This window comes from Prionailurus bengalensis, chromosome F2 (genome assembly GCF_016509475.1).
Source record: "Prionailurus bengalensis isolate Pbe53 chromosome F2, Fcat_Pben_1.1_paternal_pri, whole genome shotgun sequence".
Classification (NCBI taxonomy): domain Eukaryota; kingdom Metazoa; phylum Chordata; class Mammalia; order Carnivora; family Felidae; genus Prionailurus; species Prionailurus bengalensis.
In genome coordinates, this window is record NC_057353.1 from 6,312,325 (window position 1) to 6,600,682 (window position 288,358).

Genomic DNA, 288,358 nt, shown 5'->3' on the forward strand with positions numbered 1-288,358 from the left:
ACTTTTTCAATCTGAATAATGTACATGGATATTCCTTGTGTTTGTTCTTCTTACTTGAAATTTTCTTTTAATAAATTTGATGCTATAGATTGAGTCCGTTTATATGCGAGCTTCTAGCCGAAATTAATCAAAGACTTGCTTACTAAGAAAATTGTGGAATTGGAATCAAAGAAAGATTGCAGATACTAACCACAATAATAGCTTGGTAAAAAATTTCGTTGGTAACAAAGCTGTAAGTCCCAAAACTATTTCTTTATAATATTTTTTTTTTACTTTTTAAAATTTTTTATTTAAATTTTAGTTAACATGCAGCGAAATATTGGTCTCAGGAGTACAAGTCGGTGATTCATCACTTACCTACAACATTAATTATAATATTTTAAATTTGATACATGTTTCAGAGCTTCTGAGAGTGGAGAAAGGAACCCCCTCAGGGGTCTTTGAAACTCTGTGGGACTTTTGGGCTTACTGCAATGATTAGGGATGGAGTTCTTCTGGCATTTGATGCCCAGGGACTACGGATGATGAATGTTGGGGAGGGACACCAGCACGGTACCACACACAAGGCATTTTCTAGCCAAAAATGTCAGTGGTGCTCCTATGGAGAAAGCAGAAGAATGCCTATCTGTATCTGATTGATCTGTCGTTCCAAATATGAAGGCACATTCTAGGCTGTGGCGGGAATACATGGCCTTACCATTACAGAAGGACGTCATTGTGGCGCATTTGAACACCAAGAGGCCCTGCCAGAAAGAATAGCGTAAGTATCTACTCCAGTGTTACGGGTGCACACCCCATAAGCAAGCCATCAAACTTCTGGGAACGTCTGCTGCATGAGCGTGCAAAGATAAATGTGCAAGGATTTTTCGTGCAATATTTTTTTAAATAGCAAAGAAAAAAAGAAAACTCTGTCGGCTAACGTTGCCAAAATGAAATACAACAGACCAAGTGGCTTAAACGACAGGGCTTTATTTCTCACAGTTCTGGAGGCTGGAAGTCCAAGAACACGTGCTGACCATTCAGTTAGTGGTGAGGTGTCTCCTTCTGGCTTGAAGGTACCCACCTTCTCACTGTGTCCACACACGGTGCAGGGAGAGAGAGAATGTGCACACTTAAAATTTACAAGGTATTGGTTATTTTTTATTAAACGCCAGAACTGGTGGATTTTACTTACTTGGGTGCCAGGGTATTTTTTTATTTCTATCATTATTCTTGAGTTTGGTTCCAGAACATACTTACATTACCCACAGTTTAATCCTTTTGGGCCTTGCTTTTAAGCACACCTGAAACTAATATAACCCTGTATGTTCCCTATAGTGGAATTTAAGATTAGATAGAAAAATTTTTTTTAACGTCTATTCATTTTTGAGAGACAGACTGAACATGAGGGGAGGAGGGGCAGAGAGAGAGGGAGACACAGAATCGGAAGCAGGCTCCAGGCTTTGAGCTGTCAGCACAGAGCCCGACATGGGGCTCGAACCCACAAGCCGTGAGATCGTGACCTGAGTTGAAGTCAGATGTTTAACCAACTGAGCCACCCAGGCGCCCCTTAACTTCTCTTGCATATCTCAAGGAGCTAATATCCGGACTATAACCTCCCTAAAATTTCATAAGGATGACTTCTCACTACCATCAATTGAATGTATTCATTCACTGGGCAGGTTTCAAAGTAAACCAAGTGGAGAAATCAAGAAATTTTTCACTTTATTCATGCAGAATTATTTGTTTCTGAGGCACTCAGATAAACAGGGCTTTCACCGACCCACATCAACACACATCTCATTATCCTATTAGGTCTGATAGTGAAAAGGGGTCCAGGGCTTCATTTTCAAGATAGTTTTTAAATATCATACTTTAAGATATCTAAAAAATGAATGCTTAATGTCATTCCACAGACAGGAATTGAATGTCATTGGTAGATCTAGAAATTATTCAAACTGCAGCATATACTGTACGTATATTTTTGGTCGGACTAGAGAAAATCATAAACCAGAACAGGTGACAATTCCATGGGTAATTTTCATACGTCAATGAATTAACCAAAAATTAAACTCGATCAAAATCAAGGAATTCAATGTAGGTTATTTTCATTATAATAAAATATCTTTGATTAACACGTATGAACAAAGGATACATTAAGCTGACGTTTTTACAAATAGTTGAAAACACTAATTTTATTAATTTATTTAACTTATTTATTATTGTATTATTTTGTTATGTAATAACAATATTACATATATAAAATATATATTTTGTTATGTAATGATTTATGTATTAATGTATTAACATTAATTTCATTAATTATTAATTGTAAAGCTTAGAGGAGAGAGTAAGAAATTTTATTCTATCATCAGTTTCTTGTATGTTGAGTCTGAAAATATCTAAGTTTCATATCAATGTGTCAAGAGTACAGATAGAGGAAGAAAATCAAAAGATTAAAAGATTGAATTTGTATTTATTCCTGGGGGAAATACATTGAAAACGCAGATGTAAGAAGTTAAACCACTGCCATAAAATTGATTTATGTTACTATTGCTCTGGGCCAAATTGTGTCTTTCCCCCCAAAATTCGGATGACGAAGTGCCAATCCCCAGTACCTCAGAATGTGACTGTATTTGGAGGTAGGGTCTTTAAAGAGGTGATTAAGTTAAAATGAGGTCCTTAGGGTGGGCCCTAATCCAATATAACTGGTGTCCTTATAAAAAGAAGAGATTAGGACATAAACATTGATGAAGAGTATGTACTGCCTCCCTATTGCCCGTGTAACAAAATCCAGACTTCCTGGTCTAGCATTCAATGCTCCCTGCAATGTGGACCCAACACCATTACTTCCCTTGGGAAGTCCAACTGTTATCACAAGCCTAAGAGACCTGATAGGTTTCGTGTCCTCTCCTTCGCGCCACCTCTCTCCTTATACCAGGAGTGCCCTCTTGGCTCTCCTCCGCTAGTCACCCCAACTATCAATCAAGCCCCAGTCCAGAACCTACCTATAACACTATCTATATCATTCAGTCACTGTTTAATCCAAACTTAAACATTTCTCTATATTCTTCTATTTACACTGCTATCAAAGTTTGCCTGAAATATGATGTTCATTTTAATAACTATTATTCTCAGGAAACTTTTGGAAGTTGACCAAGAGGTCACGAACTGACTTTTTAATAGCTTTTTCTCCAAATATACCTTTTTTAAAACAAAAGATTAGTCGTGGTTAGGTGTCCAACTCTTGACTTCAGCTCAGGTCTTGATCTCATGGGGTTCGTGGGATTGAGCCCCCCACTGGCTCCATGCTGTCAACGTGGGGCGTGCTTGGGATTCTCTCTCTCTTTCTCTGCTCCTCCCCGACTTGTGTGCACAGGTTCTCTCTCTCTCTCTCTCTCTCTCTCTCTCTCTCTCTCTCTCTCAAAATGAATAAGGAAGAAAAAAAAGATTAGCCGGCCTAAATTTCCACTGATTTCTGTCTACAGTGTCAACGCTTCCCTCCCCAGTAATTTTCTCCTTTTTAGTCATTTCCTGTATTTTTAGACTTTGTACTTTCAATGGAAACTGGGGACATAATATTGTCTTCAAGGTAGCAAAATGGTCCTTGAGGTTGAGAAAAAACATGGACATTCCAATGGTCTGAGACCCATAATGACTCAACCCTGTCTACCAAAATTTTCTCAGTATTTAACTTCTTTTGTTAGGGAGAAACTAAATTCACTTTAAATTGTAGCTTCATTTTTGTTCTCTCTTGGATGGGGCAAAAATGAAGGAAAAAGGTGAGAAACACGGCTTCGGACTGAGAAAAGGACTTCTGACGGTATTCGTTTCCTCGGGCCACTGTACCAAATTGTCACAAATTTGGAGGGCAAAAAAAACGCCAGAAGTTCCAGAAGTGTACTCTTTCTCCGTTCTGGAGGCCAGAAGCCTCAAATCAAGGTGTCAGCAGGACTATGCTCCCTCCCGAGGCTCCGGGGGGGACAATCCAGTCCCTGCCTCTTCCAGCTTCTGGTGGCTGCAGTGTTCCAATCTCGACCTCCCTGGTCACACTGCTGCTTCCACCTCTGTGCCTTGTGGGGACCCTGTCATCGGATTTAGGGCCCACCTGAAGATGATCTCCTCATCTCAAGAGCCTTCGCCTAATTACTTATCTGCCAAAGACCCTTTTCTGAACAAGGAAACATCCACAGATTCCCCGGATTTGAGGTGGGCCTGTCTTCCAGGGACCACCATTGAGTCGCTACCCTTAGAAATACAGATCCTAATTAGAAGGAGGCAAAGGGTAGGAAACAGAGCATGGCCAAGCGTTGCCTGGACTGCTGCCTGACTCCTCGATTTATTTCGAGGGCACGTCAGCCGGTTGGTCCTCCACAGTTTGTAACCTTAATACGCCATTGTTGAAGGAGGCCATTAGGCCCAGATGCCTATCATGTGTCGGTAGCCTACGTGAGCAAACTGAAACCTAAGCCAGAGTCAATTCCCATAAATGCACTTGTATCCTTCCAGGCAACAAAATTTGAGAGCAAGGAATCAAAACAGCCAACTAGGTTTTCTTAAATGAGGCCACGGCTTAAGCCGTGGCCAAGCAAATAATTCCCTTGCTTCGCCTCTGCCTCCGCTCTATGAAAGCCTTTCCCCCAACCCCTGTTCCCGGGCACCCCTAACCACGTTTGGTTTGGCACTCCCTGATTCGAATCCACATCTACTCAGATAAACTCCTCAAAATGTTAGTATGCCTCCGTTTGTCTTTTTAGAGTTCCGGTGTCAGAAACAGGACCCAAAGGAGACCTTTGGCGGCCCTCGGGGAGCAATCAGGCACGGATACCTGCAGAGTCTACCGCGACCACTTCTTCCCTTGAGGGTGCAGAAAGTTCCTCCCAGATCTGAGCTCTGCCGCTTTTGCACTGTGAGCTCTCCAGCTTTATTTGAGCATTCCTCTTTCCAGACTCGGTCCACAGGTAAAACAAAATGGGTCCCTCCAAGCCCAAAGAGTCTGGGGCTCCTCCCTCTAGAACTCTGGCTGAGAACGTGTAGAAAAATTAGGATCCCAGAACATACGTTTGTCTGAACGAGTGGGTGAACCTTACCAAAGATAATCTTGAATTACAGTGGCCACAGTAGGGAACTTTTAACCTAGATAAACTTATCCATTTGCAAGGTGCCCTAGAGAAAAAGGACGCTTCCCCAAAATAATGGGATACATCTTTTGATTGGTATGCAGAAGCTTCTAAGAGACTAAATGAATTAAAAATTGCCTCTTCAAAAGTTATTTACAAAAAGCAACTGGAAGTATCATAAATCCTCTCTACAAACACTAGTAAGAAGTTTTAGTCACCAGAGCAAGTAATCTTGATTTACTCCAACTGCCAGAAACACAATTTGGATCCAACAATTCCTTTGGAAACTAGCGAGTTTTGTGTTATTAGACTTGTCTCATAGCTAAAATTTAAAAAGTGTCTGCTATATGTTTATGTCTCTCTATGTGTGTGTGTGCATGTGTGTGTGTTATATGTGTGATTTTTCTACTCCAGATGGTATTGGCAAAATTAATTTGTAAAGACACTCTATTTAATTGGCTTAAAGAAAAACAAATTAAGTATTTACATAAAAATTAAGTATCGTCTCAGAAATATAGACACTAACCCAAATGTTTCTCAAGTTCACATGATCTGGGATCATCTCTGGTATATAAAAGCTAGTCTAAGTTTGGTTGGTTTCATGAAAACATTCATGTCTTCAGAGTTATCAACATTAAATATAAGGCAAACATAGAACTTTAGTTCTACCTAGGTTTACTAGTTGGGTATAGAGATTACTTAAAAATAAATATAAAAGAAATCTTTAAAAAAAATGAACAAATGGGGCACCTGGGTGGCTCAGTTGGTTGAGCTTCCAACTTCGGCTCAGGTCATGATCTCATGGTCCATGCGTTTGAGCCCCACGTCTGGCTGTGTGCTGACAGCTCGGAGCCTGGAGCCTGCTTCGGATTCTGTGTCTCCCTCTCTCTCTGACCCTCCCCCATTCATGCTCTGTGTCTCTCTTGGTCTCAAAAATAAATAAACATTAAAAAAAATTTTTTTTAAATGAACAAATGCATTGGATAGCTGTAAGTAAAAGTTGATACATGGACTTTTCAACAATAATCATGTTTATGTTAGGTCTGCTTAAAAGTAGTATCTCTCAGGGGCGCCTGGATAGCTCAGTCGATTGAGCGTCCGACTTCGGCTCAGGTCATGATCTCATGGTTCATGAGTTCGAGCCCCGAGTCGGACTCTGTGCAGCTCAGCACCTGGAGCCTGCTCCAGATTCTGTGTCTCCCTCTTTCTCTGTCCCTCCCCAGCTTGCACTCTGTCTTTCCCTCTCTCAAAAATAAATAAACATTTTTTAAAAATTTTTAAAAAGAATAAACACTAAAAAAAATTTTTTTTTAAGTAGTATCTCTCAAAAGCCTTAAACACATGCTTGTAGCCATCAGATGGTCTCACTGAGCTGGGAGGACAGAAACGAGATGAACAAGGAAATGAATAGCAAAAATTTCCATAAAACTGTCATGATAACCTAGGAGTTTCACAGCGAAAACCTCAACCCTGACAGTGACCGGGGAGGGGGTCCTTAATAGAAAACTTTTTTTTTTTAATTTTTTTTTTAATGTTTATTTATTTTGGGGACAGAGAGAGACAGAGCATGAACGGGGGAGGGGCAGAGAGAGAGGGAGACACAGAATCGGAAACAGGCTCCAGGCTCTGAGTCATCAGCCCAGAGCCCAATGCGGGGCTCGAACTCACGGACCGCGAGATCGTGACCTGGCTGAAGTCGGACGCTTAATCGACTGCGCCACCCAGGCGCCCCGAAAACTTTTTTATCAATCCATCACGTACGAGAAGATGGCCAAAAGGGGGAATTGTGAAAGTAATTAATTAACCAAGGAGGCCATTAGACTAAGCTGCCTCTAATGCCTTGGTAGCCTGTGTAACCCAGGGTGAATTTCTATAAATGCACTCGTACCATAGACAATGACGCTAAACAATCACAAATAGCCAACAAGGTTTCCCAAATTAGTCACCTGCCTAAGCTGTAGCCAATCACATGATTTCCTTGCTCTGCTGCCACATCTGTTCTATAAAAGCCTTTTCCCCCAGCTCTTGTCAAGCACTTTCAAAATTTTTAAAAATTTTTAAAAATTTTTTAATTTTTTTAAACGTATTTACTCATTCTTAGAGCACCTGGGTGACTCAGTTGGTTGAATGTCTGACTCTTGATTTCAGCTCAGGACATAATCTCAGTCGTGAGATTGAGCCCCGTGCTGGGCTCTACGCCGACAGCACAGTGCCTGCTTGGGATTCTCTCACTCTCCCTCTCTTCTGCTCATGTGTGCCTATGCCCTCTCTGTCTCTCTCTCTCTTTGAGATACATAGGTGAGGGGGAAAGAGAGAGAGAGAGAGAGAGAGAGAATGTATTCACTCATTCTAAAGGAACAACCCACAATCTTTTCTAGTTATTGCATCTGGCTGAAAGTCAAGGGTCATTTAGTGATTTGCACACCTTTCCATCTGGATCACGTGTGGGTCCTTAAGGCTATCGATCCACGGTTAAGTGGGTCCTCTACCACTCTTCTAACGCTTTTAACACACAGTAATGGAGGAAAAACAAGGTCACCGTTTGGATCCATGACATACAGCAAAGACTGCAATCCTCCTACCAGTAGAGCAAATGCTGGGATCCACAACCTGAGCTATGACCACTCGGGCAGTCTTGGAAGGTTCCCTGTCTGGGTCTTCCAGGACTGTCTGGAATTGGAGATGGACCCCAGTAAGGATTTCCTTCCCCGGACCCGCCTATCATCAGTCTCATTTGCATGAGGGAAGAGTGTTGGCTGGGCTCCTCCAGGCTTAGGGTTTATCTGTTCATCTCCATTAACATTTACTCAATCGGCTGTCAATCCACCAGCTTTCTGCCTCTTTCAAGAGCTAACGACCAAGTTGGAGTCGTATAGATTAATGGTCCACTAATCTCCCTCCTCTCGCCACTCTCTCAGCTGTTTATGCTTCCTAGACACAGGTCTCTCGGTTACATTGACCCTTTAGGAGATGCCCTTTTTCTTGAAGTAATGGAAAATAAAGATATATTTGCCAACAAGTACTTTACTCAACTTGGACAGATTGTAAAATTCTTTCTTCATGCAAATTCCTCTCGCTACAATCTCTAGCAAACTGGGTTTACATAGAATGCCAGGGAAGGCAAATCGGTGCTACTGTGCCCCTATACACACACCCCTTCCTTGAATATGAAACAATAATGTTTACGAGGATCTCTCAAGAACGGAGTGTGAGGCGTTTTATTCGCAGACCTAGGTAATATTATTAACAAATACGATTTAAGATGAAATAATTTTCATACAAATGGCTATTAACTAGAAAGAAGTTTCCAAAAACGAGGATTTTTACAAGCGTGGGGAAAATGCTAAGGAGAATGTCATGAACGTTAGAAAGAAATGCTTCCTCCAAGGTTTGACACCAAAAATCGAGTGTGCAAAAATGAAAGAGCAAGAGAAAAATCCTGGTGGACCAAAAAGACAGCATTAAAGAAAAAGAGAAACGTGAATGATTCGGTTTGCAGAGTGGCTCGGGACTACGTGTTCTGGCCCTAGGATGTGAAGACAGGGAGGCTGGTCCCAACTGCAGGACTACATGGATGGAGCCCCTGAACATACCACTGAAAATCTCAGGTAGGTTTCCCCAGGCACAAAATGCACAAAGACAACATGGGCAGGAGGACAAAATAACCTTCCAGCTCCAAAAACGGCACAGGTCAATTTGAGATAACTAATACCACCTATCCTATTTTCATTCTGAGTCCAGAATCAGGTCCTGGAACCCCCCCCCACCCCCGACCAGTGATATGGTTCAACCATATCTTCATTCAACTGACCCCAGGGAACAGACCCACTTACGTACCGCACTTGCGCTGAAACATCTGGTCGCTTGAAGCAGTTGCCTCTGTTTTCATAAAAAGTTCAACAGCATCATTGAGATCGAATTCACACACCATTAATTCACCCGTTTAATGTATACAAACGTAATGGTTTTTAGGGTATTCACGGGGTTCTGAAACGATCACTGAAATCAGTTTTATGACATTCTTGTCACGCTGAAAAGAAACCTCTGAATCATTGGTAATCTCGTCACACTAAAAAGAAACCTCTGATTCATTGGTAGTCACTCCCCATTTCTCCCCCAAACCCTCCTGCCCCAGGCAGCCATTAATCTACATTCTAGATGTGCCTACTCCAGACATTTTCTTATAAATGGAATCACACGCGATGTGGTCTTTTGTGACTGGCTTTTCTATGCATGTTTTTGATGTTTATCCATGTTACAACCTGTGTCAGAACTTTATTCCTTTCTGTTGCTGAGTCATATTCCATTGTACAGATTTACTTCACTTGGTTCATCAGTTGATGGGCATGTGGGTTGATTCCAGTTATTGGACATTTCTATGCAGGCCTTTATGTGAACACACGTATCACTTCTCTGGCTTCAGTAGACACGTAGGAGGAAATTGCTGGGTCTCAGGGTAATTACGTCGAACGTTTTGAGGAAGTGCCAAACTGTTTACCAAAGTGGTTGCAACATTTTATGTTTCCGCTGGCAATGCATGAGAGTCCCATTTTCTCCACATACTCGCTAACATTTGTCCTTGTCTGTCTTTTTGATTAAAGCCAACCTGTTACATGTAAAAATCATTGTGATTTCGACTTGCTTTTCCCTACTGGCTAATGATGTTGAGCATCTTTTCATGGGCTTATTGGCCATTTGTATACCTTCTCTGGAGAGACGTCTATTTAGACACATCACCCATTTTTAGTTAACTTTTGGGGTTTTTTAAATTTTTTTAATTTTTATTTTGGAGAGAGAGAGAGAGTGTGTGAGCAGGAGAGGAGCCGAGAGAGAGGAAGACAGAGAATCCGAAGCAGGCTCTGCACGACAGCAGCGAGCCTTGTGCTGGGCTCAAACTCACAAACCACAAGATCATGACCTGAGCCGAATTTGGACACTCAACCAACTGAGCCACCCAGGTGTCCCTTTGATTTTTAGTTGGAAGACCTCTTTATATTTTCTGGATAAAATTCTTTTATTATGTATATGTGGTTTTCTATATTGTCTCCTAGTGGGTTTTTTACTTTCTTGATGATGTTCTTAGAAAATCAAAGTTTTCCATTTTGATGAAGTCCAGTTTACCGGTCTTTTTCTTTTGTGCCTTGAGTTTTGATATTGTACTTATGCAAGCTTTGCCTAATCCAAGGCCACGAAGATTTACCCCTACATTTTCCTCTAAGAAAATGAGTTTTATAGCTTCAGCTCTTACATGTAGGTCTAGGATTCATTTTGAGTTAATGTTTTATGCGGTGTGAGGTAGAACTTCAACTTAAACTTCCACCTGGAGCTGTCCAGGGGTTCCACACCATTTGTTGGAAAGACAATTCTCTCCTCCATTGAATTATTTTGGCACTTTGTCAAAGCCCAACTGACCGTAGGCATATGGATTTACCTATAGACTCAATTCTATTCTGTTGATCTGTTGTGGCTTTATAGTGAGTTTTAAAATTGAGAAATGTGTGGGGTGCCTGGGTGGCTCAGTCGGTGGAGCGTCCGACTTCAGCTCAGGTCATGATCTCGTGGTCTGTGAGTTCGAGCCCCGCGTAGGGCTCCGTGCTGACAGCTCAGAGCCCGGAGCCTGCTTCGGATTCTGTGTCTTCCTCTCTCTCTTGCCCTCCCCCGTTCATGCTGTCTCTCTCTGTCTCAAAAATAAATAAACGTTTAAAAAAAAATTGAGAAATGTGAATCCTCCAACTCTGCTCTTCTTTTTATGAGATTGTTTTGGATATTCTAAGTCCCTTACAACTGCATGTGAAGTTTAGAATCAATTCATCAATTTCTGCAAAAAGAAAAAAAAAAGGAAGCCAAGATGTTTATAGGGATTGTGTCTGTTTCATATACCAATTCTGGGGCCCCGGGGTCATTTTACACACTTTACACACTTTACAAATGTGCAGTATGATGTTAGAAGCCAACTCTTGGCTTAATCATTAGATGACTAGTTACCTCATAAGAAAAATCACTTTCATCCTACATGACACCAATCAAGAAGTGTAATAATCCTTGGGCTTCAGTTTGGGTATGAGTTGAGCATACATTTCTAGCCACAAAACTGACTCCTGCTAAAATGACCTTTTAAGAAACCTACATAGATTAAGGCAGACCACCTGTCTCTCGACTGCATAGCCCAAGATTATCAGGCCCTAGTCTGTGTCTCACACAACTAATGCAGAATATGGCGAAGCAATCTATTTTATCATTATATCCTAAGCGATAGATCGCTTAAATCATTTCTTTCAATTTTAGGATTAAATTTGAATTAGTAGTATATTTCTGCCAGTAGGGGGCAGTCATAACATACCTAGACATTCAAAATAGGAGGCTCTACCTGGAATAGAACACTAAAGAACCGTGGATAAACTGCTGATCCACCAAACAGATAAGCCTTTTGCTTCAAATAGTGTAACTTTCCACAGAGGTTCCCCGGCTGACTGACGGATGGCCCAGCATTGGCCAAACGAAGAGAAATAGAGTGGACCCTGGGCTCGTGTTGTTAAAATCAGGCTGCAGGACTCATTTGGAGCTTTACTGTAAAAACATGCCCAGTCCTTTCCAAGACAACCAAGAGTGCCTCCAGAAACATTTCTCCAGGCCATCTATGTGGAAGCAATTTCTGCCCCTGCCTAGGGCTGAGGGATATAATGCAAATATTCACCAGACCATGGAAAATGAAGGAAGCCCCGAGGCTGTGCGTGACGTCAAGGTAAGATGATCTCCACCGTCCATGATGCTTTCTTGACAAGGAAAAGGTTTATCTGGAAAGATTATAAAACCATAAGCAAGCTTTGGCTCAGTGAGCTATTACTCTATCTTACTGACAATTTATCAAAATGTTTTCAAGCCGACCGCAAGAGAAAAACTAGAACCTTGATAATTAATTAACTTCTCTGTCCAGTTTTCTCCAACCTATGCAGCTTCCCTTTACTAAGACAAGTGCTTACCTATTTATTATTTGTTTGTTTCAGGAGGTAATGTTTTCAAAGGCAGGAAAGTCAGCCATAGTTTCTTTTGACTATTGATGTTTTGTGGCTATTGTGGCTTAGATGTTTTTCTCCGAAATAAAAATTATATCGCGTGTAGTAATGAAAGAAAAATTATCGACCACTTTCTACAGAAATTGCTTGAGAAAAAACTGATAAAATAATGCAGGAACGTAAGAACATTAAGAAGCTAAGGGATGTTGGGGCGCCTGGGTGGCGCAGTCGGTCAAGCGTCCGACTTCAGCCAGGTCACGATCTCGCGGTCCGTGGGTTCGAGCCCCGCGTCGGGCTCTGGGCTGATGGCTCAGAGCCTGGAGCCTGCTTCCGATTCTGTGTCTCCCTCTCTCTCTGCCCCTCCCCCGTTCATGCTCTGTCTCTCTCTGTCCCAAAAATAAATAAACGTTGAAAAAAAAAATTAAAAAAAAAAAAAAAGAAGCTAAGGGATGTTTTTCCTAAATTCACAGTTTCTTAAGGGTGAATTTTCGAAGCGTGGATGTCTATCAATAGATACCATCATTTCCCCAAACAGTGACAATTTCCCTGCTCAGTGTTGTGTGTATCCTTGCAGTTTAAGCCTGTAAATCCTCTTAACTATTAATAGAATCATCTCGTAAAAGATTATTCAGAGTGGAGGGGGATGAGTATGTGTTACTGTCCTCCCATAATCAGAGCTCAGAATTAAATGCTGCAATCGTACTACTGCAAACCTATCCAAATACTTTAACACCAAAAAATGTATCTATCCTTTTACGATGGCTCATATCCTGATCATAATCGTGATTTCTCGTCAGTCACGTTATTTTAACCAACTGGCACAAGACGAAGGAAAGTGCTGTGTGTTTTTGTTTGCTTGTTCGTTTTTATAAATGTTTATTTTTGAGAGAGAGAGAAAACACAAGCGGGGGAGCGGCAAAGAGAGAGAGGGAGACACGGAATCCGAAGCAGGCTCCAGGCTCCGAGCTGTCGGCACAGAGCCCGACGCGGGGCTCGAACTCACGAACCGCGAGATCATGACCTGAGCCGAAGTCGGACACTCCACCGACTGAGACACCCAGGTGCCCCAAGTGTGGTGTTTTTTACTCAGTCATTAAAAAGATTTTTCTGTAGAAATGTACTGACCTTCATTTTTGAGCTTTCAGACAGATGTTGTGAAACTTCAAGCCCCTGTTATCACCTGAGCACTAGGTCTTTAGGAAACTAAAATGAAATGGATATACCGCCCAGAAGCCCTTCATTGATGGGCATCTAAGCCTAAATGCAAAAGAGATTTCTGAAAGGTAGACCTTGGAGGCTACTCTGGGGAACAGCAATGTATGTTTTGTGTGTGCACGTGATATACACATAGGTGCGCACACACATGTAATTGCAAAGTTCTCATTGTATGGAGGGGTACGCTTTAAGCAGAATCCTAGACAAATGAGTTGGAAAAGCATTTGTGAGTCAGCAGCCTCTTCCCACAGCATCCTGGAATCAAATCCGGGACGCTGCTGCTCTCTCCAATCAGTTCTGCCTCTTCAAAACATCTTTTTTGGTCGCATCTGAATAGAGACAGTCACATGGGTGAACACGTCCCTCGTCCAGCATATACAAGGAGGGTAGAACTCATCTCCTTTTAATTCTACAAATATGACTGTATCCACATGATCTGCAAAACCTGGGCCAGGTTTTGAGAAAGATGTGCTCCTTCCTCTCAACAGACTTCCAATATAGTGGGAAAGACAAACGTATCAGCATATGATCATATTATCGGCGTGACTTAGGTCAACGGTAGAGGATAGCCACGTAATTACAATCTTTCAATCATTAAGGAAGTACGAAGTTAGGATGGTGTATGAGCAACTGAAAATGGCCTAATGAAGGAGTGAAAGAGATGGAATGTGAAATAATGTCTAGAAATGTAGAAAAGTAGGCAGGTTGGGGCGCCTGGGTGGCGCAGTCGGTTGAGCGTCCGACTTCGGCCAGGTCACGATCTCGCGGTCCGGGAGTTCGAGCCCCGCGTCGGGCTCTGGGCTGATGGCTCAGAGCCTGGAGCCTGTTTCCGATTCTGTGTCTCCCTCTCTCTCTGCCCCTCCCCCGTTCATGCCCTGTCTCTCTCTGTCCCAAAAATAAATAAACGTTGAAAAAAAATTAAAAAAAAAAAAAAAAAAAAAGAAAAGTAGGCAGGGAGAGATCGGGCTAGAATGTGTCTAGATGTCTAGAGGCCATTGATAAAAACATTAAAAAAATCTGAAACCTAAGCCTCACACCTTAAACAGCAATTAGTTCAAAGTGCATCACGGACTTGAAAAGTACAACCGTAAGGAAAACTATAAAACTTCTTGGAAAAACAATTTTTGTAAAGCTTTGTGACCTAAGGCTAAGCAGAGTTCTTAGACATCAGAAGTATAGTCCAGAGGGGTACCTGGGTGGCTCAGTTGGTTAAGTGTTCAACTTCGGCTCAGGTCATGATCTCGTGGTTCGTGAGTTTGAGCCCCGCGTCGGGCTCTGTGCTGACAGCTCGGAGCCTGGAGCCTGCTTCGGATTCTGTGTCTCCCCCTTTCTCTGCCCCTCCCCCGCTTATGCTCTGTTTCTCTCTGTCTCTCAAAAATAAATAAATGTTTTAAAAAAAATTTTTTTTTAAGTATAGTCCGTAAAGGAAAAATTAATAAGTCGAACCTCAAAATATCAAAAATAGACTTTTGCTCTGCCAAAACGCCTATTAAGAGGATAAATAGACAAGGTACAGACTTTGAGAAAATATATGCAAACCGTATACCTGACAAAGGCCTTGTGTTTAGACTATGTAAAGAACTCTCAGAACTCTGGGATAAAATAACAAACAATCCAACTAGAATATTAGCATTTTATTGCAGAGCATATACAGATGGCAAGTAAACCCGCGAAAAGATAGTTAACATCATAGCCCCAAGGGAAACACAAACTAAAAACACAATCAAATATCATTTCCGACCGATCAGGATGACTAAAATGAAAAACTGAAGAAAAACAAGAGCTGGCAAGGATGTAGAGAAACTAGATCACCCATATATTCCTGGTAAGAATGCACAGCGGTACAGCCGGTCTGGAAAACAATTTGGCAGTTTCTTTCAAACCCAAACACGCAACCGTCATATGGCCCACCTATTTCGCTATTGGCCCTTTATCCCAGAGAAATGAAAACTCATGTTTACACAAAATCTTGTATGCTAACGCTCACAGCAGCTTCATTCAGAACAGCCAAACACTAGAAACATCCCCAAAGTCCTTCAAAAGTTGAATGAAGGACTGTGGTACATCCACGCTATGGAATACTAAGGAAACCCCTGCACCAACAACAACCAAAAGAATCAACTGTTGATACACAAAAGGAATGAACTATTGATATATGTCCCTTAGATAATCTCAAAGGAATGATGCAGAGTGAAAAAAAAATAATGATCCCAGAAAGCCGAGTAAAGTATGATTCCATTTATGTAACATTCTTGAAATGAAATTATAGAGTTCGAGAATGAATTCGTGGCTACCAAAGATTGGGGGAACTTTGGGGTGGGACAGTTCTTTCTCCTGATTTTAGTGGTGGGGACAGAAACGTACAGATGTGATAAGATTCTTTGGAAGTAGTGCACACACACGCGCGCGCTCATGCACACACACACAAGTGAGTGCTTATAAAACTGGCGAAATCTGAGTAAGTTCTATGAATGGTACCAATGTGGGTTTCCTGGCTTTGATGTTATACAACAGTCATGCAGTTTCCATTGGGGAAGCTAAGTGAAAAGTGCCTGGGACCACTTTGCACGTTCTCTTTTGGAACTTACTATGAATCTATAATGATTTCAAAATAGAAAGTTAAGAGAAAACAAACCTCCAAAGGCCGGTAGACTGATGATACCCACAGAGCACTGCCTGCGTGTTTCGTCGTGGTTTTTCTGGTTGTTCTTTTCATTTCGAACCAATTTCACTGGGTCAGTAGCACTGATGTCATTAGACCTGTTTTAGAGATGAGAACCCAAGTTCAGAAACACTGGTTGGTTACGTTGTATGAAGTCAGCTGAGTGGTGATTTGAACCTAGGTTTTTTTGGTACTGATTTCTTTACTAATTCAGTGGCTTCTGACAGTGATTTACAAAGCAGACCATAATTTCATGGGCCTGAAGCCAGATTTCTTAATAGGTTTTTCTTTGTGCATTCAGCCTAAAGTACTCCAACATGCACCACTAACTTACTACAGAATAAATTCATACCCCCGCATCTATAATCACGCACCTGTCTTCATCATCATATTTTGCTCCATCAGGATTTTTGCTTCCTTTCTTTCATTCAGGACAAGGAGTGCTAGTGGAAGGTAGGGTGTCCCCTGGGCTAATCGCTTCCTAAGTGACAGACACGAGAAAGAGAGAAAGTAAAAAGCCACACTGGCAAGAAGTCAAATCCATCTATCGATACAGATTTATGTGTGTATATGTGTAGGCATCCCTCTTCAGTAATGAAAATGGTCGGAGCTTAGACAAGAAAGTTCCTTCCACAAAATTATTTTTTTTTTTAACCTGGAGATCAAGAGTCGCATGCTTTACAGACTGAGCCAGCCTGGCACCCCTCCACGAAATTATTTTTCATATCATTCCAACATCAATGCGCCTCTAAGAGCACAGGCTTCTAAGTGCCCTCCTGTTCCAGACGTGTGATCCCCTGAGCAGCTGATCAAAGCACTTGTTTCGAGACGTTATACACTGAAAGGAGAAAAATAAATGTCAAGGCCCCAAAGGGTAGCTACAAAGACAATGGTGCTTTGTGTGATGAAAAGGATACAGAAAAGAAGAGAAAAAAAAATCTTAGTAAAAAGGAATTATGCTTCTAGTATCCAATACCTCAACATGAATGTACTCAGAAGACAAAATTATTTTGTCCTGCCTCCATTTGTGAAAGAGTAAGTTCAGTAGGGATAAAATTAGTTCTTTTTTTTTTTTTTTTTTTGACAGCCCTCTGAAAAGACTCCTGTAGTAATTAGTTTAACACTTAAGATGTTCACAAACCTCTTGAGAAAAAGGTTCATTTGGAAGCATGTTGTTGTGATTATATCTTCTATAGTTCGCATGCAAATGTTAATTGGCAATCCTCCAGAACCTATGATAGGGGGTCTCTAGATGAGTATAGCAAAGTATTATTATTATTGTTATTATTATTATTATTATTATTGAAATATAGTTGAAGTACAATGTTATATTAGTTTCAGGTGTACCGCATACTGATTTGACAATTTTTTTTTAATTTTTTTTTTCAACGTTTATTTATTTTTGGGACAGAGAGAGACAGAGCATGAACGGGGGTGGGGCAGAGAGAGAGGGAGACACAGAATCGGAAACAGGCTCCAGGCTCTGAGCCGTCAGCCCAGAGCCTGACGCGGGGCTCAAAGTCACGGACCGCGAGATCGTGACCTGGCTGAAGTCGGACGCTTAACCGACTGCGCCACCCAGGCGCCCCCTGATTTGACAATTTTATACATCATGCTATGCTCACCACGAGCATGACTGTCTTTAACTCAAAGGCGGGATGGCTCACCAGACTCCAGGTTCAGGGCTTTCCATGAGCCATCTGTGTATTGCCTTCCTTTGAGGAGGACCTTAAGGAAGCCCATGGGTGTAGTCTTCGGAAAGGTGAAAAAGTTCCTCAATTACTAGCTCACAGAACCCAGGGCAATCGTGTCACATTAAGAGCCAAACAAAAATAAAGTCAAATAACATTTCAGCTTATCATAAAGCGTATGGTTATCATCCCAGAGTTTTGCTTATGTGGCTCATTTGGACTTTCTCTTACCTTGATGAAGATCTAAGAGACCACCAGCTCATGCCTTCCAAAGTAAGAAGTGAAACAGTGATCGATTCCAAAGTGAATGGCAAAAAGTAACGGCTAAAATCCCTCATGTAATTTTCATAAAATTTAAGAAATGTTTTCACAAATAAATGTTTCCACTTGGCTGACAAAAACACCAGACATGAAGTATTAGATTTTTAAAAAATTGTTTTTAACGTTTATTCATTTTTGAGAGACAGAGACAGAGCGTGAGCAGGGGAGGGGCAGAGAGAGAGGGAGACACAGAATGTGAAGCAGGCTCCAGGCTCCAAGCTGTCGGCACAGAGCCCGACGCGGGGCTCAAACCCACAAACCGCGAGATCATGACCTGAGCCGAAGTCGGACGCTTAACCGACTGAGCCGCCCAGGCATCCCACGAAATATTAGATCTTTAGTGCAAACAGCCCAACTCAGACAACTCAGTCTGTATTAGTCAGGTAGGCCAGTTCATGCTGCAGTAACAAACACACCCCTCAAATCTCAGTGACTTAACAATAAAAGCATATTTTTCAGTCATGCCACAGTTTGGGGTAGGTCAGACTCTACCCGGTGACCCCGGACTCACACTGCTTCCATCTCGGTGGCTCTGTCACGTAGTGGATCCAAAGTCACTCTCCAGGCATACTTGGGAAAGGGAGAGTGGGAAAGGAAGCTTAACTCCCTCTGAGGGAGGTGAATGTCATTACTTCCATTCACGTTCACCCTGATCAGAGCTGGGCACGTGGCCAATGTGATCGCAAAGGAGGTTCACATTACATCACAGAGATGACCCCGGTACTGAGAGGCCTCACCATTCCCACCACACCTCCCACTTGGCCCCACTTGTAAGAGAAAACTCGGATGACTACAAAAGGAGTACGGCATTCCTTATACTTCAGAAAAGCATGTATATTTTTTAAAAATATGTACATATGCATACATACAGGAAAGAATGTATAATATGTATCTGTGCTTTTCAATTGATTTCAAAAAGCCAATCCTCTGAAGTTCAAAACCAGCCATTAATTACTTGTCATGAATTATCATAAAGGAGGCTTCTGAGAAAATGCAACTCTTCCCTCCAGTGGGAATATCTACAAACCAAGTGCTTGCTTACTAACACCCGACGTTTTATTTTCCACACTGGAACTAAAGATTTTTCGAAATTTTTTTCTAATATTTATTTATTTTTGAGAGAGAGAGAGACAGAGCGTGAGCAAGGGAGGGGCAGAGAGAGAGAGGGAGACACAGAATCCGAAGCGGGCTCCAGGCTCTGAGCTGTCGGCACAGAGTCTGGCGTGGGGCTCAAAACCACCGACTGTGAGATAGAACATGACCTGAGCTGAAGTCGGATGCCTAACTGACTGAGCCACCCAGGTGCCCCAAAACCAAAGATTCTTCTATTCTGAAAATAACAATGTACCAGAAAAATCCACATGAGTTCTATTCCTCAAAGTTTCAGATTAAAATTTTAAATACAAGTTTTGGTCATGTTTGCCATTTACTTAGACATTTAAATAATTATCTTTGAGGGTTTTACATTAAAAATTAGGTTTTTGGGGGTGCCTGGGTGGCTCAGTTGGTTGAGCGTCCGACTTCAGCTCAGGTCATGATCTCACAGTTTGTGGGTTCAAGCCCCGCCTGGGGCTCTGTGCTGATGGCTCAGAGCCTGCTTCACATTCTGTGTCTCCCTCTCTCTCTGCCCCTCCCCCACTTGTGGTCTGTTTCTCTGTCTCTCAAAAATAAATAAATGTAAAAAAATTTTTTTTTTAATTAGGTTTTTGCCATTGGATTCTATTTTCAGAGGCCAACATCTCCGCTGGTGCTGCAAAGTGATTTGTTTTGGCAAAGATCAATAGTACTTTAAGGTATTTCTTTGCTCTTTAGAAGTTTTTCTGAATGAGAATGGGTTAAAGGATATCTGGCATTAGGTAGTTTTCTCATGTGGCCCAAGTTTGCTTTTGTTCTTGAGAAAGGAAACCTAGAGTTCCTGAAAACACAAATGGACAGGGCGGTGATTCTAAAACTGATGCCTCTGGGTGGCTTCCTGGGCATTATGATTCACACAACACTCAGCGCCGGGGACGACATACAGTAGTAAGTCCCTGTTCCTTGGAGGTGTCCCGGAATTCCCCAATGCTTCTTTTCTAAGTTTTTGTTTAAATTCCAGTTAGTTAACATACAGTGTAATATTAGCGTCAGGTGCACAATATAGCGATTCGCCACTTCCGGACCACAGCCGGTGCTCATCCCAAGTGCCCTCCTTAATCCCCATCACCTGTTTCCCCCAGCAACCCCCACCACCTCCCCTCTGGGAACCAGTTTGTTCTCTATAGTTAAGAGTCTGTTTCTTGGTTTGCCTCTCTCTCTCTCTTTCTCTTTGCTTATTTGTTTCTCTTAAATTCCAGATATGAATGAAATCATACGGTATCTTTATTTCTCTCACTTATTTCACTTGGCAGGAAACGTCTTAACTTCCAGGGTACTGTGGCACCACCACAGAGTCCTAATCGAGCACTAACAGTGCTCCTCTTCTTGGAAATCTTATAGATCTTATAAATCTCTGAAGCACTAAATAACTGAAGACAAACTGATTTACAGCAGGAGAGCTTTGAAGAAAAAAAACTTTATGTCCCAAGCCAGTGTCATTCCTGCCCTTGCTCGCTCGCTCGAGAGAGAGAGAGAGACATTTTAAGAGAGGCAAGTGCATGGGTTCTGACACAGCCACACTTCCTGCACAAATCACGTGGAAATATGTTTCAGGGCAAAATAAGAATTCAAATATGGGGCAGTCCCGGTTGGGAAGGATTGATGGTAATTTTTTTTTTTTCAACGTTTATTTTATTTTTGGGACAGAGAGAGACAGAGCATGAACGGGGGAGGGGCAGAGAGAGAGGGAGACACAGAATCGGAAACAGGCTCCAGGCTCTGAGCCACCAGCCCAGAGCCTGACGCGGGGCTCGAACTCACGGACCGTGAGATCGTGACCTGGCTGGAGTCGGACGCTTAACCGACTGCGCCACCCAGGCGCCCCTGATGGTAATTATTGAAACGGTCCCTCAGATGGAGGTATTCGATGTAAAAAGTGACTGCAAAAGGTGGTTATTGTTTAAAAGTTTGGTTATATTATAAAAAGGAGACACAAATGGGGGAAGGGGCTTACAATTCCATTTGGATTCACAGACACAACAAGAGGAAGGGAGATCGGAAACATGGGTCCTACTCCTCACGTCCAGTAAAAGGAAGTCAGAAGAGACTGTGGTTATGCTTAAAAAAAAAAAAAAATCCTTTAAGAGGCAAGCGGAAATGGTTTCAGAAGAAAGACATGTGACCTTCAACTTCCTTCAAAATGACAGGGGAAGTGGGGAGTCAGGGGGAACGATGAAGCAGAATTGGCAATAATGCTAATACTGAGTGATACATACGAGAGTTCACGAGTATATTCACTCCGGGTTTTATTTGAAAATACACATAATAAAAAGATTTCATCTCAAAGCCTGGAGGTTAGAATTTACCCTTTGAAATTAAGCAACAAATAGACTCATAAATACACAAATACAACTTTCCATATATCTATTTATACCACAGTGGGAGCTGTTAGCACACGGTTCAGACATCCACTGGATAGCACAACTGATCCTGACCTTTCAGGAAAATCTTTAAAAATGGCAAAAGATCCTGTCTGGAAGTCTAAAAAAACATACTGCCCTGGTTGGCCTCATACTGTTTGGGCTTCCCCCCTCCCCCCCCCCAAATCTCATAAATGCTCAGATTTTAAATTAATGGTTAGGAAAAAAAGATATCTAAGCCTCATTTTCCCTATTCAAAAGATCTCATAAAATCATGTTGTTGGCTTTCCTGTCAAAACCAAGCCAGCCTTGGGGCGCCTGGCTGGCTCAGAAGAGCACATGACTCTTGACCTAAGGGTTGTGAGTTCAACCCCCACATTGGGTGTAGTAAACAAATAAAAGAAAATCAAGCCAGCCTTCACAAAACCATAAAATCACTGCAAATATCTTAGGAAATTTACATTAAAGTTTTGCCTTCTTGCAAGGTAGAGATGTAGGTGAACTTTACTGGGAACGTTTGATTGTAAACTTGTTGTTATAGGTTCTGTCTGAACCATGTATCTCTATTCTGTGGGTAAAAGCAATTCAGATCAGGTTTGTGTCATCTGGCTATTTATTTTAGAAACTTTGGTAGACTGGTTTCACAGTTACTGCATTTAAAAAGACCGAGAAAAGGAATTTTTAAATGAAGCAAATATGCTGACAGACAATATTCAGTTTAAGCCACGCAGTGACTGTTGGAATAGATTTCAAATATTCAATAACGAAACCCAAATTGCAGAGTACATAAGTAATTGAATCTGACATCAATGATGTAACCAAATATGTTTTTCCATATGAATATATATTTTGCTTATAGAATTTTGAATTCTCAGCACTAAAAATTGTAAGGCTTCATTTTCAACGGATAGACCATTCCAAGGGCTTTTATTTGAAATAAGACCTAAACGTGAACTAAAATATCATAAGCATAGTCTCAACGCATTTTGGTAACGAACTTTGAATTCAGACTGTGTGTGACCAGAAGATAAAAAGAGACAGCAAGAAGGCAGAAGCCCGGCCGCTCAGGAACCTGAGCCTAGGAGTCTGTGGAAGGTGCTAGAAAGACAGTTCAGCACCACACATCTCCTCTGTTTATCCCCTATTTAGCAAAGATCTGTGGGTGGGCTCCCCCAGCGACTGGAGCCTAGTCCCAGACAAACCCTTTCCCCCACCAGACATGGTGGACGGTGAGGTCTGATGTGACCTTCTGTGCTCCCTTGAGTCAGGCCAGATTGATCCAGTTCAGGTCCAGTGTGTCTAATAGCCCAGACACACTGCTACGTGAATAATTTTACCTGCAAATTATCATTAAAGGCTGCTCGAGGTTATGTAAGAATGGTTAAGCAGAAAGGACCAAATGGAATGAATAAAACATTACTAGAAAGAAATGATCAAAGCATTTGATATTACCAATTTCACACCACATTTCTCCATTCTGTGATGAATCTGCTCTCTCTGCTTCTGCAAGTTGGACCGAGCCCCATTTATTTAAGACTTTCATCTGTGACCATTTGCCCAGAATGTCACATGTTCTGAAGGGTATATTGTTTTAAGTTTTCAGTCAAGGAGAGAGCTTTGTTACCATCAGCAGCATCCAAGGAGGACCTGCACTTAATTGTGTAGACACGTTCGTTACAGAGAAAGGTGGCCGGATTGAACAATAAGCATACGCGGTTAGCAAATAAAAGCCAGGCACTCTTGCTTCCTTCTTTCTGTGTTTGTCTTTTCTTTAAAATAGCGGCAAACCGACTATTTCCAACAACTTACTGGTGTCATTAAGGTCGGCAAGCTTCCCCTGTCCCAGAGTTGCAATTTTGGAAAAGAAAGCCAGCATTTTCCACCTTGTGGTGGCCCCTGAGGGAGTCCAGGCTTTGGGGGAACCAATCATTGCCTTTTGTGCATTCTTTACAGCACTTGAGATGGGCAAGGTGAAGAGGCGGAGGGTGTGGGAGACAGGAAGCAAAAGGTCTTCCAGGCACAGACTGGGAGATCACGGAAGTTTGCCATTCTCACTCTCCCCTCTCCCCTTCCCTCACATTTCCAGGCATACCTGAGGCAACTCATTTTCTCAGTCTGGCCTGGTTTTTCTCACTAGAAAAAAAAAAAAAATTAAAGTTCAAATTCATTTGCACTTAGATGTAAATATATTTAATAGATCGTTCCTTCTCACCAAATCTGTAAGGCATTCTAAGGTTAGGGCCACAGGAAGACCTTGCAGGGGTGTAACCTGAGGCATCTAAAAGCTGAGCAGAAGAGAAGCCTTGGTGTTTGGGGCTATTTCTGGCCCCTTCTCAGAAGCCACACTCCAGGCTGGGCCAAATCCCAGCTGCATCTGGCACTGGCTGCTGCTGCTGATTACAGAGACGCCGCGGCATTCCCGGCGTCCTCTTGGCACTTCGAGAGCCTCCTCTCTCTCTGTGCAGCCTTGGCCAAAGGCCAGGTTAGAAGTCTCCTTGGCTCATCCATCAGAAATGAGCTGGTTTTCGGGCGCCTGGGTGGCTCAGTCACTTGAGCCTCTGACTCTTTGATTTCAGCTCAGGTCATGATCCCAGGGTCATGGGATCAAGCCCCGTATCGGACCCCGCACTGCCTGCTTGAGATTCTCCCTCCCCAACTCGCACAGCATGCGCTCTCACTCTCTCTCTCAAAATAAATAAACATCTTTAAAAAAAAAAAAAAGAAAAGAAATGAGCTGGTTTTTAGAAACATGAAATCACAAAAGAGAGGAGAAAAAAAATGAAGGCTCGTGACAGTTTCAAATGCCTTCTCACGGAGTCAAGACTCGGCGCTCGGCTGCACCCTCTCGGCACACAGCTCCCCACCTCGCGCCCAGATGCAACAGCAATTTTGGGGAGCCCAAGAGCAAGACAGGCTCTTGAGCCCTAAAACTTTGTAAACGCCAAGACCGGAGGGAGTCAAAGAATGGTAAATGCTGACATCTGCTGGACGTTACGGCATTGCAGGATTGCCATCCAGGAAAACCTAACACTGCGTTGGAAATAAAGGAAGTCTGAGTGCTTGAAGGCATCCTTTATCCCAACTGCAAAAGTTCAGCTAGGTGCATCTTTTTGGTACGCAGGTACAAACCGGGCAGTATGATGACATAAGAGCAATGTCTTTGTCATGGCGAGAACTGGTTTTCGAATTCGGGTCCACGTCAGGTTTAATTCTCTGAGTCTTAGTTTTCATCTATAAAATCAAGACAATGATACCTCTCATACGTAATTTTATTAGTTTTTTTTTTTAATCAATACTTTGAATTTTAAAACACAATCTGCACCCACGGGTCCGGGCTTCCCATTGGTCCCGCGCTGCTGTCCTGAGGAACCCCTGGGACCTGCATGTTTGATTTGCACTCAGTTTCCCCCACAACAGTTGTTAACTTCATTATTCCCATCCACGGGCAGAGCCTCACACGTACTGAGCACATGGTAAGAGCCCAGTCAATGCTGATTTGTTGATTGATTAGTAGATAGAAATGTGTTATTTCCCTACTCTGTTCCCACCACATGGGTGAAACACTGAGTTTTCTCTACCTCTTTAAGACCATCGTTAGGGGGCGCCTGGGTGGCTCAGTCAGTTGAGCGGCCGACTTCGGTTCAGGTCACGATCTCGCGGTCCGTGAGTTCGAGCCCCGCGTCGGGCTCTGTGCTGACAGCTTGGAGCCTGGAGCCTGTTTCCGATTCTGTGTCTTCCTCTCTCCGACCCTCCCCCGTTCATGCTCTGTCTCTCTCTGTCTCAAAAATAAATAAACGTTAAAAAAAAATTAAAAAAAAAAAAAAAGACCATCGTTAGAATCTCAGGTGCTGTGAAGGACATTAATGATAGTTATGGATCCTGAATGGTCTCCAACTCTGTAATTTCAAGTCCGTGCCAACTTCCAGCCTCAAGAAAAACACCACTTTTAAAATGCAGAGCAAAGCAATCCAATTCAGTGGAGTCCAACTCAAAGAAATCAATGATGGCTAACAAGTTCTCCCAGCAGCCAGGCCAGGCAGCCGGGCCAGCAGAGAGAGAGCGAGCCTTGGGACGGGGCCCTGTGCAGCCTCAGTGAGACTCACACAAAGCCTGGTTTATTAGAAACCACTGGAAGGGCTACAAGGCCCAGGCAGACTTCCTGGGCCCTGTCACAAATTTCCACTTTGAGGCGAACAGTGTCTTCCTTTGTTCTTGCCATCTTGGTTGTTGGTTTTTGCGCTCCGTCAGCGTGAAATCGGTGGGTCTGGCCTGGGACCGTGGGGACACACGGAGGCCAGGCTCCTTAAGAAAGACCTGCCCGTGTTCCCTTTTGCATCACGCCTTCTCTGAACACCCATTTTAATAAGCCCCGTGCCCTGGAGGCTTGCGCATGGAACTGTGGCCGCTTCTATCCTGCTATTTCTCGTCTATTGCGGTTTACGAAGATTTGAGATAGGTTGTTTAGATCGTGTCATTTCTTAAGTTCATTCGTTCAACAAATATTGATTGAATACCCATTATGTCTCAGAACGGCTTTAGGTTTTTTTGAGACACAGGTTTGAACAAGGCAAAGTCCTGACCCTCACAGACTATCACAATTCAGTGCAGGAAATGCTGTGACAAGAGCAAGCATACGGGCAGCTAACCCAACCTGGGAGAGCTTCCTGGAGGAAATGGCACCTAAGCTGAGATTTGAAGGCAAAGTAGGAGACTGCCCTGGGAGAGAAGATGAGGAGCAGATTAGGAATGGGTAAGGCTCTTGCACTGTTGGTGGGAATGCAAACTGGTGCAGCCGCTCTGGAAAACAGTGTGGAGGTTCCTCAGAAAATTCAAAATAGATCTACCCTATGACCCAGCAATAGCACTGCTCGGAATTTACCCAAGGGATCCAGGAGTGCTGATGAGTAGGGGCACTTGTACCCCAATGTTTATAGCAGCACTTTCAACAATAGCCAAATTATGGAAAGAGCCTAAATGTCCATCAACTGATGAATGGATAAAGAAATTGTGGTTTATATACACAATGGAATACTACGTGGCAATGAGAAAGAATGAAACATGGCCTTTTGTAGCAACGTGGATGGAACTGGAGAGTGTGATGCTAAGTGAAATAAGTCATACAGAGAAAGACAGATACCATATGTTTTCACTCTTATGTGGCGCCTGAGAAACTTACCAGAAGAGCATGGGGGAGGAGGAAAAAAAAAGAAGAAGAAAGGTTAGAGAGGGAGAGAGCCAAAACATAAGAGACTCTTAAAAACTGAGAACAAACTGAGGGTTGATGGGGGGTGGGAAGGAGGGGTGGGTGGGTGATGGGTACTGAGGAGGGCACCTGTTGGGATGAGCACTGGGTGTTGTATGGAAACCAATTTGACAATAAATTTCATATTAAAAAGAAAAAAGAAAAAAAAGAATGGGTAAGGATTCAGCAGAAGGAGAATTTATACCTGGAATGAGAATGAACAAGGGGATTTTAGGAACTGGGGAACTTTAACATGATTGGAGCTTTGAGTACAAAGTAACAGTGAGAAAGAAAAGTGAGTAAGTAAACAGAGTATGGATCAAATCACAAAAGGTCTACATGCCATATTAGGACCTATAGAGAAATGAGGAGCCAGTGAATGGTTAGAGGGAGGGGAGTAACATGACTGTATTTGCCTCTTAGAAAGATCAGTGTTTCTGCGGGGGGGGGGGGGGGGGGGGCAGCAGATCAGAGTGGACTCAGGCGCTGTGCAGACTCCAAGGCAGAAACTGTTTGGGAGGATGCTGTAATTTAATTAAGCGAGCTGGGGGAGTCACAGTGGGGATGTTGAAAAGCGTTCGCCTGGGGAGGCATGCTGGCTCCAGAACTCCCTCTGGATTCTGCTCTGCTTCTCTGCTCTAAGGTACACGGTTGTGTGTGTGTGTGTGTGTGTGTGTGTGTGTGTGTGTGTGTACACGTTTACGTGTGTTGGGAAGGGAGTCCCAAGAGAGGACAATGGAAAGTGATTATGTGTCAGAAAAGGGCACGCACACTGAACCCAGAAATCAGCTGTTACAAGCCTTAGAGACCATCTTCACTAAACCTCTCTGTACAGAAAAAGAAAGTACAGCCCAGATGAGCACAGACTTATTCAAAGTCACAAGGGAAAGGGCTGGTAGAACCTCCCTCTCCTGACTGCCACCCCTTCCTCCAACTACGGCCTTTCCCCTGCTCTGTGCTTTCACCTCTCTTCTCCCTTCTTTCCACTAAGCACCTTAGTGGAGCAACCGAGCCCAGGGGAAATGTTAGGATTCAAAGGATGGCAGTGTTGGAAACTTTTATATACAGACAACTCAAGAAAAACAAGACTTTGGTGGCACGTGGGTGGCTCAGTCTATTAAGCATCCAACTTTGGCTCAGGTCATGACCTCACAGTTCGTGGGTTCAAGCCCCGCATCGGGCTCTGTGCTGACGGCCCGGAGCCTGGAGCCTGTTTCAGATTGTCTCTCCCTTTCCCTCTGCCCCTCCCCTGCTTGCACTCTGTCTCTCTCCGTCTAAGAAAAAAAATTAATTAAAAAGAAAAAGAAGACTTTTAATTATATGAGCAGCCCTGTCCCCTGCAGTTCTCACGCTTGCGTTTTCCAAGCTTGTTTGCTTCTACCAACTCATAGGATTTTGATGAAAGTGTTTTTCATTTCTCATAGTTACTGACATCAATCCTTGAAAAGCCTTAGGACGAACTATTACAATATGAACCTTGTTAACCTGTTCTATATCCTCTGAAGAGAAACTGCATATGAAGTGAAATTAATAAATGTATGATTTACAAGTTTATTAGACTTGGTCAATCATTGTGGAAAGCCTGGCTGCGTGAAGATTACAAGCTTCCTTGAAAAAAATTAATAATTAAAGAGAAACTTTATAAATTATACAGGGTTTCGACTGTACTGTATTTCATTCCAGAATAACAATATTCTGTACTCCATGGATTTAACTTAGGAAAGGTGTCTGACACTACGTGAGGCACATTCTCCTAAAGCCTTCACTTGATGTGTTATTCTTTACTGTCTAAAATGTTAGGGCTTCTCTGTTAGGAATCAAAGTACTGTTCTGAAGTTTTAGGTAAATCAGGCTATTACAAAAGCTGTATTGTCCTTTTAGGACCTCAGCAAACTAACTGTATTACTAAGGAAAGTAGAGAATCAGCAGCCATGTGATTAACTGAGCCAGTGCCTAGAGACGTCAGTAATTCGATATCCAATGGCAGCTTGGAAGCCTAAAGGTCATGGAATTCTCATTACTTGCTGGGTGTGACAAGGAGGGGAAATTGGAATTTTGGTCTAAGAGAAATCATGTGGTCAAAGGTATTTAACTACAATTAGCAACTATCAGGGGCATTCAGGGATATGGATCAACAGTATCACTGTCTTCAATTACTGTCTTTGTCAATCATCATGACTGACATCAGTAAATAATGACCATGTCTCCTGGATGTGGGTCAAGAAGTATGGCAGTCGGGGGCATTGGTCGGTGGCCCAGTTCTGCTCCCCACCAGTCCTAACAAATCATCTGAGCTCACTGGTCTGTAGTTTCCTCATCAAACAGCTGTAAGGACGGGGCGTGGTGAGTAGTGAGACGCATGTATGAGAACATTTTGTGTTTGTACATTGGGGTAAAACATGGCAATTATTTTATGATAAAAATAAGTATGCAAAATATAATTGGGCTTTTCTTAGAGTACTGCTTACTATTCCCTAGGAATAGCTGCTTGGATATGTGTGTGTGTGTGTGTGTGTGCGCGCGCATACACACATATACACAAATGTATATGTATATACATACCAACATACACACATATATGTTTTTTTAATTGTAAGCACCCATTATTTTTTAAAATAGAGTAAATTGGACAAATGAAATTTTTATAGAGCTAGAGAGCCCATAAAACATCACTAAAGCTTCAAAAATTCATTTGGAATTTTTCTTTTCAATTTTCTGATATTTTACGTAATAATAATCCCCTTCCTGATCTCCAGAGATATGGAGGAGTATGGAAGGAAGAGCACAGGTTTTAGTTTAGTTTAGTTTTTTTTTTCTTTTCCAGTTTTTTTAATGAGCTAACAAGAAAGATGGTGGAAAAGGCCCACATAAATCTTAAAATCTTAGGACTTTGGTACATGGACCTTTTTTATTCCCACCATTTAAAAATGTTTTAGTTAGGGGCGCCTGGGTGGCACAGTCGGTTAAGCGTCTGACTTCAGCCAGGTCACGATCTCGAGGTCCGTGAGTTCGAGCCCCGCGTCAGGCTCTGGGCTGATGGCTCAGAGCCTGGAGCCTGTTTCCGATTCTTTGTCTCCCTCTCTCTCTGCCCCTCCCCCGTTCATGCTCTGTCTCTCTCTGTCCCAAAAATAAATAAACGTTGAAAAAATAAATAAATAAAATAAAAATGTTTTAGTTAAAAAATAAATAAAAATAAAACAATAAAATAAGAAAATAAAAACATTTTAGTTAATTTATATTTTTGAACTAGACAATTCAGAATTAGACTAGTCCAGCCTTACAGCTGTGAACTAATACAATTGTTGTGGTCACCTCTACATAGGCAGAATGGGCCCTCCCCCCAACACACACCCCAAATTTGGTTCAGACGTCCAGACCAATGAGGCCACACGAACACCAAGAGAGCGTAGAAAGGTTTATTATTCACATAATGAGGCCCTCTGAGGAGAGCAGGGCAGGATGCTAACAGGTCCAAATGGCTTAAGAGAGCAGAAGGAGAGTGGCTTGGGATTTCACGGTAAGGTGGGAATTGAGGGTTCTGCTCTGCAAGAGCCAGGACTTGCATCGCGTGAAGGTCCTGCAGGTGCCAAAGGAGGAAGCATCTAGGTTGTCCCATCAGGTTGCCCAGATGTGGGGCAAAAGGGAAGAAGAGTAGTGGGGACTGAAAGCTGTCAGCCATCAATCAAGCATGAAAAAAGGGGGTGGAGCCAAACTCTTTAGTACAGACTCTATGACAATAATACAGAGCATAAAAGTGTATACAATATAGTACATCCGTCTGGCCCGTGGCCAACCGCCACTCCCTGATCCACCCGAGGCAACCACTCTTCAGTCTTACCAGCGGCTTTGGAACCTCCCAGAGACAGGCTATGCATATACAAATATACGTATGCGCGAGCATGCACACACACAATTCACTCCTTTTGCTAAAGATCAAAGGGTAGTTAGTCACTGGATACTCCAAGGTTTTGTTTAAATTCCTTCAAACTTCTGTTGTTTTCTAGCTAAGTGTCTTGGGCCAAGTTATTTCACCTGAGTCCCAATATAGTGTTTTGTAAAAGGGAGATGAGGCCAACACCTGCTTGTGGGGTCCACAGAAAGAAATAGCCAGCGTCTGGAATGTAACAGCGAATGTCCCTTTTGCCTTGTTTCCTTCTACTTCCGTGGCTGCCCTCTTTCGGCCTCTTTTGCAAACTCCTCTCCCTTTACTGACTGAAATATTGGAAGTTCCCTAGGTTTCCATCCTTGGCCCTTTTCTTTTCTCACTGGGCTCATCATCCCTGGCTAATCTGAGCAGTGTCAAAGGCTCTGAGGCAGCTTATGGACTGATGAGTCCATTCAGCTCAGTCTCCTACAGCTCACACATGAATTTACAAAAGTCTACTGACCGTCTAGATTTACGTGTCTAGTAAGTTCTTCAAAATTAACAATATGTCTTTACCCTTCCCCAAGCTCTTCGTCTCCTAAGTTCTCGATCTCAGTAAAATGGCACCTTATCCATCTGGTTTTGAACTGAAATTTGGGAGGCATAGCCTTGCCCTTGCTCTCATTCCCACCTCTAATCAATCCCCAGGTTTTGTTCACACTATTCAAAAGTATCTCTTGATCTGTTCATCTAGTTATCTCCATCCCACTGAATGCTTTTCTAGATCATTTCCCAAAAAAATTATTGCAACAGCATCTTTCCTGATCCCTCTTTCCAATCATGCCTGCCTCTAAGTAACACCAGAGGACAGAGAGACCCTTCTACAATACAAACCTGATCCTGTGAACTCCCTGATTAAGTTTTGTCAATGACTCCCCATTTCCATCTGGACATGGTTCAAATTCCTTAAACTGACTCAATCTTGTTCTATCTTTTCATCTCTTTCTAGAAATCCTACCCAATTCCAACAGTTTTAAATACCATATTATGCCAATAACTCCTAAATTTACATCTCCTAGACTCCCACCCAGACCTCTACCCTGAGCCCAAGTCTCTTTTACAGTAGCCTGCTTAACATCTCCATTAGATGCCATCATAGGCATCTAAGAAATGTGTTTACCAGGATTCTTGATTTCCCTCCCCATCTTCCTCAATTCAGCAAGCCACCCAACTGCTCAACTCAGAAAACCTGGGTATTATCTTTAATTCCCTTTTTCTCAGCCTGCACTTCAACCCACCTGAAATGCAATTAATTCTCTCTAAAATATTTCAGTCTATCCGTTTCTCTGTATTTTATTCCCATTACTGTCTAAGTCATCATCTTCTCTCACTTGGACCATCGCCACGCCTCCTGTTTCACGATGCCCGTGTGTGTCCCCTTCCAATTCACTCCAACACAAAGCACCAAAGGAGTCTTCTAAAAATATAAATCAGTGCATGTCACTCTCTTGCTTAAAACCTTTCAGTGACTTAACACTGCTTTTAAAATAAAATCCAAAATCCTTGCCGTGACTTACTCGCCCTCCATGGGGCAAGTCTACACGGATCCTTACTAACCCCTCATTCACCACACTCTAACAGCAGGTCATTTTCTTCCTGACTCACTTTGACTGCAGAGCGTCTAGGACAGTGCCTGGTACTTGAGACACATGTGACAAATGCTGAAAAGATGAATAAATGAGTGGCTTACAAGACTTTTCTTGGACCCTGCTTCAGCTATTCTCTTTCTACTTCTACATATTACAGTCTAAGCCCCACTACATTGTAGAATAGAATGAGAGTTGGCAATGCCTGCCTTGAAACACTTTTAGCCGGTGGCAGCAGAAATCAAAACGAGAGAAGCCCAAGAGATGGGTGAAAACTCTGGCAGAATCAGGACTGATTCACTTCGCCATTTTTCCCCACTGGGTGGACGTTCTCGGGCTCCTCTGAGCTCACATCTTGAAGAGTTTTTAATGTTTTCTTTTCAACTGTGGTAAAATATAAATAACAAAATAATTTACCATTGTAACCATCGTGAAGTGTGTGATTCAGTGACATTAAATACATTCACAAGGTTGTAGACCCAACGCCGCTGTCTATTGCCAGAACTCTTCTATCAACGCAGACACTCTGCATCCATTATAGTGACTCTCCATTCTCCTCTCCTCCCAGCCCCTGGTAACCACTATGCTACTTTCTAGCTGCATGAATTTGCCTATTTTTAGTACCTCATATAAGTGGAATCACATAATATTTGTCCTTTTGTGTCCAGCTTCTTTCAATTGGCATAACGTTTTCAAGGTTCATCCATGTGGTAGCGTGTGTCAGACTTGCACCCCTTTCTATGAGTGATTAATATTTATGTTTGTTTTTTTCATTCATTTGTCCAACAAATATTTACTGAGCACTTTGTTAAGGTCCAAGCAGTGCTCTAGACCCTATTCATACAGCAATGAACAAAAAACAAAAAGTTACTGCGTTCGTCACACAAATAGAGAAGTAAACATATAGTATGTCAAACAGTAAGAAGTGCTATGGAAAACCAATATTGCAAGACTAGCTGTATAGGAAGAGGAAACCTTTGTGGTAGGATGCGACTGTTCATGTCGTGCCTTGAGGGCTAGTGTAAGGTCTTTGGGTTTTACTCTGAAATAAGAAGCCAATACGAAGTTTGGAGTTACAGAGTGACCTAACCTGACCTACATTTTAAAGAAAAATCCTGGCTTCAGCATTAAGGGAATATGAGGCAAAATGAGGCAAAATGAGGCAAAGGGGAAATAGAAATACCAGCTAGGAGGATAACCCAATAGTCCAGATGAATGATGGTTAAGACCTGTACCAGAGAGTACTAGTCAAGGTTCTCCGGAGAACCAGAAACTATAGGATATATAGGTGATAGGTAGATTATGAGACAGGGAGAAGGGGGGAGGGGAGGGAGGAGAAAGGGAGAAGGAGGAGGAGGAGAGGGAGAGGGAGAGGGAGATTTATCTTAAGGAATTGACTCATTCAGTTGTGTTGGCTGGCAAGTCTGAAATCCGCAGAGCAGGCCAACAGGCTGGAAACTGAGGAAGGGTTTCTGTGTTTCAGTCTTGTGGCCAGATTTCTTCTGAGAGAGAATCTGTTCCATGCCTCTTCCTCGTTTCTGATGGTTTGCTGGCAATCTTTGGCATTCCTTGGCTTGTAGATGCATCACCCTGATCTCTACTTTCGTTTTCACGTGGAATTCTCCCTGTGTGTGTGTGTGTCTCTGTCCAAATTTCTGCCTTTTATTTTACACCAGTCATACTGGGTTAGGGGCCTACGCCATTCTAACATGCCTCATCTTAACTAATTATATCTGCTACCACCCTATTTTTAAACAAGGTCATACTCTGGGGTACTGGGTTCAGAACTTCAACATATGATTTTGGGAGGAGACCCAATTCAGCCTACAACACAGAGTGATAGCTGCGAATATAAGAAGCAGTTGGGAGTTTGCTGAAGTGTATGAAAGAGAGAGAGAAGTCAGGGATACTCCAATGTTTTTGACCTAAACGAAAATGATCAAGTTGCCATTCACGGAGATGGAGAAGAAAGTTTGGAGGGGAAAATCAAGAGTTCAGCTTTGCATATAATGCCAATATATATATGGATACACTGTATATTCAAATAAAGACCCACCTCCTATCCTAAGCTCCTCCTGTGGTTGACACCATCAGCGGGAGGCAGAGGGCCCAGGTGTCTCTGAAGGAACTGAGCAGACAGAACCTGCAGTGAGTCCCTTCCCCAGACATCCATGTCACCTAAGTAGTCCTCATTTCTGGTCCCCTCCACTTCTGTTCCTAGCCCCGCCTTCGTCACTATCAATGTTCCATTATATGACACTTACTTATAACACCTCCATAGAAGCCCTAAGCATAGATCCACTTAAAAAGTTATTAAAAGAATGTATGGAGTCAGAGCTAATTATGAGATACAGGGATATTCTTTTTAACAGTTGTACTTTCACTAGGAACACTGAGATTTGAAGTGAACCCCAATAGAAACATGTTATTAACAGTTTGGTTGGCCTCAAATTCATATTGACCTGTGACTTTAATGTCCATGATCTGTCTATCTTATATCTTGCCATTTTCCAATCTGCATGGTTTGTAGTCAGCACAAGCAAAGACTTGCCATTATAGCTTTAAATCACTGTCAATTAGATTCTTGGATCCAAGTGGAGGAACTGTCTCTCCAAATAGCGTAAAATAAAAATATATAATATGGTCAAACCACACCAAAACAGAATTTTGAAGAGAAAAAAAAGAATCCAGGGGAAAAAAATAGATCATCTTATAAAATTAAATCAATTTTAAATTCCATTCTAACTGTGATTTTTATTCTAAAGCCTCTCAGAAATTTTTCGTTAAAAGTAGTTTAATCTTGCCATGGGTGTTTCTTTTATGAAATGATGCTATTTAGGGGTGAATAAAAATTTTCAATTTGCCTTCTAAAGGGATGACACTTTGCATATATTGATTTGGATGTGGTGATGTTTTCCTCGACATGGTTCAATAGCCAATATGATTAATTAGGGAAATGGACATTCGATCTTCATAAAGTATTCCCTAAGTCTTTTGGATCCCTAAGGAGCAGTGCTTCCAAGAATACAGATTCCAAGATGATTCCATTTTGCGGCTAATATTAGTGAAATCGTCTGACTGTCATCTAGAATCTGGCCTAATAGGAAGACAGGGATCTCTAGAGTACTGCGGGCAGGTGAAGGTCTTTCCTCAGATAACTTGTCTCAGATCGAATTTTGTGGCTACACTAATACTCCCAGAGCTCTGTCCTTGCCAGGAGGGCCAGAGGAAGTCAGATTTCAGCACCCTACACCTATCATGCTTCACATCCCTGCTTGTTAGAGAAGCCAGCGGTCCCTCCCCAGACTCCCTGTGACTCCAGACACCAGCCAGCATTGGAGGGCAGGCTGCTGATCCTGAGAGAAAAGACCAGTGCAGGGAAGGGTAAAAGCTGAATGTCTCCAAAGGAGCAGTGGAGCCGGGCTTTGTGTTTCTGGGGCTGAGTTTCAGACTTTTATTCTGCCTGAACATTTCCACTATTTTCCCTCACAAGCGTCTCTGTCTTGAAGCAAAGGACCGAAGCAAAATGCCTAATGAAGCGAACTTGGGGGGGGGGGGGGTTGCAAACGACCCAAGAAGAAGGACTTGGAAGGGGAGAAGAGGGAAGGGTCAGGTTACAGGTTCAGACATTCTCACAAGACCATTTGAAAATATGAACTTGAGACACAAATTCTGGGACCCATGGATGTCCCAAGAGGCTTCCTTCAGGCCCCTAGGAGTGGGGCATGCATCGCAGAAGCGTGCCTGCTGCTCATTTTCAGCAGCTTAAACTTAGTTCAAGCCCTCAAGTGAAGGTTGGTCGGGAAAGGTCGTGGGTGGGCTTACTCAAGCTCTGGGTAACCAGGGACTGACCCGGTTCTTTCTTGACTTCCTTTGCACCGGGTCCTTCAGGACCCTGTGCCCTCCTCCGGTTAGGTTTCTGCTGCCATCCAGCTGAGCGCTGGAGGCATACACTGCCTCGGCCGGCCACTGGCCAGCCGTAACTGGCAGGTGCGCGCGAAGTTAGCTGAGACCCGCCCAGGTCCAGCTGGCGGCGGCGTCTGAGCTCACTTGGCGCCGACTGAGCCCCCACCCCAACCCCAGACCAAGGGGTTCGTCCTCTGCCCTCCTCCCATGAATGACGAATGCTGGGCGCCAAGGCAAGGCCGGCGGCTCTGAGCGTTTTCCAAATCTCTCATTTCCCCCTGCCTCGCGTGAGCTGTTGGCGCTGCTCCAGAAGCCTCCGGGGCTCTCAGCTCCAACCCCTAAAATAAACGCACGATGCCAGAAAGCGGGGGAGGGGAGAGCAGAAACGAACGGGGACAATGAGAATACTAGGAGAAAGACCCCATTCTCCAGGAAAAGGTAATAAGGGAAGCGACACAGTGTGAACTTACTCGGAAATGCAAACCAAGCTTCACTCTCTCCCCGAGCGCATACAAACGACCGAAAGACAAATCAGCCAACAAGCTCGGCGGCTTCCAAGAAAGGGTCTCATGAATGAGAATAGGTTGCTAGGTTTCCCTCCTCCCTCCCGACAATCGCTTCCCACAAGACTTCCACCGCCCAAAGAAAACAGGCCGGGCCTGGCAACTACAAAGCGGGGGTGGGGGTGGGGGGGATCCTCGCCGAGCCCACGAGGCCGCCCGCGGCCGCTCCCGCCTTCAGGACCCTGGAGAGCGGCCGCCGCGCCCGTGGGACTCCCTCCCTTCCCGCCCACTAGCCTAGTCCCCTCCCGCGCCTCGCCACCCAGTCACTTTTATTCGCTGCCTCTCGCCTCCATCTTCACTTTTCTTGGCAACCACCACTCTTGTTTTTCACAAACAGATTAAACTGTCTTTTTGTTTTGCTTGAGGGGGCTGTTTGGATTGGCTGAGTTAGGTTCTGGACCGCAACTTCACTCAATGTTAGTGGACCAAGAAGCTCTAAGAGCTCAAAAATGAGAGTCTGACTAGGCAGGTGACCTTAAAAAACCACTGACGTCAATCCCTTTACTTCACAAGTGAAGTAGAAAAATTCAAAGAATAAAGAGACTTTCCCAAGGTTAGCCGTGCTGTTAGTTGCAAGGCTGAGTCTAGAACCCTGGGCTTCTGACTTCTAAATGAATGCTTCCCTCTACTTTCAAAGAAAATAATAACAATAATTTTACCTTCACACTGGCCTTGTAGATATCCTAAGCAAGAAGTGGAAGGTGGAAAGGCCTGCGTTCCTGAGAATAAGATGGATACATAGGGTGCAGAAAGGGGCCCTGCATACTGTGCCCTCATGAGCCCCCAAAACAGTCCTGGTATCCCACTCTCACCAGCATGACCAAAGTCAAATGAGCCAGCCCTGTCTTCCACTCGGCCAGGGTCTGGGATCCCTCAGTCTTCTGCCACTACCCAGTTCTCCCCAGACACTTCTCTAGACACTTGGTTAGTAGTAACCAAGTCCAACTTCTGTCCTCCAGCAGGAAGAGCTCCAGGCACCTTGGGAGGTGGGAAAGGTGAGAGGGAAAGAGAGGGGAGCAAGAGTTGCGAAAGTGAACTAGGAGTGGGGCGCCTGGGTGGCTCAGTCAGTTAAGCCTCCGACTTTGGCTCAAGTCATGATCTCACAGTTGGTGAGTTTGAGCCCCACGTCGGGCTCTGTGCCCACAGCTCAGAGCCTGGAGCCTGCTTCGGATTCTGTCTTGCTCTCTCTCTCTCTGCCCCTCCCCGGCTCATGTTCTGTCTCAAAAATAAATAAAACATTAAAAAAAAAATTTTAAGTGAACTAGGAGAATTGCATTCGTAGGAGATTCTAAAGAACCAAGAGATAGGAACACAGAGGCATCTCATACTTAAGGTGCACACGAAACTCCTGGGAATGTTAACATTCAGATTCTGATGCAATATTCAGGACAGGGTCCCAGATTCTGTATTTCCAACAAGCTCCAGGTTGTTATTGAAGCTGGTCCAAGAACGACAATGGGGAGCCAAGTTAGAAAGGGCAAGGGGAGAGGAAGAAGAAAGGGGGGGAAGGAGAGAAAGGGGAAGGACAATCTAACCAAAGGCCTTTCCTTTTGCTCTCGCCGACCTTCTCTTGCACCCCAATGTACAGCCTCTAAATGCTGTAGAAATGGCACTAAAAGCACATTTTCAGTCTGTAGCTGGACCCAACACTAATGGCGTGTTGGTTTTGTTTCTCTCCCCCTACTTTCTGCTCTTCCTGCCGCCGGCCCTGCACAGCTCTCAGACGCGCCCGCTGCCCCGAAGCTGCTCAACCTGCTTTTTAGCACGCTCTCTGGCCTCGCGCGATTCTTCTCTCACCTTCTCCAGCGACCCCCTTCTGGGGCTCCCCAGCGGCACCCGGACTTCTCCCTCCTGCTTCCCGCTTGCGCCCTGCCGGCGGCTGGGCTCTCGCGGGGGCACGGCGAGCGGCCAGGCCGCCTCTCGCTCCTGCTCCGGGCAGCTCTGACACTGCCTAGGCCCCCAGGGGGACGCCTGCCCAAGGAAGAGGATGCCTGCGCGGGGCAGAGCTCGCCCGTGCCCGTGAGTACCATTGTCTCCACCCACGCCCCACCCCCGGCCTCACCGGGACGCCAGCATCCCCAGCTCCTTCCAACCCCCACTGACCCACTCCAAGCCCGGCCAGCAGGGACTCTGGCCAGCAAGGGGCAGGGGGGCGCGGGACAGAGAGTTTGGGTGGTAAGGTCGAGAGGCCTGAGCACGTTCAAGGAAAAGGCGCCGGCGCCTCGCCTGACACCCCCTTTCCGTAGTAGACCCTCGAAGCTACTTTTCCCTGGACCATTTCCTTCCAGTGTCAATGCAAGCGGGAGGGAGCCCTCGCCCTTCCTGAGCCTGCTTCTCAAACTCTCGCTCTCAGCGCGTCGCTCAACCCCCTTCCTCCAAGCCTACCCCCGACGCGCCTCCGCCCCCACCTCGCGCTCCCACTCCCCTGCCCTCAGCGTCTGCAAGCTCTGGAGGCCGGGGAGGAAATGACGTGATGTTATTTTTGTGTCAGGTCAGCTTCCAGCTTCAGTTTAGCCCTCCGAGCTCCGGCGCAGGGCTCCGGCCTCCGCCTGCGCCCCGCTCCCGAGGGCACGCGGCGGGGTGTATAGGGACACTCGATGCTCTGTGCCCGCAGAGCTGGGCGGCAGCGTTCCCCACCACCCCCCCTTCTAGGGCTCTCCCTACCCCCAGACTTCGGAGCCCCCGGGGACGGAAGGCAGCAGCCTGGGGTCTCAGCGGGATCCGGAATCCGGAGCCAGCCAGCCCCCACCTCCCCACCCCCACCCCGGTGGGGCGTCCGGCAACGGCGGCAGGAAGAGGGCGTGGAACCCCTTTCCAGAGAGGGACCAGCAGAGGCTGAAGCTGCACGGGGGTGGGACGAAGCTGCACGGGGGGAAGGGGGAGGGCAGAGCTAGGAGAAGCCCGGGGAAAGAGAGAAGGTAGGGGGCTGCCCTCCAGAGGCGGGGGAGTCCACGGCGTGAGCACCCCCTCCGCTCGGGGCGCACCCCCCGCACACTCACACTCGCACCTCCCTCCGCCCTCCTTCATTCACAAGGTCTGAGCAAGCATTCCGGCACAGCGGAGTCTCGCTCGGCCCCCGCGCGCCGAAGCGGAGGGAGCGCAGAGGGGGTTTTGCAGACGACCTCCGCGCTCGCCCGGCTCCGCGCCCACACCCTCGATTCTGCCTAATCCCGGGCCGGAGGAGGGGGCTACAGTCCCGCCGCGGATTGGGTCCGGCTTGGAGCCTGGGGCGACCCCCGGACCCCCGCCGCAGTGGAGCGCGCCGCCGCCAGAGGGAGGCGAGACCGGGATAGCCCGGCCCGGGAGGAGGGAGTGAGGGGGCGGGGAGGAGGCAGAGCGGAGGGAGCTTGAGGGAGGAAGAAGGCGGCGAGAGGAAAGACCGAGCCGGAGGAAGAGGAAAACCGGGGAGAGCGACCGCGGGCGTAGTAAAGCCACCAGTTGGTATTGTGATAAGAAATAAGGCACACGCGGGACGCATGCGCACGGCCGACGGAGGCGAGCTGGCCGGAGCTTCCCCTCCGGCTGGCCGCGCGGACGGTGGAAGCGTGAGTACCCCGCATCCCCAGCCCCCCTGCCCCCTCTCGGACTCACCCTAAGGCCTCGGGGTGGGAAGTGGCCGGGGCGGAGCGGGGCGCGCACGCAGGGCCCGGAGCCCTCGTTGTCGCCGCGGTGGCGGGAGCGGAGCGGTCGCCTCATCCGCGGGTCCAGCCGCGTAGGTTGGTCAGTGCGTACTGTGGGGGTGTATGGACTGAGGGTGTGCCTGGGTCCCCAGGGGGGCGTCCAGCCCCCAGGCTCAGTTTCTGCCGGGTCCACCCGGCCGTCCGCACGACTCAGCCTCCGTGGCCTGAGGTCAGTGAGTGGGTAGAGGACGCGGGAGGGTGGCCTTTGAAGCGTGAAATGCGTACTGAGCCCCGAAGTAGCTGTGGGGAACTCCAGGCGGTGGAAACGTCGGCGTTCTCACCGGTAGGGAGAAGGGCGAGGAAGCGGCCGGGCGCTGGAGGCGGGCAGCTGGAGCGCAGGTGGGAAGGAAGAGGAGACACTCCCTGACTCGCAGAGCCTCCCTTTAGGAAAAGCGCAACTCAGGCGGGGGACCCGGCAGGTGGGCGCGGGAAGCCGGACCCTGGAGGGTCTGCGCTTAAGCTCTTGAAAACAGAATGGACTGAACTGTGCCCCAGCCTTGGCCACGGCGGTTAAGGTGCGGGCACCGCGGGTGTTTTTCTGGAGCAAACCCTGGCGGTTGGGTCTTCCGCACTCTCGGAGCTGCGCTCGGTAAGTTGGAGCGAGTCGGGGCGCCCCGGCTGCGGGGACTGGAAGGGGGCGTGCGCGCGCCGGGGACCGAGGAGGGGCCTCGCGCCGGCAGGAGGGCACCGGGAGACGTGGGGCGGGGTGGGGGTGGGGGGTCTGTGTGCTTGGCGACTCCCCTCCCCCAGCTGTGGGAGTGGGCGGGGGAGGAGCCTCGGAGGGGGCTGCGAGCCGCGAGCGGGTGGGCGTTTTCGGGCGGGGTCTGCGTGCGCGGCGTCCGGGGAGTGGGCGGGAAACGGTGCGCCCCGGGGGGTTTGCGCGCGGCGACCCGCCCACCCCGCGTGGGGGTGAGTGGGCGGGGAAGGGCCCCGGTGGAGGCGGCGCTCGGAGACGGGAGTGGGTTTTCCGGACTCGCGAGTTTCAGAGGAAGATCCCGGCGGGCGGCCAGGCCCTGCGCGCGACCCGAGCAGCGGGCGGGACGCGGCGGTGGATGGTGCTCGAAGCCGGAGCGGGGGCGCGGGCTGGGAATCCGGCGTGCTGCTGCTGCTGCAGCTGCTGCGCCCGCGGCCGCCAGGTTAGAGGAGTGAACGTGAATGGTTTCCGTCCCGGAGAAGGAGCGCGCTCGAGGGGAACTCTCGCCTGCCTTCCTTTGCTTCTCCGAATCCGGCGGAGGCCCGTCGCGCCTTTGGACCCCGGCTGTCCCAACCGGGCGGACTGGCTGGAGTTGGCTGGGCGTCCCAACCGCGCCCGGCGCCTTGTATGCGGGCTGGACTCCTGTCGTCCACAGCCTGGCAGAAGCAGTCACCCGCCCTCTTGGCTCCGTATTGCCCCTGGAGTATGGGGAGAGCCTGAGCTCCTGCACCAGTCTCCATTCACCCCACTTGGGTCTGTCTCCCTCCTCCGGGGCCCAGGGCCCTTGCGTGGCTTGGCTTCAGTTTACTTCTAGTGGTTCCGGATTATGGAATTGACTAAACAAGGGTCCTGAGTTCAAGAAATGAACTGACTTCCTCCCCAGACTTGGCAAGGACGTTTGTAATGACATGACTCTCTGGAAATTCTTGGTTTTGCTCCTAACCTAATTTTCGTTCATAACCTCTGCTGTGCCTCATCCTGTCTTCTCAGTAGGTGGCATCTTTTGTATCTCGTATCAGTAATGCGTATGAGAGGCCCTATTGCCCGATAGGTCAGAGTCCTGAGCTCTGAAACTCGAATTCAAATCCCAGCCTCGGTGTGTGACCTCAGGCAAGTTACTTAACGTTTAGTGCCTTTGTTTTATCGTCTGCAGTATGAGAATAAGAAAAAAAGCGCTACCTGATAGGGCAGCTGCCAACATTCTGTAAATTAATACATTAGAGCTCTGCCACATGCCAAACAAAAACTGTTATTACTGTTACTGTATTTATGCTAAATTGGCTAAGTCGCCTTCAAAACAGTATAGAAAAAGATCAGGAACAAAATGCATTTTTTGGTATGCTATAATAAAGTAGGGGCGCCTGGGTGGCGCAGTCGGTTAAGCCTCCGACTTCAGCCAGGTCACGATCTCGCGGTCCGTGAGTTCGAGCCCCGCGTCAGGCTCTGGGCTGATGGCTCAGAGCCTGGAGCCTGTTTCCGATTCTGTGTCTCCCTCTCTCTCTGCCCCTCCCCCGTTCATGCTCTGTCTCTCTCTGTCCCAAAAATAAATAAACATTGAAAAAAAATTAAAAAAAAAAATAAAGTAGAAGATATCCATCACCAAAATTAGAAAAACAGTAAATATTTTCTATGTTGATATGTAAATGTTAGATACAATGCATTTCTACATCATCTCGACTCTATGTCAAATAATTATGAAATATTTGCATACACATTTCAAACAGCATTTTAAGAAAGTTATCTCTAACCTTCAAAATACTTCACTTTGTAAAACAGGTAGGTATAAAAAATACACGTTAGGTCATAGTATATACAGAAAATCCAATGTCTGCCTTAAAATATTGCACCAGGTCAATTGTATATAAGAGCATCAGGAAACTTACTTTGGGAGCTAGAAATGCTGACTCCTCTAAGATGAGATTATAAACATTTTAGCCAAAAAGAATATAGAAAGATAGGGGCATCTGGCGGGTTCAGTCCCTAGAGCATGCAACTCTTGATCTCTGGGTTGTGAGTTTGAGCCCCAGATTGGTCACAGAGATCACTTTAAGAGGAAAGAAAGAAAAAATACCTAGAATGATAAAAGTCAGATTCCTTCACTTTACAGCTGAGGAAACATTCAGAGAGGGTAGAGTTCCTTACTGAAGATCTCCAGTTAAATAGGGCCCCAAATATGATTAGAATTCGGTCTCCTGACCCACTCCTTAGGGCTCCTACATAACCAGGCTGATGTTTTCCTGTTTGCTACAGATTCATGAACCTTTAACAAATAGGAAACTAGAAGCCATGTGTTATATACAACACAAGAAAGACCAGGCAGTAATTTGGCTATTCTGGTCCCACAGCTTGATTATGGTCTCTCCCAGCGGAAGGTAGACCCTCATAACTTACCTAAGGTAGACTGAGATCACAGATCAAGCTAGAGGGAGAGCCAGCATTGGAATTCAGGGTCCCACCGAAGTCTGCATTTGGTTGTATGTTCTATTAATCCCTTGGAGCAGTTTTACCTTAGAAATCACTTTTGAGCTTTTTGTAAATTCTTAAAATCTCCCCTCCTGCTGACTTAAGAGAGCTTTTTAGGAAAGGCCTTCAAAATTACATAGCAAGGAGATTTTATTGTTCCAGACTTTGTGGACAAGCAAGAATGAAAGAGAAAAAAAGCTTTCTGATTTTAATGCAGTCACTGTTAAATGACTTCCATTCCAGGCACCTGACTATCAATCCCAAAATCCTACAGTTCTTTCATTTCTGCATGTGGCAGTCTAATGACTAATGACATTCACCTTCCATGGACAGATGCAGCTGGTGGCCTCAAGGTCCAGCCCTCACAGAACAGTTTAGGAATTCTATGGCAGAACCTTTCAAGGAAGCATCTGGCCTTGCAGAGTCATTTAAGACTATAAGAACGATGTGTCTTCCGAAGAAGGCCCTTCTGGGAACTGTGCTTGCATCCTCGAAGAGGGAGACCATGGTTCTTTCCAGTGTGCGAACTGGGTATTTTACCCTTGACTTTGCACCTCTGTACACCTCCCCTACCGTGTATTCTTAGACAGAAATACAGGGCATTAAGTAGGGAGTGACCTTGTAGCAGTCTCCCAAGCCAGTTCAGCAGAACTGAGTTTTGAAATCACAGGTGTTAAGTCAAGTCCCGATCTGATTATAATGTGAATCACTATCCAATTGGGAATATTTCAAGTTGGTTTTGGTGCACCACCAGGTGACTCACGATGTGACCTTCTTCTATTCAACTACGTATGGTGTCAGTCAGCAACTAACAGGGTTCACTCTGAGTCAGAGCTTAGCCTTTAGTATAATAAGTGTGAGTCATTGACTACCCGGTGCTATCGAGATGGTCCCTGAATTTTACCTTGAGCAGCTCGAGAGTTTAGACAACCCTGCATGGGTGAGTCAGTTCGTAGTACAATTGAATAAGCTTTTGCAGCAGCCATTCACACGAGAGTGTGATATGAGTGAAAGCATGAAGTGATAGTATATGTTACGGAGTCATAGAAGAAATCACCCTGATTCTAATCCGGCTGATTAGATTCTAGCTGTTTGCATGGGGAATCATTTGTGAAATAGGCATCATCAGCCCTGTTGCCCAGCAGTGATGTTTTACTTCGATTATTTCACTGATTTTTTTTTTTAAGCCAGTTAGTTGTTCTGGTTTGGAAGTGCTCAATTTCTAATTATTTAACTCTACGCTAAACTGTAGAACCCTTTTGAAATACAGTTAGCATTTGGATTTTAGACAATGGCATCTCATGCGGTTACTTAGCAGTTTGACTCCCTGAGGTCCTGGGTTACAACCCAGCAGCGGGTTGTTAGTCGCCCAGCAGTGAAGTAGAGGAGTATCCTTTGTTGTCTGGTTTATCTCCGTTAGGTGCCCATCGCCTCTAACGCTACCTGAGCAGTATCTGCTCAAGAGCTAGAACACAGGTTTGTGGTGCAGTTCTGAGGCTGGCAACACCTAGCACTTGTCACCCTTCTAGGGCTGGCTGGCTAGATCAACATAAACTAACAGAGCTGTTGCATTTATGGCAAGACAGCGGAAAGCATGAGGCAACATATGCCTTACCCACCTTTGCAAATGAATTATACATCTCAGGGCGGAGTAAGAATGAAACTTAAGGTACCAGTACATTTCTTAATTTCTTGGTAATCAGTGATAAGTTATTACCTTTGGAAACCAAGCTTAGACTACTGCTTAAAAGTACACGTTTGTTTTTCTGCTATCTTCTGACGGCTCCAAGAAAATCCCAAAAGCGTGGACTTTATACCATATACAGTAAAACCTTGGCTTGCGAGCATGATTCATTCCGGAAACATGCTTGTAATCCAAAGCACTTGTGTATCAAAGAGGATTTCTCCATAAGAAATAATGGAAACTCACATGATTCATTCCACAACCCCAAAATAATCATATAAAAGTGATTACAGGGGCGCCTGGGTGGCTCAGTCGGTTAAGCACCCCACTTCGCCTCAGGTCATGATCTCGCAGTTCATGAGTTTGAGTCCCCTGTCAGGCTGTATGCTCTCAGCTCAGAGTCTGGAGCCTGCTTCGGATTCTGTGTTTCCCTCTGTCTGCCCCTGCCCCGCATGCTCGTGCGCTCTCTCACTCTCTCTCTCTCTCAAGATTAAATACTAAAAATTTTTAAAAAATGATTACGATATCGTAATATAATACAAATAATAAAGAAAATACAAAATATAAAGAAAAGCAAATTAACCTCCACTTACCTTTGAAGACCCTTGTGACTGATATGAGGGAGACAAGAGAGAGGATCATTACCGTGTAGGACAACTTCCACTATCATAATGGAATCACTGCTATCTATTGGCTCAATGGAATCTTTCTTGTTTTATGCAATTTTAACAAGGAACCGGTCCAATGACACTTGCTTTTGCCTCCTTTTGAGGATTTTGTGGAAATGTGGCATTGCATTGATGATCACGCACAAGCCTGCAGTGAGAGGGAGGGAGGGAGGGAGGGAGGGAGAGAAGAACCATTGGTTCACTTGTGATCACGTGGCATTCAGCATCACATACTACTCGTATTGCAAGACGTCTCTCGTTTATCAACTTAAAATTTATTAGAAATGTTTGCTCGTCTTGCAGAACACTCACAGAACAGGTGACTCCCAATCCAAGATTTTAACTGGACCTTTATTATGTGTCTACAGATATCCATTCCTAGCAATAACCCAGATACTAATTCATATGTCTTCTCCTATATAGGAGTGTATAGATGCTTCTGGGTATTTAATGGGAACGGTACAAAAAGAGTTCTGACTTAATGTAATTCCTGGCAAATGCAGGTCATTAGGACGCTATTGAGTTAGACTGTTTATAACACTGAAACAAAGTTTCTACAGAAGTTTGCTAAATTTCAGTGAGGAGCTAAACATACTTTTGTGACATTTGTTATTGCTTTTACCTTTGTTTATTTGAGTCATAAGTTACAGTAAAGTGTGCACATCTTAAATGTACAACTTAATAAACCTTATGTGAGCATACTGCCATGTAACTATCTAGACCAGCCTTTCTCCACCTTAGCATCACTGACATTTTGGATTGACTACCTCCCTGTTTGGGAGACTGTCCTGTGCATTGTAGGGTGTTGAGCAGTATCCCTGCCCTCTACCCCTAGATGCCAATAGCACCCTTCCCTAGATGGGACAATGACAAATGTCTCTAGACATTGCTAAATGTTTTCTGGGGGCAAGATCACTCCCCACTGCTTTAGATCAAGGTACAGGATAATTTTAGCTATCCATAAGGCCCCCTCTTGCTGCCTCCCAGTCTTTACTCCCACAGGTAACCAACGGCTCTTTTAAGTTCTCAAACCATATACAGCTGACCCCTGAACAATGGGTTTGAACTGCTTAGGTCAACTTGCACATGGATTTTTTTTTTTTTTTTTGATACAGGATAGTACTCTAAAAGTATTTTCTCTTATGGTTTTCTTTTTTTTTTTTTTAATTTTTTTTTTACACTTATTTATTCTTTAGAGACAGAGCCAGAGCACTGGTTGGGGAGGGATAGAGAGACAGGGAGACAGAATCAGAAGCAGGCTCCAGGCTCTGAGCCGTCAGCACAGAGCCTGACACGGGGCTCGAACTCACAGACTGTGAGATGATGACCTGAGCCGAAGTCAGACACTTAACCGACTGAGCCACCCAGGCGCCCCTCTTATGATTTTCTTAGTAATGTTTTCTTTTCTCTAGCTTACTCTATTGTAAGAATACAGTATATAGTGTGTATAACATACAAAATATGTGTTAAGAGACTGTTTATGCTGTTGGTGAGGCAGCCAGTCAACAGGACACTGTGAAGTTTGGGGAGAGTCAAAAATTATATGCAGATTTTCAACCGTATGGGGGCGGTCAGCACCCCAACCCGCATGTTGTTTAAGGGTCAGCTGTATTAGCTGAGCTTTTTTTTTTTTTTTTTGAACTTCATATGGAATTACATAGTACGTAATCTTTGCATCTGGTTCTTTAACTCAGCATTTTTTTTTTTTTTTTGAGATTCGCTCGTTGTTGCATATTGTGACTCGTGATTTTTCAGTGCTGCCCAGTGTTCCTTTGTGTTAACACAACACAGTTCGTTTAACTGTTTCACTTTTGAAGGACATTTGAGTTGTTTTCTAGTGTGGGGCTATTGAGAATAATGCTAATATTAATATTCTTATTCATGTCTTTTGACAAACATAAGCCCTATTTCCATTGGATGCCCAGGAGTGAGACCGCCACATAATGGATCCAGTATATGTTTAGATACTAGATACTATCAGTTTTTCAAACTGTTTTACACCCCAAGCCAATTTACACCCCATCCTCACCAGCACTTAGTGTCTTCCACCCCTGTAATTCGGTCATCCTGGTGGCAGTGTAGTGGTAATTCACTGTGGTTGTAGTTCGTATTCCCCCGATTACTAATGATGTTGACCATCTTTTTGTTGGCCGTTCATATGTCATCTATTGTAAACTGCCTCTACAAGCCTTTGACCCGTTCTTCCATTGTGTTGTCTGTCTTCTTTTTGATCCATAAGAGTTCTTTTTTTTTTTTAATTTTTTTTTCAACGTTTATTTATTTTTGGGGGGACAGAGAGAGACAGAGCATGAACGGGGGAGGGGCAGAGAGAGAGGGAGACACAGAATCTGAAACAGGCTCCAGGCTCCGAGCCATCAGCCCAGAGCCTGACGCGGGGCTCGAACTCACGGACCGCGAGATCGTGACCTGGCTGAAGTCGGACGCTTAACCGACTGCGCCATCCAGGCGCCCCCATAAGAGTTCTTTATACATTCTGGGGCACCTGGGTGGCTTAGTCGGTTAAGCATCTGACTCTTGATCTCAGCTCAGGTCTTGGTCTCAGGGTCTTGATCTCAGGGTCGTGAGTTCAAGCCCTGTGTTGGGCTCCACCCTGGGCATGAAAACTACTTAAAAAAAAAAAGAGAGATCTTTATATATTCTGGATATAAGTCAAAAATGTGCGTGTGTCTACGTGTATGTCACATCCCAGGCTGTGCCTTGCCTTTACGATCTCCCACCATTATCTGTTGTCTTCTATAGTTTTTGTTGTAAGGTCCTGCTTCTCCGAAAGTAACATGACTTTTTCCCCTGGCTGACTTACAGTTTTTCTCTTTGGTTTTGGCTTGCCACAGTTAGAATAAAGGTGGTGTGGTTTTATATTTATCCTGCATTCAACTCCCTCATTTTCTTATATCTGTAGATTGATATCTTCCATGAATTTTGGAACTTTTTCACTCAACATCTTTCAGATTTTGCTTCTTACCTGTTTCCTTCTCTCCTGCTTCTGGGACTCAAACCATACGTGTTAGATTTTCCCTTTCTTCCCTTGTGTTTCTTATTTGATGCTCTGTTGCATCCATTTTCCTTCCTTCTTTCTTTTCTTTTTTTTTTTTTTTTTTTTGGTCTGTCTTTCTCTCCTTCAATTTGAGTATTTTCTTTTGACCTTGTTTTAGTTTACTGAGCCTGTCTTCTGCTGTGCCCAGTCTTTTGTCAAACCATTTGGGAGTTGTTAATTTCAGAAAGTGTTTTGCTCTCAAAGCAGTATGTCCAATTGATTCTTTTCAATACACTTAAATTCTCCAATGAAATCCCCCATCAGTTCTGTCCATCTGATTCTTGGCTACTCAATCCAATATTGATAGCGTTTGTGAGCCTGTATCTGTTATTTGCTTCTTCTGTCACATTTGTCTGTCTCTTCACATTCCCCCCAGTTTTTATTGTAGGTGCACATTGCATATTAAGAGACTGTGTAGGTTGAGTCATAGCATCCACCAGCCAGGAATCTCCCTTGGAGGGATTTCCTCTGGGAGGATGAGGGGCTTCACCACTTGACTACTAACAGGTATTGAGATAAGTTGGGGACAGATGCAATTTCAATAAGATGTAGGTAACCTCTGGCTTTCCCCCATTCCTCGGGTATTTCCTCCTGGGCTCCAGAGTCAGAGCCTAGTGGGTTTCTATGTGCTGGGTCTTGAAAGACTGAGACATCCATTGCCCCCTCCAGAGGTTTTGAGCTGGCTTTCTGCCCCCACCTTCCCCGGCTGACTTGCACATTGGGTAGATGTCTTGAGAAGGCCAGCCGTGTGTTTGAGGAGACCTTGTTACAGACGGACACTGGGTCTTCCACTTGACCTTACGGTGTCCCATTATAGTCTCATCCCACGCCTCCAGGGGGCAAGTGCCCTCAGGGGGGGAAAACACCTGGTGACAGACTGCTCACTTTTCCAAGAGCTCTCCCTCTCAGAAACCTTAGCTCATTCAATCTTTTTGCTTCCACGGCTCTCTGATGTCTTTAGAAAAATGTGATTCTTGGGGCGCCTGGGTGGCGCAGTCGGTTAAGCGTCCGACTTCAGCCAGGTCACGATCTCGCGGTCCGTGAGTTCGAGCCCCGCGTCGGGCTCTGGGCTGATGGCTCAGAGCCTGGAGCCTGTTTCCGATTCTGTGTCTCCCTCTCTCTCTGCCCCTTCCCCGTTCATGCTCTGTCTCTCTCTGTCCCCCCAAAAATAAATAAACGTTGAAAAAAAAATTAAAAAAGAAAAAAAGAAAAATGTGATTCTAGTTACTTACCTGACTTTTTTCGTTGGTGCAGAGGAACAGCGGTCTGCCCTGACCTGTTGCCTTTTTTCTTGAAAATGTTTTTCCCCGATTAAGTTTCTTTTCCTTTTTTCTTTTTTTCTTTTCTTTTCTTTCTTTTTCATTTCTTTCTTTTTCTTCTTTTTACTTTTGGATCACATTTGTATCTTTCTATTACATTTGTTTCCAATGTAATTCAGAAAGTGAACGTTAAAAATCTTGCCATTCACAACTATAAAGTGTCCTATATGCTTCATGAGCTTAAAAATGTTAGAAGGAAAAGAAATATGCTAGAATCCTTGCAACTCTTCATGTTTCATATTGCAGTCATGTGATATAAAACGCATGAGCATTGGGATGAAAGAAAGCTCAGTTTGAATCTTGACTTTACTCACTTAGTTTTCTGAACCTCTAATTCTGAATATATATAGCATGGATAATTACACTTACTTTCTGGTAAGAAATGTACATCAAGAAATGGAGCATTTGAGAGAGTATCCAGTAAATGGAACCTGTTATCAGTATTCCTATAATATTTATCCATCATTATTTTAGGCCCCTGAACATGGATAATTTGATTTTATTTATTTTTCTAAATGTTTATTTTTGAGAGAGAGAGAGAGAGGGAGTGAAAGTGGGAGGGAAGGGCAGAGAGAGAGGGAGACAGAGGATCTGAAGTGGGCTCTGTGCTGACAGCAGAGAGCCCAGTGTGGGGCTCGAACTCATGAACCATGAGATCATGACCTGAGCCGAAGTCAGCTGAGCCACCAACCGACTGAGTCACCCAGGTACTCCTGAATAATTTGATTTTAAACACTCATATTTTGATAATATTTATATCTGGTACAGATTCTAAGATTTCTACCATTTAAACAAGGTTCTGAAAGGTTTTTTAATATAAAAGGCCTATGCTTATGTCTTAATATCTGTGAAAATATAACTAAATAAGCGTATGAATTCATATTTTGCCAAAACTTTTATCTTTTGTAGACCACAAAATAAATAAAATTTAGTAACAGAGAATTATAATCCAAAGTAAAATCTCTCCTTAAAATCCACATCTGACTACTTGGTGTCATATCCAGTAGGGTTTATTACAAGATGTTGCCAATAAGAAAACAATATTAAGAATACTTTAAGAAGTCTGCCAGTATTCTCTGGAAAGGACAGCTGGTTTATTTTTGCAGAGGAGAGTCTGTGTGGGGGCTAGGAGTAATTTTAACATTATCCTCATGAATGATTTAAATACAATTAATCTTCATATTAAATTTTCTGTTACCGAGCTGCACTTTTATTTTGACTTATGCATCTGTTTCTTTTAAAAAAGACTGTACTAGTACATGAAAAACAATTAGATTCTGCCCTAAAGAGAAGATAAGGGGCGCCTGGGTGGCTCACTCGGTTGGGCGTCCGACTTCAGCTCAGGTCATGATCTCACGGTCCGTGGGTTCAAGCCCCAGGTCAGGCTCTGTGCTGACAGCTCAGAGCCTGGGTGGAGCCTGCTTCAGATCATGTGTCTCCCTGTCTCTCTGTCCCTCCCCCACTTGCGCACACATGGGTTCTCTCTCTCTCAAAAAACTAAATAAACATGGACAGAATTATTTCTTAATCTTTAAATAGGAGATGAAAATAGTATTCCTGGAGGCAGATGGGTGCTTCTGGGATACACAGGGCTCCCCTGACCGGAGCAAGCAGGATGGCACCTCGGGTCTGTGTCCCTGAGGCCGCAGGCCTGTCTCAGTCTTTAACTCCCTTAGTGCCGTGAGAGTGGTCTGGCCTCCACGTTCCGAGGAGACTGCTCTCCTTCCGGTGTGAGGGCAGTGTCAGTCAAGGCACAAGAAGTGTAGGATCTGGTCATGCAGCAAACTGGAATTTATCTGATTCCTACCAGAGCGGAGGCTTTGCTAACCAAGTTGAGTCATGGGGCCCCTGGGTGGCTCAGCTGGTTGAGCGGCCAACTTTGGATCAGGTCATGATCTCCCAGTTCGTGGGTTCAAGCCCCACATAGCGCTTTGCGCGTGGAGCCTGCTTTGGATTCTCTGTCTCCCTCTCTCTCTGCCCCTTCCCCACGAATGTGTGTGTGTCCGTGCACGCTCTCTTGCTCTCTCTCTCTCTCTCAAAAATAAATAAACATTTTAAAAAATTATTTAAAAAGAAGGTAAGTCGCTTCTGGCCCTTTAGGTGACTTGTTAGACTGTGCTATTATTCTTTGGTGAAATGAAGGACTGAGTAACAAAAACATCTGAATATCCTGACCAGAACTTGGTGAATAAATTCAGGTTAAAGGAGGGTGGATGAAAGGGTACAAAGAGGCAAAAAGGTAAAATTCTGCAAAATCTAATAAAGTGAAGAACTCACCTGGGCACGTTAAACAAACGTCATAAACGAAACAAAAGACTTTATTTCTTTTCTGTATCTTTCAGTCACATGTTCCAAATCATGAAGGTATTAAAACTATAAATACTAATTTACATAGAGCATATATTTGTTTAAAATATATGTATTCTGTGGATAAAGAAGATGTAGTATATATATATATACAATGGAGTATTACTCGACAATCAAAAAGAATGAAATCTTGTCATTTGCAACTACGTGGTTGGAACTGGAGGGTGTTATGTTAAGCGAAATTAGTCAGAGGAAGACAAATATCATATGACTTCACTCATAGGAGGACTTTCAGAGACAAAACAGATGAACATAAGGGAAGGAAAGCTAAAATAATATAAAAACAGGGACAGGAACAAAACATAAGAGACTCTTAAATATAGAAAACAAACAGAGTGTTGCTGGAGGGGTTGTGGGAGGGGGGATGGGCTAAATGGGTAAGGGGCATTAAGAAATCTACTCCTGAAATCATTGTGGCACTATATGCTAATTTGGATGTCTCTTAAAAAATAAATTAAGAAAAAAAAGTTCCACCCGTGAAAAAAATATGTATGTATATATTATATACACATATTATACATGTATATATTATATACATATATTTGTGTGTGTGTGTGTGTGTGTGTGTGTGTGTATTATGATGCAGTGCCTGGGTAGCTCAGTTGGTTTAGTGTCCGACTCCGGCTCAGGTCATGATCTCACGGTTGGTGAGTTTGAGCCCTTCGTCGGGGTCTGTGCTGGCAGCTCGGAGCCTGGAGACTGCTTCGAATTCTGTGTCTCCCTCTCTCTCTATTCCTCCCTGGCACGCACTCTCTCTCGCTCTCTCAAAAATAAAGAATTAAAAAATTTTAAAAATAATAAACATTTAAAAATTTTTTTAAAAATAAAATTATTCTGAGAATCAGGAGATGCAAATAGATTATATTTCCATAATGGAAACTGGTCTTCTCTGAGTCTTTGTATGCGTCCCTTAGGATGGGGGTTTCATTTCTGGATCTCTGTATCTAACTGCCTATTTGTCTCACAAAAAGATTATCAAATTAGCTATGGTGCTCTACAGATAGGCCAAAATGCATAACTATTAAATATTTTGGTTCTTGGCAATTTTCTCGGTTGTAGATGTTTGTTCAATATATCTAGCTATTTAACACTTCCTGCCAAGGGGGGATGGGAACCTAACATTCAGTAGCTATTTTGGCACACACTGTAGAAAAACAGAACCTTGAGGAACAGAGATTCTCCCCCACACACCCCAGGAACAGCAGACAAAAACGTTCCGTCAGCTCAGCCCCCGGAGACTGTCCTGGGGACACTGAGGGAGTACGGGCCCAAGGGAGTACACTGGAGTTTCCATTCCAACCTGAAGCAGCCCTGCTGAGAAGAAGGACTCCAGAGGCATTTACTCCAAAAATAACCCGAATCCGTCTAGCTGTGGCCCAGGCCCAGGTGTGGTGTGAAGACTAAGGCGCTGTGGGGTGGGTGGATCTGAGCCTCCAGCCGAATGATCTAGACCCCAGTCTCTTTATGATCTAGACCCCAGTCTCTCTATGATATAGACCCCAGTCTCTTCATGATCTAGACCCCAGTCTCTTCATGATCTAGACCCCAGTCTCTTCATGATCTAGACCCCAGTCTCTTCATGATCTAGACCCCAGTCTCTTCATGATCTAGACCCCAGTCTCTTCATGATCTACACCTCAGTCTCTTCATGATCTACACCCCAGTCCCTTCATGATCTACACCCCAGTCTCTTCATGATCTACGCCCCAGTCTCTTCATGATCTACACCCCAGTCTCTTCATGATCTACACCCCAGTCTCTTCATGATCTAGATCCCAGTCTCTTTGGGGGCTGACTTGGGAAGTTGGGCACATCACAGAAGCTCTCTGAGTCTGACTTTCCCCCTTGATAAAATGGGATCTGGAAATCTCCATGGAATCAATTCACAAATTACACATAAGGTGTGATGACTACTCCGTTTGCTCATGTAGACAACGGGGAAACTCTGGATTCGTTGGAAGCCATAAGTGGAAAAAGTAGGCTCTGATAAGGAGTTTAGATTTTCTTCTAGTGTCATAGATTGCCACTGAAGACCACAGGAGGGGACTCACAAAATTGTGGATTCTGTTGTAATCAGTAGATATTTTAGACATTGTGGGCCATATGGTCTCTACTGCAACTACTCAGCTCTTGCCACTGTAATGGAAAATCTGGAGGGATGGGGGGGGGTAAAGTAGAAGGGGGTGGATTGGGGGTCATTGTAGTGTCCCACACAAAATATGATGCCCACCTGGGCCAGGTGGGCAGTGGAATTGGAGAAAGGTGAGTAGACCCAATGTCTACTCTGGAGATCTGGCAACCTGGCCAATGAGTAAGCAGCAGAGAGAGGAATCAAGGTGGTTCCTCGGATATGGGTGAATAGGGGCACCATGTATGGACTTGGAGAAGGTGGGAGAGGAAACAGAGGGGGCAGGAGAGGAGACACAAGAGTCCATTTTAGATCCTAAAGCCTGAGATGTCTACAGAGGTCCAACTGTGGCGGCAAGTAGGCGGTTGGATTAATGTGTTTTGAAATGAAAGGATTGGCCTGGGCCAGAGGCAGAAATGTAAATTTGGTAGGCTCTTCGTGATACATAGCTTGCTTTGCTTACAGCATACTAAATTCTCATTAGGCTATGGTGGGAAATTCTTCCGCATAATCAATGGGATGTCACTGCCCTAGAATCGGTCTGGACTTTTCTTTTCTAAAACTGTAAACAATCTACGAAGAGTTTCTATATATTTACCACACAGGTCAGCAAACTAAGGCACACGGGCCAGATCTAGACTGCTGCCTGTTTTTGTATGGCCTGCACACTAAATACGGTTTGTTTGTTTGTTTGTTTTAATTTTTTTTTTTAACATTTATTTATTTTTGAGACAGAGAGAGACAGAGCATGAACAGGGGAGGGTCAGAGAGAGGGAGACACAGAATCTGAAACAGGCTCCAGGCTCTGAGCCGTCAGCACAGAGCCCGACGCGGGGCTCAAACTCACGGACTGTGAGATCATGACCTGAGCCGAAGTCGGACGCCCAACCGAGTGAGCCACCCAGGCGCCCCTAAATATGGTTTTTAAGTTTAAAAAAATCATTTATTCATCCTGGGGCACCTGGGTGGCTGTTAGGTGAGTGTCTGACTCTTGATCTCAGTTCAGGTCATGATCTCATGGTTCATGGGTTTGAGCCCCGCGTCGGGCTCTGCACTGACAGTGGGGAACCTGCTTGGGATTCTCTCTCTTTCTGTCTCTGCCCCTCCCCCCATCTCTGTCTGCCCCTCCCCTGCTCTCTCGCTCTCTCTCAAAAATAAACATTTAAAAAATAAATTAAAATGCAATATTTTTATTTTCCATATATATATTCCATATATATCCATATATCCATATATATATATATATATGGAGAGAGAGGGAGAGGGACTTATTTTGGGGAAATGGCTCACACGATGGTGGAAACTTGGCACATCCAGACTCTTGCAGAGCTAGGCTGGCAGGCTGGGGACTCAGGAAGTTACAGTTCAAATCCAAGGCAGTCTGCTAGTAGCATTCCTTCTTGCTCAGCGGAGGTCAGTAAGTCAGCAACAGCCAAGTGCAAGAGATGTGGAGGGCAAGGCATGGGGGAGGGGCATGGGGCCTCCACACCCTCTGTGGGGACACCACCCTCCCAGCAGCTAGATGTGTTCACTGGCCCAGAGGCTCAATGTTCACACTTTTTAACTGTTGGAGGGAAAAAATCGGAAGAAGAATAATGTGTCGTGACACGTGAAAGTATTCTGAAATTTGAATTTTAACGTCCGTGAAGTTTTATGGGAACTCGGCCGTACTCGTTCAGTTATGTGATGTCCGTGACCGCTTTTGTGCTAATGGAAGCAGAGCTGAGCGGTTGCTTTAGAGACGAAATGGCGGGCAAAGGCTACAATATTCACCCTCCAGTCCTTTCTGGAAAATGTTTGCCTACCTCTCATCTACAACCTAAATGTAAGTGTGAATGAAGTATGACTGCGTCTTTGTAGGAAACAGTTTATATGAAAGTTTCTATGTGACGTTCAACCTCTAGCAATGTTATTTCTTAGAAGAAGTGTGCACCCTTTTTAAAAAAATTTTTTTAATGTTTATTTATTTTTGAGAGCGAGAGAGACAGAGAGTGGAGGGGTGGGGGCAGGGAGAGAAGGAGACACAGAATCCAAAGGAGGCTCCAGGCTCTGAGCTGTCAGCACAGGGCCCGACGTGGGGCTCGAACTCACGAACTGCGAGATCGTGACCTGAGCCGAAGTCAGACGCTCAACCGACTGAGCCACCCAGGCGCCCCCAAAATTGTGCACTCTTAAGAAAAAAACGTTAGAAAGACAGACCAAAACTTCCATTAAAGACAATCTCCTATAGGAAATGAAGTCAGAGGATCTAACTTAAGTTTCCTTAAGGTTCCTTAATGGTATCCACCATTTCTACGTTTTGCATTTTCGCATTAGGAGGAAAACTTAGGGACGTTGAACAAGCTTCAAAAGTGCTAATGAACAAGGGCCAGAGGGAAACAAAAGCCTGTGTGTATAACTTCAATGGTAGCAGCTTTTGGAGACTCAAACTGCCTACAACCTAAAAGCTTTTTTTTTTTCTTTTCAACTTTTTTTTTTTTTTTTTTAAATTTTTGTGACAGAGAGAGACAGAGCATGAACGGGGGAGGGGCAGAGAGAGAGGGAGACACAGAATGGGAAACAGGCTCCAGGCTCTGAGCCATCAGCCCAGAGCCCAACGTGGGGCTCGAACTCACGGACCGCGAGATCGTGACCTGGCTGAAGTCGGACGCTTAACCGACTGCGCCACCCAGGCGCCCCCCTAAAAGCTTTAAATAGGATGGGAGCTTGCTGTCATTGTCACAGGATGAAAAAGTCTTAACTGACCACGCATGGAAGTCAAAGTTTGAGGACCCAGTGCTACTATCCACTAAAGGATCGTGGAGAATTTTCTATGTAGGAAAGTAGAATTTGTGAAAAAGAAGAGGAAAAAATTGCCCAGATAGTCCTGGAAGGAGTAGAGAAGAGTGGTTAGCTACTTACGAGCACAGGTTTTGTGCACTTTGGTTATCCTTAATTTTCACGTCCATCCGCACATTTCACAATCCATCTGCTGTGACTGGCGGAAAATTCGTTCTTCAGCTAGCAAATCTGATGTCCGTAAGATTTGTGGCCAGCATAAACCATGCATTAGGAGAGCCCCAGCTGACTGGACCCGAGTGGTGGAGGCTTCCACGGCCCTGGGTGAGGTCTTACTCTCACTTGTGATTAAAAAAAAGGATGCCCTGTCCTTAGTGTTTAGCATTTCCATAGTTTCAGCGAATCATTTTTGGGGGGGGGTCGGGGGGGACATGATCGGAAGCTTCGTTACAAATGTTATTCATTGAAGACACTTAAAATAAAAATGAACGTCACTTTAGGAAACCTAATAACCTTTACTAAGCACATTTGAGAATAACTTTTCTGTATATATACCTTTTCGGTATAATACCGAACCCACCAAAATTAACCCTGTTGTAACATCCTTTAACATCTACTTAACATTTAACATCTGCATCATTTAACATTTGCTAGGGCTGCCGTAACAAAATACCACCGCAACAGAAGTTTCTTTTCTCACAGTTTGAAGGCCAGAAGTTCAAGGTGTGGGCAGGTTTCGTTTCTCCCGAGGCCCCTGTCCCTGGCGTGGCTCGCAGCTCTCTTCGGTGCCCTCCCGTGTTATTCCTTCTGTGCGTGCTCATCCTCCTTGTCTTTGTCCAAATTTCTGCTTCTTACAAGGACGCCGGTCAGATTGTATCGTGACCCCACTCTGATGGTCTTATTTTAACTTACTCACCTCTTTTAAACACCCTGTGTCCAAATGCAGTCACGTTCTAAAGTAGTGGGGATTAGGACTTCAACATAAAACTGGGGAGACTGGGGCGCCCTGGGTGGCTCAGTCAGTTGAGCGCCCGACTTCAGCTCAGGTCATGATCTCATGGTTCGTGTGCTCAAAGCCCCGCGTCAGGCTCTGTGACTAGAGCTCAGAGCCTGGAGCCTGTTTTGGATTCTGTGTCTCCCCCTCTCCCCTGCCCCATGTTCTGTCTGTCTGTCTCTCTCTCTCTCTCTCTCTCTCTCGCTCGCTCTCTGTCAAAAATAAACATTAATTTTTTTTAATTGGGGGACACATGGGGTGCCTGGGTGGCTCAGTCAATTAGGCGGCCGACGACAGCTCAGGTCATGGTCTTGCGGTCTGTGACTTTGAGCCCCGCGTCTGGCTCTGTCCTGAGCGCTCAGAGCCTGCAGCCTGCTTCCGATTCTGTGTCTCCCTCTCTCTCTGCCCCTTCCCTGCTTGCTCTCTGTCTCTCTCTCTCTCTCTCAAAAATAATAAACAATAAAAAAAAATTTTTAATTGGGGGACACAATTTAGTCCCTAACACTGACCATATCACGTTGGTTCTCCTTCGTCTCTGCCCGACTGCCTTCTCCACCCTTCATCTTTTTCACGTACTAACTTTGGAAAAAACTGGACCCGTTGCCCCATGGATTGTCCTACATCACGAATGTATTTGCTTCTTCCTCATGATGCTTAACTTGTTCCTCTGCTCCCTAAATTTCTGCAAACTAGATGTTAGATCCAAAGGCTGGACTCGACTTAGGTGGGTGCAGGGACTTAACTAGACCACTTCATGGATGGTGCTTGAACTTCTACTTCCTCGCATCGGAAGGGCACCGAGTCTGGATGACCAACCCCTGTTAGTGATGCTAAGGATGTTATTTCCTAAGGGCCTTTGTGGGGTTTTTTTTAAGTTTATTTTTTTTTTTCAATGTTTTTTTTTGGTGGGGGGACAGAGAGAGACAGAGCATGAACGGGGGAGGAGCAGAGAGAGAGGGAGACACAGAATCGGAAACAGGCTCCAGGCTCCGAGCCATCAGCCCAGAGCCTGATGCGGGGCTCGAACCCACAGACCGTGAGATCGTGACCTGAGCCAAAGCCTGACCCTGACCCTGACCGACCGAGCCACCCAGGCGCCCCTCCTAAGGGCCTTTTGGATGCTTGGTAGGTCAGCTCACCATTGACAGAGCGGCTAACAGGCACAAGGTGTGTCTGCATACATTTGGCAGGTATAACGGGAGCCTTCTGGCCACCAAAAGACCTTGACAGTATGAGCTCCAGGCCCGCCCTCTGATGCCCTGTCCCTCTGGAGGGAATGCCTCCTTGATCGGCAGCCCCCTAGCCCCCTCACCCTCGCCCCTGCACGGCCTTTTCCCAGCTTCAGCGTCCCTGGCTGGCTTCGACAAGGAAGGTTGCACTCCCCCTCTGCGTGGTTAATCAGGACAAGTCTTCTGAGTGGAGGAAACTGTGGCACCTCCAGAAATGTTTCTGAGGAGACCAGATGTTCCCAGACCCTTGTCCTAGTATTGAAGGGAATCCGAGTGTGGCGAGGAATGGGGCAGGGGTGGCAATTAGGGGAGCAGAGAGGGGCTTTGTCCTTTTTCTTGTTGGGAGGATATGTTCCTTGTATCCCCTCAGGACCACAGAAGAAACTGGCTTCGTTCTTAACAGCCCATGCTTCGGACGCTTTCGAGAGTGAGTGCGTAGAGGACTTAAATCCACATCGAATTTCGATTCACATTCTTAGGGTTACGTGGAGGCACGTACGATACAATACACGATACCCTCTGGGCTCTAGACTTAGTCAGCCTTCAAAACCAGAGAGGGGGGGTGGTAGGCAGAAGACGGAACAGCGAGGGCCGATGTGGCACGAATTGCACCTCCGCACTGTCTTCTCTGTTAAATAAAATCCGAAATGTAACCCGTGGAGCTTTATGCCTTTCTGTTTCTCCACGTGCGCTCTGGGAACCACGCCTCCACTGTTGCATGTAGGAAAGACCGTGAACGTAATAGTCAAGAGCACTTGTGCTTTCAACCAAGGAAACAGCTTGCATTCCTGATCTCTGTAGCAACCCCCCTCCGTGTAAAAGCGAGCCCTGAAATGCTGCCACAGAATGTGACTGGCACGTTCTTTTGAATTTCCCACTGTAACATGATGTTTGGGGAAGTATTTTCATGGCACCTTCTTCTCTTTTTTTTTTTTTTTTCCTCAAATACAGACTTTAACAAATTCCAAGTGTGTGAAGCGTCTGACTTTGGCTCAGGTCAAGATCTCACAGTTCGTGAGTTCAAGCCCCCTGCCCCCCCCCTCCCCCCATGAGGTTCGCTGCTGTCAGAAGAGCCTGCTTCGGATCCTCTGTTCCCCTGTCTCTCTCTGCCCTTCCCTCCCACCCCCCGCCAAAGATAGAAAATAAACATTAAAATAAGACCTCTAAATATTAGCAACCGCACACAGCTCTGGGCTATGGATGTAGCATTTCCTTCCAGAACCGGGCTGCCAGTCCCCACGCCGACCCCACCCAGTGCTGTGTGATGCCCTGTATCCCTCTCCCCCTGGCCACTTCAGAGCCCGCGTTCTTCGTGTGTACCTGGTTCCCCTGCCCCCGCACACGGCAGCTGCTGTTCCCCACCAGGGTTCTCCCTCCTATTTTTCTCCCCTGGGTATTTTTCTTTCCTTTTCTGATGTGTCTGGGCTCTAAGCCAGGGAATTGCTTTGTCACACCTAACCAGATTAACAGCTGGGATTAAATACCAGGCCCGGGGCAAGTTACCTCTGTCAAACAGCAGGTGGGACTGGCCAGCGGGCAAATGACTTGGGTCAGCTCACGACCTTAGAGCCAGGAGGTCAGGATCGAACTCACAGCCAGTGCTCTTGTTCTTTTGGATGCCTGCAGTCCCACAGACTGCCTTTAAAGTCAGTTAAAGTAACAGCATTTTAGGGGGGCACCTGGGTGGCTCCGTCGGTTAAGCGCCCAACTTCGGCGCAGGTCACGATCTCATGGTTCGGAGGTTCGAGCCTCGGGTCGGGCTCTGTGCTGACGGCTCAGAGCCTGCAGCCTGCTTCGGAGTCTGTGTCTCCCTCTCTGTGCCCCACCCCCACTTACACATTTTTTCTCTCTCAAAAATAAATAAGCTTTAAAGTATATATAAAGAGGGGCGCCTGGGTGGCTCAGTCGGTTAAGCGTCTGACTTCGGCTCAGGTCATGATCTCTCGGTCTGTGAGTTCGAGCCCCGCGTCGGGCTCTGTGCTGACAGCTCGGAGCCTGGAGCCTGCTTCGGATTCTGTGTCTCCCTCTCTCTCTGCCCCTCCCCCCCCTCTCAAAAATAAAATAAAAACAAAAACAAAGTTGGATGCTCAACCAGCTGAGCCCCCCAGGTGCCCCCAACAACTATTCTTTAAGTACCAGCCCAAGATTTGCAGGCCTTCCCCAAATAAACCTGGAATGCTCACTGGGTGTCTGATCCCGGTCCCCACCGAGGTGGTCGCCTTGTGGTCTGGCTTCAGCGGAGCTGCTGTGCTCTCTGGAGCTCACTGTGCCATCGGCAGAACGTCCCAGCTTTTCACAAGTGTCTCAACGGCCCTTGTCTCCCTTCTCCCCCTGAAATCTGGCTCCTTCCTCGGACAGCACGTCTCCCGCCCTGGCCCCGGTAATCGCAGCCGTTTTTCTGCAGTGCGCAGTGGGGGAGGGGCAGCGAGAAGGAGACACAGAATCCGAAGCAGGCTGCAGGCTCGGAGCCATCAGCACAGAGCCCGAGGCAGGGCTCGAACCTACGCACCACGAGATCATGACCTGAGCCCCAGTCGGGTGTTTAACCGACTGAGCCACCCAGGCACCCCTGAAATTGTACCCATTACCTCCATCCTTAGAAGTAAGACAGGGGTCTGTGGCCACTTCCAAAACATTCTTCCCTCAAAACCCTACCTCTTAAGTTCCGGCACGTGCTTCAACATGGCTGAACCTCGAAGACCCGAGGCTGACTGAAACAAGCCAGACACCAAAGCACAGATCCTGGATGATCCCACTTATTGGAGGAACTTTCGAGACAGAGAGTGGCGTGGTGGTTGCCAGGGGCCGGGGGTGGGTGGGGACGGGGAGTCAGTGTTCAACGAATTCAGAGTTTCAGCTGGAGAGGAGAAAGTTCTGGAGACAGATGGTTGGACAATAGTGTGAATGTACTTAGTGCCACTGAACTCTACACTTAAAAATGGTGAAAATGATAAATTTTATGTAAATTTACCACAATTTTAAAAAACATAGACTTCTTTTGAAAGCGTATCCTTGGAGCCTGCTTCTGCCCCCTTTCAGCCATCTGTGCAGCCTCTGGTCCCTGCTCTGGAGTAGAAGACTCCAGCATCTGGGTGCCATTTCCTCTCCAACACTGGCCCTGTCATCACTCCTGATCTCTTCAACTTGCCTGTAAATGACCCGTGCCACCCTCTGGCCTCTCAGCTCCTTAATTTCTCGGTTCCAGAAGTCTCTTCCTCTCCCACACCTCAGCCCTCACTTATGTGACCATCCGTCCCCCGCTGCTCCGCCTCCGAAACCCCATCCCGAAACCCACGCCCATGGCCCATTGGCTCACTCTGGCACTTCTCCATCAGTCCTCTTGGAGAAATCCGAGGTCCCTGGTCTCTGAGCTCCTTATCCCCCTGGCTCACGTGTGCTCAACGCCTTCCACCTTTCATCATTCACCACCCTTCCTGCGTGTTCCAGGAACGTGCCAGCGTCATTCGTATTTGCAATTCCTTCTTAGAAGCACCCCCAGCATTTCTGTGTGCCTACCTCCAAATCGTTGGTCTCATCTCAGGTCCCCCTCTCAGAGACCTTCCCTGGCCACTCCCCTCATCATGCTACAGGGGGGTGTCAACCCTTTTAGCATCCTTTAGCACATCTCGTGCCCGAAGTTTTCTTACCTGTTCGCTGTCATGGTTTTTGTCTGCTTCTTTGACTAGAACATGCCCCCGTGGCAGAGACGGTCAGGCTCACCCCGCGGCCCCCCACCCCCACCCCCACCCCCGGACCGCTTCACTGGGGAGCTCAATAAAAGTGTGACCAGCTCAGCAGGAAAACCCTTTGAAAACAAACAACGTGGTCATATTTTTAACCTTTTGACCCTTTCTTTGCCTGATCCCCCGGATAAGTCGTCAAACAAAGACTCGACATATTTTCCACCTTTGAGAAACCGTGAAACGAAGCAGCCAGGAAGGATGTCAACCATTTCTCACAATGTCTTGTTGACAATGCCCCAGGATGCTGCGGCACACACAAAAATCGCGAGCAAGGCCGCGATCGCGCTCATTGGACTCCAGATTTCTGCCAAGAACTTTGGAGGGCTGCCGAGTGAAATGGACAGCATCTCAGGCACTCTTACACGCTTTAAAACACGCCTCCTCCATGACGCTCTCTGCTTCTTCGACATCAGGGTCAAAAACATTGAAAGCATGGGGCAGACCCCTGGCAGCGAGAGTGGATCGCAGAGGAACACGTGCGGAGGCGAGCGGAGGCGAGCCAGCACCTGCAGGCCCATGTGCACGCTCTTAGCGCTGGGAAGATTTCCCGCGAGCGCTCCCCTGCTTGGAGCCTCCTGGGCGCGGGAAGTCAGGACGCCCTGGCAGGTGGCAGACACCCGGGATAATTATAAACCTCTGTTCCACCCTCCTTCCATTCCCGTGTCTTCTCGGCTTTCCTGTTTTCGTGCTCGCTTTCTTTAAAACCATGCCAGACAGAGAGAAAAGCACGCCTATGGTTTGACACATGTACCCCCTGCACACACCCCTGTAACCGGCATCCAGATTGTGGCGACCGCGCGCCACAAGTTCCCAGAAACGTCCTCACCAAGGCGAAGCCCTGCTCTGACCCCTGACCGCACAGGACAGTTTCGCCAGGGTTCGTATTTTCTTGCAATAGCACCACGCAGGGCACCGTCTTTTTCCGTCTGGCTCCTCTTACTCCACGATGTTGGTGAGATTCTTTTTTTTTTTTTTTTAATGTTTTTATTTATTTTTGAGACAGAGAGAGACAGAGCATGGGCAGGGGAGGGGGAGAGAGAGAGGGAGACACAGAATCCGAAGCAGGCTCCAGGCTCTGAGAGGTCAGCACAGAGCCCGACGCGGGGCTCAAACTCACAGACCGTGAGATCATGACCTGAGCCGAAACTCAACCGACTGAGTCGCCCAGGTGCCCCTGTTGGTGAGATTCTTGCGTGTGTCGACGTAATTGTAGATCGATCATGCTCAGTGCCGAATAATACTCCATTGGATGCACACACCGCAATCTAGCCATCCCGCCATTGATGGACATTTGAGTAGTTTGAGGCTACTGTGTATAGTGCATCCAAGAGTAGCCTAGTAACGCATGCTTTTGCTGCACCCTTTCCGGGGAATGTGTACTAAAGCGCTGCAGCGGCTGGGATGGAGGGTGCGCATGCGGTCAGCTTTTGTGGATTCTGGGAGTGTTCCAAGGTGGTCGGACCAGTTTGCACTCCCGTCGGCAGTGTGACCGCCATCACTTGGTATTTCCTCCTTATTTCAGCTGTTCCGGGCTGTGTCTGCAATGGTATCGTTACACTGACTATTACATTAGGGACCTTGCTGTGAAAATGAAGAAAAAGCTAAACTTTCAAATGTCAAAACAAAAATGACTGGTTTTTTAAAGTTTATTTATTTTGAGTGAGAGCGAGAGAGCAAGTAGCGGAAGGGGCAGAGAGAGAGGGGGAGAAAGAGAATCCTGAGCAGACTCCACGCTGTCAGCACAGAGCCCGACTCGGGGCTTGAACTCACAAACCGTGAGATCATGACCTGAGCCGAAACAAGAGTCGGAGGCTTAACCAAGCGATCCACCCGGGCACCCCCAGAAATGACTGATTTTTATGGTTTTTAAATGTTTTTATTTTTATTTTGGGGGGGGAGGGAAAGGGCCAGAGAGGCAGGGGGACAGAGGATCCAAAGCAGGCTCTGTTCTCAGAGCAGAGAGCCCAATGCGGGGCTTGAACTCACGAACCATGAGACCATGACCTGAGCCATGGTCGGTTGCTTTAACTGACTGAGCCACCGAAGAGCCCCTGATTTTTATATTTTTGACAGAGGGATCAGGTGGAATCTGTTCATACATTGGGAATTAATTTCCTCTAAATGAAAATGGGCAGGTTAATCTATGGAGCCGTTGTGCTATCAATATTGTGCATGTGTGTGTGTGCACGTGCATGTATGTATGTTCATATAGGTATGTCCATATATCTTGCATCTATTATTTCTAGTGCCTCCTATATGCTAGGCACTCCTATTCCACCATCATGGAAAAAAACACTATATTGATGTTTTGATGTAGGTTTCTTTTTAAAATGTTTGGGTATGGTGAACAGATGAGACACCCAACAATTGTTACAGGAAAAGAAATACCAGTTTAGAAAAGTGTGTCAAATTTGACTAACTGGAATGCTAGCTAACATAGCCCCAGAATTCATATTAACTGTATCTTGACTACATCAGCTCTCCAGCCAGCCACCTTCCACAGCAGTTAGGTCCCTGGGACATAACAGACAAGAAACTATGAGAAGCAGACCACAGTCCTGCCCAGTTTCTGCCCATGGTCTTTGTCAGGTTTCTAACCCTGATGACCTAGCACTGTCCATGCTGCTTCCCTTAAACCTGTTCTTGGGGCACCTGAGTGGCTCAGTCAGTTCAGCGTCCAACATCAGCTCAGGTCATGATCTTGTGGTTCATAGGTTCGAGCCACGCATCGGGCTCTGCGCTGACAGCTCAGAGCCTGGTCCCTTCTTCAGATTCTGTGCTTCCCTCTCTCTCTGCTCCTCCTTCTTTCCGCTCTCGCTCTCTCTCAAAAATAAATAAACATTAAAAAAGAGAAAAAAATAAAACCTATTCTTTTCTTTTTTTTAAGTAATCTCTATGCCCAACATGGAGCTCAAACTCACGACCCTGAGATCAAGAGTTCACACACTCTTCTGACAGCCAGCCAGGTGCCCCCGATAACCTCTGCTTCTCTGCTCCCCCAGCCTCACCTTCCCAGCTATCCAAAATGAAAATGTATCTCCCAAGCAAAAGCACACTCATCGCAAAGTCAACTCCTTCCCTACCAAGTACCACCTAAAATGGTGTCTCAGAAGGAGTAAAAAAGAAAGACCATAGAGGGAGGAAGGGCAATGACGACTCTCTCATAGCTCCTTCCAGAATTTTACCCTTTTTCTGGTGAGCCAAGGCCAGAATGGAGGGCAGAGACTTCCTTCATAATCCAAGGCTGGAGACGTTACCTAAGGCACGCGGAGAAGTAGTGGGGGGTGGAGGTGAAAGGCATCCTGGGGACAGACTTCATTTGGCTTTGCCAGGAGTTGTGACTGGGAGCGGCAGAGGGTGGCTTCAAGCTTTCGTAGACAACTGGAGAGACAACAGCGTTGCTATCGAGACAGGAAGAGGGAGACCATGGGTAGGTTTGTCCGTTGAAGTAAGTTCGAATGTAGGCATTAATTTTTCCATGTTGCAAATATGTTGTCCTTTTTTTTTCCCTGCAATTTGCAGTGATTGCTCATAAATTCTTGTTAGAGGGCCTCTTCCTTGCTGAGAAACACTAAAAAGCCGGCAGAAGTTCTCATGTGCACCATTAATGACTGACTGACACATTCTTTAATGATTTGAAGATTCCCCAAAGCAGGCCCACAAGCATTTCAGTTCACATTCAGTACTTTGAGAGGTGCCTCTGGGCTAAGTTATCATGGGGAATGCACCCATCTACAATCTCCTTGAGAAATTCCCATGGTCTCCTGGGATAAGGAAAGCCCAGGATGAAGATTTCAATCAGTACTCGCAAGATGTTCTTGAACTGTTGGTTGGCATTAAGAAAGAACAACTTAAAACATGCATAATTGATTAATTTCCTTCAGATCATCCTCTTACTACTTCTAATATTTCCCAAAAGCCATCATAAAAGTTGAGTTACACAATATGTTCACTTAGTAACAACAGAAAAGAAGCGAAAGACATGACTATTGTAGTCTTAAACTTGGCCGCAGCTATTTAAACAGAAGAGTAAAGATTTCCATTCAAAGTCACTGCAAAACAGATGGTAACATACTTAAGTACTTTTTTTAAGAGGTGAGGACATGTGTAAGCATCCATCTGGAAGTAATTGTAATTCTAAAATGTCTATTGTTATTAGTACGCTTTCAGTTGACTTCCCCTTCTAGAACAATGAGCCGGTTTTGTCTTAAAATAGCCCCCAAATCATTCAGACAATAAAACCAAGACAGAAATTTTTTTTTTAATTTTTTTTTCAACGTTTTTATTTATTTTTGGGACAGAGAGAGACAGAGCATGAACGGGGGAGGGGCAGAGAGAGAGGGAGACACAGAATCGGAAACAGGCTCCAGGCTCTGAGCCATCAGCCCAGAGCCCGACGTGGGGCTCGAACTCACGGACGGCGAGATCGTGACCTGGCTGAAGTCGGACGCTTAACCGACTGCGCCACCCAGGCGCCCCCAAGACAGAAATTTTTGAAAGCTCATAGTTTTACACAGAGGAAGAGTTCAGATCTCCCACCAAAACCCATGAGCTACTAGAAACCGTTAGCTCTCTGGGTCATATAAAATAGAAGACACAGCTCTGGTTGGAGTTTTGGTCCATTTGACCATGTCGAAGTCAGTGCAAGTAGCTTCCAGCTCTTCGTTAATCTTTCATGAGCTAGAATGAGTTGGACTTCTTTGTGGTGATGACTGTACCACAGGGCAATGTGCCGCCATTCCCTCAGACTTGAAATTGGTTTATCTCAGGATCCAGCTAAAGAAAACAGAAACATCACCGTTGACCTGGGTTCAGCTTCTTTCCCAGTAGCTAGTAATAACGGGTGGAAGCCTTCGACGGGCAGTGGGCCTGGTTGTGACTTACTTAGCATCAGGTGATCCGGTGTTACCGCTTAGACCGTGTGACTCAGAGAAAGCCACGTTCTCCTGTTGCTGTTTTCGGACTAAGCAGCTAAGCTAGCCCCAGGGAGAGCTGAGTAGTAAAATGGACCCTGCTGATTTCAGTTGGTCTGTTTTTCGAACTTCATGGGGTAGATTCTTTGGGGTTTATTTAAGTTTATTTATGTACCTTGAGGGAGAGACAGAGCATGAGCAGGGGAGAAGCAGAGAGAGAGGGAGACAGAGTCCCAAGCAGGCTCCACGCTGTTAGCCCGAGGCGGGGCTTGAAATTCACAAATCGTGAGATCATGACCTGAGGTGAAGTCAAGAGTCTGAGCCACCCAGGCGCCCCCCAGACGCCCCCCAGACGCCCCCATGGTACAGATTCTTGAATGAAAGAGACATCCCATGGGGTTTAACCCCACTCAAAGCCAAACACCTTCAGAAATAGCCCCTTTCAGGTCCCAGAAGCCCGGAGCCCATCACACCAGAGTTGCATCTCCCTCCAACGCGTGTAAGGACTTTTACCAGTTCCCTCTCCCCAGCCCCTTCACTTGAATCCTTCTAGTTCTTCAGGAGTTAGGCACCGTCTGAGAGGGTCCTGGGTCCTAGCTCCCTCCACTGCCCCCACCCTGCGGTGAGCACCCAACCTGAAGAACACACATTTGCAGAACCTGCGGGAGGCTGACACTCAGCCCTGCGCCTCGTATCGAGCGCGCCCTGGGTGTGCTTGCCCCGCATGTCAGGATCGAGGTGTAGACTATACGAGTAAAGGTGGTACCTGTGAAAACCCATCCTGCATCCAGGGCAAAATAATGTTAGAAAAAAGCTTTTCCAGACTGCGGAAACTTAAAAGGCAGGAAGACCAAAAGAAGGGTAAAAATCAGGAGCAAATTCTGCCAAGTACTCAGAAACGTTACTGCAGAGAACAAGGAAACAAGAGTCTCTCTTAAGGCTGCAGCACAGAGAATATTCCTGGAGTATCACCACTGTTCTTTTCGTGCATCTCAGCGCCACTGTCAGTGGGAGCTCAGCCAGCAGTGGAAGTTAAATGACCAGAAGTGGCTCCTGAGGAAGGGAGCTTTGTTCCAGTCGCTTGAACAGGCTCGAAAAAAATATCGGGGAAGGCAGGTATAGGGCATGACAGGAAAGAAGGCACAATTGGTGAGTGTGCCGATGTGGTTAGTGCAAAAGGGGTCTCACGCTTGTTTGTAGTCCAAACCCATGACCTAGTAGGGTTGGTGTACTTGGAATTCCTAAAGCGATAAAATACCGGAAATAGTTCTCTGCCTTCTCCTCCCACCCCGTTTTGACTTCATTAGTAGCTTCTTCAGTGTGAAGGCAGAGAAAAGGCAAAACTCAAATCGGTTACTTCTGCAACATAGGATAACAAAAGCGTCGCGGGAATGATGGAGTTGTTAGTCGCGAGGACGAGTGTCCTGTGCTGGGCCCGCCCCATGCCCGCTGTGGCGCAAGTGCCCAGGCTAATAGGTTCTTGCATCCATTGACATTATGATCCCGGAAAACGAATGGAAAATTCTAGAGGTGGCTACACACTGTATCATTTCGTTTATATGATATTCTGAAAAATGCAAAACTGTAAGTAAAGCTACCTCTTTAAACTTCGAAGAAGATTACCCCAAAATCTCAATATATTCAGAAGTCGTAAAGTCAGGCTACATTTTCTAATCAGTGCAAAAAATATACAGACGCTAGTGACAGGCTAGTCAAGAAACTAAAAATAAACTTGTTAAATGTTTTTAATGTTTATTTTTGAGAGAGAGACAGAGTGGGACACATGTGAGCAGGGGAGGGGCAGAGAAAGAGGGAGACAGAATCCCAGGCAGGCTCCAAGCCCTGAGCTGTCAGCACAGAGCCCAACACAGGGCTTGATGCAGGGCTCGATGCAGGGCTCGAACTCACCACAAGATCATGACCTGAGCCAATGTCAGATGCGTAACCGACTGAGCCACCCAGGCGCCCCTCAGAAGTTTATTTTTAAGGGGGACCTGGGTGGCTCAGTCGGTTACGCGTCTGACTTCGGCTCGGGTCGTGATCTGACAGTTTGTGAGTTCGAGCCCCGCATCGGGCTCTGTGCTGATGGCTCAGAGCCTGGAACCTGCTTCAGATTCTGTGTCTCCCTCTCTCTCTGCCCCTCCCCCACTGGTACTGTCTCTCTCTCTCTCTCAAAAATAAACATTTAAAAAAAATTTTTTACATAAACTTCTAAAAACCTTGGATAAAAAAAAATCTGAGCTGAAATTAGATTTGAGCTCTTTAGAATTCAACAGTAGTGCCACACATCAAAACTCATGGCTATGATCAAAGCAGTAATTGGATAAAAATGTGTAGCCCAAAATGCATTAATTAGAAAACAGCAATGACTGAAAATAAACGAACTACGAATTTAGTGCCAGAGGTGAGGAGAAAACTGACAAAATAGTTTTCAAGCAAGTAGATAAATAAAGAATAGTAGAAATGAAAACAGAAATTAAGGACATTTACCGTGAGAAAAGTAAAAGTTCTTTTACCAGCAAAAAACAGGTTTATTCGAGAATAGCAGAAAATTGCAATGCAGGACAGGCAAGCCACTGCAAAAAACCATAGGCTAGTCCAACAAAGGGGAATAATGTTATTTTATGGAGAAGGAGGAAGTTGGGGGAGGGGTTGTTTTGAAAATACACACATTTGAGAAAAGCAAGAGTTCATGGTGATGATGGTTTCCCATTGGCTGAGTTGCTGGGGTCGTCAGTTTCTTGTAGGAGATGCCATGTGTCTCTTTTCCTGTTAGGGGTCTGTAATTGACGGTTCTTGCTTTAATTGACACTGAGCCATAAGGGGTGAGAGCTCCCCCTTCTGGATCCCTGACTCGATTTTAGTGAGGTTTCCCTTCAGTAATTTTCACGTGTGATCTACAGAGGGGTACTTGCCCAGAGGAAACATACTTCAAGAGCCAAGGTTTGTGATAGAAAAAGGAACTCAGAGGCTGTGTAGATGGATTTGGGATTGGGGTTGCCTTCATGGGACTTAGTCCTCTCAAGTTTCCTTGTATATTGGTTTAACTCTTTAAGGGCCTGAACTGTCCCCTGATGGTAGGATCATTTTCTACGAATTGCTCAGGATGGTTTTGAATTTATGTCCCTTAAGGTGCTTGGTTCTCCTTCACTGGGATCTTTTCTATGAATCTGTATCCTTGCCCATGATTCTTTTTTTTTTTTATGTTTATTTTTGAGGGAGGGAGAGAGAGAGAGAGAGAGAGAGACAGGGTATGAGCAGGGGAGGGTCAGAGAGAGGGAGACCCAGAATCCGAAGCAGGCTCCAGGCTCTGAGCTGTCAGCACAGAGCCCAACGTGGGGCTCGAACCCACAAGCAGAGAGATCATGACCTGAGCCAAAGTCAGATGCTCAACCGACTGAGCCACCCAGGCACCCCAACCGTTGTCCATGATTCTAACAGGAGCTCGGGTCTTAGGCCTTAGAGATAAGATTGTTTTCATATAATACTTGATGTGTCATCATATTCCCAACATGCAGTTCAAGAAATGGCTGTTCTCAGAGGTTGGAAACTATAATGGAAATAAGCAGCTATTAATGGAATCCAACCACCAGGCTTAAGTTTACCAGAAAATAAGAAATAACCTTCCTGAGCTAATTATGGGTAGGTTAAAATTTTTTTCTAAGATACGTCTTTTTATCCCAAATTACTGAAAGACTGTGGTCAACATTAAGAGTTTGCCTTGGCTTTTACTTGAACTTTGAAGGAATTCTCTTCAATGCCAGGTTCCTGGGAATTTGGAAAAGCCATGTTTGAGTAGGATTATCCTTTGGTTAAGATCTAAATATTTAATAAATTGCCAACCCGTGTTATTCCCATTTCCTCAGGGTGAGGAAATGCCATAAATGATAGAATAAAGCATCTGAGGCCACTGACATTGGTCTTGCACTCACAGAACTCCTCAGGCAAAGGCAGCCAGCTACTGGGGCATTATGCCTGTGCTATGCTTGAGTCTTCCAAACAGACACTGAGGTGATGCCCAGCAGTCTATACCAGGCACCTACCAAAAGAAGAAGACAGTAGCCGTGATGAAGAAGCGCTGACTCCATGTTAGCTGGGAAGAACAAATGGAAACGAAATGTGTACAGAGTTCTGCCACAGATACGATGAAGGCAAAGGAAAAAAAGATCCATGAAGCTAGTTTGGCCGATCAGACCATATGTCATCATATGAAAGACTGGCTGAGCTAATTCATACCCATGGTTTATTCTAAAAATCTTGTAAATAGGTCGAATCCATTTAATTCATGTGTTTGATGCTCAAAGAAAGAAGCTGAAGAAGAACAGAAGTCAGAGAAGAAATTGCAAACATAATCTACCAGCCACTCTTAGAAGATTCCAGTAATTTTACAGGCAAACTGCAAATCGTCAGGACGAAAATAATTTCCTAAAATAGATAGATAGATAGATAGATAGACAGATTTTTTTAAATCCCTTATAAAATATTAACCTAATCCATTTCAGCAATATAAGAGTAACCATCTTTTAGACCCAAGAAGAGTTTACCTAGTAAGGGAAGGGTGATTCAAAATTAAGAAATTCATTAATTTAATTTACTTCATCAACTATTCAGAGGAGGAAATTCATATTCTTAATAGATTCATATTCTCAATAGATTTGTAACTGTGATAGAATTCAACATTTTAAATTTGAAGAATAAATTATTAAAGAAAATTTTCAAGCCTACTGAAATGTAGAGAGGAAGGTACAACACAGTCCACGTGTTAATGACACAACTTCAACAATTATCAACATGTTGCTGATCCTTAATATTCAGATTTTATTAGCATTGTTTGCTTTTTCTCACACTCTCCTGTTCCACCACGGCTCAGCAGGGCATAAATCGTCAAGGCTAACTGCTGCCTCCACCCAACACTCCAGCATCTAGTAATCGAGTGAAAACCATTCATCTAGGATTTCATCATTCATCATCAACTATTCATCTAGAAATTTTGGAGCTAAGAGGGGATAGGTCATTTGTAGATTTTATAGGAATAACCCATATATTTCTTGTTTATCCAAAGCTTTAAGTGATTCAAGATGTCAAAATTACTGAACCACATGTAAGGTTTCCAAGAAACCATACAAGAGATTCTAACGTTAAATGGAGGAAAAATTAAATAGATTATGAGACCAAGTTGAAGCTACAAAGATGAATTGAAATGTGGAACACTGAGAAAAGAAAGGAATTATAAGTTAGGAAAATGGTTAACAACCATGACTAGTCCAATAGAAATACTAAAAGAACATAATCATCAAGTATTATTCAATGTGGAAGAACAAACTAGAAACATGTTCCAACTGAACCCCATGCTGTAAATTTTAATATCATCTCAGCAACATACACTTCTCATCTTGTCTGATGAAAGACTTCCATGTTCAAAAGAAGACAATGTCTTGGGGCACCTGGGTGGCTCCATCGGGTAACGTCCAACTTCGGCTCAGGTCATGATCTCACAGCTCGTGAGTTCAAGCCCCATGTCAGGCTCTGTGCTAACAGCTCAGAGCCTCGAGTCTGCCTCTGATCTGTGTCTCCCTCTCTCTGCCCCACCCCCGCTCACACTCTGTCTCTCTCTCTCTCTCAAAAACAAAATAATAAACATTAAAAAAAATTTTTTAAAAGAAGACAATGTCATATATATATATATATATATATATATATATATATATATATGGCACAAATCCAGCAGTAGGTACATGGATAAGCAAATTGTGTACCTCTAGACAATGGAATACTGCTCAGAAATTTTTACAAAAGGAATGAATGATTGATACACATAACCCATCGCAGAATAGTTATGCTGATTGAAAGAAGCTGGACAAAAAATATTCCATTTGTATAAAATTGTTTGAAAATGCAAATTGGCATATGGTGGGAGAAAGGTGAGTGATGGTCAAGAGCAGGAGAGAGGGGCCAGAGGGAGGGACGCCCACAGGGTGTGAGGAAGGTTGCAGTTGATAATGTGGTCTGGATTGTGGCGGCGGTTTCACAGGCACGTACATGCTAAAACTTACAATTCTATCCCTTAAGCATGTGCAGACTGTATGTCTGTTACACCTCAATAAAGCTGTTTTCAAAAACGTGTAACAGACATCGATGACATTTGCCTTTGATTTCTAAAGACTGTGTTTAGCCATGAGCAACCAGATGATGTTCTCTCAGCGTTTGCTCACTAAATCGTTAAAAGTCTTCCCGAGATTTAACAAATGAGGCATGTACAAACAAATGAAACATGTTAACTAATAAGATAGGCAGGCACAACTTATGTTGTACTATGTAAATGATAGAAGGAAGTTTGCTTCAATCCTTGAAGTTACCTTCTCCCGGAACCCCCCAGCACACATGACACATGTGGGCAAAGGGCTGTCATTAAAGAAGACAAAGGTGGGGTGCCTGGATGGCTCAGTCGGTTCAGCGTCCGACTTTGGCTCAGGTCATGATCTCACGGTTCCTGGGTTCGAGCCCCGCATCGGGCTCTTGCTGACAGCTCAGAGCCTGCAGCCTGCTTTGGACTCTGTGTCTCCCGGCTCATGCTCTGTCTCTCGTGCTCTCTCTCTCTCTCTCTCTCTCTCTCTCTCTCTCAAAAATAAATAATAAAACATTTTTAAAAATTAAAGAAGACAAAGTTACCTAATAATACTGCTACTTTCAATATTTATGGAACCTCCTGGCCAGTGAAATAAGACCAAGGAGAGGAAAGATGCTTGTACTCGGAAAGGTACAGAAAGTAAACAGGCAAGTGTGACTATTTATAGACAGTATAATCATCCAACTAGGAAACCCAAGAGAATCAGTAGAAAGAATTCATAAGAATACTAGAATCCATAAGAGAATTCAGCAGGAAGGCAGGTATAGAACACTTAGCCTTCCTATGCACCAAAATAACTATTTAGAAGCTTGCTGTTTACAACAGCAGCAAAAACTAATCTATAACATACTCAAAATAAACCTGTCAAAAATATGCATGACTTATCGGAGGAAAGCCTTTAAAATATACAGAAGACGGGCTCTAAATGAACAAATATTTCAGGTACTGATTGGGGAGACCCAGTGTTGGCAAAGATGTTGGAAACATAGTCCCTTGAAACCTACTGACATTACCACCTCATAATCCTTTCTTCTTCTGGGAAGCTATTGGGAATTTTTTTTTTTTTTTTTAATGAGGCAAGTTGCATCAGTATCTCTTAGAAAATAACAATTACCACGGCGCCTGGGTGGCTCAGTCGGTGGACCGACCAACCCTGCAGATGCCAGGATAGGTCGGAGCAGGCCACAGGCCACAGCCCTCCCTTGCTTCCTGGGAATAGTTGCCCAACGCTCACTGGCAGGCAGAGGCCGAGGGCTTTGCGCATACCCAAGGCGGGTAGCTTCTTCAAGGTTTCGCAGCTAGTTAAGACTTGACTGTCTTGTCAGTGGGGTCTCGGGACTTGTGGCCTCCCTCTTGGGACAATTCCTCCTCCTGCCTGGGTAGCATGCCTGACATCTCGGCCTGGCTTCCTCGCACGTCCGTGTTCTGGCCTCGTGGGCATCCGGAGCTCAGCTGTCGGCTGTGGCTGCGCCCCTGTGGTTCAGCCCGGAGGGACCACCCAGGCTGAGAAACGCCCTCCTCGTAGACCCCGCCGCCACGTGGTCACGTAGGTGCTGTGAGTGTTCGTCTGACGCCCCCCACTGACCCGGGGGCGTTAGGGCGGGGACCCACCACTCATCAGTCTCTTCACAGAGCTTGGCAGGTGCTAGACATGCGTGAATGCTGGCGATACTCACGGATTAAAAGCAGCGGGTTTGGCCCGAATTGGCGGAGATGACGTGGGGAGAGACACAGTGCATCTTCTCAGCGGTCCACACAGCGGACTCCCTGGCCTTGTGTGGCGGTAACCGCCCCCTCCCCTTCTCCTTGCGCTGTTGCAGCCCGTGGGATCCGAGCGGACGGAGGTGCGGAAACGGCAGATGCCCGCGGCCCAGGAGACCACCGGCCCCGCGCCGGGCCAGCACGGAGCGGGGAGCCGCGGCTCCAACGCCTGCTGCTTCTGCTGGTGCTGCTGCTGTAGCTGTTCCTGGTAAGCCCTGGGCCGCTGTCGTCACTACGCCGACCGGGAGGGGGCGCCCCTGAGTAGTGCCAGCTTGCCATTCCTTCCAGACAGCACTGCGTGCCTGCCGCTGATACGGGATCTCTGAAGGACGACAGACACACACGCCCAGACGCACACACAGAGACACAGACACACAGGGACACAGACACACACACACACAGACACACAGGGACACAGACACACACACAGAGAGACACAGACACACAGGGACACACACACACACACAGGGACACAGAGACACACACACATATACACACAGGGACACAAACACACACACAGAGAGACACAGACACACACATATACACACAGGGACACAGACACACACACACAGAGACACAGACACACACATATATACACAGAGACACATATATACACACAGGGACACATACACACACACAGACGCACATACGCACAGAGACACAGACACACACACAGACACACAGGGACACAGACACACACACACACAGAGACACAGACACACACACAGAGAGACACAGAGACACACAGAGACACACACACAGAGACAGACACACACACACACACACACACACACAGGGACGCAGACACACACACACAGAGACACACATATACACACAGAGACACGCACATATATACACATACACACAGGGACATACATGCATATACATACACACACAGAGATACATACATATATACACATACACACACATAGACACATACACACATATATATTCAGAGACACAGACACACACATATATACACACAGGGACACATACACACACGCACAGACACACACACAGGGACACAGACACACACACAGAGACACAGACACACACAAAGACACACACATATATACACACAGGGACACAGACGCACACACAGAGACACAGACACATACACAGACATACAGGGACACAGACACACACACACAGAGACACAGACACACACATATACACACAGAGACGCACACATATATACACATACACACACATATATACACACAGGGACACATACACACAGAGACACAGACACACACACAGACACACAGGGATACAGACACACAGACACACAGGGATACAGACACACACATGGACACAGACACACACAGAGAAACAGACACACACACATATACACACAGGGACACAGACACACACACACAGAGACACAGACACACACATATACACACAGAGACACACACGTATACACACATACACATATATACACACAGGGACACATACACACACACGGACGCACACACGCACACACAGAGACAGAGACACAGACAGACACACAGGGACACAGACACACACACATACACATACATACACACAGAGATACATAGACACATTCACACATGCACATACACGTACACATATGCACACACAGAGACACGTACACACCCCTGTACACATATAGACACATACACACAGAGACACATACATACACACAGAGATACATACATATACACACACACACACACATAGACATAGACACATGTGCACACACATGCACACACATATACACATACACACATATATACATATACATACACAGAGAGACACAGACACACACACAGACACACAGGGACACAAACACACGCACACAGAGGCACAGACACACACATATATACATACAGGGACACATACACACACACAGATGCACAGATGCACACACAGAGACACAGACACACACACAGGGACACAGACACACACATAGACACATATGCACACACACACACACACATAGACACAGACACATATATATACACATACACACAGAGAGACACCTAGACACACACATACACTCATATACACACATACACAGACACATACACACACATATATACACATACACAGAGACATATGCACACACACAGAGACACATATATACATATGTACACACATACACATATATATACACACAGAGACACATACACACACTCATAGAGACACACACATATGCATACACATACACACAGAGATACACATACAGACACATATACACATACACATATGCACATACATACATACACAGACATATATACACAGAGACACACACACACATATATACACGTACACAGAGACACATGCACACTCACACATACACAGAGACACATAAACACATGCGCATATGCACATGCATGCATACATGTATGCACATACATGTATACACACAGACACATATATACACAGAGACACATATACACATGCACATACATATACACATACATGTATACACATACACAGAGAGACACATACGCGGAGACATGCACATATTACACATATGCATACATGTACACACATACATGCACATGCATACAGGCGTGCACACACAGAGACATGTACACACATACATGCATATAAACACACACGCACATACACAGAGACAGACACATCCACACACAGAGCCACACACACATACACACATACGCACATATACACATACATACACACATGCACACATATGCATACACACACACACACACAAAGGGGCCACGTATCCTAGCTTTTGAGGGACTTTCTATTCAAATCCCTGAAATCAGTTTAGTGTGTTAAACAACTAAAGAATAATCTAAGGCGGTTGGTGATAAAATATTACTTTGGGGGCAAAAACAGTAACTAGATGGTTAGAAAGGAATGAACTCAGGCACTCTACTTGGTAATAAAGCCTTGATAGAAGTGTTTGAAGTCACGGTGGGTCTAAAAGGTTAAGTAGAGAGAGCATGGATTTTTATCTTCTGCCTCTCTTTTATCAACTTCAATTTTTAATAAAGAGAAATGTCAAAATCTATGCTTAACAGAGAGAAAAACGTAAAAACACAAGATAACTTACTGGTACAGGAAGATACACAGCGTTTGCTTAAAAAGAGAGAGACACAACTTGAATATAAAATATCCTTGACCATTTGAGTCCCTGTTAAAGTTCTGGAGAAGTGTATACAATTTACACCTAGAAATCGTAGGAACTTTAGGTGGCATTTCTGAAATCGTGACTATGAAAAGTGCTTATTGCCCACCAAATGTGTGCCTGACTTTAGGCAATTAAAATTATTGGAAATTAAGTTATTGTAAATTTATGTTGAGCCAAGACCTCACTCCCCAGTGGAGAAGACGACCAGGTGACAGTGTAACTGATCGAGAACAGTGACAGGACCGTTATAATTGGGGTAAAGCCAGTGGAGGCTGAAATTAAATGTCCAGGAGAGTTTGATCTCTTGCTTGATTTGGGCCGGCGTTAACTTCCAGGAAGTTCCGATCTGGTAGATGGGAGCCGGCAACACGACGCTCCAAGGACCGATGGAACCATGGTGGTGGGTGGTTGGTCTATACAGCAGGTGGGAATATGGGGGAGGTGGGGCTGGCAGGAGCCAAGCTGTCTGGCTTGGTCAAGGCAAGGCTTCAGCCCCGAGGGGCGTCTAAAGGACTGGGCTGGAAACCGGAGGAGAAGCACGTGTGGCACACCCTCCACACGTGGGTATCCAGGGAGGATACCCGCCAATGGTGAAGGGACTCCGTTTAGGCCCCACCTTCCAGCCTTCACTCCGCTAATCAGTTTCAGTGAGCTAATTAAAGCTGATTATGCGAGAGATGTGCAGGGATATCCTGGTGTGGCCGAGACCCCCATTTACCCCGTCGCCCCTCCCTTCTCTGCTGCTTTAGAGGGACACGGAAGGCTGAGACCATGGCCTGAACAATGTATGGGACTGATGGAGTAGACACAGCGGGTGGCCACAGGTCCCAGAGTAGGCTTCTACCGGCACCGGCCACGGCAAATAAATCCTAAAGCCGTACGTAGGCATCATCGCCCTAGCCAACACTTCCGTGGCACATATTGTGTGTGCATTTAACAGACAATGGAGCAATGAGAAACAGTGTTGAATTGTTCAGTTGTGCACCCGAAACTGATACAACACTGTATGTTAATTATAACTTTGACTAAAATAATATAAGAGAGCAGTGTCTTCAAAGAATGGAAGAAAAGTAATGAAAAAGTCAGTCAAACTATGATTCAAGAGTGTGGATAACATAAGACATTTTCAGACATACAAAGACCTAGAGAGCCAACTACCTTCAGACCTTCCCTAAAAAAGAAATAAGGAAGGATATACTTCAGGAAGAAAAAGTGAACCCAGAGGGTAGTCATGGGAAACAAGTAACAATGATGGACACCAGACTGATCAGATAGAGCTATAAAATGTCATATTTAATTGTGTGTTAAAAAGTGTCAATACAGGGGCACCTGGGTGGCTCAGTCGGCTAAGTGTCTGACTCTTGATTTCAGTTCAAGTCATGATCTTGCAGTTCGTGAGTTCGAGCCCCACGCTGGGTTCTGCACTGACGGTGCAGAGCCTGCCTGGGATTCTCTCTCTTTCTCTTTTCTCCGTCCCTGCCCTGCTCGCACTCTCTCTCCCCCAAAATAAATGAACAAACATTAAAAAGTATAAATCCAGAGTCATAAACAAATAATCTCATGTGCATGGTAGACACACCAAGTAACTTAGACCAAAGTTACATTTTCTTCCCAAATTAATGGTATTCTTCATTAGTCAGAAGTACAACATATATAGTTTCCACACCAATGGAAGACGACAAAAGAAATACAGAAAACTATAAACATAGGACAAAAGTGGTTTTGAAAAAAGAGAGAATAAACTATTCAGCAAACCCCAAGATACTTGGTATTAGGGTGACCAGCTCAACCCAGTTGCCTGAGATGTCTCGGTTTTAGCGGTGAAAAGCCCTACGTCCCAGAAAACCCACGAGTCCAGGCAAACCAGGAAAGTTGGTCACCCTACCTGGTATCCAAATCCACAAAAATAGACTCATATTCCTATATTGCATCACATACAAAATCAGTCTCTTCCTACCCCCCCCCAAAAAAAAAACCACAAAAAACAAAAAAAAAACAAAAACCAAGATCAACTCATCCAGATGGTTACAGGCCTAAAGGTGAGAGGCCGAGAGTAAGATATAGGATAATATCTTTGTGATCTTGGCACTGGGAAGAATTACTTTTTAAAAGATCCATTAAGTTGGCCACATTAAAAGGTTAAAATGTGCCTAACAAGAGAAATAAAAAATCTATTTCCCACAAAGACTTGTACACGAATATTTATAGCCGTGTGATTAATACTAGCCCCAAACCGGAAGCAACCTAAATGTCCGTCAACTAACGAATGGATAAACAAAGCGTGGTGTATATCCATACAGTGGAATGGGATTTGACCGTCAAAGGAATAAAGTATGAAAACTGCTAAAACATGGATAAACCTTGAAAAGATGATGCTAGGTGAAAGGAGCCAGAAACAAAAGTCCACTTACTGTATGATTCCATTTACGTGAAATGTCCAGAATAGAGACAGAAGATAGATTAGCAGTTGCCTAGGACTAGGGGAGATGGGAGGTAGTGCTGATGTATACAGAGCTTCATTTAATAGTGATGATGAACTGTTCTAAAACCATGGTGATGGCTGCACAATTGTATTAAGAAACTAAAACCACTGACTGGTACCGCTGAAATTGGGAGTTGTATGGTGTATGAATTGTATTTGGATAAAACAGTTCTTAAAATGTGTTTAACAAAATATATCAGAAATAAAATGAGCAGATAGAACATCCTGGGAGAAGATAATGACAGTGGATTTAACAAAGAAGGAAATTAAACCTAGAGCATATAGAGAAAGAACTTCAGGAGACAAATAAGAACATAATGACCAAAAGGAAAATAAGCAAATGAAATAAAACAGGAAACATAATCCACTTGTGCTCCTACAAACAAGGATCAGATATATGAAAGTTAAACACATAGCCTTCTGGGGCGCCTGGGTGACGCAGTCGGTTAAGCGTCCGACTTCAGCCAGGTCACGATCTCACGGTCCTTGAGTTCGAGCCCCGCGTCGGGCTCTGGGCTGATGGCTCAGAGCCTGGAGCCTGTTTCCGATTCTGTGTCTCCCTCTCTCTCTGCCCCTCCCCAATTCGTGCTCTGTCTCTCTCTGTCCCCCAAAAAATAAATAAATAAACATTGAAAAAAAATTTTTTTTAAATAAAATAAAAAAAAATAAAAACACATAGACTTCTAATTGTTTTTTTATGTTTATTTACTTTTGAGAGAGAGCAAGCAGGGGAGGGGCAGAGAGAAAGGGAGAGACAGAGAATCTGAAGCAGGCTCCAGGCTCTGAGCTGTCGACACAGAGCCCGACGCGGGGCTCGAACCCACAAACCGTGAGCTCATGACCTGAGCCAAAGTCGGACAGTCAATCGACTGAGCCACCCAGGCACCCCTAAATACATAGCCTTCTAAGTGGAACACTCTACCCTAAAAAAAAAAACTCTTGCACACGTGGAAAAGGAGACACGTATGAGACGATTCATGGAAGCATGAATCTGTTTGACAAAAACTGAAGATGTCTGTGAGGTTCATGAACAGGAAAATGGGTAAATATTTTGCAGTGCATTTAAATTCATGTGCTGGAGGAAAAATTAAAAATAGAAAACAGATTGTAAAGCAGTGCATATCGTATAATACCTTTGCAAAATTTGAAATATGTTTTTGTATTTATATATATTTATATTTATATACATAGAGTAGCATAGCTATGAATGGAGTGAGAACAGATTCAGGATGGTATTCTCTCTGGAGTAGACGGGTGAAATGGGACGGAAGAAAGTACACAGCAAACTTCAACTGTCTCAATATTTAATCTCCTTGATTTTTTTTTTCCCCCAACATGCCCTTGCGATTTATCCCTGTTGCTAATACATAGTAGAGTCGATTTTTAAGAAGAGTAAATGTCAGTATGTTTTGTAAGCCCTTGTTATTCTCTCAGAGTTCTGCTTCATGGCCTTACGGCATTTCGTTTTATGAAAGGAGCCATTCAGATGCTTGATCCCTAAAACATAAACTTTTTCTTTCCCCTTCTAGAAGACTGAAGAATGTCTTCCTCTTCAGAACTAAAAAATTTACCAAAATGTATCTAACCATGGGACTTGTTTCACTGAATAGTTCTTCCACGTGGCGAGGAACTATTTTAACCGCCCGCAACGTTTTCTTGGCTTGTTCTACTGTGACAGTTAACAAGAAACTCAGGTTTAAAAACTGACGCAAAATATACCTCTCACTTTTTTAGGAACACGTTATCTCATTAAGAAATATTCCTACTTCTTGGGGCGCCTGGGTGGCTCGGTCGGTTGAGCGTCTGACTTCGGCTCAGGTCACGAGCTCACGGTCCTGAGTTCGAGCCCCGCGTCAGGCTCTGGGCTGATGGCTCAGAGCCTGGAGCCTGTTTCCGATTCTGAGTCTCCCTCTCTCTCTGCCCCTCCCCGACTCATGCTCTGTCTCTCTCTGTCTCAAAAATAAATAAACGTTAAAAAAAAAAAAAAAAAAAAATATATATATATATATATATATATATATATATATATATATATATTCCTACTTCTAAAAACAATGAGACGTGGAAAAAATGTCAAAGCTTAAATGAAGACTGTGTCATTCAATTCACAATATAACTTCCGGGCCTCTTAGAAGCCTTGTGTCAAATTCATCCTTTCTGCTCCTCCTGGATTTTTCGTACCCATTGTGTAGTGATGTTTTCTGCGTAACAAAAGAAGCGTTAAGTCAAGCAGTACTAACGCCCTTGCAGCCAGCACACCCTCCAGATGCCTCCTAAGTTTGTTTTTGTTTTCAGAAACCGGTATTTACTGAAACTGGCGTCTCGGAAGCAACAAGGCGGGAGCGTCCCGCGCGTCTGATGACTTTGCATTAAAGAAAAACAGACGCCATTACTGAAAATCCATAAAGCAGATGTGCTGAAAATAGGCTGAACTGCTTCTATAAAATGGTAGAAAGAGTGGAAAGGAAAGATATTTAATAAGGAGGACAGAAAAGATAGCACAGTGGCAATAGTCGGATAAAGCAAACTGAAATAACGGTAATAATCCATTTTGAAAAAACGTTTTAAAGATTTTATTTTTAAGTAATCCCTACCCCCAACGTGGGGCTTGAACTCAACAGCCCTGAGATCAAGAGTCACATGCCCCTGAGCCGGCCAAGCGCCCCCGTTTTGAAATTAATAGGGAACTGAAAGCATTCCTGCCCAAAAGCAAGAACCAGGCGAGGACGTCTGTTCTCCCCTGCTGTTTTAACGTTGGATTTTAAGTATCAGTTGATGCAGCTGGGCAAGAGAAAACAACCTGAGGCCTAAGAACCAGAAGAGAAGTGATAAGGCTCTCCATCTGCAGAAGATACGAGAGTACGCTCGGAAATGCCAAGAGAATGACTGCTCAGCTGATGCAAACACAAAAGAATTCAAATCGTAGAAAGATACAGAATTAGTGTAAAAAAGAATAGCCTTCAGAATGTAAAGAACGCTTTCAACAATTCCAAAATAAAAAAAAAACAAACCAATTTATATTTTTAAGTTTATTTATTTTGAGAGAGAGAGAGAGACACAGTAGGGAGAGGCAGAGAGGGAGGAGGGGGACAGAAGATCTGAAGCAGACTCTGCTGACAGCACAGAGCCTGGTGCGGGGCTCGAACTCACGAACCGCAAGATCATGACCTGAGCCGAAGTCGGACCTTAACCGACTGAGCCACCCAGGCGCCCCTAAAAAACAAACCAAGTTAAAGGCAGGCACAAGATCTGAGTACACAGGTCTCCAAAGAAGACGTACAAATAACTAATAGATGCATGAAAAAATACTCAATGTCATTAGCCATTTAGCAAAATGCAAAGCAAAACCGCAATGAGATACCGCTTCATACCCCCTGAACTGGCGAGAATAAAAAGGACAGACAGTAACAAGTGTTGGCAAGGATGTGGAGAAACGGGGTCCCTCCAACATTGCCGGTAGGAATGCAAAATGGTGCTGCTACTTTGGAAAAGAGTTTGGGACCTCTTCAAAATGTTAAAAACGGAGTTGCCATATGAGAGCATCTCCATCCTTAAGCATCTAACCCAAGAGAGAAAAACAAACATCCACAGAATGTGTGCAGTGGCATTATTTATAATGGCCAAAAAGGGCAAGCAAATAACCTAGATACTCATCAACTGATTGATGGATAGCAAACTTCGTATGACCATACAGCGGAAGGTGGTTAAGCTGCAAAAAGGCATGAAGCACTCATACCCGTTACAACATGAAGGAACCGTGAAAACATGCCAGGTGAAAAGAAGGCAGTCACCAAAGACAACATGCTGTATCATTCAAAAGAGTGTATCTAGAGAGACAGGACATAGGGTAGCACATGTCCAGGGCCGGAGGACGTGGGATGTGGGGGGTAATGAGGAGGGGTTGCTACATGGGGCTTCCTTCTGGAGTGATGGTTGCACAACCTTCTGATTATCCCGCAAACAACTGAGTTGTGCACTTTAAACAAGTAACTTCATGATGTGTCAACGATGGTTCAATAAAGCTATTAAGAAAGTAAGAGCCTTGGCGTGCCTGGGTGGCTCAGGCAGTGAAGCGTCCGACTGTTGACTTCGGCTCAGGTCATGATCTCGCTGTTCATGGGTCTGAGCCACACGCGGGGCTCTCTACCAATAGCTCGGAGCCTGCTTGGAATTCTCTCTCCCCCTCTCTCTCTCTCTCTGCCTCTCTCCCACTTGTGCGTTCTCTCTTGCGCACGCTCTCTCGCTCAAAATAAATAAACACTTAAAAAAAAGAAAGTTGATATGTACAAACAGTAACCAGTTAGGAGATTAGGTGGAATTGAGCATTGCATTTGCAGTAACAACAAAAATAACTGGAAAAAATTTACAAAAAAAAAATGTATAGGCTATAAGGAAATTTAAAATCTCGTGGAAGGTAATAAACTTTGATTGTATGCTTTCCTGGTTTTCTCCAACACTTTTGTATTTGTGCCTATGAAGATCTAAAACCTCCATTTTGACTGGAGAACATACACTTTTTTTCAAGGCACAAAAATGAAATGAAAACCCCAAACGTCCTGATAACCTGACCTTTTTTATTACTTTCTAATGGACATGTTTTTATGAAAATAACTATGCTAAACATAAACTCTCCCTCAATTAGTGTAGACCACAATATGATCATTGATTTTGCTAATACTTTAGCATCATACTTTTGGTTTTCTTAAGAAAACCAATCTGGGTCAGTCTTTTTCAAGAAAAGAAAGAAATTCTACTTGGTAACCTGGAGTTCTTTAAAATATTCATGGGGCGCCTGGGTGGCTCAGTCAGTTAAACGTCCGACTTCAGCTCAGGTCATGATTTCACGGTTCGTGAGTTCGAGCCCCGTGTCAGGCTCTGTGCTGACAGCTCAGAGCCTGGAGCCTGCTTCGGATTCTGTCTCTCCCTCTCTCTCTGACCCTACCCCACTTGTGCTCTCTCTCTCTCTCCCTCCCTCCTTCAAAAACAAATAGTAAACATTAAAAAAAAATTTAATAATATGTGTTTTGAGGGGGTGTCTGTGTAGCTCAGTCAGTTAAGGGTCCAACTTGAGCTCAGGTCATGATCTCACGGTTCGTGAGTTCGAGCCCCACGTAGGGATCTGTGCTGACAGCTCAGAGCCTGGAGCCTGCTTCACATTCTGTGTCTCCTTCTCTTTCTGCCCCTCCCCCACTCTCACTCTGTCTCTGTCTCTCTCTCTCTCTCAAAAATAACTAGACATTAAAAAAATTTTTTTTAAATATACTCTTTGATATGTCTGACTGGCTCAGTCAATAGAGCATACAACTCTTAATCTTGGGAGTTGTGGGTTCAAGCCCCACGGCTGTAGAGATTACTTAAAAATAAAACCTTTATCATATTCCTTGATACAGAATGATCTCAAGTGACATTTAAATGTCCTGTTTCATGCAGTCTTACTGTTAGAAACCAAGAAGAACAGAGACCCAGGAGGGCCTCCCATGAACTCAGACGAGAAGACCTTCCAACCTGTGAAGAAAGGTAAAGTCTCGTTATTGTTTAGCTTGCCAAATTGACAGAATGCTAGCCTTATCATTTTGATTTTTTTGCACTGTAACACACAGTTCCTCTAACTGCAACTTAATAACATCAAATCATAATGTGGCACCACATTTTCTCTCTGCAGAATTCATTATGTGACAGGGAGAAAAATTAGTTCCGTTATTAATCTCATCCCTGCTAATCACAAATATAAATCGATGCTTCTTGACTAAACATGACGTTATCCTATTTTCATAAAGTAGACTTTTAAAAAGACCATAGTGAGGGGCGCCTGGGTGGCTCAGTCAGTTAAGCGTCCGATTTCGGCTCAGGTCACGATCTCGCGGTTCGTGGGTTCGAGCCCCGTGTCAGGCTCTGGGCTGACGGCTCAGAGCCTGGAGCCTGTTTCGGATTCTGTGTCTCCCTCTCTCTCTGCCCCTTCCCCACGTGTGCTTTGTGTGTGTGTCTCTCTCTCAAAAAAATGAATAAACATTTTTTTTAAAAATGTAAAAAGACCATAGTGAAACACACACGTTTGGTTTTCAGGAAAGTTCTAAAGGTCTGTTTTTTTCTTAACTATAAATTTATACTTCAGCTAATGTATTACTGTTTTAATTTAAGTATTCTGGGGGGGAAAAGTCGGGAAGAAAACACATAAATTCCTTTCCATGTCAGATTTTTAAATTCTCTTCTTTTTAAGTTTATTGAGAGAGAAAGCAGGAGAGGGGCAGAGAGAGACGGAAAGAGAGAATCCCAAGCAGGTTTTGCCCTGCCAGCGTGGAGCCTGACCTGGGGCTCAAACTCATGACCACGCGGTCATGACCCGAGCCAAAATCAAGAGCTGGATGCTTAAGTGACCAAGCCACCCAGGCACCCCAAATTACCTCTTCTTGTTCCTGTACTGACTTACTTTCACTTCCCTATTCTAATACTTTTTCTTGGTATTATGCCTCTATAATTACAGATACTAGACAAATACCCTAAAAGTTGTGTTCAAATAGGTCTTGTATTACATTGCTTATTTTTGAAGGGAAAACAAAACAAGTAGCCTAAAAGGTTACTTAAGTGTGTGGGTTTTTTTTCCCCCATTCTTTATCTTCTTTATCCTTACCCAGATTTCTCAAAGTCTGGGAAGCATATTAAAATATTCCACAATTTGGGGCACCTGGCATGCTCAGCTGGAGGCGTGTGAGGCTCTTGACCTCAGGGTCATGAGTTTGAACCCCACACTGGATGTGAGATTACTAAAAAAAATAAATAAAAACTTTTTTTTAAATCTGGCAAAATTTATGAGTTTGCTTAAAAATAGCCTTTATCTTGAGGGCGCCTGGCTGGCTCAGTTGGAAAAGCGTGTGACTCTTGACCTGGAGGTTGTGAGTTCAAGCCCCATGTTGGGTGTAGAGATTACTAAAACAAACAAACTTTAAAAAAATGACTTTTATCTTACGTATTCTAGTATGTTGTATTCTGTACCAAAGCTTTAAGGCTCTTCTGTCTGGAACCAGAATGCCCACATCTAGGCCTGGATGTACCCATCCTGCCAGTGTGAACTCGGGCACTTAGCCACACTCTGCCTCAGTTTCCTTCTGTGGGGAATGGGGATAATACTAGTTTATCGTGGCTGTTGTCGTGAGCCTGGGAGCACGCAATATTTGCTGGCCATTACTTGCTCTCGATTAAATTCAATAACGTGAAATGACTCTTTTTAACTTAATGCCTTGTGTTTCCCATTCTCCTTAGACATTATTATTTGCATTTGCCTCGTATGTCTTTGCCTGTCTATTTGTTCTTAATTTTTTAAATAATTAGTAAGCTTCCTGAAAATAGCATTAGGCTGGATTTTGGCCCAGGGTCGGTCTGTCTCTAAATGGGGAATTAGAATCCAGTTACAGTGGGTCAGTTGTTTTGATGATGATTGGTAAGTTTAATCTTCCAGCATATTCTTTGAATCCTGGTAAGACCTCCTAATTATTTCCTTAATTTCTGCTTGTTTCGTTTGGGTTTTGGCTTTTGCTACATGAACTGTGCCTTCTTTGCTTTTAGGGTCTTCAGTACTACGGGAAGTATATGCTCCCTCTTATTTTAAATATTTTTATTATTTTTATTATATTTTTATTTTTGTAAGTAGGCTCCACCCCCAATGTGGGGCTCCAACTAAACGATCCTGAGATCGAGAGTTGTACGCTCTACAAACTGAGCTGGCCTGGTGCCCCTGCTCTCTCCTATTTTAAAAATAAATAAGTAAATAATAAGTAAATAAACGTCTACTACCGATTGCCTTTAAGTTTTTCAAAGTCATTCTTTAATAAATATTTCTTAAATTGAAGGAGTAAAAAGCTATCTTTTGAATCCTCCTATTTAGGGGACATAAGGTAGCACACTTTAGTCAGCCACACCAGTTTAACCTTTCTGAAAAGACTCCAAGATTTTTATGCAGATCACTCTAAATTATTATGCTTGAAATCATCTTTTCAACATCTTTTAAAACATTTTCTTTCAAAACAAATTTCCCTAGGGACGCCTGGGTGGCTCAGTTGGTTAAGCATCTGATTTGGGCTGAGCTCATGAACTCATGGTCCTTGGGTTCGAGCCCCGCATCGGGCTCTGTGCTGACAGGCTCAGAGCCTGGAGCCTGCTTCGGGTTCTGTGTCTCCCTCTCTCTCTGCCCACCCCCCCTCCCCCCACCTTGCACTCTGTCTCTCTCTCTCCCTCCCTCTCAAAAATAAACAGTAAAAATTTTCAAAAAAACGCATTTTCCTAGTTATGACAGCTACTTTAGGTTTTCATACACAATACTTTTTTTTTCCATGATGAAAAATCTACCCAATATGGAAACAAAACCCCAACACTACAGAAGTTTTGCGGTAAAAACCCAGTCTTCCTTTTTTTGTAGGCCTTGCCCCGATCTCCGGATGTAACTGCCATCAGTGGTTTCTCTGTAGATCCTCAAAGGAATTTTCGATGCATTTATACACAGTTGTGTTGAAATGGGATCCTTCTATACACAGTGAATCTAATTTAGAAACTAAACTCGCAAGTATGGTTTGAACATCTATGTTCTTTTTTGTTTGCTGACTACTTTCTATAACCCATTTCCTCCGGTCTTGAGCTTTTATGCATGCTTCACTGCTGGGTCATTATAATCCATGTTCAAGATACAATTTCAAGAAAGGGACATAGAATTTGCACCACGAACCTCTGTATATGTGAGTGTGTGTTTTCTATGAATAACTAGGGCAAGTAGTTACATATCCGATTTTTGGGTACCCAGCCCGCACCCCTCAAAACTGAACACAGAACTTTCGGCAACATGGCGGACTAGTAGATCATCGGAGGGCCCCCCCCACCCCCAGCCCCGGTGCAGAACAACAGATTTTGCATGATTCTCAAGTTTTTGCATCGCTGGACTCCCTAGACAGTAAGGAAAACAACAAAGTGCCTGAAAAACAAAACCAAATGAAAAATAAGCACAACCCTGAGTGGTGACAGCTAAGCACCGGGCAGGAGGGTTTTCTCTGAGAACAAGTACAGAGCAGGGTGGGGACAGGGCGTTGAAAGGGACATCGCAGCTTAAGCCCTGACCTATGAAAGGAGCCCTGGTGGTCCTGGGTCAGTGACACCTCCTAGATGTATTTCCAAAGAAGCAGGTACCCACCCTCTCTAGAGGAAAGAAAATCTCCCCAATTTTCACTCTCCATTTTCTAAAGGCGAAGACCAACCAGAAACTAAACTAAAACTAAAAGGACACAGCCCCCAAATGACAGGCAGTAGAAACAATACTTGGATTCAGAGCCTGAAGGACTTCAGGTATGAGAATTATCTGTAACACAATGTAAAATAATCGTCTCTGAAATGTTTAAACCGATTAAAGGTGGAATCACAAAAGTAAGTGAGCAGAATTCAACTATCAAAGATGTCCAGGAGGACTGTGGAGTACTGTAGTTTTGCAAGATGTCACCTCGGGGAAAGTGGGCACATGGTACATGGGATCCCTCTGTATTAATTTTTTCCTTTATGTTTTCTTAAAATTTCCTTAACGTTTATTTATTTTTGAGATAGAGCATGAGTGGGGGAGGGGCAGACAGAGAGGGAGACACTGAATCCGAAGCAGGTTCCAGGCTCTGAGCTGTCAGCACAGAGCCCGTCATGGGGCTTGAACTCACAGAGTGTGAGATCGTGACCTGAGCCAAAGTCGGCCGCTCAACCGACTGAGCCCCCCAGGCTCTCCCCCCCCCCCCCCCCCCGGTCTCTTTCCAGTGTTAAAAACCACGAAGGAGACCGTCCCGTTGCTGTTCTGGAAGGCAGTGTGCTGAGGTCTGCCTAGTCCTGTCGCGGGGGACTGGAGAGTGGTCAGCTGCTTCCAGGATTTTTCTTCACTGTTCACAATTTTAAAGCTTTCCCGGGACTCCTCTAGGTGCAAACGCACGCGTTCTCAGCAGCGATCCTAGCGACTGGTTTCCCGGCAGTTCGGCAGTGGCCATGCCCTCCAGCGAGAACAATTTCGCACGCACGCGTTTTTGCCAGAGGCTTCAGGAAATGGGAGCAGCTCGCTGCTCTCTTCCTAGGCGCCCATTTCCATTCTCGGTGGGGGAAAAGGTGCGTTTCTGGTGATGAATTGCGAAGACCAGTAACCGCGGTCCCCCTGGCCCTTCTCTTTCTGTCTCCACCAAAGCCCAAGCCCCACTCTGGAAGAAGTCAGCGCCTGGGCCCAGTCGTTCGACAAGGTGATGCTTACCCCGGCGGGAAGGAATGCCTTCCGGGAGTTCCTCCGGACAGAATTCAGTGAAGAAAATATGCTCTTCTGGATGGCGTGTGAGGAGCTGAAAAAGGAAGCTAATAAGACCGTTATCGAAGAGAAAGCAAGGACAATCTACGAAGACTACATTTCCATTCTTTCTCCGAAAGAGGTACGTACCCTACTCCAGAGGTTTCCTCCCAGGAGGCCGTTGGTCAGATGAACCCCCTCAGGGTCTGGTCACCTGACACAGTTAGTTACTCCAGAATAGAGAACACACTGCACCCAGACTCGTGGCATTCGGGTGCCTTTGACTGTGGTCTCACAAGCGGGCTCTGGGTGCCCCCTAAACTCTGTGAAAGATTTTGTGCCTTTTTCTGGGAAAAAAGCATTCATGGCCTTCCTCAGATTCTCCAGGAGGGGGAGTCTGTGCATTTTATTGTAAACACCGCTTGAAACTATTCTACCCTGTAAGCATTTCTTTGAAGAAAAGTATCCCCTTATTCTGAGCAAAATCTTTTTACAGGTATTTTTATTTTAATAGAAATAGCATCACTGATAGGACACGGAGGCCGCGTAGGTTTTCCCTAGGGGGTCCTTTCCTTATAGCAGAGAAATTATCAGATGAGTGAAATCAATCAAGTTTCCATCCCCAGTTTTTGTTCCTCCAAAGCTAAAATCTAGGGGGTCAGGTTGATCTCAAAACCTAGCATCTTGTAGCTCTAATTGTAAAATCACCCGTTCTTTCCTCCTGCGTGCCCCTAAGAATATCAAGTCAATAAACCAGGGCCTCTCCTGTCAAGGAGCTCGGTCAAGGGGGCAGACAGACATGGAGTCCCTGGTGTGCCACATGGGCTGGCGGAGTGAGCCACCAACGGGGGGGTGGGCCAGGAATGAGGCACAGGAACTAGGAGATGCCATGGACGAACTAAGGATGTGAAAAGGAAATGACCAGAAACACAACGGGATGAAGACATCCCAGAGGACGGGCCTCGATGTGCCAAGGGTAAAAGCACGCAGTCCCGTGAACTGTGAGAACGTCGGTAGTTTGGCACACTGACCGTGACACGTCTCCCAAACCACTAGGGCTGCTGGTAGACAGCAGGAAGAGAGTTCAGGAAAGGGGGCGGTCTAAGAGCATCGAAGCGTTTGGGGGCCATGCTGAGGTTTTCTGATGGTCATCTTGGGAAGCCCTCGGATGTTAGCCTGGCAACATCGTCGAATTTGGATTTTCAAAAGACCAGCGTAGCTGCACAGTGGATTAGGAGGAGACGAGAGGTGGGGGAAGCTACCAGACTGATTACTGCAGACAGGACACGATGAGCCATAGTGGGGTCAGCTGGAGGGAAACCAGAGAGGTGGGGTTTCATTTGAGGTGAATCCCAGCGTCTGGACGATTCCCACATGTCTGGGCGGGCTGGACGGTGGCATAGTTCATGGAAACTGGGCAGACAGGACGGGGATCATGCCTGGGAGAAAGACAGCGGGGCTCCACTTTGCTTAAGTTTGTGTTTTTAAGTTGGAGCTACTCCGCTGACAGACGTATGAATGTAGAGTTCAGAAAAGTCATTTCCAGTTTGGGTTAACAAAAGCAAGAGAATTTTCGTCCTTCAATATATGGCTTCTACACATTCTTATTTAGTCATGATTTTGCTTCCTTTTTTTGAGATGCAATTTGTCATCACTGACTTTTAAAGCATCAAAGAATCGAAACACTTGTTAGCAAACGTGTGAAGCAAAAAAGGATATGAAAAGATGACCCTTTCTTCCCCAAAGTAGGCATCTATTACTTGAAATATAACAGCATCGACATTTTTAAGAGCTTAGATTTTGGGGTCAGATGCACTTGGGTTTGAACCCTGGTTCTCTCGTTTAGTGGCTCCGTAACCTTTGGTATATTTCCGCACCTCTCTGGGCATCTGTTTCCTCATCTGTACAAAGGGGACATCACCATGTCCCTGTTCGTTTGGGAGGATTACAAGGGAGGACAGGTGCAGAGCCCCAACACAGCACCTGGCAGAGTCGTCACACCCTGGGTGGCCCCTTCACGAAGCAACCGTCTGTGTCCGTTCCGTCATCCCGAGCTGACGCTCCCAGAGACCTTCTTCGTGCGGAGGCCGCAGAGAACGAAGTAATTCCGTGTGCCGCATCGGTGTGTGAGCTAGAATGTCCCCAGTGGTTTCTGTAGTACTTCGGTTTAATTCTCCAACAAGAGCAGATGATTTCTTCTTCCTTCCAGCCAATGATATGTATCAAGCCCCTCCTTCGGCAGGAGCCGTGCCCCTGGGCCCCCGGGCCTGACACTCGGGAAGCTTCTACGAGAGGACTGCCTCGTGCTGAGGGCCGCCGCAGGCATAGGCTTGGGGGCCAGGGGCCAGTAAAGGTTCTTCACGCAGCAGGGAAGATGTGTGAGTTCAGTTCTGCAGCCTGGGAAAGTCTGAGCCCAGCGGCTTGCTCTGGTCTAGGAGACAGCCTTCTCTAGGACGAGGCAGACATCAGAGAAGGAGCCGACATCTAAGGACTTCCTGAAATCCACGCACTTTAAATAAATTCTCATTAAATCCCCCACCCCCCAGCTACCGTCATCATCATCCCCTTTGTGGAGGAGTTCGCTAGGGCACGGTTTACTTTGCCTAAGTCCCCAAACGAAGCGGTGGCATAGCTGGGATTTAAACACAGGCCCTGTGTGCTTTTAACCCTCACACAGGGATCTGAGTAGCTTCCATACGGCAGCCGGCCGGACAATCCTGGAAATCTGTGACTGTGTTCTCAGCTGGCTACAGCCTGGAACCTCCAGGTTTTAGCCCTAATGGTATTAAGAAATTAGCAAGGGATAAGTTTGTGCATGCTTTTTTCTTCCAAGGGCATTGTACATTTTAAAGAAGGAAAGCGGGGGCATCTGGATGGCGCAGTTGGTTGAACATCTGACTCTTGATCTCATAGTGTGTGGGTTCGAGCCCCACATGGGGCTCTGTGCTGATGGCACAGCCTTCTTGGATTCTGTCTTTCCTTCTCTTCCCCTCCCCAGCTTATGCATGTGCTCTCTCTCTCTCTCCTTCAAAATAAATGAACTCAAAATAATTTAATAAATAATAAATAAATAAGGAAGACAAGGTTGGGGTTTTCTGAAGCATCACGATCCCCACTAGCATTACTTGTGAGAAATACACATCGTCACGCCTTCCCCACACCTACCGAATCAGACACTCTGCAGGTGGGGCCCCGCAATCTGTTTAACAAGTGGCTTCTGATGCCGCTGAAGTTAGAGAACCCCTGTTCACTGTGTGTTCCGTTTCTCTTTCAGCAATTTAGATTTTCGGATAACTTCGTTTGGTTTGGGATTTAAAAAAAAAAAAAAGCCACGGGAGTTTGGGATGGGTCTCCAGGGAGAAACAGATCTAACACAACTCTTACTTGTTTCGATTGGCAGGTCAGCTTGGACTCCCGCGTAAGAGAAGTCATCAACAGGAACATGGGAGAGCCCTCCCAACACATATTCGATGACGCCCAACTTCAGATCTACACCTTAATGCACAGAGACTCGTATCCCCGGTTCATGAACTCTGCCCTCTATAAAGATTTGCTTCAGTCCTTATCTGAGAAATCAGTGGAAGCATAGGATGTTATCAAATGTATTTATTATTAATAAAATAATAAAAGAACTCATGGACTATGTCTAGTACAGGGAACTTAGAGACAGTAGTATCTCCTTGCTAGAGTCATCCGCGGGCTATTTTAATAACAGATGCTTCCTTCCACAGAAGGCTGTGTATTCATAATGTCAGTTGCAGCCACCGTTAGTGACACTTTTGGAAAACGACGGGTACGGCCGCCTTAGAAAAAGATAGTATGTTTACATTCACAGTAACAGTCGCATGTCGCGAATGGCGAAGGATATACTAGAAGACTATCCTGCCAGGGGCATGTACGTCCACTGGAGCAAACAGGACTGCTTTCGTTTTGTCTGAGTTCAGTATCTGATGACTTTCCTCCCAAAGAAAAGGCATTCAAGTGTTTCTTAGCTACTCCTTCCTTCCGTCGGGCTGTCTTGAATGTTTTGCTTATCAGTGCCATTACCGGACCCCAGTTCCCATCTGACCAAGATGTGTCACCACTACTCCTAAGGACGGTATTGCGCTCTCAGAAGACGTGTATGCAGATACATACAGGTGCATGTGTATCTACACCAGATAATGTAAGAACTGTGCTCTTAGGTGGGTCAGTCTCCTGTTCCGTAAGGCAAGTAGTGTTTAGAAAATTCTTTTGTTGACAAGTCACTGTTTTATCATCATTGCAATCTGCCAGCCTAAAGAATGGACTTTTAACTCACAGCTTAGTCGTGTTCGTAACAAAACTTTCAAATAAGCATATTTCCGTTTTTATTATTCGAAGAAATATGGGCATTTTCACTCTAAAAAAATAAAGCACAAGAGTTTTATCTCTTTTTTTTTTCACATGTCAATATTTGGGAACGTCCGATTAAATAAGAAGGGTTACATGCGAGGTTTAGGCTCTGGCTTACTACTTTCCTTACTAATCTGTAGGGGTCCCCTGGTTCTTCTACCCCCTTCTCATTGTTTCAATTACTGCCAACATGCTCATGGCTCCCAAATTAGGACCCGGTATAGATTTCCTCCAGCACGTCACAATCAGCTGCCGGCTGGACACCTCCCCTCGTATATCCCAGAGGAGTGAAACTCATCCAGATTCTGACTTCTCATCCCACTGGCCCCCCACCTCCAAGCCCCTCCCCAATCGCCCAGCCAGCCACCTACGCTCCTATCCAGGTGCTAACTTTTCCCTGCTTTCTCCTCGCAAACACAATCGCCAAGCCCGGCTCATCTTTACACCTCAGTATTTCTCAGGTCTCTTCTTCCTTCTTCCCATCCCCTTGACCTCACACCTGCCATCATCATTGCCAAGAGCCCCCTCACTGGTCTCCCTGCCCCGATCTCAGCCTTTCAAATCCACCTTCCGAAATGCCACACCTTTCTTACACGCAAATCTGCCCAACACCCTCCCTCTACTCCTTAGAATCTTTAGTAACTCCGGATTGCCCAGAGTACAAATACCGAATTCTCCTTACAGCGTACAAGCAAGGGCCTCTGTAGTCGGGCTACGGCTCCCTAGCCAACCCCACACAGGTTTAGATCCTAGAATATATGCTTATAGACAAGGCACTTCTTACCTTCATAACCACTCATACCGTTCATACTCTCCGCTACCTGTACCCTCTCTACAACGCCACCCTTCAGTCAGCTAACTCCAGCCATTCCTTTAAGATTTACCCACACACGACTGCCTCCAAGAAGCCTTACCTGACCTCCTGATTCATACTTCCATTGTGCTGGGTGCCATTCTTTAGGATTCCAGGATTTTCCTATACAGATACTTACCTGAGTTTACAAATTATGATTACCAATCTGTCCCATTAGACCGTAAGCTCCAGTGGCACTGGAAATAAACCTTATCGCTCATTATATATATAATCTAGGAACAGTATTTGATAAATGTTTGTAGAACTGGAGTTATACCATGAAAGCAGAATTTTCCATAATTAAAAACAACAAACATTCCATTCCAAATTTGTTTCACAATGTGTCACATCTCAGAAAGAGATCATCACAGCCCATGTGGCTATGGAACTCACGACTACTACCTACTAATCCAGTGAGTAAATGGGTAGTGACATCTATGTATACGAAAGAATCCGGAAGCCACTCCAAAAGTATCCTTCAAATTCAATGCAATTCCAAGGTTTTTGAATATTCTTAAGTAAACTTTGAAGAGTTTGTTGGGGTGGATGGCGCTCCATTTGGAAAAAAAACTGATATATAAATAAAAATTCCGGGACGGCTTAAAGATAAGAGCTTTTAAAAAAAAGAACATTATAGGGGCGCCTGGGTGGCTCAAGTCGGTTAAGCGTCCGACTTCGGCTCAGGTCGTGAGCTCACGGTTTGTGAGTTCAAGCCCCGCGTCGGGCTCTGTGCTGACAGCTCGGAGCCCAGAGCCTGCTTCGGGTTCTGTGTCTCCCTCTCTCTCTGCCCCTCCCCTGCTCACGCTCTGTCTCTATCAATAATAAATAAACGTTAAAAAATTATTTAAAAAGATTAAAAACGATGGTCATAAAGACAAAAAGATTAAACCGAATTCAAATTCAAATTCAAATGAGAGGATAGTGGTTACTATTTCCCCTCTAGATTTGCCAAAACCAAAGGTTTGCTAGGATCCACTATTAGCAAACGTGTCAGGAAATGGGCTTTTCTATCCTGTTGACAGGTAGGTAAATTAGTTTGACTTTTTGGAAAGCAATCTGGAAATATCTATCATTCTGAATATACATATCCATTAGCTGAGAAGTTAAACTTTAAACCTGTGAGATCATGACCTGAGCCGAGATCAAGGGTCAGACACTTAACCCACTGAGCCACCCAGGCGCCCAAAAAACTTTTGTTCGGTTGCTTGTTAGAGAAACGCAGACCAAACTGGCCAAAACACAAAGGAAATTGAATGGCTTTCCTGAGGAGAAGTCCAGGGTAGTTCCTGCTTCCCCGGGATTGGATCCAGACACACAACGTTATCCACACCATCTCTCCATCTCAACTCCCCTCGGTTTCATCACACAGAGGCCCTGTGCGGATCGTAGGCAAAATGGCAGAGCGAAGCCCTAGACGCAGTTCCTGCTCGTTTAGCTATCCCAGTAGAAACAGTGTTTCTCTCATCTTTCAGACAGCAGGCTCAGGGAAGGAGTGTGGAGTGGAGGGGAACACTGCGGCCGACCCCCAGGGTCACACGGAAGGAAGAAGGCTAAGTGGCTCAGACAAGATGTTGGGGCACTAGTGCCAAAAAGACGACAGGGGTAGCTAGGGCACTCCATTCCAGGCCTCTCACGGTTCCTGCTTTTTTATTTTACATCAGCTATACCTTCAAATGGCATTATTATAAAAATGATTTGGATATATGCTGTAAACCACGTTTAAGGGTTTAAAAAAAAAAAAGAAATCTTTTTATTTCAAAGTAGCTCAGTTCTCCAATTTTGGAAACGCTTGGGCTAATTTAACTGACCATACGGCAGATCACATATCAAATGTTGCTATCTTTGTAGCCAAGGCCATTAAGGGAAAAAATAATAATACTAATTGGCTGTCTTTTTATAGCACCCAGGGAGAGGAATCAGAGCAAGTCATTTGAGGCAGTCACCTGTGCTTTCATTTTCCATCCACCAGTTGGGTAAACAAGTACAGAGTACACAAGTCAATTTGAAAAAAGCTTGTTTCCATTAATGATAAAACTGTTGCATCACTTTGCAGAATTAAGGTACCAAAAGAGAACTCCCAAGACTCTGACTCATTACATTTCTTCCTTTAAAGTTGGGAGTCTAGGGGTGCCTGGGTGGCTGTCGGTTGAGCATCTGACTTCGGTTCAGGTCATGATCTTACAGCACAGCTCGTGAGTTCGACCCCCGCGTCGGGCTCTGTGCTGACAGCCTGGAGCCTGGAGCCTGCTTCAGATTCTGCGTCTCCCTCTCTCTGCCTCTAACCCACTCGCATTCTGTGTCTGTCTCTCTCAAAACTAAACATTAAAAAAAAAAAAAAAAAAAATTAAAGCTGGGAGTCTAGGGGTGCCTGGGTGGCTCAGTCGGTTAAGCATCTGACTTCAGCTCAGGTCATGATCTTGCGGTTCACCGTCAGGCTCACTGCCTTAGCAGAGCCGGCTTCAGATCCTCAGTCTCCCTCTCTCTGCCCCTCGCCCACTTGCTCTCGCAATCCATCAGTCAGTCGGTCGGGAGTCCAAAACACTGTCAACCGGTGGTTATCTAACCAGCTTCCACGGGTCCTCAACGTGTGGAACATACCTTACATCTCAGCTCCTATGTGGTCAAGAACAAATGGAATACACAAATATAACCAAGAAAAACTATCACATGAGCATCTACTATGTGACAAGTATTCTAGGTGTTAAAGATACAGCAGGGAACAAGTGTCTCATAGAAACTTTCCGCCTCCATCTTCGGAAGTCACAGCTGTTGGTTATCTAGGAGAGCCACGTGAGATTTTTCCAATACACAGCTCTTACTACTTTTGACTGACTTCAACTGACTTCACCTTTCTCCAACATAATGTTTCCATTATTACCTAGGGACTTGTCAACCAGTAACTGTGTTCTTTTTTTTTTAATGTTTACTTATTTATTTTTGACAGAGAAGGCAAAGGGCAGGGACAGAAAGGAGACCCGGATTTTGAAGCAGGCTCCAGGCTCCGAGCTGTTGGCACAGAGCCCGACTATTCACTGTGAAGCAGCCTCTTTGATGTTGGTACTTTTCTTAGTTTTGAAACTGACAAAAATATGTGGATTTTTATGCCAGTGATTATTCACATCACAGTTCTCAGTGGGATATCTCTTCTTAAAGGGTTAATTTTCTACAGCTAAATGAGTGTGTGTGGGGAGGGGGGGATGGTATGGAAGGAGGAGAGTTCAGATTAAGACTCTTTAAAGCCCAACATTTTTAACTGTAGTTTTTATTTTGAGAAGTAAATCCAAACCCTCAATTTAAACTTTGACCTCTAAGGACGATCACTGTGCACCTATAAGAATTCAAAGTATAGTCTGTTATTTCTTTTGCTATCTTAGTACTTTAAACTTATTTTCCCATTTTTAAGATATAAACAGATTTCGATGTTTGGGTGTACATAAATGTTTCAGAACTTTTGCCATGGCTTAGCAATACTGGGTAACCAATGCTTATAATCACCTCTGAGCAAGAAAACCAAGGTGGTTATTTTCTGCCTTCCTAGGATGGTTCTTCATTAATTCCTACCACATAGGTCTAATTTAATTCTTATGTGTATTCATTTAACACAATTACTTTGTCCTGGAAATAAATATTATTGAGTATTACCTGTGACAACATTTCCTTCCTATGGCTTTACAACTGGCTAGTATTTTTCACTAGTCTCGGTCTCTCCGATCACGCCAAGTGCACACACGGCCTATGCTTGCGGGCTCTACTTGGAACCGCTCCTGCCTCCCTCCCCAGGAGTCCAGGAAAAGAGAAGAGAAAAGCATGCTCTGTACTACAGCTCAACACCAGTTTTCACTTAAAACTGGGCAGGCATCACTTAATTAAAACCATCCTTTGAAAACACTTTAGGAATCGGGAGAGAAATTTTGAAACCAAAGGTAGAGCAAGTGTCCGTGTCTAAGTAAAATGACAAAATGTGATACATGTTTAATAACAAGAAACTTTATTGGATTACAAATTTAAAAATGGATCACTTAATTTAAAAGTGGTACTATTTTAGTTTTATTCTTCCAAAAATGCACTTTATTTTTCAAGTGATAAAGGTTAATCTGAGAACTGACAAAGTAGAGTTAGGGCAGTACCAGTGGGTCAATGCTCACACATGGGGCCCCAACATGGACCTTTAATGTTGTCTTCTGTGTCACATCAAATTGATTTGCATTTAAAAAGTGGGAAAAGGGAGCAAAGGGGAGTGCAAAGCATATACTGAAGTCTTTCTACAGGAGTCTGATAGAATATCGATTTAGCATGATAAAAACTGGGGCTTTGTAAAAGTGGCCTCTCAGATGTGCTAGAGCAAGTGTACCCTACGGAATCTACGTGGAAATCATTTTTGCTTATTCCTAACAAAACAAATGGTACGCACTTAAAGAAAATTTAATTCTAAGATCTGCACTGTAAAACCAGTTGCATTACAGCCCATATATTCAGTTTGTCGAACAACCTCATTCATTGTGTGACAGAAAAAGAGTCGAGAAATTGGACTCAGGACAAAAGTATTTTCTATCAACCTCCATATGGAAAGACCACAGCTTTAATGATTTATATATATAGTCCTTAAACTTAATCCTTGGTCAGTAAAGATTTCCAAATCAAAATCAAGTCATAAACTGTTTACAGTAACTATACTGCACTAAAACACTAACATTTTCTTCCCGGGCATGTCTTCCTATGAGGGGAAAATGGTCAGAAGATTTCATTCTTTGCCTTTGCTGGGATTTTTGAAAAACCTACTCAACTACAACAGTGTTCCGCAAAACCAAAATACACTACAAAGTCAAACAGGTAAATAAACAACAAAACCAAACTGATTTCAACAAAGTCAAGTCATGTTTCCAAAAGTAAAATCTATTAAGAACAAGTCATAAACATGTACAAGAAATTACAAGAAATGATTATCACGGTTAGTTACAAATGCAAAATAATATCTAATTATCCCAGACTTGTGAACATAATAATTAAGTTCAATCTCATAGGCTAGTTCAAATATTATGTACAATTTAGATAAGCTGGTCAAGTATTATCTGAATACACACACATCTGATAAACTTATATTACCTCTTCTTCTCCTTTGCTATTTGCAGGTATGTGCCAATATGGGGAAAAAACGCAATTTCCATTTATGTATTAACTGAGAAGAATAACATTTCTACAGTGTATGTTTTGGACTGTAAAAAAGTTAAGGTACGTTTTCCTTTTAAAAGGAAAAAAAAAAGGTAAAAATAAACTGCCAAAAGTTTAATATCAACTTACTACAAAAATGAAAAAAAAAAATGTTTTGAAACAGATACCATATAATTATTATGTGGTCTCCCTAATGATCTGATACTACAGAAGGCATTTAAGGAAGGAATGCTATGTCAAAAACCAAGACTAACCCAAGGGATGTATGTTACTTTAAAAATCTGATTTGCAGGAAAACTAGATGGCCTAGTTTTAAAGCTAATTAGAAAATCCATTTAATGGTCCAGGCATTTTGCCATTTCTTCCAACTCAACAGAACTGCCAAAAAAAAAAAAGAGAAGTATTTCATGAGACCTTTAAATACAGACAATGGAGTGTATACCCCACCCCTATTTAACACAGTATACACCTTACACTGCTGAAGAAAGAGGCATTTTTGAAAATGCTATATTTCTCAGACATGAATAGTCACCTATCCTATGTGTTTGACTTTTCCAACTTAGAATCAGTAGGAATATATAACTGAAGAAATAGTATAAAATATTTTTTATTAAGTGCCCTTAATGTTTTGTTAAAAAAAATAATTCCAAAACAAAAACTCATTTCAAACTTACACTTCTAGAGTAAGCCACCCTATCTATGCATCACCGTCCTACACTAAAATCCAGCAGGTACTATGTCACAGCTATGTTGCACGCAGCCTGTATTCAAAACAAACTGCAATGTGCACAGTAATAGTAACCATCATCATCATCATCATCCATTATGCAAAGTAAACCAAAGAGCTATCTGGAAAAGCCAGACTTGCTCAACAGGACTGAAAATAATGAATGTCCCTCTCTTCAACCAATGTGAAAACTTCAACCCCTAAAAAAATGTCTAGGGCCCAAATCCTATACCGTATTTGTGGAGAATACTCCCACCTGTCTACTTTTAATTCACCTCTGATTTTCAGGAAATGCTTTAACTTACGTGAATAATTTAAGCATTAGAGCAAAAGGTCTAAAGCTAAGTATAGCTTTAAAAAAAAAAAAGCATCAAACAAGCTTTCTCAAAAACTAATAAATACAACCAGCATTTCTGGAATACCAACAATTATCAGGCACTTTAAATATATTATCTGTACTCTTCACCACAGCCTATGATGTAGATATTACTTACACTTAACAGGACGTAAAATTGCAATACACTAAAAAGATAAGCAACAAAGGAGTTCAAAACCTGTTTAGCTCCAAAGACTATACTCCTACCAGGTGAGCTCTCCAACCAAACAAACTGAACTATTTAGTCTCAGAAGTGATGTGTAAATCTTCTCTCACGTTTAAATTACATTTCTGTGGCTCACAAAAATCACTCAAGAAGGGATCACTTAAACATAAGCTTGCCTATGTGGGGCTAACTCAGGAGGATGTAGGTGATAAGAAGGCTCAGTGAAAAGCCTACCAAAACCATGGCAGTGCTCATCTGCTAATTCTTAAAAGAAACACTAAAACCATCGGGCAAATGATTTCAACAAGGTAAAGTAATCTTCCCAGAATCACAAATCCATGAGGACAGGTAATACTCATGTACAGATTTTCTGGAAGTACAACAGTGGAAGCAACTGAATGAATATAGTATACACAGGACTATGACACAGTAATTGCACATTTAAGATTCAATCCTGTTATTCCTGCACCAAAACAATATGCAGGCAGGAAAATTAACATTCTTAATTTCTAAGAGTATAGTATAGTATATTCCTTTACAAATAGTTCGTCATTGACTTGCAGAACACTGAACAGTATGAGCGTGTGTATGTATATATATATATAGATAGATAGATAGATAGATAGGTAGGTAGTCTAATAAAACGATGTGAAGAAATCTATTCTAAATGGGTAAAATATGAATATAAGAATAATGCCATACCTTCCATCGATTTCCACATTCATTGCAGACAACAAATGTTGTCATTGGTTCATCAGCACTACGAGTTTGTACCTACAGCAAAATCAAGCGAAAAATAATTACTTTTTACAATACTGTAAGAAGTCCAATCTCAATAAGAACATTCTATATTAGGAGATACAATAGCCACAATAGTACCACAATAAAATGTTTAAGAGCCTGAAACAAGTTCAGGTAAGCGAAATAAATGCCAAAGGGACACATATTTCAAAACTTCCATTTTTCTAAATCATTCCGTATTTGTCTTTTCATGTTTAATTTCTCCCAGATAAGTAGAAATCATCTAAGTCACACATTATATTTTTCATAAATGCTAATATAGAAAAATTTCATCATCACTTAAAAGATACATCAGTTTTCTCTTATAAATTAGCAGAGATGTAAAAATTATAATTTCATTCTAAAAAATATAAAGTGTCACCACCTTTGTAAAAGTGAGGCAGCAACAAGGTAAGAGCCTCAAATATCCACTCTCTATGACCTAAGAACTTGGTATCTGACCTAAGATAGTAACTAGAAACACAAATAAAGACCTGTGTACAAATCAACATCACTAAATCATTAAGGAAATACAAATTAAAACCACAAGGATACACCACTTTATGTCACTTCAGCCATTTAGAATGGCTAATATCAAAAAGACTGGGGTGCCTGGGTGGCTCACTCAGTTGAGCATCTGACTTCGGCTCAGGTCATGATCTCATCAGTTGAGGAGTTCGAGCCCCGCGTCTGGCTCTGTGCTGACAGCTCAGAGCCTGGAGCCTGCTTCGGATTCTGTGTCTCCCTCTCTCTCTGCCCCTCCCCTGCTCATGCTCTGTCTCTGTCTCAAAAATAAACAAACATTTAAAAAACAAAAAAAAGACTACGGATGTGGAGAAAAGGGATCCCTGTTGGTAGAAATGTAAACTGGTACAACCATTACGGAAAACAGGATGGCAGTTCCTCAAAATATTAAAACTTCAACTACTGTAGGAGTGTCTGGCTGGCTCAGTTGGTAGAGCATGCAACTCTTGATCTCAGGGTTGTGAGATCAAGCCCTACATTAGGGGTAGACTTGACTTTAAAAAAAAGAAAAGAGAAAAGAAACCCTACCACATGATCCAGCAATCCCATTCTATGTATATATCCAAAGGAAAGGAAATGTGTATCTCAAAGAGATATCTACACACCCACGTTCACTGCAGTATTATTTACAATAGCCAAGCTATGAAAACAACCTAAATGTCCTTCAATGGAAGAATGGATAAAGAAAGGTGGCATATATATACACAATGGAATATTATTCAGCCATTACATTAAAAAGGAAATCCTGCCATTTGAGACAACACAGATGGACCTGGAAGGCATGCTAAATAAAATACACCAGACAGAGAAAGAGAAATACTGTATGGTATCACTTATATGCAGCATCTTAAAAAAGAAAAAATGATTTCATAGGAACGGAGAATAGAAGGTGGTTGCCAAGAGCTGGGAGAAGAGGGAAATGGAGCGATATAGGGCAAGGGGTATAAATTTCAGTTATAAAACGTAAGTTTCCGAGGATCTAATGTACAGCACGGTGACTATAGTTAGAGTAGATCTTAAGCATTCTCATTGGAAGGAAGGAAGGAAGGAAGGAAGGAAGGAAGGAAGGAAGGAAGGAAGGAAGGAAGGAAGGAAGGAAAGAAGGGAAGGAGGGAGGGAGGGAAGGAGGGAGGAGGGAAGGAAGAGTGAACTAGGTAATGAATATGTTAATTATCTTGATCTTGGTCATAATTCCACAATGCATATGTGTATAAGATCACATTGTACACTTTAAATACACAAAATTATATGCCAATTCCTCATAAAGTTGGGGGGTTGGAAATCTGCATTCAGGAATGTTTGAAGAGTGTAAAATTACAACAGCACAAACACTAGAAACACGTTAAATATCCAACAGGGAAATAATAAGAGCACACCTATCTGATGGAACATTATATAGCTATTAAGATGTTTACCCAGGTTTTGTATTTTTTTTTCAAATAATTAAAGGAAAAGGCTTACGTTTTATAGTAGCTAAGTGAAAAGAAGTACATTCCTCCCTTAAACAATGTGGGGGTTAAGACTGCCGACTCCTCATGCAGTTGAACATCCACATCTGACTCCCCCCAAAACGTAACTGCTAATAACCTACTAGTGACCAGAAGCCTTACTTACCAATAACAGAAACTATCAATTAACACATACTTTGTGTGTTGTACATACTATATACTAAATTCTTTTTTTTTTTTTTAATGTTTATTTACTTTGAGAGAGTGCGAGCACATGTGTGTTCACGTGCAGGGGAGGGAAAGAGAGAGCAGGAGAGAGAATCCCAAGCAGCCTCCACGCTGTCAGCCCAGAGCCCACATGGGGCTTTATCGTACGAACCGTGAGATCATGACCTGGGCCGAGAGATCAAGAGTCAGACAAAACTGAGGCACCCAAGCACCCCCTATATACTAAATTCTTAAAGCAAACTACAGAAAAGAAAATGTGACTAAGAAAATCATAAAGAAAATACATTTTCAACACTGGATATAGATTTACTGAAAAAACTTTGTGTAGAAGGGAACTCACGCAGTTCAAACCTGTGTTGCTCGAGGGTCAACTGTATCTAAAATGATTGGCTGCAACTAGGTAAGAAAAAATTCACAACAAAATACTACAGGTACCAAAATACTGACCACTGTTCTCCCTGAGAGCACAGATTAATGGGTGATTTTAAATTTCTTGTTCATATTTTCCTGTGTTTTCCGATTTTTCTATGAATAGGTACTTTACATTGCTTTAAAAGGCTAATATGACCACATAATCCAGAAATCTCACTCCTAACACACTCAAAAGAATGGGAAGCAGGGTGTCAAAGAGGTATTGTACAACAGAAGTCCATAGCAGCATTATTCACAATATAGCCTAAAAGGTGGAAGCAGATGTCCACCAGCAGATGAGTGGATAAACAAAATGTGATATATACATTCCATGATTACTATCCAGCTTTTAAAAGGAAGGAAATTCTGATAGATGCTATAATATGGATGACCATTTATGAATACTATATGGTTTTAATTTGCATTTCCCTGATGATTAGTGATGTTGCTCTGCACACAGACCTTTATTTGTGTTTCTAATTACTATCTTAGAATAGATATCAGAAATAAGCCAGAGACAGAAAAGAACAAATACTGTATTATTCCATTTATCCTTCTGACTACCTAGAGTAGCCAAATTTGGAGACTGGTGGTTGCCACGAGTTAGGGAAATGTACAGTTACTCTTTAATGGGTATTGAGTTTCAGTTTTACAAAAGAAAAAGAATCCTGGAGATTGGCACAATATTATGAATGCACTACTATTCAACTGTATACTTAAAAATGGTTAAGAGGCTCAATTTTAGGTTATGTGTATTTTACCACCACTAAAAATTTTTAATTAAAAAGAGAACTCAGGGAAAAAAAATAATAAGCTAATATGATTTTTAAAAATTTTAGCAACATAACAGACTTCTGAAGTTTTCCACTTAAGAGAATTCCTGAAACCAAGGTTCCAAAGACAGAAGATTATCTCTTTCAAGTGAGCATTCCTGAATGAAGCTGACAATACATTATTAAAGTTAGAAGTTATTCTTAGGTGGGGTGCCTGGGTGGCTCAGTCGGTTAAGCGTCCGACCTCGGCACAGGTCATGATCTCGCGGTTCATGAGTTTGAGCCCTGTGTATGGCTCTGTGCTGCTTCAGATTCTGTGTCTCTGTCTTTTTCTGCCCCTCCCCCACTCAAGATCTGGCTCTCTCTCAAAAATGAATGAACATTAAAAAAAAAAAAAAGTTAGGGGCGCCTGGGAGGCTCAGTCGGTTAAGCAGCCAACTTCGGCTCAGGTCATGATCTCGCAGTCCGTGAGTTCGAGCCCTGCGTCAGGCTCTGTGCTGACAGCTCAGAGCCTGGAGCCTGTTTCAGATTCTGTGTCTCCCTCTCTCTGACGCTCCCCCATTCATGCTCTCTCTGTCTCAAAAATAAAATAAACGTTAAAAAAAAATTTTTTTAAGTTATTCTTAGGTTTAAGTATAGGGGAGATAAGGAAAATGGATGAAGGCAAGAACCTAAATACTGTATTCTGAATAACATATATTTAAATTGAATGTGGGATGATGAAATCCAGTATGTTACCACTTCAAAGATGAGCAGCTCACAATACCTGTAAACTATCAACATGATTTTTAACTCAAAAGCCCAAAGGAAGATAAAGAAGAGGCATTCTCAAAAGAATAGCATTCTGTTTACTTAAGGCTTTAAGATAAAAAAAATGCCTTGAAAAATCCTTCTGAAGTATTCTCATGTATTTATATCTAAATACTTCCTAAACTGGGGCCCTAAAAGTATGAGGAACTTCTTGCTCTCTGGAAAAAATCTGGTCTCCTGGTAGATACATGTTAACCCAAGAGTCAAACTTAAGTCTTTCATATCTGTTACTCTGACAACTTGGGAAGTTTTAGATCTACTGACAGAATTTTTTTATTCTATTTTAAATACCTTTCTATTTACACTTAATACTTCCTACTATGCAGCATTTTCAGGATAGAATTTTCATTGCTGAGATTTTTCTACATGATTAAAAGAAAACACAGCAATCCAAACTCAGATATTTCTGAAGCCATTTTCATTTGTTAATGTATTTTAGTGACTATCAGTAGTAATACTTTCACAGAATAAAATACTGAAATATCAGATATATAACTATGATTAAATGAAAGACTTCAAAAAGGTAGAGGACTTTAGATTGGTTAAGCAGAGCATATCTGAACATGCAGTGCTAAAAAACTAAGAGACAGAAGTTTATGTAGTGTGCTACCACATTTCTACGAAATGGGAAAACAGGGACACCTGAATGGCCCAGTCGGAAGAGCATATGACTCAATCTCAAGGTCGTGAGCTACAGCCCTGTGTTGGGTGTAGAGATTACAAAATAAACCAACAAACCAACCAAAACACACACACACACACACACACACACACACACACACACACACATAAAATAAAATGGAAAACAAAAATATATTCATATTTGTATATGCACGCATAAAACACATAGAAAGCCACACAACTAACGAGTAATCCTGGTTTACCTCCAGGGAGGTGGGACCAAGTAGCTGCAGGCGAAAGTGGGAAGGGAACTTTCTACGCATAATCTTTTGTACCTTTTGAATTTTTAACCTTGAGAACAGAATATCCTCTAAAAGTTAAAGAACAAACTACCTAAAGGATCTTTTCTGTAACTTACCGAGTTTAGTAATACTACTTTCTTAACAGCTTAATTTTCTGTCAATCAGAAAATTCAATTCCCTAAATCTATTACCCTGAAACATTAACTGTAAGTTATTCTCTAACGGGAAAACTTTGAATTTAGTAGATTACAGACACAGCACAAAAATACCTTGACAAATGAAATTAATGATAGTTTGATAAACCATTTTCACACACATATACAACAAAACTAATCATTATGTGGCTCTTTTCACAGCTCTTTTGTTCAAGAACAAAAAGGGTTAGTCACATTCTATTTGAAGATAAAAGTCATCAATATGCGGCAGAAAAGGAATCGGTGTCTGGAAAGCAGTTAAGCTAAAAGTAGCCATGCTCCAAGTGAGGAAGAATAAAGAACTTTCCTTAAATTGTATGATCCTGACAAATAAAAAGAATTATAACCTGATTATATGCCCACCAATAATCAACTGCTCGACTCTTAGAAAAAGAATATGGGCATTTTATTAAATCCTATAATGTGTTTTATTAATTTTCTTTAATTCATATAGCGTTCACGGTAACAATTTCCATGAAAGTATAAATATATCAGCTTATTTTCAATTAAGTGAAATCTGTTAGTATTCAGAAAGCATTTCTGGGGCGCTTGGGTGGCTTAGGTGGTTGAGCGTCTGACTCTTGATTTCAGCTCAGGTCATGATCTCACAGTCATGAGATCCAGCCCCGTCAGGCTCCACAGAGCATGCAGCCTGCTTGCGATTCTCTGTCTGTCCCTCTCTCTCTCTCTGCCTCTCCCTGCTGCTTGTGCACGTGCATGCTCTCTCAAAATAAACATTTTTTTAAAAGAGCATTCTTACACTGAAAAGACCACATCTCCTCTTGAGAAATATCAAAGTACTGGTAATTATCTTTACTACTTGCTTTGAAACAAGAGTTGCAAGCATTCCATTTAGTTATTTTTAATTGAACTATAACTGACATACAATTTTGTGATTAGTTTCAGGTGTACAAGTGATTAGACATTTTTATACATTATAAAAAGATCTGAATAGGTCTAGTTACCCTCCGTCACTATACAAAGTTAGTACATTACTGACTGTATTCTTCATGCTGTATGTTACCACATCCTTGTGACTTATTTTATACCTAGAGGTTTGTACCTCTTCATCCGCTTCACCTATTTCATGCACCCCTCCACCCCTCTTCTCCAACAATCACCAGTTTGCTCTCTGTATCTGAGTGTCTCAAACATTTTTGGTTTATCCATTTCCTTTGTTTTTTAGATTCTGCATATAAGTGACTCATACAGTATTTGTCTTTCTGTCTTACCTGACTTAGCATAATACCCTCAAGCATTCTCAATATGAAAATAAGAATCTATAAACAATCACAAACCTGTGTGTAAGTACAATTCTTCTTTTTACATTTGCCACATGTAAATAAGTCAGTCTGGGTTCCACCCGTCTTGGCCATCTGATGCTCTCTGATGGCTTCTTTGGTCAAGTTTTTCCGCATCTCTTTGAGTTCATCACTAGCCATTTCCTGTCAAGGAGGTGGCAATACCACTCAGTTATAGGCACCTTCTATATATATCCTGACTGCTTTTTATGTTCAATTAGCTTAATAATAATAATAGAACAAAAATCAACTTCTGAAGTTCTAAAAGTGAAAAATTAGTATTTTTTCCTCATAGAACTTGTAAATTTGCTTCCTTTTAAAATTTCTCCAAATACTTATAAGTTTGTATGTGAAAATGAGATTTACTGTTTAAAGGTTTATAAACAACGTAACAATCAGGTAGCAATGAGCACCTCTAGTATCCAGATTTATGGTCTGTACCATCGCCCTCCCCAAAAAGGAACCAGGGACCTTTGGAGGAATCTTTGGTTCCCATTTTGAGTCAAGAAATGCACAGGATAAGCTAGGGTCATCTTTTTGTGCCAGAGAAGCACGGAAGCCTCCAAAGACTCTTGCAGTCGACTCAAACGGACAGAGGGGCTAAGATGAAGGAGCTCCCATTAGCCAAGGATAGGACAGTTTCTTCAGCCATCAAAATAAATTACTGTACAGAAGCAATCCCCACTGGGTAAATAAAAATGTCACAAATCCATGATGATACTGAAAAAGGAGAGCACAAGGATGCAAAAACAGAAACAAAAGCCCACAGTGGCCATTACTACGGCACCAACTCCTCATTCTGATCAACTGCTAACTAAAGGGCAACAGTTCCACATTTACCTGCCTTTCCTATCCAACCCAAAAGAGTAACTAAGTGCCTGAGCTTATAAGGGAAAGTGCTTCTTTGTCAAAGAAATCTAGCTAAAGATGTGAAGGGAGTGACAGAACTTTAGAAGTCACTATTTTGCAACTCCTAATAAAATAACCAATTCGGGCAAGGAGCATCACGAGACGAACATGAGACGAAAGGTCAAAGGAGACTTTACACCGGGAGTATCGGACTGTCCGCATCCAAACCCACTGACCCATCTCAGCGTGCTAACAGTCCAAAGCAGTAAGACGCTGTGCATCTCCTGATGTGGTGCAACATGGAGCAAAAATCACCAGTTACCAAGTCTTTGTGGGGAAAACAGCGGAATTTGTGTGTAATCAAGCCTAGAGAGCTAGTTTCCAGTTTACAGAAAACTTAAATAACATCATGAGGGAGAAAAAGAAAATTCATACCGTGGGATACAGAAGAAATAAACTGGTTTCTTCAACAGGTCAGTGTCATGAAGGAAAAAAGGGGGCAGGGGTAAGAGAAGAGACTGCTATGGATTTAAATGCATATATACAGAATCTTTAGAAACCAAACTAAAGGCAATATGTTGATGTGGATCCTGACAGAAAGTAATGTACAATCAGGAAAATATGAATATAAATTAGGAATTATTGTTAGCTTTGTTGGATGTAGTGATGACAATGTAGAAAGTTATATTTTTAAAGGTTATCTCTCGCAGGTTTATAAACTAAAAAGATACAATGTCTCAAGGGAAAAAAAGCAAAAAAAAAAAAAAAGGGATAGGTGAAAAGGGTGACAAACTCTTGAAAATATCAGAAGCGTGGGTGATGGATATACAGACGATCATTACACTCTGGTCTCTAATTTAAAGTTTCAAGTTATTTTAATGAGGTTTTTTAAAAAATAAATTTTAAAAATATAACAATTTTTATTAGCTATAGAGACAAATTCATTCTCTTGGATGCATAATAAAATAATGAGACTGCAGAATATGAACAGCTATGTCTATAAATAGCAAGCTCTGAATTGTTTTTCCATCATTCCCTAAAGTTTAGGAATAGTCGATATGATGGACCAGTTTTATGGGGTTTAACCATGAAAAGAACTCAGAAGTTACAAAGTCTGCTTGCAACTAGATACTCAAATCTTCAATTTCGTGTCAATCCAAAGTAAGTAAAAAACACTTTTGCTTTTTGACAATGATTTAAGGCAATCAACCAAACATCATGGGACAGTTGTGTAAGCAACGAAGTACTGATACCAACTGATTCAATCACCTTACGTATTTGTCTAGTACGTTACACACATAAATATCAGAATAGCTAATAAGGATTTATTATAAATGTAGTATTTATATAGGACTTCATCATTCAGACAGACTTTACTTGGCATCATGTAGTCACATCATGGAAACATTATTTTCACATATACTCACCTCTGCTGTCATCCTAGCAAATAAGTCAGGAGGAATATTTCCACACAGTACGTTTTTCCTTAAATTTGGATTCTTAGCATCTTTAAGATTTGATATCCTACTTCGTACTCTATTTTTGTATTTCATGTCTGTATTCCTTATTTCTTGATATATAGGTACTAGGCCGTTAAGGAAAAAAGGTTAAATTATAGAAGTAAGGTATTTTTTCCCCTAGTTCAGCAAAATAAGAACACCTGAAATTTCTAAGCAGTTCTCCACAAGTTCCCAACATTAGATTAAGCTAACAAGGCACTGCTTCTACCTCGTTGCTTGATCTGAAACTGGCAAGTAATAGTGATCCTACTTTTATATCAAGAATGAGCAATACTTTCTTCATAATGTTTAATGCCAGCAGCACACAAATTAGAAATGTTTCAAAAAGTAACTTAAGTACTCAGTCTGAGAAAACTTGTAAAAAGAAGCCTGAATTTATATAAACTTTTGCTTGCCCAAATCTGAATTCTACAAAGGATCCTAAAAGTCTTGATGACACAGCTCCTTTGGGACCCACTGGGAAGAAACCCATTCACGGTGGCCCCAAAGGATCGCTTCTTGCCCCAGCTCAGCAAGAAGCTAGTTTAGCAGGTTCTTTTCCTCTCAACAGAAAGCACAGCATGCCATCTAACAAGGCCATGGATAGTTCCAGGGTCACACTGTCACCTAGACATGCAAGTCCCCTCTCCCAAAGCCCTTTCAATGGTGCTCAGCACAAACACACTTCCCTCCTGATGATGAAGTCAGGGGACCTCATATGCTTTGCTGAGTTCCCTCAAACATGAGACCCTACTTCACACGTGGTGTGTATGTTTTCCGCACCCTTTTGCACGACTTCAACTGGGGTGTTATATTCTCAAGTTGCAAGGCAGAGAAGTAAAAATACTATCAACACATATGTTTTCCTTTTGATTAACAAGAAAACAACAATAAAATGACATGCCCTATTGTTTCCCAGCAAAACGATACAATCAAGATAGAAACTGAAAAATGAAACTCTGAATTCTATACAGGAAGAAAAAAAGTTAATCTATACCAGATTATTTAAAACAATCATGAATATACACAGAAAGGATATCTTCCTCAATTTGAGATCCTAATTCTTCTTCATCGGCTCCAATAGCGACGTAGTCATCTAAACACAGGCACAAAGAATTATCAAGAATAAGTGATTATGACATATTAAAAGAAAATTTCAATAGAGAGTAAATTAAACTGCATTCCTATTTCTTCAACCCCATTGCCTTAATAAAGAGTCCTTTTTGTTTAGTTTCATTTGAATCTGGTCTCTTTACTACCCACTAGACTCTTCTGGATTCACCTAATGTCCACAGTGCTCCTGCAATGATGACTCCTTATCCCTCAGGAGTGGGGAAGTAATTGATCTAGCAGGCAATTCCTCATTTCACAACTCCATAAATTCTGGTTGCTCCAGCAGAGAGTAGAGAAAGTTATAGAAAGAACTGTCTTGTCTCCTGTGACTCAGGCTTCAATGCAAAGAAACCATTCATTTCATCTGCCAATCACATATATGGACACACTCAGAAGACTCCTATGCAAATATTCAAACAGATAGAAGGAAATAAAAAGAAACTAGGAAGAAAAAAGAAAAAATATATAAAGAAACAGGGAATCAAAATAGAAAAGGCAGAGTAAGGAGAAAAACAGGTCACACTAACTATGGATCAAGTATAATAGAAAAGAAAAAGAATGAACTTGTATAAGATGGTAAGTATTTCTATATGTAAAACTTAAAAGTTAAAATTTTACATAAGAATGGATAACTTCAAATTAAATTAAGGCTCGCATATATATAAATCAAGATCTCTTTTTCACTTAAAAAATGGTAGAAAATGAATTACAAATATAAAACTTAAATACCATATTTCATACTAACATTTAACGACAGGACCCAAATACAGTATCATTAACGCTCAATCTGGGGAGCAGAGTAATTATAGTTGTCCCTCAAACACCACAGCAGTCAGGGACGCCAACACCCCATGCAGTAGAAAATCCTCATATAACCTCTGACTCCCCAAAAACTTAGTAATAGCCTACTGTTGACCAAAAGCCTTACCAATAACATAAACAACACATACCTTACATGTTATATGTATTATATACTGTATTCTTATAATAAAGTAAGCTAAAGAAAAGAAAATACCATTAAGAAAATCGCGAGAGAGAAAAATACATTTATAGGACTGTACTGTTTGTGTTGAAAACACATCTGCATTATAAGTGAACCTGCGCAGTTCAAACCCAGTGTTCAAAGGCCAACTATACCTTGCAGGTTACAAGTGGAGGGGAAAGATTTGCGAAAACCCTTTAAGTTACTGTAAACAAAGGAAACATCCATAGACGAGAAGGAATCTCTTCCCTGGAACTACACAGCAGGCCCCACGATGCCCGTACCTCTCTGCCAGCAGTAAGCCCTGTTTGCCACAACGTCCTCCTGCACTGAGCAGCGCAAGTAGCTAGCACGGGGCTGCTGCCGGGGAGGCAGACACACGGGGGTGGCCGCGGCAGAGGTGGCGCAAACAAAGGACTCGGCGATGGAACAGGGCACACTAAACTTACCTCCCGTTCGGAGAGCGGCTGCAAGCATCTCCCTACACTTCAACCGCACAGAATCAGAAGTGCTCGGTGCCCGAGGGAAAGACGAAACATAAGTATCTCGGGCATTTGCCTCCTCCTTTCTGCTGCTTATGTTGCCACTGGAACTACTAAAATACACACACACGCATACACGCCAAAAAGAGGTCAGGAAAAAGGCTCTTAAAATAACAGCATTACTATCCAAAAACAAAATTTCTTGACCTCAACAAATGACACAGTATTCAGTGACATGAAAACAAAAATGGTGTTGCATACACGTTTCTAAAAAGTTAAAATCTTCTTAAATCTGAGACTCATTTCGTGTTTTTTTAACCAACTAAACATTTGATCTTTTTAAACATTAAACAATATTTTTAATATTTAAGAAAATACACATTACAGCTCAATACAATAAATAAAAAGCAAGGATTTTGGTTATACAAGGGGAGGAGGGGATGACACCAAAGAATACAACAGCTCTCAACCAAAACTAGAGGGAAAAACAAGGTTAAAAAAAACCTTATTCCAATTAGACAACCAAAGAGGTTTATATTTAAAACACTCCCTTCAGGATAAAAAACATGTATAGTGACAAATGAATTGTAAGAATATAAAAATGTCTCTTTAATTTCTCCATAGAAACATCAACTCAATCAAGGACAGTTTAATAGTTTTTGAGTCAACCCGATCATTTCAACTGCTGCTGATTAACTTCTCAGAGTCTCACTAAAATTACTTTCTGCGGGGTTTCAATTAACTTTTTTTAAAAACATTTCTTAAGCGTATTCGTTTGTTTTTGGGAAAGAGTTTACATGCAAGTGAGGGAGGAAGGGGGGGGGGGCGGTTGAGAGAGAGAATCCCAAGCAGGCTCCACGCTGCCAGCACAGAGCCTGATGCAGGGCTGGTCATGATCCCAGGGTCGTGGGATTGAGCCCCATCATGTCGGGCTCCCCGCTGAGCGTAGAGCCTGCTTGGGATTCTCTCACTCCCCCTCTGCCCCTCTCCCCTGCTCTAAAATTAAAAATTAAAAATAAATAAATAAATAAATAAATAATGGGGCACCTGGGTGACTCAGTTGGTTACGCGTCTGACCTTGACTCAGACTCAACTGACTTTGATCTCACAGTTCTTGGGTTCGAGCCCCACATCAGGCTTGCTACTGCCAGCCTGTCAGTGTTGAGCCTGGAGCCTGCTTCAGACTCTGTCTCCCTCTCTCCCTCTGCCCTCCCCCTGCTCATGCTCTGTCTCTTCTCTCTCAAAAATAAATGTTAAAAAAAATTGTTTTTTAATAAAAAATAAAAACTGCATAAACAGATACAGTGGACAGAACAGTCCTTCTGTATCCTTCTACATTTAATCATCTCCTAGAAACTTTGTCTTCTTCAAAGTGTGTGTGAGAGTGTGTGCGTGTGTGTGTGTGCGCGCGCGCGCGTGGACAGATACCAACCATTTTGTCAGACTTCATATTGATAATACTATGCTTTTGTCAACAGGCTCTATCCCTAAACTTCAATTACATTAAACAGATAAAAATACACTACGAACTTATTCCTACTTCAATATCTATTTAAAATTATCTGCCTATACTTTTATATTTTATATTCAAGGCATTAAGTCAAATGACTTTGAATGTAACACAATTGAAAGCATTTGTTAAAAACTTCATAAATTATGGCCTATACTTTCCAAAAATATTAAGGTCATGAAACACAGTGACAGACTGAAAAATTACTCCAGATTAAAGGAAGCCAGAGATGATAGCTAATGCAGTATGTGATCTTAGATGATACTTTGGAAAATCTTTTTCCTCTGGAATAAGGGGAAGACCGCTAAAATACGAGTAAGTCCTACAGATTAGAAAAAAGTATCGTATTAATCCTAACTTCCAGATTATTAAGATCTACATTGTGGTTAGATGTAAGAAAATGTCCTGTTCTTACGAAATATGCACTGAGGTATTTAGGGATATAAAGGACTCTTATTTAGGGGCACCTGGGTGGCTCAGTCAGTTGAGCGTCTGACTTCGGCTCAGGTCATGATCTCAAGGTTCGTGAGTTCAAGCCCCGCGTCCCCACGTCGGGCTCTGTGCGGGCAGCTTGGAGCCTGGAGCCTGCTTTGGATTCTGTGTCTCCCTCTCTCTCTCTGCCCCTCCCCAGCTTATACTGTCTCTTCCTCTCTCAAAAATTAATAAACATTAAAAAAAAAAAATTAAAAAAAAAAGGACTATTATTTGGTTCAAAATAAAATTATTCACGTGTCTTAAGTATGTACACAAACATAAATGTATGTGTATACACATACACTGGCAATTGGGGATTCTCTTTACTATTCTTACGATTTTTTAAAAGTCTAAAACTATCTCAAAGAGTTAGAAAACACTGAATAAATTTTATTAACACCTGATGTTTAAACCCTGTCTTTAGCTTACTTCCTTTAGCATCTAGACGAAGTTTAGTTAGTCTAATGCGTAAAATAACAGTGTATGGGACATAGGTCACTGTTATTGAACAAAGGAGGGGTATATTATCACTTTGGGGAAAAATACTAAGAAATAAATGAAGTTAAAATAAGTAGCCTAAAACTTGAGTGCAGCAGAATCATGTGAATAGCTTGTTAAAAACATATTTCTGGGCCCCATCACCAAAATTCCTGATTCAGTAGTTTCAGGGTAAAGCCCCAGATTTTGCTTTGCTAACAAGTTGCCAGGTTCCCCACCCTTCCAGGGACCACACTTTGAGAACTACTGCTCTAAATCAAAGTCAAATGTTAAAACACAAGCTTCCCAAGAAGAGAGGAACAAAGGCCTCACAAGAGGTAAGGAAAAATTTGAACCCTTTTTCAGTTCTTATGACAGCTAAATTGGGAAGGAAAAAAGCATAAAGAGAATTAGATCCAGGTCACCCCCCCAAAAAAAATCTAAAAATGGAATGTGGTAAATAAAGGAAGTAACCACTTGAATCCTGTTTTTTGTTTTGTTTTTCTTTAAAGTAGGCGCCACATCTAACGTGGAGCCCAACAAGGGACCTGAACTCACAACCCTGAGATCAAGGCCTGAGCTAATATCAAGAGTCAGATGTTTAACCGAATGAGCTACCTAGTTGCCCCCCAACCACCCGAAAACTTAATCAGTGCCTTCATTATCAACTCTATTAATGCTATCCCAAAGATTCCATTCAATTAAGCTTGTTGAATACAGTGTAAATAATTTCTCCTTATTTATGTAATGTCAGAATTCTAAGTCTCTTTTAAATTTCCAGGAAAATCCTATGAGAAACCTTAGAATATTCTATTTGGCTAGAAACACTTACTAATTCCATTTCATTACAAAACAGAAAGAGAAGTACACATAAGTGACCATAAATAAAACCAAAATACAACCATGGAGTAAGTGATGGTCAAGTAGAACTATGACTTCCAACAGAAAATGAATTTCCAAAAAGTGACATACCTTTCTTCTCTTGCTTCAGGGCTATTCTGTGATGTAACTGCAGTATCTTTTTTCTTTTCTTCAGGGTCTTTATCTGTTGATGGTCCATCTAAAAATTATGAAATCCCTCAGTTGTTAGCATTAGTTTAAAAAAAAATTACAGGGGCACCTGGGTAACTCAGTCGGTTAAGCATCCAACTTCGGCTCAGGTCACAATCTCACAGTGTGTGGGTTCGAGCCCCACGTCAGGCCCCAGTCTGAGCTGTCAGAGCCTGGAACCCGCTTCGGATTCTGTGTCTCCCTCTCTCTCTGCCCCTCCCCCACCTACACTCTTTGTCTCAAAAATGAATAAACGTTAAAAAAAATTTTTTTTTAATTACAAAATGGAACTACTGCACGTTATCAGGTTATTTATGTAACAACAAAAAAACACAAAAATCCTAAATTTTCAACAGTAAATAAAGTTTATGTAAGCTATTCTATTAACATATGTACTTGGGTATTTTTCACAATGCATGCTTAGTCAGCATTCCCCCCAAAAAACCTCCCTCTTTTGGTGGGAAGCACAATTCATATGCCAGTGGGAACCTAAAATAGAGAAAAATATACTTAAAAATACAGTCTTAAAAAAATATATATTCATTAATTAGTAAAATGGAGAAAAACATATAGAACAAAGGAAAGGAAAGAATATGGAAATAACATCAGCACTGTCATTTTATTTATTCTTTTTAATTTTTTTTTTAACATTTATTTTTGAGACAGAGAGAGACAGAGCATGAACAGGGGAGGAGCAGAGAGAGAGGGAGACACAGAATCCGAAACAGGCTCCAGGCTCTGAGCTGTCAGCACAGAGCCCGACGCAGGGCTCGAACTCACGGACCGCGAGATCATGACCCGAGCCGAAGTCGGACGCTTAACCGACCGACCGACGGAGCCACCCAGGCGCCCCTGCACTGTCATTTTTAAAATGACATTTTTAAAATGACAGTGCAGGGGCGCCTGGGTGGCTCGGTCGGTTAAGCTTCCAACTCTTGATTTTGGCTCAGGTCATCTCACGGTTTATGAGTTTGAGCCCGTGTAGGACTCCACACTGAAAGTGCGTGGAACCTGCTTGGGATTCCCTCTCTCTGCCCCTTCTCCACACTCGCTCTCTCTCATTCCTTATCTCTCTCAAAATAACATTTAAAAGTTTTAAAAATTAAAGTGCAAAGCATATATAGCAATCTTAACAATTTTTCACGAAGTCAAAAAAATTATTTCAGGGACAGTAGATAAAGAACATTTTCATAAAAAAGACTTCAGGATTAGTATGGCCTAACACTTCCTCTATCTTAAAAAATCTGCAAAGTAATACCAAGTACACAAGCTTTAAGAGGTAAGAAGGTGTTTAAAAAAAAAAAAAAAGGTAAGGGGTGTAAAACAGGTTGGACCAGTGCAATCCTTTAACAATGAAAAGAACCATTCGCGTTTAAATCAGCCAGAAGGGCCTTCTGAAACTGGGTTCAGAAACTGTTTGGATCTACTGCATAAATTATCCCACTCATCTATCTACATTTTGATCCCTACATAATAAGAGCTACATAAATACTTCACTTCCCCATCTTCCTCTGCACAGGATATAAAAGAACATATATTCAACTGATCACCAGGACCACCTAGATGACTTTTAAAGCATATCCTTATGCTCAAACTCCTATCTTGGAGCTTCAATCCAAATTTCTGCCAGTAAGGCCTGAGCATCAAAATCTCTAAAACTTCCTCAGATGACTTTAATATGCTAATCTAGATGAGGCTAACTGATAAGAAAATGGTACAAATCACAATTCTAGAACTTATCTTGTAAACATTAGGGTTACCAAATCTGAAATATAATTCAGGCCCCCTGTGATACAGTGTTAGTTTTCAGATACTAATTTTATTGCCCTCCTTTATTTTTTTATCTGAGAGAGAGAGAGAGAGAGAGAGAGAGAGAGAGAGAGAGAGAGAGAATCTTAAGCAGGCTCCAAGCTCAGTGCAGGGCCCAATGCAGGGCTGAATCCCACAGCCCTGGGATCATGACCTGAGCCAAATCAAGAGTCGGACACTCAAATGACTGAGCCCCCCTGGCGCCCCATTATTACCCCTCTTTTTTCTCTACAGTTCACGTGAAAGGCCCCAAAACCTAAAGATGGTATAGCACTGTGAGGTAGGAAACAAAAATTAATAAAGACGTTAAAAAGTATAACAAGGACTAAGAAATATTTCAAAACTGAGGGAGTAGAAAGCATCTGAAAGGTGGCACAACAATGCAGTATACTATCTAACGAAGATCCAGCGCGGTCACACGGATCCCGCACACTGCTCTAGGAGAACTGGTGCAATCCTTTGAGGAAGCAGAGCAGTAAGGGCATTCCTGCTTCCTAAATACAGCGTCGTGGGCAATAAAACAGACCCAGGGAGAAGTGCTCCAGTTCTGGACTGGGACTGACTGCAGACCACACCTCACTACCAATCCAACCGTGCACAGAATGCTTAATCTCAATCTCTCAATGCACACGTTCCTCATCAGAAAATGGGAAATATAATGGCACCTAGTACACTGGGTTCCTGGGAGGATTAAATGCATTCATAAAGGTTGATGCTTGGCATATGCACGTATTCAAAACTGTGCTACCATGTAGCAGCAGTCATAAATCTTCTAGAAATCTAGTTAATAATCTAAAGAAAAAGCTTTAGGCAGAAAGATACTCATCAAGACATTATTTATAATAGCTATAAAGCTAAAAAAAACACATATCTAACAGGTAAGAAATTAAAGCACAATCACCCAGTGGATTATTCTGAAGCCAATAAAATGGAATTAATGATGATATAAAGACACAAATGTTTTTCATTAAAAAAGGCAATATAGGGGCGCCTGGGTGGTGCAGTCGGTTAAGCGTCCGACTTCAGCCAGGTCACGATCTCGCGGTCCGTGAGTTCGAGCCCCGCGTCGGGCTCTGTGCTGACAGCTCAGAGCCTGGAGCCTGTTTCAGATTCTGTGTCTCCCTCTCTCTGACCCTCCCCCGTTCATCTCTGTCTCTCTCTGTCTCAAAAATAAATAAACGTTAAAAAAAAAAAAATTAAAAAAAAAAAAAGGCAATATAAGTATACATACAGCATAAAAAAAAATATATAGCTGAAGCAAAAGCTATACACCAGGAGAAAAAAAGATAAGAAATGCAACAAGACATTAACTGATGGTTGTATTTAGAGACAGACTTAAGGATGATTTCTTTTCCTCCTCCAACTCTCCAAATTTTATCTAATGAACATGGAAATCTTTTAACATAAAAAAAAAAAAAGATTTTAAAAGAGAACCTGTAATGAGATCTGATATCTCCAAAAAGTATAAAAGAGTAAAACTTCTTTAAATTAAGATTAAATAGAACTACAATGTCCCACAAAATGTAAACCATCTTTCTAGAAATAAAAACACATGTATATCGTTCTCAGTCAGTGTGTATGGCAAATTTTCATTACTTTAGAATATGGAATTCGACTTAAAATTTAAATTAATTATAAACACACAAAGTTTCAGTTGGTCTTTAAAGACTAGATTATTTTAAAAAGCTTTTGATTTTGAAATAATCTAAAGCTTGCACAAATGTTTTAAGAATGGTACAAGAAACTTTACTCAAGATTCCCCAAATGTTAACGTTTGCTACACTTGCTTCCTCATTCACTCACTGCCCCCTACAGATACGCATGCATGTGTCGTATATATTCACACATGCACATCATTGTGCACACAGGCATAGTTCTTTTGAACTATTTGAAAGTAAGTAGCAGATATCATGCTCCTTAATCCCAAAATACCTCATTATGTATTCCCTAAGAAAAAAAAATTCGGTTGAATAACCACAGTAAATAAATTTAAGAATCACACAATACTGTTTACTTACCTACAGACATTACAAAAATTATGTCATTGATCCCAATTTACAATTTTTAGTCCCTAGTTTCCAAGATCTCAGAAGTAATAAGGTTTTTTGTTCTTGCTCTTGTTGTCTTTGAAATTGTAAAAGGTTCAACTTTTTCTATTTTTCTCTTCCACATAACGCTAATAACTGCTTAGAGAAATGGCTGATTCGAGGGCTGGGGCAGGGAAGACAGATGAGCCCAACACATTTTCTGGCTCCAGAATATAAAAAAGAGATCAAGAAAACTGAAGGGGGGCGGGGGATGTCAAAAGGACACAAGAGCCAGTTTGAATGGGTGCCCACTGGTCAAACCTGGGAAAATGGAAATATCAAAAAAAATATGAACAGTAATGGATAAAATAGGACTCCATGTGTCCCCACTAATAGAAAAACAACTGGAAAGTAAAAGGAGGGTTCTTTCTCATAGTAGAATGCGGACTTAGCAATATTGAAGAAAATTACAATTTTGCAACTATCACTATAAAATGTGGTCTGGGCAAAAATCAGTGAATACTAAACAGGGGATGAGAGGAGGTCTGATGAGAAGCAAGATAGTTTCAGGGTCTTAAAGTATCTCTCACAGAATACCTATTAGGCGCAACAGAAAAAACGATAAACTACATGGTGTACACCTTGACTGGGTTATATCAAAATGAACGTCATCATCATCAATGCCTCTGGAGGTGACATCCGAGAAGGATATAACACACTTACATAGTATTCCAACTATGTGTGCTCAACCTGATCTAATCATGAGAAAATAACAAATAAAGCCCAAATCAGGAACATGCTATTAAAAATAAAGTGCGGGTAGGGGCGCCTGGGTGGCGCAGTCGGTTAAGCGTCCGACTTCAGCCAGGTCACGATCTCGCGGTCCGGGAGTTCGAGCCCCGCGTCAGGCTCTGGGCTGATGGCTCAGAGCCTGGAGCCTGTTTCTGATTCTGTGTCTCCCTCTCTCTCTGCCCCTCCCCCGTTCATGCTCTGTCTCTCTCTGTCCCAAAAATAAATAAACGTTGAAAAAAAAAAAATTTTTTTTTTAATTAAAAAAATAAAATAAAATAAAAAAATAAAGTGCGGGGGGCGCCTGGGTGGCGCAGTCAGTTAAGCGTCCGACTTCAGCCAGGTCACGATCTCGCGGTCTGTGGGTTCGAGCCCCGCGTCAGGCTCTGGGCTGATGGCTCAGAGCCTGGAGCCTGTTTCCGATTCTGTGTCTCCCTCTCTCTCTGCCCCTCCCCCGTTCATGCTCTGTCTCTCTCTGTCCCAAAAATAAAATAAAACGTTGAAAAAATAAATAAAAATTAAAAAAAATAAAGGGTAAAGCATGATAGATGCAACCTATTCTCAAACAGTTCAGAAAAAATGTGCACGTGTATGAATATGCGCATACGGAGAAAGAGAAGACAAGTAATGACAAAACAAGCATGGCAAATATTAAAAATTAATGGGTCTAGAAAAAGTATACACGTGAGTTATTTTTATTATTCTTGTAAACCTTCTGTAAGTTAGAAAATTATTTCAAAAATGTTTTTAAAATGTATGACAACTTTCCCCATGGGGAAAATTCTTCTTCTTAAAGAGGCATCCAGTTGTAAGTTTTAGAAAACAAAAAAGGCTAAATTTGACTAGTTTAAAAAGCAAAACCCTCAAGGAGGTCAAACTAACACCCTTCCCATTTCATATAAGGCACTGATTTCAATACATCTATATTTATAAACAGGAAAATATGCAAACACCAAATGTTTGAATAAACCAGATCACGAATACACATAAGGGAAGATCAATTATACCTAATAACTTTTTCCAGGATTTGATGAGAGACTTTGCTAAAGATGTAACTTCTTCATCTGTACTCTGCTTGCGAATAGCATTCACTGACATTCCAATTCTCGTGGACTGCAAGGGAATACAAAAAATTTGTGTAAGCTGTCTTTACTTCAGACAATTTAGTGCTTCATTCTGTTCTTTCTCATTTTCCTGCTTCCATGGTAGACCAGAAGAAAACCTGAGTTATTTGAATTCTTGTAATAGTATACTATAGAATTAAGATACATGCATCTTCAGATCAACACTGGACTCAAGGTTATTAGCACAGAGATCTGCAGACAGATAAGCTGAGCTGCTATTGTAATAAGGTTGGCTAACTGTAAAATGAAATCAGTCCTTCCATATCCCTTAAGGTAAGAATAAACTATAAAATATTTGTATTATACAGAAGGCATGAAGCAACCATGACTAACATACGCACTTCTTTGCTTCTATATATTCTTCTATGTAGATTACTTTGTGGATCATCTGCTGCAACTTTAATGAGGATACTCAAATATTACCATCTACAGAGGTTTAAGAACATTTTTTTTTTTGCCCCACATCAGCATACAATTACAGATACTAAAACGGACTTCACAGAGGGGCCCCAGGGTGGCTCAGTCGGTTAAGGCATCAGACTCCTGATACCGGCTCACGTCATGATCTCACGGTTCATGGGATTGAGCCCCGCATCAGACTCTGAACTGACAGTGCAGAGCCTGCTTGGGATTCTGTCTCTCCCTCTCTCTCTGCCCTTCCCCCCTTTCTCTCCCTCTATCAAAATAAATAAACATTTGTTAAAAAAAGGACTTCACAGAATACAGTAATATATCATGTGGTAATACTATGTACCCACAAATATGCTGGGAGCATCCATATTCACTAATCTTCCTAACCACCATTTATTTTTTTTAATTTAATTTATTTAAGTGGACTTCATGCCCAATGTGGGGCTTGCCCTTACAACCCTGAGATCAACAGTCACCTGCTCCACTGACTGAGCCAGCCAGGCACCCCTTCCTAACAACCTTTAAGCTTGATATCATTATCCCTACTCATCCAGCAATACACCATACCTAATTGGCAAAACTGGGATTTAAATGCACCTCCAAAGTCCAGCTCTTTCCAGGACATCAATGGTTTTCAAATTGTGCTCAAAGAACACAAAAGCTGTGACAGGCCAATTAAGGATGATAAATAAAAAAACAAATGGTAAATTATTTAGTTAGTTCAAATTGTTAGTAGACGATCTTTCAAGACATATGGTCAATGGAAGAAAAAAACAACAAAAGGAATTGTTAGTGGTTAAAAAAAGCAGGAATCCCTGCTGTAAACTTTAAGGTAGAGTAATAAATGGGTACTTACAGTTTTCCTGCTAAATTATTCAAACTCCTCAACAAAGAGATTCAGGACAGAAATTCTGCTCAAGAATTTAGAATATGTGTTTGGCCAGAATGGCCTAAGCTGTATCTATGGAAAGAAAGCTGTGCAAGGCAGATAAGGTTCCACAGCAGAAAGATAAAGGGGATTCCACAATTCTAAAATCCTAAAATGGTTTGGGATTAATGTTTGGGGAGCGTTTCCCCCCAAAGAAAGTGGTCTACTGCTTTAATAAAATGCTCTTGGAACTTTTTTAATGAAGAAAATACTTTAGAACTTTTTAGAACTCTTCTAAAACACTTCAATATAGAAAATTGTCCACAAGCAAGTTCCTGGGCCAGATGGCATAGCCTACAACTGTGTGGGCCCAGAGCTGTCCTACTGGATACAGCTCACTGCTTAGAAGCCAGGCCTGCGATTACAACCAAGTACTGAGTGTCAGGTCTGACTTCCTTATCCTGATGCCTTTGGCACTCCTCCTCCAGCACCCATTCACAGCTCTTCCTTACTACCACCCCAAAACCCACCCCACCCACCCACCCAGAAGAAAATCTATTTTTGGAACGAGTGGAAGAAATCATTTGAGCTACTAATACAGGTCTGAAGCTTGGGGCTGACACAGATTGGCAAAGAAAATGGAGCTTTAAGAGGTAGTCAGAGGCAAGCAAAGATACAGGAAGAGCATGAACAAATCATGTACTTTGGGTGACTGCTTTTTAACTGTCACAGGATGTTTTCATCACTAAAGAGTCAATAATTTCCTACTTAAAACCTACGAAAATCCATCCGGAGAATGCAGGAATCCGTAACAAACATACTTCTCTAAGGAAGAGACTATCCAGTCAAGAATAGTAAGAAACAAGGCTGCTGAGGTAGAGTGAAAAACAAAGATCTGGGTAGGTTTTTTTCCTCCTTTTGAAGAGAGTATTTGGGGAACAGCAGATGAAACTAGAGAGAAGAAAGGATTATGAAGCCATTTTACTTGGATAACCAAGTCTAAACGTACCTCTAAGAATTCTCTAGACTCTGGACTTTTCCTAAAACCAGCAGACTTTAATTTATAGGATATAAGAAGTGCCCTACAAAAAAGTACTGTGTGCTCAAATAACATTAAGGACTGTAGATTTAAACAGGCTTCTTGTTTGCAGGACTAATGAAGGTTTTTGAGATCAACTATATACTGTGAAATTCTAGACACGGAAAATGTATGCCTTTGCCCATGGCTGGCCATCTGGTTTCTATAGAACACCAGCTATGCAATTATAAAGACACTACCCTGGAAAGATGGAGAGGCCACTAAGCTGACTTAGGGAATCAAATGCACACTGCTGGTAAAGCAGAGAGGAATGAGTAGTGAGATCAAGAGATGCTGTCAGCATCACAGGAAATAAGCAGATTGGTATACTCTAGAAGAAAAATCACCTTTATGATCACTCATGAGTTTCCACCAAGAAGATTTAAGATACCCCCTAAATCTTAAAGTAAAAACATAGAGCTACTATAAAACATTGAGAAAAATTAAAGACTTAAATACATGTAAAGGCATCCCATATACATGGATCATAAGACTTAAATGTTAAGATTGCAATGCTAAGAAAATCAGACTAAAATAAAATCCCTATTAAAATCCCAGCTGCCTTTTGTGTAGAAATTGATAAGCTTATCATAAAGTTCATATGGAAATACAAGGGACCCAAAATAGCCAAAACAATCTTGAAAAAATTGAAGGACGCATAATTCCCAAATTCAAAACTTACTACAAAACCTCAATGATCAAGGCAATGTAGTCCTATATAAGGAGAGACATGATTAACAGATTTAAGAATCCAGAAATAAATCCCAACATTTTTCTGTCACTGATTTTCATTAAGGATCTCAAGATAATTCATTAGAGAGAAGAATATTTTAAAAAGGTGAGAGGTGCCTGGGTGGCTCAGTCGGTTAAGCGTCTGACTTGGCCTCAAGTCATCTCACAGTTCGTGAGTTCAAGCCCCCGCATCAGGATCTGTGCTGCCAGCTCGAATTCTGGGGGGGTGGGGGAGGTTGTGTGTGTTGTGTGTGTCTGTGTCTCTCTCTGCCCCTCCCCTGCTCACGTTCTCTCTCTCTCTCTCTCAAAAATAAATAAATAGGGGCGCCTGGGTGGCGCAGTTGGTTAAGCGTCCGGCTTCAGCCAGGTCACGATCTCGCGGTCCGTGAGTTCGAGCCCCGCGTCGGGCTCTGGGCTGATGGCTCGGAGCCTGGAGCCTGTTTCCGATTCTGTGTCTCCCTCTCTCTCTGCCCCTCCCCCGTTCATGCTCTGTCTCTCTCTGTCCCAAAAATAAATAAACGTTGAAAATAAATAAATAACATTTTTTTTAAAAAGCTGAACTAGATATCCATGCATAAAAGAATGAAATTGGACTTCTTTATACCACACATGAAAATTAACTCAAAATGAATCACAGAACTAAATGAAAGAGCTAAAAAACAAAAGAATAAATTTGTGTAGCCCTGAATTAGGCAACTAAAGCACAAGCAACCAAAGAAAACAACAAATCAGACTACAACAAAATTTTAAGCTTTTGTGCTTCAAAGAACACCACTAAGAAAGTAAAGCCCAAGGGGAGGTAACACTTGAAAATCCTGTATCTCATAATGGACTTGTATCTAGAACATATAAAGAACTATTACAACTTAAAAATAAAAAGACAGGGGCACCTGGGTGGCTCAGTCGGTTAAGCATCCGACTTCGGCTCAGGTCACGATCTCACTGTTCGTGAGTTCGAGCCCCGTGTCAGGCTCTGTGCTTACTGCTCAGAGCCTGGAGCCTGTTTCAGATTCTGTGTCTCCCTCTCTCTCTGACCCTCCCCCGTTCATGCTCTGTCTCTCCCTGTCTCAAAAATAAATAAAAAAACGTTAAAAAAAAAAAAATAAAAAAAAAAGATTTAAAAAAAATAAAAAATAAAAAATAAAAAAAATAAAAAATAAAATAAAAAGACAAATTATCCAATTTCAAAACAGGAAAAGGATCTGAAAAAACAGTTCTCCAAAGAAAATATATGACTGATTAAGAAGCGTATGAAAAAGATGTTCAACATTAGTCATTTGGGAAATGGAAATAAACACCACAATGAAATATCACTTCACGCCCAGTAAGATGGCTATAATCAAAGACAAATAATAAGTGTTGGCAAGAATGTGGATAAACTGGAACCTTCGTTTACTTGCTCCTGAGAATGTAAAATGGTACGGTCACGTGGGAAAACAGTCTGGCAGGTCCTCAAAATATTCAACATAAAGTTACCATACAACTCATCATTTCGACTCTTTCAGATCTCTACCAGAGAGAACCAAAAACACACAAACCTGTACATGAATGTGCACAGCAAGCAGCATGAGTCTTAACAACCAAAAAAGTAGAAATAACCCAAATATCCATCAAATGACAAATGGATAAACAAAATGTGGTATAACCATACAGTGGACTATTATTCAGCCATAAAAGGGAACGAGGGACTGACACATGCTACAACATGGATGAACCCTGAAAAGATTATGCTGAGTAAAGGCCAAAGGGGCACCTGGCTGACTCTGCTGGGAGAACATGCGACTCTTGATCTTCAGGTCACGAGTTTGAGCCCCACGTTGAGGGGTAGATCATAATTAAAATAAAGAAATTTTTTAATCTTCAAAGGAAAAAAAACAAGGCAGGCAGACACAAAAGGTCATATATTATATGATTTCATTTATATGAAATTTCCAGAATAGGTAAATCTGTAGAGACAAAAATGTGGCTCGATTAGTGGTTCCTAGGGCAGAAGGGGGAGAAATGAGGAACGGCTGCTAAAAAAGGCACCCCAGAGGCTGGTGTCCTGATGGCAGCTGCTGTCACTGACAAAGAAAGTGAGGTTTTGGGAAATCAAATCGGGGCCAAGAGTCCAACTTCCTTTCCTTTCACGGTGAGATTACAAACTTGGAAGATTTAGATTTTATTCTTCTTGAGAAGGCAACTTTTTCTATAATGATAACTTAGATTATTGATTTATGTTACCATCTTTTAAAAAAAAACAAGAGTTAATAATGATTTACACCATAACAGGACAATACAAAAAACTTATTGGTAGTAAAAATGTTTTGGCATTTTAGGACAATTACCTATCCAAATCATGACACATTTTAGCACATACCTGTAATAATTCCAGGGTCATGGGAATATTCTTAAGCTCCTTCAGCAAATCCAATGCTCCAGCCTATAAAATAAAATAAAATAAAATAATTGCAGATGCAATTTCCCAGATGGTAAAACAAGGACTAACTAGAGATTTAAATTTACGTTTTCCCATCCACAACTCACTATGGCTCACTTATTCATATTAGTGTGTGTGTGTGTGTGTGTGTGTGTGTATGTATACATATATATACACATATATATGTGCATACCAGGATGATATATATACACATATATATGTATATATATACACACATATATGTATACATACATATATATACACACATACATATATACATACATACATACACACACACACACACACACACACACACACACACATACATAAAGGGGGGCAGGGAAAGAGGGGTAGTGTTTTCCAAATAATGATTGCAACTCATTAAAGGAACATAAAATCCATTTACTGGACTATGACCAGCACTTGTTTGTTAAAGTTCATTTTAAATAATATTTGTTTATATGTGTCCAAATTTGAAATGTAAAATGTGTTTCTTACCCTGGTGGCATAACACACCCCACATTTCCATGAAGAACACCTATTTGATTAAGGAGCCAACCCTGAAAAAGCAGGAATGAGGGTCAGAAGATACTATAGCACCTCTAGCATTCACACACAGTGAGAGTGGGAAAGGGCCTGTCTTTACTAGAATTCTCTTGAGGTCTCCTGTTTCTTACTCATCTGTCACAAAAGCACTGCTGTTGGGGTGCCTGGATGGCTCATTCGGTTAAGCGACCGACTTCAGCTCGGGTCATGATCTCACGGTTGGTGCGTTCAAGCCCCACGTCGGGCTCTGTGCTTACAGCTCAGAGCCTGGAGCCTGCTTCCGATTCTGTGTCTCCCTCTCTCTCTGGCCCTCCCCCACTCACACTCTGTCTCTCTCTCTCTCTCTCAAAAACAAATAAAACATTAAAAAAATTTGGGGCGCCTGGATGGCTCAGTCAGTTAAGCGTCTGACTTCAGCTCAGGTCATGATCTCACGGTTCATGAGTTCGAGCCCCATGTTGGGCTCTGTGCTGACAGCTCAGGGCCTGGAGCCTGCTTCAGATTCTGTGTCTCTCCTCCTCTCTGCCCCTTCCCTATTCACACTCTCTCTCTTCTCAAAAATAAAAAAAAACATTAAAAAAAAAATTTTAATTAAAAAAAAAAACCACAGAAACAATACTGTCTACCTAATTCCTACAAAGTAGTAAAAAGCAGATTCTGAGAGAAAATTCAGAATTAAGATGTATGTTAAGCTCACAGGCCTGTCCACTGCCATCTAGAATCAAAGACTCCCATATAGATGATGAAGACAGAACAAAATAAGACTCCTAAAAGAATTACATAAAGCACCTAAAATTAAAAAAGGAATGAAATGAGAAGCAACAGCACCACCTTATACCTTGTGGCCAAATATTCCAATTTGATATTCATTTGTGTATCATATTTAATCTAATACCCTCACTTAATCATATTTTACTTAGTTTAATATTCACTTAATGTACTATATTTGTACACATTATTCTATATGCCACTAATAAAAAAACGATTAAACTATCATAGTATTTTCTTATCACTTCTTCACACTTTTATAATTCTTGTAAACCTGAAGTTTTGATCATGTGCCACCTTTTACATACATAAAAGAAAAACATAAGCAAAATAAATTAGCTAAGGTGCTTCTAAAACTACTTCACATTCAGAATCCAATGATTATGAATCACTTATTGACTCAGATTCAATTATATCTGTTTTTATCCACAAAAAAGTTGTAGAGAAAACAGTAGTAATGCAGCATTTCATAAAAGAAGCCATCAAAGGGGCGCCTGGGAGGCTCAGTCGGTTGAGTGTCCGACCTCGGCTCAGGGCCATGATCGCATGGCCCATGGGTTCCAGGCCCACACCGGGCTCTGTGCCGACAGCTCAGAGCCTGGAACCTGCTTCAGATTCTGTGTCTCACTCTCTCTCTGCCCCTCCCCTGCTCACGCTGTCTCTCTCTGTCTCAAAAATAAATAAAACATTTAAAAAAAGAAGAAGAAGAAGAAGAAGAAGAAGAAGCCATCAAAGAGCTAAAAGCCTTTAGCTCTTACCTGGCTTTGTAGTGTGTAGAGAGCTAGTTGTTTTCACCCCCACTGCTCTTCAACCATTTGGTTCCCTAAGGTTCAAAGAGCACTCCACTAATGTCTTTAAGAGTTTCTTCCAAGCCACTGACACCCACTCTGCAAACGTTGATGCTGGGTTTGATGTTCTGCCTGTGAAAGTACATCCCAATAGCCATCTGGTCGACAATACATGTGTAACTCATTCTGCTTTCTGAAATGGTAAAATACAAAAACTAGGCACCCTACGAATCAATGAAACACAGCATACCCCAGGGAACTAGAAAGCCCCAGAGCATGTCCCTCAACATGTACCCCCAAGGAAGAAACAAGCACGGAACCCTCATGGCATTATCATATTTCTTAAATATAAAATTGAGTCAAGGCTTCCAGTCATGTAATTTTTCCATTTAAACTTGACAGGAGCGCCCGGGTGGCTCAGTTATGCATCTGACTCTTGATTTCTGCTCAGGTCATGACTCCAGGTCGTGAGATCAAGCCCCACAGCGCAGTCTGATTGGGATTCTCTCTCTGCACCTCCCCTGGGTATGCGCTCTGTCTCTCAAAATAAACTTAAAAAAAAAAAACCAACAAACAACTGACACTTAAAAAATAAGTAAAATAAAATAAACTTGACATCAGGGTGCCTGGCTGGCTTAGTGGGTAAAGCAGGCAACTCTTGATCTCAGAGGTCATGAGTCATGTTGGATGCAGAGATTTCATTAATTAATTAATTAAAAAAAAATAAAGTTGACAGACAACAGACTCAGCTGTGGAGAATAAAAAAACATTAACTTTCCTTCTGGCAACAGGTATGTTATTTTAATTTAAAACTTAAGTTCAAAAACAATTATGAGACAGGTTACTATGAACGATTTTTTTTAAGTTTTTTTTTTTTTTTTTTTAGAGAGAGTGTGAGCAGGGGAGAAGGGCAGAGGGGACGAGAGAGAGAGGCGGGGAAAGAGAGAATCCTAAGCAGGCTCCACACTCAGCACAGAGTCTGACACAGGGCTCAATCTCACAAACCATGAGATCATGACCCTGAGCCAAAAACAAGAGTTGAACAGTCAACCGACTGGGCCACCCAGGCACCTGTTTTGTTTTTTTATTATGAAGGATTTTAGCGATTTACTTCTTAAAGATCCCTTCTGATCTTAAAATTCTACAAATTATTTTTAGAGGTAACTAAAAACAGTGAAACACTGCAGGTGTTAGAGAAGAAAACCAACACTGACTTTAAATTTACTGTTAATCAGAAATTCTACAGAAATGACATCTTGTGAGCAAATGGGTTCTTCAATCCCACATCTATAAATCCCCAAAAACCTTTGAAAAGCAAGATTTCTCACAGATTTTCAACAAACTCATTTGCCAACAACACCTAATCTCAACATACGTAAAGCCATTTATGTTCTATATATCCCACTTCATGTGACAGTACTACATTTCACTATAAAAATGTTAATGTCTGATTACTAGGAACTGCCCAGATCCTGTTGAAGATATATAATGTATGTACCATATTATCTTAATAAAACGTGAGGTGCTCAGCAATCAAAAAGAATGAAATCTTGCCATCTGCAATCACATGGATGGAACTAGAGGGTATCATGCTAAGCGAAATTAGTCAGAGAAAGACAAATATCATATGACTTCACTCATTATGAGGACTTTAAGATACAAAACAGATGAGCATAAGGGAAAGGAAGCAAAAATAATATAAAAACAGGGAGGGGGAAAAAAACATAAGAGACTCTTAAATATGGAGAACAAACAGAGGGTTACTGGAGGGGTTGTGGGAGGGGGGATGGGCTAAATGGGGAAGGGGCATTAAGGAATCTACTCCTGAAATCATGTTGCACTATATGCTAACTAACTTGGATGTAAATTAAAAATAAATAAATAAACATGGTTAAAATAAACAAATTAAAAATATGGATTTTTTTTTTTTTTTAATTTTTAAAAACCTGAGGGGCATCCGGGTGGCTCAGTTGGTTAGGCATCCGACTTCAGCTAGGTAATGACCTCACAGCTCATGAGTTCGAGCCCCACGTTGGGCTCTGTGTTAACAGCTTGGAGCTGGAGCCTATTTCAGATTCTGTGTGTCCCTTGGTCTCTGCCCCTCCATGGCTCACACTCTGTGTCTCTCAAAAATAAACAAACATTAAAAAAAATTTTTTTTTAAACGTGACAATTTCGGAATTCTCAAATATATCAGACTCTAAAAGTTCTGATTAAGAGATTGTGGACTTGTATCCTATAACTACCAAAGACATTTTTCTTCTACCTATGCCTCCATGGACTTTCCAATCCATTTCTGACCTAGGATCAATCAGAGAGGAAGATAAAGAACCACACTTCTAGGAGTCCTTGAAAATGCAGCATCTCCTTAGACTTACATAATGCTGTCTGCCACATATAAAGTTGATTCTTCTAACACATCAGCAATGTGGCATAAGGTTTAAGTTGCTTTCCAAGCAATAGATAAGATTTGCATTAATTTCATCACACTCTCCCTTTACACTCAGATCTCTTTGGTGAGACTGAAATTAGAGATACAAGCTATGGAAGGAAGAAAAAGCAAAATAACATTAATTGGATGACGCTATGACCTTTCTCATAATCACACTGTGTTCTGGCCAAATAAGATGAATATGTCAATCACGGTTCTTTAAGAAATAAACAACTATGATAATCTAAATGAACAAAAAGGCAAAAAACAGATGATCATATATATTAATTCAGTGACAAAAGCTTCTTTGAATATTACTATGTGCCAAGCATCATGGTAAGCCCTTTATATATGTGTGTATATATATGTGCATATGTATGTATACACACATATATATACATGCAATTCCATCTTGACAATAAACCCTATAGAAAAAGGTAATCTTTTTCTCTCCATTTTACAGAAGAGGAATTGAAAATCCAGACAATTTAGGAAACCTGCACAGTCATATGATCATTACTAACTAAAAAAGGTGAAATCTACTCACTTCTGTCAAATTATACTTATGCCTCCCAACAAATACTAACACTGTGTACCAAACTCTGAGGATACAACAGTGAGCAAGACAAATCTTTTGTGACTTCAGGGAATTTAAAATAAACATAAACCTTTGAATATCTACTTCAAAACTTCAATTATACAAAGAAACAAATTCAGAAAAGGAAAGTGACTTGGCCAACTGATAGGTAATATAAAAGGACAAGAATTATAATCTCCAGACCCTCACACCGCTGCTCTCTCCATTTCCTAGGTCCACTGGTAGCAGTTCTGCTCTGTGAACTTGGGTGAATAGCATTACCAAACAAGAAACTAAATTCTATCCTTCCCCAATAATCACCTGCCTCTAAAGGTCAAGTCTATTAGATTGCAGCATCTCCTACAGATAATGATGCAAGAGAAAGAAAGATTCTACCTTATCTTCCAGAGTCAAATTTAGTTCACAGTACTGGCTGAAGAATAAACAATACTATCACATGACTTTATTACATGGTTGGTACTATCTGTCATCAGAAACAAGTACTTTTACAAAATATTGCATTCAAACTTGTACTTAGCACAGAGCATATACAACTTTGTATAGGACACAAACATCCTCCTCAAGAAGATGTATGGAGAAGGAAGCAACATGGAATATACAGTTAAGAACACACACACACACACCCATACTTATATATACATACGTATGTGTGTATAGATATGCGTGACATATATAGAGATATATCTATATAGATATAGAGTTATATCTATATAGATATAGAGAGATATACCTATATATATATACATATATATATATCAGATCGAAATTCAAATCTATGCACTGCCATTTCCTAATTATAAGATCTTGAGAATGTTACTTCTTTTTCAAGCTTCAGTTTCTTCGTATGTAGGACAGCATAATACACTGACCTAGAAGAATTCAAATGGTCAAATGGAGTAATAAAAAACATATGAAGTATTGAAATAGAGTGCCTGACATGTAGGATATGGTTGATAAGGGATACAAAGAGATAAAAAGATTTATCTACTTCCATCATAACAATATTCTCAAAAAGCCATAAACCAGCATTTTAAGCATTATTTACCTCAATCAACTCAAACATCTCTCAGTAAGAATTATAAGATTTCAAGGCTTAAAAAACTAAGATGCTACTCATTTTTTTTTAAAAAGGAAACACTGTAAATATTTGAATTATGGCTCAGGAACATCACTATATACTAGAAATTATAATTTTATTATGTCATCTCAAATGTGCATTTATTCTACACCAAACAAAAGAAAAAATATATAAAATTGACTTCATCAAAACTGAAAGAAAAGACACTATCAAGAGAGTGAAAAGATAACCCACAGAATGCAAGGCAATATATACAAATCCTGTCTTCCATAAGTCTAATATTCAGAATACAAAGAACTCTTACAACTCAAAAATACAAATAGTTTAAAAATGGGCAGGGGCACCTGGGTGGCGCAGTCGGTTAAGCGTCCGACTTCAGCCAGGTCACGATCTCGCGGTCCACGAGTTCGACCCCCGCGTCAGGCTCTGGGCTGATGGCTCAGAGCCTGGAGCCTGTTTCCGATTCTGTGTCTCCCTTTCTCTCTGCCCCTCCCCCGTTCATGCTCTGTCTCTCTCTGTCCCAAAAATAAATAAACGTTGAAAAAAAAAATGGGCAAAGGATCTGAACATTTCTCCAAATATATAGAAATGGCCAACATTGAAAAATTTTCACCATCATCAGTCATCCGAGAAATGCAAATCAAAACCACAATGAGACACCTTTTTACACCCACTGTGATGGCTATAATCAAAAAACATGCAAGTGTTGATGAAGACTCCATGCAATGGAATGCCCACCAACTGCTGATAAGAATTTAAAATCGTGCAACTTTGGAAAAGTTTGTCAATTTCTCAAAAGGTTAAACATAATTATATGACCTAACAATTCTACTCCTAGGTATATACCCAAGAGTAAAAAAAAAAACCAAAAAACAAACATATGTCCACACAAACACCTGCACAAAACGTTCTTAGCAGCATTACTCATCATGGTCAAAAAGTGGAACAGCCCAAAATGTCCATCAAATGATGAATAAACAAAATGTGGTACATCCACCAGTACAGTGGAGTGCTATTCTGCAACACAAAGGAACAGAGTACTGATACTTGCTGTTAGTATAGATGAATCCTGAAAACACTAACTGAAAGAAGCCTGTCATAGAAGACCACATATTGTGTGATTCCATTTATACAAACACACGTTGTATAAGTCCATTTATAGAAAATGTCCAGAGCAGCAAATCCACAGACAGATAAGTGGTTGCGGGGGCAGATACATGGTGACTACCTAATGGGTGCAGGTTTCTTTTTGGAGTGATCAAAGTGCTCTTCAATTAGTGTTGTAAGAGCTACCCAAATCTGTGAATATACTAAAAACCACTGAATTGTACACTTTTTTACATTTTTTTTAATGTTTATTCATGTTTGAGAGAGAGGGGTAGGAGTAGAAAGATTTTTAAATTTTTTTTAATGTTTATTTATTTTCGAAGGAGACAGAGACAGAGCATGAGCACGGGAGGGGCAGAGAGAGAGGGAGACGCAGAATCCGAAGCAGGCTCCAGTCTCCGAGCTGTCAGCACAGAGCCCAACGCAAGGCTCGAACTCACAAACCATGAGATCATGATCTGAGCCGAAGTCAGATGCTCAACCGACTGAGCCACCCAGGTGCCCCAAACTGTACACTTTTAAAGGGGTGAACTGTATTGTATATCTTAATAAGACTGTTTTTAAAAACTGTGTGTAGTCAGGGGTACCTGGGTGGCTCAGCCCATTGAGCATCCAACTTCAGCTCAGGTCATGATCTCATGGTTCGTGGGTTCAAGCCCCACACTGGACTCTGTGCTGACAGCTCAGAGCCTGGAACCTGTTTTTAGATTCTGTGTCTCCCTCTCTCTCTGCCCCTCCCTTGTTTGTGTTCTGTCCCTCTCTCTTAAAAAATAAAACATTAAAAAAATTTTAATAAAAAATTAAAAACTATGTGTAGTCATTCTAAATTTTGATTTATACTAATCAGTCTCACCCTCATATGAAAACTGAAGTTTTTTCTTCAAATCAGGTAGAAGACTTAGAAATTTTAGGGCTCCTAGGTGGCCAGTAGGTTAGGTGTCTAAGTCTTGATTTCAGCTCAGATCATGGTCTCACAGTTTATGGGTTCAAGCCCCACATCAGGCTCTGTGCTGACAGTGCAGAGCGTGCTTGGGATTCTCTCTCTCCCTCCCTCTCTCTCTCTCTCTCCCTCTACCCCTCCCTGCCTCTTTCTCTAATAAATAAAATTTTAATTAAAATAAAGAAAAAATTTACATTCCATGTATACCAGCTCCTGTATTTTGACATATAATTTCAACTTCTCTCCTAACAACTGAATTCTACTCAGTCGAGCCTTCAGCGAAAAAATCGTAATAAACAAAGCTCAACACTACTCACAAAATCTATGAATTTGAAACTTCTAAGTTACCTCACTCCTTCTTCTACAGTCATGTCATAAATCCTTTACAAAAAAAAAACACACAAGGTTTTTTAGCCCTTACCATAACTTAGGCATTGTCAAGAATTTCATATTCATCTAATCTTTACTAAGTCATCTCCAATTTACCACCAAAAGAAAAAAAAAAAAGACATTTTAAAGATGCTAAGGAACTTGCCTAAGATCACACTGCTAAAGTTCAGAAGAGCCAAGATTTGAACCCAGATTAGGAGTCAGACTTGCCTATTGACATCAAGTAAAAATTAGAAAAAAAACAACAAATACCAGCAGTGCGTGGGTGGCTCAGTCAGCTGAGCATCTGACTTGATTTCAGCTCAGGGCATAATCTCACAGTTCGTGAATTCGAACCTCGAGCTGGGTTCTGTGCTGACAGAATGGAGTCTGCTTAAGATTCTCTTTCCCTCCCTCTCTGCCCCTCCCCAACTGGCATGCGCTCTCTCTCAAAATAAATATATAACCTTAAAAAAAAAAAAACTAGTATCTGGGGTGCCTGGGTGGCTCAGTGGTTAAGCGGCCGACTTCAGCTCAGGTCATGATCTCACGGTTCCTGAGTTCGAGCCCCGCGTCAGGCTCTGTGCTGGCAGCTTGGAGCCTGGAGCCTGCTTCAGATTCTGCGTCTCCCTCTCTCTCTGCCCCTCCGCTGCTCATGCTTTATGTGTGTGCGTCTCTCTCTCTCAAGAAAAAGGAATACACAATAAAAAAAATTTTTTTGGGGCGCCTGGGTGGCTCAGTCGGTTAAGCGTCCGACTTTGGCTCAGGTCACGATCTCACGGTATGTGAGTTCGAGCCCCGCGTCGGGCTCTGTGCTGACTGCTCAGAGCCTGGAGCCTGTTTTGGATTCTGTGTCTCCCTCTCTCTGACCCTCCGCCGTTCATGCTGTGTCTCTCTCTCTGTCTCAAAAATAAATAAACGTTAAAAATTTTAAAAAAAAAAAATTTTTTTTAAGTGATAGTTTAAAAAAAAAAAGAATATCTGAATATTTGGAACTAACTTACGTGGCTCATCAAGGCCTCAGAGTGGGCACTTGTAAAACTGCTAACACTGTTTAAGATCAATTATACAGATAGGGCAACATTCTGGATAAATACTAAGGTCAGGATATTGATCGGATATTTATGGAAACCTTCCTGCCCCAGAATAACAAACACCCTTACTTCCTGGCCTTATATTAACTTAACTGCACCAATGCAAGTTTCAAAAACCGGATCTTCTAGAAACATTGCAGCTTAACATAGTACTGACTTTAAGCAAAACAGATTTAGAGTCACCTCTTCATTTCTAGCTATTTGGTTTAGGACAACACACTTTACTTTCCAAACAGTTTCCTTACTTTTGGAATACTTATCTTGTAAAACTGAGGAATAGGTAGGCAATACTTAGCTGAATACCTGGCTCAAAGTAATAATTCAATAAATAGTAGCTGTTTTTATTGTTACTTAAATGTGACACCTAACCTTTTTATTAAAACAAAACAATATCCAACAACAGCACTTAAACTTGTCAATTCAAGAGGACAACTACTATTCTTCAAAGTTTACTTTTTCATAGCTTAAGTAATATTTTTTATAAATTTTTTTTAACATTTATTTATTCTTGAGACAGAGACAAAGTGTGAACAGGGGAGGAGCAGAGAGAGAGAGAGGAAGACACAGAATCTGAAACAGGCTCCATCCAGGCTCTGAGCTGTCAGCAGAGCCCGATGCCGGGCTCGAACCCACGAACCGTGAGATCATGACCTGAGCCGAAGTCTGACACTTAACCAACTGAGCCAGGCACCCCTAGCGTAAGTAATATTTTAGGGGCAGCTGGGTGGCTCAGTTGGTTAAGGGTTCGGACTTCGGCTCAGGTCATGAGCTCACGGTTCGTGAGTTCGAGCCCTGCGTCCGGCTCTGTGCTGACAGCTCAGACCCTGGAGCCTGCTTCAGAGGATTCTGTCTACCTCTCTCTCTCTGCCCCTCCCCAACTCACGCATGCTCTCTCCCGCTCTCTGTCAAAAAAAAATAAACATTAAAAAATTTTTTTTAATATTTTGAAAAGCTCACAGAAAAATCTGGACACCACCAAAAAAAAAAAAAAAAAAAAAAGAGGGAGAAACAAATCTACCATAATCCTACAAACCCCAGAACAACTTCTGTTAAATTACTGACCTCCTTAAAAGCTCTTTGTGGGGGAACCTGGATAGCTGAGTGGCTTAAGGGTCCAACTCTTAATTTCGGCTCAGGACATGATCCCCCGGCCATGGGATCAGGTCCCGCGTTGGGCTCCACACTGAGCATGGAGCCTGCTTAAGATTTTCTGTCCCTCCCCTTCTCCCTCTCCCCCCCTCCCTCCCTTTGCCCCTCTCCCCTACTCATGCTCTCACGCTCTCTAAAGAAAATTTTTAGGGTTCCCTGGATGGCTCAGTCACTTAAGCGTCTGACTTCAGCCCAGGTGATGATCTTGCAGTCCATGAGTTCCAGCCCCGTGAGTTCTGTGCTGACAGCTCAGAGCGTGGAGCCTGCTCCAGATTCTGTGTGTCCCTCTCTCTCTGCCCCTCATGCTCATGCTGCTCATGCTCTGTCTTTCTCACTCTCAAAAATAAATAGACATTAAAAAAAAAATTTTTTTTTAATTTTTAAAAAAGCTATTTGTGGAATGATGTGCTTTGGAAGGCAAAGAGAGAGTCATTCAAGACCCCTTTCTCTTTATTTCATTTGCCAATTTGAATTTCTGTAAGATATACAGGGAAAAGGAGAAGGAACAAAACAAACAAACAAAAAATGTAAAAGAACCAGTCAATTTTATCTTTCTTTTTGGGGTTAAGTTTTCATATTGGTAAAGTTTCGAACTATCAGATAAATGAGATTTGAGGAGTGTCTGTAAAGTTGTTCCTCATTCTCACCCAGACTCATTATTTGCTTGTAACTTGAGAACTGCAAATAAATACAAACTGGTCTTCCCATATTTATCCACTAAGGAATTAGTCATTTTTATGAAACACCTATTACAAGGAAAGAAAACAATCATTAGATGATTAATGGATACACATTATGGCCTGAGTAGAGAAAAAAGGTACCCAACAAAAGGCCTTTTTCCCCAAGGAGCTTCTACTGTGGGAATCCAGGGAACTCCAGGCAAAGAAAAAAACTTTTCCAGTTTAAACAAAATAAATGCTCCGCCTGTTAAATAACCAGATCTCATCACTTGCAGTGGGGAAATGAAAGGGCCGTATCAATGAGAAAACTAAACGGTAAAGGTTAATGTCTGGAACAGAAAACAAACAGGAAATATTTTAAAAGGCCAAAATTGCAAATACAGATTAACGGGGTATGAAATTACATGCCAGGCAATGCACCTGTTAAAAAAAGAGGAAGAGACTATATACAAAGTCTTAAAAAATTCAGCGTTTAACACTATTTTCTGCTCCTGCATGCTGTCCAGTAGAAAACCTGGGTCCTAGCTTAATCCAAATTGCTCAGTACTTAATTTAAGTGGGCGAACTACTTAATCTCTCTGACTCAGTTTCTTACTCTGCAAAATGGGTACACCGTAGCTGTGTCGTGGGTCTGTAGAGAATTTTGCACAGATGCTTTGTAATTCCAAAGTGCTGTACAAATCAGAGCACCCTCTTTCTCCTTCACATTAGTTTGACAGGGAATTTATTTCGTAGACGGGAGTAAGTTATTTCAGATACACGGATGCTGAAAATGTACCGAGCAGGGTGGAATAAATTCAGGCGAAGACAATCATGGAGTTTTAGCTGAAAACAGGTGACACTGCATCAGAGGACTGAAAGTACACACAGTGGTGGACAAAAAAATGCCAAACTGGAAGACTTCACACAAACCACAACGTGTTCACATACATACACACTTTGATTAACAAGATAACGCCACCGGTATTAACTGTAAACCACTTAAGAGTACTCAGCAGTGACAGCTGTCCAAATCCATCGACCAGTCAGTACCCCCGAGGGCGTGCGTTTTAATCACAGCTCTTTTACACACTACCACCTAACAAGATCCACTTTTGAAAAACACATTTAGCAACTTGCCAAAGACGCTAGCATGCCCTGCGTTTTTGATTGCTAAACAAACCTGTAGCGTGGTGGAGATACATCAAGCGCATGGTTAGCATTCTTCTAAAAACTAAGATACAGGAATTGTAACTCATCCGCTTGAGGTCCAGAACGTCTCACAAACCTCCATGCGATGTTATTTTTAGTTGTTAGCCAGCGATCGCGGAAAAGGGAACGAATCCTCCCAAACTGTGAAGGGCTCTCTACACTCCTCGATTCTTAAACTAAATGAGCGAAGGAACTGGCGAGTAAATCTACCCTCGGTCAGGTTTACTCCTCTGTACTCACAACGAAGTGACTTGGAAGTACCCCGAACGGGTGCTAACGCCGGCGGCGCGGGGCCCCGCCGCCTGCCCCAGGACGCCGGCACGGTCGACGCCGCCTTCCCCCGCGGGAAGGGCCGGCGGGGGCGGGCCGGGAGCCCCCGAGGGCCCGGCCCCAGGCCCGCCACGTCCGGCTCCCGCCAGCCGCCCGGCCTCCCTCCCGGCCCGCGTCGCCCGCCGCGCTCACCGCGTTCTTCTTCTGCACCATCTTGTCCATCTTCTTGGCAATGCGGACCACCTCGTCCTCCATGGCTTCGGCAGGTCTTCCCCGCGCCCAGCCCGTCTGGGTCCGGAAGTGGGCGAAGCTGGGGCCGAGGGGGCGGCGGGACGCGAGCCCAGGCGCGCGGCGAGCCCCCCACGACAGGCCCGGGCCTAGGCCCTTCCTCGCAAACCAAGCCCGCGGCGGCGGTGGCGGCGGCGGCCGAGACAGCGACTCCGCCCCCGCAGGCAGCGCCAGTCGAGCTCCGCGCGCGCCGCTCAGGCACTGCCAATCGACGGCGGATCGCTGGGAACCCGCGCGCCGAGGCTCCCGCCAGACGGGCGTCGACCGAGGCGCCGTCAATGAGGAGAGGCGCAAACTGGGCGGGAGAGCTTCCCGCCAGGCGGTTGTAAAAGCCTGCAGGAGGCGGGGCCGGGTTTTGCCGCGCGTGCGCTTCCGGCCCAACCACGGCGCGGGGGGGGGAGCTTGAGAGCCTGCGGAGACCCGCGGGGCTTTGAACTGCGGCGGGCGTGGGGGACGGAACGTTGGCGGTTTTTAAAGGCGGTCGGAGCCCGACCCTTTTTTCCGTGAGAGGCGGCTACCGTGAAAAGCAGAGCCCCGCCCAGTTTCCCTAAATAGTCTCGTAAAATACGGACTTGATCTTTTTAAGCGTCCCCTTTTTAAAAGTCAGCTCGTTTGTAAGCTGCCGAAGCACCGAGACCCAGTCCGGCTTGTTTTCAGACTCAGAATGTCGAACACAGTATTTGAGTGGAGTTGAATGATACTTGACAGAAACGTTCTCAAGAAAGAAATGAGGCATCTCAACTGCTTCCAAAGATCAGTGAGGACGTTGACATCCTTAATTTAAGGGTTGTGACTAACGACACAAAGCCAACGTAGAAAGTTGAAATGCCTATGTTACTAATACTGGAGAGCATAGGCTCCTTCAGTAGGTCTTTGCCCAATTACACGTTTTACTACCAACTCATGCTACTTGCAGACATATCCCCACACCAGATTTAACTATCAAAATGCACCACCTAGTAATGCTTTTTTTTTCTTTTTTTTTTAATTTTTTTTTCTCAACGTTTTTTTATTTATTTTTGGGACAGAGAGAGACAGAACATGAACGGGGGAGGGGCAGAGAGAGAGGGAGACACAGAATCGGAAACAGGCTCCAGGCTCTGAGCCATCAGCCCAGAGCCCGACGCGGGGCTCGAACTCCCGGACCGCGAGATCGTGACCTGGCTGAAGTCGGACGCTTAACCGACTGCGCCACCCAGGCGCCCCTAGTAATGCTTTTTCTATACTAACATGACAGATTTTTTTTTTTCCTACTTCTAGCTCAGTTATTTGGGGGAGAAGAGGCATTTGACTTTTCCCCCTTCTGTTGATTTCATGTATTTCATTTCATTTTTAAATTATCTTCCTATTATTGATTCCCATCTTACATTGTAATGAAACTATATGACTGGGAAGTAACTGGTTCTAAGGTATTTGTTAAGATTTGTCCATTTTTATAAATATGCTATGTGTCCTGAAACAGAATTTGTATTCTATAATAGCAGATAGGAAGTGCCATATAGGCTCATTAGCCACAACTTAATATTAATGTTCAAATATTTATATCTCACTTTGTTGTAGTCTATTCATGAATGTATAAAAATCTTCATTTATGATTGCGGATTTGTACGTTTACTTAAAAATTTTTTTTTATGTTTTATTTATTTTTGAGAGAGTGAGACAGAGCACGAGCAGAGGAGGGGCAGAGAGAGAGGGAGACAGAATCCGAAGCAGGCTCCAGGCTCTGAGCTGTCAGCACAGAGCCTGATGCAAGGCTCGAACTCACAAACCGCAACATCATGACCTGAGCTGAAGTCGGACACTTAACCGACTGAGCCAGCCAGGCATCCCTGTACATTTACTTTAATAACTGTGATTTTTGTTTTTCCCCAAAGAATCAGTTTGTCTTTACTGCGGTAAAACAAACACAATATTGTCAAATGACAAAACTAGAACAATTTAGTAACGAGCTTGCTATCCTTTATCCTAGAGAAAATAATCCACCGATGGGGGAACTAGACTGCCTTACAAGCAGTGGAGCACAGATCCCCAGGGATCTGGGACAAGAGCGAGATTTACAGAGCATTGAAGAGGCAAAGAGGGAACACGTCCTGATTGACTAAGAGGTACGAGATTTCCTTATAAACATAACAGGTCCTGTTTTCCAGGCTAAGTAAGGTAGGCTAGCTAAAGCTGAGTTGGAAGATTGTGATTGGTGTAGGCTAGGTTTCCTTGACAGGTGTTTCCATGAAGGGCACGCTGACTTTGATTTGTGACTTAGGCAGGGGCGGCCCACATTTTGTGTCTCCCTATATACAAATGACTTCACCAACATAAAATGTACCATTTTAACTCATTTAAAATGTGCAATTCAGTACCATTTAGTGCAATCACGACATTGTACAGCCATCACCACTGGTTCCAAAAAGGTTTCCGAAAATGTCATCACCTCTAAAAGAAACCCTGTACCCTTCAAACAGTCATTCCTGATTTCCCTGTCCCAACTCTTGGCAACCGCTAACCTGTTTTCTATCTCGATGGACTCGAATATTCTGATCCTTTCATATAAATGAAATTATACAATATGGGACTTCTTGTGACTGGCCTCTATCACTTAGCGTAATGTTTTCAAGGTTTATTTATGGTGCAGCTATTTCATTCCATTGTATGGCTGAATAATATCACATTATATGGCTAAACCACATTTTATTTCCTTCATTCATTGATGTACATGTGCATCGTTTCCACTTACCTTGCACCATTCCACATTTTGACTCTTGTGATAGCGCTGCTATGAATATTCATATACAAAATTCTGAATTCTTTTCAATATGTACCTGGGAGTGGGTTGCTAGGTCTTAGGGTAATTATTTAATTTTAAGAAACTGCCATCTGTTTGCCACAGCAGCTGCACCATTTTGCATTCCCATCAGAAATGTACTAGGGTTCCAGTCTCTCCACATCCACTTGTTTTTGTACATGCTTTTTATTCTAACCATCCTAGTGGGTGCCAAGTGGATTTGAACTTGCCCTTCCCTGATGACCAACTGTGCTAAGCATATTTTACTGTGCTTGTTGGTCATTTGTACATCTGGAGAAATGTCTAACTCAAATCCTTGACTCAATGTTTAATCAGGTTGTCTTTTATTGAGTTTTAAGAGTTTTTTATATTTTTCCGACACTAGACATCAGATATGATTTGCAAATATTGTTTCCCATTCTGAGGGTTGTATTGACAGTGATCTTTGATGCACAAATCTATTCAGTTTTATCGAAGTCCAATTTATCTGTTTCATTTTGTTGTTTGTACTTTTATTGTCATATCTAAGAAACCATTGGCAAATCCAAGGCCGTGAAGATTGCCATTGCCATTTAAACCAGATTAAGTCTTCCGATTCATAAAAATGGAATGTCTTGGGAGTTGGTTGGTTCAGTTGGTGGACCATGTGACTCTTGATCTCAGGGTTGTGAGTTCTGGCCCCATGTTGGGTGTAAAGATTACTTAAAAAACAAAAAATCTTTCAAAGAAATGGAATGTCTTTCCACATATTTAGATCTACTTTAATTTCTTTTCACCATATTTCGTGGGTTTTAGTGTACAAATCTTTTACTTCAGTTAAATTTATTCCTAGGTATTTTATTTTTTGAATGCTATTGAAAATGGAATTGTTTTCTTTTAACTTTTTTAATATTTATTTATTTTTGAGAGACAGAGCATGAGTGGGGGGAGGGGCAGAAAGGGAGGGAGACACAGAATACTAAGCAGACTGTAGGCTCTGAACTGTCAGCACAGAGCAAGACTCAGAGCTCAAACCTACCAACCCTGAGATCATGACCTGAGCCAAAGTCAGACGCTTAACTGACTGAGCCACCCAGGCGCCCCTGGAATTGTTTTCTTAATTTCCTTTTCAAATTGTTTATTGCTAGTGTTTACAAATACAACTTATTTTTATGTGTTGATTTTGTATCCCGCAAATTTGCTGAGTATATTTAGCTCTATTTTTTTTTGGGGGGGGGGATTCTTTAGGATTTTCTACATAGTAAAATTATTTCATCTGGGAAAGACTTTTACTTCTTCCTTTCCAATTTTCATGCCTTTTGTTTCTTTTTCTTTTCTTTATTTTAAGTAGGCTCCACCCCCAGCCTGAGGCTTAAACTGGTGACCCTGAGATCAAGAGTCTCAGGCTGTACTGAGCCAGCCAGGTGCCCCTAATGCTTTTTCTTGCTTAACTGATCTGACAGAACTTCCAATACAACGTTGAATGGAACAGTGAAAGCAGAAATCCTTCTCCTATTCCTGATCTTAGAAGGAAAGCTTTCACCATTAAGTGTGATGTTAGTTGTGGGGTTTTCACAGATGCTCTTTATCATGCTAAGGGAGTTTCCTTATTCCTAGTTTGTTGAGCATTTCTCTCTTGAATAGTTGTTAAATTTAGTCTAGTGCTTTTTCTGTGTCAGTTGAGATGATTATGTCAAAATCTTCCTTCATTGTATTAATATAGTGGATTATACTGAGTGATTTTCTTTTTTTTTTAATTTTTTTTTAACGTTTATTTATTTTTGAAACAGAGAGAGACAGATTATGAACAGGGGAGGGGCAGAGAGAGAAGGAGACACAGAATCTGAAACAGGCTCCAGGCTCTGAGCTGTCAGCACAGAGCCCGACGCGGGGCTCGAACTCATGGACCGTGAGATCATGACCTGAGCCGAAGTCGGACGCTTAACCAACCGAGCCACCCAGGTGCCCCTGAGTGATTTTCATATGTTGAATCATTCTTGGATTCCTGACATATATCTCACTTGATCATTGTGTGTAATCCTTTTAATATGTTCCAGGATTGGGGGCGCCTGGCTGGCTCATTTGGAAGAGCGTGGGACTCTTGATCTTGGGGTCATGAGTTTGAGCCCCATGTTAGGTATAGAGATAACTTAAATAAATAAATATTTTTAAATATACATATATATGCACACACATATATATACTCCAGGATTGTGTTTGCTAGTATTCTGTCAAGGATGTTTGTATCTATACTAATAAAGAAAATTGGTCTGTAGTTGTCTTTAAATGGCTTTGATATCTGGATAATATTAGCCTCATAGATGCATCAGGAAGTGTTCCATCCTCTTTTGTTTTGAAAGAGTTGAAAAAAATTGGTGTTAAATCTTTAAATGTTTGGTAGAATTCACCAGTGAAGCCACCTGGCCCTGGGCTTTTCTTTGTTGGGATGTTCGGTTACTCCTTCAATCACTTATAAGTTTGTCCAGATTCTCTATTTCTTCTTGAGTCACCTTTGTATGTTTGTACACCTTCTTGAGTCACCTTTGTAAGGTGTATGTCACCTTAGTGTGTATGTTTCTAAGAAATTTGTTCATTTCACCAGACTATCTAAATTTTTTACGTACAATTGTTCATAATATTCTCTTATGCAACTTGCATGCAACATCTTTCCATTATTTGACTTTCAACCTATTTATGTCTTTGGATCTAAAGTAAAGCGATCTATAAAATATCATATGGTTGTATCTCTTTTTTAAAAATCCATTTTACCCATCTATGCCTTTTAATTAACTAGCTGAATCCATTTAAGATAAATTACTGGTAAGGACACACTTATTTCCTTTCTCTTTTATCTTTTTTGTTCCTCAGGTCCTCCGTTACGGCCTTCGTGATTGATTTCTTTCAATATACCATTTTTACTCCATTCTCACTTCCTTTTCTGCATATTTCAAGTTATTTTCTTAGTGGTTACTCTGGGGATTACAATGAACTTTTAATCAACCCATTTTATTGAGGGACTTCAGGGAAAAGTCAAAGGGCTAGGAGGACAATTAGATCCAATGTCCTTGGTCTGACCAGGATCTCCCCAGCTTCATAGTCTCTGAAAGCACAATTAACATTTTAAAATTATAGCATTCTAGTTTTAATAATCCCAATTTAGCTTCAATAGTATACAAATGTTTTACTCCTAAACAACTCTGTCCTTCCCCCTTTATGCAGTTGTTACATTTACAAAATGTGTGTCCAGTAACCTACATTTATAATTAATATTTTATGCATTTGTCTTTTTTTTTTCTTTACCACTTATTTATTGTTGAGAGACAGAGAGACACAGAGCGTGAGCAGGGGAGGGGTAGAGAGAGGGGGAGACACAGAATCTGAAGTAGGCTTCAGGCTCTGAGCTGTCAGCACAGAGCCCAACGCGGGGCTCGAACTCACAAACTGCGAGATCATGACCTGAGCTGAAGTCAGTCACTTAACCAACTGAGCCACCCAGGCGCCCCATGTATTTGTCTTTTAAATGATGTAGAAAAAAAAAGTGAAGTCACAAACCAAAAATATAATAATACTGGCGTTTATACTAATTTATGTAAGTACCTTTACTGGTGTTTTTTTATTTCTTCATATGGCTTCAAGTTACTGTCTAGTGTCCTTTCATTTCATTCTGAAGAACTTCCCTTAGCATTTCTTTAATGCACGTCTACTAGCACTGTGAACTCCCTTAGCTTTTATTTCTTCAAATGTCTTAATTTCTCCATTAAAAAATTTTTTTCAATGTTTATTATTCATTTTTGAGAGAGACAGACAGAGCACGAGTAGGGGGAGGGGCAGAGATAGAGGGAGACACAGAACCCAAAGCATGGTCCAGGCTCTGAGCTGTCATCACAGAGACCGATGCAGGGATCAAATCCATGAACTGTGAGATCATGACCTGAGCTGAAGTCTGACACTTAACCGACAGAGCCACCAAGGCACCCCTTAATTTCTCCATTTTTGAAGGATGGTTTTGCCAGATATAAAATTGTTCGTTGACGTTTTTTCTTTCAATACTTTAAATATAACATCCTACTGCTTTCTGGCCTCCATAATCTGTGTTGAGAAATTAGCTGTTGATCTTACTGAGGAAACTTGGACATGATGAGTTGCGTCATTTTTGATGCTCTCAAAATTCTGTCTTATGACAGTTTAATTTCAGTTCACCGAATGTATATATCTTTTGAGTTTATTCTACTTGGAGTTCGTTGAGCTTCTTGGATGTGCAGATTCGTGTCTTCCATTAAACTTGGTGTGTGTCAGAAGAAAAGGGAATTGCCATTTATTCCTTCAAGTATTCTTTTGGACTCTTTTCTCTTTCTAGGATCCCCATGATGTGAATGTTGGTACATGATGGTTTTCCAAAATTTCTTAGGTTCTGTTCCTTTTTCTTCATTCCTTTTTCTGCTCCTCAGACTGATTAGCTTCAATTGTCCTGACTTCAAGTCTGCTGATTCTTCTGACTGCTCCAATCTGCTATAGATTCCCTGTAGTGAATTTTCATCTCAATTATTTTTCTTTCAGCTCCAGATATCTATTCAGTAACTTTTTATAATTCTTATCTCTTTATTATTGATATTCTGTATTGATATGGACATATTGTTCTTAATCCTTTGTCCATTATTTACTTTAGTTCTTTGAGCATATTTAAAACTTAAGGTCTTTTTCTAGTGAGTCCAATGTCTGAGCTTCTTCAGGGACAGTTTTTGTTAATATTCTTTTATTTTATATGTGAATGGGCTAGAATTTCATGTTTCTTTGCATGCTTTGTTTGCTGTTGAAAACTTAACATATTGAATATTACAGTGTAACTTTGGAAATCAGAGTTGTTGCTGTTTGTTGAGGGTTACAGTTTTTGTTGTTGTTTAGTTGTTGTGTTTGATTTAGTGACTTTTCTAAACTCTTTTCAGTAAAGACTAAATTCATTATCATGTGTGGCCACTAAGTCTGTTAGCTTACTCTCCACCTAGTGATTTAACAGTGATTTCCTTCAATGCCTAGAGACAAAACAACAACAACTCCCAGTGTTTGCATCTGGACTCTGTGTGTGTTGGGCATGCTTTTAACATTCAGTTGGGCAACTTACAAGTTTGCCTTTATTTTCACATCTTGCTTTCCCAGGGCATCAAGATCAGCCAGAGATGAGAGCTTAGAGCATTCTCAGGTATTTTTAAGCATGCATCTGCCCATATGTGCACATGGCCTCCTACATTTCCAAGACTCGTGGAAGCTTTCCAAGCTTTTATTCCCCAGGACATCTCATTCATTCCCTAGCTTTTTCTTCCCAGGCTTTTCAGTGTATCTATTTTTTGCCCCAACTTATATCCTTTTCCCCAGGTGTTAGCGGCTGGTTCATTTGCATTTAAATATTTTTTGAGCAATATCCTCCACGTAGCTATTTCCCCAATCTGAGAGAGTTCTGACTTAGAGAAGGAAGGAAAGAAGGAAGGGAAAAGGCCTTTATGTTAGTCCTTCAAGGAGTCACCTAAGAGTCAATCACAATGTTTTGAAAACAAAATCTGGTTTGCTTTCTCCGAAATCTGGAATTCACATTGGGAGTGTGGACTTCCATCTTCAAGACCTGGGAGTGGGGGATTAAGCAAGGGTAAGTTAAAATGATGCAAAACTTTCTTACTGGTTTCAGCCACTTTTTTTTCTTTTCTAATTTTTTTTAATGTTTATTTATTTTTGAGAGAGAGAGAGAGAGAAAGAGCACGTGTGGGGGAGGGGCAGAGAGAGAGAGGGAGACAGAGAATCCGAAGCAGGCTCCAGGCTCCGAGCTGTCGGCACAGAGCCCGATGCAGGGCTCAAACCCACAAACTGCTAAATCACGACCTGAGCTGAAACGAAGAGTCGGTTGTTTAACCGACTTAGCCACTCAGGCACCCCAACTTTTTCTTAAGTATTCACTTGGTTGGGGGAGCCTAGGTGGCTCAGTCAGTGAAGCTTCCAACTTTGACTCAGGTCATGATCTCACGCTTCATGTGTTCGAGCTGCACGTCAGGCTCTGCGCTGACAGCTCAGAATCTGGAGCCTGCTTCAGATTTTGTGTCTCCCCGCTCTCTGCCCCTCCCCCATTTGTGCTTTGTTTCTCTCTGTCTCTCAAAAATAAATAAACGTTGGGGCACCTAGGTGGCTCAGTTTGTTAAGTGTCCAACTCTTGATTTCAGCTCGGGTCATGATATCACTGTTGTGAGTTTGAGCCCCACATATGGCTTTGTACTGACAGTGTGGAGCCTGCCTGGGATCCTTTCTCTCTCCCTCTCTCTCTGCCCTTCCCCTACTCTCTCTCTCTCTCTCTCTCTCTCTCTCTCTCTCTCTCTCTCTCTCAAAAATAAGTAAACTTTAAATAAACAAATAAACATTAAAAAAAGTATTCACTTGGTTATTATAAACCTTTGACTATTTTCCAGAGTTCCATAAAGCTTATTCTGACAATTTTTGCCACGTTTTTTTGTTATTTCTGGGGAGGCACAGGACTTAGGAATTCTCTGCCCACCTCTTTCACTGATGTCACCATCATTTTTGTTTTGCCTACTTTAAGACCATATTGGATACATACATGCTAAAGATTAGCATATTTCCTGGAGAATTACCGCTCTTATCCTGACATAGTAATCATTTTTATCCCCAATAATACCCTTTGCATTAATGTCTATTTTTAAAAACAGCTTGGTTGGGGCGCCTGGGTGGCGCAGTCGGTTAAGCCTCCGACTTCAGCCAGGTCACGATCTCACGGTCCGTGAGTTCGAGCCCTGCGTCGGGCTCTGGGCTGATGGCTCAGAGCCTGGAGCCTGTTTCCGATTCTGTGTCTCCCTCTCTCTCTGCCCCTCCCCCGTTCATGCTCTGTCTCTCTCTGTCCCAAAAATAAATAAACGTTGAAAAATAAATAAATAAATAATAAAAAAATAAAAACAGCTTGGTCAAGCAAATAAACAAAAATAAAAACAGCTTTGTTTATTCTGGTCTTTCACATAAAAGAAATCAAATAAGATGAAGTCATTTGTAACGGGTGTCTTTCACTCAGCATTATGGTTTCAGGATTCATCCATGTCATAACATTCCTCTTTATTGCTGAATACTATCCTATTGTAAGGATGCCCCATTTTCTTTATCCATTCATCAGTTATGGACATTTAGGTTCTTTCCACATTTTGGCTATTATGAATAACAATGCTATGAATATCCATGTACAAGTCTTCGTGGAACATGTGTTCGTTGCCTTAAAATGTATTTTCCATCACACTAATTTAGGATAAGCCAACCTAGTTTTTGGTAATATTTGCTTCTTACATTTTCCCATCCCTTTACTTTCAATCTTTCTGTAATTAAATAGAATCGTTTGTAATTAAAATATAGCTTCATCTCATTCTTTTGCCCAATCTCATAACTTCTGTCATTTTACTGGCAAATTTAGTCTATTCACAATCGTAGTTACTATTATTTTTGGATTTGTATCTATCATATCATGAAACTTCCTGTTCTACATTTTGTCTTTCCTCCTTTCTTATCTTTTACATCAAGCTTTATTTCCTCCTAATCCCCACTAGTTTGGAACTTACATACATTTGTTTGTTTGTTTGTTTGTTTGTTTGTTTGCTTTAGTTGCTTTACATTGTGAATATTTAATCTAATGGGAATGAATATTTCTTATCTATTCTCAGAAAATAAAAGAACCATAGAATATTTCAACTTCTATCATCCCTCCCATTATACATTAAAAAAATAAACTTACTTTGGGCACCTGGGTGACTCAGTCAGTTGAGCATCTGACTCTTGATTTTGGCTCAGGTCATGATCCCAGGGTTGTGGGATAGAGTCTCATGTCTGCTCCACACTGAGTGTGGAGCCTGCTTGAGATTCTCTCTCTCTCTCTCTCTCTCTCTCTCTCTCTCTCTCTTTCTCTCTCTCCTTCTGCCCCTCTCCCTCACTCTCTAAAATAAAATAAAATTAGGGGTGCCTAGTTGGCTCAGTCAGTTAAGCGATTGTATTGTTCATGAGTTCCAGGCCTGTATCCGGCTCTGCACGAACAGTGTGGAGGTTGCTTGGGATTCTCTCTCTCTCTCTCTCTGTCTCTCTCTCTCTGTGCCCTTCCCCTGCTTGCTCTGTCTCTCTCTCTCAAAATAAACATTAACATTTTTTTTAATTAAAAAAAAACTTTCGAAACATTCACAGATTGAAAAGAAATTGTAAAGATAGTACAGAGAGGTCCTATGTATGCTTCACCAAATTTCCCCAATGGTTAATCTTTCATAATTATAATACAGTATCAAAACCCAGAAATTGACACTTATGTGCACAGTCGTTTATCACATGTATTAATTTGTGTAACTACCACCACAATCAAGATACAGAGTATTCCATCACCACCAAGATCTCATTCACATCCCTTTTTAGTCATACCCATTACTTTCCCCCAACCATCTCTAACCCCCAGCAGCCACTAATCTGTTTCCCATTTCTACACTTTTGTCATTTTGACAAAGTTATATAAAATCCTACCAGATACGACCTTTGGAGATTAGCTGTTTTTTGCCATTCAGATCAGAGTTGTTGTGTACATCAGTAATTCATTCCTTTTTATTAGCAAGCAGTATTCAATGGTATGGATGTACCATAATTTTGTTTGTTTCTACTTTTTGACTTGAATAAAATTTCTATAAATAATCATGTACAGGTTTTTGTGTGGACATAAGCTTTCCTTTCTCTGGCATAAATGCCCAAGATTATAATTGCTCGGTCTGTTTTATTTGGATTTTAAAGAAACTAACTTTCAAAGTGGCTATGATATTTTATATTCCAACCAGCCACATATGAGAGATCTGAGTTCTCTGCATCCTCTTTGGCACTTGGCATTGTCATTATTACTTTTAAGTTTATTTGTTTATTTATTTATTTATTTAGATAGAGAGTGCAGGAGTGGCAGAGAGAGAGAGAGAGAGAGAGAGAGAGAGAGAGAGAGAATCCTAAGCAGGCTCCGCACTGTCAGTGCAGAGCCCAATGTGGGTCTTGAACTCACAAACTGAGTTTATTACCTGAGCTGAAACCAAGAGTTGGATGCTTAACTGACAGAGACACCCAGGCGCCCTGGGCATTGTCATTTTTTATTTTAGCAGTTCTAATAGGTATATGGCAATAATCTTATTGTGGTTTTAATTTTCCATTTCCTTAATGGTTTAGTAAAATGTTGAATATATTTTCATGAGCCTATTTGACATCCATGCAGCCCCTTCAATAAAATATGTCTTTGTGAATTTTGCTTATTTTCTTCTTCTTCTTCTTCTTCTTCTTCTTCTTCTTCTTCTTCTTCTCTTTTACTGTTGTGTTTTGAGAATTCTTTATATATTCTAGAAACTGGGCATGTGGATATGTGGTTTGGAGATATTTTCTCCCAGCCTTAGCTTGTCTTTTTATCTTCTTAACAGGAGCTTCGAGAGAGCAAAAACGTTTTAAATTTTGATGAAGTCCAATTAAATTTTTCTCTTTTAAGGATTTTACTTTGGTGTCTTATTTAGAAACGTTTCAAGCCCTACGTCCCAAGATTTTCTCCTGTGTTTTTTTCTATAATTTTTAGTTTCAGATTTGACATTTTTTAAAATGTTTATTTATTTTTGAGACAGAGACAGAGCATGAGTTGGGGAGGGGCAGAGAGAGAAGGAGACACAGAATCGGAAACAGGCTCCAGGCTCTGAGCTGTCAGCACAGAGCCCAACGCGGGACTCGAGCTCACGAACCGCGAGATCATGACCTGAGCCCACTGAGGCACTCAGGCGCCCCCATATTTGACATTTAAATCCATGATTCATTATACAGAGTTCACTTCTGTATAAGGTTCAGTTTTCTGGCTAGTTGATATCCAACTGCTCCCGCACCATTTGTTAAAAGACCACCATGCCTCTATGGCATTACTTTTGTACCTTTGTCAAAATTCACTTGGCTGCTCTTGCGGGGGGGGTGGAGTGGGGTGGCTATTTCTGCTTTATTTTGTTCAGTTCATCTTGTGTCTGTCTCTCTGCCAATACCACCTAGTTTCGATCTGTTACTATATAATAAGTCTCCAAATCTGGTAGATTTCTCCCAGTTTTTCAATATTGTTTAAGCTATTCTAGTTCCTTTGCCTTTCCATCCACATTAAAAAAATTTTTTTAATGTTTTATTTATTTTTGAGACAGAGAGAGACAGAGGGTGAGCAGGGGAGGGTCAGAGAGAGAGCAAGACACAGAATCGAAGCAGGCTCCAGGCTCTGAGCTGTCAGCACAGAGCCCGTCGGGGGGCTGGAACTCACAGACCGCGAGATCATGACCTGAGCGGAAGTCGGACGCTCAACCGACTGAGCCACCCAGGCGCCCCTCCGTATACATCTTAGAATAATCTTGTGTATAGCAACAGCAATCTTGCTGAGTTTCTGATGGAAATTGCATTGAACTTTCTATCAATTTGGAGAGAATTAACATTGTCACTATGCTGAATCTACTGATCCGTAACGTGATATAGATTCCCATTTATTTAGATCTGCTTTGAGGTGTTTCATCAGCCTGCTGTAGTTTTCAGCCTCCAAATCCTGTACATGATTTGTTAAATTGACACTGAAGTATTCCTTTTTTCTTCTGAGGAATTGGAAATATTGCTGGTGTATAAAGTACCATTTTATAATACTTTTGCATATACTTAATTTTTATCTCATGTTTCAGCTCCCAAATTAGGATTAGTTTTCTGCAATCAGTTCAAAAGTTTATACTTTGTTCCCCATTGCTTGTAGCTCTCCTTTCCTCTTCATCCGTTTTCCTTCCTCTGAAAGAACATCTTTTAAAGGTTCTGTCACTAAGCTCTTCCTTCTAAACTTTCTACATATTTTAAGATGGTTTTCTTTTGCCCTTGCTCTTAAATGAGTTTACTTATGTAGAAAGTTCCAAACCGCCATTTTCTCTCCAACTTTGATATTATTCCATTATTCTGACCTCTAGCATTGTTTTTCTTAAGTGTACTGTATATGGACAGTCTGAATAGGCTCTTCCTAATTGCCACGATGATCTTTCTCTATGGTGTTCAGTTGTTTCCACCATGAAATGCCTCATTAGGGATTTAGTTTAAACCTGTTGGTAACTCATTTTGCTTTCTAAAATTTTTCTTTAATGTTTATTTTTGAAAGAGAGAGACAGAGCGTTAGTGAGGGAGGAGCAGAGAGAGAGGGAGAATCTGAAGCAGGCTCCAGGCTCCAAGCTGTCACTGCAAAGCCTGACACGGGGCTCGAACTCACTAACCGTGAGATCATGACCTGAGCCAAAGGCAGAGGTGTAATCGACTGAGCCAACCAGGCGCCCCTAGCTGGGCTTTTTAATTCCACATTGGGTTGTTTCAAATATTTTATTGTCATAAATGCTTCTCACTTGATATATTTTTCACTCGAGTGGCTGTTTTTTGTTTCTACAAATTTTCTGGTACTGTCTTTACACTTGTTTATTCTGATTAACACTCTCAACACTCTTTATTCTATTTCTTAAAGTTCCTGAAGGGTCTAATGATCTTTTCATCTTTTGTGCCACTTGTGTTCATTTGTGGCAGGTAGACTGTTCCCTCCTATGGTTTGTACTTTGGGGAAGAAAGTTGAGCTCACTTTTGGCAGACAATTTATGCAGCCTACATTGAGGATGTCACTCTCCATAAAGAATTTGTTTCTTCCAGGGGCGCCTGGGTGGCTCAGTCGGTTGAACGTCTGACTTCAGCTCAGGTGATGATCTCACGGTTGGTGGGTTCGAACCCTGCGTCCGGCTCTGTGCTGACAGCTCAAAGCCTGGAGCCTGCTTCGGAGTCTGTGTGTCTCCCTCTCTCTCTGCTCCTCCCCCACTCACACTCTGTCTCTCTCTCTGCCTCTTGAAAATAAATGTTAAAAGAAAAAAGTTAAAAAAAAAGTTTCTTCCAGGTGCTTGAGGGGCAGTCAATCGAAGGAGATGCTTGACGCATTAACTTATGAGCTTATGTGTTTCCAGGCCACATAAATAGTATTAATTCAAGATCCGAATATATATGAATACAAGCTTCCAGCTAAACAATTTCAAGGGAAGAGCTCCCTCCTCTCCCAGTCCAGAGCCCAGGCCAAAATAAGACAAGCTTCCCCCATCCCTTCCTGAGGGGTCAGATTGTTTTTCCAGTCTACTTTGTGGTGAAGATTGTAGTTCTTAAAAGGGTCCTGGCTGTGTAATGGTGAGTTATTTTCTGAGCCCCAAAGTCAGGTGTACCTTGTGGGTTTTCCATTTCCTTTTCAGTTCTCCCTGGGCACTGGAGATTGTAATTTCTTTATGGTAGGCTGGGGTTTACCATCATTTTGTTTTTTGTGTTCTTTGGCAATTCTAGGTGTTCTGAATTGTATGGAAGAAGTTGTTTTGTTTACGGCATTTTTTTAGGTAGGCTTTACACCCAGCGTAGAGCCTAACATGGGGCTTGAACTCACGACCGAGATCAAGACCTGAGCTGAGATCAAGAGCTGGACACTTAATCGAGCAAGACACCCAGGTGCCCGTTTACAGCGTTTAAATGAAATCATGGGGGCGTACAGCAACATAGCAGACCATGGAGTCAGGCACAGCATTCTGAATCCTGCTTGTTACACAGAATAGCTCTGTAACTATAGGCAAACAGTTCATTTTTCTAGCTATCAGTTTCTCCTATAAAGATAAGGTTGATGTGAGGATTATATTAATAAAGGCTATAAAACACTATTATAGTGCCTAGACTATCTCAAGTACTTAACAAATTACATTTTCACCTAAAAAAATTTTTTTTAATGTTTTTGAGAGAGAGAGCGAGCGAGCGAAGCACGCACAAGCAGGGGAAGGACACAGAGAGGGAGACACAGAAACAGAAGCAGGCTCCAAGCTGTCAGCAGAGCCTGACGCAGGGCTCGAACCCACGAACTGTGAAATCATGACCTGAGCTGAAGTAGGACACTTAACCGACTGAGCCACCCAGGCGCCCCTACATCTTCACTTTTTAATAATTTTTACAAAATAAAATGGTATGTTGTTAGGAGTGCAGATGTATGTTTCTACTTTTACCTTTTTTTAAACTTGGGGCACCTGGGTGGCAGAGTGGGTTAAGCATCGGACTTCAGCTCAGTTCATGATCTCATGGTTTCGTGAGTTCGAGCCCTGCATCAGGGCTGATAGCTCAGAGCCTGGAGCCTGCTTCAGATTCTGTCTCTCCCTCTCTCTCTGCCCCTTCCCTGCTCGTGCTTGCTCTCTCTCAAAAAAAATTTTTTTTAATTAAAAAAATAAAAGTAGCAATAAGACTGATTCCAACAGTAGACACATTTCCCAATTATTTATATATACATAAGGCACTGCTATTATCTGTCAATAGAGTAATAATACTACACTCTGACCACATCTGTGAACACAATAGTTTAAAAAGGATGACGAAATAAAGATTATCACATGAAATAAGGCACAGCTGTGAAGTCTCAAAGAGTTGAGGTTGCACACAATGTTTTGGTCCAGAACCCACTTACCCATCAGGGTTGTCCAAAAATAGAACAAGCTGCTTCACAAAAAGGGTACTGGTCGTTTTAAGTATTCAAAAGCAGAAAATGAAGGACCGCTTAAGAGCCACAACAGAAAGGATTCCTTTATTGGGACATGCTAGAAGTTAATGGTGAAATAAAAGGAGAAAAAACTATTTGGATAACCGTCTCATGACACTAATTTAAAAATACCATGCATACTGCAAATAAGGAAGAGACTGGCAAACCCCAAACCGAACTTCTTAAGTAGGTTAAAAACACTGAAAACCAAACTTCAGAATTTTTTTTAGGTCATTAAAATTGAGGGATGCCTGGATGGTTTGGTCGATTAAAAACATTTGACTCTTAATTTCGGCTCAGCTCACAATCTCAGGTTGTGCGATTGAGCAAGGAACCTGCTTGAGATTTTCTCTCTCCTTTGCTCTCTGCCCCTCCATTTGCTCTCTCTCTCGACAAAAAACAAAAATCTTAAAAAAAAAACTGAGTAACAAGAGAAGCTTTTCTCCTGCCTAATTCCATTCCAGGCTAACCATACCATCATTAAAAATTCTCTTCTGAATATATGTTCTTATGATTTCATTGTCATTTTCCCCTCTTCAGTACAGATGGCCACTTGAAGGTAAATCCAAATATTAAACACAGTATTTGAAAAAGGAGTCACAGAAAAGTCAGAATTAAATTTTATTTCACATTGGTAGAAACCATGAAAAAGATTTACATCGTCCCACGTAACAGCACATTTCAACAGAATATTTCTTGCCATAAATTAGATCTTGTTGATTTATATAACTGAAACAATTTATATTCTTCAAGGTAAAGCAAAATGACTTAGTAAATGATTGTTTAAAAATTTTAAATCCAGACATAAACATATGGCTTCATTATTAACATTCTGTACAATCCATTACTAAATTATTTCCATTATCAATTAGCACCCATTTATAAAGATGCATCCCTAACACTGTTTTAGTCAGTTGGAATACAGCAGAAAAATTAACAACAGATCAGAAATATCAAGTGTACATTTTTGCTACATATTAAACTGTGGTAACTACACCATATGTATTGAGTTGTGATTCATTGTTGTCACCCATACATGTTTTCAAATAATTTTTACCAATAATCTGAAAAATTCAACTATGTAAAATCAAATAAAAAAAAACATCTGACTAAAGTGAAGTCTTCAAATAAGTCCATTGGCAGATAAAAATAAAGCAAATTTTTCTAATGGATTGTTCATTTCCTACAGTAGTTGGTTTCAAACATATGTACAAAACAAACTAAAACTATGCTACGAAGAGAATCATCTTAGAGCAAATCATCTTAGAAATTACAGTTTTTAAAATCTGTCTTAAATATTCAAGAACATACTAGAATATGACGTAATTACCCTTCCATTAATTACAGAAAAATACAACCACAGAATTATTCCAATTATCTAGACTGAAGATTCTAATAACTATATCGGTCTAACTTTGGACTAAGTAAGGTATAGTTTAAGAAGTAAGTAGTGTAGGAAGTTTAAAGTGATGTCAGGTGTCTTTATGTAAGTGTAAATACATTTAAAATACCATCAAATCTGTGATCCAGAATGTCAAATTACAGCATGTATTGGCAGGAGAGGTCTACAGCAAGGAGCCAATTGCCAAAGCCATTTGGTCTTTTATGAAGGATAAAAAAGAAAACAACTTTCTGGAGAGGAAAAAAAAACCTTAAATAGAAATGATATCAGGGTGGGGCGCCTGGGTGGCGCAGTCGGTTAAGCGTCCGACTTCAGCCAGGTAACGATCTCGCGGTCCGTGAGTTCGAGCCTCGCGTCGGGCTCTGGGCTGATGGCTCAGAGCCTGGAGCCTGTTTCCGATTCTGTGTCTCCCTCTCTCTCTGCCCCTCCCCCGTTCATGCTCTGTCTCTTTCTGTCCCAAAAATAAATAAACGTTGAAAAAAAAATTAAAAAAAAAAAGAAATGATATCAGGGAAAGTAAAGCCTGGTCCCCAAAATAAAAGGGCCATTAACTGGAGAGAGCAATATTACTCTTTACTGACACTGAGAAGCATTACTCCCGTTACTGGGAATAATGCAGTAACACCTCACTCTCATTATGTAGTGCAATCATTAAGTATGTAAGGAACACATATATAAAAATACAGATAATGCATGGTGTCTACATTTTGGAGTAAGTCTGTAGACTAAGTCACAAGATGCACAAATAATTCATATCCTAACTGTTCCTTTATACCTGAACAAATTCTCATTAAGCATACTGATAATTTTCAAATGATGTAATAAAAAATCTGGTTACAGTATTTTATTATTTTGTTGAATTACATTTGGGAAAAAGTCAGCTGCTTCACCTATTTTAATACTAGTATATTCTGAATCATACAAATACATGTATAGAAACTTAAAAGACCATTATTTCCCACAAGGAGATATTATTACGTAGTCTGTGTTATCGGTGCGTATTTGCAAAACATTTTAACACTGCAAACTTCCGAAGTTTCAAGATTGGGCACGGGAAAAGGTTTCTACACTACTACAACGATGCTGGTGTGTACTTCGACACAAGGCCTCTTAGTGACGTCAATCAATTGGAGGTAGAAGTTTATCAATGAATTGCTTGATATCCATCATTTCCTGTTTGGAATAAAGTGATTTAACAAGCTGTTACAAAATCAGAAATTAAATCCCCACTAAAATACCACCAAATAAATCTGCAGTGTGCCTAGGTAAGGCGAAACCACATTTTCACTTCTATTAAATGAAAAGTTGTAACAGAGAAATGAGGCTACGATAGAAATTTCAGAACATTTCCCGTGACTGTGATGATTATTGTACGTTCAAATGATAGTTCCCAACTATTTTGAGGTCCCATGAAAATGGTCTGCACTTTGCTCTACTTGAACAAAACACTGGGGCTGAGTGCGGACAAAGGGCCTTAGGAGTGACAACACCTATCCCGAGAAGTATCAGTAAGGATACAATTACTGTCAACTAAGCTTGGGTGGAAAAACCTAGCTTTTAGCCTTCCCTCATTAGAATGAAATGCTAAATCCATAGCATAAAATATTTTGTGCCTTTTATCTCTTCTCACTTTCTGCTCCTAATCATTCAGTCCAGTGTTCTCCAATGTGATTGCAAAGAATCATCAGCTTTTATTTTACTTTTTTTTTTCCTTTGTATGTAAGCTCTATGCCTGACATGAGCCTTGAACTCACAACTCCAAGATCAAGAGTCACATGCTTGGGGCACCTGGCTGGCTAGTCAGTAGAGCATGAGACTCTTAATCTTGCGGTTTTGAGTTCAAGCTCCTCACTGGGTGTAGAGATTACTTAAATAAAATCTTAGAAGAGTCACATGCTCTACCAACTGAACCAGCCAGGTGCCCCAATAGAGCTTTTTTTTTTTAACGTTTATTTATTTTTGAGACAGAGAGAGACAGAGCATGAACGGGAGAGGGTCAGAGAGAGAGGGAGACACAGAATCGGAAACAGGCTCCAGGCTCTGAGCTGTCAGCACAGAGCCCGACGCGGGGCTCGAACTCACACACCGCGAGATCATGACCTGAGCCGAAGTCGGACGCCCAACCGACTGAGCCACCCAGGCGCCCCTAGAGCTTTTATTTTAAAAACACATCTATACAAACACAGATACCTGAGTTTACCTGCTAACCCCCAATGTGCTGAATCAGAAATGCAGAGTTTGATTGGTGGCTCAGTCGGTCAGACATCCGACTTCAGCTCAGGTCATGATCTCATGGTCTGTGGGTTGGAGCCCCGTGCTGGGCTCTGTGCTGACAGCTCAGAGCCTGCCTAGAGCCTGCTTGGGATTTGGTGTCTTCCTCTCTCTCTGCCCCTCCCCTGTTTGCGCTCTCTCAAAAATAAATAAAGGTAAAAAAAAAAAAAAATGCGGAGTTTGAAGTTCTGGTGTCTGCATTTCTATTAGGCTCCAGGGTATTTGTAATGTAAAGCCTACTTTGAAAAACACTGCTCTAAATGTGGATGGAACTGGAGAGTGTGATGCTAAGTGAAATAAGTCAGGCAGAGAAAGACAGATACCATATGTTTTCACTCTTGTGTGGATCCTGAGAAACTTAACAGAAGACCATGGGGGAGGGGAAGGGGAAAAAAGAGAGAGGGAGGGAGGCAAACCATAAGAGAGACCCTTAAAAACTGAGAACAAACTGAGAGTTGAAGGGGGGTGGAGGGAGGGGAAAGTAGGGGGTGGGCATTGAGGAGGGCACCTGTTGGGATGAGCACTGGGTGTTGTATGGAAACCAATTTGCCAATAAATTTCATATTAAAAAAAAAAAAGAAAAAAGAAAGAAAACCACTGCTCTAGACCCTCAGTCCCTCCTGGATCCTGAGTGTCAGCCCACCTGCTTTCTGGATTCAAAACTTGCTGACAGTTTCAACTATGTTCTCAGTAACACCCTAGAATCCTAGGCCCCCTTGTCTTTTTGGATAAATCATATTAATACCTCTTTTCTCTGCCCGTAAAGCAAATGATTCAGACCCACTCAGTGGTTGCAAAGCTAAGTTAAGTTGGACTACCTTAACGATTGGTAATCAGTTTTTATTCTAGACCTTTTCAAGCCTCCAAACCAATGCAGGCCTCCTTCACTCTTACCAAGTGACCATATCTCCCACTTTACTGAAAAGACAAAGAAGATCTCAAGTGAGCTCTGAACTATTACCCACCTCAACAATCCTTGTTTATATTCATCCATCCTATTCTAGATTCTTAAGTGATGTTTTCCTCTTTGAAGGCAAGCACTACCCATTTTAGGGCTTTAAACTACATTATTATTTGATCTCCCTAAGATTCTCCCATTAGATTATTATCTTCTCTTCACTTCATTTTCTCCCTCCTTCTTCCCCACCCATGGGAGTCTTTTTCTCCCATTGACTAAAGAGCCTTCCTACTCTTTCCCCCTTTCACAAAAACCTTTTTAATAAAGGTCCTTATCCCTATCTAGTTCACTCAATCCACTGCAGGCTCCATTTCCAAGCATCCAAGGTCACAGATGGCTTACTATGGGATAGTTTCTTCCTGGCCTGTTTTTCCTTAATTGTTCTCTGAATCATGGGACACTCTTCCCTTCCACTCTGAAATTCTTTTTTTCCTTAAATAATTTAACCAATTAAAAAAAAAAGTTTGCACATGTATGTACGTATATACGTATGCAATCTCTACACCCAGCTTGGGGCTCAAACTCGAAATCAGTATCAAGAGTCGCAACACACTCTTCTGACTGAGCCAGCCAGGCACCCAACCGCTCTGAAACTCTCTCCTCTCGTACTCTCATTCAACACCTAACTCCTTTCTAATCCTACCCCCCTCAAACAAGTTCTACCCCTCAGCTTTTTTCCTGATATTCCCCCATGGTAATTCTTCAGTGATCAATAATATTGGCCATTATTCTAAATCTCTATTACAGGCCTGAGCTCCAGACAAGTATTTCCAACATCCCATTTTGCTATGATGGGGGTACACCAATCTCAGTACGTTCACTAAACTCAATCATTATTATCGTCTCCTCCGTTACCCTAAAACTCTTCCTTGTAACTACTTTATGAGGACACCCAGCTTTTCATAAGACTATGGCCCAACTGGTCAGCTTGCTTTCCCTACCCCACAGTCCTTTCTCTGTACACCTGCTATCCAAATCCTACCCATTCTTTGAAATCCAGCTCTTCCTTCATGATCTCTGTACTTCCCAAAACAATAGGAATCTCAGCTTTTCTCAGTTTTCTAGAATGCTTTTAAAAACTTCTACTATAACACATATCACATTCTGCTTTCTACACATTTGGATATATACCCTTCTCCCCTATTAAATTTTAATTAATTTAGCTTAAATTGCAATAAAAAGGACTGTTTTTTATTTGTCTTTGAATTATGCACAAAACTTGCATGTAACAGGAAAAACAGTGAATATCTGTTGAATCAAATTGAAGAAACTCTAAGTCCTCACCTATGATTCAATGTGAATTCATTAATTAACTCCTTTAAATACCCAAGGAATCAAATGCTACTTAAGTTAAAAACATCACACGGAAAAGTGGTAAATATGTCTCTGCTTCCAAACAGTTACCTGCTGACATGAGCTGTGCATCATGCCTTGGTAGGTTTTGAAGGTTACATTGGCTGGGTTTACTAACATTTTTAGCTTTTCAGAAGTAAGAGAAGCAATCATTAGGGGAACTAAAGGGTCGCAATCTCCATGGCACTGAAGAATAGCAATATCTCTATTAATGCCACTGATAGGACCCTGCAAAAAAACACAAAAAAACCAGTATCATTTATTCAAATGTATAGAGCATTATGCCAGGCATTTACAACTGCAGATAGATATGCACGTACATATGTTATTACTTACATCACAGGTTCTATTCGGCCACGGGAATAAAATTCCTTCCATCCCTATGCTCCCCACAACTCTTTATTTAAACTTTTACAGGACAGGGCAAGTGGGTGATGGGCACTGAGAAGGGCACCTGTTGGGACGAGCACTGGGTGTTGTATGGAAACCAATTTGACAATAAATTTCATATAAAAAATAAATTAAAAAAAATAAACTTTTACAGGACACATGATTATCCTGTCTTGTATTATTATTTTGCCAACGAACTGGTTCCTTGAAGCAGACTGTATCTTAATTATTCTTTATTATATTCAGTGTCTTGACAGGAGAGGTACACTTTAGCTGGATCTTATTTAATTGATTTAAATAAGACGGTTAATCAGCAGCACTTACTACGTGTAAGACACCAAACAAACGCTATATAATGATAAAGAAAAAAAATCCTAGATTTAAAGATGAATCTGAAAATAAATGTCCACACCTCCCATGTGTGTTATATACTGCTTTACACTATAGAGTACTTAGAAATTATATTCTATGGTAAAATTCTGCTAGCAATCAATAAGAATATTGAATATTTAAAAATGTTATTTCTATGTGTAAAAAATTCCCCTTTTATAAGTATCTTAAAATGTATCAAACACTTCAAATAGAAGATTTGTGACAAAAGGACTTCTTTTTTACCCCATTCTATGCAATCTACAGTAAAGACAGTATAGTATACAGATCACAAAAGTCTAGGAAAATCCTTTTTAAAAAAGGATGATTGATGTAAACTACGGGCTTTAGGTAATACTATTGTGTGTCAGTGTAGGTTTGCTGATTATCAAAGACGCACCACCACGCTGCGGGGTGTTCACAAGCTGTGCACGTATGGGGACAGGGGACATGTGGGAACTCTGTGTGCTTTCTGCTCAGTTTTGCTGTGAACCTTAGCTGCTCTAAAAATATACAGTTTATTAATTAAAAAAAAAATGACCCTCTCACAACATTATCTGCCTTAACTCAGTAATCTTATGCTGCAAGTTTCAATCAGGCTACCTGTGGAAATGAAGCCCGTAGTGGAAGCCAGCAACTGAGGGCAGTGACTCCTGCCAGTTTCTGCTGTGTGGTAAGAGCAGTGTATAAAGATAAAGCTCCTCCCTGGAAAGACAACAGAGAGAGTCAATGGAACACATGCTCTGCTAACAGCAACTTGATTTCTTGTTATTAATAATGTCCATTAAAGAAAAAATCAACCCGGGTGACTGATGTCAAGTCAGATCAGACAAGCTCCTAGAAACACAAACACCCCACTCCACCATGTCCTAAAGGATAAGATTCTCTACATTGAAGATCACTGTGAGAACACAGGGACCACCCAATCAGTTGAGAAAGAGTTAACAGTATATTTGCACTTACAGATGCCTTAGGAATATTCTAAACTTAGTTACTTATTTTCTCCTCTGAAAAGTCTTAGGTATAAAATCAAATCTAGTTGTAACTTGGTACTCTTTTCTAAAAAATTCAAGACAATAAGGACCCTGTAGCAGATACCTTTAGAGTATCCACCCCAGCTTAAATACCCTGCACTCTGGGAACTGTGTTCCCGTTAGTCACCTGGATGCCATGTCACTCTGACCATCCCCACGGGTCACCGGGGCCCATGAGAACATGAGATTCCAACTCATCCGAGACAGTCAAGTTCTTTTTCTCAAGATTTTGAAACTGGAACTCAGTGACTGTGAGTCTGTCTCCGTGCAGCTGGGATGGTAACACGTAAACTCAAGAACTGGCAAAGTTATAGGCTGCGATGGCAGAAAAAGCCAACTCTAGATGAACAGGCAAAGGAAGCAGATGGGCAGAGAAACAACGAAGATGGAGAGAAAGTCATGACGGCTCTCCAAGTCTTAGATATTTCCTGAGGCCTTGCTTCATTCTCATCCTGGGTTTCCTTGACGTGACCCCACGGACTCATAACTTGCTCTTTCTGGCTTACGGTACTAGGAGTTGCTTTCTGTAATCAATGAATCCCAACCACATAGCCTCCTATGTTAGCTTCCTACTCGAATCAAGCATTCATTTCTATGCCTATATTTATGGCACAATGTGTATTACAATAGACATTATCTTGAACTTCAATAAATACCAAATCAGTAACATCTTTTTTACCATATTGAATCAACAAACTGTCTACTAGATTTTAACTTCTAAATAATTCCATAATTAATTCCATAATTCTAACATCGCCCAAATTCAGGTATTCAGTCTGAACACTAAGTTGTTGATTTAGAAGATTCACAGATTAGAAGCTACAGCAATGTGGGGATAGGTGAAATAAAGACATAAGGTCAATATGAGGTAACTACATCTGCAGAAAAAGTATAGAAGGTAGGAGAAAAAGTATAGAAGGAAGAAGATACCAAAAATAAACATCACAAATTTAAGTCTAAAATCTATTTTACAAGATGAAAAGAAGAAAGATGACAGAGTGACATCACCAAGATGGGACACAGGTCATTCCTAACTTTGCTCCCTCTTACAAGAACTAACATCTAATCATGGACAGGGCACCACTGAGAGAATCCTAGCACACGGAGGGGAGGCGGAGGCACCCCTGTCCCACAGAGACCAAGAAAGACCACACTGGAAGGGAAGAGAAGTGGTTACACGCTGACCAGTGCAGCGCCACCCAGACAGTCTCCCCGGAGCCTCCAGTTCCTCCAGTGGGAAGAAAGAACGCAACGGGGACAACCAGCATCCCCCAGCATTGTGGGTCACTTTGTGGGAGCCCCTACTTAGATCTTGTCTCAAGGGGATTGCAGGGGGAGTCTATGGGGCTCAACCACCGGGAATCTGTGACAGAAAGAGAGAAGAAATTCTCCTGTCTTCTAATGTATTGTTCCTATCAGTAGTCTCCTCCTAGGAGAGGGGAGTTATACCTGTGTTTAAATTAGAGTTTTGTTTAAAGGGGTACATAGCATCAACTTAGAAACCTAGCTATGTGTGTATTAGTATTTTAAGAAAATACATTCCAAGTTCCTATCAATTTGCCAAATAAATTTATTTTAAAGATATAATTTAGAACGGAAAGGCAATAGCTGAAGAGAGAAAACTAGAAAAGCAAAAGAGAACAGTCTTGTAATTAACTATATGTAATCCATTTGAACTTAATTCAGCATTAACAATAGTGTAACAGATTCTACAACATCTACTAAAAAAAAAAAAAGACTCCTCTATAGAAAAGGATGGAAACCACAGATTTTCTAGATAAATATACCAATGACATATCACCCAAACTTTACCTTACCTGAGAAAATCCTCCCAAAATAATTCTGTTAGAAGGAATGCCATTCTTCATCTCTTGCTCTATCAAAGCTTTTACTAAAATCAACATAAAATTAAATCACCAACACTGTAAAAGTTAAGCCTGATACCATTTTAAACAGGATAAATTAATTACAGAAAAGCACAAGGTATGTTAAAGGTGAATAATACATGAAAAACTTGAAGCACTCTATTAAAATATAAAAGGAGGAGGTATTTTCATTATAAAACTCATATTTGGCAGGTGTTGCTTAAATAGCTCAATTATTTCCTTTTTTTTTTCTTTTTTTAAGATTTTATTCTTAAGTAATCTCTATACCCAATGTGGGGCTTGAACTCAACCCTGAGATCAAGAGTCGCATACTCCGCTCTTTCAACTGAGCCAGTGAGACACCCCTGTCCAATTATTTATGTCATTTGTAAACAAAAGTTCTTTCTCTTACCAATCAATGGATATTCTTTTACCTGCGTCAATTCTACCCATATACATTCTATATTTCTCTCTCTTCAATGAATCATAGGAATTTGTACCTCAAGTCGCCATTTTAAATCCTAAGAAATGTAGATTACATGGTTTGTGATTTACAGTGTTTATAAAGTTCATTCTAGGGGTACCTGGGTTGCTCAGTCAGTTAAGCATCTGACTTCAGCTCAAGTCATGATCTCGTGGTGCATGAGTTTGAGCCCCACATCAGGCGGTCTGCTGTCGGCATGGAGCTTGCTTCAGATCCTCTGTCCCCCTCTCTCTCTGCCCCTCCCCTGCTCGCACTCTCTCTCAAAAGTAAACATTTTTGGGGCGCCTGGATGGCTCAGTCGGTTAAGCGTCCGACTTGGGCTCAGGTCACGATCTCACTGTCCGTGAGTTTGAGCCCCGTGTCGGGCTCTGTGCTGACTGCTCAGAACCTGGAGCCTGTTTCAGATTCTGAGTCTCCCTCTCTCTCTGACCCTCCCCCGTTCATGCTGTCTCTCCCTGTCTCAAAAATAAATAAAACGTTTAAAAAAACAAACATTTTTAATAAATAAATAAATAAATAAATAAATAAATAAAACGTTCATTCTACTAGGGGCACCTGGGTGGTTCAGTCAGTTAAGTGTCCACCTTTTGATTTCGGCTCAGGTCACGATCTCACGGTTCTCAGGTTTGAGCCCCGTGTTGGGCTCCGTGCTCTCAGCGGAGCCTGCTGGGGATTCTCTCTCTTTGCCCCTTCCCTGCTCGCTCTCTCTCTCAAAAGAAATAAATATTAAAAAAAAAAAAAAGTTCCTTTCTATTATTTTAAAACTCTAATTTTTCTTATAGCCACTAAATGATGTACGAAAAAAATCAAAGGGTTCTTTTGCAGAACACTTTGACACAAATCATTAACTATAAAACTGCTGACTCCTCAAATTTTTCTTTATAATCAGTGCTATGTGGTTTTTTTTTAGTGTTTGTTTATTTTTGAGAGGTAGAAAGAGCACAAGCAGGAGAGGGGCAGAGAGAGAGAGGGAGGCACAGAATCCGAAGCAGGCTCCAGGCTCTGAGCCGCCAGCACAGAGCCCGACATGGGGCCTGAACTCATGAACCACAAGATCATGACCTGAGCTGAAGTCAGATGCTTAACCCACTGAGCCACCCAGGCGCCCCTGTCCTTTCATTTTTTACATATGTGCAAGAGTTTAATTTTTTTACAACAATGTGACATTTTATTTATTTTTTTAATTTTATGTATTCATTTTGGGAGAGAGAGTGCGAGCAGGGGAGGGGCAGTGAGAGAGGAAAAGAGAAAATCCTAGGCAGGCCCCACACTGTCAGCACAGAGCCTGACATAGTGCCTGAACCCACGAAACATGAGATTATGACCTGAGCCAAGATCAAGAGTCGGGTGCTCAACTTCCTGAGCCACCCGGGTGCCCCAAGAGTTTCATTTTTTAAGATCAGAATTTCCAATTTCATACTTCCTTTCTATCAAAAAATAAAAATCTGCTTTTTCTAAAACACTGCAAAAAACAAACGCCCGAATGAAAAATTATTTTCTTTTTTATATAAAGTTTAGTTCTTAGACTGAGCATGAAAAGCAAGCAACACCCTGACTATGGCATGGAAGAAAGGGCTAGAAAATAGGAATAGGGGGTTAAGAAATAAAAGAAGTGCTGGGAAACCTGAGGGATTTATTTACAGTGGCATGGAGGAAGCAGAAGTGGCAGAAAAGGCCCAGTTGGGAGGAGGGAAGGCTTGTGGGGGCCTGGCGACTGGTAGCTGCTTGCCCACCGGCAAGCAGTGCTGGGACCACTTCCCCTGAATTTTGCAAAGCTTTACTCCTCAAGGTCACCCCAACTGCTAAGTCGTACAAGAATTACCTGTCTTTTTAAGCAGCTAAGTGTTCAATCAGTGGCTTCTATTATTATTACCACACGAAAATTAACCACTAACATAATTTGCATCACACATGATTATATCATTACATCCATCATTAATTCAAGTCTCCTTAATGAAGATAACTGGCCACGACGATTAAGTTGCCATTTTCTCTATTAGCTGCTGTAAATAAAAGCAAAATTATGTATCCACAGATACTAAGTTTGATAAAGACCATTCTTCCCTATTCACCTCACCTTCGCTGCCTACAGTTAAGGGAGTCCATTTGGCAAACAACTTAGAGTGTGATCAGAAAGAAAGGAAATAGCATCACCTACTAAGTTCAGATAATTGTACACCGATTTCATCAGTATCAATAAAACTACTGACGCCACTAAAATAAGAATTCTTTTGTCTTCGTAAAATTTTTCTGTACTTACCATTTTCTGCTGCCTGTTTAATTCCAGGTTCATCCTCCTGTGATTCTGGTGAAAGCCCAATAATATCGAACCTGGAAAACAAGGCAAAATCTTAAAAGAGCTATTTGATTCTAAAAATATGTATTTATGGTAAGTACATTTCACTGAACTCATGGTAGTCTGGATTAAAAGGGCAAACCATGAACATGAAACTCAAATTAAAATGTCTACAGAGGCCAAAATAGAACTTAAATGTGTGAATATGACATTCTACACGTTCCTTTCACCAACTAGATACAGATTCTAATGTTAAAAAATCACACTGCCACATAATTCTAGAGTAAGAACATCTAAGAAAATACCTAATCCAGTCCTACAGCCAAGCAGGAACTGCGATGCACATCCCCTAGAAAGTCCGCAATGAGTTCCAGCCACTCCCCTCCCCTTCTACTGCACCACAGGTCAGTCCAATGGGACAGAGCTACCTTACGCCGTCACTCTCTCATGCGCCATCTCATAGCTATTAAGCAGAGGGATTATACTGATCTCTAGCCACATTCTTCAAAACGTTTTCATCGTACATTGTAGGTACCTCAAACCAGAGCCCCGAAGGAAGCTTTCCTCTTCTCTGTCAGGCCCTTTCCCTTTCCCTACTGGGTTATATCCTCTCATTGTGGTCTCTAGCTACGTTTGCTAGAAATTGTGGTTCTGGATGGGAGTTTTGCCAGAGAAGGAAGATGAAAGAACCAAAGGGCAAAATAGGCAGGAACCTGTGAAAACTGCCAAGAAATCTAGGGTAGACAGAAAGGAAGTGAAGGGATGGGTAAGAAATGGGTGGCAACAAGTAGAGAGGACAAGAGGACAAGAGGACAATAGACTGGAAGTAGCTTAGAGGAACGAAGAACTGACTCTACTTCCTGACTATAAAACATACAGGGAATGTGAAAATATCTTGAGAGTGCGGAAGAGGAAGTGGTCTCCTTAAAAACTTGTCAACTCTCCACAAAAGCAAGAGGTTGGAAGGGTGTAAGGTTGTGGCTTTATCAGAGTTATGCCACATGGGGTCACTCAAACCAACAAAGGTTTATCAGGCAGTAGGAGATATTTTCTACACTATTTCTATCTACCTATTCTCTCCCATTCCTCTACCTCTTGGCACAGCTCCTCAAGTTTACCCCTGAATCTAAAATACAAAACTGGGGCGCCTGGGTGGCGCAGTCGGTTAAGCGTCCGACTTCAGCCAGGTCACGATCTCGCGGTCCGGGAGTTCGAGCCCCGCGTCAGGCTCTGGGCTGATGGCTCAGAGCCTGGAGCCTGTTTCCGATTCTGTGTCTCCCTCTCTCTCTGCTCCTCCCCCGTTCATGCTCTGTCTCTCTCTGTCCCAAAAATAAATAAACGTTGAAAAAAAAAAAATTTAAAATACAAAACTTAAATAAAGGTTAAATGTAAAGTTAATTATGTAACTTTGCAACTTAAAAATAGCTAATTAAAAATTGCTATATGCAAAAGCACTTCTAATAAAAAACAAAAAAACTAAGTGTAAATAAAAAGGTCTTATTGAATAATTCTCACTTACCAGGAAGGCATAGCCATGTTCATATTCAATGTTACAGGCATAACTGGTCTACATAGGAAAGAAAAAAACCGCAAAGTGAGAGTAATGTAACAAGGCATAAAACCTGATACATTCCATCACTGAAGGATAGAGAATTACTTCAGGCTTACACAAAATTGTATGCTACAATTTCAACACTGAGCTGTGTCACCGCATCCACATTGCATCATTTTCTCTACACATCCTCCAAATGTGTTCTGAAGAGAGAGCAGCAGGTGTTCAGGACCACGCTTGGCAAATAAAAACATTTTCCTTTCTCAACACTCTTATTTAATACTTTCAAGCCAGACATTTTCTTACAAAAATGTGTAACCAAGACAGTTGGAAATGCATAAAATATAAGACTCTGGCTAAGTCTAAGGAAACGAGCAATTTACCACACAGATATGGTACATCAATTCCCATATGCTCAGATTATATTTTTGATTATTTTCTAAGTTTCAGCTATGTAGTTGCTTAAGAGACCTCTAAATAAATATGGGAAATAGACGTTTTGCCAAAGTGTCCACTACACTCAGTTCAAGTCTTTGATGAACAATCTGTTGGATAACCTGAATGTAGCTAGATAAAAAAGGAAAGAGAAATAAATACACTATAACTACATCTCATCACTATCCTCCTGATTCATAAAACAAGTCTACCTTAGTTAGAGGTTACAAATCTTATCACAATTTCTTTGAGAACAAGAATTTCCCTAGGTTGGGAAATGGCCTTAAATCAAATTCAATCTTGGGGCCAATCACAACACATGAGAACATTCTAATTAATCAAGAATTGTCTCTGGGGCGCCTGGGTGGCTCAGTGGGTTAAGCGTCTGACTTCGGCTCAGGTCATGATCTCACGGTTCGTGAGTTCAAGCCCCGCATCCGGCTCTGTGCTGACAGCTCAGAGCCTGGAGCCTGTTTCAGATTCTGTGTCTCCCTCTCTCTCTGACCCTCCCCCGTTCATGCTCTGTCTTTCTCTGTCTCAAAAATAAACACTAAAAAAAAAAAAAAAAGAATTGTCTCTCTTACATGAGTCAGAATAGAGGACACAGTAACCCTGGCCAGAGTATTTGGTAGTCTACAGAGGTAAGATGAACCACCTATTTAAGGATAAAAAGGGGCCAGAATGTATTCTTACCTAATCAGATATGTTTCCTCCTTCCATTTCTTCTTTCACATTTATCAGCTCTACTGCTACCTCCACTTCTGAGGATGAACTAACCTACTAGCATGAACTCGAATCACAGTTGTCTTCTCCATGGCTACTGTTTCTCAGCAACATTCTGACCTAAAATGTTGCCAATCTCAGCAATTTTCGGTTTCCTGAAAATTTTATAGTTTCTTTTTGACATCCACAAGCATCTCCAGAATTTAAAACCAAACCTATGAGACTTCAAAACCTGTGGTTTTTTTCCCCATGGTGTATCACAATGCCTTTACCTGATAAACTTTAGGAGTGTTTCCAACATAGTAAAGACAAACTTGGCAAGTAAATAAATCCCCTTGTGGATATCCTTAGATCTCAGATGTTTGTATATCTAAAGGAATTTTTCTGGTTCTCAGTTCAACTGACCTTCAAGAGAACATTATTTTAAATTTCCCAACATAACAGGAAAAAAATTCTATGTAGCCAAGTCACCAGTTTAGTTTTAAAGAATTTACTAATCTTTACTTTTAAACCAAATATTTAAAAGGACAAAAACAAATTATATTTAAATGCTTTTCTAGAAAAGTAAAGGTATCAAAATGATTCCTCTCCAGATTCTGACTCACAAATGTAAAGATTAAAATACTTACGCATGCGGGCAGATATATTTGATATGTGAACTTCTGATACCCGCGAAGGCTTCTGCCCATCCATGCCTGGAGGGAAATTATGTGAATAATGCCATTAGATACTGTTTTAAATCCCAATAAATTAGTAACGGAATAGTACTTTAAAAAGCTTGCAAGGATAAATGTAGCTCTTTATAATACCATAAAAGTATGGGCCGTCAATGCTATTAAAACGCCACAACGACCCAAAGGCTACTAAGCTTTGTCTACAAATAAAGATGAACTCTCCTGATTTCTGAAGAGCAGTGTGTTTTCTTTCACAGATTTCCACAGGGCTTTACTATTTACAAAATACAGGTATATTTATCTCTCTATAACCTCACAACAAAGTAGACAAGACAGATAATATAAATCATATTTTATATGATGGAAGAAACCTCAGAAGCAAATCAGTTGTCTAATATCTCTACATGCTTCTACTCTAATGAAAATTACTTTAATTAACATTCTCTCCTTGTGTGTATTATACGTGTTCAAAATGGAATACGAGAAAAACTAAAAAAATAAAACAGTAAATCACAATCCTTCTAGCTGCAAATAAGCAGTTATCTTTTGGTGCACTTCCTTCTGATTTTTTTCACGCATAACACCTAAGCAACAGATACAGATTTTACAAAAATGGGATCATACTATACATACATACATACAGTACCTACTTGTTTACACTTGACATCGTAACTGATACTTCCTACATGTTACTTCTATTAAAGCATAAAGGAAAAGTAACCTAAGGGGCGCCTATTGGGCTCATTTGGTAGAGCACGGACTCTTGATCCCTAGGTCATGAGTTCAAGCCCCATGCTGGGCACAGAGCTTATTTAAAAAAAAAAAAAAAGAAATTAAAAAATTTTTTTAAAAAGTAACTTAGGACATTTTTTGTGTGAAATAGTCCAGATATAAATGTTAAACGCAGGGCACCTGGTTGGCTTAGGTGGTAGAGGATGCGACTCTTGTGTGATGAGTTCAAGCCCCATGTTGGGTAAGGAGGCTACTTAAAATTAAAAAAACAATTTAAAATTAAATAAACAAATACAAAAATGTTGAATGCTTTTGTATTAACTATTCTTCTATTTTAATACACCTCTCCCAAAAGTGTTAAAGGCACATAGAAAAATCAGTAACAACTGTAGTAATATTTACACTTATATAACAACACTAAGTCAGGCACTATTCTAGAGTTGTAGGAGTGCTTGCATGTGTAAATGTGTGTTTAATTTTTTTCAAATCTTTATTTACTTTTGAGAGAGAGAGTGTGAGCAGGCGAGGAACAGAGAGAAAGGGAGACACAGAATCCAAAGCAGGCTCTAGGCTCTGAGCTGTCAGCACAGAGCCTGATGTGGGGCTTGAACCCACAAACTGCGAGATCATGACCTGAGCCGAAGTTGGACACTTAACTGACTGAGCCACCCAGGCGCCCCTAAATGTGTGTTTATATGTGAGTTCATGTGTGTGTGTACATACATGAGACTTCACTCTGAAAACTACAAAAATGTTGAAAGAAATTAAAGATCTATGTAAATGGACATCTCATGTTCATGGACCAGAAAACTTAATATTCTTAAGGTGACAGTACACACAAACTGATCTACAGAGTCAATGCAATCTCTATCAGAATCATTGCTGGCTTTGCAGAAATTGACAAGCCAATTCCAAAATTCATTTGGACATGCAAGAGACCCAGAAGAGCCAAAATAATCTTAAAAACGAGTACGGTTGGGGGCACCTGGATGGCTCATTCGGTTAAGTATCTGACTTCATCTCAGGTCATATCTCACGGTTCATGGGTTCATACCCTGCATCAGCCTCTGTGCTGACAGCTCAGAGCCTGGAGCCTGCTTCGAATTCTGTGTCTCCCTCTCTCTCTGCTCCTCCCCGACTCGTGCTCTGTCTCTGTCTCTCTCTCAAAAATAAATAAACATTAAAAAAAAATTTAATGAGTGAGGTTGGAGGCCTCACACTTCCCAATTTCAAAAGACTTAAACCTAAGAGATAAAACTATAAAACTCCCAGAAGAAAATACATGGAAATCTTGTAACCTTAGATTGGGTAATGATTTCTTAGATACCAAAAGCACAAGCAACAACAAAATTTTCAAAAAAAATCATCAAAATTAAAAACCATTATGCTTCAAAGAACATTACAAAGAAAGTGAAAAGACAACCTACAGAATGGGAGAAATATTTGCAAAACATACATTCAGTAAGGGTCTAGGATCCATAACATATAAAGAACTCTTAAAACCCACAAACAGAAAGACAACCTAAACATAAACAGGTAAAGGACCTGTAAAGACATTTTTCCAAAGATATACAAATGGCCAACATGGATAGGAAAAGATGCTCAGCATTATTAGTCATTAGGTACATGCAAATAAAATCACAATACCACTTCACACCCTCTAGGATGGCTATAATCAAAAGACAGGGGTGCCTTGCTAGCTCAGTCAGCAGGGCATGCAAACTCTGATCTCAAGGTTGTAGTAAGTTTTGAGTCCCATGTTGGATGTACTTTAAAATCTTAAAAAAAAAAAAAAAAAAAAAGACAGAAACAAGTGTTAATGAGGATGGGGAGAAATCATAATTTTCATGTACTGCTGGTAACATGAAGCTACCATATGAACGAGCAATTCTACTCAAAGAAATATGATCAACAAGAAAAAGGAATGAAGTGGGGCGCCTGGGTGGCGCAGTCGGTTAAGCGTCCGACTTCAGCCAGGTCACGATCTCGCGGTCCGCGAGTTCGAGCCCCGCGTCGGGCTCTGGGCTGATGGCTCAGAGCCTGGAGCCTGTTTCCGATTCTGTGTCTCCCTCTCTCTCTGCCCCTCCCCCATTCATGCTCTGTCTCTCTCTGTCCCAAAAATAAATAAACGTTGGAAAAAAAAAAAAAAAGAAAAAAAAGAAAAAGGAATGAAGTACTAACATATGCTACAACATGGATGAACCTTATAAACATTAGGTTAAGTAAAGGAAGCCGTTACAAAAGACCATGTTATATGATTCCATTTATACGAAATGTCCAGAATAGGTGAATCTACAGGTATAGAAAATAGTGGTTACCTAGGGCTGAGAATATAGGGGGGCGGGTTTCAGGGTGATAACGAGTATAGGGTTTCTTTTTGGAATAAAAATGGCTGCACAGTTTTGTGAATATATTAAAGGGTGAACTGCAGAATTCAAGTGGGTGAATTGTGCGGTATATCTCAAACTGTTGCCAAAAGAAATACATGACGCGAGCCCAGTCATGAGAAAACATTAAAACTAAGTTGAGGGTCATTCTACAGAATATACAAAGGCAAGGCTCTGTATTTTAAAAATATAAAGGCTATGAAAATGAACCTGGACCACTTTCTTACACCATACACAAAAATAAACTCAAAATGGATAAAAGACCTCAGTGTAAGACAGGAAGCCATCAAAATCCTCAAGGAGAAAGCAGGCAAAAACCTCTTTGATCTTGGTCGCAGCAACTTCTTACTCAACACATCTCCAGAGGCAAGGGAAACAAAAGCAAAAATGAACTATTGGGACCTTATCAAAATAAAAAGCTTCTGCACAGCGAAGGAAACAATCGGCAAAACTAAAAGGCAACCGATGGGAGAAGATATTTGCAAATGGCATATCAGATAAAGGGTTAGTATCCAAAATCTATAAAGAACTTGTCAAACTCAACACCCCAAAAACAAATAATCCAGTGAAGAAACAGGCAAAAGACATGAACAGACACTTCTCCAAAGAAGACATCCAGATGGCCAACCGACACATGAAAAAATGCTCAACATCACACATCATCAGGGAAATACAAATCGAAACCACAATGAGACACCACCTCACACCTGTCAGAATGGCTAACATGAACAACTCAGGCAACAACAGATGTTGGTGAGGATGCAGAGAAAGAGGATCTCTTTTGCATTGTTGGTGGCAATGCAAGCTAGTGCAGCCACTCTGGAAACCAGTATGGAGGTTCCTCAAACAACTAAACATACAACTACCCCATGACCCAGCAATTGCACTACAAGGTATTTATCCAAGGGATACAGGTATGCTGTTTCGAAGGGGCACATACACCCCCATGTTTATAGCAGCACTATCAACAACAGCCGAAGTATGGAAAGAGCCCAAATGTCCACTGATGAATGAATGGATAAAGAAGATGTGGTGTATTTGCACAATGGAGTATTACTTGGCAATCAAAAAGAATAAAATCTTGCCATTTGCAACTACGTTGATGGAACTGGAGGGTATTATGCTAAGTGAAATTAGTCAGAGAAAGACAAAGATCACATGGCTTCACTCATATGAGGACTTTAAGACACAGAACAGATGAACACAAGGGAAAGGAAGCAAAAATAATATAAAAACAGGGAGGGGGGAAACATAAGAGACTCTTAAACATGGAGAACAAACAGAGGGTTTCTGGAGAGGTTGTGGGAGGGGAGATGGACTAAATGGGTAAGGAGCATTAAGGAATCTACCCCTGAAATCACTGTTGTACTATATGCTAACTAACTTGGAGGTAAATTTAAAAAATTAAAAAAATATATATATACATCTATATATAAAGGAAATGAGAGACAGACTAATAAACTGTTTCATAACAGACATGATAGCTAAAAGTAACACAAATTACTGGAAAGGATCTTAGACCAGGAAGGAAACACACAGTTGGGAAAGTTGGCAAAACCTGAATGGATTAGGGGATGCCTGGATGGCTCAGTTGGTTGTGCATCGGACTTGGGCTCAGGTCATGATCTCACGGTTCATGAGCTTAAGCCCTGTATCAGGCTCTGTGCTGACAGCTAAGAGCCTGGAGCCTGCTTCAGATTCTCTCTCTCTGTCTCTCTGTTTCTCCCCGCCCCTCCTGGGATTCTCTCTCTCTCTCTGTCCCTCAGTTGGGCCATGTATCTCTCTCTCCCTCAAAAAAAAAAAAAAAAAAAAAAAAAAAGACTTCTGATTACTAGATAATGAGCATATACATATGGAGACAGAGAAAGAGCTTGAATGCATGCACAGTTGCACAATGTAGTAAAAGATTAACAATTGGGGAAGCTTGGCAACAAAGATATGGAATGATTAGCACAAGTAACCAAAGACAGAAAAAGATAAACTAGAATTCATCAGGATTAAAACTGTTGTGCTTTAATGTACACTATCAAGAAAGTGAAAAGATAACCCTTAGATTGGGGGATAATATTTGAAAATCACATATATGAGGTTTCCATTATCTAAAATATATATTTTTGATTTTTTTAAGTTTATTTATTATTTTTAGTAATCTCTACATTCAATGTGCGGCTGGAACTCACGACCCTGAGATCAAGAATCACATGCTCTTCCAACTAAGCCAGCCAGGCTCTCCTAGAATATATTTTTATTTTTTAATTATTATTATTTTTAGTTTTGAGAGAGAGAGAGAGAGAGACAGAGCACAAGTGAGTGTGGGGAAGGGGCAGAGAGAAAGGGGGAAAGAGGATTCCAAGCAGGCTCTGAGCTGACAGCAGTGAGCCCAATGGAGGGCTCACGCTCACAAACTGCAAGATCATGCCTGAGCCGAGGTTGGACACTTAACTGACTGAGCTGCACAGGAGACCCTAGCATATATTTTTAAAGTCTTAAAAATCAACAAGAAAAAAGACAACTTGGTTTTAAAAATGGGCAAAGGGCTTGCACAGATATTTCTCTAATGAAGATATATATAAATGGCCAAATAAGCACATGAAAAGATGATCAACTTCATCAGTCACTAGGAAATGCAATTAAAAACCCAAACACTTCACACTCGATAGGATGGCTATAATCCAAAAGAAAGAGAATAACAAATACTGGTGAGAATGTGGAAAAATCAGAACCTTCTTACACTGTTAGTAGAACAGGAAAATGGTACAGCCACTGTGGACAACAAACGGTCTGGGAGCTCCTCAAAGGGTTAAACAGTTACCACTGACTCAGCAACTGTTCAAGTGAACGGAAAACCTATATTCATGTAAAATCTTGCACATGGATGTTCTGAGTAGCACTAATCATAACAGCCAAGAGGATGAAACAATTCAAATGTTCATCAACTGATAAATTTAAAAACTATGGTATATTCATAAGATCAATACATGGCTATCACTCCATGGAATATTATTTGAGAATAAAAGGAATAAAGTACTGATACATGTCACAACATGAATGAACCTGAAAAACATGCTATGTGAAAGAATGCATACCAAAAAGGTCAAATATTGTCCAATTCCATTTATATGAGAAATCCAGAAGAGGTAAATCCATAGAAACCACAGGGAGATTAGTGGTTGCCAGGGAAGGGAATAAAGAATATCTGCTAAGGGGTGTGCCATTTCTTTGGGGGATGTTGAAAATATCCTGCAATTAACACCTTAGTGATGGTTCCACAACTTTGTAAATATACTAAAAACTATGGAATTGTACACTTTAAAAGAGTTGCTTTTATGATATGCAAATCATATTTCAATAAATAACATTAACAACTGAAGAAGTTTTTAAAAAGGGGCAGGCCAGAACTGAACTGTGGCCCACTGTTTGCCAACCACTCTTCTACACAAGAAATACTAAGAACTCTTATGAGAAAAAGAACAGAAATCTTGAGTTCTAGTCCAACTCTGCCTCTATGTAGAAGCGTGGATACAGACAGCTCAGACTAGTGGCTTTCAAAGTGTTCTCTCCAGATCAGTAATAATACCTGGGAACTTGTCAGAAATGCAAATTGCCGGGCCCCATCCCAGACCCAGTGAATCAGAAACTCTGGTGGTGGGGACCACATTGAGCCTTCCAGGTGATTTTTATGCATATTAAAGTATGAGAGAATCAATGCTTTTCCAGTCCTTAGTTTTCCCATCCATAATCTCCCCATCGCTTATAAAAAATCTTCTTTGAATGTTTATTTTTATTATTTTTCTTGAAAAAAAAATTTTTTTAATTTACCATTTATTTATTTTGAAAGAGAGAAAGAGAGAGCACGAGAAAGGGAGGACCAGAGAGAGAGAGAGAGAGAGAGAGAGAGAGAGAGAGAATCTGAAGCAGGCTCCAGGCTCTGAGCTGTTAGCACAGAGCCAGACACAGGGCTCAAACTCATGAGCTGTGAGATCATGACGTGAGCCGAAGTCAGATGCTCAACCGACTGAGCCACCCAGGTACCCCTAAAGATCTTTGACTGTAACTGAATTATACAAAAGTATGGCCAACTTGTTTCCAGTCCTTTTGTTAATTTTCAAAGTCAGTGGAAACCTCAAGATTCAAGAAGTCGACACAAAGCTTCAGTTAAATGAACAATCTACTGTTCAGAAACCTAGATCAATCAGAATATATTTCACTTATTTGAAACAGAAAAAGAAAACAAAACATGCACACACACATATACATACAAAGGTTTTCTGAGTCCAAAAAAAATTTCCAGGCATATCCCAAGAAATATCACAAATTCACACTATTTTATTTCTCAATTGTGCTTTTAGAAAAGACTACAACAAAGTAACTAAAGTCTATTCCCATTATCCTCACTACTCCATAGTAATATGGTGTGGAACTAAAAACAAAGATTCCAGGTTTGTACAAGAAGCACTACTTATTACCATCCCTGTCCCGGTAGCACATCACAGTTGCAGAATCTCTCCTATCTGTCCTAATGAGTCTTACCAACTATCTGGCTAAGAGCAAAATGACCCAAGGTGGGTCAGATTCTTTTTTTTTTTTTTTTATGTCTACTTATTCTTGAGAGATACAGCATGAGTGGGGGATGGGGAGAGAGTAGGGAGACACAGAATCTGAAGCAGGCTCCAGGCTCTGAGCTGTCAGCACAGAGCCCGATGCGGGGCTTGAACCCACAAGATATGAGATCATGACCTGAGCCAAAGTCAGACGCTCAACCAACTGAGCCACCCAAGTGCCCCAAGATTAGGTCAGATTTTTTTTTTTTTTTTTTTTTTTAGTTTTTTAAAATGTTTGTTTCTATTTGAGAGAGAGACAGAGAGACAGAGCTCGAGCCAGGGAGGGGCAGAGAGAGAGAGGGAGTCAGAACCTGAAGCAGGCACCAGGCTCCAAGCTGTTAGCACGGAGCCCAACGCAGGGCTCGAACTCATGAGCCATGAGATCATGACCTGAACCAAAGTCAGACGCTTAACTGACTGAGCTACCAGGTGCCCCAAGATGGGGTCAGATTCTTAACTGAACACCAGAATTAGGGTTGATATAAAGTCAGAGCTGGGGTGGTCCATTTTGATCAGAAAAATGTGTCAGCTGAGGAAATTGTGCAAATACACAGAAAGAAGCAAAAGTAAGAGACCACAAGGGGATGAAAAGCAGAGAGATGAAAGGCACTTTGGTGCATGCAGTTGACTGAATAGTACCCACCAAAATTCATGTTCACCTGGAACATCAGAACGTGACCTTATTTGGAAATAGGCTCTTTGCAGATGTAATCTGTTAAGGATCAAGATGGGATTTATTAGGATTAGGGTGGGCCCTAAATCTAGTAACTGGTGTCCTTATTAGAAATGAGAAAAAAAAAATGAGGAAAGTACACAGATTAACAGCAAAATGGTCATGTGAGGAGGGAGGCAGAGACTGGAAGTAACTATCAAAAGCCGAGGAACTGTCACAACCTGGAAGAGGCACAGGGTTCTCCCCAACAGCTTTTGCAGGGAGCATTTGTAGTCCTTTTGACACCCTGACACTGGACTCCTAACTTCTTTAACTGTCAGAATAAATTTCTGTGGCTTTAAGCCATCTAGTTTGTAGTGTTTTACTATGGCAGCCCTAGGAAACTTAATATACTTGGTGACTAATTCCCATTAGAGGTCTTGCCCCTTAATTCCTCATTCATTCATTTATCTACTCAACACTTAGTTCTTCTACATATCCAGTAGCATCCAAGCCCTGAGGATGCAGTATTAAGTTAAATAGAAAATACCTGTGTTCTCAGGTGACTTTTATGGTATGGTATGGTAAGTATTAAGTTAAATAGAAAAAACCTGTGTTCTCAGGTGACTTTTTTTTTTTTTTTTTTTTAAATTTTTTTTTTTTCAACGTTTATTTATTTTTGGGACAGAGAGAGACAGAGCATGAACGGGCGAGGGGCAGAGAGAGAGGGAGACACAGAATCGGAAACAGGCTCCAGGCTCCGAGCCATCAGCCCAGAGCCCGACGCGGGGCTCGAACTCGCAGACCGTGAGATCGTGACCTGGCTGAAGTCGGACGCTTAACCGACTGCGCCACCCAGGCGCCCCTCAGGTGACTTTTATTTCAATGAAACTAAAAAAAATCTTTGCCTTCTTGGAGCTTATATGCTAATGAGCTATCTTGTATCCTTCCATAAATTTTGTATAAACTAGTTGAACAGTTTTCTAGTCCTTGTAACTAAATGATCCCCAAATCCCACTCTATAATTCTCTTAGTTCTTGATTACAAAGAGACCTGCAAATGAACGGTCACAAAATATACCCATGTTGCCAATTCAATATTATTTTTGATCTTACTTGATCTCTCAGTTAAGACTTAATCTAAACATTTGTCTTTGAAACTTTATTTTTGTCTTTTTAATGTTTATTTTTAGAGAGAGAGAGAGAGCACGTGCAAGCAGGGGAGGGGCAGAGAGAGGGAGGGAGAGAGAATCCCAAGTAGGCTCTGCACTACCAGTGCAGAGCCCGATGCAGGGTTTGATCTCCCGAATCATGAGATCCTGACCCGAGCCGAAATCGAGTCAGCTGCTTAATCGACTGAGCTTCTCAGGCGCCCCTGTCTTTTTTTTTTTTTTTTTCTTTTGAAACTTTCTTTTCTAAGCTTTAAAATCTCCACAGCCTAGAAAATTCTCATGTAGAATGGTAATACAGACCAGTAACTCCTGGAACATATGGAGGGAAGTTTACATGAAGAGGGCCAAGTTTTCCACCTGGCCTTTTCTCCTTCCCTGGAACTGAGCTTTCAAGTGTCACATTCAGCTGTGTGGGGGCAAGGGGGCGGTCAGGTGTGGAGGTGGTTTCCATGTATGAAGCAAAGCTGTGGGCTGGGGCACCTGGAGGGGTGATGAGGCAATGCCAAAACGCACTACTGGCCAAAACTGCAGAACAGAAGCCAGGTTTCTTATGGAGTTACACATACGGAAAGAGGGAAGGCTAGCATAATCCCAGTGGTGCTGACTGGAACTGGAGGAAATCAGTATAAAGCCCCAAATTTTAATATACGTAAATTTCAAAACTGATATAGATGTGTGTCCACACATGTATGTTATGTAGCTACACTTCCAGTTTTGTCTACGGAAAGGATCTAGAAGTAACGATTCCTTCAACAAGCACATCCGGCACTCAGATCTAGGTTCCTAAATAATACTCTACGAAAAGGAACCAGAGCTCTTGAAAAAAATGGCTGAGTCCCAGGACTGAAGTAGGAAAAATATAAGATGATCCTGGAACAGATCTTGCTGTATCAGAAAGCAGGGAAGTGCTCAAGGAATGATGGAGACATGTCCCATAAGGGCAGCTTGAAGGGGCTCCCGCTAGCCAACTGCAAGATGATTTGACGTCAAAAATATGATAGATTTAAGTTTGTAACCCTCAGAGTAAAACAGCAATCCAAGAGTCTGTCCTGATTTGACACTTTAAAATGAATAAATGAATATATGTATACATAATAAGTAAGGGAGAAGGGAGAGTTGCCAATGAATAAATCTAGAATGAAGGATTTTTTGAAAAGATCATCATTTGGAACTTTCACAATAATAGGTATGGACAAGAATCATTAATGGACACTAAATTCATAGGTGAAAATTTGGCGAGAAACATGTTTTCATAATATCGAAGCATCTCCCTGTGGGGAAATAGGTTCTACTTACATAAATGGGTTAGAAAAAAGCTTAGAGTGGAAAGCCGCCACCGTGGGGGAGAAAGCACCCGAGGATAGCTAGCAGGACATTATAATGGGGTCAGGAGTAGCTTATTACATCACCTGCAGGAAACTACTGTCCATCTGACGCCAATATACTACTGTTCTTTGATTACAAACTCCACTTGCCCTCCAGACCCTTTGCTTCTTCCACACAAGTTAATGATTACTGTCTATTTTCTCCACGTTCACGTGTGTAAGATCTTGTTTTCTTCACGTTCACCACGTGAGTAGTATCTTATGAGCTCAATAAATCCGGAGACAAAACCCCTGTTCAGGGCTCTTGTCTCCTCCCGAACACTAGCCTTTCAATTCTGCATCTGCTCTCTTGCCGGACAAGAAAGAACTCCAGACTCATAGTCTGCTACATCTCCCCACAAAATATTTTTAAGTAAACACACTTATTAATTTTACTGTGGAGAAATGGAGCAAACACTATCTTAACCAGGTGAAAAAATGTAGCATCACCAGTGAACAAAAACCAACACAGTATGTGTCTGATACAATCCATAGAGAGGAACACAGCAACACCTGTGTTATTTTTGTCAAAAAAGGCTTAAGTCAGAAGGAGACATTACATAAACCCACACTGAGGACAGTCCACAAAGTCAATGGCCCGTATTCTCAAAAAGTGTCAAGTCATGAAAGACAAGGAAAGACTGCTCTAGACTGAAGGAGACTAAGGGCACATGATAACTAAACATAACATGTGATCCTGAATTGGATCCTGGGCCCGTAAGAGACATGATTGGGTCAAATCAAGAAAAATGTGATGACAAAAGCAAGATATTTGATGATCAATGTTAACTTCTTGATTGATGGTTAACTGTGGTGATGTGGGAATGTTCCTGTACTTACAAGATACACACTGAAATTTTATAGAGTAATGAGGCAATACTTCTTCAGTATGTCCCAATTGTTCCAGAGATGTTAACAACTGGGTAATCTGAGAGGAAAAGCATCAGGAGCTCTAAATACTACTTCTGTTAAACATTTATGTAAATTTACAGTTGTTTTCAAAGAGCTAAAAATTTTAAAACACAGTAACAATGATGAAATGCCGTTCCCCAAATTTATAGTCTGTACAAAAAAAATGGGTAGGGGCAAATTAATAAACATAGAGTGACAGACTTAGAAAATCGTATCATATTAACAACTGAGTCAAGCAAGAATCATCAACGGATGCTAAAAACATTGGGTGAAAGCTTAACGTACAATTTGCAAAGTCTCAAAGTATCTCCCTACAAGTTGCTTTTTAAACTACAAAGGGACAATAACTGCAGTAGAGAAACCCGGAAAATGCCATCATGCTCAAGTGATCCAAGTAAACAAGGGGACAAATGCTATCATTTGCATGCTGACATGATGCAATGAACAGGACGTATCACCAGGTAAAGTTTGAATAACTCTTGTATTAGACAATGATATTAAGTGTTCAATTTCCCAAATGTGATGAACTGTTCTGAGGTTACATGATAGACTCTCCTTGTTCTTAGGAAATACATGCTAAAGGGTTTGGAAATAAAGAATCAGGATAAGTGCAATTTACTCTCAGGGGGTTCAGCAAACATAGTAACCTATTCAATAGACAGAGATTAGTGAATCTGGGTAAAAGGTATTGAGCAATCTCTATTCTTGCAACTCTTCCACAAATTTGAAAATACTTCGAAATGCAACATTTTTTAAATTGCTACCAAAAATAAGTACTTCTGGGTTTTTGGATTTCAACTAATTTTCCTTCTCCTCTCATATTTACAGTTTGAATTTGTTTACAATACTAATATAACATTTTCATAATCCTAACAGCTACTCTTATTTTAGAAGGAAATCTGTGATCTCACACCATACAGTATAGTCTAAAACAGATTTCTTTGAATACTAGTTTCACAGTTTATTATACATGTTATTAGCAACATTTTATCATAGGTGTTTCTTTACAGCAGAACTTTTCAGAGTTTTAAACATGCTAGTGCATATGCCAGAAAATTTTTCAAGAGGACAATATGCCACTTCATATTTCCTGGACAGTAAGACATAATCTAAATAAGAGACAACACTGAGAAAAACAGCTTTTCAAGGGGAAAAAAAAAATCACCACCACAATAAACACACGTGTAGCAAAATGAGCACCAATCTCAGAAACAAAAATGTGGGGGAAATTATATATTAGAATTGTCAAAAATATAGAATTACATGGGTCTTCCAATCATATTTGGTCACCATTTTTTTCATGAGGAATCTGAAAGACACAGACCTGGAGACCTATGTTACCAGACAGTATACCTTGGCTGGTTCTACAAAAGTCTTAACCAAAAAGAAAAAAAAAAAAAAAAAAAAAAAAAAAAGGCAAAAGCTGCCCAATTTTATAGCAACGAACAAAATCACTTAATCCCCATCATCCGCCAATTTAACCCATATTTTAAACATTAAATTGCCACTTGTCAGATTGATTGCTTCTGAATGTCACCATGTATTCATGGGACCAATTTAGAGTCAGCTTTTATCTCATGAAGTATTTTTAGAATTGGAGACCTTTAATTTTTTACATAAACTTAATTCTTGGTCAAGATGCCTGGATGCTCTTGGTAATTTTAATCTCACATTTCCTTCATCATTTTCAGTCTTTAACTTCAGCTCATGGATGGAATCTGGCTACAATGGGGTCTACAGAGAATCTTCCTACACTGAACCTTTCTTCTCTTGGATTCTTTAGGCCTGGATCTCCTTAAAGAGAAAGTTACAGGGTAGCAAGTTCCTCCTTGACTTGTCAGGGATTGGTTGTAAAAGAGCTGTGAGACTCTCTTCAGTTAAATTAAGAGTTAAAAAAAAAAAAAAAGTCTGTCATTTTCACAAGACAACGTGATTGCCAGAAAGTCCTGCAACCTGTTCCCCAGCTCCATACAAGGTATGTGTCATGCACCTCCACTTAGTAGACATGAAAGAATATTAGGAGTCACTTTTAACAATTCATCTAGCCCAACACCTCCTTGGAAAGAACACTTAATGGTTTTTGGCTACTTTATCCAAAATTTATCTATCTTCAGTTTTCCTCCAGTTCTGTAATTTTGCCCAAGTTTCAAATTGATAATCACTGGTTGGTTTATCGCTCCATACCCAATGTGGGGCTTGAACTCACCACTCTTGGGACTGAGAGAGAGCCACAGGCTCTACTGACTGAGCCAGACACGTGCCCCTGATAATCACTGCTTTACATTAAAAGCAAAAACCTCTCAGGGCACCTCGCTGATGCAGTCGTCCAACTTCAGCTCAGGTCATGATCTCCCGGTTCATGAGCTCGAGCCCTGCGTCGGGCTCTGTGCTGACAGCTCAGAGCCTGGAGCCTGCTTCCGATTCTGTGTCTCCCTCTCTCTCTGCCCCTCCCCTATTCATGCTCTGTCTCTCTGTCTCAAAAATAAAACAAAACAGTAAAAAACAAACAAACAAAAACCTTTCCAAAACACCCACCTCTCAATACAGAAAAAGCCTAAGGGAAAGATAAATCATGTGACTAAAGTTAGCACAACAAAATTTGGCTCATCAGCCTCCAAACAAATCTTTGCGTGTTCTCCCCTGCACTTCAACTGATTTCTTCTTTTAAGGGACTATCTAAGCTCTCAATCAGAACACCGTAGACCTCACGTTGCTACTATGTGTCTTATCAAAACCAACTACTTCTCAGGCCCTCCTGCAATTTTAACTCCTGGAGAAAGTTCTCAATTGCACACTGTCTCTACAAACATTCCCCCGATCTCTTGCATCCAATACCCCCAGCAACTCAGAGAAGAGTTTGCAATTTTAATATGTTCCAGAAACAGGGGACGAAACATGACAAATTTAAGATGATGAGAGAAAAATTAAAAAATGAAAAGGTTGTATCTTATTCCTGGGCTGTAAGAAGCAGGACTAACAGCAATCTTCTTTTCATACAATCCTCGAGGCCTTAAACAAACCTTTGATGGCGTAAGTAGGGTTGCATAACCCCATTTCATTACTCTTATGACCAGCGGTACCTACCCTGTATCTCCCAAGCCGTGAAGGAAAATCACCTGAAAGAGAAGAGGGAAAATTAATAAGCACTGCCTAAACAGACCCACAGAGAAGCGTTAGACACTGAGGCCTCGGTTACGGTGGATGATGCCGCAATCACAGAGCACTGCCTTCAGCAAGTTCATCAATCTTTAACCTCTCTCCCCGAGTTCCTAAGATAATCAAGGTGGCGTTTTAGCACTGAAAAGAGGTCCCAAGTAGACATTCCTAGGTGCAAATGTCCACCCATTTTAAGAAAAAGACTTTGTCTCTTTCCAGTCAAACCATGCAAGCTTCGCATAGGGTGCCGAATTTTTCCATCGCAAAAAGGAACTTCCGGGCGGGGATAAAAAGTTTGAGATCCTCATACCCAAGTTTCCTAAGAAAAAAAACAAAAAACAAAAAACAAAAAACCCCAAAAAACAAAACAAAACCAAAAAACAGCACCTCTGGTTTTGGGAGACACGAAATCTTCAAACTTCTTTAATTTAGAACAAGAGTGCGAGGTAAGAAAATAAAGCGTTCCCTCATCACAAATGAGACAGAAGCATGTTAGAAAGCCACCTCGTGTTAAGGCGCTTGTCCGCTAACGCCACTGTCCCCAAGCTGGGACGGGGGGGGGGGGGGGAGGGGGGGCGGCGGGGAGGGTTCCGGGGTCCGGCGGGCCGCACTCGCTCCGCAATGCGGAGGACTCGGGTTCGGGGGCCGTTGAGCGGGCGGGAGGCGAATCCTCCGGGCCGGCCGCGACCCCGGCGCGCTCCGCACGCGCCCTCCGCCCGCGCCGAGCCGCTCTTCCCCACCCCCCCCACCCCCACGAGGGGCAGGGCGGAGCGCGCCCACCCACCGGTCGCCCACCGGCCTGCGACGCCGACCCCGAGCGAGAGGCGGCAGCCGGCGGCGGGCCGAGCGGGCCCCTCCGAACCCTGGCCGCCGCCACTCACCGCAGCGGTGGCTTTCCGGGCGGCGGGCACGATGGCGGGAAGCGGGGCAGACATGTTATTGCCGCACATACACCGGCTCGACTGACGGCGCGCGTCGGCGGCGGAACGGAGAGCGGGCGCCCGGCCCCGGCCCAAGGGCGTGCGAGCGGCGAGTCCCGGCCCGCCCCTCCGGGCGCGCGCTCAGGCGCGTGCGCGCCAACGAGGCGCCCGGCCGCCCTGCGCCGGCTCCGCGCGCGCCCGCGCTGCGAGACGCCGGTCGGCCCGCCCCTCCCCCGCCGCCCGCTCGGCCGGCGTGTCACAATGCCCGGCTTCTCTGTCCGCCCGATTGGCTGCGACCGAAGCGGACCTTCTGGTGCCCCGCGGCCCGCGAGCGCTCGGTGCGGGTGGCCACGCGGCGCTCCTGCCCGTGGGGCGTCCCGGGCACCCCGGGGAAGGCTCGGAGGCCCAGGCCAGCAGCGTGGTCCCCGGAGCCCAGCTTTATCCTCCGCTCCTGGGGCCCCGTAATGAAAATAATTATCCCCGAAGCCAGTCGTCGTACCCAGTCCCGGATATTCCTTTGTCTCCGGAAGCCAGGGCTGGACTCCGTTCGTAAGAGTCAAGAAGGACTGGACTGGGAGAGGCCGGTGGAGCTTTTGCCGTGTTTCCATTCGGGGCTCTGCTAGTGTGCAGTTTGGGGGTCGACTCCCCTCCTCCTTTAAACTTCACCTGAAAAGGAAAACACTCAATTGTGGAGCCACAATTTATGACTGACGAATATTAACACTGTACTGATTTAAGCACAAGATTGGATGGCCCCTTTTCTGCACGGTGGCTCAAATTATATCACTTTGTGTATCCGGGAGGCGACAAGAGGCAGAAACGCTTAAAACCCCAAATGCCTTAACCTTCAGAAGTTAGCAATTCAGTGGAGAAACTTAAAGGATCTATACAATCTTTAGAGAGTAGCACCTAAGGTAGGGAAGGAAGCTGGTGAACAAAAGGGTTTCAAAAACCCACTCCACTTTAATTCACATGGTAACCAGAATGCTGAAGGGTTGGGGATCTTACTGGTACTGTTTTTATGACTCGTATCTTGGATTGGAGTGCTGAGAATTCAAAAATGTTAAGTTGGTGCTCACTTCTTGAAAATGATAATGTGACTCATTTCACATAGGAGTATACGTGTTTATGTCAGGCTTTTAAGTATTTGGTTGTGATCTAAATAGAGAAAAACTTTAGTTCTTACTGTGACCACGACATATTCCCTAGTATGTGACTTTTTCTATGATGTAATATGTATAGTTCCCCGGGGCACCCATCCGTTCTAACGATTAACTTCCAACAATGCGGAGTTGAACTGCTCAATTTCGTGTATTTCAGTCACCTGCCCCTCCCTCCCTATACAAATGCTACTATTCCTGCAAGATTCTCCCAAGTCATACATCCTCTAAAGAACCTTAATGTTCTAATTAATTGATCTCTCTTTTCCTCCCGTAAGGGAATGAAAGAATTATAGTGGAAAAAAGACAAAATTATAGTTATTTTCAGAATTAACAGAAAATAGCGAAAACTTAATAAGAGTAGTTACAAGAAAATTTAGCAATATAGCTGATTACTAAATCAATATACAAAAATGAGTGGTTTTTCCGTCTACAAACAATACGTGGTTAGAATATCTAATGGAAGACAAAATATTTGCAATAGAAGTTTAAAAAAATGTATTCAAGCAAAATTTAACAAGAATGTATCAGACCTATATCAGAAAAAGTATGAAGGCACCAGGGTACAAGAGCAAATAATTGGATAGGAAGATGCACTGTTATAAGATTATTAATTTGCTCAGAGTTACTAACACAATGTACTTCCAATTAAAATCCCAATAGTTTATACTTTGATAACAATTATTTTTGAATATCCCAATCAAATTTTCTAATTTCATAAAATAATTCTAAAATTCATGCGCGTGGGAGAATAGACATGCAGGAAAATCCAGGAATATAAAAAAAGAAATATGGCAATTTGAGGTACCAACCCTACCATACATGTGACATTGAAGGGGGTCAGAATTCATGCCCCAAATTCTGCCATTTGGCAATATTGATCATTTTGCCTTAAGGCCACTGAGAAACAATAGATGGAGAAAGAAGCCATCTTGGGGTTTCCTTTAAGAACAGAAACTCTAAGGGGCGCCTGGGTGGCTCAGTCAAGCGTCCAACTGAGGCTGAGGTCATGATCTCACAGTTTGTGGGTTCAAGCCCCGCGTCAGACTCTGTGCTGACAGCTCAGAGCCTGGAGCCTGTTTCAGATCCTTTGTCTCCCTCTCTCCCTGCCCCTACCCTGTTCACACTCTGTCTCTGTCTCAAGAATAAATAAACATTCAGAAAAAAAAGAACAGGACGGTCATAAATCTCCTCTCCTGGGGGGAGGTTTATGGCCACAAAGAAGACAGAGAAAGCTGGCACCAAAGTGCTATTTCACAAACAAACTTTGCTAAATAACTTTTATCTTTCATTAGTTCCCCCCCAAATTTACCTTCCCATAATTTACAAACCCTAGAAGCTCAAAACCCTTTTTGTTTGTCTTATCATTTCTCCATAAATTTATTTCCCTTTCTTCAAATGGTACATAAGCCTCTATGTCTGACTACCTCTTTAGAGTTGTGTGTTATTTTTTTCTCCTTACGTAATCTCAAGGACCAACGTAGGGCTCAAAATCATGACCCCAAGATCAAGATCACGTGTTCCACAGACTGAGCCAGGAAGGTGCTCCAACTCTTTAGAGTTTTTGTGTCATTTCTGTGAGGTCCCCAACACAGGCATATGAAATAACCCTTTTTCTCCTATTAATCCGTTTTTTGTCAATTCAGCTTGCCAGGCTGCAGTTACTGAGCCTAAGAGAGTAGAAGAAAAAGTGTTTTCCCTGCCCATCAATATCACCTAGAATTACATTGGCTACAAGAGTAAATTACCAATGTAAGAAAGTACAAGTAGATCGGATCCTTTACTGAATTCCCTTAGTTGAGTCAATTTAGTTGTACAATGGAATGAAAACTGCAAGAAAAAAAGAAACATAAGAGAAATAGGGATATGTTAAGGGTGACATTTCAAATCAATAGAAAAATGAGTTTTTCGGTAAACGATAGCAGAATAACTGGCTACCTTTGAGAGAAAATTCAGGTAGTTTCTCCATTATTCCTCCCACTAAACTGTAGGCAATATCCAGAAGAGAAAATCCAAATGACTAATACAAGGAAGTGCCCCACTTTTCAAATTATCAAAGAAAGACAAATTAAAACAATTTACTACTTTAGACCTGTGTTACTGGAAAGAACAGAACCATGTTAAATTGCACACACTGCTAAAGAAAAAATGGAATACAGCTGCAGAACAGTTGGGAAAGATCTAGTGAAGTTGCAGATGTGCAATGTGAGAAAATCAGTAACATGAAACCTCACTAAAACAGAGTGGGGAGGTTTGGGCAGGGGGAGCTCTGCCCTACCATGCCTAGTCAGTTGCGGACCCAACAGGAAGAGATAGACTTGACCTTACTTGGGCTTCATTTTGCCGGTGGCTACTACTCTGCTACTTCAGCTTGAGCAAGAGCCACTTTCCTCCCTCCACCCCTCCACCCCCAGGCAGCTCAACCAATGAGAAGGCACCAGATGTCAAATTCCCAATGTACTCAAATGGACTTTTAGTTTATAGCAAACTTCCCAACGTACCCCTTTTCTCCTTAAAAGAAAAAAAGAATAATATTACCTCTCCTTTGTTCCCCGGACTTACCTTTGGTTTTGCCACAGTGTCTTTGTCCCAGATTATAATTCGCTTTTATTCCTGAACAAACCCATCTTTTGCTGGTAAAATAACCAGCAGTTTTTACTTTTTAAGGTTACCAGCAACTATGACCTGACAACTCTGCTCTGGGGCATACCTTGGAAACCCTCACATATATGTGCACAGAGAGACTTATAGGAATGTTAAAAGCATCACTTTGTAAGGTGAAAAACCAAGAGTTACCTAAACACTCATTGACAGGAAATGGATGAATTCATGGTTATATTCATATGATATTATACAAAGGTGACAATGTATGAATGGTGGATAAATACAGCAACATGAGCAGATTTCAAAAATAATGCTGAATTTTTTTTAAATGTTTATTTATTTATTTGGGGGGGCGGGGAGGGGCAGAGAGAGAGAGAAATCCCAAGCTCTGTCTGCACAGAGCCTGATGCGGGGCTCGATTCCAGGAACCATGAGATCACGACCTGAGCTGAAATCAAGAGTTGGGCGCTTAACCAACTGAGCCACCCAGGTGCCCCAAAAACAACACTGAATTTTTTGAAAACAAACAAAAAAAAATGAAATTTTATAAGAAGTTTAAAAGCACATTAAGATACCATATATTGTTTCTTTCAAGAGACCTGATCATTTTCTAGCACTTCTTTCGCTCAGCATCACTATTTAGAGATCCACCCGTATTGTATCAACTGTTCACTTTTTAAATTGCTAAGTAGCATCCCACGACACACCGTTGTTTATCTGTTCACCTGCTGAGGAACATTTGAGTTGTTTCACGTTTGGGGCTATTACAAAGAAGCTGCTATTACCAACCGTGTACAAGTTTTCTTGTGAACATATGCTCCCATTTCTCTAGGAGTGGGACTGCTCAATCATGTAGAAGGTGAAGCCTTAACTCTTTAAAAACCTGGTAAAATATTCTCTAAAATAGTTGTTTTATATATCTGATCACATCTTTTGTCCATGTTTTAACTGGGTTGTCTCAATATTATTATGTTGTAAGAATTACACAAATACTTAGGGACAAATACTGTATCAGAGACACGTTTTAAAAACACTTCTCCCAGGGGCGCCTGGATGGGTCGGTCAGTTAAGCATCTGACACTTGATTTTGGCTCAGGTCATGATTTCACGGTTCATGAAACTGGTTCACTGACAGCGTGGAGCCTCCTTGGGATTCTCTCTTTCCCTGTCTTTCTCTGCCCCTCCCTTGGTCTCTCTCTCTCAAAATAAATAAACATTAAAAAAATACTTTCTCCCAATCTGTGGCTGAACTTCTCATTTTCTTATATGCCTTTTAAAGACTAAAATTTTTAGTTTTCATGAAGGCAAATTTATCAATTTTTCTTTTATAGTTTATGCCTTTTAGTTTAGTTTATGCTTTAAGAAATTTTTGCCTAACCCAACATCACTAACATTTTCTTGTATGTTTTCTTCCAGAAGATTTATACTTTTAGCTATTATATTTAGGAGATTTATTATGATCCATCTTGAACTATATTTTCATAAGGTATGAAAGAACGATTGAGATTTTTTTTTGCATATGGCTATCTGATTGTCCATTATCATCCATCGAAAAGATTATAATTTCCTCTTTGCTTTGTTTTCCCCAGTATCTCCTCCATTTCATTTGAAATGATTTCTATTAAGTCTTTGTTTGTTGCTCTTTTTCTACAGTGTATAACTTGCTGGTAATTTTACCCATACCATTTTCTTCTCAGACATTATATTTTTCACCTCTAGACATTTATTTGTAGTTTTGTTTGTTTGTTGTCTTTTGGATTAGCAAAATTTTTAACTGTGGTGAAACACATAACCTAAAATTTACCATCTTAACCATTTATAAGTGTACAGTTCAGTAGGGTTGAGTATATTTACATTGCTGGGCAATAGGTATTTTTTTAACATCTGTGTCTTCTTAAAATGCTCATCGGTCCTCTATCTTGAACATATGAACTATATTTATTCTGTTTAAACACTCTTGCCAATTGTTTCTATCATCTCTGTCATTTCTGGATCTACTTTAAAACATTTTTTTAAATGTTTATTTATTTTTGAGACAGAGAGAGAGCATGAGCGGAGGAGAGGGAGAGAGAGGGAGACCCGGAATCCGAAGCAGGATCCAGGCTCTGAGCTGTTGGCACAGAGCCCGATGCGGGGCTTGAATTCACGAGCTGTGAGATCATGACCTGAGCCGAAGTCAGGCTCTCGACAGACTGAGCCACCCAGGCGTCCCTGGATCTACTTCGATTTTTTATTTCATTTCTTTCTTGCCTCTTTGCATATCTGGTAATTTTTTCTTTTACAATATGCTAAATATTGTGGATTTTATTTTCGTTATTTTGTTAGTTGTTGGAGTTTCTGAATTTTTTTCTTAAAATATTTTCGGCCTTTGTTTGGGAATGCAGTTAAGTCACTTGTTAAGTTGGTCTATTTGAGGCTCGCATTTTTGCTTTGCGAGGCGGGTCCACCACAGCCTTTACCGAAGGGCTAATTTGGTCCCAGCCCTTATGCAGTAACGTTTTGAGAATGTCCTTGTGTTAGGAATTTTTTTTTTTTTTTTTTTTTTTTTTGGCTAATGGTAAGATAAAGTATTCCTAGCCCTGAGTGAACTCTGGTAAAGCTTCTGCTTGCATCTTTCTCATGGCCGTTCACTGGCCTTGAGTGGTTTCTTCACACACACCTGCTGACTAATACACACATTTGGAGCTTTTCCTGTGCAGCTTTCTCTTCTCTTGTACTTGATCCCATAAATGCTAGTAGGCTTTCCCGGTACAGACTCTGTCTCTTCACCTCTGGGAGACTAGAGGGCTCTGTTTGGGTACTTCCTCCCTGGATGTAGCCTGGAAATTCGCTCCACGCCATCAGTTGGAACAATAATATAACTCAAAATTTTTGTTTCATTTCTCTCAGAGAAGTGCCTGTTGTCTAATATCCACCAGCCATTATGCTGTATATTTTGTCTGGTTGCTTAGTTGTGTGTGGTGGGAGGATAAATCTTGTTCTTTTTAAATATTATTATACAGTTCTTGCCCCATCATTGCCAGAAGCCAAAAATCTCAAAATATTATATGTTGATAATGGATATATAGAGACAGAGTAAAAGTACAAAGAAATGCATAGGAAGGATAAATTCTAAGTTCAGAATAGTGACTACTTCTGGGGAAGTTGGGAGAAATAGGAATATGGTTAGGTATAAAAAGAGACTTAACAACTATAAAAATACTATTTTATTTCACAAGGTAGGTGGTGGGCACATAGGTGTTCAGCTTATTGTTAGTTATATTTAACATTGGTCTTGAAATATCTCACCATAGAAAGATTTCAAATAGGACAAAGGGTTAAGTGTTTTGGTTTTTTTTTTGACAAAGAAACCATAAAAATGCTAGAAGAAACAACATATATGTCTTAGTGGCATTTATAACCTTGATTGAACATTTTACTCTTTCTGCAAATGTATGTGTAATATATAAGAAATAGTCTTGAAATTAAATAATCTGCCATAAAAAAAAACACACCGAGCCAGTCTTGCGCCCATTTATTTGATTTTTGCTCTATAATGCTGATGTGGAGAATATACATATTTCCAGACTGTTCTTGACTTCTAGAATAGTTTAAGGCAGTGAGACTGAAGCTGAGCAAATTGCAATCCTGAGTAGGGAGAATTAGGTAGTATTCTGTGGGCTCATTCTTCCAGCTCTGTACAATAGTAGGAAATCATTTCCAGAGTCTTAGGATTGGATACCAGCAAGACTTGGAAAGGCTCACCAAACCATCTTGTTTCTATTTTACATCTACCAGAGGGACCACACCTAGCAACACTATGGCACTGTATAGTTGTAGGAGAACTCTTGCTACTACGCGTCTATACCTTTCCCTTTTATAAACTTTCCTTTGTGAACATGAAGGACTCTGTAGGTGGTGGGTTTTTTTTTTTTTTTTTTTTCAAATATTTCTGATTCTCTGTCCTCCAGGACATGGTAGGATTGCACTTCCCAGATTTTAAGTGAGGTCATGTCAGTAGGTCCGGTCAATAAATTGTAGGTAGAAGAGACATGCGTCACTTTCAGACTAGAGATTTCCATTCCTGGTGTGAGAGCCCCCCAGAATCCTCTTTCCATCTGTCATAGCAACCTGCAGGTTTCATGACATGGCTGCTTTCTCATCCTGGGTCCTAGGATTAGAAAGATAAGGAATAGAGTTCCCAGCTCATCTTCAGTGGGCTTATAATGTAATCAAGAAATAAACCTTTTCTTAGAAAATGCTAAAAAAATCTTTTGTGTCCTTTGGTTCAAATGTCCCTTCAGAGAGGCAATATTTGACCATTCAGTCTAAAAGACAACACAAATATCAGTTATTCCCTAACAAAATCCCCTAATTGTCTCCATGGTACTCCTTATTCTGAGAAATAGTTTTATTTGTACTTATTTATTGTATTTCACCCCCCCCCACCCCCCCGCAAAAGAAATAACCCAGAAAATTCCATAAGAAGACTTGCCTAGAGTGCTTGGGTGGTTCAGTTGGTTAAGCACCCAACTCTCGATTTTGTATCAGGTCATGATCTCACAGTCATGAGATCAAGCCTTGCGTCAGGCTTCACAGAGTGTGGAGCTTGCTCAGGGCTCTCTCTGCCCCTCCCCCACTTAAATACATAAACTTAAAAAAAAAAAAGACTTATTTCATTCACTGAATGAAACTGAATCAGATCAGCCTGATTCTCATAGGCCATGGTAAGAAGTTTGCATTTTACTCAGGAGCAATGTGAAGTCACTGAAGGGTAATGACATTCTGACTTTTTGGAAAATGGATTGGAAGGGCACAGGAGTGGAAGTGAAAATAGTCATCAGTAGACTGCAGCATTGTTCTAGGCAATATGGTGGTGGTTTGAACCAGCATTATGTTTACAGGTAAAAGTGATAGGTGTTGTTGATGGATGAAATAGGGAAAGAGGGGCATTAAGAATGACTCTTAGGTTTTGGCTTTAATAACTAGGGAAACAGAGGTGCCATTTATTGACAAGGAGAATATAAGGGAAGAGGAATTTGGGGAAGATTGTGGTAGAGTGTTGGAAATCTAGAATCCCCTTTTGATGATGTTAAGACATCTTAGTCAAGATATCAATTAAGGAGCTGGATACATACAAGTTGAACTCCAATTTGGGATACAGATATAAATCTGAGAATCTATAAACCATTTAAGATCACCTTGAGAGAATATCTGAATAGAAAAATAAATTTCAACATTTAGAGAGCAGATAGTTTAAGACAACTCGGTAAAAGTGAGTGAGATCAACCAGGATGGAAGAAGAAAACCAGAAATGTGGGTGGTCTAGAAACTACACAAAGTATTTCAAGGACAAAGTGATCAACTGCCTTGAATGATGCAAAGCACTCCTTTAAAAGAACAGAGAATTTCCATTTTTTCAGCTTTATTGAGGTATAATATACAAAAATTGTACACATGTAATGTATACACTTTAATGAGTTCGGATATAAGCTTAGACCTGTGATACTACCACCACGATCATGGTAATAAGAAAATCCATCACCAGGGTCCCTGGCTGGCTCGGTTGGAGGAGCATTGTGACTCTTGATCTTGCGATTGTGAATTTGAGCCCCATGTTGGGTGTAGAGATTACTTGAATAAATAAGTAAACTTGAAAAGAATACCCATCACATCCAAAAAATTTCCTTTGTCCCCTGCCTTTTTGTTTGTGGTAAGAATATTTAACATACGATTTACCCTCTTAACAAGTGCGTAATACCACACTGTTAACAACAGAGTGTTGAATGTTGTAGATCTCCAGAACATACTCATCCTGGAAAACTGAGACCTTATACCCATCAAACAACTCTCCCATCTCAACTATCAAACTCACTCCAATCTCCTGGCAACCACCAATCTATTTTCTGCTTATTTGACTATTTTAGATACATTATAGAGGAGGAATCATGCAGTATTTGTCCTTCTGTGACTGATTTATTTCACTTAACATAATGTCTTCCGAGTCCACCCATCTTGTCAAAAATGATAGCATTTCCTTAATTTTTAAGTTTGAATAATATCTAATTATATGTATAGCCCACATATTCTAAAAATTTTGAATATAATTGACACACAATGTTACATTAGTTTCAATATCCCACATTTTCTATATCCATTTGTCTTACATCGGATATTTGGGCAGTTTCCAGATCTTGGCTATTGTGAGTAGTGCTGCAATAAACATAGGAGACATCTCTTTGAGATCCTGATTCCAATTCTTTTGGGTATATACCCGAAAGTGGAACTGCTGGATCATATGGCAGTTCTGTTTTTAATTCTTTGAAGAATCTGTATGCTGTCTTCCAAAGGGCCTGTGCCATTTTACATTCCCATGAACAGGAACAGCGTACGGGGTTCCAATTTCATCACATCCCTACCGATACTTATTATCTTTTGTTTTGTTTTGTTTTGGCAATAGTCATTCTAACATTTGTGAGGCAATCCCTCATTGTGGTTTTGATTTGCATTTCTTATCAGAATTGGCAACATGGAGGTTATTCATAGCAAAACATAGGATTAAAGAAGAGGAAATAGAGATAGCCTACATAGAACTCTTTTGAGGAGTTTTTGTTATGAGAGCAAGCAGAAAGATGGATACAGGTGAAGGCATGTGGAGGGATGATGGGATAAAGAAAAGTGGTATAGTTTTTTTTTAATCAATGCTAGTCATGCGTTTTTATACGCTCATGAGACCACCTGGCATAAGGAGAGATTGATGATGCTGATGTGGGAAAGATAGGGGATATTCAAAACAACAAAATCCTTAAGCAGGTAGGAGGCATGGAAGTCCAGATCACAGTTGGAAAGACTGACCATTAGCAGGAGGCAGCCACTTCCTTGTCTTTAACAGGATATAGAGAATACATGCAATGATGGGAAGGATTGTACATTTAATGGTGGGATGTGGGAAAATGCCTGAGCTCATGAGTTCTTTTTGTAAAGTAGAAAGGAAAATCATTGGCTGAGAAAGAAAATACAAAGTAGTCATTGTGGAGAGTGAAAAAGTAAGTATTCTGGGAAACTGGAATAGGATGACCAATTTGGGGTCTGAGATCTTGAATTTAAATTTTTTTTTGTTTTTTTTTATTAACGTTTATTTATTTTTGAGATGGAGAGGGACAGAGCATGAACGGGGGAAGGTCAGAGAGAGAGGAAGACACAGAATCCGAAACAGGCTCCAGGCTCTGAGCTGTCAGCATGGAGCCCGATGTGGGGCTCGAACTCACAGACTATGAGATCATGACCTGAGCCGAAGTTGGACACTCAACCGACTGAGCCTCCCAGGCGACCCCTGTGATCTTGAATTTAAAGAAAGCTTGTTAGCCTGAAAGCTAGTTCTTTATGGGCAGGAAAGAGAAACACTGAAAATTGCTCTAGAGAGAGACAGCAGATACAGTAATTGTTGTAGCTTCTTATTTATATCCATGACAATGTTAAAAAATATATATATATATAGCTAAAAGATGTTGTAAGTAGAAGGGGCCAAAAAGTGTGAGAGGTTAGATGAGTCAATGCCTTCATCTTACACAGAGTGAGGAGTTTCTATATGCTTTTGACAATTGACAATTCAAGAGATAGATATTTAAAGTAATCACATTATTTGAATTAGTTACCATAGAGAAAACTAAAATACTAGGAAATAGTTTAAATTATCTAAATCTTCATCTATCTTAAGACAAGTGAATATACAATGTCAAAAATTAATAAAACAATTAGTGGTAGAGATAGTTTAATTTATAAATATAGAGGTACTCACCTGATGAAATAAAAACGAAAGTTGAAAGTTGACTGCCTACGGAAAACTGTTGCTCATGAGACTCTTCTGTACTATTTGATTTTTCTCCAAACAAATGAATGCATTACTATACTTTAATAAAATTAAAAACTATTCAAGTATAAATGAAGACCTATAAGTCAGGGCCAACCTTTGATAAAACTAGGTAGGTTTTATCAGGGTGACATTTATTTCCATCCCCTTCCCATGCCCTCTTGGTATTGTTTTTTCCCAGTATCAAAGGGATTTACTGCTCTCCTGCACCTGGGTTCCTCCTCTTTTCACTAAGGAAACTCTCATCTCTAGTTGTTTTCCAATTCTCAACTTTGATAAACACAAAATAAGCCTGTTCTTGGCTGCACTCTAAAATGACTTGTTCTTGGGTCACAGAAAAAGTCAGTAATAATCTAATAACTGAAATTCTTTTCCTCTTGTTCCCATCCCTGCCGAAATATTCTTTAACGCGTGATCTCATTTAGGAGAAGAGTTTATATGCATGTTTTTGTTTTGTTGCTTTTTAATCTCAGAAACAGAGGGGTAAGTTGATTAGCCTCTTCCTAGTGTATTTTATTATGGTTCATGTAAACTGCCTTATATGATAAAATTATCCCTTTATTTTCACGTCCCCAACTCTCATTCTCTACCCACTTTGAGAATTTTCATTAAAAAAATTTTTTTTTAATGTTTGTTTTTGAGAGAAAGAGAGAGAGAACGAGCAAGGGAGGAGCAGAGAGAGGGAGACACAGAATTTGAAGCAGGCTCCACACTCTGAGCTGTCAGCACAGAGTCTGACACGGGGCTGTAATTCACTAACTGCGAGATCATGACCTGAGCTGAAGTCAGATGCTTAACCGACTGAGCTACCCCACACCCCGAGAATTTTCATTTTAAATGAGTTCAAAGGAATTAATCTATGTTGATGGACCGTTAGGGTCCTTGCATAAGTGGCAAAAGATTATTTAGGAGTGTGTGAGAAAGAGGACTTCCCAAGGAATTTCAAATTATACCACCTTTACAGGATTCATTTCATTCTTTTTATATAATGATGCAGTAGTCATTATTAACTGGGACTGGAATCAGGATGGACCTTAAGCAGTCACTGAAATGTTTTCTTTTTATGAAGACTTTTTTTTTTTAAGTTTATTTATTTATTTTGAGAGAGAGTACGCAAGCAGGGGAGGAGCAAAGGGAGAGAGAGAGAATCCCAAGCAGGCTCCTCACTGCCAGCACAGGGGCCAACAGGGGGCTTGAACTCATGAACCACGAGATCAGGACCTGAGCCAAAATCAAGAGTCGGAGGCTTGACTGACTGAGCCACCCACACCCCCCTGAAATATTTTATTACAAAGTCTTCTCAATGATTTAAACAGGGTATAGTGCAACACCTCAATCTTGTGGGTGTTTAATATATATTACTGCAATACCCCAATCATGTGGGTGCTGAATAAATATCATACAATAATGATGATGTAAACCTTACACAGGCTTAAGGTAAGGATTAATGACCTATTTATTACACAACCTTAATTTACATTTTCACAACACGATGATACTCATCAAATTGAGAGTTTTATATGCTTCCTCAACATGTTGGATATGGGATAAACAAACATATAGCCTACAATTTACGACAATTATTTCCACTGTTATTAACTAATGTGCCCCAATAACATTATATCACCTACACGACTAAAAACATCTACTTCCAGGAAGTACAGCACACTGTTTTATATTTCCTGTATCTCATTTATTCAATAAAAATTATCATATGTTTAAAAATGTTATTAGTATTAACACTCACCCAGAAATTCACTACTTAATTCAAGCAACGATTTTCTAGGTAAAGAAAAAAAAAGTTGTGAATCTTTCTGCAGTATATTTTGCAATTTTCTTCCCAGAAGTATGAAATTTCTAACAAAAAGATGATGAAATATATCGAATTGAAACCTTTAAAGTCAGGAACTAGTTTCTATTGTTTTCTGTATTTTCTTTTGTACTTCCAAATAGAGTATTTTATATTGTTTTAGAGAGCTCATATTTGTATTTTTCTTCTATTTGTGCTGTTAGGTCTACAAGAGACCTACTTTTTTTTGACTTTTTAAAAAACACTCAATTTTGGGGCTCCTGACTGGCTCAGCTGGTGGAGCAAGCGATTCTTGATCTCCAGGGCGTGGATTTGAGCCCCACTGGGTGTAGGGATTACTTAAAAATAAAGACTTCAGGGGTGCCTGGGGGGCTCAGTCGGCTGACCATCAAACTCGATTTCCTCTCAGGTCATCTCAGGGTTGAGTTGGAGCCCTGCAGTAGGCTCTATGCTGACAGTGTGCAGCCTGCTTGGGATTCTCTCTCTCCTCTCCTTCACCAGCTTGTGTGCTTGCTCACTCTCTTTCTCTCAAAAGAAGTAAATAAACATAAGAAAAAAAAGATGATCTTAAAAGGAAATCTTAAAAAAGAAATACAATCTTAAAAAAAAAAAAAACCCTCAATTTTGACAAATTTCCTGTTGTAGATTTCAAAAAAAACCTGGGAGCAAGATCCTATTTGATTTCATCTTTGTATATTTCTCAGTAACAAGTTAGTGACGTGCTCATAAATATGCTTAAACAAATGGGTGCATCTTCCTTTTTTTATATTTCACTCAAAATAACTTCAGAAAGGTTTTGTGAAACATAGAAGTAGTTCGCCTCCCCAAATTTCTCAACTTCACTATTGTATAACTAATAGCAACCAGGAAGAACAACTCCACAGCAAGACAGTGAAATGTAAAAAGAATAAAACAAAAGGAGGGAACATGGTCTTTGACATTACATCCCTTCAAGGCAAAAATAGGGAAGTTGCTATTTTTTGAATGAAAACAACCTTATGTATTTTGTGCTGCAGATACTCAATTTTATATGATAAAAAATACTACTTTGTAAGGAGGTAGAAGTTTTGAATCCCGGCTCTGCTTTTTATCGTGAGACCTTGGTCCAGCTACTCGACCTTGCCAAGCCTTACCTTCGTGGTCTGTAAAAAATAAAAACATCTCTACGACTGGTTGTTTAGATAAACCGAATAAGGCTGACTTAACACGCGCCTGACACATAACCAAGCGCTAACATCATTAAACAATAAGCGAAATTAGTTATCTCAGCAGCTCAGGCACAGCAATGTAGTGTATATACACCGGGATGAGAACGCATAGTTTCAGTCTTACTCACAGGTCCGTACGAACCAGGCATTTTAATAGCTGGACCCCGGGTATTATTTTTGTCTCTCACCGCGTGTAGCCAGGCGAAGCTCAAAGCTAAAGGCTTAGCGCTCCCGTTACTTTGGTCTGGGCTCCACGCCGAGCTCGGGGAAGACACTGTCTCCTAGAGGCCAAGACACGACAAAACGTGCCAGGCCAAACAAACACGGACTCCCAAGATTCCCTAACGCATGGCATTTTCAATGCGCACTTTTCTAAAGCCGGGGAAAACGTCGTAGGCTCAGGGACGAGGTCAAGGCACGGTCTCCCAAACTACGCTCACACCCCCAGCGACCTAAAACCCAGAAAACGAGGTAGAATAGCAGAGACTAACTTGCAAAACTTCGGACGCTACCAGGGATCTCCCGGACACGGGCGAGCCCAGCGGCCGAGAGCGCAGCAGTTCCTGCGGTACGACAGGGCGGGGCCGCGGCCGTAAAGCAGCGCCTGGAGACCACGTGGGCTCCGAGGCGACCCCGGGCGCCCTTGGAGGGCCTTGGCTGTGTGGGTCATGGCCGGTCCCCTGCAGGGCGGTGGGACAGGGGCTCTGGACCTGCTCCGGGCCCTTCCACGTGTGAGCTTGGCAAACCTAAAGCCGAATCCAGGCTCCAGGAAACCGGTAAATGGCTGGTGGCGGTGCGGGGACGCGCAGGGGGAAGGGGCGATGGAAGCGGCCTGTCCCTCGCCATCGTTCTCCCGCACTCTTTGCGGAGGGTGTTGGGATAAACGTAGGGTTGCCGAGCCCTTGTTCTCAACTGCACGGAGAACCCAATTCGTAACACGGTCCCAATTCGTAATAAGGTTCATATGGTAAAGCGTGATTCTGTAATTACGGCGGAGGCGTGAAGTCGCAGGAGCCACAAAATGATGGCCTCGTTCAGAGTTGGATTTAAGATGAGCTACTTTCCCGTTAACTTTATTTTCGTGGGAAAGATTTGAATTGATTACGGTAGTTGTCTTTTCTGCAAATCACTGAATACAGCTAGAAAAGCTGTCAGTTGACATACTGTCATTTATTTAACTTTAAAAATATTTTGTTTCCACCCAGCGTGGGGTTGGAACTCACAACCCGGGACTGAGCGCCAACACACTATTATTTAAAGAATCGGTTCGTTTTCACGAAGTGACAGGAAGTTAATTTGGGAAAAAAATACTTTCTTTACAAATTAAGGTTTAAATAATACACATGGGTAACGATTATGTGTTTACAATTAATTACAAAATAAGTGTTCTTAAATACCGTGTAAATCTTGTTTGTTGTGGATGTTTGACTCTAGGATTTTTTTCATTTCCAGCCTATCCTAGAGTCCTTACCTCCATTCCGTCCTTGGAACTTTTCCTTTGAAACACAATTTGGACTTTGGTTACAAGAATTCACTACATTTACAGAGGCAAGGATGCTAACTTAAAAGCGGAGGTTAGAGCAGTTAGAACAGAGCTTGGCACATAGTGTTAGCTGTTAGTACTGGTTGATTGGATGAATGAATGGCGTTTCTTTTCCTTGTAGGAAAGACGGCGAAGAGGTCAGAGAAGAGGTCGAAAATGTGGCAGAGGCCATAAGGGAGAGCGGCAGAGAGGAACCCGGCCCAGACTGGGTTTTGAGGGAGGCCAGACTCCATTTTACATTCGAATCCCAAAATATGGGTTTAATGAAGGTCATAGGTAAGGTTGCTTTGCTTTTTAAAGTAAAAATCCCTAATTTTCACTGACAGTCCACCCCCCCCCCCCCCCCAAAAAAAAAAAACAATTGCTTGGTAGAAATTTAAATTCACTTTGAGGTAAACTTTTATTGCTGTTTCTCTGAATCATTTTTGGTAATGAAATTTGGCCTGGATTAGGAGGGGAAAAAAGCCCGGACTTGATGCTCAGACCTGGCAAAGGAGGAGATGGTAATACCAGCTCTTGTGGTTGGCTAGAGGCTTAGCAATAATGTATATAAAAACCTGGGTAGTCACCCAATAAGTGACAACTCCTCTTGTTACTTTGAGCTCCGTTAATGCATAAGTCACATTTGACAAATTTGTTTAAATGAGTGAAGTAAATGCTTAGAGAGGCAAATTATTTTTAGTGAAATGAAGTTCTGGTTCTGTTTCATTGCCAAAAAGCAAGCGATATTGTGTGATTTTGTTGCACTCGGGATGGTTTTATTTTTGTTAAATCATGTAAATCGAGGGAGGAAAATAGAGAACAAAGCTTTGAGTTGATCGGAAGAACTTACGGGAAGAGCCGTTTGAGTGTTCCAATTGTTACTTTGTTTTGTAGCTTCAGACGCCAGTATCAGCCTTTGAGTCTGAATAGATTGCAGTATCTTATTGATTTGGGTCGAGTGGATCCTACTCAACCTATTGACTTAACTCAGCTTGTCAATGGGAGAGGTGTGACCATCCAGCCACTTAAAAGGGATTATGGTGTCCAGCTGGTGGAGGAGGTAAGTCTGGATGAGATTTGTTGGTGTCACATAGAAGGCTATTTCTGATTACCATATAATCAACACTCTGCCTTTTTAATTTTTATTTCTTTAATTAATTTAAAATTTTTTGAGAGAGCAAGTGAGCGAGGGGCAGAGAGAGAGGGAGAGGGAGAGAGACAGAGAGAGTGAGAGTGAGTGAGTGAGTGAGTGTGTGCAGAGCCTGGAGCAGGGCTCAAACTTACCAGGAGTGGGGCTTGAGGTCACCTGAAGCCGGGCTCGGACTCACGAACAGTGAGATCATGACCTGAGCTGAAGTCAGCTCAGGTTTTTTGCTTTCTTTCTTTCTTTCCCCAATTTTTCTTTCTTTCTTTCTTTTTTTTTAAATGGTTATTTATTTTGAGAGAGAGAGGGCAGGAGAGGGGCAGAAAGAGGGGGAGATGGAATCCCAAGCAGGACCCCACTGTCAACGAAGAGCCCAATGCTGGGCTCTTGAACCCATGAACCTCGAGATACGACCTGAGCTGAAATCAAGAGTTGGACACTTAACTGGCTGAGCCACCCAGGCACCCCCCCCCCCCAATTTTTATTTCTTTTGAGTTACCATATAACCATTACACTGTGTTATACTCAGTTGTAGTTTGAGGAAGTTGGCATGGCCTTTGTCCTTGGTTCTGGGGTGCTCTGCTGTGTATCGATTCAGCTGGCTCTCTCCCTTTGATTCTTTGCTCAAAATGTCATATCTGGGAGATCTTTTCTGACATCCTTTTATAAAAGAATACTCACAACCCCCCCCCCCCCCCATACTCTTGTCTGCTTTACCCTGTGCAAAGTATTTTTCTTTGAATGTATAAACACCTGACCTTTATTACCAAGTAATGCATTTATTTTTTCATACTCTTCTTCACACTATAATGTAAATTCTATGTCTAAATGTAATGACAAGTACTTTAGTTCATTGCTATATTTTCAGTATTGGAAATACTGGCTCATAATTAGTTTTATGGAGACAAGGAATGAATCAAATCTAATTCTTTTTTTTTTTTTTTAATTTCTCATTTTTTCAATATGTATTCATTTTTGAGGGGGGTGGTGAGGGGCAGAGAGAGGGAGACAGAGGATCTGAAGCAGGCTCGGTGCCAACAGCAGGGAGCCTGATGTGGGGCTTGAACTCACAAACTGTGAGATCATGACCTGAGCTGAAGTCAGATGCTCAGTTGACTGAGCCACCCAGGCACCCAGAATCAAATCTAATTCTAACTGCAGCAAAACCTTTTTCTATTTATAGAAATTGGCTAAGAGTTTCATAAGCAGTTAGATTTCTTCATTAATACTTTTGTTTCTTGTAGGTCAGGAATACAGCTATGTGAGTAACTTAGTGTCCACTAGAGGGAGGCATGTGTTTATGGAAAAATCTTTTAGGTTCCTTTGAAAAAATGAACCTTGTGGATAAAAGTTTTCCAAATAAAATGATTTGAAAATAAAATACAAAATACTCAGTTAAGCCTCAGTATTCTATTCTGGGTATATAAGGGAATATACATATAAATTAATATGGAAAAATCTGTGACCTTGTCAGCCAATAGACAGCACATTCCAACAGCTCTCAGGCATGTATCTGTATTAACTAGGAAAATAATCCTGAAAACTACACCAGGGCAACAGTTGAGTAAGTACAGTTACAGTCATTTGTAGCTGTAAATTGGTTGACCTTTTCTGGATTTTAGATTTGCAATAAATAATGGTAATAATTAATCCATAGCACAAAATTACCAATTTCAGAATATATGTTTTCAAGGAATAACAAAAAAAGAAACTTAACTGATATAAAGACATTCCTAAAAATAGTATTTATATTACTGAAAACACCAGAATTAACTCTAATGCCCAAGAAAAGGAAATAGTTGGGCAATTTGGAATAGTAATTAAAATTCACAAATAATATGGCAAGACCTTATTTATTTATTTATTTATTTAAATTTATTTGTTTTTGAGAGAGAGACAGAATCTGAAGCAGGCTCCAGGCCCTGAGCTGTAAGCACAGAGCCTGACATGGGACTTGAACTCGTGAACTGTGAGATCATGACCTGAGCTGAAGTTGGACGCTTAACTGACTGAGCCACCCAGGCACCCCAAGACCTTACTTTATTGAGTCAGAGGTGCCATTGATTAATAAAATGCAGACCAGTATCATAGATGGAAAAAAATGTGAGAATATGCATCTTATTTGGTGGAATATTTGTGTCTTACTTGATGGCATGGGTGAACCTATTTTTTTTAATGTTTATTTATTTTGAGAGAGAGACAGAGCAAGTGTGATTGGGGAAGGGACACAGAGGGAGAGAGAGAATCCCAAACCGGTTCTTCACTGACAGAGCAGGGCTCAATCCCACAAACGAGCCCTGGGATCCCATGATCCCATGTGAGATCATGACCTGAGCCAAAACCAAGAGTCAGACACTTAACTGACTGAACCACCCAGGCACCCCAAAGGAGTGTTTTTGAAGTACATTAAAGCTTCATAATTAATAAAAGGAACTTGATTGGGAGCCAGCCTGATTCAACCACACCAAAATAGCAAAAAAAAAAAATTCTATTACCACAAAATAGTAATACTACCATCTTTTAATTCAGAATCTGTTTTGAAATTAGAGTAAAATGTAGTACAGCCTAATTAAAATGACCAAAACCAGAACTTTAGGAAGTTCAAGTCTACCTTTTTTAGTGTTGATTATTCTAGGGAAAAGTTCTTACTTTTTTTGTCCTTTTAGAGGCTGTGATAAAATCAGTAGTAAAAGCAGAGTGAATCTTTTGTCTAAGAGGCAGCTGATCCCTCCAAGATCAGATATTGTCAGAATTTTAAAAATTAATTAACAATTAATTTTTTAGGTTTATTTATTTATTGAGAGAGAGATAGGGGCAGAGGGGCAGAGAGCATGAGAATCCCAAGCAGGCTCTGCGTTGTTAGCACAGAGCCCGATGCGGAGCTCGAACCCATGAACTGGGAGATCATGACCTGAGCCAAAATCAAGAGTCAGACATTTAGGGGCTCCTGGGTGGCTCAGTCGGTTGAGCGTCTGACCTCTGCTCGGGTCATGACCTCGTGGCTCGTGAGTTCGAGCCCCGCATCGGGCTCTGTGCTGACAGCTCAGAGCCTGGAGCCTGTTTCTGATTCTGTGTCTCCCTCTCTCTCTCTGCCCCTAACCCACTTGCATTCTGTCTCTGTCTCTCTCAAAAATAAATAAACATTAAAAAAAAAAAAAAGTCATTTAACTGACTGAGCCACCCAGGTGCTCCAGATTTTTTTTTTTTTTATTTTTAATCTACACACAACAGGGGGCTCAGATATAGCCCCAAGATGAAGAATTGCATGCTCTACTGACTGAGCCAGCCAGGCACCTCTGTTGTCAGATTTTTATTTTTCCACTGGTTCTAGCCCACTCATCCCATGATTAAAAATTTCTTGGCCTCTTGCTAACTTAGGGATAAAGAAGAGTAATTTCTACCCATCTCAGTATGGTAGAATGTTGTGTGTAAGAACACAAATACAGGCGTCACCCTGAGCTGTGGCCCGCACTGTGATGCTGGGCACGTTCCTGGGCCTGTGCTACCACGAGCTGGCCACAACCTGGATTCCCACAGCAGGCATGTGGGGCACTGTGGGCACGGTAGGGCTGGTATGGGCCATGGACTGCCAGCTGATTCTGGACTGGGTGCCCTATACTAATGGCAAGTTTAAGAAGGATGATTAGGTAAACTGACCCTTCTTGGATCCCTCTGATGTCTGCTGGTATTGTCTCCTTCCATGTTAGCTCCTGCTGTACCTGGAACAGCCCCCGCCCTCAGGAAAGGCCCCAAGGATATCTACAGCATGACTTAGGACTCCATGTTTGTGAAAATGGCTTTCATGTTTGAATACACACAGCATTAAACCTTGCTCTGAAAGAGAACAAAACAAAACACATGCTGTGACTGGACTCCCTGGGTTAGAATCCTAGCTGTGTGATCTTGACAAGTTGCTTAACCTTTGTGTGCTTTGTGTCCCCATCTATGAAGTTGGTGTAGCAATAATTTTGTCATGGGGTTGTCGGGATTAAACAGTCCACTGTTAATGAAATACTGGGGATGGATGCTTGTGTTGCTGTCTACTAAATATGTAGGATGAAAACGTAGTCGTCCTTGCTTACGGAGAATGAAAGTTGGTAAAACAAGATAGCCTAAACAAACGTAAAAGAAATGAATGTTGTTTGGTAGGACCTGGAAGCAGAGGTATTTAGAGTTGGAATTACTGTAACATTGTAGGCATTTTGGAGGAGAAAACACAGTATAAAAAATTGCCATAATTTTATACTCTACTGTTAACGGAGCTACCTACAAACAGACTTTGCTTTGCCATGTCACAGGGTGCTGACACCTTTAAGGCGAAAGTTAATATTGAAGTACAGTTGGCTTCAGAACTAGCCATCGCTGCAATCGAAAAAAATGGTGGTGTCGTCACTACGGCCTTCTATGATCCAAGAAGCCTGGGTAAGATGTCCTGCAGTCCCTTTTTTCTCCCTCTTCATCTCCTACTGGCTGCCGTGTGAGGATTTGAAAGGCCTCATGGCCCTCTGACTTGTGGTTAGGACACCTCAGTCTTCTGTTTTAGGGTTTCCTGTTCGTGGTGTGGCTTCTAGTATTCCGCAGTCACTATGTCATGAGCAGGTTTTTAGTTTTAAACATGGGACTTACATATTATATTATATACCATGTTTAGAAATTCACTCATTGTTGGTAACCCAGAGGTAACTTTGATTTTCAAGATCCAAATTTTGGAAAGTGAAGTATTTCCATTTGCTTACTTAAGACAAGTCTTTTTAATAATAATAATAATAAAAAGTTCTTGGAAGTTCCCATCTTGGTAGTAGTTAAAAATTAATAATCAAAAGAAGGGCACCTGGGTGGCTCAGTCAGTTGAGTGTCTGGCTTCTGCTTGGGTCATGATCTCACAGTTCGTGAGTTCGAGCCCTGCATTGGGTTCTCTGCTATCAGCACGAGAGCCTGCTTCGGATCCTCTGTTCCCCTCTCTCTTTCTGCCCCTCCCCCACTTGCCCTCTTTCTCTGTCTTTCAAAAATAAACATTAAGCACATTAACAATTAAAATCAAAAATAAACATTAAGCACACTAATAATTAAAATCATATACATATAGCAGCTATTTGTATCTTTTTTATTTAAAACCTTTCAGACATTCTGTGCAAACCTGTTCCATTCTTTCTGCGTGGACAACCCATTCCCAAACGAATGCTTCCGCCCGAAGCACTGGTACCGTATTATACAGATGCAAAGAATCGTGGTTACCTGGCGGATCCTGCCAAATTTCCTGAAGCAAGACTTGAACTTGCCAAGAAGTATGGCTATATTTTACCTGATATCACTAAAGATGAACTCTTCAAAATGCTTAGTACTCGAAAGGATCCAAGGCAGATTTCTTTGGTCTTGCTCCTGGATGGGTGGTGAATATGGCAGATAAGAAAATCCTAAAACCTACAGATGAGAATCTCCTCCAGTATTACAGCTCATGAATTCCTTCCAAGAAAGCAGAGTTGTAAAAGAGTTCTGGAAGAAAAGAGACTGAAACATGTATATTTTCATCATCTTTTCTCTAGTTGTAAATTTTCCATGTAGTCCCGTTTCCATTTTTATCTAAAATTAAAATAAAAATGCAGTAAGCAAGGCTGTATAGAGGAACTGAATCTGTGCGGGTTCTTTCTCAGTTAAAGAAACAAACCCCCTGGTTTTCTGCCAAAGGAAGATTATAACTCTTAGGGGAGCGTTCTTTTTTTCATGATCTTTTTGTCCAGGTCTGTGTTGTCATTGTTGCAAATCAAAATGAAGGTGCAGCTGGAACGGGATTGATGGGTGGGCCTGTCAAGGCTAAGCAGTTGCTACTGGTTGCCCATCTTAATCAGGGGCCTCAGGAAGCTCTATCCAGTGTCAGGATGGAAAGCTTTCAACTCCGGATTATTAAGATTTGGGATAGGAGTTTAAGATTTAAGGCCAGTGAATAAGTAGTACAATATTTGCTAGCAAAATTGAAATAATTCCAAGCGAATTCATTTTCTCAAGTCATCTGATAAGAGTAGACAATAATGATTAAGCCCTTAGCCTTTCTCTTGAACAAGGTAAGTGTTCTAACCGATACTTTACTGATTTCATAGATAGTGGAGACCTTTGTTTTTCATTCATTTTAAATGATTTTTGAAAAATTGTCCAGTAATTATGTAAGCCATAAAAACAGCTGGTATTGTGAAAATTAAACTCAGTTAATGTAAAAGTTTCAGCAATCTGTAAGCTTATTTAGCTTTCCAAAGTTATGTCGTATCTAAACCGTACAGAAACGCAATTTGTCCCGCTGCAACTAAATCTAAATAATTCATGATAATTTTTCCACAGCAAGAATAAAGTGATTCCTGGCTGTTCATTTTCTTAAAATAAAAAAATTAAAAACCTAAATGATGCAATATTTTGTTCACTTGTCTACCTTCTGTATTGCTGATCTGAGATTCAGTTTATAAGGTAATTTATGTACCAAGAGTATGTTATTTATTTATTTAAACTTGTTTTATTTTTTATTTTTTTTAATTTGCATCCAAATTAGTTAGCATATAGTGCCACATGATTTCAGGAGTACGTTCCTTAGTCCCCCTTACCCATTTAGCCCATCTCCCTTCCCACAACCCCTCCGGTAACCCTCCGTTTGTTCTCCATATTTATGAGTCTTTTCTGTTTTGTCCCCCTCCCTGTTTTTATATTATTTTTGTTTCCTTTCCCTTATGTTCATCTGTTTTGTCTCCTAAATTCTTTTTGATTGCTGAGTAATACTCCACTGTGTGTCTGTGTGTGTGTGTGTGTGTGTGTGTGTGTGTATACACACCACATCTTCTTTCTCCATTCATCCATCGATGGACATTTGGGCTCTTTCCATACTTTGGGTATTGTCAGTAGCGCTGCTATAAACACGGGGGTGCATGTGTCCCTTCGAAACAGCACACCTGTATCCCGTGGATAAATGCCTAGTGGTGCAATTGCTGCATCGTAGGGTAGTTCTATTTTTAGTTTTTTGAGGAACCTCCATACCGGTTTCCAGAATGGCTGCACCAGCTTGCATTCCCACCAACAATGCAAAAGAGATCCTCTTTCTCCGCATCCTCGCCAACATCTGTTGTTGCCCGAGTTGTTAATGTCAGCCATTCTGACGGGTGTGAGGTGGTGTCTCATTGTGGTTTCGATTTGTATTTCCCTGATGATGAGTGATGTTGAGCATTTTTTTCATGTGTCGGTTGGCCATCTGGATGTCTTCTTTGGAGAAGTGTCTTCATGTTTTGCCCATTTCTTCATTGGATTATTTGTTTTTTTGGGTGTTGAGTTTGACAAGTTCTTTGTAGATTTTGGATACTAACCCTTTATCTGATATATCGTTTGCAAATGTCTCCTCCCATTCTGTCGGTTGCCTTTAGTTTTGCTGATTGTTTCCTTCGCTGTGCAGAAGCTTTTTATTTTGATGAGGTCCCAGTAGTTCATTTTTGCTTTTGTTTCCCTTGCCCCTGGAGACGTGTTGAGTAAGAAGTTGCTGCGGCCAAGATCAAAGAGGTTTTTGCCTGCTTTCTTCTTGAGGATTTTGATGGCTTCCTGTCTTAAATTGAGGTCTTTCATCCATTTTGAGTTTATTTTTGTGTATGGTGTAAGAAAGTGGTCCAGGTTCATTCTTTTGTATGTTGCTGTCCAGTTTTCCCAGCACCGCTTGCTGAAGAGACTGTCTTTATTCCGTTGGATATTCTTTCCTGCTTTGTCAAAGATGAGTTGGCCATACGTTTGTGGGTCCATTTCTGGGTTCTCTGTTCTGTTCCATTGATCTGAGTGTCTGTTCTTGTGCCAGTATCATACCGTCTTGATGATTACAGCTTTGTAATACATCTTGAAGTCCGGGATTGTGATGCCTCCAGCTTTGGTTTTCTTTTTCAAGATTGCTTTGGCTATTCGGGGTCTTTTCTGGTTCCATACACATTTTAGGATTATTTGTTCTAGCTCTGTGAAGAAGGCTGGTGTTATTTTGATAGGGATTGCATTGAATATGTAGATTCTTTTGGGTAGTATTGACATTTTAACAATATTTGTTCTTCCAGTCCATGAGCATGGAATGTTTTTCCGTTTTTTTTTGTGTTTTCTTCAATTTCTTTCATAAGCTTTCTGTAGTTTTCAGTGTATAGATTATTCACCTCTTTGGTTAGATTTATTCCTAGGTATTTTCTGATTTTTTGTGTAACTGTAAATGGGATTGATTCTTGATTTCTCTTTCTGTTGCTTCATTGTTGGTGTATAGGAATGCAACCGATTTGTGTGCATTGATTTTATATCCTGCAACTTTGCTGAATTCATGAATCAATTCTAGCAGTTTTTTTTGTGGAATCTTTTGGGTTTTCCATATGGAGTATCATGTCATCTGAGAAGAGTGAAAGTTTGACCTCCTCCTGGCCAATTTGGATGCCTTTTATTTCTTTGTGTTGTCTGATTGCAGATGCTAAGACTTCCAATACTGTGTTGAATAACAGTGGTGAGAGTGGACATCCCTGTCTTGTTCTTGACCTTAGGGGGAAAGCCCTCCATTTTTCCCCATTGAGGATGATATTAGAGTTGGGTCGTTCATACATGGCTTTTATGATCTCGAGGTATGCTCCTTCTATCCCTACTTTCTTGAGGGTTTTTATCAAGAAAGGATGCTGTATGTTGTCAAGTGCTTTCTCTGCATCTATTGAGAGGATCATATGGTTCTTGTCCTTTCTTTTATTGATGTGATGAATCATGTTAATTGTTTTGTGGATATGGAACCAGCCCTGCATCCCAGGTATAAATCCCGCTTGGTTGTGTTGAATAATTTTTTAAAAATGTATTGTTGGATCGGTTGGCTAATATCATGTTGAGGATTTTTGCATCCATGTTCATCAGGGAAATTGGTCTAAAGTTCTCCTTTTTAGTGGGGGCCTCTGTCTGGTTTTGGAATCAAGGTAATGCTGGCTTCCTAGAAAGAGTTTGGCAGTTTTCCTTCCATTTCTATTTTTTGGAACAGTTTCAAGAGAATAGGTGTTAAGTCTTCCTTAAATGTTTGGTAGAATTCCCCTGGAAAGCCATCTGGTCCTGGACTCTTGTTTTTTGGCAGATTTTTGATTACTAATTCGATTTCTTTACTGGTTATGGGTCTGTTCAAATTTTCTATTTCTTCCTATTTCAGTTTTGGTCATGTATGTTTCTAGGAATTTGTACATTTCTTCCAGTTTGCCCATTTTATTGGCATATAATTGCTCATAATATTCTCTTACTGTTTTTAGTTCTGCTGTGTTGGTTGTGATCTCTCCTCTTTCATTCTTGATTTTATTTATTTGGGTCCTTTTTCTTTTTGATCAAACTGGCTAGTGGTTTATCAATTTTGTTAATTCTTTCAAAGAACCAGCTTCTGGTTTCATTAATCTGTTCTGGGTTTTTTTTTTGTTTGTTTGTTTCGATAGCATTAATTTTTGCTCTAATCTTTATTATTTCCTGTCTTCTGCTGGTTTGGGGTTTTATTTGCTCCTTGAGACATAAGGTTAGGTTGTGTATCTGAGATCTTTCTTCCTTCTTTAGGAAGGCCTGGATTGCTATATACTTTTATGACCACCTTTGCTGTGTCCCAGAGGTTTTGGGTTGTGGTGTTATCATTTTCATTGACTTCCATATACTTTTTAATTTCCTCTTTAGCTTCTTGGTTAGCCCATTCATTCTTTAGTAGGATGTTCTTCAGTCTCCAAGTATTCGTTACCTTTCCAAATTTTTTCTTGTGGGTGGTTTCGAGTTTCATAGAGTTGTGGTCTGAAAATATGCACAGGTATGATCTCGATCTTTTTGTACTTAGGGCTGATTTGTGTCCCAGTATATGGTCTATTCTGGAGAACGTTTCATGTGCACTGGAGAGGAATGTATATTCTGCTGCTTGAGGATGAAATGTTCTGAATATATCTCTTAAGGCCATCTGGTCCAGTGTGTCACTCAAAACCATTGTTTCCTTCTTGATTTTTTGATTAGATGATCTGTCCATTGCTGTGAGTGGGGTGCTGAAGTCTCCTACTATTATGGTATTACTATCGATGAGTTTCTTTATCTTTGTGATTAATCGATTTATATATTTGGGTTTTCCCACATTTGGCGCATAAATGTTTACAATTGTTAGGTCTTCTTGGTGGATAGATGCCTTGATTATGATATAATGCCCTTCTTCATCTCTTGATACAGTCTTTATTTTAAAGTCTAAATTGTCTGATACAAGTATGGCTACTCTGGCTTCCTTTTGTTGACCATTAGCATGATAGACAGTTCTCCATCCCTTTACTTTCAATTTGAAGGTGTCTTTAGGTCTAAAGTGGGTCTCTTGTAAACAGCATATAGATGGATCTTGTTTTCTTATCCATTCTGTTACCCTGTGTCTTTTGATTGGCACATTGAGTCCATTGACGTTTAGAGTGAGTACTGAAAGATAGGAATTTGTTGCCATTATGATGCTTGTAGAGTTGGAGTTTCTGGTGGTGTTCTCTGGTCCTTTCTAATCTTTGTTGCTTCTGGTATTTATTTATTTATATATATGTATTTTCATCTTTTCTCCCCTCAGAGGGTCCCCCTTAAAATTTGTTGCTGGGCTGGTTTAGTGGTCACAAACTCTTTAATTTTTGTTTGGGAAACTTTTTATCTCTCCTTCTATTTTGAATGACAGCCTTGCTGGATAAAGAATTCTTGGCTGCATATTTTTCTGACTCAGCACACTGAATATATCCTGCCACTCCTTTCTGGCCCGCCAAGTTGCTGTGGATAGGTCTGCTGCAAAGCTGATCTGTCGTCCCTTGTAGGTTAGGGACTTTTTCTCCCTTTCTGCTTTCATGATTCTCTCCTTGCCTGAGTATTTTGTGAATTTGACTATGATATGCCTTGTTGATGGTCGGTTTTTGTTGAATCTAATGGGGGTCCTCTGTGCTTCCTGGATTTTGATGTCTGTGTCTTTCCCCAGGTTAGGAAAGTTTTCTGCTATGATTTGCTTACATAACCCTTCTACCCCTATTTCTCCCTCTTCCTCTTCTGGGACCCCTATGATTCTGATGTTGTTCCTTTTTAATGAGTCACTGATTTCTCTAATTCCTAAATCGTGCTCTTTTGCCTTAGTCTCCCCCTTTTTTTTTTTCCTGCTTCATTATTCTAAGTTTGTCCTCTATATCGCTGATTCTCTGTTCTTCCTCATCCATCCTTGCCGCTGTGGCATCCATCTGTGATTGCAGCTCAGTTATAGCATTTTTAATTTCATTCTTACTATTTTTACTTCTTTTATCTCTGCAGAAAGGGATTCTAATCTATTTTCCACTCCAGCTAGTATTCTTATTATCGTGATTCTAAATTCTGGTTCAGACATCTTGCTTGTATCTGTGTTGGTTAAGTCCCTGGCTGTCGTTTCTTCGTGCTCTTTCTTTTGGGGTGAATTCCTTCGTTTTGTCATTTTGAAGGGAGAAAAGAAATTAATGAGGTAGAAAAATTAAAATAAAATTAAAATTAAAAAAGTAGAACACACACACACACACACAAATCTAATAAATGATGCTAGATCCTAGGTGTGTTTTGGTCTGGGTGTTGAAAGTGGTTTGATAGATTAGAGAAAAAAAGGGGGGGGGACATTGTTTGAGAATTTGAAAAAGTGAATACACTGAAGTAGACTAAAATGAAATGATGGGAGTAAAACAGAATTTGAAAAAATTTACACAAAAGTAAAAAAATATAATAGAAAAAAATTAAAAATATTTTTAATAAAAATTAAAATTTTTTTCTCTTTATTCAACAAAAAAAGAAACAAAAAAAAGGAATTTGAAAATTTGAAAAAGTGAATACACTGTAGTAGACTAAAATGATGGAAGTAAAATAGAATTTGAAAAAATTTACATAAAAGCAAAAAATATAGTAAAAAAATTAAAAATATTTTTAATAGAAATTGAAAGTAAAAATGAAGTTTTTCTGCATTCAAGAAAAAGAAATGAAAAAAAGGAAATCGTTTGAAAATTTGAAAAGGTGAATACACTGAAGTAAAATAATGGAAGTAAGATAGAATTTGAAAAAAGTTACACAAACGTAAAAAACATAGTAAAAAGATTAAAGAAAAAATATTTTTAATAAAAACAAAAATGAATTTTTTTCTTTATTCAAGAAAAAGTCGTGTAAAAGAAAAAAAAAAAGAAAATTGAATAGATGGACCTGCTGACAGATTGAAGTAGGACTGAAATTACTTCGTTTTCCCCTAGAAGTCAGTAGCGCTTCATAGTCCATAAACTAAGCCGTCGGTGAGACTTGTGTTCTTGAAGAGCGAGGTGGGTCCAGTCGGGCGGGGCTCGGTGTGACGGCTCCGTTCTCCACTAGATGGCGCCGCTGGCCTCCTGGGGTGGATGGTTTGGGCGCTCGTAAGTATGCGCGTGCGCGGGATCGTGAAAATGGCGTCCTCCAGCTACCCTGTCTGTTCTCCCCGATCAGCGATTGCGCACCTGTCCTCTCTCTTCAGCTTCTGTCCACTCCCCGCTTCATTCTCCGTGTCCAGGCCCCAGGCAGTACCTCTCTCCCAAGTTTTGTCTCAGATGTGGCTGTTTTCCCCGGACCCTTACTTCTGACGGACTGCGGCCTTGACCCGTTCGGCCCCTCTGCGGGAGGGGCTCACCAAACAATGGCCGAATGAGCAATGGCCAAATGTCGGCTGCACCCAGGAACGCTTGCTAGACCCTGCTGCTGCCGGTGCCCCGAGACTGCGGCCAGGTGCCAGCCCGCCCCAGAAAAAAGTCGCGAGATGGTGTAGCAGCAGCGTCTCAGGGATTATGGAAAATCACAACACACGCCTGGCAGCCGGCTTCATCCTCGACAACCTTGTTTCAGCACCAGTAAATGTGGCTGCCTTCCGGGGTCTGCCGGGACCAGGTGGCTTCCACAGTCTCCACCAAATGTCCTTCCAGCAGTGGAACCGCTTCTCTCCGTGTGGCCTGAGCACCTCCCAGACCCCACTTTGTTCCTGGGGATTCGCCCGCCCTTCCCACCAGAGCACCGCCAGGTAGGGAGCTGCAGAGTTGCAGCCTTTGCGCTACCCTTGTTTATAGTCTTAATGGAATTTAAACCCTCTCCTATCTCCTTTCTCCCTTTTTCGTTTAGTGCCTGAGGCTGTTTCCAATTTTCCACTTTCTCTCCAGCTGCTTTTGGGGAGGGGTGCTTGTCCCAAAATCCGCCCCCCCCCCCCCACCGCAGTCTCCGTCCTCTCTCCGCCTGCAAAAGCACCTCCCTTCCCGTGGCTTCTCGCTCCCCAAGTTCGCCTCTCCACGCTGCATACCTGCTGAATTCTGTGGTTCAGATTGCGCAGATTGTTGTGTTAATCCTCAGATCAGTTTTCTAGGTGTGTAGGATGGTTTAGTGTTGGTCTGGCTGGATTTCATGGGTGTGAGACACATAAAAAACATCCATGCTGTTCTGCCATCTTGGCTCTCCTCTCCCACCAAAAGATTTATTATTATTATTTTTTTATGTTTATTTATTTTTGAGACAGAGAGAGAGGGAGACACAGAATCGGAAGCAGGCTCCAGGCTCTGAGCCATTAGCCCAGAGCCCGACGCGGGGCTCGAACTCACGGACCGTGAGATCGTGACCTGAGCTGTAGTCAGACGCTTAACCGACTGAACCACCCAGTCGCCCCTAAAAGATTTAAATGTTTATCCAGGATTACATAGTTTGGCTTGTTATTAAACCCTTAATAACCCAGAACTTGCAGGAATCACTGTTAGGACCATCTTCTATGATAGTCACCTATGAATTTCAGAGGACAAAAATTTAAAAACATGGTTTGTATTTTTCAGAGACTTCAAGTGACAGTTGGGTTTTTCGGGTTAGTTTTGGCCCCATTGATAGAAACTGCAAATCACAGTGGCTTCAAGGAAATAATGTTTATTTATTTATTTTTTCCCCCAGAAGTGCTGAGGCCACTGCAGGGCTGATTGCTGGCTCTGTTCCATTCTCAAAGCCCATGGCTTCTCCCTGCTTCGCTCTCCCATCCCGAGAATGAGATGTGCATCTTCATGATCCAAACGGGGAGCCGTAGAGCCAGCTTGTCCTAAGAAACATTCCTGGCAGCTGCCACACAAAACTTACACATAAATCCCATTGGCCAGAGCTTAGATACAGTTCTCTCCTGCAAGGGAGCCTGAAGTCTTTACTTTGGTGGCTTATGTTCTTAGCTAAAGAATTCCTTTCGGATGGGTGAATAAGAGTGGGATGCATTGGGCCACCAGCAGGGGGTTGACCCCTGTTTTGCTATTGACCAGACTTGAACTCCGAGGTTAACCGACTATAATGGACAGCATAAACAGTGCAGAACTTCTAAATTCTTTGTTTACTAGTACATTCCCCATTCCGGAATGCTGAGTTCAGTAACTTACATTAAGTCAGAAAGTTGGTGAATTCATCAATCTGGGTGAGCAAATGTCTTCGGAGTGTTGACAGAGCACCAGGAAGCGTCCGAGGAGTCCTCGTACTCCATGCCTGCTTTTCCTGAACACTTTGGCAATAAAGCCATCTTACGCTTACCATGTTAGGTATCTAAACAGTTGTATTTGAATGTCATGTATGGAGGAAGTGAGATGATAGGTTGCAAAGAAAAATATCAAGGCACAAGGAAAATGGGTTTTTTTGACGATTACAGTGAGTCACTAAGGGTTGAGTAGAATACATTTAAAAAAATTTTTTTTTTCAACGTTTATTTATTTTTGGGACAGAGAGAGACAGAGCATGAACGAGCGAGGGGCAGAGAGAGAGGGAGACACAGAATCTGAAACAGGCTCCAGGCTCTGAGCTATCAGCCCAGAGCCCGACGCGGGGCTCGAACTCACGGACCGCAAGATCGTGACCTGGCTGAAGTCGGACGCTTAACCGCCTGCGCCACCCAGGCGCTCCCATTTTTTTTTTTTAAATCACTGCTAGGAAAAGACCCCCTCAAAACTTTCTAACGTTATAAAAGTACTTCATACTTATTTTGAAATGATGTAATATCGAAATGTAAAAAGTAAAAGCCCATATTGTCTTACTGTTGCCTGTCCCTGACCTGGTTCCCAGAGAGAACTATAAACCACTGTTCGGTGTCTTTTTTTTTTTTTTTTTTTAATCAGAAAGGGATAGATTGTTGCACTGCTTTGACCTTGCTTATTACATCTAATGTATTTCTTTTCCTTTTTATTAAAAAAAAGTTTTTAAATTTATTTTTGAGAGACAGAGCACTAGTGAGGGAGGGGCAGAGAGCGAGAGACAGAGAGAGAGAGAATCTGAGAGAGAGAGAGAGAGAGAGAGAATCTGAAGCAGGCTCCAGGCTCTGAGTTGTCAGCGCGGAGCCCGACATGGGGCTTGAACCCACAAACCGTGAGATCATGACCTGAGCCAAAGTTGAACGCTTAACCGACTGAGCCACCCAGGCGCACTTCATCTAATGTATTTCAAAGACACTTTTTTCTGAATACTTTCCATTACAGTATTTAACCTTTGTGCTTTTATTCTTAAACCATGTGAAATAAGAGTCACTGGAGGAGTCACTTTACCTTTCTTAACTGTGTGAAATGCGTGACACTTAATCTCTGTGTAATCCAAGAGTTGTGTAAAGTGACCTCTAAAGTCTCTTTCAGCTCTATTGCCGTGATGATAAAGATGTTGCCTCGGGCTGAGGAAAGCTTCTTTGACCTCCATCTATTTGCATAGATTTCCTTAAATGTAAACACATCCTGTTCCGCATCCGGACACGAAGTATGGAAACAAACCCAAAAGATACCATTTTTCTGTGTACCAGAGTGTGGGGACATTGCTGTAGGTAAGTTAGTGCCTCGACTTTTTTGTGCCGCTGGAGGTTTTTCTTTTGTGACTCAGTTCACAATTGTCCTTTTGGAGGGGCTGGTATTGCCTCCACAGGAAAAGTGCATAATTGGAAATGAGGGAGAAGTTAGTCATGTAAAGATGGGTTACCCGGGGAAAAGCCCTCCAGTCTCAGAATGCACTTTTGAGGGCCCTTAGGATCTCCCCCACCCCCTCCGTGCACAATGACTAAGTCACCCTGAGTTAAAGATGGAAAAGGAGACAAGACTTGCTTCATTGTGGCTCGCGTAGGTGGCCTACAGGTGAAGGGAAATCAGGATGGAACGATAGAAGGAAGACTGAAAACAGGAAACAGATGTCTGGTGATGTAATGCTTGGATAGTACTTACTCAGTGAACCTGGGCTTAGTCACAAACAGCTGTATCCTGGTCTTAGTGTTGTAATTGTGCAGATAATTCTCAGCCCAAACAGGCACGTTCCCCAAAGTGTCCATTCTGTTTATAAAACAGGCAGTTCTTTTTCTTTAAAAAAAATTTTTAATGTTTATTTATTTTTGAGGGAAAGAGAGAGAGCACGAGCAGGGGAGGGACAGAGAGAGAGGGAGACACAGAATCTGAAGCAGGTTCTCAGCTCTGAGCTGTCAGCATAGAGCCTGATGCGGGGCTCCGACCCACAGACCTGGAGATCATGACCTGAGCTGAAGTCGGTTGCTCAACCGACTGAGTCGCCCAGGCGCCCCTATTTTCTTTGTTAAATGTTACTCTATTTCTCGGACAGTGGAGTGGCTCTGGAATAGTAAACAGAATGTCAGATACAGGGCAGAGTGACCCAACTTAGTGTCTGGGAATAAAGTGTGCTAATGTTCATACAGGTCCCCGAATGGCTGTGTCTCTAGACACTTTGCTGGAGAGACATACAATGGTGGGGGCAGAAGTCCCTGTCGGAGACCCGGACCACAGTCCCGGCTCCTCCAGCAGCTTGAGCACTGCGTTCTGCTGTCCTGGGTGTGAAGGGGGGATTCCCCCTCTTCCTGCTTGGGGACTCAGGAAGGTTATCTGTGGAGAGGCACCAGGCTCAGAGAGCCGGTTTGGGGGGCCACCAGCCATGGTTTACTTGGACCCAGATCCCAGTAGCGGCCTTGTGATCACTGTTGAACCTCTCCATGCCTCAGTTTCCCATGGGGGATAGTGATAGATCCTAACACATGATTATGATGAGGATTGGAAGAAGTCACTACTTGTAGAAAATGTTAGCACGATGCCTGGCACATAAATGCCTGTGTTAGTGAATTAAGCCTCTTTTACCGTCCCTCTGTGGTAGCCATTCTGTAGATGTTGCTTTTCTCCTGAAAATTTTCATATATAATCAGTGTCTTTTTAATGAAAAGAGAAGCATGCTATACTTTCTTATTTGTATCAGGACCTGCTGAAAAAGTACGTTTTATTTATTTTTTAATTTTTCTAATGTTTATTTATTTTTGAGAGCTAGAGAGAAAGACAGTGCAAGTGGGGAAGGTGCAGAGAGAGAGGGAGACACAGAATCGGAAACAGGTTCCAGTTTCTGAGCTGTCAGCACAGAGCCTGACATGGGGCTCGAACTCACGAACTGTGAGATCATGACCTGAGCCCAAGTCGGACGCTTAACCAACTGAGCCACCCAGGTGCCCCAAATAAGTACATTTTAAAGAGAGAACATGGTAGGAATTAGACCCAGAACCAGGAGGATTAAGTTGAATTTCAGTAACTTAGTCACTGATTTGCTCTGCCATTAATTTATAAAAGCCATTGGGGCGCCTGGGTGGCTCAGTAGGTTGAGCATCTGACTTCGGCTCAGGTCAGTGAGTTCAAGCCCTGTGTTGGGCTCTGTGCTGACAGCTCAGAGCCTGGAGCCTGCTTCAGATTCTGTGTCTCCCTCTTTCTGTGCTCCTCCCTCACTCACGCTCTTTCTCTGTCTCTCAAAGATGAATAAATGTTAAAAAAAAATTTTTTTTTTAATTTATAAAAGCCATTTACCTATCTAGGAAATTGAGAAAAAATTTAAATGGCTATGTTGTCAGATCCTATAAATTCTCTCTCTATACATAGGACATCTGGAAACTACAAAAAGGGAAGAAAATAAAAGTTAATCACTTAAGATTTTGGCTATGTAATGCTCTTTTTTTTGTTTTTCTGTATGTATTTTTTTTTTTTTGAGGTGGGGGGAGAGAGTGCAAGCAGGGGGAGGGGCAGAGAGAGAGAGAGAATTCTAAGCAGGCTCTGTGCTGTCAGTGCAAAGCCTGATGTGGGGTTCCATCCCACAAATCATGGGATCATGACCTGAGCTGAAATCAAGAGTTGGACACTTAACCGACTAAGCCACCCAGGAGCCTCCGTTTTTTTGTAAGTAGATGTATTTTTTCATTTTCATGATGGTTTTCATTTTCACCAATTAAGGTTATTGTGTATATATTATAGGATAGATTTATAAAAATCAAAGTAGTTTAAATTTCCTTTATATGGGTATATATGTTTTAAGTACTGTGTAAAAGATTAAAAATTTTTTAAATGTTTATTTATTTTTGAGAGAGAGAGAGAGAGAGAGAGAGAGAGAGAGAGAGAGAGAAAGAGAGTGTGAGTAAGGAAGAGTCAGAGAGACAGAGACACAGAATCCGAAGCAGGTTCCAGGTTCTGAGCTGCAGCGCAGAGCCCGACATGGGGCTCAGGCTCATGAGCCGTGAGATCATGACCTGAGCTCAAGTCAGATGAGCCTTCCAGGTGCCCCATATTGTGTAAAAGATTTAAATGGAAGTATCAGGGCTAAAATTCATTAATATGAGCAGCAAAACTTTATATTCTCTTTTATTTATTTATTTTTATTAAAATAATTTTCTTAATGTTTATTTTTGAGAGAAAGGAACAGAATGTGAATGCGGGGTTGGGGCGCGGGGGGGACAGAGAGAGAGGGAGACACAGAATCTGAAGCAGGCTCCAGGCTCTGAGCTGTCAGCACAGACCTGGACGCAGGGCTTGAACTCATGAACCGTGAGATCCTGACCTGAGCTGAAGTCCACCTAACCGACTGAGCAAGCCAGGTACCCCATTATCTATTTATTTTGAGAGAGAGAGAGTGCAAGCAGGGGAGGGGTAGAGGAAGAGGGGGAGACACAGAATCCAAAGCAGGCTCCAGGCTCCAAACTGTCAGCACAGAGCCTGACATGGGGGTCAAAGTCACAAACCGCAAAATCATGACCTGAGCTGAAGTCGGCGCTTAACTGACTGATCCACCCAGATGCCCCTATATTCTCTTTTAAAAGCCTTTAATTTTACTTTCAGTAATGAAAGTAATTATTTCAGAAAAAGCAACACCATCAAACTTAAGATCAGTAGCATTAAAATTTGTAAGATACAAGAAACCAAAAGGTAACCTAATATTTCTTGATTTCTTCTGACCGTACAAAAATTATTCTGACAACTCACTATGAACTTAGATCAAGAGCCAGAAATTCTCACAACTGCCTTCTGAGGTAAGTGTATTTTCCATCTTACGTGTGGGGAAACCGGAAGTACGTTTGCCGTTGGTGTGGAGCAGAATACGTATGCAAGGGCAAATACACTCCGATGTGTGCCCTTCAACAAGGTAATCGGGTTAGTGTAAACTGTCCCGTGTGAATCCTAAGCGTTCAGTGTGTGCTTTGGTTGAAGAGCCTGGACGGTGTGCCCTGCTCCAAATCAATCAGAAAGTAGCCATGATCTTGCTAATTCCCGTAAGTCCACATTTAAAGTAAAATCCCTTTGCAAGAAAGGAATTCTTATTTGCTAAGTGAAGAGGTCAGTAGGAGCCGTTTATGTGTTGGGTCATGATCTTTGCATCTCTTGTGTTATAAATTCACAGCCTTGTATACGTACGGTTTGCCTTTCTCCTCTTCCCAAAAACCCCCGTGTTTGTTGATTCTCTGGCAAACCCTTTCCACTGCTCCCTTGGCCTGGTGAAGGCTAAGCATTGATATCTCCTTTTTTTTTAAATTTAATTTAATATTATTATTTTTTAATTTATTTATTTTGAGCGAGAGACAGAGCAAGTGGGGCAGGGGCAGAGGGAGAGGGAGAGGGAGAGAATCCCAAGCAGGCTCTGCACTGTCTGTGTGCGATATCTCCTTTTTTAAAGGGTCAGGTTCACTGAGGTGTGATTTGCATGTCGTAAAGGTGTTTGGGTGTAGAGTTGAATTGTAACAACTTCATACAGTCCTACCGCCACCACCACCACAGTCAAGACTGTTCTGTCACCTCTACAGTTGCCTCTTGTTCTTTTGTAGTCCATCTGTTCGCCCAGATCCTAGCAATCAGTGATCTGATTTCTGTCCCTGTAGCCTTGCCTTTTCTAGAATTTCCTATAGATGGAATCATACAGTTTATAGCATTTTGAGTCTAGCTTTCCTCACTTAACACAATGCATTTGGAAGGCTTAATCGTGCTGACTGCTTCTACGGCTCATTTTCTCCTTTTTATTGCCGAATAGTGTTCCATTTTATGGACGTGCCACAGTTTGTTCATCTGTTGGCATTCAGGTTGTTTCCAGTTTTATTAATAAAGCCACTATGATTATAGATGATTTGGGGTTTGTCCATGTCAACGTGCGTATACATAATTCACTCTTTTTTATCGTGGGGTATGTGTTCCATCAAGCAGCTTATTTATTCAGCTACCTGTTGATAGGCCTCTGCATTGCTTGTAGTGTTTATCTATTAGAAGGAAAGCTGCGATGAACAGTGGCGTGTGAGTCTTTGTATAGATATGTGCTTTTTTTTCTTGTGGATAAATGTGAACATTGTGAACATCATGTAGAAACTGTTTTCTGAAGTGAGTGTGCCATTTTACATTCATCAGACGTGTAAGAGAATTCCAGATGCTTCTCATGCCTACCAGCACTTGGTGAATCATCTTTTTCAATTTCAGCTATTGTAATAGCTGTGCGGTGGTATCTCACTGTGGTTTCCCTACTGACTGTGCTTGTGTACCATTCACATTTCTTGGATGAAATATCTTCCTATTTTTGTCCATTTTTTAAAAAGTTTATTTATTTATTTTGTGAGAGAGAGAGAGAGAGAGCGCACGTGCATGCAAGAGAGCGGGGGGGGGGGTGCAGAGAGAGAGGGAGAGACAGAATCCCAAGCGGCTGTGGCTGTCTGCAGAGCCTGACTTGGAGCTCAAATTCAGCAGCCATGTGATCATGACCTGAGCTGAGATCAAGAGTTGGACGCTTAACTGACTGAGCCACTCAGGTGCCCCTATTTTTGTCCATTTTTTTTAAAAAAAATTTTTTTTTTCAATGTTTATTTATTTTGGGACAGAGAGAGACAGAGCATGAACGGGGGAGGGGCAGAGAGAGAGGGAGACACAGAATCGGAAGCAGGCTCCAGGCTCCGAGCCATCAGCCCAGAGCCTGACGCGGGGCTCGAACTCACGGACCGCGAGATCGTGACCTGGCTGAAGTCGGACGCTTAACCGACTGCGCCACCCAGGCGCCCCAATTTTTGTCCATTTTTAAATTGGATTGTTTTCTTATTATCTTTTGAGTGTTTTTTATATACACTGCATACTAGTCCTTTATCAGGTATGTATTTTTAAATATTGTCTGTCTGGGACTTGTCTTCATTTTCTTAACAATGTCTTTTGAAGAAGAGCTTTTAAGTTTGATAGAGTGCAGTTTATCAATTTTTTTCTTTAATGGATCATGCTTTTGGTATTGTATCTAAGATATCTTTGCCTAACCCAAGGTTACAAAGATTTTTTTTTCCTATTTTTTTCCCAAAAGTTTTCTTAATTCTGGGTTTTACTTTTTAGTTCTATGATACTTATAAAGTTAATTTTGGTTTAGGGTGTGAGTTATGGGTCAAAGTTATTAAAGCTTTTTTTTTCGGCACATGGATTTTCTATTGTTCTAGCATCATTTGTTGAAAGATAATTTTTGCACCTTTGGCAAAAATCAGTTGATCAAGGATGCCTGGGTGGCTCAGTGGGTTGGGCATCCGACTTCAGCTCAGGTCATGATCTCACAGTCTGTGAGTTCGAGCCCCATGTTGGGCTCTGTGCTGACAGCTCAGAGCCTGGAGCCTGCTTCGGATTCTGTGTCTCCCTCTCTCTCTGCCGCTCCCCTGCTCATGCTCATGCTCTGTCTCCTTCAAAAATAAACATTAAAGGGGCGCCTGGGTGGCGCAGTCGGTTCAGCCTCCGACTTCAGCCAGGTCACGATCTCGCGGTCCGTGAGTTCGAGCCCCGCGTCGGGCTCTGGGCTGATGGCTCAGAGCCTGGAGCCTGTTTCCGATTCTGTGTCTCCCTCTCTCTGCCCCTCCCCCGTTCATGCTCTGTCTCTCTCTGTCTCAAAAAAAAAAACAAAACAAAACAAAACAAAACAAAACAAAAAAACATTAAAAAAAATTTAAAAATCAGTTGGTCAAATGTGCATGAGTGTATTTCTGGACTCTTCTGTTTCATTGATCTATGTATCTATCATTCTATCAATATACATGGTCTTTATAACCAGACCTATCTTACAGTAAGTCTTTCTTTTATTATTTTATTTATATGAAATTTATTGTCAAATCGGTTTCCATATAACACCCAATGCTCATCCCAACCGGTGCCCCTCCACAATGCCCATCACCCACTTTCCCCTCCCCTCCACCTTCCATCAACCCTCGGTTTGTTCTCAGTATTTAAGAGTCTCTTATGGTTTGCCTCCTTCCCTCTCTGTAACTTTTTCCCTCCTCCCCCTCCCCCCTGGTCTTCTGTTGAGTTTCTCAGGATCCACATAATAGTGAAAACATATGGTATCTGTCTTTCTCTGCCTGACTTATTTCACTTAGCATAACGCTCTCCAGTTCCATCCACGTTGCTACAAATGGCCAGATTTCATTCTTTCTCATTGTCAAGTAGTATTCCATTGTATATATAAACCACATCTTCTTTATCCATTCGTCAATTGATGGACATTTAGGCTCTTTCCATAATTTGGCTATCGTTGAAAGTGATGCTATAAACACTGGGGTACAAGTGCCCCTATGCATCAGCACTCCCGTATCACTTGGGTAAATTCCTAGCAGTGCTACTGCTGGGTCATAGGGTAGATCTATTTTTAATTTTTTGAGGAATCTCCACACTGTTTAGTCTTTATTTTTTTAAGTTTATTTATTTATTTTGAGAGAAAGAGAGTACGAGTGGGGGAGAGGCAGAGAGAGAGGGAGAGAGAATCCCAAGCAGGCTCTGTACTGGCAGTGCAGGGCCTGATGTGGGGCTCGAATTCATGAAACATGAGATCATGACCTGAGCCCAAACCAAGAGCCGGCCGCTTAGCCAACTGAGCCACCCAGGCACCCTTTACAGTAAGTCTTTAAATCAGGTAGTATGAGTCTTCTAACTTTTATCTTTCCAAAATTGGTTTGGGTAGTCTAACTCCTTTTATTTTCTTTTAAATTTTAGGATCAGCTTGTCAGTTTCTATTAAAAACAAACTGCTGGGATTTTTATTTGGTTTGTGTTGCATTCTATAGACAAGTTTGAGGAGATTTGACATCTTCACACTATTGAGACTTCCAACTACATATATGGTACACCTCTCCTTTTATTTAGATCTTGATTATTTAGATCTTTTATTTAGATCTTTATGTTTTTCAGCATAGAGATCTTGGACCTATTTTATTAGATTTATGTCATATATGGGGTTTTTTTGGTGTTAATATAAATGATGACACTTTAAAATTTCAATTTCTAACTGTATATATTAAAAATAAATAGGGGCGCCTGAGTGGCTCAGTCAATTAAGTGTCTGACTTTGGCTCAGGTCATGATCTCACCATTTGTGAGTTCGAGCCCCGGGTCAGGCTCTGGGCTGACAGCTTGGAGCCTGGAGCCTGCTTCGGATTCTGTGTCTCCCTCCGTCTGCCCCTTCGCTGCTTGCACTGTGTCTCTCACATTGTCTCAAAAATAAATAAACATTAAAAAAATTTTTTTAAATAAACATATTAACAAAATTGATTCTGTAAAATGTTGACCTTTTATTCTGCAACCAAGCTAAACTCAACTATTAGTTCTAGTAGCTTTTTGGTAGTTGTGTGTGTGGGGGGCTGTTTTCTATGTAGACAGTCATGTCATCTGCAGATAGTGACAACTTTATTTCTTCTTGTCTGGTTTGTATCCCATCCCTGCAACCCTGCTTTGTTTAAAAAAAAAAATTTTTTTTTAACATTTGTTCATTTTTGAAAGGCAGAGAGAGACAGAGCACGAATGGGGGAAGGGCAGAGAGAGAGGGAGACACAGAAACAGAAGCAGACTCCAGGCTCCGAGCTGTCAGCACAGAGCCCGACGCGGGGCTCGAACTCATGGACCGCAAGATCATGACCTGAGCTGAAGTCGGCCACTTAACTGACTGAGCCACCCAGGTGCCCCAACCCTACTTTGTTTTGTATTATTGTGCTAGCTAGGACCTCCAGTATGAAGATGTGATGACAAATGAAAGTGGTGAAAACACACATCCTAGCCTTGTTCCAGATCTTAGAGAGCATTTAGTCTTTTACTATTAAAGATGATGCAGGCTATATGTTATTTGTGCATAACCTTTTTGAATTTGAGGAAGCTTTTTTAAAATTCCTTTTTAATCCGGGGCGCCTGGGTGGCGCAGTCGGTTAAGCGTCCGACTTCAGCCAGGTCACGATCTCGCGGTCCGGGAGTTCGAGCCCCGCGTCGGGCTCTGGGCTGATGGCTCAGAGCCTGGAGCCTGTTTCCGATTCTGTGTCTCCCTCTCTCTCTGCCCCTCCCCCGTTCAAGCTCTGTCTCTCTCTGTCCCAAAAATAAATAAACGTTGGAAAAAAAAATTAAAAAAAAAATTCCTTTTTAATCCTTAGTTTGCTGAGAGTTTTTGTCATGAATATTAGTTGAATTTGTCAAATGCTTTTTCTACATTTATTGAGATGATCGTATATTTGTTTTCTTTAGTTTCTTGATATGATGAAGTACATTGATTTTCTAATGTTGAACTAACTGTGCAATCCCAAGATTTGTTAATATTTTATTAGGATTTTATTTCACCTTTGCCCATGAAGGATATCAGTTTGTAATATTTTTTCTGGTACTATTTTTTTTTTCCTGGTTTTGGTGTCAGGATAATGCTGTCTCTTAAAATGAATTGGGAAGAATAATCTTTTATTGTCTGGAAGACTGTGTAAAATTGATATTATTAAATATCTTAAAGAATTTGCCAGTGTAACCACCTGAGTCTGTAGTTATGTGATAAAGTTTTTAACTGTAAAGTTTATTTATTTTGAAAGAGGGACCGAGTGGGGGAGGGGCAGAGAGAGAGAGAGAGAGAGAGAGAGAGAGAGAGAGAATGAGAATCCTGAGGAGGCTGCTCTGCACTCAGAGGCTGATGTGGGGCTCGAACTCACAAACCGCGAGATTATGACCTGGGCCAAAATCAAGAGTTGGACGTTCAATTGACTGAGCCACCCAGGCACCCCAGATTTTTAGCTATAAATTTTATTTCTTTAATAGATACAGGACTATTAAGGTTATTTATTTTTCTTTAAATAGACTTTGGTAATTTGTACATTTCAAGGATTTGGTCATTCATCTACATTGTCAAATTTATGGGTATGAAATTATTAATATACCTTTAATATTCTTTTTAGTTCTGTAGGATCTATAGAGATATCTCTCCCTAGTTCCTGATTGTAATTTGGATGTTCCTTCATTTTTTTTTTTTTTTTGATTGGACTAATTAGAGGTTTATCAGTTTTCTTTTTTGTTTTCTTTTGAGAAAGAGAGAGAGCAGGGAGGGGCAGAGAGAGGGAGAGACAGAATCCCAAGAAGGTTCTGTGCTGTCAGTGCAGTGCCTGACGCAGGGCTCAAACTCAGGAAACCATGAGATCATGACCTGAGGTGAAATCAAGAGTCAGCTGCTTAACCGACTGAGCCACCCAGGTGCCCCAAGGTTTATCAGGTTTATTGATCATCTCAAAAGACGAGTTTTTAGTTTCATTGATTTTCTCTATTTTTTGTTTTTAATTTTCTTGATTTCTGCTTATTGTTATTATTTCCTTTCTTTGTGTTAGATTTAATTTGCTCTTCTTTTTCTAGTACATTTTTATTTTTTTAAAAACAGCTTTATTGAGATAATTCACATATAATAGTGATTCTCAGCGTGTGATAGTTTTTGATATACTTACAAAGTTATTCAACCATCACCACAGTCTAATTAAAGGGCTTTCCCATAATCACGAAAAGAAGCCATGCTCATTAGCAGTCAGTATCTATTCTTTTCTCCTCTCCCCATCCCACGGCAATTACCAATCTACTTCCTGTCTCTGTAGATTTGCCCATTCTGAAAATTTCACATCAGTATATGATAAAGATGTGATCTTTCGTGTCTCATTTCTTTCACTTGACATAATATTTTTTGAGGTCCATCCATGTTGCAGCATGTATCAGTGCTTCATTCTTTTTTATTGCAGAGTAATATTCCACCTTATGGATCTACAACACTTTGCTTATTCATTCATCTGTTGATGGACATTTGAGCTGTTTTCACCTTTTGACTCTTGTGAATAATGCTGCTATGAACATTAGTGTGTGAGCATCTGCTTGAGTCCCTACTTTCAGTTTTTCGAGGGGTTTATACCTACAAGTGGAATCATTGGATCATATGATAATTCTTTGTTTAACTTTTTGAGGAACCACGAAACTCTTTCCCAAAATGGTTGTTTTTTACATGTAAAGAACCTCATATATGCAAGGCGCTGTGCAAAGAATTTTCAAATATTCATTTATTCTATTAAACATTCAAATGCTTGTTTATTGAGTACCTCCTCAGTACTGAACCCTGGGTATGCCATGATGAATAAAACATAATCTTTGTCGGGCATCTGGGTGGCTCAGGTGATTAAATGTCTGACTCTTGATTTCGGCTCAGGTCACGATCTGAAGGTTGTGAGATTGAGCCCATTGTAGGGCTTCATGCTGATCGTGGAGCCTGCCTAAGATTCTCTGTCTCCCTCCAGACGCCTGGGTGGCTCAGTCAGTTGAGCATCCAACTTCAGCTCAGGTCATGATCTCACAGTTTGTGAGTTCGAGCCCAGTGTCAGACTCTGTGCTGACAGCATAGAGCCTGGAGCCTGCTTCAGATTCTGTGTCTCCCTTTCTCTGTGCCCCTAACCCACTCGCTTTCTGTCATGGCTCTCTCAAAAATAAATAAATATTAAAAAAAAATACATATATTCTCTCTCCCTCTTCTTCTGCCCCTCCCTTGCAGACAGAGGCTGTGCTTGTGTGCGCCCTCTCTCCAACAAAACAAAACAAAACAAAACAAAACAAAACAAAACAAAACAAAACAAAACTACCTAATCTTTGCCCTCCTGCACTTTACAGTCTGATTGGCAGAGATACTTATGCAAATGAATTGATTATAAAGGTAATAATTGCTGGATTGAGAATTATGTGTGATGATGACAGCATATCAAAAGGGAGTTTGATCTCATCAGGGAGGTCATGGAAGGCTTCTGAAGTGACCAAGTCCAAGTAGGTGTGAACTAAGGCAGAGAGAGCAGTCCTTTCATGCAAAGGGAGCATTGGGCATTGCACTGCCACCAAGGAAGGAAGCATCGCGTTTATAAAGCCCTCTAAGACCTTTTGAACTCTTGTTGGAGCAAAGAGGCAAAGGAAGGTCATAGGGAATAAGGTAAGGGTTGGACATTACAGAGAATAAGTGTTCTTCTTTTCATCCTCACGGCAATTTTCTTCATTGAAGTGAATTCACGTAACAAAATTAACGACTTTAAACAATTCAGTGCAATTTAGGACATGTACAATGTTGTGTGACTACTACCTCTGTCGAGTTCCAGAGCATTTTCATCACGCTAAAAGGAGACCTGTGCCCGGTTCAGCAGTCACTATCCATTCTCCCCTGTCCCTGACAACCACCGATCTGCTTTCTACCATTATGGAATGATCTGTTCTGGATTTGTCACTTAAATGGAATCATACAATCTGTGGTCTTTTGTGTCTGGCTTCTTTCACTTCGCATGACGTTTCCAAAGTTCGTCCGTGTCATAACATATATGAGAACCTCAGTCCTCTTTATGGCTGAATAATATTCCATTGTGTGTATGTAGCACAATTTATTTATCCATTCATCTGTTGATGGCCATTTGGGCTATTTCCACCTTTTGGTTACCATGATCAGTGCTTCTCTGAACATTCACGTGCAAGGATTTGTTTGAGTATCTGTTTTCAATTCTCTTGGGTATATATACCAAGGAGTAGAATTACCGCGTTGTCTGGTAATTCTATGTTTAACTTTCTGGGGAACTGCCAAACTTGTCCACATTAGCCGTACCACTTTATGTTCCCACCAGCCATTTACCAGGGCTCCAATTTTCCACATCTTTGCCAAGACTGTCTGGTTTTTGTTTGTCTGTCTGTTTTTTCCTGTAGCCTTTCTCATGAGTGTGACATAGTATCTCATTTTGGTTTTCATTTGCATTTCCCGAATACCTAGTGATATAATCATCACCTTCACTGGCTTATTTGCCACTTATGTGCCTTCTTTGGAAGACTATCTGTTCATGTGCTTTGTCCATTTTTTAATTGGGTTGTCTTTTAATTGTTGAGTTGTAATAGTTCTTTATATACTGAAGATACAAAACTTGATTAGATATATGATTTGCAAATGTTTTCTCTCATTCTGTGGGGTATCTTTTCAGCTTTTTGATAGTGTCCTTTCATGCAGAAAAGTTTTTAATTTTTCTAAACTCCAAATCATCAATTTGTTGTTTCTTTTTTTTAATACTTATTTTTGAGAGAGAGAGAGAGAGAGAGAGAGAGAGAGAGAGAGATATTCACAGAGAGAGAGAGCACAAGCAGGGGAGGGGCAGAGAGAGAGGGAGACACAGAATCCGAAGCAGGTCCAGGCTCTGAGCTGTCAGCACAGAGCCTGACACGGGGCTCAAACTCACAAACTGTGAGATCATGACCTGAGCTGAAGTCAGACACTTAAGTGACTGAGCCACCCAGGAGCCCCTCAATTTGTTGTTTCAATTGTTGTATCAATTATTGTTCATATTTTGGTGTCATATCCAGTGATTTCTTAATCCAAGATTGTGACGATTTATTTACTCCTAGGTTTTCTTCTGTGGGCTTTATAGTTTTTGTTTTTATATTTAGGCATTTGATTTATTTTGGGCTAATATTTGTTTATTGACTCAAAACATAAAGGTGTCCTTTATGAATAGTTTGCCTTCTCTTTATAAATTGGATGCTCTTTCTTTCTTTCTTTTTTTTTTTTTTTAATTTTTTAATGTTTATTTATTTTTGAGACAGAGAGAGAGCACGAGCAGGGTAGGGACAGAGAGAGAGAGAGGGAGACACCAAATCCGAAGCAGGTTCCAGGCTCTGAGCTGTCAGCACAGGGCCTGATGGGGCTCAAACTCATGGATTGCAAGATCATGACATGAGCCGAAGTCAGATGCTTAACCGACTGAGCCACCCAGGGGCCCTTCTTTCTTTTCTTTTCTCTTTTCTTTTCTTTTCTTTTCTTTTCTTTTCTTTTCTCTTTTTTCCTTTTTTTCTTTTCTTTCTTCTTTCTTTCTCTTTCTTCTTTCTTTCTTTCTTTCTTTCTTTCTTTCTTTCTTTCTTTTTCCCTTTCCTTTCCTTTCCTCCCTCCCTCTTTTCTTTTCCCTTTTCTTTTCTTTCCCTAATTGTCCTTGGTACAACTTCCAAGACAACGTTGAACAGTAGTAGTGGATTCAGTCAGCCTTGTTCTTGATTTTGAGTAAAATCTATCTAGTCTATCACCTTTAACAATGATTGTGGGTTTTTTATACATGCGCTTTATCAGGGTAAGGAAATCCCCTCTATTCCTATTTTATTGAGTGTTTTATCATGAATGGGTGTTGGATTTATCATCTTTTATCATGAATGGGTGGTGGATTTTGCCAAATGCCTTTTCTGTGTCTTTGAGATGATCACGTGGTTTTTGTAGTTTATTCTATTAAGGTGGTGTATTGCTTTGATTGATTTTCAGATATACTAAACCTTGTGTATCTGGGATAAATTCCACTTGATCATGGTACATAATCATTTTTATATGTTGTTGAATTTGGTTTGCTAGTATTTTGTTGATTATTTTTGCATATATAATTATATTTGATGTTTTCTTTTAAAAATTTTTAATAAACTTTAAAAAAATGTTGATCTTATTTTTCAGAGAGAGAGCAAGTGAGGGAGGGGCAGAGAGAGAGGGAGACAGAAGATTGGAAGCAGGGTCTGCACTGTCAGCACAGAGCCTGATGGGCTTGAACCCACTAACCGTGAGATCATGACCTGAGCTGAAGGCAGACGCTTAACTGACTGAGCCACCCAGGCGCCCCAATATTTGATGTTTTCTTTTGATGTCTTGATGTCTTTTGATGTCTTGATCTGGTTTAGTTTAGTTTGATGTCTTGATCTGGTTTAGTAATTAATACTGGGCAAATAGAATGATTTGGAAGTGTTCTCTCCTGTTGGGTTTTTTGTTTTTTTGTTGGTTTTTAAGGAGTTTGTGAAGAGTTGATGTTAATTCTTCTTTAAATCTTTGGTAGAGGGGGGAGCTGGGTGGCCCAGTTGGCACAGTGACTGACAGTGAAGAGCCTGATTGGGATTCCCTCTCCCTCTTTCTCTGCCTCTCTCTCTCTCTCTCTCTCTCTCTCTCTCTCAAAAATAAATAAATAAACATTAAAAAAAGTCTTTGATAGAATTCACTAGTGAAGTAATCTGATACTGTGCTTTCCTTTGTGGGAAGTTGTTAAATTAAATTAAATTATTAAGTTAAATTAATGAATTACTTTATTGGGAAGTTTTCAAAAATTGTCAATTTAATCTCTTGTTAGACATCTTTTCAAAATTTCTCTTCTTTTTGGATCCATTTTGGTAGTTTATGTCTTTCTAGCTGTTCATCCATTTCACCTAGAATACCTAATTAGTTGGCATGCTATTATTTACAGTGTTCTCTTATAATCCTTTTTATTTCCATAAGGTTGGTATTAGTGTCTCTTATTCATTTCTGATTTAGTAATTTGCTCTGCATGTGGCAGAAATACCTTTATTACTGTAAGAGTAAGAATATATATATTTTTATTTTTATTTATTTATTTTTTTAATTTTTTTTCAACGTTTATTTATTTTTGGGACAGAGAGAGACAGAGCATGAACGGGGGAAGGGCAGAGAGAGAGGGAGACACAGAATCAGAAACAGGCTCCAGGCTCAGCCATCAGCCCAGAGCCCGACGCGGGGCTCGAACTCACAGACCGCGAGATCGTGACCTGAGCTGAAGTCGGACGCTTAACCGACTGTGCCACCCAGGCGCCCCAGAATATATATATTTTTAAAGTAATCTCTATGCCCAACGTGGGGCTTGAACTCATGACCTGGAGATCGAGAGTCACATGCTTTACTGACTGAGCCAGCCAGGTACTCCATACTTTAAAATATTTTAAAATCAAGACATTTTTCAGCGTAAAATTTGTTTAAAATAAAATGATAGCAGTAGACATACTACGTGTCATGCCATAAAATTGCAGCCAGGTTGTTCAAGTGTAAGAATTCTATGCTTTTTCTTGTGTACTTCCTACACGTCTTAAAACTTTTTCTTAGCAGTGCCTTCTCCTATCAGTCAGAAGCTTATGGGTCTTTCTTTTCTCTGCCTCCAATATTCTGTCAACGTCAAGTCACCACTCAAAGATGATTTTATAACACAAGGCCATAGGTCTCAAGGACCAGAGATTTATAATGTAGGAGGTTGTTTATCTTGAGTGTAAAGAATGACTCCGGTCCAGGAAAGTTCTTGGGGTAGGTGGGTCTCTTTTTATTGCCTCTCGAGGATACGGGTGGGGACAATTCCTCAGGTAGGAGCTGCCCTGGAAATAGGTCATGATTACTGTTCATAGACCGAGAGGTTGCTGAAGGGAGAGAGAGGTAGGAATTTATTTGCTCTGCCTTCCACTAGGAGTCACATCTGATGAGAAATAGTTAGGGCACAGCCCAGCTGCCATGCAGTGGTACTGGTACTGAGCCTCGTTTCCCCCTGGAGTCACATTGCCTAGAACAAAACTAACTCCTGAGGGGATTGGGGTGGGGGAGTCATCCTAATGCACATTTACTGTTTCTCATTTGTGAATGTCATTTGTAGTATCTCTGTAATTTCATTGTATTGACTGAAGAATGAAAAGGGAGAATTCCAAAGCAAGCATTAGATGCTGCTGGATATTGTGTGAAGTTGGAGAAGAAGCTGGTGTCCATTCTCAGATGTTGAGATGAGTGGATTGTCCATGCCTTTTCCTTCGTTGACCTAGCGATCTCTTGGCTTTGTGAATGCAGTAGCTGTTGAGAGTGAGATGTTGGCCTTCTAGTTTGAAAAATAGTCGTGAAGGATCCACAGAAGTAAGGAATGATGACCTCTGAGGCTCTTTATAGCTCTAAGTGGCTCTAAATTGTTCTTTCTTCAAGTGGAGACTGTCAACATCTCTCTCTCTCTCACACACACACACACACACACACACACACACACCACCACACGGAGCAATTTAGCCATCTAAGATTACGCAAGGCTGCCACCTAGTCGCCAAATGCGAACATTTCTCAGGGAATTTCTACTTTTGATTTTGGTCTGACTTAATTTGAATCATTTAATTATTCATGAATTCATATACTCAACGAATATAAAGTACTCACACACTAGATGCAAGGCTAAGCACCAGAATCCTAAAATCAGAAAGGCAAAGTCATTGCCCCACAGGCACACACAGACCGGTAGAAGGGAACAGACAGCTAAATGAATGAATACTGAAATCACAGTGCAGTAAATGCTGTAAGTGACTTACTCCCAACACTCTGGTTCACCTTTAATTTTATAGGAGCTGGCACCTCAGTCTAGGCATGGCCAACCCAAGTTCTTCATTGCCTGGAGTCGGTGGCCATAAAAAAGAATGGGGAGGAGGAGGGCAGGGAGCAAACTAAAGGTGACAACAGTGGCTGTTGATTTTCACTGAAGTCTCTTACTATAGAGCTATAGACGCTGACTTTCCCAAGTTTGGAAAATTGACATTTACAGTCCCCGCTAGCATCTTAAGGATACAGAATAGATAAACTCTTGCTTTTTGAGGTGATACACTATGCACACATATTTGAAATCCAGCTGCAAACAGTCTAAGGAAGAGAAGCCCAGAAGTTGTGCACTCTCAAGCTAGCATTAAATGTGGTAGTGAAGTGGCTTAAAGTGGGTTTTAAATGCGCTGATCCTGGGTGTGTGTCCCGAAGCAGCTGCTTACCCAGGAGAACTATTAGAGCTCTAAGCCTCAGCAGCCTCCCCGGTCAAACGGCAGGAGCATTACTGCCTTCTTCAGTATGACTGTGGTGCTGAGAACGACAGAAGAGGTATGCAGATCATTTAGCAAGTGCTGAGTGGAGTGAAGGTCCAATAATCATGCGCGCTCATTATGTTTGTGAAGACATTCTGTGGATTGCTTCAGGGAAGACAGTGCCTAAAACACGGACTTCTTTCCTTACGTGGCAGAATCTCAGAGTGAACCCTGCTTGCTGGGCCTCCCTGCAGCTGTGTGGCCAGAGGCCACACGTTTTGTGCCCCCTGCGTTTTGCTCTCTCCCCTGGAGAATTTCTGTCTCTAGACAATTAGGCTGGGCACCTGGTATAATTTAGCCAGTGCCAGCTGCTGGGGAGACAAAATAGAACATGGGAACGTTACTTTTAGAACTGTTTTAACAGTAAGGCATGGGCAAAGGAGTAAGTAGACGTGTTCCTAGATGCTGTAGTTACAAAAAAGGAAGGGTTGGTAATTAAAGGAATTTCATTTAGGGCAATTGGCTGTTCTGAAACTAGTAATTCAACAACGCCAGTTCATTTCAACGAACATAGAACCTCTTGTAGGAAAGGGGAAAATGAGTTTGACTTCTGAATTTTTAACATGTAAAAAGATCTTTACATATATTTACAACTTTCTGATTCTATTTACACGACTATCAAACTCATTGAAATACCATGAACCAGCACCATGGGCATCCCCTGGGGGCTTGTTAGCAATGCAGAATCTCAGTCCTCACCCCTCACCTTCTGAATAAGAATCTGCCAGATAATTTTAAGATCCCCAGATAATTTAATAAGATCCCCAGATAATTTAATTTAATAAAATCCCCAGATAATTTTTGTACACATTAAAGTTTGAGAAGCTCGGATACAAGTTATGGCTCTCGCGTGTTGCAGTAGCACATGCTGAACACTAGGGGGACCCATTTCTTCATATTTCCTATGCTTCTAAAGGGTGAACTAAGAGCCGCCACTTGTTGTTTATGCAATCCCCACCTCCCCCCACCCCCATCGGAATAACATTTTGCTCTGTTAACAAAGAGAAAACAAAGATGATACAAAACATGTTATGTATGACATACACATTATATTTGATGAATGACTGTGGAGAGGACATAGTTTAAAACTTCTCTGTTAAAGTCTAAAACCTTTTAGAAAGACTAAAAACAATTATTGTTCTAAAAGTCCGGGCAAATCTTTGAAAATGATAAGACATTATTTGTACAATAATGTACAATTTTGTTGGGGCTACAATAAAAATGAGTAAGGTAAAATGAAAAACTTTTGCTTTAAATTGTGCGTGTGTGTGTGTGTGTGCGCGCGTGTGTGCATGTGGTATAATTTACGACAAGAAGTACGGTCATTAAATGTGAAAAAAACATAAAAACGAGGATGGCGTCATTTTATAATGACATAAATAAACGATGATGAACCTTTAACCCATCAAACTTCATCATCAAAGACATCTAGTCAAGGTCACTGGTAAAAATGAACTTCCTGCTTCTTTCCTTTAGAATAAACAAAGAAATCTATAAATTGAGACTTCAGGCTTACCAGCTCCAGAGAACTCTAAGGCGGGGCTAAGTGACCAAACAGAACTTGTGATGACTGCTTGCCCAGCAGTCCCGGCCACACAGTCTTCACACACAGCAAGAGCTGCCCAGTCTTTTTAGGGGAGCCGGAACACCCGAGTAGCTCTCCTTGAGGCACTTTTGTGTTCTGTGCCTCCAGATTGTAGGAACACGCTTCCTGGAGGGAGGTTCCCAGCTTGTGTTGGGCCTTAGTGCCCTGGGAGAGTCAGGAGAATCTTGTCCTATCGCATTGAGTTTATCGGCTTGTGTCCTTCAGTGGGCATGGGTATTCATCTCTTAAGTTACTATGGTAAGATGTGCATGACCTTGGATACCTGAAGCAGTGTGATAGAGGAATGAGAAGTTCAGAGAAGAAGTTCCTAAGTATGGAATCTCCATAACCTTATCAATGTGAAATAATCATCAAAGAATCCAGTGTTGGTGATAATGTGTGGAGCTAGGTTCTCTCTGTCACTGTTGTTGGGACCGTATGTTGGCCCAGCCTTTTAAGTGTGCAACTTGACAGTTATTTGCCAACATAAAAAATACTCATGCTTTTTCACTCAAAGCCACATTCTGAGCTAGAAATGGTGTTCTAACACTAGAAGCCTGACACAGAGGCCTTCAAATGCAGAGAGAAGGCCAGTGCCCAAAATTACTTTAGTTTTCCTGTGTGCCTGCCACCTAGATCTATGCTGTTTATTCTCATCATATAGATAAAACCAAAGAGAGCAGAAGTCTGGTCCCTGGAGCCAATGACCTGTCACATCAAGATTTCAAAATACTCTTCAGATGTTTCCCTTAGAAACACCAAATTGTACCAAAGGCAAATACAGGGGAATGGGACTGATAGTTTTTAAGGGTTAGAATGTCCTATATTTCAAAAAATGAATTGTGGAATAAAGGCTTTTCCTGTTGGCCCATTAGCCAGCTGACCCCCCCGCCCCAGGTCTCTTCTTGCACGCTCTCTGATTAAGCATATGGTCAGAACGGGGGAGAGGGTGCCCTGGTCTTTGTTCCACACCCTCCTTTGACAGCTGCTCCACAGCCAGAAGCTTCTCCATCCTCCCCCACCCTCACCACCCCCAGCAAGAGCTGGGTGAGAAAGGTGTATGGGGCGGCATGGCCAGAAATAGAATTCAATGTTCCAAGTCTTCTAACACAAAAGAAAACCAATGAGGCTGTTCTGGGTTCCCAAGTACACTACATACTAACGAGCTAAGTTTAAATAGAGATTAGGAAAAAAAACAAACGTATTTAGACACTTGCACTGAACCATAGGGAAAGCCCCTCCCTCGCTGGAAGCAACCCTTTGAGCTGGTCTGAACCCCAGCTAAGTGGTCATACACACTGGATTGTCCAGAGGAGAGCAGATCTCAGGCTGTCTGGCGGAACGAAAGAAAACCTGTTTCACTTACCCCTCCCCTTCTGATAGTCGCCACCCCTGACAGATTTCTCCTGAAAGCTTGCAAGTGGGAGAGCAGTTTAGCTCATTTAACCTTGTCTTCCAGGTGCCCTGCTCAATCTACGAAACTGAGATAAAAAGGTGCACTTTTTGGGGCGCCTGGGTGGCTCAGTCCAGTAAGCGTCCGGCTCTTGATTTTGGCTCAGCTCATGATCTCACAGTTCATGAGATCGAGCCCTTGGGGTTGTTTTTCTCTGCCTCTCCCTCTCTCTCTCTTTCTCTCAAGACAAGTAAATAAGCATTTTTTTTAAAAAGGTACACCTTTATGACACACTCCCAATTTGCTGTATTTTTTATTTAAAAACACTTTTTTTTGTTTTAATGCTCGAGAGAGAGAAGCTTATGTTGGAGAGGAGCAGAGAGAGAGGGAAACAGAGGATCTGAAGCAGGCTTTATGTTGACAACACAGAGCCCGATGCAGAGCTCGAACTCATTCATGAGCCACGAGATCATGACCTGAGTCGAAGTCGGACGCTCAACTGACTGGGCCACCCAGGCGCCCCTGCTATAAGTATTTCTTAAGCGTAGAAAATGAGCTGATGCTTGTTGAGTGCTGACAGTGTCAGGGCCTAGGTGTAAGTTCTTAATGTAAATGAACACAGCCTCACACCCGTCTCCTGGGGGCCGACAGGAATGGCTGTCACTCTCGGCTTCTGGGGCATCTTGAGGGAGGTGGGTGTTCAGTTCGTGCCTGCTGGTGGTCATTATCCTTGCCTTACTGCACACGCTTAGTTGTCTTAGGTGGCATAAGAGATTACCCATAGATTCAGGAAACAAACTCTTGGAGGACCATTTGGCAAGGACTGTGTTCTGAAAACCTCCAGACGCTTCTGCTAAGGGCAAGAAAGCAGCAGCCCCGAACCTTGGAGAAGGGGTGTCTGAGGCTTGCCGCGGTCCCAGAGAAAAATGGTGGAGCTATCTTTGAAGACGTCCTGCCCAGTGACCCCGATGGCCCAGAGATTAGCAGCCAACGTGTGGACACATGTGGACAACAATGACCAGCCCAACAAGCCATTCAGGGGAGTTGGGCTCTGAAATGAGAAAGATCTAGAAGTATCCTGATGTATTTTTATTGTATTTTCCTTTTTATGTATATATAAGAGTGACAGGATAAAAACCTGTGTCTAAGTAAATCTAATAAGGACTTTTCATGAAATATAACAAATTAGAAGTGATGAGAAAGCCCTGTGTGCTAGTTTAGTTGGCAGTGTTTTCTCTTAGTGGCTCATAAAAGAGCAGTACATTCTACAATTGACAGCATTTTATTTTATTTTATTATTATTATTTTTTTTATTATTTATTTATTTATTTATTTTTGACAGCGTTTTAGACTAGTTGAAATATGGCATCTTTTTTAAGTTGAATTTTACGGATGAGGAATCGAGGCACAGAGAGGTTAAACAATTTGCTCCAGGTTGCACAGCTAGTTGGTGATAGGATGTGAACAGAAGAGCCTGCCTTCAGGGTGTGTACTCTGAACCCCCAGGGTATGTGCTCATTATCCACCTTGGTCTGGTTCTGTGCCGTGTTTTTGCCTGGCCTCCTCCGGCCTGGCTTGCCTTTGTGCCTGTCCGTTTTCTGAACCCAGTTCTTCAGCCTCCACAGATACTCTGAACAATTCAGTGCACGTCTTTTGGTTTGAATCAGCCACGGTCAGTTTCTTTTGCTGACAACTCCCGCCTTTAAAAGATACCGGCCATAGATTTCACCATAAAGTGACCGTGCCCTTGAGGGATCTTCAGTTTGTTGAGAATAAATGAGACCTGCTGGGCATGGGAAGTAAGAACCTGAATGGGCTCCTTTGCTCTTCGTTTGTTCTTCACGTTCTGTGGTCCTGGTGATATCATTAGGCCCTCCATATTTCCCACTGAAACTTGCGATTTTCTGTACATTTCCTTCACATGTTCATTCATGCCATTTCCTTAATCAAGTGAGTGCTACTGGGCAGATGCAAAAATTTGTGCCGTCCCAATACCCGGACTTTCCGTTTTCTTCTGTAGTAAGTTAGACACTTGTCAGTTTCTTGTTTATAATTTTTTGTTTAGCCTCTGCCTTTTCCATTATGCTAATTTCATGGGCTGTTTTATACCTGGTCCTGGGTAAGTGCTCAGAAACCATCTCAGAAACCTGAAATTTTAGAGCTCGAGGCCTCAGAGGTCCTCTGATGAGATACTGTTAGTGTATAAATGAGGAAGCCAGCGGAGGCCTGGGGAGACCATGCACCTGGTCCTCTGTTACGGGGGGGGAGGGGCCGTCTTCACGGGATCTAGATTACATCCCTCCTAGTTCCTCATCCAGTCCTCCAGGCCTGGGTCTCTGTCCGGGTCCCATTGTATGTATCCTTCCTGAATATTCTATAGAGGAGAAGTCATGCCAGTTTATTGTACCTAAACAAATGTTTTTGTAAATGTTAATTTTCACTGGTTCAGCCATGGGTTAGGAGATGGGCCAGGAGGAAGCTAAACGATGGATGAAAGTCAAGGCTGAAGCCAGGCATCCTGAGAAAGGAGAAACAGCAGTAAGAAACGGAGGGGCAGCTCAGGAGTGGAGCCTCTGTGGAACCGGGCAGTAGCCTGTGTTTCAGGACAAAGTGGCCACTGAGGGTGGCCTAAGTGGCTTCCGAGAAGTGGGGAGACCTGTGTGTGTCTCCACCCTGTTCCCGAAACTTTACAATATGAGCTTTGTTCCCTCCCCAGAGACGGTGGTGCCTGGGCCGGTTACTGCATGGAGGGATGGCTCGTGGATGCCTCTGAAGATCCCAGCTGCCCTTTGGGTACAGATGGAGTCGAGTCCTGTCACGCATGGTTCCTTTTCCTAGACCATGTCCCCAGAATCATCATCTCCAGGCAGACGTGCCCCCTGCACACAATGTTGGGCTTGACCAGGATGCCCAGGCATGGCGGCAGGGGGGCGGGAGCCTGGTCACTCTCACCGTGGTCTAGAAGGCAGCCCCTGTCAAATCCTCACAGGGAGGCAGTGGACGTGATACCACAGGCAAACTCAGAAAAGGTGTGAGAGGCGTATGAAGTCCTGCCTGTGATTCCAATTCATGCAGAAAGGGAAAAAAGAAAGAAATGGATGAAGCTCTTTGACTTGGAAACCTTTAGGAGAACGGATTAATCCAGCCCCATGAAGATAAAGGGGTTGGACCAAGCTTCTTTTCGACCCTTGGGGGGAGATAGGGCTTTGGCGATGCCTGGGACAGGGGTTGGAGGAGGTGTGTGAGGCTGGCTGCCTGCTCACCCTTTTCCAGAAAGCCCGGTGAGGCCCTGGCCCCCCCAGTGTCCTGCGTGCATGCCTACGAACACACCAACCTCCTCCAAGTATGAACAAGAAATATTAACCAATGGAAACGAGCGAGAGTGGGAAGTCAACCCTATAAACTAGGCGGAGGCAGCCAAGTGTGAGGGCCAGAGCCCTTGCTGAGAATACGGATTATTATAGAAGGTCCTTCAAAGGGTGGAGGCTCACCTTCAGCTTTTTTTTTTTTTTAAGTTTTTAAATGTTTATTTTTTTTTTTCAACGTTTATTTATTTTTGGGACAGAGAGAGACAGAGCATGAATGGGGGAGGGGCAGAGAGAGAGGGAGACACAGAATCGGAAACCGGCTCCAGGCTCTGAGCCATCAGCCCAGAGCCCCACGCGGGACTCGAACTCACGGACGGCGAGATCGTGACCTGGCTGAAGTCAGACACTTAACCGACTGCACCACCCAGGCACCCCTTTAAATGTTTATTTTTGAGAGAGAGAGACAGCGTGAGCTGGGCAGGGGTGGAGAGAGAGGGAGACACAGAATCCAACGGTGGCTCCAGGCTCCAAGCTGTCAGCACAGAACCCGACGCGGGGCTGGAACTCACGAACCGCGAGATCATGACCTGAGCTGAAGTCGGACGCCCAACCGACTGAGCCACCCAGGCGCCCCCTCCCCCCTCCCCGCTTCGGCTTTTGATGGATTCATCCTCTACCAAACTAACAAGCCAGTTTTTCTCATTTACAAGGGATAATACTGATGGCTTCCAAGAATAAGATTTTGTGGGTGAGAGCCCACCATCCGAGGCTAACTTAGGGAGTACGGCGCAGTATTTGAGAGATAGAGGAGAAAATGTCAAGGACATTTGGCCAGCAGTGTCGCCTCCCGTTGGCAGTGCGTGTCTGGCCGCCCCCTTCCCTCGGACCACTCTCTCCCCGTATACATAGAGGGTCAGACAGGTCTTAGGTATGCACCAGCTCTGCTGCTGACCAGAGAGCGGTTCTGGCTTTTGTCTTGAGTAGCTTTCATCTGAAGGGGTCTTTTGCAGCGGCTGCTGGAGAGGCAAAGCTTCCTGGAATATGGCACGGGTTGTCCCTGCTGCTCCCAGGCCTCCCGTGGGGCACGAGGCTGGTCAGCGGGCCAGGGAGGCGGCCTGCTCCTCCCCCCTCAAGATGCTAAGGGGCCTTCGAGTCACTTGACAGGCCTCCCCCCTCGAACTGGCTTGCCTGTTTGCTCTGTAAAACTCCTAAGTTCTCTTACAATCCTCTCTTGGTGAGCTGCTTGTTCACTGGTTTTTATGATGAGGCCCATACACTAGGAACCTGTAGGCGAGTTCACTTTAACAACAGAGAATCCCTCACAAACGCTTCTGTTTCTTTCTCTACTTATTTGGTGTCAAGATGACAAGTGGCTCGTAGGTGTGGGGTCTGTGTAGGAAGTCTCCGACATGGCCACACTGAGAATGTTTATTGTAGAAAGGGAACTTTTGCCCTGTGAAGTCACCTCCTCCGAGTCACCAGTAGCTTTCTGATATTCTATCACAGGAAATTCCTGGTGGTCCACAAAAGCCGTCTTCGGAACACAGCTGCAGAGAGAGAGAAAATAATTGCCGAACTTGACAGTAAGGTCTGGGGACCCGTGTTCAACGGTGGCCCGGCACCTGGGCTCTGTGAAGTGCACACTGGAGGATCTCGGAACAATGTCGAAATAATCCAAGGAAAAAAGGTCAACTGACCTCTCATTGTAATGCATTTAATGCAGAGAAAAAGGTACTAGATAGAGGATGTCTTTTGTATCCCGACGAGGTGGTAGGGGGATTCTATTTAGGTTTGCTTTCTTTGACACTGTAGTAACTGCCCCCCACCCTGACGTAAGAGTTGATGTCAATGGTCAGAACCTTAGCTTGAAAATTTGGGTGAAACAGTGACATGTTTGAAGCATCAGATTTTGAACGAAAAACTATTTTACATCAGTGATTTTGACTCAGAATGTTAACATGCCCCAAACAGCTATATGTCCGTCAACCTCAATTCCCTGCATGACACAGGCCAAATGCCTTAATTCTCTGGGCTTAAGAGAGTGCCATGAGTCTTGGGGCGCCTGGGTGGCTCAGTCGGTTTAAGCATCCAACTTCGGCTCAGGTCAGATCTCATGGCTTGTGAGTTCGAGCCCTGCCTTGGGCTCTGTGCTGACAGCTTGTAGCTGGAGGCTGCTTCGGAGTCTGTCTGCCCCTCCCCTGCTCATGCTCTGTCTCTCTCTGTCTCTGAAAAATAAATAAACATTAACAAAATTAAAACAAAAAAAGAGAGTGTCATGAGGCTGTAAGGGCTCTTCCAGAGTCAGGATCCTGTGATATAAGCCTTTCCACATCCCTTCCTGGGGGAGGAGAAGGCAGTGTCCCTGTGCTGACTGGCTGCGGAAGCCGAACCATGTTTCTGTGGGTCCTGTCCAGGATTTGAGAAGATTCCAGTGCAAGTGTTATTTTCCTGGAACATCTGTGGCTCCAGCTGTGGTATAAGAATTAGAACGGGCAACAGGAGCCTGAAAGAACAGTGCAGATTGAATTAGAGACTGACTTCCCTAAAATAATTATGACCCTTCATTTGAGGTTGATTCTGAGCTCTTTCCAGACCTCTTCCATGGCCATTTTTTCTGGAGCCCCATGGAACAGTTGTCGGGCTTTGCATTAAATCTCTCATGTTCTCTACCAATATGTTTTGAGTGACTTCCGTGTGCCAAGTAGCTTGCTTGAGTTGGTCCAATTTGATGTTCTCACCCTGCTGCTGTAGGATTGGCCTGGAATGCTTACAGGTCTCCATTCTTCTCGCTGCGGTAAGATAGAAGGCCAAGCAGTGCCATAAACTCATAGGAACCCTGGCATTGATGAAACTGGGAAGGAGCGATTGAATAGTCTTTGTGGCCTTCTGCCGGCAGCCGGCATTTTCTAGCCACACAACTGTCGGCAGCTACACACCTCCCACAGGCCACAACAATTCATGGAAATTAATAAATGCATTTATTGGGAGAGGTCATGGGTGAAACAGGAAAATCAGTCCCCCAGCTTCCCAGACAAATACTTTGGGATCGAGTTTCAATAGAGACCAGCAGTCTCCTTCACAGCGCTGTGTATTTATAGCAAACAGAAGTGGTTCAAGTTCTTAGGTAGTTCGGCAAGGTTAAGTGTGGTTCTTGTATTTGTTTAGTTAACAAATGTGTTTGGAGGAGGCTTATCCCACAAAATACCGAGTACCAGGAGTTCTGGAATGTGAGGAGACTGAATTAATGAGCCTGATTGCCCTCCCCTCAGACAGTGGTCACACAGAAACGGAACCAGTTTTTTTGCTTAAAATTGCCATGTAGTTCAATGGGGTAAAAATAATCTTTTCCACAAGTGATGCTGGAAGAAGTGGATACGCCAAAGAATGAAATCAGATCCCTTCCTCGTATCATGTACAAAATTAATTCGAAACAGATCACAGACCTGAGTGGAAGAGTTAAGATGATGACATTTTCCAAAGAAAGCATGAATACATTTTTGTGATCTTGAATTAGTTGTGTAGCCATGACACCAAAAAGCGTAAGGAACCGAAGAAAAAATACATTTGACTATATCAAAACTTAAGCTTTTTGTGCTGCAAATGATATATCAGGAAAGTGAAAAGACAACTCACAGGATGGGAGAAAATTACTCAGAGATCACATGTCTGATAAGAAACGGGCATCCAAAATATATAAAGAATTCTTAGAAGTCAACAACAAAAGGACAGGTAACCCAATTAAATGGGCAAAGGATTTGAAAAGAGATTTCTCCAAAGGAGATATGCAACTGGCCAAAAGGCACATGACAATATGCCCAACATCGTTAACTATTAGGAAGATGCAAATTGAAACCACAGAGAAATACCACTTCAAACCCAGGAGGATAACTATAATCAAAAAGACAACAATACCAAGTGTTAGCGAAGATATATACTGCTGGTGGGTATGTGACCTGGTGCAGTGCAGGTGGTGTGGAAATTAAATCAGTTTGGTGGTTCCTCAAAATGTTAAACACAAGAGTTGTCATATGAGCCAACAATTCCACTCCTAAGTATGTGCCCAAGAAAATTCAAAGCATATGAACCAGAACGTAAGTGTTCATAGCGGCATTATTCGTAATAGCCCAAACATGAAAGCCACCCAGATGTCCACTAATTCATGAGTGGACAAACAAAATGTGGTGTGTCCAAATACAGTATCCAATGGGATGTTGTTGGGGTATACAACAGAACAACATGTTGATGCACGCCACCCCATGGATGAACCGTGAAAACATTGCGTCAAATGAAAGAAGTCAGGCACAAAAGACCACTATGATTCCGTTTACGTGGAATGCTCGGAATAGACAAATCCAGAGGAAGGAAAGTACATCAGTGGTTTTCTAGGGCTGGGGGTTGTGGGGGCAGTTGGAGGAACCACTGCTAACGGGTTTCAATATTTGGGGTGATGTGATTACCCTAAGTTCAGATCACGGTGATAGTTGTCTGGCTCTGAGAGTATACTGAAAATCATTGATTTGTATACTTCACATGGGCGAATTTTAGGATATGTGCGTTATATCTCAACAGGTCTTTAAAAGAACTGACATGGAGGTGGGCACGTGATAAGATATTATGATGTGCCTGTGCTCTCTGGGCCTGCAGCACCCCATGCTCCCCTTTTCTCCCTCCACCACATCCTGGTCCCAGGCAGCCCAGGGAAGACCTTTTCCAGCTGGGCTGCGAGAAGAGAGAGGCTGTGTTTCCTTGCTCCTTCCTCCTACTTGTCTGAGTCCCATAAATAGAAAAGACCAAAAGAAATGCCTCAGGCTGAGACGCCTGGGTGGCTCAGTTGGTTAAGCTTCCAGCTCGATTTGGGCTCAGGTCATGATCTCATCGGCTCACGAGATTGAGCCCTGAGTCTGGCTCCTGGCTTTGTGCTGATAGCACACAGCCTGCGTGGGATTCTCTCTCTCCTCTCTCTCTGCCCTTCCCCCCCCACCTCACATGCCCATGCGCTTTCTCTCTCTCTCAAAATCAATGATAAAGTTAAAAAGAATGAAAGAAAGAAAGAAAGCAAGCAAGCAAGCAAGCAAGCAAGCCTTCAGGCTGTTTGTGGTTACCAAGAAAAGAGAAATGTGTTCTATCACAATGAAAAAACTTGTATATATATTACAATGCCTTTCTCTCTGGAGCTTTAAACATGGTTTTTAGTTCCTCATGGAATCTACTTAAAGTTCAAGTATTTATGTAGTACAGATTGACACTATATATGACCCTCTGTCTAGTTCTTTTCCTATTACGTATTCACAATGCCCCTATTATACTGATAGGCGTCGGTAGTTTTGCTATTCCATTTTTCTATTTCAGAGTCTTACTTAGTCCCCGCTTCCCTTACAGTGTGGTTTATTATGGAATATTTTCTCGATAACCATAACTGGTGGTGGTGGCTCTAAAATGCACCTCTTAGGCTTTCTTCTTGCAGAGAGCGTGTTTGGATACGGCTTTGCGTGACGCACTCTGATATCCATCCATGTCTACGTTCACACGGAAGACACGCCGCCACGGCCGTTTTGGGCCCATGGCTGAGCACACCATGGATTCCGTTCCTGGGATGCCTCTGACAGGTGACTGTGTCTCTAGGACTCCCTGTCAGCCTTGCTGAAACTTCTCCAGGATGACACTTCAGCCTTCCACCCTTCAACCACGCCGCCTTCCTCCCCTCACAAAGTGGGAGACCACATCCTGTGGGACATTTGCCCTTGACGGCTCCAGGCAGCCTGGCAGGTAGACTAAATGGGACCCTTGACCCTGGTCAGGGCTCACTGCTGTTGATACTTTTTAAGGTTATGCTGTTGTTGTTCCAGTTCGGTCAGCAACCCCTGCCAGAGCATTGTGGCCTGTGAAACTGATGCATGCCCAGTGTTTGGCTTTCTGGACCATTTGCATCTGGACAATGGCGAGCCTTTTATTGCAAAAGGTGCTCAACAGTGTGCTGCTAGTCAAGCATTTGATGGACCTTCTGTATTTTCTACTACTCACAGGCATCCTGTGTTGCTGAGCATTGAAACAGCCTCCCCGAAATTTGACAGAAGAAAGAATTGACAGAAAAAGGTTCTGACTCTACTCTCTCCCCCTTTCCTGGTCCACACACCTTAGTGAGACAGTTTGGTGGCTGAATTTGGCAGAGTCCCCGGATAGGAGTTGTCTTCTCCTCAGCTGCTTCCTGGGTAATGATCAGGACAAAAGAAGTGGGGGGCGATCATCAAGAACCGTGGAGGGTTTATCCTACTTGCGAACTGGAGACTTAGCCTGCTACCATTTTAGTGATGTTGGCAGAGGGCATGAGACTCGTGGGTCTCAGAGACGGAGGGCTTTTCTGCTCAGGGTTGTCAGGGTTTTTGGGTCCGATTCCACAGAGTAATGTGATGAGGGGCATGTGAACGCTACACATGCAATGGGTTGCATATGCGAAAAGAACCCCAAGTTCAAGGAGCCCAAATCTTTAGTAATGGGCAATGAGACTGCCTGATATTTGCCCTAGAGAGAAACATGATTATACTGGAAAGTTAACACAGCTGTTCTTTGCGCCGGAGGGAGACATTATCTTCATTCTCCAAGGCTGTATGCTAGACAGACATTCCGGGAAAAAGAGTCCAGAACAAAGAGAGCCAGTGCCTTTGCTCACGGTGTTCAGAGAGACCCCCTGGGGAATTGTCTCCCAATAGTTATATAGACCTATTTGAAAGGGGTGCCTGGGTGGCTCAGTCAGTTATGCACCTGACTCTTGTTTTTGGCTCAGGTTATGATCTCATGGTTGTGGGACTGAGCCCCGCATCGGGCTCTGTGCTGGGATTCTCTCTCCCCTCTTGTCTCTGCCCCTCGCCTGCTCACACATGTACTCTCTCTCAAAATAAATAAATAAACTTAAAATTTTTTTTTGGTTACTTTCCTTATGATAATTGAGCATTATGTTCCTTTCTTTCACCTATTGGCAGTTTGAGGCTGGCCTGGTGGTATGCTTTCTGGGGGCAGCCCAGCCAAAAGGAAGACCTTATACAGACATAATACTCTCTTTCAGCCACTTGAATTCTCTTGTTGGCTTAGCATGGCCCTAGATGATAAAGATAATGATCACATGACTGAGTATACGCCGCTTACCAATTCTTTCTACAGTGGCCCACACAAGCCAAGGTTGGGGGGAGGGGGTAACTGTTGTTACGGACTGAATTGTGTCCCCCTACCTCCCAGTTCATATGGTGAAGCCCTAACCCTTGATGTGACTGTATTTTTAGCTACGGCCTTTACAGAAGTAATTAATGTTAAATGAGGCCATAAGGTGAGCCCTAATCCATTAGCCCTGGTGTCCGTATAAGAAGAGGAAGTGACACCAGGGGTCTGTCTCTGCACAAGTGCAGAGGAAAGGCCACGTAGAGACACATTGAAATGGCGGCTGTTTGGAAGTCGGAAAGAGAGGCCTCACTGGAAAACACTCTTGGCACCTTGAGCTTGGACTTCTCAGCTTCCAGAACTGGGAGAAAATAAGTGGCTGTTGTATAAGCCACGCAGTCTGTGGTATTGTGTTACGGCAGCCCTGGCAGACTAACACAAATGCTCTTATACGTTCTATAAAAGTGTCCTTGTCCCTTGTGTACTTGACCCTTCCAAAGAATGGTCTTGGTGTGAATAGTGAAATAGTTGAACACCAGGTGAAGTTACAGGTACTAGAATGAACCACACCAATTTTGTGGTGATAGAGGGAGAGCAAGAATCCTGGCGCCTGGGAAGGGGACGCCTTAGACCTCCTGAGGGGGAGTGAGGGACAGTGGAGCCTCTCAGAGGAACAGGTCCTGGTGCACCTTCTTTGTCCTGTTGCAAGTTACTTAAATTTAAGACTGCTGGGTCTGCCACCAGACGACTCTGACCATGATTGATCATCCTTTGCCTTAACCTTGCTGAGAAATTTGTTGGGAGCAACAGAGGAGGACCTTGTCATGCAAAACCCTTGTTGGCACCACTGGGTACCTTCCCCACTCCCCATTCCTGTAGTCATTGTTCCATCATTCTGTGGGGTGAGTGAATACTGCTCTTCTGGTGTCATGTACAAACAGGATAGGTTTCGTCCTAAAAATAAGGACGGGACTCAATTATTTAAACTGAACTGAGACCCAGATGAGCTGCCCAGGACCACGTCCTTGACATCGCCAGACTTTTCACATACGCCCCAACGATGTAGGGCTCATTTGAATGGCCCCAACAATTGCACACTCTCAGTATTGTACGTCTAGCCTGAAGTCAGGTGTTAATCCGCCTTTCTCATGATAACATGGGGACTTCACCTCTAAAGGTGGCCACAGGAGACTTTGCAATATTTAAGGAAATACCATCAGGAGATCATGTAGCCCTCACACAACTGTGGAGATCTCTCCCAAAACAGCTATACCTTGGTTCTCAAGGGAGTGTCCTGGAGGGATAATTGGCTTGTTATTTATTTATATGCACCCCACCACCAGTTCTTCCTGTGACGGGAAACGTCCAGTTAGAGGAGGTGGCATGGAATCTGCCCCTGATTTTAGCTGGAGTGAATACTGATATGACCTTGTCCTTGAAAGCCAGCCTAAATATATTGGCCAAGATTGTTACCATGGATAGAATTACCCTAGACTTCCTCCTTCTGTATGTGGATTCATGTATTGGGCCAAGTTAAAAGATCAATATGGTAAGTTAAAGAGAAAGCCACTTGGATTTCTAAAGAAGACCTTGATGGTCTATGGGATTCGTTCAGCCTCATTGGATCCAGGACCCTGAGGGGCATGGTTGAGGTCAGCACTGGCCACGTCCTGCTGCCTGGAGTCCTAAAGGCATTAGCCTTAACTAAATGCCACAAGAGAAACATTGAATGGGTTTGGTCCCAGCCTCTGTTGGTCAGATAAATTGTAGAGGATGACTGAGTGGCATACTTTTGGGAAAACTGACCAGAAACTAAGATGGTGTAGAAATGAGGGGTGAATATATGGGGAAACAGTTCTCCATGGATCTCTTGAGTTCCTGCAAACCTTGCCTGTAGAAGTATTGACTGCTCTGTCTTTTCAAGAATACTTATATAGTAAATATCCTTGGATGATAGAGGCAGTGTCTCCCTGTGGGGCAAAGGGCAGGCAGCCTACTGCTCAGTATAAAAGATACCCTAAGCTCAGGGTTCTCTTCTGTATTATAACTGAACTTGCTGTGTGTGCAGGTACCCGTCTGGGCTCATTTGCATCCACCCCATGGTACTTGGGGGTAAGAACTCATGACAATATGCTGATGCTCATACTGTTTGCCATGTAGGGAGCAATACTTTTTTTTTTTTGTCTGTAACCTAGGAGTTGTGTGTCTTTTGCCAGCATCCATGAAATACTAGCAGACTAACTTACCAGCTTCTAAGTAGAGTAAACTCTCAGACACCTCAGAGTTCTTTTTTTTTAATTTAATTTTTAAATTTTATTTAAATCCAAGTTAGCTAAAATATAGTATAATAATGATTTCAGGAGTAGAATTTAGTGATTCATCACTTAACATATGACACCCAGAGCTCATCCCAGCAAGTGCCCTCCTTAATGCCCATCACCCATTTAGCCCATCCCCCACCCACCTCCCCTCCAGCAACCCTCAGTTTCATCTGTGTTTTTAAGAGTCTCTTATGGTTTTCCTGTCTCTCTCTTTTTATCTTATTTTTCCTTCCCTTCCCCTATGTTCATCTGTTTTCTTTCTTAAATTCCACATATGAGTGAAGTTGTACGATGTTTCTCTTTCTCTGACTGACTTATTTCACTTAGCGTAATACCCTCCAGTATCATCCACGTTGTTGCAAATGGCAAGATTTCATTCTTTGTGATCACCGAGTAATACTCCATTGTATATATATTTACCATGTCTTCTTTTTTTTTTTTTTTTTAATTTTTTTTTTCAACGTTTTTATTTATTTTTGGGACAGAGAGAGACAGAGCATGAACGAGGGAGGAGCAGAGAGAGAGGGAGACACAGAATCGGAAACAGGCTCCAGGCTCCGAGCCATCAGCCCAGAGCCTGACGCGGGGCTCGAACTCACGGACCGCGAGATCGTGACCTGGCTGAAGTCGGACGCTTAACCGACTGCGCCACCCAGGCGCCCCTTTACCATGTCTTCTTTATCCATTCATCAGCCAATGAACATTTGAGACCCCTAGCAGTTCTTATGTAAGTAGAATGAGTAGTAAATGACCATTAAATATTTCATAAGTTGTGGACTAGAGAGAGGGAAGGAATGAATTAGTGCACATAAAAGGACTTTCTTCTCTCACAATTAAAAAAAAAACAAAATTAAAATTAAAAAACTAAGATTAAATTAAATTAAAATTAAATTAAACAAACCCTGAGTTTTTAACACATTTTTCCTTAAAGTTTCCAAAGTAGCAGAAGGTTTTCTTCAGCCAACACAACCTAGTCACATGTGTTTTTCTTTTGTCCCTATTATTGCCTCTCTCCATCTTCCTATGTTTCATCTGATTTTTCATCTCCTTTATTTCCCACCACATGAATAGGCTCAATGATGATTAGTGATTGTTAAGATTTTATATGGGGGCTAGAATACCATTAATAAAGGACTAAGGCACGTGGGTGTTCATTTTATTTTATTGGGGTAAAATATACATAACATAAAATTTACCATTTCAACCACCTTAGAGTATACAATTCAGTGACACATTCATCATGTTGTGCAACGATTACCACTATACAGTTCCAGAACTTTCTCATCCTGCCAAACAGAAACTCTGTGCCCATTAAACAATAATTTCCCATCCTCGTCTCCCTCCAGCCCCTGGTAACCACTATTCCACTTTCTTTTGCTATGAATTTGACTATTCTAAGTACCTCATGTAAGTGGACTCACATAATATTTGTCCTTTTGTGTCTGGCTTGTTCTGTGTTGTCAAGGTTCATCCATGATGTAGCACGTGTCAGAATGTCCTTCCTTTTTAAGGTTGAATAATATTTCCTTCTATGTATATGACACATTTAGAAACATCTTTGTCAGTTGATGGGCAGTTGGGTTGTTTCCGCTGTTTGACTGTTATCGATAATACTACTAAGGGGCGCCTGGCTGGCTCAGTTGGTAGAGCATGCAATTCTTGATCTCGAGGTTGTAAGCTCGAGCCTCAAGTTGGGTGTAGAGATTACTTAAAAATAAAATCTTAAAAAAAGAATCCTAAAAACATCAGGGTACAAATATCTTTCGAGTCCCTGCCTTCAGTTCTTTTGAGTAGATACCTAGAAGTGGAATTGCCGGACCATACAGTAATTTTATGTTTAATTTTTTGAGAAACTGCCAAACTGTTTACCGTTATAGCTGCACTGCTTTGTATTGCCACCAGGAATGCACAAAAGTTCCAATCTCTCAACATCCCTGCCAGCACTTTTTATTTTTTGCTTTTGTCTTGTTTTGCTTTAATAACAGCCATTCTAATGGGTGTGAAGTGGTATCTCACTGTGGTTTTGAATTGCATTTCTCCCGCGACTAATGATGAACATCTTTTCGTGAGCTTATTGACCCCCCTTGTATATATTTTTTCACGTATATCCTTTTGATGCCCTCTTTAAAAAAGGTTTTATTTTATTTTAAAAATAATCTCTACACCCAACACGGGGCTTAAACTTACAGCCCCAAGACCAAGAGTTACATGCTGTACCAACTGGGCCAGCCAGGTGCTCCTTGTTGCCCGTTTTTGAACTTGGGTTGTTTGGTTTCTGGGTTGTTGGATTAGGAATTCTTTATACCTTCTGGATCCTCTCACTGTGGGTTTGATTTGCATTTCCTTAGCAACTAGTAGAATTTATCATCATCTTCCTGGGCTTATTTGTCACTGACATATATTTTTTGGAGAAATGACTAATTAAGACTTTTGCTCATTTTAGAATTTCCAGCACCATTTGTTGAATAAAATGCCTTTTCTCATTGAGTGGTCTTGACACCGTTGTTGAAGATCATTTGACCATATATATGTACGAAAGTTTATTTCAGGGCTATTTTATTGTATTTGTCTATACATCTGTCCTTATGCCAGCACAACATTGTTTTGAATACTCTATATTTATATTTGTAGTAAGTTTTGAAATCAGGAAATGTGAACCCTCCAATATTGTTCTTTTTTTAAGAACACATAAATTGAGATTCCACATAAATATTAGGATGGATTTTTCTATTTATGCAAAACACAACATTATCTTTTTAAAATGTTTATTTTTTGAGAGAGATATATATAGAGAGAGCAAGCATGAGTGGGGGAGAGGCAGAGAGACAGGGAGGGGAGTGAAGGGGGACAGAGGATCTGAAGCCGGCTTTGCACTGACAGCAACGAGCCCCATGTGGGGCTCAAACTCATGAACTGTGAGATCATGACCTGAGCTAAAGTCGGGCACTCAACCGACTGAACTATCCAGGTGCCCCACAAGACACAATATTGATAGACACAATTTTGATAGAGATTTCATTGATTCTGTAGATCTAATTGGGTAACATTGTCTTTTTTTTTTTTTAATTTTTTTTTCAACGTTTATTTATTTTTTTTGGGACAGAGAGAGACAGAACATGAACGGGGGAGGGGCAGAGAGAGAGGGAGACACAGAATCAGAAACAGGCTCCAGGCTCCGAGCCATTAGCCCAGAGCCTGACGCGGGGCTCGAACTCCCGGACCGCGAGATCATGACCTGGCTGAAGTCGGAGGCTTAACCGACTGCGCCACCCAGGCGCCCCGGGTAACATTGTCTTTTTAACAATGCTAAGTCTTCCAATCCATGAACTCAGAATGTCTTTTCATTTATTTATGTCTTCTTTAATTTCTTTCAGTAATGTTTTGTGGTTTTCAGTGTACAAGTCTTCCTGGTTAAATCTATGCCTAAGTATTTTACTCCTTTTGATGCTACTGTAAATGGAAATGTTTTTCTAAATTTCCTTTTCAAATTGTTCGCTGCTAGCATATAGAAATGCAACTGGTTTTTACGTATTGATTTTGTATCCTGCAACACTGCTGAATTCATTTATTAGCTCTAACAGGTTTTGTGTGTACGCATGAATGTGTGTGTGTGTGTGTGTGTGTGTGTGTGTGTGTGTGTGTATAATCTATGGAGTTTTCTACATATAAGATCATGTCATCTGCAAACAGTGATAATTTTACTTCTTCCTTTCCAATTTGGATTCATTTTATTTCTTTTTCTTGCTTAATTGCTTTGCCTAGAACTTTAAATACTATGTTGAATAGAAATGGTAAAAGCAGGCAACCTTGTTTAGTTAATGATCTAAAGGAAAAAGTTTTCATATTGTCTTTCCCCCCTTGAATGGTCTTAGCACTCTTATTGAAAATCAATTGATCATATAAGCAAGAGTTTTTTCCAGTATTATATTAGCTGTGTCTTTTTCTTTTTTCTTTTCTTTTCTTTTCTTTTTTCCTTTTCTTTTCTTTTCTCTTTTCTTTTCTTTTTTTTTCTTTCTTTCCTTTTCTTTTCTTTTCTTTTCTTTTCTTTTCTTTTCTTTTCTTTTCTTTTAAATTTTAGAGAGAGAAAGAGAGAGCATGAGTGGGGGAGTGAGGTGGAAGGAGAGATAGAGAATCTTAAGTAGGCTCTACATTCAGTGCAGAGCTTGATGCAGGGCTCGATTCGGTATCATGTCCTGAGCTGAAATCAAGAATTGGACATTCAACTGTTTGGGCCACCCAGGGCCCCCCCTAGCTCTGTGTCCTTTAAAGAAATATATGGCCTTTATCATATTGAGAAAGTTTCCTTATATTCCTAGTATACTGAGTGTTTTTATCATGAAAGGTTTTTGAATTTTTGAATTTTTATATGTGTCAATTGAATAGATTATGTGGCTCTCCCCCTCCATTCTGTTAATGTAGCGCGTTACATTGTTACATTGCATTACATTGTTTTTCAGACGTTGAACCATTCTTTCTATTCTTATGGGAATAGGTTTCACTTGGTCATGGTGTAATATACCACTAAATTTGGTTCACTGATATTTTGTTGATGATTTTGGCATCAATATTCATAAGGGATATTGGTTTGAAGTTTTCATTGTTTGTGGTTTCTTTTGCTTTAGTGTGAGAGTAATACTGGCCTTATGGAATGACTTAAGAAGTATTTCCTTCTCTTTAAGTTTTTGGAAGAGTTTGACAAGGATTGATGTTAATTCTTTTTAAAGTGTTTGATAGAATTCACCAGCGAAGTCATTCTCAGCTTTTATTGTTGGGAGGTTTTTGATTACTGATTCTGTTTGCTTACTAGTTATAGGTCTGTTCAGATTTTCTGTTTCTTCAAGGGTTAATTTTGGTAGTTTTTGTGTGTCCATTTCATCGAGGTTATATAATTTTTTTTTTGGACACACAACTGTTGAGCATAGTTTTGCAAAGCTGAAACTCTCTATCCACTGAACAATAACCCTCATCCTTATCTTCCCCAGCTCCTGGCACCCACCATTTTTTCTGTCTTTATGGTTTTGATTAATGTAAATGCCTCATATAAATAGAATCATGTGGGATTGGGTTTTTGGGACTCACTTATTCACTTAGTATAATGTCATCAAGGTTCACTCATGCTGTAGCATATACCAGAATTTTCTTGCTATGTTAAGGCTGAATAATATTCCATTGTATCTACATATCACATTTTGTTTATCCATTCATCCATTGATGGACACTTGAGTTGCTTCCACCTTTTGGCTATAGCATAATGTTTTGAGTCACCATAACCTAACTTTGAGAACTATCTCTCTGCACTTGGGAGTTTTTGATCTTGGGTAATTTAATTTCCTTAAGTCTCCTCTGTATAAGAGCATAATGATGGAACCTCCCCTGTAAAGTTATTGAATTAAATGATAAACTGTTTTTTTTTTTTTAATTTTTTTTTTTCAACGTTTATTTATTTTTGGGACAGAGAGAGACAGAGCATGAACGGGGGAGGTGCAGAGAGAGAGGGAGACACAGAATCGGAAACAGGCTCCAGGCTCCGAGCCATCAGCCCAGAGCCTGACGCGGGGCTCGAACTCCCGGACCGCGAGATCGTGACCTGGCTGAAGTCGGACGCTTAACCGACTGCGCCACCCAGGCGCCCCTAAACTGTTTTTAAAACACTTAATACGGGGCATCAATAAACATTCATTACCTTCAGCAGGGTGGCACAGGAGAAAGAGTTGTCTTCAGAATCAAAGAGTCCTGTGTTTAAATCTCAGACGTTTTGCTATCTAGTTATATGACTTAGGGAAGTTGAGCTGCTGTTTCCTTATTTAAAAAATCAGAATAATAACATTCATTCTTTCATACAATAAATATTTATTGATACCTATTTAGTGCCAGGCATTGTTCTTTAAGATAGAATAGAAGTGAACAAACAGAAATATAAATCTATGCCCTCATGGAGCTTGCATTCTGTGGTGTGAGAACTGAAACAAATAATTCTCAATTCATGTGTTAAACAATGCTAGGAAATGGTGCTTTTTATCAAGACTAATAGTTCGTTTACCAAGTCCTATGAGACCCCCACTTTGCTTTTTTTCAGTAGGGCCATCTGGTCCTCATTTGGTCCAAGCCAATTGTCATAAATTGTCCACTTTTAGCCAGTTCACCACCTTGCAAGATCATATTTGACATCACCTAGCCCAGGCCCTAAACCCTCATAAATACTCTGCTCTAACTTTTCTTTTTTCTTTTATTTTAGAGAAAGGGAGAGAGAGTGCATGAGTGAGAGAGAGAAGAAGGAGAGAGACAGAGACAGACAGAGACAGAATCTCAAGCAGCCTCCACACTCAGCACAGAGTCTGATGTGACTCTGTGTACACACACACACACACACACACACACACACACACACCTTGTACACAATTCGCAGTAAATATCAGGTCATTAGGTTCCATCCCTTTGGCAAACTAATTGGAATTCAGGAAATAGAAAGTGGCGCTGTAATTAAGTTCTGTTCATCACCTTTAGGTAGCCAGAGGGTGAGAGAGTGGTATTACACAGAGCCTATCTACTATTTTTCTGAATTTTAGTGGCTGCACACCCAATCGCACAATGTTAGATCTTCAAGCAGACATTGGCCAGGAGTCCAGGGTCCCATAGATATCCCTACGTCCAGTAGGAAACTTTCTAAGGCTGCCGAACAGGAGGGAAAAGTGCCGAGTCACGGGTTTGTTTCCTTCTGAGTCTGTGTGGTTCTTATCATGTTCAGGAAACATTAGCACACCCAGCTATTAATAATGGTGATGAAATGAATTTTCTGACTAGATCTGGGGTGGAGGTAAGGGTCACCTGCCCGGCTAAACCACACTTCTATCTGTTCAGGAAGGAAGGGACCTATCTGAAGGCACGCTGTGAAGATAGGAGTGTCCATTCTGAGAACCCTCCGCTTCACGCAATAGGGCAACCTGAGCCTCCTAGAGGTCACGGTTGGGCGGGAGATATGGATGTTGTCATTGGCAGATTTTCTCAGCCATTTCCAAAATCCCTTAGTAGGCAAAGAGTCCAGATAAAGACACAGCATGTAAGGCCTTACAAAGAGTGGGATGAGAGTCCATGCCATACTGCAGGAGGAAGTATTTGTTTCAATTAATAGAAGACTGTACTTACACCCTTAAAATGGATGAAATATTTCCCCTGAGAGACGTGCTCTGATTCGCTATTCGCTTCCCCCCCTCTTTTGTTAAAGCATGAGATTTCACAGATGAAAGCCCATTCCTTCCTGTACCCCTTCTCCTGCTCTCCCTACGTCCCCTCAATGGGCTTAACCAGTTCTGATAAGCAGGAATGGGGTGTCAGATCATCATTTCTGTTTGCTGCCTAGAACTTTCCAGAATTTATGGTTATCAGAGTGAATCACGAGAGAGACTCTGACTCTATTTTTTCTCACAGAAGGCGAAGGACAGTTGTGGCCATGCCCCTCAGTGAACAGGCCATCTTAGGCAATCACCTGCGCTGCTGGGTGCACAAGCTCATTCTTCTATCCATAAACTGACTGGAAAACTTACCTCAGGTGATGGCATATATACTATGCTCCCATTGCCCAACAAATCAAGACCTGACAGAAGGGAAAGTTCAGCTCAACTATTTTTGCTTCCTTCCCTTTATCGAATTCATACCCGAGAAGTTTTCACAACAGATTTTAATTTCCAACACTTAAATCAGGTTGACGATTAACTCAAGGAACCGGGGAAGAATTCCCGTCACAATGTGTTACCACAAATAGAGTTGTCGGGCTTGCTAAAGCAATACCCTTGCAAAAGTCAGCCAACAGCCGCCACTGCCGCGCTCACTGGGGTAGCCACTGGCCACACATGGCTCTTTAAACTTAACCCACCATGAGTTTATACTAAAAACCCCCTTCCTCAGTCACCCTAGTCACATTTCATGTGCTCAGTAGCTACATGTGGTTTGTAGCTACTGTATTGGGCAGACAGGTACAGAACATTTCTATTGTTCTGGAAAGTTCTCTGGGACCGCGCTGGCCTACAGGTTCAGTTTCATCATCTGAGAGGCGGTAGCAGCTCAGGTCCCAGAGGAGATAGTGCGCGGAAACGCTGTTCCTTGTGAAGTGCAACACAAACTGTGCCATTGACCCTGACTTGTAATTTGGATGGATGCAGAGTGGAATCCAGATTTCCTAAAGCAAAGTGTTGGGAAATAATCCGACTCCCTAGCGTATGTGTCTGAGAGTTTCACAAGTCTGCCCTGTTTCTCCCTTTATAATCAGCAGTGCCGGCATTCACCCTTCCTGGGCAGAAAGAGACATAAGCCCTGTCCACTCTGACCCCTGGTTTCCCAGGTGCTCCTCAGTCGGCAGCTCCCTCCCCCTGCACAAGCTCTAGGACTTCGGTACCCCTACCCTCAGCCCCGTGTTCTGAAGCAGCAGGATGCCTGTGGGAGAGCAGAGAACTATCCTTCCCCCAACTCCGCGGTCACGCAGAGACCCTAGAAGCCTGTGCTTCCAAGGGCTAGAGAATTTATATGGCAGAGAAGGAGAGGAGCATATACTTGAAACGGGACTAGGCTGGCTCTCACCTCTGTCACTGCTTAACTCTGTGACTTTGGCGAGTAGGTGACCTTCCTTGAAGCAGGGTTTTTGTTTTTGATTTCTTTAATCTGTGTGAATGGGGACAAGGCACTCACTTTGCAGAATTGTGGCAAGAGTGCCCGGGCACACCGTGCTTGGCACATAATGGAGGCTATGAATAGCGGTGGATGTACTTACTCAAGAGCCGATCTCAGTTCTGGTGGGGGGGGGGGGCGGGGGGTGAGGAATGGTGCCTTTTCTGTCTCTTGCAAAGCAATGGAAGGATCTCAGGTATTTCATTGTCCACATCTAGATCTGTCTAAACATCAGTGGGATGGGCCTAAACAGCGTCAAGTAAAAGTGCCAGCGACAATACGCATGTTGTACTAAATCCTGTTGGTTGTTCACCTAACAGCCATCCCTCCCCCACACTTTCCCCCTTGATAGCAGAATCCAGATTTTGTTTCCATGCATGGTCTCCAGGGCTCCCTCTTCAGGTCCAGAGTGTTGAAGCTTTCACCAACAGGATTGGTTCAGGCTTTCAGATTAATATTTGTTTCACCAGTGACTGGTATAAGAAAGGTCATGTGACATCATTCTGATAAGTGGGACATAGGGGAAAGTGTGGGGGGCAGATCTAAGAAAGATTTTTCTGCCTTTAAAAATGAAAGAAAAACAAATGGAAACACTGGACTCTGTTCTTTCCATATTTCTAAAGGAACATGGAAGTGAAATACAGCCCTGCAATTATAGACTGCTTCTAACAGACCTTCTACCATGAAAAATTAAAATAGAGGGTTGATAGCGAGGGAAAGCCTGGGATTATTAATACTGTGATAGATTCTACTTTTTCCTATTCTACATGTGGTGTATCATCCTTCTAGAAACTCTGACTTAGAAATTTGAGGGGTGCCTGGGTGGCTCAGTCGGTTGAGCGTCGGACTTCAGCTCAGGTCATGATCTCGCAGTTGATGAGTTCAAGCCCCCCTCTTGGGCTCTGTGCTGACAACTTGGAGCCTGGAACCTGCCTTGGATTCTGTGTCTCCCTCTCTCTCTGCCCCTCCCCCACTCATGCTCTGTCTTTCTCTGTCTCAAAAATAAAGATAAACATTAAAAAAATTAAAAAAAAAAGAAATTTGATATGGCCAGAGCACCTGGGTGGCTCAGTGGATTAAAGTGTCTCACTCTTGGGTTGTCTGGGTGGCTCAGTCGGTTAAGCATCCAACTTTGGCTCGGGTCATGATCTCGAGGTTTGTGGGCTCAAGCCCTGCGTCGGGCTCTGTGCTGACAGCTTGGAGCCTAGAGCTGCTTCAGATTCTGTGTCTCCCTGTCTCTCTGTCCCTCCCCTGCTTGCTCTCTGTTTCTCTCTCAAAATAAATTAACATTAAAAAATTAAAAAAAAAAAAGGGGCACCTGGGTGGCTCAGTTTGTTAAGCGTCCAACTTTGGCTCGGGTCATGATCTCAAGGTCTGTGGGTTTGAGCCCTGCATCGGGCTCTGTGCTGACAGCTCGGAGCCTAGAGCTGCTTCGGATTCTGTGTCTCCCTCTCTCTCTGCCCCTCCCTACTCATGCTCTGTCTTTCTCTGTCTCAAAAATAAAGATAAACATGAAAAAACTTATTTTTTTAAATAAAAAGAAAAGAAATTTGATATTGCCAGAGCGCCTGGGTGACTCAGTGGATTAAAGTGCCTGACTCTTGTTTCAGCTCAGGTCATGATCTCATGGTTTGTGAGATCAAGCCCTGCACTGGGCTCTATGCTGACAGCAGGAAGCCTGCTTGGGATTCTTTCTTTCTCTGCGCTTGCTTGCGCGCTCTCTCTCAAAGTAAATAAATAGACTTTAGAAAAAAAAGAAAGAAATTTGATATTGTCTTTGACTCTTTCCTCCTCATTTATCCCTTGTATCTGGAGAGTTGCCAAGCTCCGGTCATATCATCTTGGCTTCTCAGCTTCCCTAGGGTAAACAGGTTTTAGGGAAACACTGGCCTATACTGTCCAAGCAAATGAGATTGGTCTGTGACAGAAAGGCCACGTAATTTTTTTCTAACGGGAGCTGCGTCTTTCCAGGAGAGAAGCCTACCAGGGAAGCTAGGTTGAGATCGAAAGGGCTCCGGATAGATGGATGGGAACAGAAGATGAAGGTGTCACTGCAGTGGCCAGATGTCCTCGGTGCCCTACATGGGGCGGCCCCGCTCTTCCCCTGCGGGAGACTCACTGTCTGTCCTTTCCCTACGGCCCCCTCCCAGCTGTCTTCTTGGCTCTTTTCATTATGGCAATGACAATGTAAAGATGTGAAGAGCCCTCAGTAGACTCTAGGCTTTCTTCTTGATTAGTCAGCATTTCTAACGATCTGAAAGGGTATTATCACTCTTCCGAAAATGCTCAACATCATGAAAGGCCGTGTTTCCTCCTAGCCTCCGTGGCGGGATCTCCTCCTGACTCACACGCCCGTCCAGCAGTCTTCCCAAAGGGCTACGGGGCAGGCAAAGCACCTGTTAGCTGAGCTTCCTAGTGGAGCGGCCCCCAGAGGAGAAATATTGCAGCAGGGGATGAGGGACTTTCTGCTGGTGAAGGGGAGGGTTTGCACACACGTGAGGTCTGAAAAGCTGTCATTCCACCCCGGGCTCTTGTGTCCTCCTTCCCAGCTGTGCAACGTTCTGTGTTACTGCTTTCGCCTGAGCAGAGATTTCTCGGCATGAAATCTCACTGGGATGCTATAAGTGATTCCATCTTTGTACCAAAAAAGACTTTGGCTCTTTCATTCAGATGAGAGAAGAAAGAAATGAGTGAGAGGAAAAAATATGTACTAAGGAGGGGAATAGAAAAGTCAGGAAAGAGAGCTTGCTGATGAAAAAGTGGAAGAGGAAGACAAAGGAAGTAATTGGTTAGAAGCTTAAAAAACAGGGAAGAAATAACCACAGACAACACTGTTAGCCAAAAAATTCACATAAAGATGGTTCACGAAATAGGGGTGGGGGTGGGGGGACAACAACAAGGGAGGAACAAAAGTGAAGAAAATCAAGGAATAAAGGAAGATTGACGAATGTCAACTTGACTACTTTTACTAGAATAATTTTTTTCCTAGTGCATTTCAAGGGTGACTTATTGCCTAATAACTAGTAAAAACTTCCGATATTACCAATGTTGCCAAATAGCTTTCCTGCTCTTATAAATGGCAGTTGCCTCCTGTGTTGTTCCTGACCCTTCTCATAGAACCTAGAATTTTAGAAATGAAAAGGGGCGTGGAGAATTTCTCACGTTGGATCATGTTAGAGGAAAGGAAACCGTCGTCTGAAGAAGGGACTTGCCCGGAGTTGTGTAGCTGGTACCATAGGAAAGCCAGGACTTGACCTTCCTTGAAGGGGGTCTGAGCTGGCTGGGTACCCACTGAGGCCTCTTTTCTTCTAGGGCTCCCAGTTCCTGTCCCCCTACCTGTTAAAATTTATTTGGCCTGTGGCTCAGTCTGATTGAGTCTGATGAATTCAAATTGGTACTAACAAACTACCAAACAAGTAACATTCTAACATGAATATCAATTAGTATTTAAAAATTGCTAAATAGGGTAATATGTTACAACGTCATAGCTAATATTTATAGAAATGTTACTCTCTGTTAAGGATTGCCGTCAATATTTTACATGTATTAACTCACTTTATCCTTAAGTGAGTAACAATATAACAAGTTAATGCTGGAATTATTGACAACTTAGCTAACACTTATGCAAATTTTACAGTGTGCCAGGTATGGTGCTATTCTGGGTTGAATTGTGTCCCCGCAAATTTATCTTGAGGTAACCCACAGCACTTCAGAATGTGACCTTACTTGGAAATAAGGTCATTGCTGATATGATTAGTAAAGATGAAGTCGTTAGGTTAGATCTTAATTAGGTGTCTTTACAGAAGGGGGAAATTTGGACACAGAGGCGGACAGAAATATGGTGAAAGTGATGTAAAGACACACGGGGAAGGCGACCTTCTACACGACAAGGAGAGAGGACTGGAACAGGTCCTTCCCTCTTGGCTCTCAGAAGGAACTGACCCTGCCCACACCTTGACTATAGGCTTCTGGCCTCCAGAACTGTGATAGGATATGATGAATTTCTCTTGTTTAGTCTACCCAGTGTGTGATACTTGGTTACAGCAGCCCAGGCAAACTAATACGTGCCCTAAGCGTTTTGCAAATATTAACTCATGTAATCCTTACCATTAAACCCAGGAGATACGGAAAATGGAGAGAAAAAAGTTAAATACCACTAGAAGGAAGAAGTCCACCTAATCCAGAATGTGGAACATTCCACAAGATGAATGATAGGGCTATTCTGACAAAACAATGTTGTGGTTTAGAGAGAGAGAGAACTGTTGTAGAATACAAGGGGCTTAATGGGGGCACCTGGGTGGCTCAGTTGGTTGAGTGTCCAACTTCGGCTCAGGTCATGATCTCATGGTTCGTGGGTTCAAGCCCCACTTTGGGCTCTGTGCTGACAGCTCAGAGCCTGGAGCCTGCTTTGGATTCTGTGTCTCCCTCCCTCTCTGCCCCTCCCCTGCTCGCATTCTGTCTCTCTCTGTCTCTCTGTCTCTCTCTCAAAAATAAATAAAAATGGGGCGCCTGCGTGGCTCAGTCGGATGAGCCTCTGACCTCGGCTCAGTTGATGGTCTCACAGCTTGTGAGTTCGAGCCCCGCGTTGGGCTCTGTGCTGACAGCTCAGAGCCTGGAGCCTGCTTCAGATTCTGCATCTCCCTCTCTCTCTGCCCCTCCCCTGCTCATGCTTTGTCTCACTCTGTTTCTCAAAAATAAATAAATGTAAAAAAAAAATTAAAAAAAATTAATAAAAATGTTAAAAAAAAAAGAACACAAGTGGCTTAAGGTATATAATAACCACATTCAACATTTGGACCTTATTGGCCTTCTGAGTGAATCAACCAGCTGTGCAAATATATATTTGAGACAATCGAGGAAATTGGCTGTGGACTAGGTATTAGATGACAAAGAATTCTTGCTAATTTTGCTAGGTGTGACAGTGGCATGGCGGCGATCTTAGAAAATTCATACCCCAATTAGTGAGAGATGGGTGAAAATGGCATGAGGTCTGGGGTTTGGTGTAAAGGAATTCAGGAACAAATGTTTGGGGCAGGTGACGTATACATGGCAGTGCATTCTACCATTCCCTCTACTGTAAAAAATATGTTTGAAAATGTCCATAATAAAAAGAAAAAAAAATCTATAGTTCCTCCTATTGCTTTTTTTACAAATGAAGAAACTGAGGCCAGAAGAAGTTTAGTAAATGCCTTGGAGGAACGGAGCTGTGACCAGTCAGTCTGGTTACAGAGTGTGATTCCAAACACGGATGTAATAATATTAGTGTTTAATGAGAACATGATGATCCTTTCCTATTCGTTCTATTCCGGGCCTCTGAGATTGGCATCCCCGGCTGGGTGCATCCTCATCGGGTACATGGGTACAAGTCATCCCCGCTACAGAGGTGGAAGCGAAAGTCAGAGGTGATTTGTGTAAGGTCACATATTCACTAGAGAATGTCGAAACCAAGAGTGGAATCCAGATTTCTTGACTTCTCATCAAATGCAAACACCAGCTCCCATGGCCGAAACCCTTCACATTTCAGAGGAAAGACGTAGGGCTGGGACCTCTGCACAGGGTTCCCCACGGACAGTCTCCTCTTGCTCGGCTCACACACGGCCTCAGATGTCCAAAACAACGCAGAGAATGACCACTGCTCAATCTCTGCCCACGTTACTAGCCTACTGGCGTAGCAAATGCTGTGTGAATGCTAGCCTCTTCTATTTACGCGGTATCGTTTACTGGTTGGTGAGACCAGAAAAATGTGGTTCGGGGGCCCTCATCAAAGGCAATTTTGAGGGCAAAACGGGACACCGGGCGTTCTTACGATGTCATCAGGTTTCCACTCACCAAATGTCAACGGCTTGAGATAAAAGTCAGGGCATAGGTGGGACACACTCAGGCCATTCCTGGGAGGCGGCTGTGCCTTCCTGACCTGTCTCTTGGCAGTCGGATTGTGGATGGTACACTTTTAGCCCGTGCTTCTCAGAAGCGGCCTGCATTATCCATTAGGGCCTGTCCATCCAGTTCAAGTTCACAGTGATAAATCTCATAGCCTCCAAGGGTCCTCACAAAGGTGGGTGTGGTGTGCTGATAGCATGCATGATTAAGTGCTTTCCTGTGTCAAATATAGCTGTAATATACTACAAACAGGCAGTTGAGTTTTATACAAACTGATCTGGCCGCTATCAGCTGCTCTGACATTTTATACTAATACTTAAAATAAATCTAGAAACAGGAAAGAAAGTACAGAATTATTGTTTTAAGCAGCCTGTGCGAGCTTATCTTCAAAGTGACAGAGGTTCTATTGTATTTAGAGAAACTGCTCGCTCCACTGGCATAAAGGTTAGCAGCGGGACCGCCACCACCACCGAGAGTGAGTTTCCCACGTGAGCGCTCGCCCTGTAGCACAGCGCTCGCCCCTGGCCAAGGGCTCTGTCCAGTTTTCGTTTTCTTCTTGCACACCCGAAGACCTTACAGTGCACCTGAAAACACCAGATACCTGTTAGAAGTCATTTAGAATTTCTCCTGAAGACAGACCAAGCCACCGTGGTGGTGAGGGTCACATTCAAAGTCTGAAAGCATTTCCCCTTTTAAATTATTGGTCTTGACCTCTGTGTGTGGTGTCTTTCTTTGCATGTGTGCGTCTCATAGCTGACAAGAAAAGGAAGCTTGTGCCATTTTCTTTCTGGAATGAGAATCCGAGAGAGAAGTGCCCCCAAGGAAATAGAGACCTAGTTTTTGACAGAGAACATAGAAATCATCTGGCTCATCTAGGGATTCTCAGTTCTGGCAATGCATGAGAATCCGTTGGGGAGCCTTAAAAACTATTGATGCCGAGGACCCACTTACCAGAGTCCAATTCCACAGTTTTGGAAATTTCTAGGGGCATTGATATGTTTAAAACTCTGCATTAGGTGATTCCAATGGGCAGAACTGTAGAAAAACCATTTCTTTATTCCAATGACTCAGTATACACAAGTGACATCTGAGGGTCAGAAAGGAGGGGCCACTGGGGTCTCACAGAAAGTGTGAGGGCTTTGCCAGGTCAGGACCAAATGCTCCACTCAGCAGTCTTTATTAGACATTAAAATTTATTGGTACCCTGGGGTGCCTGGGTGGCTGAATCGGGTAAGTGTCCAACTTCAGCTCAGGTCATGATCTTGCGGTCCATGAGCTGGAGCCCCGCGTCGGGCTCTGTGCTGACAGCTCAGAGCCTGGAACCTGCTTCGGATTCTGTGTCTCCCTCTCTCTCTGCTCCTCCCTCACCTGCACTCTGTCTCTCTTTCAAAAATAAATAAACGTTAAAAAAAAAAGAAATGTAAAATTTATTGGTACCCTGAAATAAATCTACAAATGGATTGAATGCTAAATACTTACTTAAATTTGCAATGTGGGGGTGAGTCTCTTGCTCATAGTTTTAGTTCATAAATCAAATTACCTTTTTTCTATAGACATAATCAAAGGATTTCTTGTTATTTTGTCATTTCTGGAAACTCCTTTATTTCTTGGTTCCTGCTTCCTCTGTCAAAATGACTTCGCTTAGTTTTGAGTTATGAGAGATTTTAGAAGACTTATGCTCCATTTTCACTTTGTAAAGTTGAATCAATAATGAAAAATAACATGGCAGAGGTAGCACGGAGAGGAACTGAATTAGGTTGGGTGGCTGCATTGAGTATTACTTCTGATTTTATTTGTAAGAATAAGAAAGCTTGTTATTCTTCCTGTGCTAATATCTTCATTTTTGGTGAACATTTTCAAGATTTTCTACCAAGCATATAATATGTACTATATATGATTATGGAGGTTATACCTCCAGGACTTTTTGGGATAGTCCTATTTTAAATACCCTATCTTTATATTCAAATAGAAAGTAAAGAGGGCCTAGGGATTTCAATATTTTGGTATCCAAATGATGTCTCTGAGATTATACTTGAAGTGTTATACAAAATCATGTGTTCCAATTTTGGTTTGGAGAAGATGGTCACTTTAGAGATTCTTCCATGATGCTGATGGAACCTGTTCAGGGCCCTAAGACATAGGTGTGGGTCACCGCTGGCCTGTAGATAATAACTTCTGCTCTTTGGATCTGCCTATCTATCCCATTGGGAGCAAGTGACTCCTGTGGCCAGTATGACAGCACAGTGCAGAGACCCAAAATCTGGCCTCATATGCATGTCTCGGCACATCTTAAAAACAATAGTGGGAGAAGCCCATGAGGCTGCTTTGGACCGTCATGAGCCACTCTTCATTCTTCATCCCCTTTGGTTGTGTCGCTGTCTCCATCCCTGATTCTTCCCATATCACTTCTTCGACCATCTCAACCCCACCTTCTCTGTGCTCTGGAGACTTACTGTATATGGAATTAGGCCTGGCCAGACACCACCATCTCCTGTCTGGCTATGACAGCAGTCTCTTCACGGTCTTCCCGTTTCACTGTTGTCTTCCCATTCCTTATTCACTATCAGTAGCATCTGGTCACAGTCCTCCCATCATTAGCAAACAGAAAATTCATGAAAGGGCTCACTACCTCCTCTACTTTCTTTTCAGTGCCAGCCCTCAGGCTCACTCCTGGCCTTTCTTTGGGCTCACTCTCTGCACTCCAGGATACACGTTCTCAAATGTGGATGCACATAAGATCACCACCGATGTCTGCTGTTTAACCCTGGAGGTCCTATTCATTAATCTGTGGTGCCACATGAGCATGGGATCCTCCCTAAGCTCCCCAGGTGATTCTAATGGGCAGCCACGTTGGAGAACCTTGCTCAGTGTTTGTCAGCTACTTGCATGTTGGCTCCTCTCCGGGTCTTTGCTTCCTTGGCCTGAATGTCCTCTCCCACCCACTTCTTTTGGAAATTTGTCCATCGCTTACTCACAAGCGGAGGCTATCAGAGAGTTCAGTGTTAGCTGCAGGGCAAGGCAGCCGACGGGAAATTCAAGGGAGAGTCCACACTTAGAGGGCCAGCAAGTCATAACTTTGTAAGAATATGAAAGGAAAGACGTTAGGTGGAGAAGGGCCCTCCCTCATGGAAAATGGCCTTTGTCTTTTAATTCTGCCTGGCTGTGGTTCCAGACCACGTTCTCTAATACAAAGTAAGATTGGAAATGAGATACTTTGGAGAGCCTGGAGGCTGTTCCGTTCTTGAACTTCTATGTCCTCTGTGAATTCTTCGCACAGCTTGCGTGCTTACACTCAATGTTCCCCCACCTCTACAGATTACAGGGGGGCAGGGTGCTCAGGTCTCCAGGTCTGAAGTGCTAGTGGGGGTGGGAGGAGTAGAGACAACCTGAGGTTGTTAACACATCTTCAGGAATTGACCCATTACAGTGATCACCCCCCAAAGGTAGGAATACCGATGGTCTTTGATCTTTCCATTCTACTTGTACAAGTAACAGTCAGTGGATTAAAGGAGCTTGAAACTGATCACTGCCCTCAACCATCTAAATATATTTCATATTTTCCCTTCCCCCACAAGGATCTTTGACATTGTCTTCTTCTGATTTGTGCAAGAACTTACAGATCCTACTTTAGAGGTCTATAAAGGACATTTAAACAAAAACCCAAGTGCATGTCAATAAAGGAAACTTGTAGGTCAGTCCCAGCCCCAATCTTATATAACACGCTGATTGCTATATGTAATCCTTGGTGTTCACAGAGGACACATGCCATTCAAATTGCTGTGAATTTTTTTTTTTAATTTTGAAGTTTATTTATTTTGAGAGGGAGAGGGAGAGAGCGTGTGTGTGCACGCACGCGCGCACACACACACACACACACACACACACACAAGTCGGGGAGAGTCAGAGAGGAGAGACAGAATCCAAAGTAGGCTCTACATCATCAGCGCAGAGCATGATGCGGGGCTTGAACTCACCAACTGTGAGATCATGACCTGAGCAAAAATCAAGAGGGGGATGCTTAACCGACTGTACCGCCAGGCACCCCCAAATTGCTGTCAATTTTACATGCCATGAATAATAGCAAAGAACATGAAACCTGGATTCATTCCAATCCCAGCTCCGCTATTTACCAGTGTGTAACTCCAAGCACATTCCCAACCTCTCTGTACTCCCAGTTTCCTCACCTCAAATATGGATGCGAAAATATCCAGAGGTCGGTGTGAGGTTTAACACGGTGATTCTTTGTGAAGAGCTTACCTGACACTTGGTAATAAATGTTAATTTAATAAATGTAACTTCAAAAAAATGGTTAGGATTTAGTTTTTTTTTCTGATAGTTTTCCTCTTGGCATTAATAGTACCATTCTCTTTAAATAGGTTAGGCTATGGGTGCCTGGGTGGCTCAGTCGGTTGAGTGTCTGACTGGCTGGGGTCATGATCTTAGAGTTTGTGGGTTCAAGCCCCATGATAGGCTCTCTGCTGTCAGTGCAGAGCCTGATTCAGATCCTCTGTCCCCCCCCGCCCCTCCCCTGTTCTCTCTCCCTCTCTCTCTGCCCCTTGCTATGCCCCCCATCAAAAACAAACAAACAAACAAACAAACAAACAAATAGGTTAGACTAACCAGTTCCCATAGTTAAAGATGGCATAAGAAAGAAAGATGTCCTGTCCAAGTTCAGGTCCCACTGTCACTATCTGTGACTATCTGTGTTTGGCCAATACAACCTTCAGAACATTCTTTTGCAACGTAGAAGTGACATCACAGGTCCCATTCCTCATTAAAAGGCAAATTTCAAGCTACAGAGCTGTCCAGTGACTCTGAGTTGCAGAGGTGGCTTAGCAGCAGAGCTGTGATGAGCTTTTCAGGTTTTCACAGGACACTAGGCTTCCAAACTGCATTGGGCATGACTTTCCTGATCACATCAGAGCAGTGCTAATTTATCCCATCTTGTCATTTCTGTCTGACAGTACTTACATTAACTGGATGTCAGAAGCATGGATCACTTCTGAAAGGACAAATTTGTGACAAAAATATAGGAGAACTTTGTCATCAGGACACCTTTGCTGTTCTGCATCTTTAAAAAATTTTTGGGGGGCGCCTGGGTGGCTCAGTCGGTTAAGCGTCCGACTTCAGCTTAGGTTACGATCTTGCGGTCCGTGAGTTCAAGCCCCGCGTCGGGCTCTGGGCTGATGGCTCAGAGCCTGGAGCCTGCTTCTGATGCTGTGTCTCCCTCTCTCTCTGTCCCTCCCTGTTCATGCTCTGTCTCTCTCTGTCTCAAAAATAAATAAACGTTAAAAAAATTCATTAAAAAAATTTTTTTTATTGTTTATTTTTGAGGAAGAGAGACAGAATGTGAGCGGGGGAGGAGCAGAGAGAGAGGGAGACACAGAATCTGAAGCAGGCTTCAGGCTCTGAGCTGTCAGCCCAGAGCCTGACACGGGGCTCGAACCCACGAACTGTGAGATCACGACCTGTGCTGAAGTCAAACGTGAGCCACCCAGGCGCCCCTGCTGTTCTGCATTTTAATAGCTGCCCCTGAACTTGGATGTAACTTGCAAAGGTTAAAGCATGAGGACTGGGAGTGTAAGGACAGGACTCGATGTGGTGGGGATGAAGGTATTGCATAGTTTTTTCCAAAGACTGGCCCTGCAAGTCTGTAGGACTTAACCAGACAGATACCCCCAATTCTCACTTGAAAGGAGAAAGAGTGAGCTTTTTCATCTTGTAGGTGCTGGTATGGCGGATATGGTATGCCTCTCTTTATTGTTGACGGAGAGGGTAAAGGGGCTTGTAATGAAATCAGCACTAAGCAAGCAGCGTGGTCAGAGCTGGATAACATCTAAAACCAGTAGAAAAGCATTTCCACAAAAAGAAAAGAATTCATCAAGAGAAAGAATTGGGTAACTTCAAGATATTTAATGTTATTTCCTCCTCTGCCTCTCACACCCAGCTCTTCTTTTCTTTAATTAACTCACAACTCGGAAGTGCTGGATGATGACCAAGAACATAACCAAACGGGGCTACTCATCTGTGTGTGTGTGTGTGTGTGTGTGTGTGTGTGTGTGTGTTTTAACACAATTTCACACCAGGGTAGGTCTTAATGCCACTCGTCTGTAATCACATCATCACAATGACAGCTTCCTAGAATGTGGAATCTTTGGGTCTAGCAACCATGAGCCTCCTGTGTAATCCAGACCTCACCGGTGAGGCGAAAATAGCTTAGGTGATCACACTAAATAAACCAGGTCCCTCAGTCCGAATTTTACTAAATGCCTTTGAGGTGAATCAGTCGCAGGCTCCACAAGCACAAGGGAGGGGCATTGGGTGGTGCCTAGATGACATTGTTCGGAGATAGACCTTGATTAGATGGCCCCTAGCATGGGGGGTTCAATCTGCCCGGGTTTAGAGGATTGCTCTGCTGGGACACCACCTGTAGAGCCAGGACAATGCTTCATAAAGCTTAGACCGGCAGCCTTAAACTGGACAGAACCTAAACAGATAACCTTTGGGAAGATCCTTAACCTGAGTCCCTCAGTACCTGCAAGGAAGTCACTGTAAGATTAGAAAATGTAATTACATCTGATAAAGTGATTGCCGAGACATTGTTTGCAGAGGAGGCTTTATCAGCTCTATTGTGTGAAGGTTAATGGAGACCTGGGTCTCCGGCCACTGGTCTCTCACCTCCAACAGAAAGAAATCTGATTATATTAGAAGGTTGAGAAAGTAGCTCAACAGTCCTTAGAGTTCCAATCCTTTACAGTTCACTCCATTTAGTATAAGCTAGCCGTGGAATCGCACAAATCTGAACCCACGTTACTGTGAGATCTATCCGGGAACATGAGATCCAGGAGACTGGCCGTAGTTTCGCGGGTGCCCTGCTGTGGCCTTCCCTACCTGAGCACAGGCTTGCAGGGTCCTGACTTCATTATGTTCCAGTTCTGTGAGACAGGAAGACCCTTAAAAGACAGACACTCACTTAGTTTGTATTCCCAGAGCGTAGCACAGATTTTGTGTTAGGAATCAATCCCTACATGATTGCAGACCTGAATCAAACATGCTTAGAGAAATCTTGGGTTTTCCCATTGGTGAATATTGGAGAGGTTGGTGAGGGTTGAGCGGACCAGAGGAATCCATGAGGACTCTCCTTCTCCCCACTCCCTGCTCCTATGGATGGCTTGACTATTTACTAAGCTGTGGGGGGAGGAAAGGGTGGGTAGGGGCAGAAGCAGAAGAGAAACTCCCCATACGGAAGGATATTGTTTACGCCATTTTTTAATTGGATGGGATAATCTAATCCAAATTCCTCATTTCATAGACAGGGAAACAGCTCTAATGAGTCATCTACCAGAATTATAGTTGAACTTACTATTTTTCTACTATATCATGACCAAGGTTCCATGTGACATTCAGCCACTCGTACCACCTAAGTATTCACTGAGGCTGTGAAGGGAATGCAGTGCTTACCTAGATAGCATACATATTTCTATGTGCTTACAATCAGATAGGAAAAAGGATTTCAGTGAATGAGGGGATTTGGGATAGATCTAAAGAATTGGACCCCAGAGAATCTTAAAAATACATAATATGCTAGACACATAAAAAAGAGGCATTTTAAGTTAAGAAGATCATAATATGACTTCGAAAATGTCACCCAAGTCTTGTTTATCCAAATTAAGGTTGATCAGAAATCCCTTTCATGAGGGCGTCTGGGTGGCTCAGTTGGTTGAGGGACCAACTCTTGATTTCAGCTCAGGTCATGACTCCAGGGTTGTGGGATCCAATCCTGAGTCAGGTTGTGTGCTGAGCATAGAGCCTGCTTGAGATCCTCTATCCCTCTCTCTCTATCCCCTCCCCCAATCATGCTCTCTCTAAAATAAAAACAAAAGTAATTTAAAAGAAATCTCTTTCACAAATTTGGTGCCAAAGGCGAACAAGGAAACCCCCGCCCTTCCCAAAGCCGAAAACAACGCAAAGGCTTTGAAGGCTGAGACAGTGGTGCTGAGAGGCATCCACAGTCACAAAAAAAGATCTGCACGTCACCTACCTTCCCAAGAAGGCCCAAGACACTGCATCTCTGAAGGCAGCCCAATACCCTGGGAAGAGCGCCCCCAGGAGAAACAAGCTTGACCACTATGCCATCATCCAGTTCCCCCTGACCACTGAGTCAGCCATGAAGAAAAACAGAAGACAACAACACATTTGTGTTCGTTGTGGATGTCAAGGCCAACACGCACCAGATCAAATAGGCTGTGAAGAAACTCTATGACATTGACGTGGCCAAGGTCAACACCTTCATCAGGCCCAATAGAGAGAAGGAGGCATATATTCGACTGGGTCCTGACTATGATACTGCGGATGTTGCCAACAAAATTTGGATCACCTAAACTGAGTCCAGCCAGCTCAATCTAAATCTAAATTTTCCACACACACACACACACACACACACACACACACACACACACAAATTAAATTTGATCAAATGGTCCTAACCAGAGAGATATGTACTCTGGTTTGCACTTCACCTCCTTTTATCCATTTCCACCTTTTCCACAGAGCTGAGTCCTAATAGGCCCCCACAAGATCTGCATGGGTATCAGCTGGTCTCCCATCACCCCAAACCCCCATGGAGGAAAGGAAGAAATACGGCTTCAGCAAATGGGGAACACAGTTCTCACCTCTCAACTAGTCAGTGTATAAAAGGAGGGGTTGTTAAGAAGAGATACACTTGTTACTAGTAGATCCTGGAAGAAGCATTCCAAGTCCCATCCTTCCCCAAATGTTTGCTATCAACCCAAAATACAAATGACTTACTTTTATACAGCACCTGTCTCTTTGCTGCTCAACGATGTCCTAGTGAGGAAGACATGACAGCTACACCCTCATTTTATAGGTGAAGGAAGGGATACAACAGAGAGGTTGAGCAGTCAGCCCATGGTCACCCCAGAAAGGGAAGTGTTAGGGCTGGGATGCTTTTCTTCCAATTACACTTCACTGGCTCCCTGACCAAGTACAGAAATACATTTCTGCAACTCATCCCTTTTCAAAGGAATCAGCCCGGAGACCCAAGACCCCGCCTCTTCTTTCTGTGAAGGTCCAAGTCCAGCAGGCATTCTTGTCTTGGGTCTTGTATCAAGGTCAGTCTGTACCAAGATCCTCTGACTCACATAGGGAGGAAAGAGCAGAAGGGCACAACCACAGAGCACACTGGCAAGGACAACATTTCCCTTCTTGGAAATATTCGGGTTTTCATTTCTTTGCTTCTGGTGGAAACCATCAACAGGCAATGTAAAACCTCCCGTAAGAAGTCAGCATCCATCTAGGTGATGAGGTATGAAGTAGATGATTTCCAGGCAACTTTCTGTGATCCCAGCGCCTTAGGAACCATTTCCAGGTGGCTGGTCCTCCAGTCCTTGCGCGGTCGGTGGCAATACAAAGATGTCATGTGACCCGCAATTTTGTGTGCAGCTAGAGTGTTTGGTAGCCATCCAGTTGTTGTCTTCGTCCTGAGATTTTAAAATCCACCTAGCATTAATGCCCATTCCAGGCTTATCTAAAGCAAAAACCATTTATTGCAATTGAAGTTGGTCTTTAAATTCCTTTTAAAATGAAAAATACCAAATCATCCATTGGTTTGCATAAAACCTATAAGAGCATCTTCCACCTGTGTGAGACATTCTTCATAATTCCAAAGGTGGCTTGGCAGACAAGCAGGAGGCCCCAGGTTGGCAATGCCAGGCATAGTTTTTCCATGTTATCTCCCTGGAAATACGTGCTACAGTCTTTACACTTAATAAAAAGTAGAGCCAAGAGGCGAAAGAATTTTAGTTCCCGCAAACCAGATCAAGGAGACTGTAAACCATCCTTACTTACATGGCCGGTGGGGTGACAGCCCAGGCAGAGAGAGCAGAACCATCCTCAGGGGTACAGTCCCGGGGACTGAAAATGAAGGGAAAACTGGGATTTAAGCAGCTTGTCTTTGCATTTGCCACAATGGGACATTGTTAGGTCTGGGCTCCATGAAACAATAGACTTCGATAGGACATAATACCCATTTAGGACAGGTTTACATCCTACCCCCTCAAGCACGCTGAGCTCCCTTTCAGTTTGCTCTTGCTGCACACAATGTATGTGTAACAGATTATTTGACCTAACTCTCCTCCTGTTCTCCCTCCCCCATCTCTTCCCTTCTGTGCTGGATTTCCAGTAAGTCCATGGTGGTTTCCATCTCTTGAAACAGTGAATGATTTTTCATGAGACTCCGCTGCTGAAACACACAACTTTCCCTAGTCATTTAAATGGATGGGTGCATTGCATGAATGGATTCTAAGGGCTGGTCTGTCTGAATGAGTTTATACCCCAATTTCTCCAAGTATGAATTTAACCCCCAGATTCTTGGCTGCATTAGATGAAGAATCTACAATTTGTTAACAAAGGGTTACTCTCATTTTTATGTGGAAATGCGTTATGAATATAAAACATCAGGGTCATCATAATGTTTCCAAAGATTATAATCTACTAAAGAGAAAAGTGAAAAGGAATAAAATTATGTTCATAAAGAGATTTATCGTAGCATAAACCTGAAGATAGTATATAAAACTTTTGTAAGATGGTCAATTCTGGAGCTATTTTATGGGATAATGTGAGAACCGTGCTGGTAAATGAAGAATGCCACGGACAAAAGTAGGAGTACAAATAGTTTATTCCCAGATGGAAACTATGAGAAACTATCTGCATGTGGGCAAAGACTGCAAGATAATCACCAGAGAAACAAAAAATAGTTGTAGTAAGAAGGGGAATTATGACCCTATTATAAATTAAAAAAATTTTTTAAATGTTTATGTATTTAAAAAAAATTTTTTTTAACGTTTATTTATTTTTGAGACAGAGAGAGACAGAGCATGAACGGGGGAGGGGCAGAGAGAGAGGGAGACACAGAATCGGAAGCAGGCTCCAGGCTCTGAGCCATCAGCCCAGAGCCCGACGCGGGGCTCGAACTCACGGACCGCGAGATCGTGACCTGAGCCGAAGTCGGACGCTTAACCGACTGAGCCACCCAGGCGCCCCTCCCCTGTTTTGTTTCTTAAAGAAAATTATGACTCTTTAAAATCGCAATTTTTAACCTTGTAAATCCTTTTATTAATTATTTTATTAATTATTAATTATTTTATTAATTATTTAAAATCATTCCATGAGAATAGGGCAATTCCAGTGGGAATGACCATTTGTTCTCCGGGTCTGGAATATAGTTTATTGGACAGGCATCCTTTGCCTTGCTATTGCAAGTTACATTTGCCTGTGGCATATTCTTAGCGAGGGCCAGAACTGTGTGTCACACCCTGACTTCAAAGTCATCACCAAGGACTTCTGGAAAGCACAGTGAAGGGCCCTGGAACTAGGATCACTCTTCTTCTTCCTGTGAAGTTGTTATAAAGGGGAAAGGAGAAAATTAACGAGAGCCAGTGCGTTCCAGATAATGTCTTACAAGCATTATCTCCCACCCGGTGAGTATTAGATGTTTGCTTTAGAGAGAGTTTCAGATGTTAATTAAATTCCTCAAGGTCACTTGGTGAGGAAATAAATAGGCTAAGAATTTGAGCCCAGGTCGAGGTTCCAGAGGTTGTATTCTTCCTGTCATATCACCAGGCTGCCCAGAATATGTCTGCTAAGAGCAAAGGGGGCACAACTCCGATAGACCAGAGAGGAAACTTTCACCAGCATGTTCCCTGGCCGGTAGGGCAGTGCTAGGATGGGTAATAATCAAGGGTGCTGCTAGTCTAAGCTCTTTTCATATATTTAAATGTAAATCGTATACTCTTATTTGATCTGTATAACATAGCTCTCCCCATTTACCGTGGAAACCGAGGCAGAGAGAAGTGAGCAACTTGTGCTGGGTGACGTAAGTTGTAAGTGGTAAAGCCAACTTTTGCATGTCTGGTTCCAGAAGACCATAGGTGCTAGACAAAAATACCTGCAAAATGCATTTTCTGCTATTCTTGGATCTAAGGCAAATCAGAAAAGAAAGATATAATTAAGAAACGTAAAGAAAAAAAGAAAAAAAAAAAAAGACTTCTTAGTCTTTTAGCTCTGCCTCCCCAAAGAAGGTGTTAAAGGGTGGATTCTCGGAGGGAAGAGCCGGACTTATCAGGGAGATAAGCTAATTGTGGCTTTCCCGGTGACTGAAGCTTACCTAGCCCTGGCTCTCCTAGTAACTACTAGAAATGCACGGTTAACCCTCCCCCACCTCTTCCTTGGGAAAAACCAGTTCCCTTATTTCTATCCTTGTGAGGATCTTATACCTTTTAATTCTTTGTTTTACTTTTGAATGCAAAGAACTGGATGTCTGTGATGGAGGATGGCACGTGTTTTGCCTGCAACCCACAGTTGGAATACATTTGATTTATGAGCCAGTATATAAAACACACACACACACACACACACACCCCTGAAGCAGTTTCATGAAACATAATTTATTCTTATCCACTCCAATATGTGTTCGACTGAAGGAATTCCGATTAGGACTCTCCAAATTGACTGCAGGACTGGAGCTTGGAAAACCCTGGTGAGGAACCCTAACTTCAGGCTCTCCCGGAGAATTTTGGAACTGTGCCCTCAAACACGCGTCTCTAGAATATCCTCTGTGCTTTCAGGTGTCCCAGCTCTCATCCAGTTGGTTAAGGTGGACCCAACTCTGCCATGTTCTACCGTAACTGACATCTTGGCAATCAGGTTTGAAAACGGTGAGAGGCTGGCCTAGAAGCTTCTGCCGTTGCAGAGACTTCCTTTTTTCCTTTGTGTTTTCTCTCCAGCAAATACTTGATGAATAACAGCTGGCCTTTGAGCGTGTTAACTATCGGGTGTGAAGGATCCTGGTGAAACCTTCCGCTGTTGGAGGGTACAAGCCCGATGCTCAGGGAAATGGGGGAGTAAGGAGAGCGTGTGAAAACAAAAGCCCACACACGATATTAGCTGCACACTCACCCCTCTGAGGCCTGCTACAAGGAAGGAAGGTGGAACCATCCTCCTGGGATGGAAATGGGAAGCATTTATCACATCAGCTAGTGCTTTTCCGACCCACAAGGGTACAGGTTGTCTCTCGTTGGCCTTGTCAGTAGAGAGCATGTGCTCACTAAGGAAAAAGTCTCCCATTGTAGGAATACACGAAACGTTTGTTAAACAAAAAGTTGATTTGTTGACCATGCAGCTAGGAGTGTAAATAGTACTGAATGAGCAACACCGGTCAGCAAACTGTAAGACTTTTCTGCCTAAGCCATAAGCATGAGGAGAATTTTGGAGCTGGAACGTCCTTAAGATGGCCTGGTCCCAAGCCCGTGGTAGATACGAGGAAGCCCAAGTTCAGGGAGTAAGCTCTCCAAGGTCCCCTAGTGGGAAACCAGGGTGTTCTTTCCTTTACCAATGCTGTCTATACCCCCTGGATTTTCTACCTCTCCTGATTCTGCACTTTAGCCCCCTGAGAACACAACATTGTCACACGATGAGTCCCAACTTCTGTTTAGAAGATATGGTTACATTGTTCTAGTATTTTTGAGGAAGGAGGAAAAGGAGAGTTGTGATATTTGAGTAGGAGGAACATACCTGTAACAGTATTAAGTCAACTTAACAATATACCTTCCAGGCAGAATCAATCATCTTTACTTCTGTGCTGTTACTGGGCAGAACATCCAGGTCTGTGGTCCACTGTTTGAGTTCAAACACACATAGACTGCAGCCTATAGGGCAAGAAACAGAGTATTGAGAATAAACAGAATATTTGGAGTGTTTATTTGGAATAACTAATTCCAGAAAACGCTTTCTCTCTCTCTCTATGTATATGTATATATGTACACACACACACACACACACACACACACACACACACTCATTCATTTATTCATCTGTTCATCACACAAATATGCTTTGCGCACCGGGAAGTAGAAACATGAAATGAAAAAATGACACATTTTCTTATTGAGAGCACAGTAGGTAAACAGGTGATTACAACATAGATAATAATCACCATGATGGAGGTAGGGGCACCCACATAGTGCTGTGGGATTTCACGGGGGAGATAACAAATTCTGTCTGGGAGAGTCATAGGCTTTTTAAAAAGTGACATTAAAACTTTGATGTAATTGTACAGAAAATTCAAGAGACTACAAAATAACTGTTAGAGCTAAGAAGTAAATTTAAAGTTGTAGGATATAAATCAGTATACAAATGTATTTCTGTATACTAACAACAACAAAAGAAAAACAATGAAATTAAATTATACTCTACACTCCATACTTAGAACTAAAACAGCATTGCAGAGAGACAATGAGAATACAGATGCGTGAAAAGATAAACACATTTTTGATTGGAAGATTCAATTTTTTAAAAAATGTTTATTTTATTTTCGAGAGAGAGAGGGAGCATGTGTGTGGGAGAGGGAGAGGCAGAGAGGGGATCAGAAGTGGGTTCTGTGAGTCAGCAGAGAGCTCACTGTGGGGCTTGCACTCATGAACCGTGAGATCATGACCTGAGCTGAAGTCAGACACTTAAACTGACTGAGCCACCCAGACTGCCCTGCGTGGCAGTTCCTTACAAGATTAAACGTACCCATAGCCGATGACACAGCAGTCCTAAGAACCCGAAAGACCTATGTCCACAAAAAGACTTGTAGAAAAAGTGTTCATAGAAGCTTCTTTCCCAATAACCTCAAAATGGAAACAACCCAAATGGCCGTCAACAAGAACAAGAATAAATAGTTTAATCATGGGGCGCCTGGGTGGCTCAGTCGGTTGAGTGTCTGACTTCGGCTCAGGTCATGATCTCGCAGTTTGTGAGTTCGAGCCCCGTGTCAGGCTCTGTGCTGACAGCTCAGAGCCTGGAGCCTGCTTTGGATTCTGGGTCTCCCTCTCTCTCTGCCCCTCCCCCACTCACACTCTGTCTCTCTCCTTCAAAAATAAATAAACATTAAAAAAAAAGTAGTTTAATCATGTAATAGAATACCGGACAGCAGTGAAAAGATATAAACACGAGTGTGTCTCATAAATATTACATTGAGCTAAAGAAGACAGATACAGGGGTACCTGGGTGGCTCAGTCGGTTAAGTGTCCCACTTCGGCTCAGGCCATAATCTCATGGTTTGTGAGTCTGAGCCCCGCGTTGGGCTCTGTGCTGACAGTTGGGAGTCTGGAACCTGCTTCAGATTCTGTGTCTCCCTCTC

General features: G+C 42.2%; 5 protein-coding genes across 7 annotated transcripts; 3 read left to right on the forward strand and 2 right to left on the reverse strand.

Moving 5' to 3' along the window:
• The first annotated feature begins 11,468 nt into the window (after window positions 1-11,468).
• Window positions 11,469-96,622, forward strand: RGS20 (regulator of G protein signaling 20). 2 transcript variants are annotated; one of them, XM_043601075.1, is made up of 6 exons: window positions 11,469-11,841; window positions 38,434-38,736; window positions 76,380-76,528; window positions 87,363-87,449; window positions 92,122-92,356; window positions 95,615-96,622. In XM_043601075.1, the coding sequence occupies exons 1-6, from the start codon at window positions 11,677-11,679 to the stop codon at window positions 95,801-95,803; spliced, it is 1,128 nt and encodes a 375-aa protein (XP_043457010.1). In that variant the 5' UTR covers window positions 11,469-11,676; the 3' UTR covers window positions 95,804-96,622. The 2 variants fall into 2 exon arrangements, with proteins under 2 accessions (XP_043457010.1, XP_043457009.1); XM_043601074.1 differs by lacking the exons at window positions 11,469-11,841; window positions 38,434-38,736 and adding an exon at window positions 39,644-40,262.
• Window positions 96,623-101,406: 4,784 nt separating this feature from the next.
• Window positions 101,407-144,747, reverse strand: TCEA1 (transcription elongation factor A1). The gene is made up of 10 exons (XM_043601076.1): window positions 144,167-144,747; window positions 130,906-130,968; window positions 125,341-125,446; window positions 119,631-119,718; window positions 116,165-116,310; window positions 114,660-114,716; window positions 113,549-113,703; window positions 111,270-111,416; window positions 104,582-104,653; window positions 101,407-102,988 (listed from the first exon to the last, which is right to left on the reverse strand). Exons 1-10 carry the CDS (start codon window positions 144,227-144,229, stop codon window positions 102,980-102,982), a joined length of 906 nt encoding a protein of 301 aa, XP_043457011.1. The 5' UTR covers window positions 144,230-144,747; the 3' UTR covers window positions 101,407-102,979.
• An 18,113-nt stretch (window positions 144,748-162,860) lies between these two features.
• LYPLA1 (lysophospholipase 1) lies at window positions 162,861-193,053 on the reverse strand. 2 transcript variants are annotated; one of them, XM_043601079.1, is made up of 9 exons: window positions 192,830-193,053; window positions 191,339-191,370; window positions 176,391-176,456; window positions 174,571-174,618; window positions 173,016-173,086; window positions 170,224-170,297; window positions 167,976-168,077; window positions 166,665-166,841; window positions 162,861-163,204 (listed from the first exon to the last, which is right to left on the reverse strand). In XM_043601079.1, the coding sequence occupies exons 4-9, from the start codon at window positions 174,609-174,611 to the stop codon at window positions 163,151-163,153; spliced, it is 519 nt and encodes a 172-aa protein (XP_043457014.1). In that variant the 5' UTR covers window positions 174,612-174,618; window positions 176,391-176,456; window positions 191,339-191,370; window positions 192,830-193,053; the 3' UTR covers window positions 162,861-163,150. The 2 variants fall into 2 exon arrangements, with proteins under 2 accessions (XP_043457014.1, XP_043457013.1); XM_043601078.1 differs by lacking the exon at window positions 192,830-193,053 and adding an exon at window positions 192,292-192,460.
• A 14,489-nt stretch (window positions 193,054-207,542) lies between these two features.
• On the forward strand, window positions 207,543-216,028 carry MRPL15 (mitochondrial ribosomal protein L15). The gene is made up of 5 exons (XM_043601077.1): window positions 207,543-207,737; window positions 208,626-208,780; window positions 209,381-209,546; window positions 213,929-214,052; window positions 214,753-216,028. The coding sequence occupies exons 1-5, from the start codon at window positions 207,630-207,632 to the stop codon at window positions 215,022-215,024; spliced, it is 825 nt and encodes a 274-aa protein (XP_043457012.1). The 5' UTR covers window positions 207,543-207,629; the 3' UTR covers window positions 215,025-216,028.
• On the forward strand, window positions 212,767-213,999 carry LOC122495417 (cytochrome b-c1 complex subunit 10-like). Its single transcript, XM_043601081.1, has one exon. The coding sequence runs from the start codon at window positions 213,107-213,109 to the stop codon at window positions 213,275-213,277; it is 171 nt and encodes a 56-aa protein (XP_043457016.1). The 5' UTR covers window positions 212,767-213,106; the 3' UTR covers window positions 213,278-213,999.
• Window positions 216,029-288,358: the final 72,330 nt, after the last annotated feature.

Bases quoted from the DNA above. Each gene is read 5' to 3' on its own strand.
- TCEA1 (XM_043601076.1), bottom strand. From the start codon at position 144,229: ATGGAGGACGAGGTGGTCCGCATTGCCAAGAAGATGGACAAGATGGTG. The intron at 125,447-130,905 runs GTATGTGCTAAA...ATTCCCTTGCAG, and splicing joins TGACCCTGGAATTATTACAG to TCCACGAGAATTGGAATGTC. The intron at 119,719-125,340 runs GTATAATTGATC...CATAATTTTTAG, and splicing joins ATCCTGGAAAAAGTTATTAG to ATGGACCATCAACAGATAAA.
- MRPL15 (XM_043601077.1), top strand. From the start codon at position 207,630: ATGGCCGGTCCCCTGCAGGGCGGTGGGACAGGGGCTCTGGACCTGCTC. The intron at 207,738-208,625 runs GTAAATGGCTGG...TTTTCCTTGTAG, and splicing joins ATCCAGGCTCCAGGAAACCG to GAAAGACGGCGAAGAGGTCA. The intron at 209,547-213,928 runs GTAAGTCTGGAT...GCCATGTCACAG, and splicing joins GTGTCCAGCTGGTGGAGGAG to GGTGCTGACACCTTTAAGGC.
- LYPLA1 (XM_043601078.1), bottom strand. From the start codon at position 192,360: ATGTGCGGCAATAACATGTCTGCCCCGCTTCCCGCCATCGTGCCCGCC. The intron at 173,087-174,570 runs GTAAGTGAGAAT...CTTGTTTTCCAG, and splicing joins AACATGGCTATGCCTTCCTG to GTTCGATATTATTGGGCTTT. The intron at 168,078-170,223 runs GTAAGGTAAAGT...TTGTCTTTCCAG, and splicing joins TTTTGGGAGGATTTTCTCAG to GGAGGAGCTTTATCTTTATA.
- RGS20 (XM_043601075.1), top strand. From the start codon at position 11,677: ATGCCCAGTCCTTTCCAAGACAACCAAGAGTGCCTCCAGAAACATTTC. The intron at 38,737-76,379 runs GTGAGTACCATT...GCGCTGTTGCAG, and splicing joins GGCAGAGCTCGCCCGTGCCC to CCCGTGGGATCCGAGCGGAC. The intron at 92,357-95,614 runs GTACGTACCCTA...TTCGATTGGCAG, and splicing joins CCATTCTTTCTCCGAAAGAG to GTCAGCTTGGACTCCCGCGT.
- LOC122495417 (XM_043601081.1), top strand. From the start codon at position 213,107: ATGCTGGGCACGTTCCTGGGCCTGTGCTACCACGAGCTGGCCACAACC.